Source organism: Bos grunniens, chromosome 27, assembly GCF_055505025.1.
Source record: "Bos grunniens cultivar Pamir isolate PY7600 chromosome 27, Bosgru_T2T1.0, whole genome shotgun sequence".
Classification (NCBI taxonomy): Eukaryota; Metazoa; Chordata; class Mammalia; order Artiodactyla; family Bovidae; genus Bos; species Bos grunniens.
In genome coordinates this window covers 17,901,186-18,124,732 of record NC_141191.1, presented here as the reverse complement: position 1 = coordinate 18,124,732, position 223,547 = coordinate 17,901,186, and the positions used below count along the sequence as shown (strand labels likewise).

The following is a 223,547-nucleotide window of genomic DNA, read 5'->3' as shown; positions in this document are numbered from 1 at the left end:
CTTGGCCATAATTTCAGTGCATGTATAGTTTTCACCTATGATTTATATCACAAAGCTTTCTGTGAAGCATTTTACCTTTCTCTTGTCAAAGAACACATCCTACTTCTATAGGATTTAAAGTGAAACCCAGAAGTCATCTTTCATGTGTATTTATAGTCAGAATCCATCCCTCTGTCCCACAGCTACTTGTTCAATACTGACCACGTGCCAGCCACTGTGATAAGAATTACAAAGAATCAGGCGTTCCTATAACTTTGCAAAGATGCATTTTCCCTTTTATTAAATGACGTTATCTAATACATATAGTTTAAACATCAAAGAGAGCTAAAATATGTACAACCAAAAGCATCAAACTCACATTTTGCTGAAACCACTTGTAACTCTTTAAGCTGTTTTTCTCATTTTTCCTTTGAAATTTTTAAGTGTATATATTATTTCTTGAGTCACGAATTTTAGGAATTGCAGAAGATGATGTAACCTATCAAACCTCTAAGCCTCTTAATTCTCTTGTTATCCTCCCATATTGTTACAGCTTACTTTTTTGGTTTCATTCATTCATAATGTTTTCATTGCTTTGATGATGTAAATATTTACCACAGAGGTAAGTAGTATATGATGTTTCTTTCCATCTACTTTGCAACTTTCTTTTTTTCTTAATTGCCTTAACTTTTCTCTTATTTTTAAAAAATTTGTTAGTCTTTATGTATCTAAAAAATCTTTTTGATCACCTACTGAGTGTTGTTCTATATGGACAAAAATTGCTCTTGTCATCTTAGATTTTATACGAGGGGAGGATGGATGACAAGGGGAGATGGTAAATCACTAGGATACAAAGCAGGGTATGGAGTGATGAGCGCTAAGGGGAAAACTTAGTATGTAGGAAGGAAAGTGATGGGGAGGGTTGGGGATGGGAGGTGAATTAGTGGAAGACCTCAATGGCAAGCTGGGATTTGAATAAACAGCTGAAGTTGATAAGGGGGAATGATGCCAGTGGGACCACCTGGGGCACCAGCATTGCTGGCAGAAGAGCTCGTGTAAAGGCCAAGGTTAGAAGGTTAAAGAAAAGAAGGGAAACAGGTGTGGTCTCAAGAATTCACTTCTCCAGGGAAGGGACCTTCCATTTCTGCTTGAGAAATACTGTTGCTCTTATTTTAAAGTTGACTGGATGGGAAGACTGGCGGTTTTATCATGCACTTAGTCCCCCAGCTCTCATTCCAGGGAACAGTCCTGCTCAGCACCGAGCTGAGAGGCTGGGGTCTGACAACTTGTATACAGCTGAAGCAGCCCATACCCCTGGGACTCACCCCGTTCATTGCCCATTTTCCAATGAGAAATCATTGCAGGCTGCACGACCTCTCCAGGCTGTGAGGTCTGATTCCTCCTCTGCGAAGGCAGGATTTATCACTCCCCTCACCACCCATCTTCACATGTTATAGCGTGCTTTACAGTTGCTACCTCTTACTTGCTTTGAAAATGGGGTTGCTTTTTAACTTTTTCTCCCTTTCCCTGCCTTGGTTTTTCAAGAGAAGAAATACAGTCCTCTGCCATCTTAAACTGGACGTCTGGAATATGCTCTTAACCATTGATCCCCAGTGCCTAGAAAAACATCAGTATGTTAGTTTCCTGTTGCTCCATTGCAAATTACCGTAATGTGGTGGCTTAAAACACCCCGCATTTGTTAGCTCCAGCTCTGCACATCAGAAGCCCAGCATGGTAGGACCAGGATCTCTGCTTACATCTTGCAAGGCTGGAACCAAGTTTTCCTCTGGGCTGTGGCCTCCTGAGGTCTGGGTCCTCATCCAGGCTTGCATCTTGTGGGCAGATTCAGTTCCTTGGCGTCATTGAGACATAGGTCCCCATTGTCTTACTGGCTGTACAACTTGAGTGTCTTGCTTTCTCACTGACCGAACCCACTTTTTTGGCAGCCTCTGACTCAGGTTCTAGCTCTGTGATCCTCTGATAATTTAGTAGCTTACGCTTCAAAGCGAGCAGAAGAACTTCCCTCTTGCTTCCCATCTCTGACCTCAGGAGGGGCCCAGTCCCTGGTTTAAGGACTCACCTGATTGGGTCAGGCCCATCCAGGATATTCTGCCATTTGACTAATTAAAAATGAAATGATTAGTGGCCTAATCATGGGGATTCCTGTTGTATTTGCACATCTTTGCTCAAGGGGGAAATTACACTACTGCTCCCCAGGTGGGGTTCTTGTGGATCGCCTTGGAAGTCTACCCACCACCATTGGTACTCTGTCGGTTTTTATTTTGACAATACTTTGACCTTCCAAAACTCCAGACCATATTTCAAACTGAAGACTATTAGCATTTTTTTTTTTTTTTGAGGCATCATCCGGAGCTAGTTAGAAATGAATAAACAGATTATACAAAGGTTTCAAATGAAAATGATTAACATAACATCAACCATATGAATTAGTGTTGAACACGTTTATTACAGACAAATTAAGCAACCACATAGAACTAGCATATGGTTGTACATTTTTTCCTTAAAGACTCTATTTCCATTACCCTTGGTAGGCATAAGTCAGGGTCTGTCGCTTTCCCCAACTAGACTTCGTTTTGACTGTGTGTTGCCCATTTAGAGGTCCCTTGCAAAATTCAGATGCCTTAGAAAATTCTACTGCGTATTTCTGGGCACTGCTAAATGTCATTTCCATCTGGATTCGGTGTTTTATATATTTTTTTTTGGTGATGTATTTGAAGGCCACTTGTTATTTGCCACATTCGTTGTCTGCTGCCCTTGGAAATTATGATTTAGTTGAAAAGAGATCGGCAGACTAAGTATCCATTAGAAAAAAAATGCTAGTTCGAAACATTTGAACTTTTGAATTTCGATTTTGGACTGACTTTTTTCAATTCGGTCTCTAAAATTTAGATTCAAGTGTGTATGATGGGAAGAGTCTATTTACATTAGGTAATTGTGCTCGTCACATTTATTTTTATCATAAAGTGTGTGGAGGTATCATACAAATCTACAGAGTGTGAGAGATGTTTTCCAGGTGCCGAGAGATACCCAGCGCCTTTCCAGAAGCTGCCTTAAGCTTTTGGGTTTTTATTTGTGACAAGAAGAAAGAGGCCGCCTAAGTTCGCACATCCCTCCCAAAGAAACGAAGCTTCACCTATGACTGGGGGGTTGATTTTAAAAACATGGTGAAGGAGGAAGAACGAAGAGTGACCCAAGACACACTCGCTGTACATGAGTAATATGAGTTCAGAAGCTGTTGTCTACTCCTTTAATGAAAAGACTGAATTAAGCTGCGAGGAATCAGTGCTTTGAGTTGCTAGAACGACCAGTTACAGAATTTTGCCTGCTGCTATTTATTGATCATTAAAACGCAAATTAGTAGCCAAGTTATCTACAAGGGTTAGGAGAAGCTTTGACTCTTTGAGTTCTTTTCCTTTAAGAACGTTGCTGAGGGACTTCCCTGGCGGTCCAGTGGTTAGGAATCCACCATGCAATACAGGGGACACGGGTTCAACCCCTGGTCAGGGAACTAAGATCTCTCGAGTCCACATGCCGCTACTAGAGAATCCAGAGAGTCTATGTGCCCAAGTGAAAGATCCCGTATGCCAAATATTTAATAAAAAAAAAAATGCTGCTGAAAGAGAATTCCTCCCCTGTAACCTGTTTGCATGTTCACAGAGGGTCGCTGGGTGTGTTCATCCCTGCCCCTGTCTCATAAATAGCCACTGAACTGCTGCTGACTGCCAGACGCTGCCAGGCTCTCAACATCCTCCCTGGGGTCTCTCTTCTTGGCTTCCTCTTGTGATTTCTTAGGAAGCAGCTTAGTTCAAATTTTTAATGTTTGAAAACATCTGAATATAAGCATCACAGGAGATTAATCAGGGCTTCCCTGGTAGCTCAGTCAATAAAGAATCCGTCTGCAATACAAGAGACACAGGTTCAATCCCTGGGTTGCAAAGATCCCCTGGAGAAGGAAATGGCAAACCCACTCCAGTATTCTTGCCTGGAAAATCCCACGGATGGAGGAGCCTGGCGAGCTACAGTCCATAGGGTTGCAAAGAGACACGACTGAAGCGACTTACACACACATACTCAGAGACAAATCTATTATTGTTTTGTGTGTGTAGTCTGATTCTCTTTTCTGAGTGTGCTACCTAGGTTTGATTTACAAACTTGGTACTTTGTATCCAGTTTTGCTCCCTGCTTTTCACCGCTTCACCATGTAAATGATCCTTTTTAGAAAATGCCTTTTTAAAGAGTTTCATAGAGCGTATGAAGAGCATAATGTTTCTGTGCTTTTATAGAGCATAATGTTTCATCATATGGATTTGGAACCTATCTATTTTACTACGCTTAATGATGTTTATGATTTCTCACAGTGGTCCCAACATTAATGTCTTTTTTAATCCAATATTAATGTCTTTGTAGATTCATTTTTGTTCCTCTTCAGGACAGATTTCTAGGTACATGGATTGTTTTCAAAATATTGCCTACAAGAAAATTTAGACCTAAGACAACAAAAACGGCAGAACTTTGACGGCATTTTTACATCATTTCCTTACAATCGACCTAGTGCTCTTGCTGTGATAAGTCACTTCAGTCGTGTCCAACTCTTTGCGACCCCATGGACTGTAACCCACCAGGCTCCTCTGTCCATGGGATTTTCCGGACAAGCATACTGGAGTGGGTTGCCATTTCCTTCTCCAGTGATATTTCTATGCACGCTTTTTCCCCTGCCTTTTCCACATTACAGCATGGGTAGGAGATGATGTTTTCATGGTGCGGTGACGTGAGGCGCTAGGCTTCTCTAAACCAGAGGTCTTGGCCGTGTGTTTCAGCGCCCTGGGCTCCTCCCAATCACCCAGCAGGCTGGAGGGTCAGGACCTTGGTGCCAGAAAGCTCTGGTCTAGGGGATGCTGGACAACCCTGCTCTTTTTCCTGTTCCTGTGAATTTATTTCTGTGAAAAATAAAGTCTAGACAAGAACTGATTATCGTCACAAAATTAACCTTCATTTCCATTCAGTTTTCAGGGACTCCATATAAATATACCATCTAGGTTTAGAGTCTATTGGACTTGGCAAAGTATCCCCACCCCCGCCCAGCGCCCCCAGCCTCTTTTTCAGTTGATGGGGGTCCCCTCTAGTAGCCATTCCCCACTTTCACCAGCCTGCTGAGTCTGGTCAGTCCCTTTTTGACGGTCCAGTGTGGGCTGTTCTTTCTCTTTTGCAGACTGGCGTTCATCCCGTGAGGGTTTTCCCCTGTGGCTCAGCTGTAAAGAATCAGCCTGCCAATGCAGGAGACCAGTTTCAATCCCTGGGTTGGGAAGATCCCCTGGAGAAGGAAATGGCAACCCACTCCGATATTCTTGCCTGGGAAATCCCATAGACAGAGAAGCCTGGTGGGCTGCAGTCCATAGGGTCTCTAAGAGTCAGACACGACTGAGCGATTAAACAACAACCAATTCATTCCATGAACTTTCTGATTGCTCTCCATCTAAGGCCTGTGGTTCAATTTCAATTAGTGCGCCAGCCGAGAGAGCGTTGCTTGTCAGAATGTAATTTTCTTACCAGCAGTTTACAGCTTCGACTGCAAACAGAATGAGCCACTTGAAGAGAATGACAAGTAATTTTTTCCCCAAGAAAACCTCTGCTTCTGTGAACACGTGGGTCATTAATGGGTCACTGTGCTGTTGGAAAGAGTGACCACAGAAGAGGCTCCATTTTCGATGAAGCTGGACATAAAGAAGAAAGGAAAGGCATAGCATTTGAATGAAAATGTCATGGGACCAAATACATCTTGAGCAGAGCTGAGACCTTTCGCAGGGTCTGCAAGAAAGAGATGAGAAGTGTAAGCTCAGTGATTTCTAAACCAGAGCCATCACCCAATTATCTTAAGGGGTAAAGTGAAATTCTCAAAATGTCTCATGACTCTTGCTTCCATTTATTTTGATGTTTATGGATATTACCTAACAGTTTGAGGATGAGGAGAGATAGGAAAAGAAACAAATCATCTCCCCAGAGGACATGTCAAGCCCTTCATGCCTGCCACAGACCTAGAAGCACGGTTCCATTTCTTGGCCACAGATTTGAAATGTGAACCCCACCTGCAAATTAGGGTTACAAATGACATTTTAAAGTGATGCTCTTGTGATCTAAATTTTTACCTCCAATGAGTATTTTTCCCTTCTTTCAAAAATAAGCCTACTTTAGATGTTTTAAGTTAGGATGGATAAAATAAAACTTCATACGTAAACCTTATTAAACACATGAATTCTTTTAATTAAACTGAATGTTCAAAATACAAAACTATTCTCCAACTAAAAGCACTTATTGGACTGAGATAGTTATTAATAATAATAAATTCTGAGTTTTATTTTAATGATAAAAGTGCTGAGTGCTTACTTCTAAGGAGGAGCTTCACAAAATTAAAAAATATCCTCAGGTCATGGTTCTTCTATATACTGTCTATGCCATGGTTTTGAATGATCCATGCTTCTGGAGACCCACCCCCCCCCGCCACACTGAATGACAAGGCTAGGTTTGTTCTTTGCTAGAATAATAACATCAAACCTTCCTGAGTCTATGCACTGGGCTTTCTTCTATGACTCTAGCAAGATAAGATTTACAACTATGGTGTGGGGTAGTATCTCTTATAATCCCCCCATTTATATAGAGAAATGGAGACATTTGTCCATGATGACAAAGATGCCACATGGAAAGCCCCCTTCATCCTTGGGAGCCCACCCTCCTCTTAATGGGAAATAAGATGGGAACGTTCAGGGTCAAGATCACAGCTTCCTACCCTGTGGCCCCTCATTCTCTCACCTGCTTCATTGAACAAAATAAAAATAACATTCTCCATTTCATCTTGGCCCAAGTACTGGTGCTTCCGAGGCTCGCATGCCCTTCCTCACTCTGCCCCTTGTCTGCTTCGTTCATCCATCCTCTGAGTCATTCAGCTCCTTTCGTCTTGTGGATTGCATCAACAGATATTAATCTCTACCCTTTGCACATAAAGTGAACAAAGCTTACTTATGAGTAGTCATGACCTTTGACCGAGAAATATTCCAGGGTGGTCCAGGGTTGTGTGCTATGAAGCAACACATTTAGTAAAAACTGAACTACGAAACTTTAGCACTTTTTTCCCCCACTCCTGAAAAAGCTCCTAAAAAGCTAGAATCCTCCCCACTCCCCAAAAGCTAGAATCCTCCAGACTAGAATACTGGAGTGGGTTGCCATACCCTTCCCTAGGGGATCTTCCCAACCCAGGGAGCGAACCCAAGTCTCCTGCACCGCAAGCAGATTCTTTACCGTCTGAGCCACTAGGGAAGCCCAAAAAGCTCTAGTATTTGTTAATGCTGAAATAATAGTTACATGCCTGGAGTAACAGAGTAAATCAAAATCAGGACAGTCTCCTTATGACTTAGGAGTTTTCTGTATGTGAATTTGAAACTCAGGCAGCACGATTCTGACCCCTATGTATCTGGAGGACCTTGGCAGTGACTGTCATGGAGGCATGGAGATTATTATCTGTAAGCAATATACAGTTAAAGATGTAGTAACAAACACAGCTTCTCCCTTCGTGGATTTCAGGTGCTCTGATGCTTTCACAAAAGGAGACAGGAACACAGAGTGAACCCTCTTATCCTCTGTCAAGGTGTACTCTGGGGACAAAGCTGATTCGTCCCCAGGCTTGGAACATTGAGGCAGCCAATGAAGAGGGAAGGACATGGCTTACTTCAGGAACTCTGCCCACATCACTGTGAAATCATTGTAATCTGTTAAAGTGTTTCATGTGGTGAGCGAGCCCCATGTCATGAGTATCCTTCACCAGTATACACACACACACACACACACACACACACACACAACACCCCCAGTGCCGTTTCATCTCCCTGAGTGTGGTAAAACCTCTTATTTACACAACTGCACTTCCTGAGTTATTAAGGTTCAGACTCACTGAAATTTTTCAGAAGTGCTTGGTAAATATTTAGTGTGAGATTGCTCATGGAATGCAGGCCCAGGGCCTGATACAAGCTGATGGAGCCCCGCCTGGAGAAACCAGATTCTTATTTAGAACAAATGGACTGAAATCTCTCATTAGGGCTTATGATGAGGTCCTAGCTCTGCCAGCAAGGAACTCGGGGCTTGTCTTCTCTGTTACAATGAGGAAGAACCAAGCTGCCCTAATCCTTTACAAATGTCTGATGCTTCAAGCTGTAGGAAAATTCTTAATGACGGTCAGCTGTGGGGATCTGTGTGTGTGTGTGTGTGTGTGTGTGTGTGTGTGTGTGTGTGTGTGTGTGTGTGTGTATTTGTATTCCACTTTGTCGCTGTATTTGAGTACAGCAGGTAATATTCTAATTGATATTGAAACAGAGCAAGACACTGTGCACCCCCACCCCACCACGTGCTCTGTCTGCCTTTTGTCCACGGAAAACTTAAACCAAAGAATGTGTTTAATTTCATTCATCCTCAAGGGCTATAGATTATATTCTGAGCCATCTCCTTTGAGCCTTTCTGTGGGCACTGAAACCCCCTCCAGGTGAAAGAGGTTAACTACATGATGACCAGACTAGTCACGACATAAGCCGCCACAACTCTGAGAGCTGGCGTCAAAGAAATGGGAGCACGTCGATCCTGGAACTGGAACTGAAGACAAGTACACTTGACCAGATCACCGCAGGACCAATTTCAAGATGATTGGCAGAGCTGACGGTGCCATTACTGCATTAGCCCCCTCTTTCCATCTATAAGAGCTCTTGCCCAGTGAGCATCAGCAGCGGGAGTCGGCCTTTGCAGGCATGGCCCCCTCCCCTCTGTTTCTGGCCTCTGAAGTAAAGCAAGCTTTCCTTTCCACCAACCTTGCCTCTTTATCGGTTTTTGATGGGTGGGAAGCCGGACCCAGACACTTTCAATTACAGTTTTTGGTGCCTCAGGTGGGGCTGCTGAGCTGACTCCAGGGTTTTCCTGAATTCACTCGAGGCCAGGACAACGCGCAGGGATGGCTGCGAGGAACCCCCGCTCCTGGCTCACCGGCCCCGGGAGGAGGTCTTAGGGGGTCGTTTCTAGCAGCTGCTGAAACCACTTGTTCGGGGAGCCTCCCCGCTTCTCCCCTGCCCTGCAGCGGCTGCCAGCGTACTCTCTTCCTTGGTGGAGCAGAAACATGCGTCCGGAAGAGCTGACAAGCTCCAAGGCTGAGTAAGTCCACTGGTGTGCACCGGCTAACTTCTCTTTGGAGTACAAAGTGCTGTTCGGGCGTTTTGCCAGTTGGTTCTGAAGGCCGTTTGTGTCGCGGAGGTATTGGTTTGATTCCCTTCCCATCATCCTCCTGGCGGCTTTGTGACCCTCCTGTTTGAAGGTGTGTGAGCAGATATTCCCTTTGTGTGACTGGCATCTGTGTTATCTTCTGTAAAATGGTAAATCCAGGTTCAATTCATTAGAAAAATTGAAGTATGAGATTATGACTAAAGAGAAAAAAAATTTTTGATGATTTATGAAATGGTATTCTTTAAACTCTGGGGGGAAAATGGTCAAGGTGAAACTCTTTTGAAATTCCAAAACTTTTTTTTCCCTTGCATATGCAGTTAAAGAAAGCTAGTTTGATAAAATACTGTTTTCAAAATCCTGACCCCAAGAGAACAAAACTATGCTTAAAAGAAAGTTTGAAGTGAACTCTTCTGTCCTCAAAATACAAACACAGTCCACTTTGCCTGAGTTCAGTCTTTCTTGGGTTAATTAGGAGAATTTCAAAAGGTGTTTGGGTTTATTCATGGCTCAGAGGGTAAAGCGTCTGCCTGCAATGCAGGAGACCTGGGTTCGATCCCTGGGTCAGGAAGATCCCCTGGACAAGGAAATGGCAACCCACTCCAGTACTCTTGCCTGGAAAATCCCATGGACAGAGGAGCCTGGTAGACTACAGTCCATGGGATCGCAAAGAGTCAGACACAACTGAGCGACTTCACTTTCACTTTGTACCACATTAAAGAGAAATTATGCTATGAGAAAAACATAAGATTTTAGAAGTTATGGAATATGTACTTATTCGCCAATCAGTAGGTGCAGGTGTAACAGTTCAATTGCTTACTTCTTGGTTTTGTTAAGAATTTTAACCTTAACAAAAGGCTATACTATACAATATTATGTAATTACAGCTACTAAAATGATAAGGGAAGCATTCCAGTGTGCAAAGCAAGTAGGATGTGTGCTGTCAGTGAAAGAAGGTATAAAGAATGAAGGTGGTTTTATTGAGAAATGATAAAAATGTTGTCCTTGAGCTGTTGTTCCTGGATGGGGAAGAATATGCAATAAATCATATGGAAAACATTTGATAACTTTCAGATCATACTGCTGAACTGGATAAGAAATTTAAAGAATGCTAATGGAAATCTCTTGTTTTGCTTCAAACCATTTTTGACCCCAATGTTCAGGATGGAAAATAAATTGTCTAGTGAAGTTGTCACAGAGGATAATTACTTATGATGTGTGTCACAGCTGGCTTTAAGTTTACTGGTAAGAGTGCCTGTACAATGCTTGTGTGACAACTGGGCAGTTTTATTCACAGTTTCCAAAGACTTGGAGGCAACAAAGATGCCCTTCCTTAAGTGAATGGATAACTAAACTGTGGTACATCTAAATAATGGAATATTATTCAACACTAAAAATAAAGGTGCTATTGAGCAATAAAAGGGCCTGGGGGCAGCTTAAAAACAAATTCCCAAGTGAAATAAGCCAATCTGACAGAGCTACATACTGTATAATTTCAGCTAGAGGATGTTCTGGAAAAGGCAAAACTATGCCAATAAAAAAGATCAGTGGTTGCCAGAGGTTGGGGGGAAGAAGGGAGGAACAGGTAGGGCACAGAGGATTTTTAGAGTGAAAATACTCCATGATTTTATAATGATGGACATACGTCATTATACAATTGTCTAAACCAACAGACTGTACAGCCCCAAGAGAGAACCCTAATGTAAACTACAGCTTTGGGTAAGAAAGGAGTGTTAACATAGGTTTATAAATGGTAATAAAAGTACCGCCTTGGTGTGGGGCGCTGACCGTGGATGAGGCTGTGTAGATAGCAGCGGGGGTATATAGGAAATAGCTGTCCTTGCCTTCAATTTTGCTGTAAACCTAAAATTTCTCTTAAAAAAAAAAAAAAAAAATCCTATTACTCAACTCATTTGAAGTATCTATTAGTTTTCAAATTCCGTCCTCAATGCTCTCACTTGGGACTCGTTTCACCTCTGTTATCTCACATATACACCCACAGTGTTCACTGCCATTTGGAGGGTAAGGACTATATTTTATTTTTTCCAACAGTGCGGTTCTCCCTACGGTGCTCATGGGTGTCAGCTGAACGCTGGTATACTCCAGCATATACCACAAGGCTTACCCAGGACGTGGCTTCTGTTGCTTGCCTGGGGCTTCTTCTAGCAGCTTCCTAATCAGGGGCCTCAGGCAGGGGGGCAACAGAGGGCAGCCCTACCTGAGTCATTTGGACCCCGCGTTCCATATAAAAGTACCAGTCCCCAAAGCAGGATTCTAAGGATGCATCAGAGAACCATCTTGAAAGGCGTGGTATTTGGCAACACATTCCAGCTCAAGCCCAAAGGATGCTCCTCTGACCTTTTCCTTTCACGTGGGTAACAGCATCCAGGCTCCTCTACAACAAAGGATATGGCAAGAGAAAAATGAAAGGCAGGCAGGCAGGTTCTATGATGCTTTTTCTGGGAGGATCTCCTGGACCGAAAGGAGGTCTTCTAAACTGTCCTCTTTGCATCAAAACAAACAAAAACAGCACCTGGTTCAGGCAGCATGCCCCTCCGGCTCTCCAGGGCTGGAAGCAAGATAGTACTTAAAAGGAGAGGTCCCAGTGGTGCTAGTGGTAAAGAACTCAGCTGCCCATGCAGGAGACATAAGAGACTCAGGTTTGATCCCTGGGTCAGGAAGGTCCCCTGGAGAAGGGCATGACAGCCCACTCCAGTATTCTAGCCTGGAGAATCCCATGGACAGAGGAGCCTGGGGGTTACAATCCATACGGTCGCAAAGAGTCTGACATGACTGAAGCAACTTAGCATGCACACATCCTAGGACCTGTTCCCTTACCTTATTCACTAGCACAAAAAGAAGCCACGGACTGTATTTTAAACATAGAGCCAAGTATGTCCATTTTTCTTAAACAAGTACATTCATGAATGAAAGGAAATTTATTTCAAAGACTGTACCCTTAAGGCCTGGATACAGAAAAGATATAAAAGTAAAACCTGGGATACAGGTGAACTGGTTTATTTCCTGGATAATTTAATCAGTCTTTGGCTAATTTATTGAAAAGTTCCAGACTGCTGTTGGCTTGCCTCATCTCACACTGTTTGGGAGTCACTCCCACAGCCTGGTGGCTGGTAGTTACATAATGAGGTTGCAGATTTCTTAGATACCTCCAGCGGTCAAAGGAGGCTTGTTTTTAAAAGCTGTAGGGTGAGTGTGTGCCTTGCAGATGTCTGCAGGGAGAGTGCGGGGATTTGGCGGGTAAAGGTGTTTAGGTCTGTAACTGTTCCTGGGAGAAGTCTGATAGAGAACAATTTCCTGAATTGAACAGCTATAGACATAAGCTTGTGGCTCCTTTGAATCTATTTAATCCCTGACATTTGAAAGCACAATGAGTTTATGATTGCTGTGAGCCAGTGTTCTCAGGGGAACCTTCTATCATGTCAAGCCAACAGCATTCTCCATTCTTCCTACATAGTGGAAGCAGGTAGAGGCGTACACAGAGGTTGAGGGCAAGAATTTGTCGCTTTAAGGACAGTGTTCAAGAAGTCCCCAAAACAGCCTTTGGGGAAAGATGATCACCATTACCGATGGCCTTTGCAGCATATGAGGCAGAGGTGAGGGGTTATGGTGCGACCCCTGACTGCAAAAGTTCCTTGAGTCTTTTTTCATCTCTTACCATCTAGGAGGTTAGATGAGTTACTTTTTATAACATCGCATTTTACAGATGAGGAACCTGGGGCGCATGATGGTTATCTAAGGTACCCCGATCTGAGGGTTGGAGCCCAAGCAGTTTGGCCCTGATTTGGGGAAATGTTCCAGAGGGGACACTGTTTAATGGAGCATGGAAGGGTCCCTGGACCAAAGAACAACGTTCCTTAAGAAGGTGCAAGGACCATGTGGGAGAAGGCGAGGGTGGGATGATTTGAGAGAATAGCATTGAAACATGTATATTACCATATGTGAAATAGATCGCCAGTCCAAGTTTGATGCATGAGACAGGGTGCTCAGCGCCCGGTGCACTGGGATGACCCTGAGGGATGGGATGGGGAGGGAGGTGGGAGGAGGGCTCAGGATGGGGGACCATGGCTGATTCATGTCAATGTATGGCAAAAACCAATACAATATTGTAAAGTAATTAGCCTCCAATTAAAATTAATATTAATTTTTTTAAAAAAAAGAAGGCGCAGGGCCCCCCTGGGGCGCAGGCGGCGGCCCGGGCTCCCCGCACGGGGGCGCTGTCCGCACAGGCAGCGGCTCCCCGGGCGGCGCCAGGTGTCCCGGGCGGGGCGGCAGGTGCGGAGTCCTGCCGCCTGGGGCTGGGGAGCCGGGGTCATAAAAGGCGGCAGGGCGGGATCTCGCCGCTCTGGGGATCCGCCGGCGCCGGCCCTGCCCGCGCGATGGCGGGGGGGCTGTGGGACTCGCCGAGTGGGACCCCCAAGGGCAACGGCAGCAGTGTGCTGCTCAACGTCTCGCAGCCAGCGCCCGGCGCCGGAGACGGCGCGCGGCCGCGGCCCTCGTGGCTGGCCGCCACCCTCGCCTCCATCCTCATCTTCACCATCGTGGTGGACATCGTGGGCAACCTCCTGGTGGTCCTGTCCGTGTATCGGAACAAGAAGCTGAGGAACGCAGGTAGGGGCTCTCAGGACCCGGCAGGCTGGACAGGCAAGCCCCCATCTTTCCCCGACGGCAACCTCTCCCCTGTTCCGCCACCTTTGCAAGCACGCAGCTGCCTCGGGATGTCAACTGGCTCTTTCCTAGAAAAGTTAAACTTTTTTTCTTAAATCCTGGGGCCTTGAGTCATATTTTAAAATAGAGACCAAAGTACTTTTTCTTGAACCTGCCCATCTAAGATGTGTTTCCATGAAACAACTAAGAAGCCTTCAATTTCTATGTCAGAGTCAGATTTTCTTTCTTTTTGTTGGGGGGGAACTCACTGTACAATTTTCAGTTTCTGAGCTTAATTAGATTGAGAGAGACCACATACAGGTTTCAGAAAGTTCCTTTCAAATCAGATCAATGAATAAATCAATTGCTTGGTTTGACATGTAACCGATTTTTCCCAGCGTTGTTCAAATATGAGAAAATATGTAAGCTGGCAAGATGATAGGGAAAGTATTTTTAGTTTTGTTGTCAGGAAGAGTTTTCGGGCTTTAGCATACAAAGAGGAGCCACACACACCTATACCTGCTTGGAAAAGTGACTGTTATTCTCCCCTTGTTAAACAAATTTACATTTTAAACATTGATACTGATGTAATAAAGAGGGTGTTTTCGCATGCTGTACTACTAGAGCTAACTTTGTGCTTGAGTTAAACGTCATTTTTTTTTTCTCCAAGCAATGAATTGAAATTAGTTTGTCCTTGGTGGGAGCCCCAGAATGATGTGTCCGTAGGAGGACACTGGCGATTTGGACCTCTAAATGATGACTAGATGGCTACTTCTGTATTTAGAGGCACACTTTTAGGAGGTGGGGGTGGGGATGGGAAGGAACCGTGTGCTTACAAATTTGTTAAAAGCAGTATTTTTGTTCTAACTGGTAGTCAGTCAACAATTTGATTTTGTTGAGTTCCTTCCGAGAGGGCTCCCTTTTTTCTGTAATGCTTGGCACTGTCCGTAGTTTAAGAATTAATCAGCACCTGGTGATATGAATTGAATTGGAGTTGGTCCATTGAATAGCCTCACTTCACTGACTGGCTGAAACGAGGTTGCCGAAAGGAATTCTGCCTTTGGAAAGAGGCTCCTAGAAGAAAATGTAGACTGTAGCTCCTTGACACTGGTCTTGGCATTGATTTTTTTAATCCAACATCAAAAGTACTGCAAAAGCAAAAATAAGTGGGACTATATCAAACTAAATGTCTTCTATACAGCAAGGGAAGTCATGCAAAATGAAAAGGCGTCCTATGGAATGGGAGAAAATATTTTCAAATTATATATCTGATAAGGGGCTGATACCAAAGTCTATAAAGAACTCATACAGCTCAATAGCAAAAACCCAAACATCTGATTAAAAAATGAGCAGAAGATCTGAATAGACATGTTTCTGAAGACATGCTGGTGGTCAAAAGGTATAAAAGAAGATGCTTACTATAGTTAATCACCAGGGAAATGCAAATTAAAGTCACAATGAGATAGAACCTCACATCTGTCAGAATGGCTATCATCAAAAAGACGAGAGAGAACAAGCGATGGTAAGCATGTGGAGGGAAGGAACCTTTCTACACTGTTGGTGGGAATGTAGACGATGCAGCCACTATGGAAAACAGTATGGAGGTTCCTCAAAAAATTTAAAATAGAGCTACCACAGGATTCAGCAATTCCAATTCTGGGTATTTACCCAAAGAAAGCAAAACACTAATTTGAAAAGATATATGCACCTCTATGTTCATCACAGCGTTAGTTACAGTAGCCAAGATATGGAAGCAAGGTAAGTGTCCATTGACAGCTTAAAGGATAAACAAAATGTTGTGTAAATGCACAATGGAATATTACTCAGCCATACAGTAGAATCCTGGCGTGCTGCAGTCCATGGGATCGTAAAGAGTCGGACACGACTAACTGAACTGAATGGATACAGTAGAATGAAATCTTGCCATTTGTGACAACACAGATAGACCTTAAGGACATTATGCTAAGGGAAATAAGTCAGCCAGAGAAAGACAAATAGCATATTATCTCTCATACATGTAAAGCCACTCCCCCCCCCCAAAAAAAAACCTCATGATATAGAAAACAGATTGGTTGTTGTGGGTAGATTGCCAGAAATGGGTAGAGAGGTTGAGACAAATGGGTGAAATGTTTTTGTTTTCTTTTTTTTTTTTTTAAGTTAAATGGAATTTTCTTTAAAAAAAAAAAAAAAAAAGAGGATATGGGGAGACCAGCACTATGAGCCTGGTATGAGAATTCTCTGTCATATCCCAAGAGCAGAGTTGAGAAGCCTGCTTTCTCACCAGGACTGATTTCCTGCCAGTCCCCACTGCACCCTGGATCTCCAGGTTCTGGGCATGCTCGCTCTGATTATGATGGGTTAATCTGCAGTGCAATAGTCTCATTGCGTTAGTGATTGTTTTGACTCCTTGGATTAGGGTTTAATAACAGGACTTTGCTTTCAACCCTAAATTGTCAAGTAGGGTGTAATTCTCAGATCTTTCTCCAAGAGCTCACCTCACTTCGTTGATATCAACAGTTGCAGCACTTGGAAAGTTTGAATCCTACAGAACCTTTCATTTAAAAAAAATATCCACATGCCTGGAACAAGTCTACTTCTTACCTTACGAAAAAGAACTTAGGCAGGGTGCTATCCCGTCACACTGCTTTGTATTTTGTTTGCTGAGCAATTTTTTGATAGAGTTTATAAAACATTGCATTCCTGTAGCTAACTGGGGGACAGACCTGTGGTGAGCTTAAATATTTGAAACTTCTAGATAGCATATTCAAAAGCAGAGACATTACTCTGCCAACAAAGGTTCGTCTAGTCAAGGCTATGGTTTTTCCTGTGGTCATGTATGGATGTGAGAGTTGGACTGTGAAGAAAGCTGAGCGCCAAAGAATTGATGCTTTTGAACTGTGGTGTTGGAGAAGACTCTTGAGAGTCCCTTGGACTGCAAGGAGATCCAACCAGTCCATTCTGAAGGAGATCAGCCCTGGGATTTCTTTGGAAGGAATGATGCTAAAGCTGAAACTCCAGTACTTTGGCCACCTCATGCGAAGAGTTGACTCATTGGAAAAGATTCTGATGCTGGGAGGGATTGGGGGCAAGAGGAGAAGGGGACGACAGAGGATGAGATGGCTGGATGGCATCACTGACTCGATGGACGTGAGTCTGAGTGAACTCCGGGAGTTGGTGACGGACAGGGAGGCCTGGCGTGCTGCGATTCATGGGGTCGCAAAGAGTCGGACACGACTGAGTGACTGATCTGATCTGATACTTTCATAATTGGGGATCTTTATTCAAAAGGACCACTATTACAATTCAAACTATTTAAGGTTTTCTAGAATGAATGGTGGGCTTTCCAGGTGGCTCAGTGCTAAAGAATCTGCCTGCCAATACAGTATACACAGGAGATACGGGTTTGATGCCTGGGTCAGGAAGATCCGCTGGAGAAGGAAGTGGCAACCACACCAATATTCTTGCCTGTGAAAATCTCACGGACAGAGAAGGGTGGTGGGCTACAGTCCATGGGGTCACAAAAGAGTTGGACGTGATTTAGTGACTAAACAACAACAGAATGGATGGTAATATGAAACAGTGATAGAGAGCACTGATTCGAATATGAGTTTTGGGATCCTTATGAAAAATTATGATTGTACAGTCCATCAATTTCAGTTAAATTTATTTTATTGGTATTAAGGATGAAAAGATGGATGGGAGAGAATGGAAGAGGTGAGATAAGAAAATAGAAATGCCAAGGCATCTTAAACTTTGAACTAGGACTTTCTTCTGGGAAACTGGTAGAATGGCATGATTGTCTAAGCTCCCCTCCTCCTGTTCATCAGAACCATACCAGACACAGACATCAACCCCAGCCAGCAGGATCTTAGGTGCTGACAGACTGTCTGCTGGGCTCCTGTCCAAAATTTGCTATTAAGAACCAACAGTATCGTATTTGCATCTTCTGAGCAAAGTTCGTAGTGTAATGGAAAGATTTCTGCACTGAAACATTGGCATTCATACTTGCTAACTACCTTGTGATCTAAGAAATCAGTTAAGACATCCAAGCCGCACATTTCACGTTTGTCAAATACAGAAAATATCTAATCTTTTAGCCTCACAGATTGTTGTGGTTACCTAGTGAGATGATGTATTTGGAAAAGGATACTTTGCAAACTTTGCGTGTGGAAATTGATGCATATGTTGAAAAAGATAAGGCAGGTGTAATTGTGTTTTTTCCCCCTAGGTACACCTAACACAGGCGTATTCTGTTTGTTAAAATAAGCTGTAGACTTATGACTTATGAATTTTTCTACATACATGTTATACTTTAAAACTTCAGGTAAAAAATAAAGCAAGATTTATTTATTTAAAATTTAATTATCTGGCAGTATAACCTCTGTAGAAAATAGGCAATAAGTGGAAGTAAGCAAAACTAATGGACTCTCACCCATGGCTGATTTGTTCTGCATTGGAGCGCCACAAACCTCTGAGGCTAGTATCTGCACCCTCATAAATTATAAGCAGTGAATTAGAAGGAAGATTGACACATATCAGGGAATGGTACACGTGGCAAACAGCATGGGTAGAAACAGACTCATTAAAAGCAGGTCTGGAAAGCTGAACAAGCACAGCCTTTTATGGGAACTTTGTACAGAAACAAATAACTGCCCCGCATTAACCAATCCCAAGAAGAACAGAGCACAATGATGGATTTGTTACCTATGACCCTGAGCCATCAAGGAATGATCCTGATCACATGCAGGATGTTCTGCTTAAGAAGACAAGGATGCAATAGTTTAGAAAGATACCTGAGGTTTATTATTATTTTTCAGTCTGGTGCATAGTGGGGTAAACTTTCAGTAGAGTAAAAAAAAAAAAAAAAACGTTCCCAGAGTGACTCCAAGACTGGGTGATCGACACTGGTATTCCACTCCCACCCTTGTTTCTTTCAGGTCGATACTGAACATTATTCCTGTCGATCCTGTGTCACTAGTGGAAGGGCTGCACAAACTCTGGAGAAAACATGGAGCCTCTGCCTTGACTTATGAATTTTAAACTTGGATGCGCCAGGGCTGGTCTTAAGATGCTTTTAGGTCTTAGCAATGCCTACCTAATATTATTTTCAAATTCAGGTATAGCTTAGTAAAATGCATAAAACATAAGTGTACAGTTTGGTGTATTTTAACATATTTATTTACATAAGTGACCATCACTTTTGGGAAGTGAAATAAGGGTGGTGATAGATGGCAGTATTAGTCACAGCTTGAACTAGAATTTATGCAGAATCCAAGTACTGAAAACCACCAACCTGAAGTTTTTCTATCATCTCCGGGAGTTGGTGATGGACAGGGAGGCCTGGTGTGCTGCGATTCATGGGGTCGCAAAGAGTCAGACACGACTGAGTGACTGAACTGACTGACTGACTGATGAGCAGATTGTTGCCTGTGTTGAACTTGACTCTTTGCTTGTATCCTTTGCTCAGGCCATGAAGGACAATGCTCGCTGCCGTCTCTGTTAGCCTTGACCACACTCACTTCCTGTCATGAGTTCTGCAGCCCAGGTCCCAGTAAATGTGTTCATAGCTGCTTGATTGAGCCCTTGACCGTTCTCATCACCTGCACTAGCTTTTCTTGCCTCCTTCCCCTCCTTTCTCTGCCTTCTCTTTTGTTCTTCTCCATTGTCTGTTTTTCGCTCTTTGGTCTCTGATTTTCTTCAACCACATAATTAGATTCAGTCACTTAGTAAAGGTCATACCTGAATCTCTTTTTCCTAATTGGGTCTGTTGGGCATCAGCAAAAAATAGCCCTGAACTTAGAAGTGTGTTCTACAAGCTCACTCCCTGGTGACTCAGATGGTAAGGAGTCTACCCTCAGTGCAGGAGACCTGGGTTCAGTCCTTGAGTTGGGAAGGTCCCCTGGAGAAGGGCATGGCAACCCACTCGCGTATTCTTGCCTGGAGAATTCAGTGGATCGAGGAGCCTGGTGGACTACAGTCCATGGGGTCGCAAAGAGTCAGACACGATTGGGCGATTAACACAACATTAGAAGAATATTGTTTATGATATTGATATGATATGTATATGATATTTTGGTTCTTATGCTAGCTAGTCCACAAGAGCATTCAGACCAACAATATGGCTGAAATAATCTTCAGAATTTCTAGGTCACCTGAAACTCGTGAGCTTCTGAAAAACAACCTGCCTTGTCTGAATTCTAAGTCTCTTGGGATCCTGTGAGGATGGGAAAGGGTGGTGTGGGTGGGAGTGGGAGGGAGCTTCCCTTATTAATTCAGAAATGTCAAGAGAGGGTTTGGGTTCATGACATGATAATAGAGAATGGATTTAGAGTCAGAGATAGGGTGGAAATAAGTATAAGTATGTGCAGCTGCTCATAAGTTGAGAGCTCCTGTGTTGGAGACCAGTAAATCAGATCCTATAGGGAGATGTGGAAGGAGCTTGGGAAGAGAACGGGTCCAGAACCGAGGCTCTGGGCCTTCTTTCCCAAATGGATCTGTGTTAATCCATCGTCTCGTTGGACTGTTTGCACTTCAGTAAATTGATGGACAAGATCTCTGAGTCCTTTCTGATTCGGAGTCCTTTGATTTACGTGATTATGAAACTGACTACGAAGTTGGGAATCATAGTGCTATGAAACTGACTAGACTCGTGGTTGCGGTGCTGTGTGTGTAGATGGTGATAATTGGTGTCACAGTTCTTATGAAAGTACGCCTCACTTGTCCTAAAATATCTGGTTCATCTGTCATATATTGGCTGGAGGAAAATATCTTAATGGCATGTTGTTTCTCCACTTTATTTCCCAAGAAATGTTTACAAATCTTAGAAATTTTCCATATCATTTTCCCTCCTTGGAAAAGCATGAAGTGACCGACTACCCAGAATAATTCGAGCCTGTTCTGGTGGGCCTGTTTCTGGTTGCAGAGCAATGGATTACTTCTCTGGGACACAATGAGGTACTCATGAGTTTGGGCAGAGTGAGCCAGGGACACACATGATGAGCTGACCAGCAGAGTATGTGAGCAAGCAATCCTGAATGCCTCTGGGTGGGCCATCAGGGACAGATGGGCTCCTCCAGGCCTGTCGTGACCCTTTCAAACTGTAACCACTCAGGAGGAACAGCCTCAATAGATGGCCAGCCTGGCTATTCGGTTTGCAACAATGCACACCTGAAGAACAGCGGGTTCACATAAGCCAACGCTTCCCTCTCATGGAAGTGTTCAAAGGCAGATGTTAGAAGTGGTTCTAAAATAAAGAATCAAACAGTCTCTCCCGCAGTATCAATTTGGAATGTCCGTGTAGAGGTCATGAAAGTGGCTTAGTCACATAGTTTCCTGGTGATTTAAAAACCAGAGTTCTGTAGACTCTTTAAAGCCAAAGAAAAACACAGCAGAATCTAAACTATTTATATATGAACCAAGTGCCCGAATCCAAAAAGGGAAATAAAAACAACTCATTTTCAACACTTCCGAGTCATTTTATCCTTTCAGGAACTTTCTTAAAAAAAAAAAAAATTATTTATTTCGCTGTGCCAGGTCTTCGTTGGGGCATGCAGGATCTAGTTTTCCTAAGCAGGGATGGAACCCAGGCCCCCTGCATTGGGAGCATGGAGTCTTAGCCACTGGACCACCAAGAAGTCCCAGGAACTTTCTTTTTCAATACGCATTCATTCTGCACCTTACATTCTCCCCACTGTCAACGATGCTTTTGTGTGGTATGCTGAATATCCATGACATCAGCTATAAGGTAACTAACATAGTAACAAAGGCCTAGATTCTAGGATATACAGTCTTCCTCACTGATCTGTCTGGGGTTTTTAATGGTAAATCTAAACCTTTTGTAATAACACCGAAGCCTCCTTTTTATTGCTCTGGTTCATATGCAATTTTGCAAAAACCGCTGGCCATCTTTGGTCAACATTTCCATTTAACACATAAATATTTTACAGCATCCATATCAAATAACCAACCCCGATTATTAAAGGAGTTCAGCTTTTCAACCCTACCGTTCTATTTTTAAGTTATTTATGAATTTGTGTTTGAAGCGTTTTTCAAGCTTGAGAAAAATTAGAGGAGGAAACTGCTGGAATTGTACTTTGTGTCACACTGTCACAGACAGCAAATTTGGTCCAATTTCTGTGGATAAAGTGGAAAAATAACGTCTAATTTGGAATGTCTACTGCTTCGTACTTACAATTTACTTTGTACAGCAATTTACAGTTTTCAGAGTACTTTCCCACATTTTGTTTTATTTGTCCCTATAACAGCCTCCTCAGGTGGATAAAGGAAACTAAAACCCCAAATTCCTAGATAAATGATCAGTATTTCTTATCTCAGCACACAGCTCAGTGCAGTACAGCGGAAGGCGCACAGCAATGAATGTCAGAAGACCCAGGCTGAGTCTTGTATTTGCAATACTTTTATTTGTGGTTTGTTTAAAGCCCAGTTTCTCAATGTCTCTAAACCTCAGCTTCTCCATCTGTCCAGTGGGGTACTTATCTCACAGGGATGCTGGGAGGATAAACTTAGATTCTGCCCACCCATCCACCTATCTACCTATCATTTTGAAGTCATAAAATACTTTATAAGCAAAAGTATTATTATGTTATCCCTGGTGGCTCAGATGGTAAAGAATCTGCCTGCAATGCAGGAGACCCGGGTTCGATCCCTGGGTCGGGAAGATCCCCTGGAGAAGGACATGGCAACCCACTGCAGCATTCTTGCCTGGAAAATCGTCTGGACAGAGGAGCCTGGTGGGCTACAGTCCGTGGGATCTCAAAGAGTGGGACACAACTGAGCGACTGACACTTTCTTTTCATGTTATTATTAGTGTGTATTCTGTGAGTAGTTCTTCTTAGGTTGTTTTTATTTATTATTGCTTGGGTTTTTTTTTTTAACCTATTTTTTAAAAGGAATTGGAGGCTATGCATGGCAAGAGATGTAATGTCAGAAACTGAAGATTTAGGATCTAATTCTCCTGCAGCATTATGCAAATGTATGGAAATTCTCTGATGCCTCAGTTTTCCCATTTGTAATGAACATTACCTTTCACAGCTAAGTAGGGCTGAGATTCTGATTATTTCAATATCCACCCTCTGAGAGACTGATTATCTCAATAGCCAAACTGTTCTTTAAGTTAAAATGTATTAGTCCTGGAAGCTACAAAAACTTTCTCAGACAGGTATGTTATTATTGAGAAAGTTATGATCTAACTTTTATGTACAAACTTGTAGAATGGAGAATGATTTCAGGCTAACGAAGTTAATGTTTAATAAAATCCCTAATCTGATGTATTTCTTCTCAGACTGTTGTTTTCCTCCCGTTATTTTCCACGATGTTTGAAATTATTGACTCAAGGCAATATGTTACCTTTAAAGACATTTCATTGATGTTTTCCTTTGCATGCTTAGGCATTGTTTTTTAAAAGTATTTTAATATGGAACTCTAAATTTTCCAGACTTGTCAAATTCCCTGGAAACATTAGGGCAGTGGTTTTAGATTCCTAAATACATGATTGAATTTGGGTCCACATGACTAAATTTGGATCTTGCATTCTTCCCATTATTCAGTCTCATAAGAAAGCAGTAATTTTCAGCATTAAATTAATCATGGATGAGATAGAACTTACTTTTGCCAGCTTTCAGAATCATTTTTCTCTTTGCAATTTAGAAAGTCAACCAAGGATAAAATATAAACCTTCTGCTTTTATTTCTCACTAACTTTTGAGGGTTCTGCTTTTTTTAAAAAAAATACCTGCTTTGAAAAATGTCTGCCTTGGAAGTCATTTTAAATCTCCATTGAGTGTCCAAGCTTGTTTTGCTCATTCTTTATTAAAACCTTTGAAAAATAAAAACTAGAACATTTGAACATTTGAGGTGAATAGTAAGATCATTACAAGGTACCTTGAATTTCCCTATTTTTCCTACATATTTTTTCAGTTGTCTAACAGAAATGCCTTATCTTCTAAAAAATAAATACACACACTAAGGATTTACTAGGCTACCAAAGAGGCAATTAATGGATTGTTTTTAAAGAAGCATTTTTTGCATGTTGAGGACATTGCGTGGTGCCATCAATATTATCTGTTTTCATTCACAAAGTTGATTCCTTAATCAGCAACCTAATCTTCTCAACTTTCAAATAGGTTAGCTGACCTGAAACCAGAGGACTCTGGGTGATAGCTCAAGGAAATTTAGTGAAATTTAATAATGCTGCAAATGAAGGATAAGCTTTTGGGTTTTCTGATTGATGTTCTCTAAATTTTTTATTCTCCTACAGAGCTGTACTTTTTTGGCAACCCCACTGAAGAAATTAGTCTTAGAGAAATGGACAAAAAGGAAAAAAAAAAAAAAAGAATCTACTTGAGTCTGAATACTATTTAGACTATTTTAGGGTGAATTTGAGTTGTTGAGCTTATGGCTTAAAAGGATGCTTACTTGCTTTGATGTTGAGCACTTTGGGTGCTGATTGAATTGAGTATTTACTTAAATAAGTATTTATTGAATACCTTCAGTATGAGACAGAATGCAAATCCTTGTTGTCAAAATGCAAGCCACAATGTTAAGCATATGTAAAACATGGCTCCTATTTCAACAGATTACCTTCGCTCAGTTCAGTTCAGTACAGTTGCTCAGTCATGTCCGACTCTTTGCGACCCCATGGACTGCAGCACACCAGGCTTCCCTGTCCATCACCAACTCCCAGAGTTTGCTCAAACTCATGTCCATCGAGTTGGTGATGCCATCCAACCATCTCATCCTCTGTCATCCCCTCCTCCTCCCACCTTCAATCTTTCCCAGCATCAGGGTCTTTTCCAATGAATCAGTTCTTTGTATCAGGTGGCCAAAGTATTGGAGCTTCAGCTTCAGCATCAGTCCTTCCAATGAATATTCAGGACTGATTTCCTTTAGGATGGACTGGTTGGATCTCCTTGCAGTCCAAGGGACTCTCAAGAGTCTTCTCCATCACCACAGTTCAAAAACATCAATTCTTTGGTGCTCAGCTTTCTTTGTGGTCCAATTCTCACATCCATATATGACTACTGGAAAAACCATAGCTTTGGCTAGATGGACCTTGGTTGACAAAGTAATGTCTCTGCTTTTTAATATGCTGACTAGGTTGGTCATAGCTTTTGTTCCAAGGAGAAAGTGTCTTTTAATTTCATGGCTGCAGTCAAGGTACTTTTAAAATTTTGTTCTTTTATTTTCAAATAAAACATGGAATATAAAGGTGTAAGACTCAGAACATATTATATAACAGGAAAAATTTTCAAGTTGATTGGTAGGTGATAGCTGGAGCTTAAAGGAGTCATGAGCATTTTTAAAAGTGTTACCTCAGGATGAAAGAATAGAGGGTAATAAACAGAGAAATGTGAACTTTCCTTTAAGGGCAAATCAATGAGAGAACATCAATAGAGTCAATAGTAAGAGTCAAGAATAGAGACAAAAGCAGAGCTTTGAGGAGACTATATTGGCCCCATATCTTGTGAAGAAATTAATATAGCCTGAAGAAATACCTATTGGGGAAGATTCGAGGACCAGCCTGCTAACTTAAATTCATGAAAATTTTCTCATGTATCTATTAAATGGCAGATAATAAATGTTTATAACCCATGATTTGTATTTTCTCTTATGTAATTTTCTGAAACACTTAGGAATACAAAACTCTCTTATGATCTAGAAAGGGATAATGTACTTTTATCTTCCATACATTCAATTTCTTTTTTTTTTTTTTTTCTTTAAATACTTGTTGGGTGTCTCCTAGGTGCCAAGTCTAGGATAATATCAGAGCTTGGGACATAGTTCTTTGGCAAAACAAACACTATTCCAGTTAATTAATTTTAAGATTTGGTTTACATTTTAATGTATACTTTTAAGAGTTTTATTTGCTAGTTGTTTTTTTAAAGTTTTAATTTCATTTGTGCCCTTTTTACTTATTTTACTAGCTGACATTAATTATTTCTTCTATTTAGAGTTTGAAGTACTTTCAGTTATTCTCATTCTTTTACCAAATAAGCTTTTTAAAAAGATTGCTACATGTAATATATATATGTTTATATATATCATGCATATACTATATAGATGTATGCCTTTTAAATACATCAAAAAAAGAACAAAATTTTGAAGTTTTAAAACTTAGTTTTATGAGAATCTTATAGTTCTGTATTGTTAGCATTTTTTATTTCTCATTTAATTTTAGCATATAAAACGGGCAGTAATATGATTGTACCGTTTCTAATATTCACTTATTGGCCACCTGTGTGGCATGTGAAATCTTAGTTCCCTGACCCGGGATCAAACCTGTGCCCCTTGTGTTGGAAGCACGGACTCGTAACCACTGGACCACCAGGGAAGTCCCACCAGTTTTAATACTGACAGGAATTTTTTCTTTAACTTAGCAATTTAGAGTTCTTCTCTAATTAACTGGAGATATTATTGAAGTGAAGTAAAGTGAAGTAGCTCAGTCGTGTCCAACTCTCTGCAACCCCATGGACTGTAGCCTACCAGGCTCCTCCGCCCATGGAATTTTCCAGGCAAGAGTACTGGAGTGGGTTGCTATTTCCTTCTCCAGGGGATCTTCCTGACCCAGGGATCGAACCCAGGTTTCCCACATTGTAGGCAGATGCTTTACCATCTAATTTGTCTACTGAAGCTGGCATTTCCCTGAGACCTTCTACCCCCAATGACTCAGTGGGAAAAGAATCTTCCTGCTATGCAGAAGACACAGGAGACATGGGCTCGATCCCTGGGTCAGGAAGATCCCCTGGAGAAGGAAATGGCAACCCCCTCCAGTATTCTGGCCTGGAAAATCCCATAGATAGAGGAGCCTGATGGGCTACAGTCCATGGGGTTGCAAAGAGTCAGACACGACTGAACTAACACACACACATCCCAAGTAGAGTTAATAGAGTTTTTTGATTACCTTTTTAAAAATGTGGTTCAAATATTCCATTTCTGTCTTTAAAGTTTCATCCTTCATTCTGTGATATAAAAAATAGTGCAGACGTGAGTAATTTGTAGTCAGTGTAAAGATGAAAGATTGGATCAATACAGCTATAATATGGGTATTTACATATTACAGGTGTCTCCCTGAACCATCCTTCTAAGAACAGAATGACCAGATCTAGAAAATCAGCAGAATCCTTAAGCAAGATTTCACACCTTTAAAAACTCAAAATTGAGCTTGGGCAAGAGGGTCAGGTGTATTACCTTTTTTTTCTCAAGTTTTTTTTTTTTAATTGAAACATAGGTGATGTGCAGTGGTATGTTTCTGTACTATATTACTTTATGTTGAGCTCCTTATGGTGTTCTTAGTCTCTTTTATTGTAGAGAGGCTGTATTTATCAAACAGTTAAGAGCAGCTAGTCGTCATCTGTGTTCAGTGTTAGGGAGTCATGGCCAAATTAAGGAGCAGAATGGGGAGGTGCAGCGTGACAGAGAAAGAGACTGAAGACCCAGGAAGGAAGTAGGATGGAGGTGGCCAGAGAGCCAAGCCGTCCTCACACGCAGTCGTGTGTTATAGGAACAGCGTCTTCTACTGTTCAGGCAAGGTAGTCTAAGGACAGGTCTCCTAGGATCAGGGTGTTAGGTTTCAGAGACTTTAAGGAGGATGAAGGCTGAGAGAAGGGGTCAGGAAGAATGTCATTGATGACTGAAGAGAGGTTTGAGCAACGTGGTGTGAGTAGCGCCCAGGTATTCTAGAAAGTGAATTCAAAATTGGTGGAAAGGAAATAGAGGGACAGCCTTGCTTGAAAAATTGGGGGGGAGAGGAAGAGGATGATAGCTGCAGGGACAGGAGGGTAAGAGTCGGTTTGTCTGGGGACTTCCCTGGTGGTCCAGTGGTTAAGAACCCACCTACCAATGCCGGAGAGAGACACGGGTTCTATCCCCGATTCAGGAAGATTCCACGTGCTGCAGAACAACTAAGCCAGTGCTCCACAACCAGAGAAGAGCCAGCACACCAACCAGAGAAGAGCCAGCACACCAACCAGAGAAGAGCCAGCACACCAACCAGAGAAGAGCCAGCACACCAACCAGAGAAGAGCCAGCACACCAACCAGAGAAGAGCCAGCACACCAACCAGAGAAGAGCCAGCACACCAACCAGAGAAGAGCCAGCACACCAACCAGAGAAGAGCCAGCACACCAACCAGAGAAGAGCCAGCACACCGTAGCAAAGACCCAGCGCAGCCAAACAGAAAGTTTTAAAAAAGAAAAGCAGGCTTATTTGCCTGGAGTAGGCCCCTTGCAAGGTGACAGGGATCCAGGCAAGAGCCAGGGCGGACGAGACGCTTCCTCCAGCCCTGATGTGCATCCGCTCTGGGGAGCCACCTTTTATGAAGCTGAACGCTGTTTCCACCACAGCCAAGGAGAAGTAAGGAATGCGTTGTTTATCCAAAGCCAAGCACGTTCCGTGTGTTCTCTTGCATCTTTACCACGGCCGTTAGTATCGTGACTTATTACATATGAAGAGACTGAGGCTCTGATTTAGCTGAGGTCATCTAGTAAGCAACATAGTCAGGATTCGAACTCAGGTGTGGCTTGTTTCGGAGCATCTGGTCTACTTTCCCTCTGATAATCTAAAAAGACACGTTTCTGAGATACAGTCCTTTGAAGTTCAAGAATATAAGATGGCTGGTGCGCTTGTACTGCACCCCATCACCTTCAACATCTCAACTTTCCCCTGTCCTGCCCTTAACGTTTAATATGCATATGGAATTTTTTATATCATCCAGGTTTATAAACAGTCTTCATTAAACCAGATTTCTCAGAGCTGGGTCTATGGATTTCCTGCATAAAACAAATGAAAAATGTTTCCAAGAGTAGCTGAAGCTCATCCCCCTCCCCCATTTTAATTGATCTTTACCAGTTTAATGTTAAAGTCTAGGCACAGCAGGTTTTTTTGCGAGGGGGTTGAAAAAAATCTGTATGAGCAATGAATTCAGTGAGTCTCTAATCATGCTCCGCACACGGGTGAAGTCCAGGCTGAAAATGAAAGAAGGAATGAATATCGGTCTATTGAGAAACCCAAATTTGAGCAGATAAGAGCGCTCAATTTCTGCTCTAGACAGGTGTTGTTTAGAGACTAGGGATGTATTAGTTCATCCAGGAAACTGTTCTTGGTACCTGTTATGTGCCAGGCACCTTGCTGTCAGGGAGGATTGAAAGATTCCTTCTCATGGTCCTGAATCTCAAATACAGTCTTAGAGGAAGACAGACCTCCAAGCACAGGTGGAGGTGAGATGTAGGAAGCATGTCCACCCCTAGCGAGGATGCAAGAATTGAAGAGTGATGCCAAGAGGCATTCAGAGTCTATAACTTCTACCCAAAGAGGTTGGTTGTTTGGTTTGTAAGATGGCAGAGAACTAGCTCCTCGTTTTCCACCAAGAAGCTGATGACTTCTTTCAAAAACCACCCAGACTCATCATAGAGCTGAAGGTCTGTCTTATTTTGCCAGAAGCTGAAGTTGAGAACAAGATCAGAGGTTTGGTGCTCATGGTTTGTAGAAAGTGTGCACTCAGGAGGGAGCAGAAGTTAGTGAGGGAAGGAGACCAGGCAGGGAACGAGTCAAGCAAGGGTGAGATCGCTGGTGAAGCCTAGACTTGGTCTGACCATGAGGCGAGGGCCTCTAGGAGTAAATCCAACCATGCAGTTGTCGCCACTCGAGGCAGGAGGGCTGGCCTTTGTGCTCCAGGGTCAGCTGGTCATTCATTGTTCCACTAAGGGCATTTCTCTGGAGAAGGGCGCAGCTGCAATAAATGGAAGCACCCAGCACTCATCAGAGTTTCAGGGATAAATGTGTTTCATTTATATACATTGAAGATGCTATATTTATCGTGAAGAGTTGGTTCACATGACTGTGGAGGCTGAGGCATCCCGCAGTCTACCATCTGAAGCTGGAGGCTCAGAAGAGCCAGGGCAGATTCTAATCTGACCCTGAAGACCTTCGAGTCAGGAGTGTCTAAGGCAGAAGTCCCAGTCCAATGGCATAAGACCGAGGTTCCTGCTCAGTAGATAGCCAGCAAGGCTGAGTTCTCCTTTCCTCCAAATTTTTGTTTCTTTAGGCCCTCAATGAATTGGATGATGCTCATCCACATTGGGGAGGGCCTCTGCTTTACTCAGTCTACTGATTCCAATGTACTTTTTTTGGAAACACCGTTAGAGACACACCCAGAAATGTTAAACCACATATACCAAGGTAGTGTCAAGTTGATGCATAAAATTAACCATCCCAAGCCTGAAGTTCACAGACAAAGCGGTTGAGAAGAAACAATGGATGTCAAGAGGGAGAGTGAGGTCAGACTTGAACCTTGGAGGAAGGACTGGAACCCAGTAAGCCATTAACAGAGATTATTTTAAATTTCAGAGTGCATCTCTATGCTGGTTGAATAGACTCCTGCTACTGCTGCTAAGTCGCTTCAGTGGTGTCCAACTCTGTGTGACCCCATAGACGGCAGCCCACCAGGCTCCCCCGTCCCTGGGATTCTCCAGGCAAGAACACTGGAGTGGGCTGCCATTTCCTTCTCCAATGTATGAAAGTGAAAAGTGAAAGTGAAGTCACTCAGTCGTGTCCGACTCTTAGCGACCCCGTGGACTGCAGCCCACCAGGCTCCTCCGTCCATGGGATTTTCCAGGCAAGAGTACTGGAGTTGGGTGCCATTGCCTTCTCCTAGATGTCTGTAAAAGCAGATAGGTTGTATCTATCTGGAGTTACCCAGAACTGAGATGGAAGAGATGACCTTACAAGGTGTCTAATTGTGAATACTCTTATCTGGTAGAATTCTTAAATGAAAAATAGGAACTATCCTTCCTCCTCCTCCCTGTCACACCACACATCACACACACACACACACACACACACACACACACGGCAGCTGTGACAAAGCCTCTAGCTGAGTTCCCCAACAACAATATCTGCATAGAATCTAAGGCTTCATTTTTTTCTTCTCCTCTTGTAAAATAGGATCATTTCAAAGAAAAGTAAATGAATCATCTGATTATGGTAATTATTTGAACAGAAAAGAAGCATAATCACTATAAAATAAATGGAGCAGAGGATTAAAGCCATGAAAGAAATTTGTGACATCACTTATTATCTTATTTTAAAACTTAAAAATCTATATCAAGCCCATTTGTCATCATAACGTTCTGGGTAAAAATGTACTGTTTTGATGACAATTTCATTTGTAGCTGAGTTTCATATATTCTACTCATTTTTCAGGTATTAAACATGCTGAGTCAAAAAATTTATTGAAATATGCCCACGTTAGAATTTAAACATTGGTAATTGAAATTGAACTGTGGGAAAAATAAATTTGCTTTTATTGCTTCAATTTGGCTTAGTATAACCAATTTTCAAAGAAAATTGTTTTCATGACAATCTATCTGAAATTCCTACTTACATGCAAAACCTTGCCTTTTTTAGTCACTGCAGCTTTTTTACTTCACTTCTTTGCAGCATTTTTCAGGATGGAATAAAATTTTTCAGACAGAAAACTCACAGAGGTTATTTTATTTCAGATGTTGAGAGAAGACAATTTAATTTACTTTCTTGAACATTAGAGCAGAAGTCTCAGCTGGGTACTATTCAGGATACAAATATCAGGCAGACAATCTCAGGGGACGACAGTGTGGACACAGAAGAAAGCCAAGTTTACAAGTAAATGTAGTCAAAGCAGAATACCCCCCAGTCTGCCTGAAACGTTCTTCCCACTCTGTCCAGCCCCCTCCCTTCCTGTCTCGTCTTCTGTACATACTCATGTTGTACTTCTTCCTTCTCTTTTAAATTGTGTTTGTTTTTCTAAGATTGAGGGTCGGAGGAATCCTGCCCATTCATTCCCATTTCCCCAGAACCTGTGCACTTAATACATTTTTACTGAATGGAATTTATTACAACAGTTCCTAAATTGAAAGTTGTAAAAATAAAGTGATTTAGGAACCTTCAAAAGAGAAAGCTCTTCTGTGGTGAGGCAAACAAGTGAAGGTTCTAAGCATTTCTTTTAACGCAGACTGGGAGGGCTGGGGAGCAATGAAAAGTTAGATGAGGAGCTGCTCAGGGCAGAAGAAGAGTATGAAACAAAGGAAAACAAACCACAAAAGTAAATACAGTAAGTCCCCTGCATGTGAGCCTTCAAGCAGCAAAATTTCAAAGATGTCAGCGTGCATTCACATGTCCAGCCACCTAAGTTAGTTCTGTTTGAGGAGGCACTGATAGCTTTTGAGGCACAGGAACTGAACATAGAATGATACACAAGGGTTGTAACAGTCTTTCTTCACAATGCAATTCAGTGCTACTGTTATCTATGAGAACAAAAAGAGCTACTATCCAGACAACACAGGATCAGATTTTTCAAGAGGGGAGATAGAATTGAATCCAGCAAGGAACCAGAACCTGTACCATCCACACGAGGCATGAGTGAAATTGCAGCTTGCCCTCCATCACCTACTGCTGACAATCGGCTCTACCATCTCCCACCTCCTCTCCCCACTCCTGTCAGTAATTCCTTTTGCCTGTTCACTTGATGACAGCCCCTGTGTGCCAGCTGTTGTACTGTACTACTGTATTTCAAAGTACTGTAAAATTCAGTTCAGTTCAGTTGCTCAGTCGTGTCCAACTCTTTGTGACCCTATGAACTGCAGCACACCAGGCCTCCCTGTGCATCACCAACTCCTGGAGTTCACCCAAACTCATGTCCATTGAGTCGGTGATGCCATCCAACCATCTCATCCTCCATCGTCCCCTTCTCCTTCTGTCCTCAATCTCTCCCAGCATCAGGATCTTTTCAAATGAGTCAGCTCTTCGCATCAGGAGGCCAAAGTATTGGAGTTTCAGCTTCAACATCAGTCCTTCCAATGAACATCCAGGACTGATCTCCTTTAGGATGGACTGGTTAGACCTCCTTGCAGTCCAAGGGACAAGAATCTTCTCCAACACCACAGTTCAAAAGCATCAATTCTTCGGCGCTCAGCTTTCTTTATAGTCCAACTCTCATATCCATACATGACCACTGGAAAAACCATGGACCTCTAGATGGACCTTTGTTGACAAAGTAATGTCTCTGCTTTTTAATATGCTGTCCAGGTTGGTTCCTTCCAAGGAGTAAGCATCTTTTAATTTCATGGCTGCAGTCACCATCTGCAGTGATTTTGGAGTCCCCCAAAATAAAGTCAGTCACTGTTTCCACTGTTTCCCCATTTATTTGCCATGAAGTGACAGGACCGGATGCTATGATCTTCGTTTTCTGAATGTTGCGCTTTAAGCCAACTTTTTCACTCTCTTTTTCACTTTCATCACAAGGCTCTCTAGTTCTTCTTTACTTTCTGCCATAAGGGTGGTGTCATCTGCATATCTGAGGTTATTGATACTTCTCCCAGCAATCTTGATTCCAGCTTGTGCTTCTTCCAGCCCAGCATCTCTCATAATGTACTCTGCATATAAGTTAAATAAGCAGAGTGACAATATACAGCCTTGACGTACTCCTTTTCCTATTTGGAACCAGTCTGTTGTTCCATGTCCAGTTCTAACTGTTGCTTCCTGACCTGCGTACAGGTTTCTCAAGAGGCAGGTCAGGTGGTCTGGTATTCCCATCTCTTTCAGAATTTTCCACAGTTTATTGTGATCCACACAGTCAAAGGCTTTGGCATAGTCAATAAAGCAGAAATAGATGTTTTTCTGGAACTCTCTTGCTTTTTTGATGATCCAGCAGATGTTGGCAACTTGATCTCTGGTTCCTCTGCCTTTTCTAAAACCAGCTTGAACATTTGGAAGTTCACGGTTCACGTATTGCTGAAGCCTGGCTTGGAGAATTTTGAGCATTACTTTACTAGTGTGTGAGATGAGTACAATTGTGTGGTAGTTTGAGCATTCTTTGGCATTGCCTTTCTTTGGGATTGGAATGAAAATTGACCTTTTCCAGCCCTGTGGCCACTGCTGAGTGGCCAAATTTGCTGGCATATTGAGTGCAGCATTTTCACAGCATCATCTTCCAGGATTTGAAATAGCTCCACTGGAATTCCATCACCTCCACTAGCTTTGTTTGTAGTGATGCTTTCTAAGGAGCACTTGACTTCACATTCCAGGATGTCTGGCTCTAGGTCAGTGATCACACCATTGTGATTATCTGGGTCATGAAAATCTTTTTTGTACAGTTCTTCTGTGTATTTTGCCACGTCTTCTTAATATCTGTAAGATTAAAAATGTTTAATTTTTTTGTGTGTTTGTTTTTTATGTATTTTGGCTTCCCTGGTGGCTCAGATGGTAAAGAATCTGCCTGTAAAGCAGGAGACCTGGGTCTGATCCCTGGGTTGGAAAGATCTCCTAGAGAAGGGAATGGTAACCCACTCCACTGTTCACCCCTAGAGAACCCCATGGACAGAGCTACAGTCCATGGGGTCACAAAGAGTCGTGCATGACTGAGCGATTAGCACGCTTATGTACTATGTGTGTGAAAAGTATTATAAACCTATTACAGCACAGTACTCTCTAGCCGATTCTACTAGTTGGGTGCCTAGGCTAAGTATGTTGGACATGCAAACAAATTGGACTTAAGAATATGCTCTCGGGACAGAGCTTGTCCATGTATAGGGTACTTAACTTTAACATCCTTGTAAAAGAGCTTGTAAAATTTGACTAGCGTATACTTAACTTTAAAATATGTTGAATTATTGTGTTCATATAAAATTGTTACTTACCCTGATTATCTAGAGTTCAATTTTTCTACCTCAAGTTGTTTATAAAATCTAAAAGCATTTCTCCCTTTTCCTTCGGATTGAAGTGAGGGAATTGTAGAGCATTTATTGATCACCTATCATGTGACAGACACTGCTCAGTACTTGACAGAGATGGCCTCATTTAGTCCTCATCATACTCTGCAAAGACAATGCCATCATTAGCTCCACTTACAGAAGAGGAAATTGAAGTTTGATGTGATAATGTAACTTGCCCCAGTTAGACAGCTAGTAAGGGGCGAAGCCAATATTCTAACCCAGCCGCTGATAATGGGATGCCTTTTTTAATAACTATGCTATGGATGAGGGCCCTCTGTTTTCCAGGAACAGGAATTTGAGAACCTTTGAAGAGTTAGAGATAAAAGGCCTGGAACTTAGGGAAGTCCTGCCTGGCTTGAGGTTAAAAAAAAAAAAAGCGATATGAGGTTTCTCAGATAATGTAGACGATTCCAGAATAAAAGACGTGATGTGAGTATCCTCAAGATATATATTTTTTAAAGCACAAGAGAAACCAAGGAGTTAAAAAGAGAACAGTTTTGACCATGAAACATGCCTTGTTTGGGGAATCCAGGAGCTTGGAAACAGTGGAGTTGATCTGATAAGGACAATGAAGAGTTCAGTTCCCAGGGAGATGGCTTCCACTTCTTTTAGAATGCGGCAGAAGCTGTGACATCATGTCACCCGAGTGGCAGACCCAGCTCTTTTTCAAAAACTGTGAAAGAAAACCCATGCGACCCATGGAAACTGGCCCTAACCACAAAGGAAATGGCAGCCCACTCCAGTACTCTTGACTGGAAAATCCCATGGACAGAGGAGCTGATGGGGTTACAGCCCATGGGGTTGCAGAGAATTGGACATGATTGAGCCACCGACACTTTTCACTGTTTTTCAGTAACTGTGATATCGGGTCATCCGAGCAGCCGACACAGCTCTTTCTTGAATACCTGTGAAAGAAAACCCATGCAACCCGTGTGAAACTGGCCCTAACCCATGTTTTCTAAACCTTTCTCTTTTAGGGAATGTGTTTGTGGTGAGCCTGGCAGTTGCAGACCTGCTGGTGGCCGTGTATCCATACCCCTTGGCGCTGGCGTCTATAGTTAATGATGGGTGGAGCCTGAGCTCCCTGCATTGCCAACTTAGTGGCTTCCTGATGGGCTTGAGCGTCATTGGGTCCGTTTTCAATATCACGGGAATTGCCATCAACCGCTATTGCTGCATCTGCCACAGCCTCAGATACAACAAGCTGTATAGCAGCACGAATTCCCTCTGCTACGTGTTCCTGATATGGATGCTGACGCTCGTGGCGATCGTGCCCAACCTGTGTGTGGGGACCCTGCAGTACGACCCGAGGATCTATTCCTGTACCTTCACACAGTCCGTCAGCTCAGCCTACACGATCGCCGTGGTGGTGTTCCATTTCATCGTTCCGATGCTCGTAGTCATCTTCTGTTACCTGAGAATCTGGGCCCTGGTTCTTCAGGTCAGATGGAGGGTGAAACCTGACAACAAACCGAAACTGAAGCCCCAGGACTTCAGGAATTTTGTCACCATGTTTGTGGTTTTTGTCCTCTTTGCCATTTGCTGGGCTCCTCTGAACTTCATTGGTCTTGTTGTGGCCTCGGACCCGGCCAGCATGGCACCCAGGATCCCTGAGTGGCTGTTTGTGGCCAGTTACTATATGGCATATTTCAACAGCTGCCTCAATGCGATCATATATGGACTACTGAACCAAAATTTCAGGCAGGAATACAGAAAAATTATAGTCTCATTGTGTACCACCAAGATGTTCTTTGTGGATAGCTCCAATCATGTAGCAGATAGAATTAAACGCAAACCCTCTCCGTTAATAGCCAACCGTAACCAAATAAAGGTGGACTCCGTTTAAAAATGCGGAGCATGAATGGCAAGATCTGAACACTGCTCCAAGCCTTACTCATTTTCATTCCCTCTTGGTAGATGCCTAGAAAAACAATGTGGAGGAGAAAGCTTACAGTCTTCAGAGTGTGTCTCTATATGTCTGAGCTAATGTGCTGTCAGCATTTTGAACAAGTCTCTGGTTCTACTTACCAAGAGAAACAGAACATTCAGTGAGTTATATGTTCATTGAAGAGTATAGTTCAGGAACAGAGTGGGAGTTAATTTTAAGGAAAATGCTGAATGTATTCAAGTGGAGAAAGTGTGCAAACTTTTCTTTTATTGCCAAGTGCCACCAAGGTTCAGTTCAGTTCAGTCGCTCAGTCGTGTCCCACTCTTTGCAACCCCATGAATCGCAGCATGCCAGGCCTCCCTGTCCATCACCTTTTACTCAAACTCATGTCCATCGAGTCGGTGATGCCATCCCCCCATCTCATCCTCTGTCGTCCCCTTCTCCTCCTGCCCCCAATCCCTCCCAGCATCAGGGCCTTTTCCAATGAGTCAACTCTTCACATGAGGTAGCCAAAATATTGGAGTTTCAGCTTCAGCATCAGTCCTTCCAATGAACACCCAGGACTGATGTCCTTTAGAATGGACTGGTTGGATCTCCTTGTAGTCCAAGGGACTCTCAAGAGTCTTCTCCAACACCACAGTTCAAAAGCATCAATTCTTTGGCTCTCAGCTTTCTTCCTAGTCCAACTCTCACATCCATACATGACCACTGGAAAAAACCATAGCCTTGACTAGATGGACCTTTGCTGGCAAAGTAATGTCTCTGCTTTTTAATATGCTATCTAGGTTGGTCATAACTTTCCTTCCAAGGAGTAAGCATCTTTTAATTTCATGGCTGCAATCACCATCTGCAATGATTTTGGAGCCCAAAAAAATAAAGTCTGACACTGTTTCCACTGTTTCCCCATCTATTTGCCATGAAGTGACAGGACCGGATGCCATGATCTTATTTTTCTGAATGTTGAGCTTTAAGCCAACTTTTTCACTCTCCTCCTCCACTTTAATCAAGAGGCTTTTGAGTTCCTCTTCACTTTCTGCCATAAGGGTGGTGTCATCTGCATATCTGAGGTTATTGATATTTCTCCCAGCAATCTTGATTCCAGCTTGTGCTTCTTCCAGCCCAGCGTTTCTCATGATGTACTCTGCATATAAGTTAAATAAGCAGGGTGACAATATACAGCCTTAACACACTCCTTTTCCTATTTGGAACCAGTCTGTTGTTCCATGTCCAATTCTAACTGTTGCTTCCTGATCTGCATATAGGTTTCACAAGAGGCAGGTCAGGTCATCTGGTATTCCCAAGGTAGTAATTGCTTTTTTCTCCTCCACTTTTTGAATATTTCTAGTAGAAAAACAAGCAATGTGTTTTACTTAAAAATGAGTACATAGAACAAAAAAGGGAAAGTGAGATGAGTAACTCATTACACAGAGAAAGGCTGAAAATAAATCAGTGAATAACTCCACAACCACTGCCATCACCAAGTCTTCACTTGGCTGGATTAGCATTGGGGAGCTGCAGTCATGATAATCACAGTGATCCTCTCTATTAAAAACTGTGCATTCAACTAGATAAAGAACAAACTATGTGACAGAATTCTTTTCAAATGTCAATAACCATAGTATTTTAAAGCACTAGCTACATAGAAAACTGTGTTCAACTTTGTTAGACATTTGGTTTATTATTATCTTGTCACTGAATATCATTATCATTCATGTCACTGACCAGCTGTTTTGAATTTTTCTCTCTTAATTTATTGAGTCATCTAATCAGGTAAAAGGTCCACAAAGGTCTGTCTAGTCAAAGCTATGGTTTTTCTGGTAGTCATGTATGGATATGAGAGTTGGACTGTAAAGACAGCTGAGCACTGAAGAACTGATGCTTTTGAACTGTGGTGTTGGAGAAGACTTTTTTTTTTTTTTCTTCAATTTAAATTGACTCTTGAGAGTTCCTTGGACTGCAAGGAGATCCAACCAGTCCATCCTAAAGGAAATCAGTCCTAAATATTCACTGGAAGGACTGATGCTGAAGCTGAAGTCCCAATACTTTGGTCACCTGATGCGAAAGGCTGACTCACTGGAAAAGACCCTGATGCTGGGAAAGATGAAGGCAGGAGGAGAAGGGAACAACAGAGGATGAGATTGTTGGATGGCATCACCGAGTCAGTGGACATGAGTTTGAGCAAGCTCTGGGAGTTGGTGATGGACAGGGAGGCCTGGCATGCTGCAGTCTATGGGGTCACAAAGAGTTGGACACAACTGAGTAACTGAACTGAATTGAATCAGTTAAAAATGCCAAAGAATCAAAGAGTTGTAGATTCTTAGATATATGTGCTAAATGCAATGAATGTGTTCTTGATTGATAATTGATTTGGGCAAGTCAATTGCTAAACCAGAAAGTTTTTCTTTTATAGGTAACTAAAAACAATATTCTGTAATAGCTCAGTATTTTATTGCCCTAATAATACTGAAAGTCTAGAAGAAGAAGGGAAAAAAGCATGAGTAAACTATGGTTTCATAAACTATGATTCTAAGTTTAATCCAAATACTATTTGGAAGTACTATGAGGTTTGTGGCATGGAGTGCTTTGCAGAAAATTAGAACCAGATTTTCTTGTATTTTAAAGTTATGCAAAAATAAAAACAACAACAACAAAAACAAACTATCACGTTCTAGAATGAATTGGTGTTTTGCAAATATATACAGAAGACAAAACTGATCTGGATATGTTTGCTAATATCTCTACAGCTATATAATCAGAATCTCCTTGGAAATTTCTAGGGTCAATTATCGTAAAAGATATCTCTGATAATTTGTTTGATCAAGCATATTTGAGAAATACTAAATTATTACAGATTTTATTTTCTTGGGCTCCAAAATCACTGCAGACAGTGACTGAAGCCATGAAATTAAAGGATGCTTGTTCCTTCCTTGGAAGGAAAGCTATGCTATGCTAAGTCGATTCAGTCATGTCTGACTCTGTGCGACCCCATAGACGGCAGCCCACCAGGCTCCACCATCCCTGGGATCCTCCAGGCAAGGATACTGGAGTGGGTTGCCGTTTCCTTCTCCAATGCATGATAGTGAAAAGTGAAATTGAAGTTGCTCAGTGAAGTTGACTCCTAGCAACCCCATGGACTGCAGCCTACCAGGCTCCTCTGTCCACGGGATTTGCCAGGCAAGAGTACTGGAGTGGGTTGCCATTGCCTTCTCTAGGAAGGAAAGCTAGATAGCATATTAAAAGGTAAAGACATCACTTTGCCAACAAAGGTTCATATAATCAAAGCTATGGTTTTTCCAGTTGTCATGTATGGATATGAGAGCTGGACCATAAGGAAGGCTAAGCACCAAAGAACTGATGCTTTTGATCTCTGGTATTGGAGAAGACTTTTGAGAGTCCCTTGGACTGCAAGGAGATCCAACCAGTCTATCCTAAAGGAAACTGAATATCCTAATTTTTCAGTCCTGAATATTCATTAGAAGGACTGATGCTGAAGCTGTAGCTTCAATACTTTGGCCACCAGATGCGAAAAACTAACTCATTGGAAAAGACCCTGCTGGTGGGAGAGATTGAAGGCAGGAGGAGAAGAGGCTTCAGAGGATGAGATGGTTGGATGGCATCACCGACTCAACAGATATGAGTTTAAGCAAACTCCAGGAGATAGTGAAGGACAGGGTAGCCTGGTGTGCTGTAGTCTATGGGGTTGCAGATATTCAGACAGGATTTAGCAACTGAACAACAACAACAAATTATAGTTTGTGGTGAAGAAGTTGATGGTGATAGTGATGGGGGATGTGTGTGTATGTTTGTAAGTTATCTCTAAAACTTTTCCCATCAAGTCATTTATATGTTAAAGGTCTAGTCAGAGCAAAATTAAATAGTAAAGATCATTTTAAAGCTAATGTTCCAAATTTCAGATAACATTCAAAGAGATTAACCATGGTAACTCCTTTTGAAAGATATTATACTTCATTCTTGATGCTGAGGATGAATTACTGTGTTGCTAACTATGTGTAGTATGATTTCTTGCTCTTCATAGCATTTTATTTCTTAATTTATACAATAGCAAAAATACGGCACAGAAGCTATGGCTTTTAAAAATTATCTGCCAAGTAGAGTACCTCACCTGAAGATCAAGTATGTGACTTTAAAGTCTAGAAATGTTTTTCTTCTCTATCATCAAAATATTAACTCGTTAAAAGAATGACAGTGAAAAAGTAACTCATAAAGATCAAAGACTGAGATTTCCTCTATTGAAATCACATTGTAAAAGACGTGTAAGCCTTCGAGACACAGATCAGCGGTGTCCTCACTGTAATATTAATAAATAGAAAGTGTTTCTCTCCTGAAAAAACCTCAGATAGGTAGGTAATCTGCTGTGCCTGATTTCCCCAGTGTGTAAATTACTTTGTGAACTGTTTGAAAGATTAACTTTATGTTTTTATTTTTTTTAATTTATTTATTTTAATTAGAGGCTAATTACTTTACAATATTGTATTGGTTCTGCCGCACATCAACATGAATCCGCCACGGGTTAAGATTAACTCTTTAAAAACTACTAGATTACTATTGATCCAATGATAAATACTGTTGCATAGTACAAAATGAATAGCTGGCAATGTGCTGCATTATTAAAGGGAGCACATTTTCATCAGGTCTGCTATGTTAATTAACTATAAGCCTCTGTTAAGGTAAACTTCTTTAATCTATCAGAATTACTTACCAGTGTAATAGTTTTTGTCAACCTTCCCTCTGTCTCTTAGAGTACTGGTGGTGATATGAGGGTTAGCAGTGAAACGAAATGACATTTTGAAGCGGCACAATTTACAGATTTTGTGAGTATTTGGACTGTCTGTAGCTTGCATTTCACTGCCTAGGCTGGCTGCTTTGTGAAGCTGATAGCAACACCTATGTTATAACATGAGGAAATACCTTTTTTTTTTTTTTTTCTTAGCAGAATCTGGATACGCAAAGTCTACACAAGACTGTTTGATTAAGGACAAGAATAGTAAAAAAAAAAAAAAAAGCAAAAGCAAAACAAAAACTATCGTTATCTTTTTAAAAAGTCAGTTGCTAGAATCATGTGCAATTTCTAGCATAATATTATTTACAGTCCTATGCTAATATCCAGTTGTAGTGGACAGACTCCAGAATCTGACCATTCCAATTTATATCATTCATTTGCATATTAACTCTGGAGGGCTTGCCTCAATTGTATTTCTTTCTGAAAAATTTAAATCACACAGAATTCTGTTTTGCCCCTGTTTGCCCCTACTGAATCTCACTTTTAAACATATGTTGTATTTCTTATACCTGTTGGAACATATCAGTTTGGGACTTTTATTGCCTGTGTTTTATTATGTAACCTTCATAATCACACAAAATAGGATTATTTTTGTTTAAAACTAAGGAGTTAATAGAATATTATGCTTTGAGGAAGGAGTAATTTCAGTTTTCTACTTTATTTCATGTTTCATTACCGTGTATTTGGGTATGTAAATCATTTATGTGCATAAACAATATTATTTTTTGACAAAGCAGCAGAACTACTTGATTTTAAATATTCTGGGAAGCAGTGTGACACTATAACCAGTCTTGGATATTAAATCTATAATTGCTCATTGAGTAAACACATTCAACTTGAATGTTGTGTAATGAATAATAATTTTGACCATTTTTTGGACTGTCTCTGATGCATTATCAAATATTTCACTGTGAATAAGCAAACACATCTGGACCATAATAGATGCATATCAAATTTAAATGACTGAATGTTACATTTGAGAGTTATCTGAGCATAAGCGCTTCCCAAGTATCTCAGTGGTAAAGAATCTGTCTGCCAATGCAGGAGACACAGGAGATGGGATTTTGATCCCTGGGTTGGGAAGGTCCCCTGGAGGACGAAATTGCAACCCACTCCAGTATTCTTGCCTGGAAAATTCCATGGACAGAGGAGTCTGGCAGGCTACAGTCCGTAGTGTTACAAAGAGTCAGACACAACTGATCATGCACACACAAAATCTTTAAGCAGCCTTTTCTTTTTTAAAAAATAATTTTCAGAATTTTTTTTCACTGTTTTACTTTACTCTTGTGCTTGAAAATCTTCGTTTAAAAATTATTTTTTACAGAACAAAAAAAGCTAGATTCTCTATAAGGATGAACAATAGTTTTGTTATTTTTGCTTGCAATTTTTGTAAATCTCTCAGAAGAGCATGTTGGTAAAAATTTGGGGGAAAAGGGAGATTTTAGTTGGGTCTAATATTTATGTTGCTGATGAGTGAGTACTTATTTTAGTAAGGGTCTTTTGGAACACCAAAGACTGAATGTAAAGGAGAATTGTAAAATGTAGGAAAAGACCAAAATATTTGGCCAAAGTCTTAACCTACATATAATGTAGCAATAACAAGTAGGGTAAAATTTTAGGAATAAATTAAGCGGGTACCAGGAGATGGTCTGGTAATTGTCAGGTTTTTAGATAGATGTGATCTAAACTTTTGTGCCAAGTTCCGGAAATGTGGGATATATCCTAACTGGGTTCAGCTTACACTACCTGCCCCCGGAAGTATTGCACAAGATGTGCGATCATCTTGTTTTGTTTTGCTTTTATTCTCTGTGGCATGTGGGATCTTAGTTCCCCAACGGAGTGTGGAGTTTTAACCACTGGACCACCAGGGAAGCCCCTCAATCACCTTACTTTAAAGTGGCAAAGGGAAATTTAAATTCCACTATGAGACATCAGTCATAAAGGAATATATAATTACAATCACAAGCCTTAATCATTTTTGTAGTATGTACCATCTTCAGAACAGAAACAGTTTAAATTAATAAAGATGATTGTTTCAGTCAATCAGTTCAGTCTCTCAGTCGTGTCTGACTCTTTACGACACCATATACTGCAGCACGCCAGGCTTCCCCATCCATCACTAACTCCCGGGGCTTGCTCAAACTCCTGTCCATCAAGCTTTCTTCATAGTCCAACTCTCACATCCATACATGGCTACTGGAAAAACCATAGCCTTGACTAGATGGACCTTTGTCAGCAAAATAATGTCTCTGCTTTTTAATATGCTGTCTCAGTCAGTCAGTCAGTCAGTTAAGTCGCTCAGTCGTGTCTGACTCTTTGTGACCCCATGGACTGCAGCACGCCAGGCCTCCCTGTCCATCGCCAACTCCCAGAGTTTACTCAAACTCATGTCCATTGAGTTTACTCAAACTCATGTCCAACCATCTCATCCTCTGTCATCCCCTTCTCCTCCTGCCTTCAATCTTTCCCAGTATCAGGGTCTTTTCACATGAGTCAGCTCTTCGCATCTGGTGGCCAAAGGATTGGAGTTTTAGCTTCAGCATCAGTCCTTCCAATGAATACATAGGACTGATCTCCTTTAGGATGGACTGGCTGGATCTGCTTGCAGTCCAAGGGACTCTGAAGAGTCTTCTCCAACACCACAGTCCAAAAGCATCAATTCTTCAGCACTCAGATTTCTTTATAGTCCAACTCTCACATCCATACATGACCACTGGAAAAACCATATCCTTGACTAGACGGACCTTTGTTGGCAAAGTAATGTCTCTGCTTTTGAATATGCTATCTAGGTTGGTCATAACTGTCCTTCCAAGGAATAAGTGTCTTAATTTCATGGCTGCAGTCACCATCTGCAGTGATTTTGGAGCCCAGAAAAATAAAGTCTGACACTGTTTCCACTGTTTCCCCATCTATTTGCCATGAAGTGACGGGACTGGATGCCATGATCTTAGTTTTCTGAATGTTGAGCTTTAAGCCAACTTTTTCACTCTCCTCTTTCACTTTCATCAAGAGGTTTTTTAGTTCTTCTTCACTTTCTGCCATAAGGGTGGTGTCATCTGCATATCTGAGGTTATTGATGTTTCTCCCAGCAATCTTGATTCCAGCTTGTGCTTCTTCCAGCCTAGCATTTCTCATGATGTACTCTGCATATAAGTTAAATAAGCAGGGTGACAATATACAGCCTTGACATACTCCTTTTCCTATTTGGAACCAGTCTGTTGTTCCATGTCCAGTTCTAACTGTTGCTTCTTCCTGACCTGCATATAGGTTTCTCAAGAGGCAGGTCAGGCGGTCTGGTATTCCCATCTCTTTCAGAATTTTCCACAGTTTATTGTGATCCACACAGTCAAAGGCTTTGGCATAGTCAATAAAGCAGAAATAGATGTTTTTCTGGAACTCTCTTGCTTTTTCGATCATCCAGCAGATGTTGGCAATTTGATCGCTGGTTCCTCTGCCTTTTCTAAAACCAGCTTGAACATCTGGAAGTTCACAGTTCACATATTGTTGAAGCCTGGCTTGGAGAATTTTGAGCATTACTTTACTAGCGTGTGAGATGAGTGCAATTGTGTGGTAGTTTGAGCATTCTTTGGCATTGCCTTTGCCTTATGCAGTCTAGTTTGGTCATAGTTTTCTTCCAAGAAGCAAGCGTCTTTTAATTTCATGGCTGCAGTCACCATCTGCAGTGATTTTGGAGCCCAAGAAAATAAAGTCTGCCACTGTTTCCATTGTTTCCCCATCTATTTGCCATGAAGTGATGTGACCAGATGCCATGATCTTAGTTTTTTGAATGTTGAGTTTTATTTAGGAATATTTTTATTGTTGAGTTTAACATGAGAGAAAGTGTGTGTGTGTGAGTATCTGTGGGTATATGTACATACATATTGTGTGTTTTAACTAGTTGACTGCTTTTTGTTTCAGCTTTTAATGATGATTTCAGAGAATGTGAATGTTCTCCACAGCTTTGAAAAGTGAAAAGATTACTTGGGTATTGTGCTCTTTTGTTAGTAATAATGAAATGATGCTTTGTCCATAGGAAACAGTATCTTTACTATGAGGACATGTTACTGTTCTGATTACAAGAGGGCTATGATTAACATGACTGTTTCAAAACCAGTTAGTTATTGTTGCTTTGATATATAAGATACTGATTCTATCTTTTTATGGGTCATCTGGTGCTCTAATTCCTGATAAAAGTGTTACTTTGACATGAGTGATGTGAGCATATCTGTCTTTTTAGCATAGAGGGGAGAAAATAGTCTTGCTCATTTAAAATAGAAAAAATTGTACCTTCTTTTGCCACGATGAGTGTTTAGCACTCTGACCATTGAGCTAAAGTTTAGACAAAATCAAAATAGAAAGTATCAACCTGAGTTCTGATATTGCTTTATACTTGTCACCATTTTCTGGTTGTTTGAGTGTAAATTTAAATAAAAACCTACAAAACCTGCTTTTTCGAAAAGCAGTTTATTTTTATATTTTTGAAAAAGTAACCCATCAGGTAATATACTTCGTCTTTCTTTACTTCTGTTTACCTGTCTGTACCTAGTAACTGCCAAAGATGAAATTCAGTGGGATGTTTGCTTGTATTTATTTGTTCTAATAAAACTTATATATGTGTATATGTATATATATCTGTATACATGTAAAGATGACTGATTTCTTGTCATCATTTTTTTTCCTGTTATTTGTTGGAAATTATAAGCTGGTTAATGATGGAGGGTCATTTGATAGTCATTTAAGATATATGCCTGTTTGTCAGCAATAAAAGCCTGTCTTTCTGTTTTTGGCATTTTACTTAGAATATAAATTACACGGCTATTCATATGTGTGTGCACTCAGTTGTGTCTGACTCTTTGTGGCCCTATGGACTGTTGCCCCCCAGGCTCCTCTGTCCATGGGATTTTTCCAGGCAAGAATACTGCAGTGGGTTGCCATTTCCTACTCCAGGGGATCTTCCCAACCCAGGGATCGAACCCTCATCTTTTGTGTCTCCTGCATTGGCAGGTGGATTCTTTATCACTGCGTCACCTGGGAAGCCCGTGTTCGTATATCATATATTTATATATTCTTGTCCATCACAGAAGTGGACTTAGATTAATTGAACATGATTTTCTCCAGCTTGATATGTGCAACCAACAAGCTGTATTCTATTCCAAATATTAATTTGTTGCTGTATTTAACAAATGTGTTTCTATTTAAAAAAATGTTTTAAATCCCAAAACAATTGTTTTTGTTCTCTATACATGCATGGGATTTATTTCTTTATTTCTTCCTGCAACCTCTGAGGGTAGGGAAAAGACAGCTTATATTCTAGACCTTGGCATGACCATTTCCTAGAAACAGGAAAAGGAAATTCAGGCCATGTTCAAGTCAGTCCTTGACTTGAATGTATCAGTTTTTTGTTACTCTGTAACAAACTACCCCCAGTCTTACAGGTTTAAAGAAGCAACATTTATTAATTCACAGTTTCTGTGGGTCAGTGATTTCTGGTCTTTGGCTGGTCTGAGGAAAGCTCTTTAGATTAGAGTCTCCCAAATGGTGTGATTAGGTGTAAGCTGACAATGCAGTCATCTCAAGGATCGACTGGGGGAAACATGACTCCCCAGCTTATCCACCTGGTTGTTGGTGACATTCATTTTCTTGGGGCTCTTTGGACCCAGGACCTCAGTTCCTTATTATCTCTATTTGGAAACCATCTTCTCTTCCTTGACCCGTGCGCCTCTTTATTAAAGCAGGTCCCAAGAGACAGAAGCAGGCAAATAGAACCAGAGAGGGGGAGTGAAACCAAAGAAAGTCAACTGCTTTTGTAACTAGTGTCTGAAGGAACATCCCCATCACTTGTGCTGCACTGCTCTTATTAAAAGCAAGTCACTGGGTCCAAACAACCCCCAAGGTAGGTGATTACTTCAGGGCGTGAATGGCAGGGGTGGAGATCATTGAAGCCACTTTAGAAGCTCCCTATCACACCCAGATACCCCTAGACCCTCTGGACAGGAAGAAATGGTCCATTTCTCATGTGAAAGTCTGTTGTTCCCCCACCCCCTTGCCTGAAGGTGAGGCGGAAGCCTCTGCCTTGAAAGACAGCAAATGCCCGGCTCAGGCTCTATCCCCATCTTCCCTCCCCTCCACTTGAGTCATGCTGCTGCTGCTGCTAAGTCGCTTTAGTCGTGTCTGACTCTGTGCGACCTCATAGACGGCAGCTCCCCCGTCCCTGGGATTCTCCAGGCAAGAACACTGGAGTGGGTTGCCATTTCCTTCTCCACACTTGAGTCATAATTAGAGTTAAAACACTCCACCAGGCTAGGGAAGTGCTGGGAATAGTAAGAGAGGGAAGAGGGTACAACCCAGAGAAATTCTAGAACATCGCTCACATGTAAATCAGAGCTGGTTAGTACATGTCGGGCTGGATCCTAAGGATTCTTGTTCAAGGGGAAGGAAACTTAGAGTTTATCAATTATGAGAACATTCTCTGTTCTTCTGGGTGAACACTGAACACCCTGATGAGGCTAATGGGTTGGTAATGTGTTTCTTAGAAAGACTGAAGAAAGTGATAGCCCATATGAAGAGTGAAACAGAATGTTCAAATTTCCTTTGCAAATGCTACAAGAAAGTGTAGAAAGATTCAGAGAGTGTGTAGCTAGAGACACTGGATATGGAATGAATGTATTAATGGGCAGAAAACCAATCAGATGACTGTGCTCCCCAAGACCACCAGTAAGAAACGTCATAGATGAAGTGTGTTAGCTGCTCAGTCAGGTCCAACTCTTTGCAACCCATGGACTGTAGCCTGCCAGGGTTCTCTGTCCATAGAATTCTCCAGGCAAGAATACTGGAGGGGATTGCCATTCCCTTCTCCAGGGGATCTTCCCGACCCAGGGATTGAGCGTGGGTCTCCCCCATTGCAGACAGATTCTTTACTGTCTGAGCCACCAGGGAAGCCCATAGGCCAAAGCTATCAGAAATTCACGAGTGAGAAGGTCATCACTGTGGTGCTCAGTATAGGTGTCCAGTTCTGTAAGCTCAGCCAATGTTAGGAAATGTCAGTACAGAACTGGACTCTGTGATAGCATTGGGAGTAGCAGGATGCCAAATAATAATGCCTGGAGACTTCCCTGGCTGGTCCGGTGGTTAAGACTTCGCCTTCCAATACAGGGGGTGCAGGTTCCATCCCTGGTCAGGGAGCTAAGAGTCTACATGCCTGAATGCCAAAAAAACAGAACATAAACAAAAGAAGCAATATTGTAACAAATTCAATAAAGACTTTTAAAATGGTCCACGTTAAAAAAAATTCTTAAAAACAATACAGTGTTAAAAACAGAGCATTTAACCATTAGCAGCAAGGTGGGCAGGGTCATTATAAAGCCCAGAAAGGTTGGAAGAACAGCCTTCTGCCCTGCTGACACTAGCTTCTCTGTTGCTGCTTTTCTTCAACTAAGCTAAAATCTGTGTTATAATTCTGAACACCCATCATCTCGGACAACATTGAGTACATCGTAAATTCTCAAGTGCTTGGAGTTTAAAGTAAAAAGGAAAGAGCTCTTTTTTCTAGCTGCCTAAGCCAAAGAAGAGTTTAGAAGAAAGCTAGGAAAGAGAGACAACGTAAAAACATGAAGGAATATGCTGAGATGTTTCCTAGTAAGTCTGTCTCAAAAGGTGGGATTGTTTTTAGTCATTTCATATTTTTCTATTACTCTAATCAGTTTCCTTTAATCAGTCTCTGTTTCAATGATAGAAATAGTGGATGATTTTTTAACAGGGGACATGTGGCAATATCTGAAGGCATTTTTGTTTTGGGGGCTTCCATGGTGGCTCAGATGGTAAAAAATCTGCCTGCAATGCGGGAGACCAGGGTTCTATGGAGAAGGAACTGGCAACCCACTCCAGTATTCTTGCCTGAAGAAATCTCATGGTCAGAGGAGCATTTTTGTTTTAGGGGCTTCCATGGTGGCTCAAATGGTAAAGAATCTGCCTGCAATGTGGGAGACCAGGGTTCCTGGAGAAGGAACTGGCAACCCACTCCAGTATGCTTACCTGGAGAATCTCATGGTCAGAGGAGCCTGGCGGACCATGGGGTGTGGGTGGATGCTGCAGGCACCTAGTGAGCAGAGGTCAGGGATATTACAGTGGATGGGACAGTCCCCTGCACAGAGAATTATCCAACCCCAAATGTTAATAGTGCTGAGATTGAGAAAACTTCATCAGAGTCACAGGAGCAGTGTAGCAAAGTCATTCAGAACTTGGATGCTGATACCATGGTACCTGAGTTCAAACCCCAGCTCTGCCACTGACCTACCAGCTGCATGACCTTGGGCGAATTACTCAGCCCTTAGATTTCTTCATGTTTAAATGAAGAATATGGCACTTTTTATTCTGTACAAAATAATTTTTTAATGGAGATTTATTCTCAGGCAAGCAAAAGGGTGAAAAAGAAATTGTGAAAATTATTTTTTTAAAAAGAAAAGCCTGCTTCAAGACGACTGGGTATGTGCATGCTCAGTTGTGTCCAACTCTCTGCAGCCCCATGGACTGTAGCCCCCAGGCTCCTCTGTCCATGGGATTTCCCAGGCAAGAACACTGGAGTGGGTTGCCATTTGCTAATCCAGGGGAATCTTCCTGACCCAGGGATGGAACCTGTATCTCTAGCACCTCCTACATTGGCAGGCAGATTCTTTATCACTTTGGCCACCTAGAAGTCCCAAATGAGTCTATAATCATACTTAAAACAGTACTTAAGCAGTGTACTTAAAACAGTGTCTGCAACGCAATAATATTGTAAGTTTGTTAAGGAAAACACTCTTTTCATGAGTTTTATGTTCTGTAAGTTAGAGACGCTATCCGTTCTGAGGGTGTTACCCAGTCTCGTTATCAAGGAGCATATCTGAGCAGATGTTGTGGACAGAGTTTAGCCTTGATTGACTTCATCTCCCATGGCTGAACGACAGACAGATCTCTGTTTTGACACTGATATCCGTGACCATCCGAAAAGTAAAAAGCGTGCTGTGCTAAGTCGCTTCAGTCGTGTCTGACTCTTTGCAACCACATGGACTGTAGCCCGCCAGGCTCCTCTGTCCGTGGGATTCTCCAGGCAAGAATACTGGAGTGCATTGCCATGCCCCCCTCCAGGGGATCTTCCCGACTCAGGGATCGAACTCATGTCTGGCATGTCTCTTGCATTGGCAGGTGGGTTCTTTAACCACTAGCACCACCTGGGAAACTATAAAAAGTGTAACTAGTTTAATTCAACTTTAACACGCCAGTTGAACCTTTCAGTGTTTCTCTGAGAGGACTGAACTGTAGTAGATGAAACAAACCAGTGGGTGAATAAGCTCTTTCAAATAAGAGCTGATATGTTGATTTGAAGTTTTCACTGAATTCCATGTAGGGAGAGCCACACGTGGTCAGCCACGCAAACGGCCAGGTCCAGTTCAACAGAGAGGACACTTCAAGGTTCCTCAGACAATTAGGATAATTAATGGAACTGCACAGAATAAACACACTCTTTCTTGAGAGGAATCATTTTCTATGGCTTTTTCCAGGTTTTCAGTGTATATTTTTTATGATTTTAAATTTATTTTAATTGGAGGATAATTACTTTACAATATTGTGATGGTTTTTGCCATGTATCCACATGAATAGGCCACAGGTATACATGTGTCCCCCCTACCCTGAACCACCCTCCCACCTCCTTCCCTACCCTCTCCCTCTGGGTTGTCCCAGAGCAGTGGCTTTGGGTGCCCTGCGTCATGCTTGAACTTGCATACGGTCGTCTGTTTTACATATGGTAATGTACATGTTTCAACGCTTCTCTCTCAGATCATCCCACCCTCGCCTTCTCCCACAGAGTCCAGTGGTCTGTTCTTTAGCCTCCGTCTCCTTTGTTACCCTGCTGGAGGATCGTCAGTACTATCTTTCTGAATTCCATATATATGTGTTAATATACAGTATTTATCTTTTTCTCATCTTATAAAGCAAAGAGTATAGTGTGTCTGCATGTGTGTGTGTATGTGTGTGTGTGTTTAAAGTACTCATCATAGTAACTTCACATCTGAATTGCAAAAGCACAGTGGTTATCTACAAGTAGGTGAATTTCCCCTGTATCATAATGAATTTTCTTAAAACATGGATTTTTGTCTCCTGATTCTTTCTGGGAGCTGGACCCATAGGAGCGTTAGAAAGACTGAATCTAAAACGTACTGTATTATAACTTTTATAACCTAAGGATAAATATAATCAGACCATACTTTAGTCTTTCCTAATTTACCTTAAATATAAGACTTCTGAAAATACTTGGCAACTGGCTTCCATTTCCTTTGCATTTAAGTCTCTATGTTGCAAGAGAGGGTAGATAAATAAATTAAAATTAATTAATATGTGTTTTCATCATTGATAACAATTTCTGTGTCCTGTAGGTATAGTCAGGTTCTGGGAGCAGCTGAAATCAATATTTAAGGGTCTCATTGTTTCAGTAATCATGCTAACAGGAGTCACTATATATTAAGAATAATCATTAATTGGGGTGTGAGATAACAAAACATAATCTAAGGGAAAACAATAGTACTATACACAAAGCCTGTGATATATATCATTTTCTAAGAAATGACATTGGTTAATTACGAAATTCAGGTTTGAAACTTGTCAGGTCATGGTATACTTAAAACTCCAAGATGTTTCTCCGAGAAAAGAAAGAAGGCCTCCTTTGCAGGCTTTCATTGTAAGTTCTAGGAGAGGAAAAATTCTGTTTGCTGCGGTGTAGCAAAATGAATGCAGGGCATGTAATTTTAATACTTGTGTCAGATTTAAATTATAGCTATATATTTTATTCATGTTTCTTTATGTGAACAAAATAAAATTATTCAACACTAGTTCCAATATAATTGTATGATTTCTTAGTTGCCAGTAAAAATAATGGTGTATGTTTCAGAGTGAAGTCTTAGCTATGCTAAACCATGAGGGAAAACATTGATGAGTAGTCTGTTTTGCTGGTTAATGATTTTTTCCTCCATAAAAAACCCTTAAACTTAAAAATATCTAACCCCTTTTAATGAAAAACTTCTAAAGTCTTATATCATTAAAAATGAAAAGAATACAAGCATGTGATTAAAATTTCAAAAGGAATGGGAAGGTATAAAGTATCACTTCTACTCCCAAATGCTCAGTTTCATTCAGCTGTAATCACTATGAACAATTCATTGTGGATTTTTAATGGATTTTTATATGAATATAAGCTATAGTCTTTTGAGGAACATAGGAATTCATATTATAACTATGAGTAAATACCAAGCCTGTTACTTGGTTCATCTTGAAGATCTTTCTATATCAACAAATACAGAGTTCCTATATCCTAACTTGTACTCTAAACACCTGCCATTCCCTTTATACAGATAGTTCAGAGATTAAACCAGTCCTCCACAAACAAAAATTGACAATTTTTTTCTATTTTTCACAAGTAGTGAAAACGCTAGAATGATCTTACTCGTACATATTCCTGCCCTAGCTGTGTGTGTGCATGCAGATAATTGCCTAATAATGAAGGTGGTATTTGTATCTTAAAATGATAGCTTTTTCCAACATTATATACAAAATGCCTTGTCAATACTAGGTTTTATTTATCTGTTCAGTTTTTACCAACAGGAACTGTAAAAGGCAGTAAATTACATTATCTTGGTTTTCATCTTGCCTGAATTTACACGGCCATACACTAATTGGCCATCTTTATACCTTTTAATTTTCTATTAAATTTTGCTTCCTTTTGATGTGGAGGAGTACTTAGTACTTCTCTAAATGATTTTTTTTTTCTGTAAATGTCATGTGTTTCGAACTTAAGAAAAGCCTGTGTTGTGCCTTATTTGCACGAGCAGGCTGTCGGGCGGGCTGACCGTATCTTCTGCCTTCAGTGGCTTTAATCTCTCTCTTTCCCTCTGTGTTAGTATTTCTGGTCCTTCCTTGCTGCCACCGATTTACTTTGCATCTCTGATCATTGTTTCTTGCTGTTTCTAATTTCAGTTCAGTTCAGTTCAGTCGCTCAGTCGTGTCCGACTCTTTGTGACCCCATGAATCGCAGCACGCCAGGCCTCCCTGTCCATCACCAACTCCCGGAGTTCACTCAGACTCATGTCCATCGAGTCAGTGATGCCATCCAGCCATCTCATCCTCTGTCGTCCCCTTCTCCTCCTGCCCCCAATCCCTCCCAGCATCAGAGTCTTTTCCAATGCGTCAACTCTTCGCATGAGGTGGCCAAAGTACTGGAGTTTCAGCTTTAGCATCATTCCTTCCAAAGAAATCCCAGGGCTGATCTCCTTCAGAATGGACTGGTTGGATCTCCTTGCAGTCCAAGGGACTCTCAAGAGTCTTCTCCAACACCACAGTTCAAAAGCATCAATTCTCCGGCACTCAGCCTTCTTCACAGTCCAACTCTCACATCCATACACATTTCTAATTCATTACGTTTCAAATGGCATTCAGTCTTTTATTTCCTTTCCTAAATCTCCAGTCTCTTGTTGACCCATTTTAACTTTTTGTTTGCTTCATTCCTGCTCTGTTTAACTGTTTTCCAGAGTACTAAAAGTGCATTAAATATATAATTCTTCGCTCCTTTGTATGTTTCCTGCTGAACGTGGGCCTATCCTTATCTTGTATATGATACTCCTTCCTACGATGCCTTTGCATATTTACTACCCTATAGTGCCTATTACCCAGCAGCACAGCAAGATCTCCTCGGAATAGTTTTGAAAATTCCAGTGCCAGGGATCATTCCAGACCTCACTGACCAGGCATGGCTCTCCTTAGGGTTGGAAACCAAAGGAGGGCTGAGAAGCTTGCCTCTTAAAGTTCTCCATACATCATTTTATATAAGGGTATGGAGTATCTATGGAGTTTGGTATCCTTGGAGGGGAAGGGTTCCAGGAATCAATATAGGACCACATCCCAGAAGCATTTGATTTTTAAAAAAATATTTATTTATTTAGTTTGGGCTGCACTGGGTCTTAGCTACAGCACGCAGGTTTCTCTCTAGTTGAGGGGTGCGTGTTTAGTTGCCCCACAGCATGTGGGATCTTAGTTCCCTAACCAGGGATTGAACCCCCATCCCCTGCATTTCAAGGTGGATTCTTAACAGTTGGACCACCAGGGAAGTCCCCCAGAAGCATTTTTAAATCACTTAACAGATACAAACCACCTTACATAAAATAAACAATGAGAAGTTACTATTTAGCACAAGAAACTACATTCAAAATCGTATTGTAATTTACAATGGAAAATAATCTGAAAAAACCATGTATGTATAACTGCGTCACTTTGCTGTAGACCCAAAACTAATCCAAGTAAATCAACTGTACTTCAATTTAAAAAAAGTCAGTTAAGGCTCATTTTGTCTGAGTCAACTGACATTTCTTTAGCTTGCTAGAACATACCTTGCTGGAGTCTAGCTTGGGCTAAAGTAGAAACGAGGTCTAATCATGTGGCTTTTCACTCCTCTGAGGATTAATCTTGGGCAGTGTCTTTCCAATGCCTTCCCTTCCACTGGGGTGGCACGTGCTTTGGGCTAGGAGGAAATGAGTGTCTTCTATCTCACCCTCCCCGCAGAGTGGTCTCTCACCCTGGCTTATGTCCTAAGGGGTTGAGGAGTCCATTGTTCTTGTTGCTGTTCAGTTGCCTAGTCATGTCCGACTCTTTGCCACCCCATGGGCAGTAGCATGCCAGGCCCTCCTGTCCCTCACATCTCTCGGAGTTTGCCCAAGTTCATATTCACTGCATCGGTGATGCCATCCATCTCATCCTGTAATGAACTCTTCTCTTTCTGCCCTCAATCTTTCCCCAAATCAGGGACTTTTCCAATGAGTCGTCTGTTTGCATCAGGTGACCAAAATACTGGAGCTTCAGCTTCAGCATCAGTCCTTGCAGTGAATATTCAGTGTTCATCCCCCTTAAGATTGACTGTCTGATATCCTTGCTGTCCAAGGGACTTTCAGGAGTCTTCTCCAGTGCCAGAATTCAAAGGCATCAATTCTTTGGCATTCTGCCTTCTTTATGGTCCAGCTCTCACAACCAAACGTGACTACCGGAAGACAATCGCCTTGACTATATGGACCTTTGTCAGCAGAGTAATGTCTCTGCTTTTCAACACACTGTCTAGGTTTGTCATCGCTTTCCTGCCAATCGCCTTTTGATTCATGGCTGCAGTCACTGTCTGCAGTGATTTTGGAGCCCAAGAAGAGGAAATCGGTCACTACTTCCACCTTTCCCCCTTCTATTTGCCATGAAGTAATGAGGGCAGATGCCATGATCTTAGTTTTTTTTAATATTTAGCCTTAAGCCACCTCTTTTACTCTCCTTCTTCACCCTCATCAAGAGGCTTTTTAGTTCCTCTTCACTTTCTGTCCTTAGAGTGGTATCATCTGCATATCTGAGGTTGTTGATGTTTCTCCTGCCTATCTTTTTTTTTTTTTAATTTTATTTTATTTTTAAACTTTACATAATTGTATTAGTTTTGCCAAATATCAAAATGAATCCGCCACCGGTATACATGTGTTCCCCATCCTGAACCCTCCTCCCTCCTCCCTCCCCATACCATCCCTCTGGGTGGTCCCAGTGCTCTAGCCCCAAGCATCCAGTATCGTGCATTGAACCTGGACTGGCATCTCATTTCATACATGATATTTTACATGTTTCAATGCCATTCTCCCAAATCTTCCCACCCTCTCCCTCTCCCACAGAGTCCATAAGACTGTTCTATACATCAGTGTCTCTTTTGCTGTCTTGTACACAGGGTTATTGTTACCATCTTTCTAAATTCCATATATATGCGTTAGTATACTGTATTGGTGTTTTTCCTTCTGGCTTACTTCACTCTGTATAATAGGCTCCAGTTTCATCCACCTCATTAGAACTGATTCAAATGTATTATTTTTAATGGCTGAGTAATACTCCATTGTGTATATGTACCATAGATTTCTTATCCATTCATCTGCTGATGGGCATCTAGGTTGCTTCCATGTCCTGGCTATTATAAACAGTGCTGTGATGAACATTGGGGTACATGTGTCTCTTTCCCTTCTGGTTTCCTCAGTGTGTATGCCCAGCAGTGGGATTGCTGGATCATAAGGCAGTTCTATTTCCAGTTTTTTAAGGAATCTCCACACTGTTCTCCATAGTGGCTGTACTAGTTTGCATTCCCACCAACAGTGTAAGAGGGTTCCCTTTCTTGATTCCAGCTTGGAACTCATCCAGCCCAGCATTTCTCATGATATGGTCTGTGTATAGATTAAACAAACAGGGTGACAGCAGACAGCCCTGCCATACTCCTTTCTCAATCTTGAACCAATCAGTTGTTCCATACCTCGATGGCATCCTCCTTTAGGGATTTGAATAGTTCTGCTGGAATTTCATCGCATCCTCTAGCTTTATTAACAGCAGTGCTTCTCGAAGCCCACTTGACTTCCCACTCCAGTATGTCTGTCTCTGGGTGACTAACCACTCCATCATAGTAATCTGGTTCATTAAGATATTTTTCATACAGTTCTTCCATGTGTTCCCTCCATCTCATCTTGATCTCTTCAGTGTCTCCTGGGTCTCTACCATTGTTATCCTTTATTGTGCACAACTTTGGATGGCATGCTCCCTTGCTGCTTCCGGTTTTCCTGAAGAGATCTCCAGTCTTCCCCCTTTTGTCGTTTCCTTCTATTATTAAGCACTGTTCATTGAAGAAGGCCTTCTTGTCTCTTCTAGCTATTCTTTGGAACTCTGCATTTAATTGGATGTATCTTTCCCTCTCTCCCTTGCTTTTCGCTTCTCTTTGTTCCTCCGCTATTTGCAAAGCCTCCTCAGATAACCGCTTTGCCCTCTCACTTTTCTTTTTCTTTGGGATGGTTTTGTTCACCGCCTCCTGTACAGTGTTATGACTCTCTGCCCGTAGTTCTTCAGGCACTGTTCACTAGATCTAGTCCCTTGAATCTATTCATCACCTCCACTGTAAATTCATACATGTTTTGATTTAAATCATACTTGTCTGGCCTAGTGTTTTCCCCATTTTCTTTAGTTTAAACCTGAATTTTGCTATGAGAAGCTGATGATCTGAGCCATAGTTAGCTCCAGGTCTTTTTTTTTCTAACTGTATACAGTTTCTCCATCTTCGGCTATAAAGAATATAATCAGTTTGTTTTCAGTATTGATCATTTGGTGATGTTCACGTGTACAGTCATCTCTTGTGTTGTTGAAAAGGGTGTTGGCTATGACTAGTGCGTTCTCTTGGCAGAATTTAGTCAGTCTTTGTCCTGCTTCATTTTGTTCTCCAAGGCCAAACTTGCCTGTTATTCCAGGTATATCTTGACTTCCTGCTTTTGCATTCTAATCCCCAATGATGAATGGAGCATCTGTTTAAAGTGTTAGCTCTAGGAGGTCTTCAGGAGAAGGCAATGGCACCCCACTCCAGTACTGTTGCCCGGAAAATCCCATGGATGGAGGAGCCTGGTAGGCTGCAGTCCATGGGGTTGCTAAGAGTCGGACACGACTGAGCAACTTCACTTTCACTTTTCACTTTCATGCGTTGGAGAAGGAAATGGCAACCCACTCCAGTGTTCTTGCCTGGAGAATCCCATGGATGGAGAAGCCTGGTAGGCTGCAGTCCATGGGGTCGCACAGAGTTGGACACGACTGAAGCGACTTAGGAGGAGGAGGAGGAGGAGGTCTTCTAGGTCTTCATAGAACTGATCAGCTTCTTCAGCATCATTGGTCGGGGCATAGACTTAGATTACTGTGATATTGAATAGCTTGCCATGGAAATAAACCAAGATCATTCTGTCGTTTTTGAGGATGCACCCAAGTACTGTATTTTGGACTCTTGTTGTCTATGAGGGCTACTCCATTTCTTCTATGGGATTCTTGCCCACAGTAGTAGATATAATGGTCATCTGAGTTAAATTCCCCAATTTTGGTCCATTTCAGTTTGCTGGGGAGTTCATTAGTGGTTCCTAAAGCAAGGTCCCTTGGTCTGGATGGCTTCAGGTTGGGGGATGAGGTGGGGTAAGATGTAGCAGGGGACAAGGCTGTCACCTCTCTCTGGGAAACTCCGACTCTGGTCTTAGCAGCAGCCTAGTGCTACTTCTGGATGGGCTCCTTCACCAGCCTGGAGGAACATACGTTTGCTTCCTTTTGCCAAGAGTCTTCTCTAGCTGCTCTGAGCTTCACTTCCTTAATGCACGGAGGAAATTAGGAAAACTCTTCCCAAACTCCCTAACTGTTCCTTCCCAGACCCCTGGCAACCATAAGTTTGTGAGTTTGGGATGGACATGTACATACTGCTATTTTAAAGTGGATAACCAACAAGATTCTACCGTATAGCACATGGAGCTCTGTTCAGTGTTATGCAGCAGCCTGGATTGGAGGGGGTTTGGGGGAGAATTGATACATGTATAAGTATGGTTGAGTCTCTTTGTTGTCCACCTGAAACTATCACAACACTGTTCATTGGCTATACCCTGATGCAAAATTAAGTTTTTTTTTTTTTTTTTTTAAAAAGAAAACTTAATTCTCGAGGCTATCGAGATAAATACCCAAGTTGACAACTGAGTGTAAGAATGTAGCCTGCCCCATCTTGGAAGCCAGGGGATGGAAATTGTTTATCTGGCCCCAGCATTAGTCAGTAGTGAAAATGCTATACACTCCTTCTCCTCTGCAACCTCAGATTCTTCATTTATGAAATTCAAGACTTAAAATCCTGTTTAATCCTGTACCTCTGAATTTCTTTTGGAATCTGGGCTGTTATAGGTGAGTTTTTACTCCCTCTGCTGGTAGATGTAAGTAAAACAGCAAAACAAAACAATTTCTTGCAGAATTCTGGTTAGGTCTCCCAGTCCTCATGTAGATGCATTGCTTGGCTTTTATTGGCTGTGGCATGTTTACATCGATATCGTCTTTTATATTCTCTTTAGAATATGTAATTAAGATTTATTAAAATGTCTCAGCTCTTTTTCTTTGACCATAATTTAGGCTTTTAACAAATAGTATTTTAGGTTAGGGGCTTCCCTGGTGGCTTCATGGAAAAGAATCTGCCTGCCAATGCAGGAGACGTGGGTTTGAACCCTGTGTCAGGAAGACCCCCTGAAAATGAAATGGCAACCCACTCCAGTATTCTTGCCTGAAGCCTGGTGGGTTACATGGGGTGGCAAAAGAGTCGGACATGACTTAGCAACTCAACAATAGCAAATTTTAACTTAGAAGACAAAGTAATTCAAATGTTAACTCTGTTCAATATCAAAATTTCTTTAAGTGTTATTTGACATTTCTTCATCAAAGAACTCAAAGAGAATACCAGCTTTGCCTTAGACCTAAATGATCATCAAGTGAAAAATAGTGATATTCCAAATTATTAAACCGTAAATGGCACCGTACTGGTTTAAATATAACTGGCAGTTTGGGGGCAATTTGGATTTATATTTCTAAAATATGTGAAAAGATCTATTAAGTACCTCTGTGATTTTATCTGCAAATGTCAAATAAGTTTATCCAATTTTATTCTTCACCACGTTTACTTGTTTTCTGCATATTAACCTAATTGTTTCAGCGTATCACAAGTATTGTTGGGGTTGATTATAACACTCACGTGACTAGAATATGAATTTAAAGAGTTCACGACAGGACACAGAATCACATTTGTTTGATTGTGATGGCTTTAGAAGTAACAAATTATAATTGGAACTAGATACACACATAAGAAAAGAGCTAGAGAGAATTATGTGACAGTCATTCTGTTAGATTCAAGGCCATTTTCATCTATAAAATTGTCCAGAATTGAACTAGGAATTTCAAACAGGTCATCTTATTGATTTCTTTTTTTAGTCAGGTAGTTAAAAAGACTCAAGAAAAAAAAATCTTCCTTTGAAATGGGAAAAAAAAAGAGAATAAAGGGATATGGTATTTAAGTTCTGTTACCTGATTTTACGTTTTTCACAATACTATATAAACCAGCTGTTCTCAAACTTTAATGTGCATGAAAATCAACCAGGGGGCTTATGTAGTACAGATGACAGGGTAGTGTTTTCAGAGATTTTGGTTCAATAGGCATGGGTAGGAGTCAGGATTTCACATTTTTTTAAAACATCCTGATTCTTGTACAGGTGATTGTTAAACTGCATTTACAGAGGCATCAGCTACAATGCTGATGACCCATCATTATGCTTTTCTACCCTTTCATAAAACACTGCTAGGCACAGTTGATATTTGGCTGTATTAAGATATGTCAGAGCTAATTTCGTGAGAAAATGTTAAGAAAATTTTAGATTGTTGTATATGTACTTTCATCTAATAATTCTACTAAATTATGACAGAAGCATTTCCTCATTTGTATACCATTATGAGTGTTAACGGGCTTCCCAGATGATGCTAGTGGTAAAGAACCCACCTGCCGATGCAGGATACATAAGAGACACAGGTTCAACACCTGGGTAGCGAAGATCCTCTGGAGGAGGGCACAGCAACCCACTCCAGAATTCTTGTCTGGAGAATCCCATGGACAGAGGAGCCTGACGGGTTACAATCCACGGGGTCGCACAGGGTCGGACACGACTGAAGCCACTTATCACACAGCACACACGAGTGTTAACATACATTAAAGGTAAAAGTAAGTGTTACACTATAAAGATCTTTTCATTGTTAACTATCATAAAGCCTTGGAAAATTCGTCTCTAGCCAAGGAGCTTGGGAAGAGTCTGAGGGTCTGCTATCTACTTTACTATTGCTTTTTCCCTTAATCTAAACTTTTTAGGGTATAGGCAAGACTTCAGAGATGTTGAGGGTTTGATTCTAGACCAATAAGTTGAATATTGCAATAGGCAACTCACATGAATCTTTTGGTTTCCTAGTGTATATAAAAGTTATGTTCACACTTTACCATAGTCTAGTAAGTGTGCAATAGCATTATGTCTAAAAAAAACTATGTAAATACCTTAATTTAAAAATGGTTTATTGCTAAAAATGCTGACCACCATCTGAGTCTTCAGTGAGGAGGTATTTTTTTTGTTGTTGGTGGAGGGTGTTGCCTGGATATTGATGGCTGCTGACTGATCAGGGTGGTGTTTGCTAAAGGCTGGGGTGGCTGTGACAGTTCATTAAAATAAGACAGCAGTGAAGTTGGCCCCATCAAATGACTGTTGGTTTCATGAATGATTTATCTGTAGCCTGCAGCTGTGTTTGATAGCACTTTGCACACAGTAGAACTTCACTCAAGACTGGAGTCAGTCTTCCCAAACCCCGCTGCTGCTTTGTGGATGAAGTTTATGTAATTTTCTCAATCCTTTGTTGTCATTTCAACAATCATCACATCCTCTTCACCAGGAGGAGATTCCATCTCAGGAAAACACTTTCTTTTTTGTGTGTGGATGTTCATTCATTTATTATTTGGCTGCACTGGATCTTAGTTGCAGTACTCGGGGTCTTTTCTTGCGCTGCATGGACTCCAGTTGCAGCACACGGGCTCCAGAGCTCAGTAGTTGTGGCTGTGGACTTAGTCACTTAGTTGCTCCACAGCAAGTACGGTCTTAGTTCATGGACCAGGGATCAAACCCCTGGCATTGCAAGGCGGATTCTTAACCCCTGAACCACCTGGGTAGTCCCAGGAAACCACTTTCTTTACTCATCTGTAGGAAGCAACTCCTCATCTGCTAAAGTTGTATTATGAGATTGCAGCAATCCAGTCACATCTTCAGGCTCCACTTCTAATTCTAGTTCTCTTGCTGTTTGTACCACCTCTGCAATTACCTCCTCCACTGAAGTCACGAACCCCTCAAAGTCATCTCTAAGGGTTGGAATTAACTTCTGCCAAACTCCTGTTAATGTTCCTATTTTGACTTCTTCCCCTGAATCACCATTGTTCTTAATGGCACCTGGAATGGTGAATCCTTTCCAGAAGGTTTTCCATTGACTTTGCCCAGACCAATTATAGAAATCATTATGCATGGCAGCTATAGTCTTACAAAATACATTTCTTCAATAAAAAGGCTTGAAAGTCAAAATTACTCCTTGATCCATGGACTTCAGAATGAACGCTGTGTTAGCAGTCATGAAAACCACACTAATCTCGTATACCAGAGCTCTTGAGCAACCAGGTGCATTATCAATCAGTAGTAATATTTTGAAAGGAATCTTTTTCTAAGCAGGTCTCAACAGTGGACTTACAAAATTCAGTGAACCATGCTGTAAACAGATGTGCTTTCATCCAGGCTGTGTTGTTCCATTTCTAAAGCAAAGGCAGAGTAGATTTAGCAAAATTATTAAATGTCCTAGAATTTTAGGAATGGTAAAAGAGCATTGGCTTCAACTTAAAAATCACCAGATGCATTAGTCCCTAACAAGAGACTTGGCCTGTCCTCTGAAGCTTTGAAGTGAGGCATTGACTTCTCTCTAGCTATGACAGTCCTAGAAGGCAGAAGGCATCTTCTTTCAATATATATCATTGATAACATCAATCTTAAAGGTTGAACTGACTTTGCACATTCCATGGACAAATATTTACTGAGCATCTACTAATATTTCTGGTCAGTGTTCAAGGCAATAGGATTCAGCAGTGAACAAAACAGACTCTGTCAAAAAAAAAAAAACAGTCCCAAGGGAATTCGAGGTTTATCTCCAAACACTGCAAAGATGCTGAGGTAAAACAGAAGACATTGTATCAGACAAATTTTTTAGCAGAAAAACATAAACTAAAACTCACTTTTTTGGTAAGAGAATTTTTGGGTTCATATAAATGCAAAATCCGAAAGTCTACTTGATGTGAAGTTTTGCTCCGTATATCAAAAAGTCACAAGGATCCCAGTTGGCATCTGTCTCACTAATCTGCTTTTCCTGTTACACACAAGACCTTTGAAGGCCAAGGATGTCTCAGCTGGCAGCAAAATGGTTACTGTAGTTTCAGTTCTCCAGCCTCACATCCAAGAGAGGATGCCTTTCAGAAGCTCCTCAAACCAGAAGAAAAGACTTTAGTTTTGCGCAATCCCCAGAATATACCACCTGGGTTTTTATTAGGTTATTTGCCCCTCTCTAAGAAAATTTTTTTGGCAAAGGGATAAGAGATTTGGCTTCCCTGATAGCTCAGTTGGTAAAGAATCCGCCTGCAATGCAAGAGACCCCAGTTCAATTCCTGGGTAGGGAAGATCTGCTGGAGAAGGGATAGGCTACCCACTCCAGTATCCTTGGGCTTCCCCTGTGGCTCAACTGGTAGAGAATCCGCCTGCAATACAGGAGACCTGGGTTTGATCCCTGGGTTGGGAAGATCCCCTGGAGAAAGGAAAGGCTACACACTCCAGTATTCTGACCTGGAGAAATCCATGGACTATATAGTCCATGAGGTTGCAAAGAGTCAGACACAACTGAGCAACTTTCCCTTTCAGTTTTCAAGGGGTAAGATATGTTGATTGACTAGAGCCCTTAACATTTCACCTTTGGAGTTGGAGGTGGGTTTTTCCCTCCACCCAAATTGGAGGAGACTGTCCTCCAAAAGAAAATTTTAAGAAAAACAATTAAAATATAAAGTGAAAGCGTTAGTTACTTAGTCATGTCCAATTCTTTGTGACCCCATGGACTGTAACCCGCCAGGCTCCTCTGTCCATGAAATTCTCCAGGTAAGAATACTGGAGTGGGTTGTCGTTCCCTTCTCCAGGTGATCTTCCTGAGCCAGGGATCAAACCCGGGTCTCCTGCACTGCAAAGCAGATTCTTAACCGTCTAAGCCACCTTCCCCGATGGCTCAGAAGTAATTAAAAGATACTATATATAGTAAAAATAGCATATCAAACACTAGTACCTTCAGGCTACCTGAAGTGTGAATTATATTGTCAGAAACATGAATAGAGTTTGTAGGTTTTGATCTCCTTGGCCACTTACAAGAAAGACCCGGCCTCTGGGCTTATAAGGAGTATAATAGGTCATCTTAGATATTCTCAAAACATGTTAATATTTTTAAAAATATATTAAATGAAGGTTAGGACATCTGGAATCTTTTATAATTAACAGTTATTCCTGTCAGTTCAAAGGAAAAATGGAGAACATGTTTAACAAGGATTAAAGGATCTCCTTTTCATGTTTTATTAATTTTTAATAACTCATAAAAATTTCTTGGTGACATCAAGGTCTTCACTCTGTTTCAACAAGGTAAATTGAGAGAGAAAAGTATTTTCAAGGCAAGTCAGAATATAACAGACAGTAAACCACTGCCTAGATGCCTATGGTGGATTCTGGACAAATGTGTAGATTGAAGGCTGACACTTACAATGTCTGAGAAAAAATAGTTGTCTTTAAGTAACTGCCATGGATTATGAGAAATGCAATAGTTAATATGTTTTTTGAGTGACTGTGTAACTGACTTCAAAGTTTTAGGTTTTTTTCTCCAAAACGTTCTACATGTAACTTTTTTCACATGTATAATCTTTTACTTTCAAGCACATGTCTACAAAATACATTTAGGCCACAGTTCAAAAAACTGAAGGCATTATTAAAATTTATTTCTCTTCTTCAGATGATGATGAAAACATGAGGCTGACAAGAAGAGGCTGTGAATTTTAGAGTTAGCCTGGGTCAAGCCACCGCACACCCCTTTCTGTGTCTAATATGATTATGCTTTCATCTCTCTGATTAAGTGGCAATCTGGCTAGTGACGTCAGAAGTTTCATCTGTCATGTAGATGTGCCTTTGCTGTTTTAACCTAAATCCCACCAGCGTCTAGCGGTAACTTGATCAGGTTCCTTTCTCCTCGATCCTCAGGAGAATTTAAGGACAGTAATTCACCCAAGGATCTCAATTACAACTGCGGAGATACACAGTCTCCTCTATAAGGCTGATTGGAGCAGAGCTGTCTCAGTTACCTACTGCTGTATCACAAACTGCCCTGATATTCAGAGGTTTGAAACAGCAACCATTTTATCAACCATCCTAACTGTTGTCATTGTTCAGTTGCTAAGTTGTGTCCAACTCTTTCTGAACCCATGGGCTGCAGCACGCCAGGCTTCCCAGTCCTTCGCTATCTCCTGGACTTTGCTCAAACTCATGTCAGTTGAGTCAGTGATGCTGTCTATCCACCTCAACTGTGGGTCAGGGATTTGGGCTGTGCTCCTGTGGGTGATTCCGTTGTACACAGCATTGACTAGGGACAGCTGGTGGCATTTGGTGGACTGCTGGTCTGATCTGGAGGATCTAAAGTGGCTTCGCTCCCAGGGCTGGCACCTTGGTGGGCATGATGGAAGGCTGAGCTTAGCTGGGCACCTGTTCCTTTCCATGTAGTCTCAGAGTCTTTTCCTGTGTCTTTCAAGCCAGGTGGTTAACGCAACAGCTCAAGGCTTCAAGAGAGACCCTTGTTCTACTAGGGACCCTGATAGAAGCTTCAAGGCTTCTTCTGATCTCACTGTGGAAACTCTTCTTCCAAGTTGCTCCTTCTATATTCTACTCCTCAAGCAAATCACTAAGGCAAGGACAGTTTTAAGGGAGAAAAAATTAGACTTCATCTTTCAATGAGAGTAGAAAGGATTTTGCAACCATCTGTATCCTGCCTTAGGCAGAAAATCCATGGATTGCTAGGCATTCATCCAAAGCCATACTGAAAAAATAAATTAGGTAAATCACATCCTTCTCTTAGTAATCTGGAATATGGAAAGTGATAAGATGGGACAGGGATCAATGATGAAATGGGGCACAGGTGGCCATTAGAGGACAACTTTGAGAGAAAGAGAATTTACAGATCCACCTTGCAAGGGATTCTGGGCTCCTGAGAGATGGGGAGATGGTGAGGGCAGCTGCCTATGCCCTGCTGGCCTTTTGATACCAATCCTCATGTACCTTTAAATTTTTTATTTTGTTTATTTGTTTTTGGTTGCACTGGATCTTTATTGTCATACACAAGCCTTGTCTAGCTGTGATAATCAGGTGTGGTGCATGGACTTTTCATTGCAGTGACTTCTCTTGTTGGGGAGCACAGGCTTTAGGGTGCATGGGCTAAGCTGCCCTGCAGCATGTGGGATCATCCCAGACCAGGGATCAAACCGGTGTCCCCTGCATTGCAAGGTAGATTCTTAACCACTGGACCACCAAGAAAGCCCAATCCTCGTATATCTTGATGATGACCCTTGCTATCTTGGAGGTTAGTTACATGAGCCACTATTTCTCAAAACCAAAAATTTACTAAATCAGCTTTTTACTACCTGTACACCATGCTTTTGCAGAATAAATTTGACTTTTAGAACAAAATATTACATCTTACTGCATCTTCTGCAGCAACATTTACTTAAAATATTTCTCATGTGGAATCATACTAAATGAACTCTTTAGAGTTACGGATCTACTTTAGTTTTTCTATTTCTCTCCAACCAATATTGTATCCAGTCTCAGCCACATAAAGTGTTTATTAGTTCAGTACAGTTCAATCGCTCAGTCGTGTCCGACTCTTTGCGACCCCATGAATCGCAGCATGTCAGGCCTCCCTGTCCATCACCAACTCCCAGAGTTCACTCAAATTCACATCCATCGAGTCAGTGATGCCAGCTCATCCTCTGTTGTCCCCTTCTCCTCCTACCCCCAATCCCTCCCAGCATCAGAGTCTGTTCCAATGAGTCAACTCTTCGCATGAGGTGGCCAAAGTACTGGAGTTTCAGCTTTAGCATCATTCCTTCCAATCTCCTTTAGAATGGACTGGTTGGATCTACTTGCAGTCCAAGGGACTCTCAAGAGTCTTCTCCAACACCACAGTTCAAAAGCATCAGTTCTTCGGCGCTCAGCTTTCTTCACAGTCCAACTCTCACATCCATACATGACCACAGGAAAAAACATAGCCTTGACTAGATGGACCTTTGTTGGCAAAGTAATGTCTCTGCTTTTGAATATGCTAGTTTTGAAAAATGTTCAGTCTGAAGAGAAAGCATATAACAAGTGTAAAAAGCACACTGTCCTGTCACCCATTTGCAGAAATTTTAGTGGGATCAACAGAATCCATCCTAAGTAAAATCTAAATGGCAGGCTGGGAGGTGAGAACATCTCAAATGGTTCAAACATCATCTCTGACTTTAAGGACACTGCTGCTGCTGCTGCTGCTAAGTCACTTCAGTTGTGTCTGACTCTGTGTGACCTCATAGACGGCAGCCCACCAGGCTCCCCGGCCCCTGGGATTCTCCAGGCAAGAACACTGGAGTGGGTTGCCATTTCTTTCTCCAATGCATGAAAGTGAAAAGTGAAAGTGAAGTCACTCAGTCGTGTCCAACTCTTAGCGGCCCCAGGGACTGCAGCCTACCAGGCTTCTCTATCCATGGGATTTTCCAGGCAAGAGTACTGGAGTGGGGTGCCATTGCCTTCTCCTTAAGGACACTATGTTCAGGCAAATAGCGCTTCACGCAGAGCCCTTTCTGGAAGAGAAACCATCACTGCCTTTACAAAGCCTTAGTGTTCTTTCTTGCTTCTTAGGTGCCATCTTAACTGGACACTGAAACAAATGTTTATTTTCTTATACAGAAGCTCAAAACTGAAGGTGAAATTAAACTATGCATTTTTTATGTGCCACGTACTTCACTGATCGCTCTCTGAGTATTCTCTTTGGTGCATATATGTGTGTTGAGACTGTGGTCATGCTGGGCTTAGTGATGATCCTTTCCTGTGAATGTAAACTATTTAAGGTAGAGGCCACGGGCTGGTCTCAGAAGAGGGCGCCAGGCCTTGCATCCCCAGAAAATGTTGCTGAAATTTGTAAAGGTGGGGAGGGTAAACCCCACCCCTCCGCCAAATGTGATTTAATGAATAATAGAGTCTAGCCACTAGGGATCAAATGAAATTAAAATTTTCTATGTGTTTTTGCTACTTCTGCAAACAGAGTTTTTGCTTTTGAGGCAAAGATACTGTCACTTCCACCTTATGATTGAACATTTAATTAAACAGAATGTTACCTTAGTTTTTACACTGTACTAGGAACACTGCAATTAGTCGTGAGGATGAGGTCTCAAAAAATTGTTCTATATAAAACATAGTGTACTCACCAAAAGCCGATTGCCACAGAAAATATTATTTCCAATAAATATGAATTGAAACATATCTAAGTAGATGTTTTTTGTCTGAGCATTGCTGTATAAATCATCATTTTTCTCCATCTCCTGCTGGAAATCATAAAGGAAAACCCTCCATTTCGAGCAAAACTGGGAGATGGATGTAAACGCTATAGTTAAAAATACCTGTATCATATGTCAAACACAGTTGAAATCTTGCAGAAATATGCAGGCAAACCAGAAGAATAAAAACATGAAGAATTATAGGTACCTAAGTGGCTGAATCTCAGGAAATGGCAAGAAAAGTACACCTCCTGAAAATGGTGGCCTCAGCCTGATTTTTTGGATTTTCATGCAGTTGCATTTCTCCCCAAGCACCCTGCTCTCACTGGCAGCTCTCTTATTCTCCCCAGGTGAGGAGGAATAACTTATCTCATGTGTGATTTAGAGAACCCCCCGCCCCCTCTTTCCTTCAGAGGGCACCAGCTCCCTTGCCCCCTACCCCGGCAGGGTCCTAGGCTCTGTCAGTTGAGCATTGCCCGAGAATGGTGGGCGAGCCTGACCAGCCCTGTTTCTTGGTCTGTTCAGGCAGCTATAACAAAACACCATTGACTGGGTGACTTATGAACAAGAGAAATTTTTCTCTCACAGTTCTGGAGGCTGAAAGTTCTAGATCAGGTGACCCACATGGTCAGATTCTAAGTCTGGTGAGACCTTGCTTCCCAGTTAATAAATGTCTGTCTTTGGCTGTAAGTCACGTCGTGGAAGCATCTCTTTTATAAGGGCACTAATCCACCTGGTGCGAAGAGCTGACTCATTGGAAAAGACCCTGATGCTGAGAAAGATTGAAGGCGGGAGGAGAAGAGGACGACAGAGGATGAGATGGTTGGATGGCATCACGGACTCAGTGGACATGAGTTTGAGTAAACTCTGGGAGTTGGTGTTGGACAGGGAGGCCTGGCGTGCGGCAGTCCACGGGGTTGCAAGGAGTTGGACACAACTGAGAGACTGACCTGAACTGAACTGAATCTCTCTTCTGAGGGCTTCACTCTCATCCCCTAAGCACCCAAAGGATTCACCTAATACCAGAGCAGTGGGCATTAGAATTTCAACATATGAGTTTCTTTGGTGGGGGAGCACACAGACAATTAAATTATAGCACGCGGGGTCTGGGAGTTAGGCGTTTTCGTGGTCTTAGAATCAAGTCATATTCTTAACGGCTCTATCAGTGACAAAAGCTGACCTTCCTCCATCTGCTGGGTTCCTTTACTGGTCTCTGGGTTGGTTCAGGACTGAGGAAGTGTGAAGCATGGCCTCCCTTTCCCTCTCGCCTCCCCCGTCCCCTCCCTCATCCCCTCCCGTCCTCCCTTCTGCTTGCCTTTCCTCAGGGTCAGAGGGCTCAGTCCTCACGGCCCTCAGTCCCCAGCACGCCACCGTCAATGGACCACGTGAGGACTCTCTCTCTAATTTTATTTCTCACCCATGTGTGTGAGTGCTCAGTCGCTTAGTCGTGTCCGACTCTTTGTGATCCCATGAACTGTAACCTTCCAGGCTCCTCTGTCCATGGGATTCCCCAGGCAAGAATACTGGAGTGGGTTAGCCTTCCTCCAGGGGATCTTCCCAACCCAAGGATTGAACCCTTGTCTCCTGTATTGCAGGTGGATTCTTTACTGCTGAGCCACAGGGGGAGCCCTTCTCACCCACTGACCCCCTCAGATCCCAACCAAACTCATCACTTTATCCAAATGTAGAATGATTCATTCCTTCCCTCTTCAATGTGGGAACTTCCATTGAAAGCTCATAGTGTGCCTGGAGTGAAAACTGACCGTTTGCCTCCCTCTTAACCCTTCCCACAGGGACAACTCAACTAAACATGCCATCTAGGCATTAAACTCCATTGACAGGGAGGATAGAACAGGCTAACCCATGGCCTTTTCTTTCCCGTGTCTTCCCTGATGGATGTTAAGGTACAGCTTCTTCTTGTCCACAGCTTCTCTGTGTAATGCCCTAGATCAACCTCATATGCAGAGCAGGGGGAGGATAGACCCAAGGGACAGAGCTTGATTTTTGCTGTTTCATTGTTCAGTCACTAAGTTATATCTGACTCTGACTCTACGGACTGTAGCACACCAGGTTTCCCTGTCCTTCACTATCTCCCAGAGTTTGCTCAAATTCATTTCCATTGAGTCGGTGATGCCATCCAACCATCTCATCCTCTGCCACCCTCTTCTCCTTTTGCCTTCAATCTTTCCCAGCATCAGGGTCTTTTCCAATGAATCAGCTCTTCGTATCAAATGACCAAAGTACTGGAGCTTCAGCTTTAGCCCTTCCAGTGAATATTCAGGGTTGGTTTCCTTTAGGACTGACTGGTTTGATCTCCTTGCAGACCCCCAGGCAGAAATATGCAGACTGCCAATGCCGCACAGAGCAGAGTAGGGGTCCCAGCCTTTATGGTCCTGTTCTCCCACATTTCCCTTTGGACCAAACAGCCTGCTGTTGACTAGTCCATAGGCCCCAAAGTTACTTCATTCAATGTGTGGATAATTCTAAATTGGTTCGTGTACTGCAAAGCTTTGCTCATTGGAAGCCTGATTGAGCTGATGTAGAGCTTCCTTAAGCCCTAAATCTCTTTTTTCGATTCACATCTCCTTGGAAGGTAAACATCTCTAATACTATTGCATGACATTTTTTTCATTCCATATTACCCCAAGGGTAGAAAATCATAACAATACTATTGAGAAACCCAGCCCACCCCTGGCATCCACTTTCTTGAACAAATTATAATATGATATTTTACACAGGAAATGTTGACATCCATTGCTGTCACATGCCCAGTTTCTTGTAGTTTCTGCTTTGAGTTTACCTCCTAGTGAAGTTAGTGGGATGGCTAGCTTTCCCTCAATCATGCTAGCTGTCCATAGTGCAAGACTTTTAGGACACTCTTCTGTCTGTTCAAGTAGGGCCATTTCTGCTAGTTAAGAATCTTCTAGTGCACAGAGTCTCATTGAAAAGGAAAGCAAGACACACAGGAGAGAAGAGAGGAAAATGAAGGCTTCTTTCAGCACTTCCTTTAATGCCTCAGTCTGTGAACCCAGGTTTTGGAAAAAAGAAGTGTTCCACTCTAAGGCTGCAGCCTTTTCTAGTGTGATTGTTTCAGACAAAATAGCTTCTTAGAGATTCAGATGGCAGGCACGTTGTTTTTATTTTTGTTTGGTTGGTTTTTGGTTTGTTTTGCTGTGCTGTGTGGCCTGAGGGATCTTACTTCCCTAGCCAGGGACTGATCCCATGCCCCTTGCAGTGGAAGCACAGGTTTTTAACCACTGAACCACCAAGGAAGTCCCAAATGGCTTTAAAAGTTAAAAAGTTGAAAAGGTTCCCCTCTAGTACTGTCAACTATCTTTTGTCAGATCTGGGCAAAATAGGAAAATAGTATTCCAGTTCCACCGGACACATCAACAATCAGATCTAGTTGCAGAATTTCACATTGCTCTATGTTTTTCTAATTTATTCAATGGATATAGTTTGTAACTACTGTTATTTATTTATTTTAATGCTCAAATTGCCCCCAGTTTAGCAAAGAGAAGCCAATTAAAATTGGCTGTCTGTTCTTTTATATATCCTATCATTTTTGAGCACTTCTGGTACCAGATATCCTGGTTCCATCTTGCACTTTCCTACCTTACACCTTGTACATATTCTGCAACTATTTTCCCAATAACTAGTATATGCTCAAAATGGAAATCATAACATTTTTTTCTTTCTCATCTTACGTCTCGTAGGCACATTTTAAAAATAAAGTACTCGAACCAGATGTTCTTCCCCTAAAATTATGATAAAATGTATAGCAAAAAGATATAAAAGAAAAAGCAGTAAAAGAACAAATGTTGTTTTGCAATTAGATGTTGTTTATAATAACTTGGTTCCTGTTATTGGTAAGGACCACCTGTCTGGGATAACCGCTCAATTTAAGTGAAAGCACAGTCTGAAGTGAATAGATCAAATCACTTACGGGAAATAGCTCTTAAGGATATTGTGGGTTTTAGCAATGTCCACACATGTGCAGTGTTGAGTCATTACATAATAGTCATCAGGGCAATTTTTTTGTATAGATCATTAATATCTAGGCAGAGCATGAGAAGTTTGACTCAGGGAAATAAAAATTGGAAACAGTAAAACTAGAATGAAGTAAAAGCTATAGAACACCTGCATGAGGAATAAATGCATAAAAGAAATGTGTGTCATCCGTTCATTTGTTGATCACCCATTGTGCGCCAGGCACATATTGGTTCTGGTTCTCTGGAGAATGCTGACTAATGCATTGGCTGAGAGGAGAGAGTACTTTGATGGGGAGAGTGGAAGAGAGGAGCAGGGATGGGCAAGGGCACCCTTCAGAAGAACAGGACGCTAGTGAGAATCTGTGTACAACTCAGGGAACCCCACTCACTGCTCTGTGGTGACCTAAATGGGAAGGAAATCCAAAAAAGAGGGGATGTATGTGTACAGACAGCTGATTCGCTTTGCTGCACAGTAGGAGCTAACACAGCATTGTAAAGCTACTATACTCCAATAAAAATTAAAAAAAAAAAACTGGTCAGAAACATGACCAGTGGCCAGCACTGTGAGACATGCAAAATAGGGATGCAGTCATTTTTCACAGGCATTTTTTTACTTTAATAAAGTCAATTCTCATCTTCCTTGTTTCCCACTAACTTTATCTTTTTTCAAATAGAACTATTTATCTCAATTCATTAACAGTAAAAGAGAAAGGCAACTTGAATTCCTCCTATGAGAACATCCTCGTAGTTGTCATATCTACTAGGAAGACAGAGCTGAACTCCAGAGAAAGACCTGTTCTTGATCTAGCAATTTCTGATTTTTTTAAATTCAAATAGCCAGCCACACAATTTGGGGTCATAAAATGAGGTCTACAAACTGCAGTGATTTTGAAGTGATCCAGAATCCCATAACAACAAAATGTCATAACCAGAAGTACTTTAGATATTCATTTGTTTCTTTAGACTGAAGTCATATTTTAATGGAATTGCAGTTTGCTAAAGATGAACTGACATTTTGTTACTTGTTTCATCAAATGTTCTATTTCCTGAGGAAACAGAACAGCAAACATGTACACTATATTTATTCCATCTCTCTCTTTTTTTTAAATTAATTTTTCTTTTTTTTTTTTTGGCCACACTGTCTGGCACGTGTGATCTCAGTTCCCTGACCAGGGAGCGAACCTGCACCCCTTTCAGTGGAAGCACAGAGTCTTAGCCACCAGGGAATTCCCATCCATTCCTTCTCTTTTAAATCATATTCTTTTATTCTCTGACTTCATAGAAAATAATAGGATAAATTGCGATATGTATTTGTTATCACCCTTAAGGTAAAAAATTTAAATCCTTAGTGTAGGATTATCCTTGAATTCCCAGGCTCTGCTCACCCTCTTCCCTCTGCCCAGAATGTTTTCATCCATCCTCATCTTCACCTGGCAAAGTCACATCCCTGCTCCAAGACTTACTGTCACATTAATAAATGTGACTTAAATGTCACAGTCGAAAACCTCTCATATATCCCTCCCTCCCCCCAGCTTCTGCAACCAGGTTGAGTCACACCCTTACACACTCTCAGACCAAAGTCTAATTTGATCAATGAACGTGCCCAGCACTAAACACAGTCTTTGGGATGTGTTAGGCACTCAGACGTTTCTGTCACATAACATCAATATAGCTCCAAAGGCTAAAAGCTGGAAACATATTTATTACACAATTAACACAAATAATCTTTGATCCCAAATGTCTTTTTCACTCAAAGACCTCGTGGTTAAAAAAATGTGCTTGTGATGGTTCATTTTATGTGTCAACTTGGACAGGCTACAGTGCCCAGTTGTTTGGGCAAACCTAAGCCTCGATGTTGCTGTAAAGGTATTTTTGTAAATGTAATTAATACTTATAATTAATTGACTTAAAAGTAATGCTAACACTGAAATCTTGCCTGTATTCTCAGACTACTGGTCTGACTTGCAGATTTCAGTCTCAACACTGTCACTCGAGTCCCGTTTTCCAGCCTGCCAAAAGACAAACACAAAGATAAATAAATAAGTTTATTAATTCATAAATGAATAAATCCAAGTGAAAATTTATCCACAGTTACTTTTTAAGTAATAGCATTATCTCAAACATATGTCAGACTCAATCAATGTTATATATTTCCTTAAGATATCATAGAAAGTAAAAGAATAAAGGATATTCACTTTCTATTTATCTTTCCATATATTTATATCTAAATCCTTTCTGTGATCATTTAGGGTAATATATAACATTGACCAAAATAGAATATATATGTTAACTCAGAGCAGCTCCCAAATCTGAAAATATATTTTGAATTATAACTCTTTGTACCCATTATGTGATAAATTTTAAAGCTTTTCTGCATTATTTTCATATCATTTTATTGCTGTCTTTCCCTTAATATGTGAGATGTCAGTGTGTACCTGGCAAAAATTATAGTCTTCATTCCCGTTAATAAATTTTAGCTGACCCACCACCCTAGAAAACTCATAAAAACAACTTCATTTGCAATTGGTATGCAATTGGTATGTTATTGCATATGGTATGCAATAACATTTCTTAACAATGTTATTAATATTTTCTTTGAAGCTTTTAAAATTCAGTGGTTCTAAATGTAACATCACTATACTTCAATCCTATTACCCTATTTTTTTGAGGTCATGAAAAGAATTTGACAGCCACAAAAAGAACTCTGGTTTGTTCATACAGCATCACACAGACTGTCAGTGTTCTGTCTTGAATAGGCTATTCTATGAGAGGTAAAGCCTGAGAATTTCCAAATTGCTGCTATTATTGTAGGCTTTAAAACTTTTATTATGAAAATTAGTATTTTCAATACCCTATATTGAAATAGCCATTTCAAACACATATCAACTCCAACTTAATGGTATAATCATCCCCGTATTCTCATCATCCTGTTTCCAAAGTTCTAAGCTCAAAGACAATCTTGTTTTATCCACCCCCTCCCAAGTCTCTACACTCATATTATTTTAAAGCAAGTGTGGACATTATATAGGTTTAAGCTGAAGTCTTTTTGTATGTATCTCTAGAAGATAAGAACTCTGAAAATAAAATAACCACCAACTTCCCATCTCGTATAAAAATGTGATAATTCTTCAGTTCATAAAATGTCCTGTCAATATTAACTTTTCCACTTGTCTTATAAATGCTATTTAAAATTAGTTTGCTCAAATCAGGATCTAGTTGGGGTCTTCTAGAGTGATTCATTGAGATAGCTCTTAAATTTGTTTTAATCTATGGATTCTCCATCATCTCCTTTCCCCCTCTCATTTTATTTCTTGAAGAAGGTGGATTATTTTTCCTGCAGCGCTTTCAGTGGTCTAGATTTTGCAGACCATTGGAAGTTTTCTAATGTCTGTTTTCATCTGTCCTCAATGTTTTTGCAAATTAGTAGTTGAGTATACAGACTTGATGTGATTTGCTTGAGTGATTTATTTAATTTGGGGAGGAGAGGCAAGATCACTTTAGAAGTTTTCTTCAAGAAGGGTTATTTGTTTTCTTTTAAAAAAACTTGATTTTATATTGGCGTATAACCAATTATCAATGTTGTGATAGTTTTAGGTGGAAAGCAGAGTGACTTAGCAATACATATATGTATATCCATTCTGTCCCATTCTGCTTCCCTGGTGGCTCTGATGGTAAAGAATACATCTGAAAGGCAAGAGATGCAGGAGACATGGGTTTGATCCCTGGGTCAGGAAGATCCCCTGGAGAAGAGAATGGCTACCCACTCCAATGTTCTTGCCTGAAGAATTCCATGGACAGAGGAGCCTGGCTGGCTACAGTCCATGGGGCCACAAACACCTGGACATGACTAAGCGACCAACATTCTACCCCAAACACCCCTCCCATCCAAGCTGCCACATAACATTGAGCAGAGTTCCTTATGCTATCCAGTAGGTCCTTGTTGGTTATCCATTTTAAATATAGCAGTGTGTACATGTCCATCCCAAACCACCTAACTATCTCTTCCTCTCACCTTTCCCCTCTGGCAACCATAATACGGAGAGAAAGCTCCTTTCCAATTGTCTCTTTTTTTGGTGTTAATAGCCATTTTAACTATCAATAACATTCATTCATTCATGCCTGTGTGCCATGTCGCTTTAGACGTGTATAACTCTTTGCAACGCTATGGACTGTAACCCATCAGGCTCCTCTGTCCATGGAATTCTCCTGGCAAGAATACTGGAGTGGGTCACCATTTCCTTCTCCAGGAGATCTTCCTGACCCAGGGATCCAACCCACGTCTCTTTTTGTCTCTTGCATTGGCAGGTAGGTTCTTTATCGCTAGTGCCACCTGGGAAGCCCTCATTTATTCATGAGAAGTTGCTAAAGGGCTATATTCTAATTCTATCACTTCTTTCCATTTACTAGCTGGGATATTTCTATGAGTAAATCTTTCTCATTTACTACTTGGACATTTGCTGATATGGTTGGTAAAGAAATAGCAGGATACATGATTGTTCCCCTTTATTTAGAAGTTTTCAGATTATTGAATTTATCACCCACCAATCATGACCCTTAGAATGTGTGTGTGTGTGTGTGTGGCAGTCTGTAGAAAGATCACTTGCAAGAAAGCTAAGTATCATGCAGGGAAAGCTGACTGGCTTTACTCTGGCAAATCCAACACAAATCAAGGGTGGGGTTTTCAGAATGGACGATTCTGAATCTGACCTGACAGCTGACATCTCCTGACGGATAGACTCACCTTATTCAAGGTCATAGATTTGAAATACAAAAACCAGAAGGGTGGTTTGTCATTTTCAATGAGAAAGAAAACTCTCCAGCCAATAGGAGGTTTGTGATCACTGGCCAGTGTTTTCTCTCCTGGAGAAAAATTTAAATAAGGAGCTGCAATAGTAAATGAAATTTGCTTGGTGGATCTGGTGTCATGACAGCTGGCCTATTAGATAAGTTGTTAGCCGGTGTCACGGCCCCATGCGCCTGATGCATCTCTCTGCTCTAGAAATATACTTGCAAAGGAACTGTTTTGTTGAACCAGAGATGGTGTTCAGACAATTATTTCCCCTGTACTCCTTGGATTGACACATTTTTGTCTTTCAACTTAACAATCAAGGGTTGGTTTGATAGGCTCATTTTATTCTTTAAGGATGACTTTTTCTTATCTTCACTGGGAGCTGGAGGGGGAGCAAAACGTTTCAACCTGAGAATGAAAGTTAAAAAAACCTATTGATATGTTCATCAGAGAGGCACTCACCAAGACCTGCTGAGAGAAAAGACCATCGGGCTCAATAGAAGTGAAAGGGGATGGACAGGGAGGGAAGAGAGTGCTGGACATAGGGTTAGGATCCTGTGGAGACCCAATTCCAGCACACACCCGTCATGAAAGGGGATGGACAGGGAGGGAAGAGAGTGCTGGACGTAGGGTTAGGATCCTGTGGAGACCCAATTCCAGCACACACCCGTCATAAACACACGCAGCAGTAGAACAAGATCACAGCTGAGCCCAGAGCCCCTGCCGTGAAGCCCAGCACAGGGCATGACTGTGGTGTGGGTGGGAGCCAAGTGGTCAGGGACCCCCAGGCAAGTGGAGATGTGTTCACTGGGCCAGATGGCATGGATTTTTAGCAATTAAAACTATCGAAACCCCTGTGCAACTAGACAAATCAGGCTTCCTTCTTGTTCTCGCTCTGTGGCCCTGGAATTCAGAATTGACCATTTAGCCCTCAAGGCCACCTGCTGCTGCTGCTACGTTGCTTCAGTCATGTCCGACTCTATGTGACCCCACCAGGGCTTTAATTTGCAGGGTTAGAAGTATGGTCTCAGAGAGGTAGAAAGTCTGCTTCTTTTGTATAAGGCATCTGAGAAATAAAGTTGGTGACCAAAAAAAATAAGAAATTTTATCTGCATTTGTACCATAAATTAGTGATTTAGGTTGCAATGGTTATAATCACCATCATCCTCAACTTCATCAACAGTCATCATTTGAGAAGCCCTGTGTACACAGTACTGGGGTCAGAAGTGGAATATTTCCTGCCACGTGGTAAACAAGGATGCTACAGTCATCAGCAATTACAGCACCATGGGTGGTGAGTTGGTGAGCCCTGAGGGAACTCAGGAAGGAAAGAAGACCTGCCATCTAGCAGCCATCAGACTGCAGCCACTCCCTATGGTGAGCCTTGGAGAAACCCAGGTGTGAAAATTCAGGATACTGGTCCCAGATAGGTGAGGTGTATATCAAAGGAATGAATTCTGTGAGCCCAGACTTCTGCATCTCCCCACACATAGAAAAACACTACATTTCTTGAGATATCTGGTTTTCTTTAATTTACAATAATCTTTCGATTTTTCAGACTCCCTTCCCTTTGTTGCAAAACTTCTCCATGTCCTAGCTCCCCACCTCACCTCCTCTGAGCAGTTCTCTCAGGGTTACATGAGATGCTGCCTCCTGGGCTTGGAAGTCCTAGAAATTCCCACCGAATAAAACATAACTCTCAACTTTTAGGTTGTGAATATTTTTTAAGTCTATAGTGGTGAGTGTTAGCTCACAGAAGTTTAGAAGTCACATCCCTAGGAGAGACTGATATACTTGGAGTGGTATTAATAAAATTTAAGAAATAGTAAAATAAAGTATGGAGAAGATGGAAACAAACAAAAGGGTAAACAAAAGTAAATATATATACACATATATATATTGAGAATATATTAACAGAATATATATATATATATATATTTTTTTTTTTTTTTTTTCAAATGAAGACTAGAGGAATTTGGAGTTATTGAAGCTTGAGGTGGCCAGAGTAAGCCCAAAGAACCATGCCAGCTGTGAAGGAGCCATGCAAATGAACTATGCTAAGGAATAAGGAGACCATAATCTTCTTTGGAAAATATGGCTTAAAAACTGGACACAGATTGCCTTTCTGCCAATGGCTGATAATGTTCCAGATGGCTTCTTGGGTGAATTTTTATCAAACGTTTAAAGAAAAAGTAGCAAGTCATTTCAAAAACTTTCAGAAAATAGAGGAGGAGGTGATAATCCACATCTCATTCTCTGAGTCCAATTTAATATGAAAAGCCTTCTACTTGCTATGGTTTCATCTGTTCTCGAACAGAAGCAGTGGTGATTGGCATCATGCTGTTATGTGTCTGCTCGTCTGAAAGGGAAGGCAAGCTATTGGCTTGTGTAGTATAATATACAGCCCAGGTTATTTGATAGTTAATGGTAAAGGGGAATAGATTTGATAAAAGTTATATCTCTTCATTCACAACACATGCAGTATCTTTTTTCAAAAACTCCCTCCCACTGTCTTGTAACAAAACCTAGCAATGCAGAATGAGGATGTTTGGACTCGAATGTAAATGAAAATATTAAGAGAGCACATGGGAATTGAACTTGGCATGCTTGTATTAGAGAATGCTCCACAGTTGCTTGATTGGGGTTGAAGATGAAGCAAATGGATAGGGGTATTATGGCTTTTTGCTGTTTTACCTCTGGATCAAATGAGATGTGCTCGGATGAAAACTCCCACATATATTTGTAGCGCTGGGCAGGAAGGGACAGTAGATCAATTAACTTCTCAAAGAACTCAGATCAGAAACCCGTATAGAGCAACTGACTCAGAAGTGCTGACTCATGCAGCAAACTTTGTGTTCTAAACAACTGGGGAATATTTCAGCCACTGTTCCATGTAGAAGAATTCTAAAACCAAAATAAAAGCTGTTCTGGCTTTTTACTTCAATCAATTCTGCCAGAAAGTTGGACTATAAAAATCATCACAAGGTTACTTTTTTAGCTTTACTGTTCAATTTTCCTGTCAATTCTAGTTGTTGTTCCGTTGCTCAGTCGTGTCCGACTCTCTGCGACCCCATAGACTGCAGCATGCCAGGCTTTCCTTTCCTTCACCATCTCCCGGAGCTAGCTCAAACTCATGCCCATTGAGTCGGTGATAACATCCATCCATCAATTCTAGAACCATCAATCCATTGATTCCTGGTATAAGGTGGTTGCGTCTAAGGAAGTTTCTGATAGCAGGCAATGTTCTAGGATTACAACTCTTCTGGAATTGAGTATCCTTCTTGGCTAAAATGCTATTTGCTGTCTCTCCACAGTGAGAATGTAATCTTCCTGATGACAGGTACTTTGTCTATTGTTCTCACCCCTGTATCCTTAGCACCTGCAATAAAGTCTGGTCCAAAAGTTCAAGCTCAATAGACCCATGAGGGTACTAGTGCGGTCTACCAGATATTTCCACTTCTACCCTCAGGCATAGGGAAATACTACACTTCCATGCCATACTGCTTCCTTGGATTGAGGTCTAGCTATGTGACTTCCTTTGCAATAAAAGAAATCTGTGACTTTATTTACTGTACAATAGGCATTATTAAGAGAATATACAAGTAAAAGATGAGACCGGATCCTCCACATCACATAATCCATAAAACTCAATTGAGGTGATTCATGGACTTAAGTGTCAAACAAAACTTTAAAAATCCAAGCAGAAAATACACACGAATGTTTTTCAAATAGGAAAAGATATATTAAGACATAGAAAGTATTGATTATACAAGAAAAAAATGGATACATCTGACATATATTAAAACTAAAACCTAAAGGTAGGGGCTATAATCCTTATTTCCTTTTTTAAAATTCTCTATAGGTTTTATTTTTTAAAACGGTATCTCTATTCATAAAAGGTACTTAATAAAATTGCATGGGAAGTGGAAACACCAAAAGGAATCAATTTATTTGCCATGTCTAATATCACTCACCACTGCAAGTCTGCATAAAATTTAAACATTACAAGAATGTTTGGGGGATTAAATCCTACTAGGGAAGTCAGGCAATGTATGGAGTGTATGAAAGTAATAAAACATCTCAGGCACAAGATTTAAATGCTTGGAAGAAATAGATATGCTATTTTCCAAGGCAAATACTCACTGGTATAAATGGAAGTGTTGTTTCTTCTTGCTTCCATTGACTGAAGTGTAATTCACCCCAGACAGTCAATGGGCAGAATATCAGTCTCATGAAAATGGAATAATTCTGGGAGAATTGTTAAGCTGAAGAATGTTAAACAGATGGGCAACATTTTTACTAGCAGGGATTGAACAAAATGTTCAGCTGGACAGGTGTAGGCTTAACGCCTTGAGGGACCTACGGTACATGTTCCTCTTTGACTTGGTTATCCTAATTCAGACACTGAGACATGAAAGATGCTCTCCTGTATTGTTCATTTTTTAAAGAGACTAGAGTCCGCTGCACTCTGGTGCAATTTAAAGTTTGAACATCTCTGGCAAATAAATGCCTTTGAATGGCTTGAATTTGGAGACCAGTCATTCTCAAACTATAGCGTACAATGGGAAGCAACTGAGGAGCATGCCAAGTGCAGAATCCCAGGCCCCCTCCGTGATCTGGATCCCCCAGAACTGGGATGGGGATCAGACTGTTTTTGAGGTACTGACTTGAACCTACAGGGAAAACCCTGAGAAGAGCTTTTCCTTGTCATTTATACCTGCAATCGAGGTTAACCTAGAGTCTCCAGTGAAGCATTCTTGGCCAGTCTGTGGTCCTCTGTGCCATCCTAGGGCTTCTCTTCTGTCTTCAAAGTTAACTTGTTGTTCAGTCACCCAGTCATCTCCGACTCTTTGCCACCCATGGCCTGTAGCATGCCAGGCCTCCCTGTCCCTCACCATTTCCCAGAGTTTGACCAAGTTCGTGTTCATTGCATCTCATCCTCTAATGCCCTCTTCTCCTTCTGCCCGCAGTCTCTCCCAGCATCAGGAACTTTTCCAATGAGCCGTCTGTTTGCATCAGATGACCAAAATACTGGAGCTTCAGCTTCAGCATCAGTCCTTGCAGTGAATATTCAGGGTTGATCACCCTTAAGATTGACTGGTTTGATCTCCTTGCTGTCCAAGGGGCTTACGGGAGTCTTCTCCAGCACCACACTTTGAAGGCATCAATTCTTTGGCGATCTGCTTTCTTTACGGTCCAGTTTTCACAACCGTAGGTGACCACTGGGAAGACCATAGCCTTGACTACGAACTTTGTTGGCAGAGTAATGTCAGTTTGTCATTGCTTTTCTGCCAAGAAGCAATCATCTTCTGATTTCATGGCCACAGTCACCAATCTGCAGTGATTTTGGAGCCCATGAAAAGGGAATCTGTCACTACTTTCCCCTTTTCCCCTTCTCTTTGCCATGCAGTAATGGGGGCTGATGCCATGATCTTAGTTTTCTTTTTTTTAAATACTTAGTCTTAAGCCAGCTCTTTTACCCTCATCAAGAGGTTCTTTAGTTACTCTTCGCTTTCTGCCATTAGAATGGTATCATCCACATATCTGAGGTTGTTGATCTTTCTCCCACCTATCTTGATTTCAGCTTGTAACTCTTCCAGCCCAGCCTTTCTCACGATGTGCTCAGTGTGTAAGTTAAACAAACAAGGTGACAGCCCTGCTGTACTCCTTTCTCAATCTTGAACCAGTCAGTTGTTCCATACAGGGTTCTAACTCTTGCTTCTTGACTCACAGGTTTCTCAGGAGACAGGTAAGATGGTTTGGTATTTGCATCTAAGAGCTTTCCACAGTTTGTCATGATCCACACAGTCAAATGCTTTATTTAGCATAGTTGATGAAACAGAGATAGATGTTTTTCTGAAATTCCCTTGCTTTCTCTATAATCCAGCAAATTTGGCAATTTGGTCTCTAGTTCCTCTTCCTTTTCTAAACCGAGCTTGGACATCTGGAAATTCTTGGTTCGCATAATGCTGAAGCCTAGCATGCAAGATTTTAAGCATGACCTTACTAGAATGGGAGATGAGTGCAATCGTCTGATGGTTAGCACATTCTTTGGTACTACCCTTCTTGGGATTGGGATGAGAATTGACCTTTTCCAGTCCTATGGCCACTGTGGGTCTTCCAGATTGCTGACATATTGAATGCAAAACCTTGATGGCATCCTCCTTTAGGGATTTGAATAGTTCTGCTGGAATTGCATTGCATCCACTAGCTTTATTAACAGCAGTGCTTCTTAAGGCCCACTTGACTTCCCACTCCAGTATGTCTGGCTTTGGGTGATAAACCACACCATCGTAGTAATCTGGTTCATTAAAAAATTTTTATACAGTTCTTCCGTGTATTCTTTCCATCTCTTCTTGATCTCTTCAGTGTCTACTAGGTCTCTACCATTTTTATCCTTTATTGTGCCTATTTTTGTGTGAAATGCTCCCTTGATGTTTCTAATTTTCTTGACGAGATCTCTAATATTTCCCCTTTTGTTGTTTTCTTCTATTATTAAGCACTGTTCGTTGAAGAAGGCCTTCTTATCTCTTCTAGCTATTTTTTGGAACTTTGCATTTAATTGGATGTCACTTTCCCTCTCTCCCTTGCTTTTCACTTCTCTTTGTTCTTCCGCTATTTGCAAAGCCTCCTCATGTAACCACGTTGCCTTCTCGCTTTTGTTTTTCTTTGGGATGGTTTTGTTTGCTGCCCCCTGTACAGTGTTATGGACCTCTGTCCATAGTTCTTCAGGCACCGTTAACTAGATCTAGTCCCTTGAATCTATTCATTACCTCTACTGCAAATTCAAATGAGATTTTATTTAAGTCATACCTGGCTGGCATAGTATTTTTCCCAGTTTTCTTTAGCTTAAGCCTGAATTTTGCTATGAGAAGCTGATGATGTGAGCCACAGACCTTGTTTTTGCTGACTGTGTACAGCTTCTCCATCTTCGGTAACAAAGAATGTAACCAATTTGATTTCGGTATTGACAATTTGGTGACGTTCGTGTGTAAAGTCATCTCTTGTGTTGTTGAAAAAGGCTATTTGCTATGACTAGTGCATTCCCTTGGCAGAATTCAGTTAGTCTTTGTCCTGCTTCATTTTGTTCTCCAAGGCCAAACCTGCCTGTTATTCCAGGTTTATCTTGACTTCCTACTTTTGCATTCCAATCCCTGATGATGAATAGAACATCTTTCTTAAGTTCTAGGAGGTCTTCTAGGTCTTCAGAGAACTGATCAACTTCAGCTTCTTCAGCATCATTGTTTGGGGAATAGACTTGAATTACTGTGATGTTGAATGGCTTGCCTTGGAAACAAACTGAGATCATTCTGTCATTTTTGAGGTTGCACTCAAGTACTGTATTTCAGACTCTCTTTGATTATGAGGGCTACTCCATTTCTTCTATGGGATTCTTGCCATATAATGGTCATCTGAATTAAATTCTCCATTCCCATCCATTTTAGTTCACATATTCCCAAGATGTTGATGTTTACTCTTGCCATCTCCTGCTTGACCACATCCAATTTACCTTGATTCATGGACCTAACATTCCAGGTTCCTATACAATACTTTTTGCAGCATCAGATTTTACTTTCATCACCAGACACATCAACAACTGAGCGTTGCATCCTCTTTGGCCCAGTCACTTCATTCATTCTAGGGTTATTGGTAAGTCTCCTCCACTCTTCCCCAGTAGCATATTGAACTCCTTCAGACCTGGGGGACTCATCTTTTGGTGTCATATATTTCTGGCCTTTTATACAGTTTATGAGGTTCTCATGGGAAGTATACTGGGGTGGTCTGCCATTTCCTCCTCCAGTGGATCACGTTTTGTCAGCACTCCCCACTATGACCCGTCCATCTTGGGTGGCCCTGCATGGTATGGCTCATAGCTTCATTGAGTTACACAAGCCCCTTCAACATGACAAGGTGGTGATCCATAAAGTTTTTAAGCCCTTATCAATTTGTGATAAACAAAATGAAGCATGTAATTTATCTTGTGAAGAGAGGAGCCCAGGAGTTATGAAATTTCCAAGGATAGTTTAAAACCTGGAGGAACAGAAAAAAAATTACTTTCCTTCTCCCAGGAGCTATCTAAGGTGATTCAGAATACTTTTGTTTCGGTCCTAATCAATTTTGATTTCAAGCTTTCTCAAATCTAGCTAAATGCACTCTCCTAATCAAATGGATTAATTTTAAAAGACACGCATGATAGAAATTTGTTTTAATTTGTGCACTTTTTTAAAAAAGATTTATTTACTTAAATTTTTTTGGTCGCAGTGGGTCTTCGTTGCTGCAGTTGCAGTGAGCAGGGGCTGCTTTTCATTGTAATACACAGGCTACTCCTTGCAGTGGCTTCTCTTGTTTTAAGCACAAGCACCAGGGTGTGTGGGCATCAGCAGTTGCAGCACATGGACTCAGGATTTGTGTTACGTGGGCTTAGTTGCCTGTTGGAATGTGGGATCTTCCTGGTCCAGGGATCAAACTGGTGTCCCTTGTATTGCAAGGCAGATTGTTAACCACTGGACTGCCAGTACTAAGTCGTTTCAGTCATGTCCAACTCTTGGCAATCCTGTGGACCATAGCCTTCCAGGCCCCTCTGTCCATGGGATTCTCCAGGCAAGAATACTGGAGACCGGATGACCAGTTCAGTTCACTTCAGTCGCTCAGTTGTGTCCAACTCTTTGCGACTCCATGAACCGCAGCATGCCAGGCCTCCCTGTCCATCACCAACTCCCAGAGCCTACCCAAACTCATGTCCATTGAGTCGGTGATGCCATCCAACCATCTCATCCTCTATTGTCCCCTTCTCCTCCTGCCCTCAATCTTTCCCAGCATCAGGGTCTTTTTCAATGAGTCAGTTCTTCACATCAGGTGGCCAAAGGATTGGAGTTTCAGATTCAACATCAGTCCTTCCAATGAATACCCAGGACCGATCTCCATTAGGACAACAAGGGAAGTTGCTAATTTGTGGACTTTTATTATTAATATGGTACTTAGCACCTTAGCATGTTATAAGCTGTTCTAGGGTGAAGCTGACAGTGACTTGGGTTTGTTGACTCTGGATAAGAACTAAGTGCTCTTCACACAGTGGAGGGAAGGTTTGCAGTAGCTGGTATTTGTTAAACTGACTGACTGAATCAACCACAGTGACCTGCCACCATCATCCCTGTGCTTCCCTGCAGGCCTGGGGGCGGCTGGGGGGACTTCACTCTCCAACACAACGGAATTTAACTGCTAATGTCCACATCACTTATTCATGGACGTGACCAGTCCAATTTTCTGCTTGTTATGTCAATCCGTATAAAGTAACAACAAAAAATGCACAAGATAAGTAACACAATTTCAATACATTTAAAAAACATATACTCAGTCTTGGCCTTAGTATACGGGCTTCCTTGGTGGCTCACTGGGAAAGAATCTATCTGTGCTGCGGGAGATGTGGGAGATGCATATTCGATCCCCGGGCCTTAGTATACAAAGTCATCATTTCACAGTAACCTTCAGTTTTTTAAAAAGTTGGACGTGAAAAGGTTTACAATTTCTTCCTATTTGGATATCATTACCAGTCCTACTGTGATTCCAGAAGGAAAAATACGGAGGCAACAGACCTGGGTTGTTGGGGAGCCCCAGGTATCAGACTCCTGACCAGAGTAAGACTTGGCCTCATGGGCTGTCTTGACTGTCAGCTGCCCCACAATAATTTTTAAAGAAATTCTGTGTTGTGTTGATTCATACTTATGCATGCCTTTGCATACTAATCTCTGAACATTTTTTGGTGATTAAAAATGTCTTGGAAACAGTAGGAAATTAAGAATGAGTTTGTTAGCACATCAATAAACTCATTAAAGTTGGTTAGTGAAAATCATTGTAACGATTCACTTCCTAGAAATTAGATCTTTTTTCCAGTAGTACTCCTTTCTGCTGAGAAAAACAGTAGCCTTTTCTTTTACTCCTGTAGCTGTTGTTATGCTTGTGACAATAGTCATTAATATTAACCATGCCTGGGGCCCAGAAAAATGGGGTGGTAAAGTTGGTGGAAGTGAGAACAAGAGAAGGCATTTTAAGTGGGAGAAGTAACAGTATGTTGTACGTTGATGGGATGACTCAGTGGATCTTGAAGTCAAGATGGTGGAGAAGGGTACAGCTGCTGGAGTGGGTCTTTCGGTGGGGAGCAGGGATGAGCCCTGAACACGAGGAGAGTTGGCATTACATATGATCAGGGACCGTTTATTTAGAGCAACTCAGTTAAAAGCAAGTTTTTTGGTGCTGAGGTACCCATGTTAGAGTTGTGTTGGTGAGTGAGGAGGCTGTCTTTGTAGTATCAAGGGTACTATTTTGATAGCTTTTGTTTTCTATGTCATTGTTTTAAGTTTTACACTGTGTAGGAATCATGTTTGGTTTGCAGTATGTCTTTCATCATGCCATCTCTTTTCTTTGCTCATTTTGGGGAGGGGGGATTTGGGGAAGGTGTCCATTCATTTATTTATCCAGTAAGTTGACAAACCTGCTTTTGCTATATTTTTAAATAATATTTTTTCAATCATCAATTAATTAAACAGTGACATGGATATTTTCTTTTGCTGGACAGTTCTGTAAATCTTAGCACATGCACTGATTTGTGTGACAACCACCACAGTTGAGATGCATAACAATTCCATCAGCCCCAAAGCTGCCTTTGTGCTAGCCCTTTATATTTAAATTCTCATCTCATCCATAACCTTTGGCAACCACTCCTTTGCGTTTATTTAAAAAAAAATTCAACTACACTGTGTTTTGTAATTCTTTGGAATTTTAGAAAGGTTTGCCTTTTTTTGCCCCCCTCCCCCCCCCCCCCCCCCCCCCCCCCCCCCCGTTGGTAACTTTCATGTTAATATCTCTTACAAGGTCCTTAGCTTCCTTTTCTCTGACTTAGGTGTTTACTCTTTGGTTCCTTATCTTCTATTGTCATCTGTCCTCCATACATGTCAGTGAGTTTGGTCTGTTTTCTCCCCCTTCCTCTCATTTTTAAAATGGAATTGTTTTTACTTTCTTGGAGTGTTTAACATCTGCACACCATCCTTCCATCTTTATCCTAATCTTGTTTTAATCTTAGATTTACATGTAAATATATTTAATGCTCAGTGCTTTGTTCAAAATTTCTCCCATAGCCACATGTCCCGATGAAGCTTGTCTTGTAGTTGATTTCTCAGGGACAAATTGTGATTGCAGCATTCCAAATGTGTCTGTATGTTTTAAACTATTTTCCAAAGCCTTGGAAGTTGAAAAAAAAAGAAAACTTGGCTGGATAGAAAGTAATTGAGTCGTACTTTCCTTGAGTTTCTTGAAAGTGTTACCTTATTCTTTTGCTTTACGTATGCTATTGAGAAATCTAAGGTGAATCAAGATTTCTCTCCTCTGTAAACAGCTTTGTTTGCTTTTTAGAGGCTCAGAAACACATTTTTTCTTGATCTGTAAACATTAGTAGTTTTACTGGCATGTTTCAGGGTTGAGAATCATGGGTTCTTTTTGTCCAGATCATGGTGGGCTCTTTAAATGAGTATTACACTGAATAAAATGAAGTTGCCATTGATAAACGTACATAATTTTGAATATTAGCAACTTCATGTGGTTCAGCTTCATAGATTTCAGTCTTGTTTTTACTTCAAGAACTTTATTTTGAATTATAATTAAACTTTAGAGTTCAGATGTTGATTGAGATGAATCTCAAAAACAGAGGGGTGATCTCCTAACTTTCTTCTGAGGTAGTCGTAGCGATGGCAACTTGACCAGCTTGTTGACCTGGCTGTGAGCAGCTGTCATAACAACCGAGTGACTTGAGTGACCTAGGACTGGCCATTCCCCTCACTCCCAAAGGCAGATGGATTGTTATACAGAGGGTGCAGGATTTAAGTTCAGAATGTATTTGAATCGTTCTTTAATAAACCAGGACTATTCTTACTAACACATCTCTATAAATACATTTGGGCCTCAGTGGTGGGTCCTATGGTGCTATGGGTTAAACAAACAAGCAAAAAAGGCAGTTAACATCTTAGAACATTTAGTTTGAAATGATATACTCTTGGGCTTCCCCCATGGCTCAGCGGTAAAGAATCCGCCTGCAGTGCAGGAGCCGTGGGTTAGTTGCCTGGGTCAGGAAGATCCTCTGGAAGAGGGCATGGCAACCCACTCCAATATTCTTACCTGGAGAATCCCGGGGACAGAGGAGCCTGGCAGGCTACAGTCCATGGAGTCGCACAGAGTCAAACATGACTGAAGCAGCTTAGCATGCACGCATGCACTCTTGACCTTACCAAAGAATCTGTCTGTATATAAATACTATCATATATTTGCATGTCGGAGCTTTAGGAAAGCAGTTGACATCTCTGAGCCATCCGAATCCCTCTGAAGCTTATGGGTTTCCTTTTCTCAGCAAATCTGAGTCCTTTTTTCTTTTTTTAAGGATGCAAAGAAATAGTGTCAGAGTAGTCCGTACAGGTAATGCTGTGAAAGAGGTGAATCACTATCTGAAGCAAAAATCTGAAGGCATAAAGCTCGCTGAGATGATGCAACCAAGGTGTGAGGAGTGTTTATAAGATGATCCACCTTGCCTCTGCCATCACTTGGGTTTGTGAACAGCTTCATTGGGGCTTCCTGGTAACAATATGAAATCTGGAGTATCAAGCTTGGCATGTACAGAAGATGACCTGGACTAGAGCCAGGCTGAATGACGGAATCAATGACTTGGAGATCACCAGGCAGGATAATGAATAGAAGCGACAGATGCAAGCAAAATTGGCTGGAAAAAATGAGGGCATCCAATGGCAGGGCACAGCTGCAGGAAGCTGTGGAACTAGCCCACTAGAGCCTGACCTGGGAGGTGCTGACTGAAATGACCATGCTCTCTCTTGACCTCTTTTTTTAAAAAAATAGTTTATTTTTGGTTGTGCTGGGTCTTTGTTGCTACGAGGGCTTTTCTCTATTTGCAGAGACAGGGAACCACTCTCATTGCAGCTGCTGGGCTCTAGGGCTCTCGCTCAGTAGTTATGGCTCGAGGGCTTAGTTACTCCATTCAGTTCAGTTCAGTCACTCAGTCGTGTCCGACTCTTTGTGACCCTATGGACTGCAGCACGCCAGGCCTCCCTGTCCATCACCAACTCCCAGAGTTTACCCAAACTCATGTCCATTGAGTCGGTGATGCCATCCAACCATCTCATCCTCGGCCGTCCCCTTCTCCTCCTGCCCTCAATCTTTCCCATTACCAGGGTCTTTTCAAATGAGTCAGTTCTTTGCATCAGGTGGCCAAAGGATTGGAGTTTCAGCTTCAGCATCAATCCTTCCAAGGAATATTCAGGACTGATTTCCTTTAGGATGGACTGGTGGGATCTCCTTGCAGTTCAAGGGACTCTCAAGAGTCTTCTCCAACACCACATTTCAAAAGCATCAATGCTTCGGTGCTCAGCTTTCTTTATAGTCCAACTCTCACATCCATACATGACTACTGGGAAAACCATAGCTCTGACTATATGGACCTTTGTTGGCAAAGTAATGTCTCTGCTTTTCAATATGCTATCTAGGTTGGTCATGGAGAAGGCAATGGCAAGCCACTCCAGTGCTGTTGCCTGGAAAATCCCATGGATGGAGGAGCCTGGTGGGCTACAGTCCCTGGGGTCGCCATGAGTCGGTCGCGACTGAGTGACTTCACTTTCACTTTCACGCAGTGGAGAAGGAAATGGCAACCCACTCCAGTGTTCTTGCCTGGAGAATCCCAGGGACGGCAGAGCCTGGTGGGCTGCTGTCAATGGGGTCGCAGAGAATCAGACACGACTGAAGCGACTTAGCAGCAGCAGCAGCAGCAGGTTGGTCATAGATTTTCTTCCAAAGAGCAAGCATCTTTTAATTTCATCCACCAGGGATCAAGCCTGTGTCTCCTGCCTTGGCAGGCAGATTCTTTACCATCGAGCCACCAGGGAAGGCTGAACTTTCCAAAGAGTTACAAAATCTCTGTAGACCAGAAGCTAACAATGGTCATTGTCACAAATCCACTGTCACCAACAGCCCTTGTGTTTTTCAGAGAACTATCTGGGAAAAACGTCACCCACCACCATAGTCACTACCTCCTGTGCCAGATGTCTGGATGTGACCTGTATCTCTAGGTGACTCGTGCACATAGGGAATGTGATGCTGGAAAGAGGTGCTGAGAAGTGGTGCCTTCCCAAGAAAGCACACACCAGGAATTTTCATGTTTGTTTGCTGAATAGTCAGAAGGGCTTCCCAGGGAAGTAACAGTTGAGCTACAACTGCAAGAAGAATCGCTTCCTGGGAAAGGTGATAGAGGGCTGTGGAGAGAGGTCACAGAAGGAGACGTGTGCTAAGAACAGACGGCAAGGGGTGGGGAGTTCGCGTGTGAGAGGAGACTGCAGGGACCGTCAGAGGCCAGGTGATGCTAGGCTCCGGAGGCTATGGGAGGAATTGGGATCTTCATCCCACCACCACCAAGGAGCATTTAAAGGGTTTTAAGCAGAGGGATTGCATATTCAGGTTTTCTTTATAAAAAGATCATCCAGGAATAACTAAGTACACTTAACAACCAAAACACTCCCCACCTACACATTTTACAGTGTGGAAAACAAGGTTATCCCACAAGAAAGGCACCCCATAGGATAACGCAGTTTCAAGGAGCCACATGTGTTAGCTCTGGCCATACAGCAGAAATGTAGGGAAATGTTTAAGGCCAGAACAAGAGGTTTTAATAAGGTTTTATTTTTATCCGTCCAATAGGGATTAGCATTTGGCAGGCATCCTGCTGCAGAGCTAACCCCTGTCTCTGGTTCTGTTTACTGAGACAGAAGCCGAGCCGAACCCCCAGCTGAGCATGAGACTAATTACCCGTATTATATAAAGAAGCTTTCTGTTCCCCAAAGCAAAACGTGCCAATAGTTGATAGGACATGTGCTCAGTGTCCCTGCAACCGGGAAGCCACTGCATCTCTCCAGTCAAGTTGTTTGCATTCTTCTTCTTGGTCGCTGGGGCACAAAGCCTTTTTGTGAATTTCCATGTCAGCAATTACTTCAGAAAGTTCCCTCATCCCACGGTGGTCAAAATTATACACTCAGGGGAGGAAATTCTTCACAGCGGACTTTTACAAGTATTAGTGGTTTTACATAGGATATTTTGGAAGCAGAAACAGCCACACACAGCTCTCACAGAGTTTATACAGTAAAGCATTGCCTAATTCATGCCTGTGTCTGTCCCAGTACAACATCTTAACATTATTAGATTAAATCTAAGCTTCAATAGGGCTTCCCTGGTGGTGCTAGTGGTAAAGAACCCACCTGCCAATGCAGGAAACATAGGAGTTGCAGGTTCAATCCCTGGGTTGGGAAGGTTCCCTGGAGGAGGGCACAGCAACCCACTCCAATTACTTGCCTGGAGAATCCCATGGACAGAGGAGCCTGGAGGGCTACAGTCCATGGGGTTGCAAAGAGTCAGAGGGGAATGAATAAATAAACTGTTGTATACGTAGACAGTGGAATACTATTCAGCAGCAAAAAGAAATGATCTGTGAAGCCTTGAAAAACCATGGAGGCAACTTATTATATCATCTGTAAGAAAGTTATTGCATGAGCGCATACTAGAAAACCAAGTGAGCACTGGCATGATTTTGATTTTATTTCATGGTAGAAATACAACCCATGGGGAGTAGGGAGGAGGCCACAGTATTGGTTGGAAGGGTGTATAGGAAACAGGGTCTGGTATGGAACCTTAGGGCAGATGAATGGAGTTTGGGGCAGGGTTCAAGTCATAGTTGGCAGGAGTGGTACTGAAATCTTGGGTGGAGGAAATTGAAGCCTAATACCACTGAGATGAACTGGTCCAAGCAGTCCTCCCATTAACAGTAACCATAAAAATAATAACAACTGCCATCTAGTGGATGGTTTGGTATATTACTGGAGCATTATCTTGTATCATTTCATTTGAATTCAATTTTTACAACAACCCAATGAGGTAGTTGGGCTTGCCTGGTGGTGCGGATGGTAAAGAATCCACCTGCAGTGCAGGAGACCTGGGTTCAATCCCTGGGTTGGGAAGATCCCAAGGAAGAGGGCACAGTGACCCATTCCAGTATTCTTGCCTGGAGAAACCCATGGACAGAGGAGCCCGGTGGGCTACCGTTTCATGGGGTCCCAAAGAGTCGGACACGACTGAGTGATTAAGCACAGCATAATGAGATAGTTACTAGTGTCTCCACTTTTAGAGATGAGGAAAGTGAAATATTAGAAGATATAGTAAGTTGGGCGAAGTCACACAGCTTAGTAACAAGCAGAAGTGGGATTGGAGCCAGGCTTTCTGACTTCCCACACTCATCCTCTTGGCTGCATGAGATACCACTGGGGAGTAAATTCTCTGACAAACTCTGTCCTGCTTAGAATTTGATGAGAATCCAATGACCTCAATCAACTGCCAGAGTTGTTGAAGATTTTATTAAAGGCCTGAAATATTCTCTTTTTTCCATGTTGTTCTTCAGTCGCTAAGTCATGAAGTCTTTGCAACCCCGTGAACTGCCACATACCAGGCTTCCCTAGCCTTCACTATTTCCCAGAGTTTGCTCAAACTCATGGCCACCACCTAACCATAGTTCATTGTATGCAGTCCGCGACAATTCCTTGCTCATTTTGCATGGTTTGGAAGTCAGAAAAATTAAGGATAAAAGCGGCAATAGCCACAGCAAAACTTTCTCCTCTGTTTCCCCATGATGAAGATGTATGCTGCTTGGGAGAAAGGAGTTTTCTTCTCCAGAGAGGCAATATGTGATGCAGCTTCTCATAAATCATGAACTTCTGGGACCCGCCTGTACTCGCCATCTGTACGATTTTGAACAGTTGGCCAATTATGTCATTGACCTAACTTAATAAATGTACATGTAACTTGAGTTAGACATCCAGCGGCTAGCCAGATGAACTAATTCGGCTTGTCTTTTCTGGGATTCCCTATTCCCACGAGTGGCTGGCAAATAGTAAGCTCTCAGTAAAAGTTGGCAGCTCTTATGTATGTTGTTATTATTATTATGTACAAAATCATCAGTGTTACAACTGCCAAGGTTTTAGACTGAGAACCTCTATTAAAATGCTTCTGTATTTCTAGTGGCTGTTAACCAGGACATCATTTAGAGATTTTGGAAAAGATTAGTTAATGAGCAGCTCAATTCATTAATGAGCCAACTCAGCTGTGCTTTTTTTCCCCTTAATGGCAGATCTTCTTACTCTCCAAGGCACCATTTAAACTATTAAAATAACTAATGGGATCATTACCATTGTCAGAAAAGTTCTAGCCTGAGCAGATATCTTTACTAGTAAAAGTAAAGTATTTGTTCCTCTAGAACTTCTCATATGCTTAATAACACCCACAAAGAACCAGGAAACAGCTGAGCAGAGAGAGGCAGCTCCAGGACTTCTGGGTCCAAACAACTACAAAAGTATATAAAATGAATGTTACATTTTTTTCAGGCTGATGGGCAGTTGGAGTCCTTCCTTCTTGTAAAGACAATTTCAGGTTGAATTTCTCTATGATTTTTAAATTGAATGAACACAAAGGCCTTAATTGTCAATCAGACGCATACAAAACACATTTCATACCCAGCAAGACTGTTATTGATGATAAATAAAATATACAATAAAAATAATAGCATGCTCAACAAATCAGTACCCAGGAGTGCCTGAATCCATAACATAGAGCTACCCAGTCCCCTTTCCTGCCGGAATGAGGTTTGGTTTCTGAAAGAGAGCCTTGTAGGGGGATAGATTAGTACAAACCTGCCACTAAGTTTAAGTGTCTTTCAGCTTATTTATCTTCCATATCATGTAGCTTTATCTGGTCCCAGCGTTTACTCTTCAACACAGCTGCAGTCCACACGTGGCAAGTTTATTGACAGTAAGTGATCTGTTCTAGACAGACAAGGAGTACCTTGTTAAAAGCTTTTCTAGATGCAGATGATACCACTTTAATGGCAGAAAGCAAAGAGGAACTAAAGAGCCTCTTGATGAGGGTGAAAGAGGAGAGTGAAAAAGCTGGCTTTAAACTCAACATTCAAGAAATTAAGATCATGGCATCATGTCCCATCATTCCATGGCAAATAGAAGAAGAAAAAGTGGAAACAGTGACAGATTTTATTTTCTTGGGCTCCAAAATTGCTGCAAACAGTGACTGCAGCCATGAAATGACAAGACACTTTCTCCTTTAGAAGAAAAGCTATGATAAACCTAGACAGTGTATTAAAAAGCAGAGACATCACTTTGCTGATACAGGTCCATCTAGTCAGAACTATGGTTTTTCCAGTCATGCATGGATGTGGGGGCTTCCCTTGTGGCTAAGCTGGGAAAGAATCTGCCTGCAATGTGGGAGACCTGGGTTCAATCCCTAGGTTGGGAAGATCCCTTGGAGATGGGAAAGGCTATCCACTCCAGTATTCTGGCCTGGAGAATTCCATGGACTGTATAGTCCACGGGATCGCAAAGAGTCGGGTACGACTGAGCAACTGAATGGCAACAGATGAGTAATTAGTATATGGTGACCCTGAGAGACCCCAATTTAACAGTTGATGTTTGCAGGGGTTTCTGCTCATGGCCAAGTTTGCTTCTGGTGTTCATAAGGATGGAGAAACTGTTTACAAACCTCTTAATAGCCCTTTGCTTTCTTAGAGCAGAGAGAAGTCAGTGGAATGCTAAAGACATTTGAAATACAGAGCAGCCAGCTGTTAGTCTCATCAGAACATCAAGTGCTATGGAGGGTCAACCATTTAAGTTCTATTTTAACCTGAATGCAGCAGAGCATAAAAATCGCCATTGTTTGATATCACAGTGAATCAAAACTAAGCTAAATTTAAGTGTGGAGAAAGTAAAACTTTCTTCTGCCCTTCTTTTTAGAATCAGAATAAAAAGCAGTGGAAATAAGCAATGAGAGATAGGTCTCTAAACACTTTTTAATATCTTCCAATGAAGTCCAAACAATTATTGACCTGCAATTCATTTCCCGACATTGACTTATCATGACTTATTTGTCTCTGTGAGTTAAAGCTACCACTTTTACACTGATTTTTATGAGCCAGTGTGCTGTGCTAGGCACTTTTTTATCTTAATCACACCTACAACAGCTTTGTGTAATAGGTAATTTATGTCTAATTTGCAAAGAAGAAATTATTCTCTCAGAGGAAAATGATTGTCAATCAAGATCCAAGAAGTGACAGGGCAAAATGTGAGCTCGTGTTCTTCCCATTCCAACCCACTGTCATCATAGCCACAGCATCTAATGGTCCTTCTGCCCGAGAAGTTTCTCGTGTGCTTATCCTGGAAAATTCCTACGTATTTGTTATCTGACTCAAATATAATTTCTTCTACTGAGTCTTTCTTGACTGTCAGGCAGATTTCATTACTCTCAGTTATTGTCCTGAGAATTTTGTATATGCCTACCTCTTTCAAAGTACTTTTTACACTCCTCCAACTGTCAATTCCTGAGACTCTGAAATCCCATAGGGTAATCGTTCACTTTATTGTACTCCTAATACCTAGCATCGTGTACACTCAGGAAAATCACAACCAGCATTTATTATTTGAAAGAATAAAAGGTAAAAACTATTTCACAAATGAGGTAAGATAGAATCCAAACTGTGTATGCATGCAGTGTAGAATCAGATAGAAAGCAATCATGAGTGCTAATTAGGCTGCCTTGTGGAAGTGGAGCTGGCCTCTCTAAGGAGGCCAGTGAGTAATTTCCAGATATGCCTCTGGCCTTTAGAATGAGCTGCAATTCGCCTACTTGCCAATTTTACATATTCTTGTGGGTGATGCTCCCAAAGATATTTGTGCTTCAATTTATTTGTTGTATTCAATAAAAGGTTATATATAAACCAAGTTACAAATGAACCGATAAGATCATATTTCTGATTTTGAAAAATATATATATTCAAACCATGTAGAAAGGAAACAAACTGTCCTCTTTACTTTCCTTATCTTTGATGAGTTCCATACACCATACATTTGCCAGGCTGAGTAGTTGACATAGAGGTGAATAGGGCACGGTGTTTCATTTCGCGGGTGGTGGGTGATAGGAACTCTCAGAAAAAAGTCTGAGAGCAATGCCCAAGTGCAGGTCCACATAAGCAAAGGAGAGCAGAGGAAAGACCAAAGCGTGATCACGAGTGAGTAGCACTGCGGCTCGTTCCAAGGTCATGGCTGTCTGTCCTGTGCGGACCTCACTGGAGCTCAGGAACCATGTACAAGGTTTTTCTTTCAGCAAAGCAAGTGCATAAGCAAACTAGAAACACTACATGAGGCCTCCTTGCATTGAGCAGTCCCCAAAGCATCGCTGTCAGGTTGAAATAGCCTCATTTCACCACTCCCCAGTTGGTAGATGAGTGGAAAACCAGGAAGGACAGCGTCAGTGTCAGCCTTCATCACTGCTGCCTCAAATAAGCCAACCTCCTACAGAAAGAAGGACGCCCTTCAGCTGCCTTCCATCAGCATCAACACTTCCCTATATTATTATTTTTTGTAGCAACTGGGAGCCATGAGTGATAGTAAGTGGCTTCCTAAGAGTTAGCCTTGAGATGTTTACTTTTGGCAGAATGTCAGACTGGATATTCTCAGGGACCCTTTCACCGGGGGGTCGAAACACCTACAGCCTGCCCTAAACATCTTTCAGAGGCACACATACTAAGTAAGTGTTATTCACGTAAAAGCAAGGTTCCTCTGGAGTCCAGCTGCCAATAGACAAATGAGGGCCGGCAGAACTTGCAGGAAAGTGGGCGGAGCCCCCGGACCACACTCCCTTCTCAGCCTCACCTCCCTGAAGCTGAAGGGGTTCTGAGTCAGAAGGGCTCTGTGCCTGCAGGCAGAAGAAAATGCCCTTCCTCTCTAGAGAAAAACATTGCAGCCACTCAGGCTCTTCAAATATTAAATTAAACCAAATATTTTTGCATTAAAATGATTGAATCCGTAATCAAAATTCTTTGCACAGAGAAATTAACAGGCCCAGAGGGCTTTACAAGTAAAACCTACCACAAAAGCCAGATGCTCAGAAATACATCTAGCAAGACATGTTTAGGATAGCATGGAGAACACTAAAAACCGTACCAAAAGACAATAATAAAGACAAAAGCATTGAAAAATTCTGTGTTTCTAGGTAGGAAAACCCAATATCATAAAACTCCAGACAGAATACACAGTACTATTCCCTCTCCAAATTAATCTAGAGTCAACCCAATTCTAGTCAAACACCTATGCTGCTGCTAAGTTGCTTCAGTCGTGTCCGACTCTGTGCGACCCCATAGACGGCAGCCCACCAGGCTCCGCCGTCCCCAGGATTCTCCAGGCAAGAACACTGGAGTGGGTTGCCATTTCCTTCTCCAATGCATGAAAGTGAAAAGTGAAAGTGAAGTCGCTCAGTTGTGTCCGACTCTGAGCGACCCCATGGACTGCAGCCTACCAGGCTCCTCCATCCATGGGATTTTCCAGGCAGAAATACTGGATTGGGGTGCCATTAGGCTCTTTTTTTTTTTTTAAAGAAACTTGACAATATGGTTCTAAATAACATGCAGTAGCAAACACATGAGAATAGACAAGATGCTAAAGAAGGACAGTTTGAGAAATCATTTCCCACCAGAGAGGAAGACATATTGCAAAGCAATGGTCAATTAAGCAAATGTGATGCTGGTACTAAAATCAACAAACCAAGAAGAGGAACACAATAGAGAGCAGAGAACTAGACTCACACACATGCAACTAGAGAAAAGCCCACATGCAGCGACGAAGATCCAGGACTGTGCTGTGCTAAGTCGCTTCAGTTGAGTCCAGTGGATGCCAGGCTCCTCAGTCCATGGGATTCTCCAGGCAAGAATACTGGAGTGGGTTGCCATGCCCTGCTCCAGGGGATCTTCCTAACCTAGGGATTGAACCTGCATCTCTTATGTCTCCTGCTTTGGCAGGTGGGGTCTTTACTACTAGCGCCACCTGGGAAGCCAATTTCTACTTCTGCATTAGATCAATTATTGGGAGAAGGATGTAGCTGACTAGCCACCAGGATTCCAGGTCAGCTGGAGAGAGACTTGTGTGACTAGCACCACCGGCCCTGGAGCACAAGAGGTTCTGTGTATATAGGGCAGGGCCGGGTGACTGAATGGGAGAGCCCGGAGGGGACTCCACGATGGATGGTGGTGGTGGTTTAGTTGCTAAGTCGTATCCAGCTCTTGCAACTCCATGGACTGTGGCCTGCCAGACTCCTCTGTCTATGGGATTCTCCAGGCAAGAATGCTGGAGTGGGTTGCCATTTCCTTCTCTAGGAAATCTTCCCGACCCAGAGATAGAACCCTGGTCTCCTGCATTGCAGGCAGATTGTTTACTGACTAAGCTACAAGGGAAGTCAAATGCAAAGATGTAACCTCTGCACAGAAATTTCCTCCTGTGCTTCTCTGACAACCTCACCGGAGTTGGATAACCTTTTCTTTTTTCCCAATAGAAAAGAATCAAGTTTTATTCCATTATGAATAGTATTGAGAATCTTCTCTAGTGTTCTGTTTTTGATGAACCAAAAGTAAGGCTGTGGGGAGAGGAGTTTTGGCTCCAGAAGGTGAGCTCTCGGGGATCTGCAGGTGCTGGCAGTTTTCTGCGGTGGCAGGTGGAGGCTAGAACGCAGCGAGGATGAAGCAGCTGAATTCCTAGGCCAGGCTCTTGCCAGCAGAGAGGCAATGTCCCACACAGAGTCTGTGGCTCTAAATAAAGCCTTGAATTATTCAGCTCATATCATTTTTTCATTTTTCAGCAAAGTCTAGTCAAAGCTGGTTTCAAATTGGATTTTTTAATTTCCTTCATCGGGATGGGAATTCACGGCATCATCTCATTCTGATCAGGGCATCGGCACTGCCAAAAACCAGCCTCGCTCTCTGGAAATCGGCCTCTTCTGCTCACAGTGTGGATCATTATATCATCCTTAGCAGCCAAAGGAAAACAGCCTGTCTCTCGTGAGAAGCGGGGGCTTCCCTGATAGCTCAGTTGGTAAAGAATCCGCCTGCAATGCAGGAAGCCCCAGTTCGATTCCTGGTTCAGGAAGATCCACTGGAGAAGGGATAGGCTACCCACTCCAGTGTTCTTGAGCTTCCCTGGTGGCTCAGCTGGTAAAGAATCCGCCTGCAGTGTGGGAGACCTGGGTTCCATCTCTGGGATGGGAAGATCCCCTGGAGAAGGGAAAGGCTACCCACTCCAGTATTCTGGCCTGGAGAATTCCATGGCCTGTATAGTCCATGGGGTTGCAAAGAGTCGGACACGACTAAGCAACTTTCACTTCACTTCTCTTTCTATGAGAAGCATCTACTGCTTCTACGGACATTCCTTGTATGTTCTAATGATCAAAGAGGCAAGTGGTACCCAAATGAGGCCCCAAACGAGAGAACAGCAGAACAATGGTAGTGACTCATCCCTATGATCAAAAGTGGAATAAATCTAAAATACAACTAATGCATGAACTTTAGAATAATGTCAATTTCTTTAAAAAATTTTTTTGATGTATGTCTAAAAATGTGGTTATTTTACTATCCGTGGATCCAGTCATATAAAATGCCCATTAGATACTTCATTATGTGTTTCAGTGCTAAAAGCTTTCTGTTCTTAACTGGGGGAAGCTTTGGCTTCTGTTCATGTTCAAATGATCAAGAATAAAAATTTAACAGTCTTAAATATTTAGGAATTTTAATGGTATTTTCTGAATATAAATATAAGACATATTTCTTGAGGAAACTTGTAAAATACATCAAAATACAGAGATAGATGAATAAAAATCCCCTCCACAATCCCAATGCACTGCTCATATTCTGACTTAATTCTTTCCAGTCATCTTTATATTTCTAGAACCCAATTAACATAGCTTAAAAGGGAAACTTCAGAGCAATGTCAAATTTGAAAACAGATGGGAAAATTTGACATGAAACACAAGCACATGGAATCCAGATTTGGATTAAAAATTGCGATAAATCATACTGTTAGATGTAAATGTCAGGTTCTTTTGATAAACAGTCCAACCAAGTTCCGTGTAGTCGAAGCTGCGGTTTTTCCAGGGGTCATGTATGGATGTGAGAGACCGTAAAGAAGGCTGAGCACCAAAGAATCTACGGCTTCAAATTGTGGTGTTGGATAAGACTCTTGAGAGTCCCTTGGACAGCAAGGAGATCAAAGTCGTCAGTCCTAAAGGAAATAAGCCTGAATATTCATTGGAAGGACTGGTTCTGAAGCTGAAGCTTCAATACTTTGACCACCTGATGCAAAGAGCCAACTCACTGGAAAAGACCCGGATGCTAGGAAAGCTTGAGGGCGAAAGGAGAAGGGGGTGGCAGAGGCTGAGATGGTTAGGTAGCTGACTCAGCGGACATGAATTTAACAAACACTGAGAGATAGTGGAGGACAGACGAGCCTGGTGTGCTGCAGTCCATGGGGTTGCAAAGAGTCATACATGATGTAGCAACTGAACAACAATCCTCATAGCTTGCTTTATGCTCACTGTTCCCACTAGCTCCCAATAAGATGGCATGAAAAAGTGAATCTCAGGCCAAATTATGCCAAATAAACAATTTAATGGCTTATGTTGGAATAAATAATGACTTCTGGAGGCCTTATTTTCCCCCCAGAGTGTGGGCACTGAAATATCTGATGAACAGGCCCCTCTTATCAGGGGTCGGTCATCTGAACTCAATTTCTAAAAGGCCCTATTTTTTTTTTCCTTCCACAGAAGGCGATTCTAGTTTAGTGATATAGTGGCTGAACTGGGGAGGTGTTTTGGGTCCATTCCTGCGATGTTCAGACACATCTTGGGGGACAGAAGTTTCTAAAGAGCTTGGTGGCAGCCAGAGACAGATTTGTGGGAGCCAAAAAAAGCCCAGAAGGTACTACCTGTAACTGTTCAGGGGCTCTGCACAACGTGCCCTCCACAGCACCTAAGTATCTCTGATTAGTAGGAATTGCGATTTTGTTATGGGATGCCCACGCTAAGACTGGACTCCAGTAATTTTTTGAAAACTTGAGCCCTACAAATTGAAGACAGGCTAAGGTAGAGCTGAGAGGGGAGTGGCAGGAGGCTTCAAAAATGTCTCAGTTCTGGATTCTGAATTCTAGATTAGTCTTCTGTTCACAGAATAACTGCGCCCTCTGGTGGGCACACCTGGAAGCTCTGACGGTTTCACACTGCCCTTTGGGAGACTTGTGCCTACTTCCCTAGACTTTCTTCCCACCGGTTTTTAAAAATTTTTCAAGTCCCTAAGTCAGCTGGCAGGCTTGTTAAATACTGTCCATGACTCAGGGCAGGTTTGTACCCCAGGCCATCTCTCTGTCCCATGTAGTGGACAAACCCAGATGCTAAGACTCCCTAAGAGGTTTGTTTCGTCAAAGCTACAAAACAGTATGAGCTTCGGCCCCAAGGTCACTGGTCTCTGCAAGCTGGGGGTCTGGGAGACACACAGCCAGTAGGGAAACCTCAGTGGAACAATTGGACTCACGGAGTCTTGGAGTAACTGTATCCTTCAGTTCAGCTCAGTTTAGTCGCTCAGTCCTGTCCAACTCTTTGCGACCCATGGACTGCAGCATGCCAGGCCTCCTTCTCCATCACCAACTCCTGGAGTTTACTCAAACTCATGTCTATTGAGTCGGTGATGCCATCCAATCATCTCATCCTCTGTCATTCCCTTCTCCTTCTGCCTTCAATCTTTCCCAGCATCAGGGTCTTTTCAAATGAGTCAGTTCTTCGCCTCAGGTGGCCAAAGGATTGGAGTTTCAGTTTCAATATCAGTCCTTCCAGTGAACACCCAGGACTGATCTCCTTTAGGATGGACTGGTTGGATGTCCTTGCAGTTCAAGGGATTCTCAAGAGTCTTCTCCAACACCACGGTTCAAAAGCATCAGTTCTTCAGCGCTCAGCTTTCTTTATAGTCCAACTCTCACATCCATACATGACCACTGGAAAAACCATAGCCTTGACTAGATGGACCTTTGTTGGCAAAGTAATGTCTCTGCTTTTTAATATGCTGACTAGGTTGGTCATAACTTTCCTTCCAAGGAGCAAGCGTCTTTTAATTTCATGGCTGCAGTCACCATCTTCAGTGATTTTGGAGCCCCCCAAAATAAAGTCTGTCACTGTTTCCACTGTTTACTTCCAAATGTGGGGTGTGCGTATGTGTGTGTGTGTATTTTGAGGGGAGGTATATTTTTGTTTTCTTTTTTAAATCTCACCAAGCCTTCAGAATTCAAAGGTTTCTGCTTGTTTGTTTGTTTCAATATTGCAGTGTGATCTTTTAAATACTCTGAATAATCAAGGGAGGGGGATTGTGTTCACATATGGACCAAGCCAGGCTGGGGGAAAGGGGGACGCATAGACAGCTGAGGGTTGGGAGAAAGGATTGCAACAGCTTAAAGGAAATCACAGAGAGACGGAAAGAAGAAGTCCCGAGGGACATACGTGGTGGTCCAGTGGCTAAGACTCCATACTCCCAATGCAGGGTGCCTGGGTTCGATCCCTGGTCAGGGATCTAGGTCCCAAATGCTGCAACTAAGAGTTCGCATGCCACAGCTAAAGATCCCGCCTACCACAGCTAAGACCCAGTACAGCCAAATAAATACATAAATATTGTTTAAAAAAGAAGTCCCAAGCCATGGGATTCAACCAGATGGCAAGTGACAGGGGATGACTTTTTAGAAGACAAAGCACTCGGTCTGCAGCACTAGAAGTCTGTGGGAGCACACCTTGGTACCCAGGCCCAGGGTCGCCCACTGCTGGGGGCTCCTGTAGTTGGTCTCTTAGGGGAAGTGAAGTCCCCAAAGCTGGGGGACTCTGGAGCTGTGGTTTAAAGGACAAGCTACTGTCTAGGAACTAGATATTTACAACCATTATATTTGAAAAGTCATGTGAATTTGAATTGAAGCAGTTGATTTGATTTAGTGTTTCCAGATATATATCAATACACAGAATTTGTTTACGTACATCATAAATTAAGTGCCTTCTGTCAGATCCTAGGGTTTAAAATGAGGCCAAAGGAGGTACCAAAGTGCCATCTAGAGGGGAAGTGGAGAATGAGAGGAAAATACTTGCAAGGTATTTTGTCTTTTTTTTTTCCCCTGTAAAAGCATCAACATGTTATTATGCTATAATGGGGATAATAATACCTTGTCTTGGACGATGGTGACGAGGAGTACAGAGTATAACAAGACGTAAAGCCCACAGCAGGCATTCCGCAAGATGGACAGATTGTAATATTCTTAGTTGCGTTCTTTTCTTCTCTTGTTGAGCTTCCCTGGTATCTCAGATGGTAGAGACTCTGCCTGCAAATGCAGGAGACCCGTGTTTGATCTCTGGGTTGGGACGATTCCCTGGAGAAGACAATGGAAACCCACTCCAGTATTCTTGCCTGGAGAATTCCATGGACAGAGAAGCCTGGCAGGCTTCCGTGGGGTCTCAAAGAGCCAGACACGACTGAGCGACTAACACTTTCCCTTACTCTTGTTAGCCAAAAATGATGCTCCTATTATTATTAACAACACTAATCGCTGACTGGTTGGCCGACTAAATTTTAAGCCTAGGATATCCACTTAACAACCTGTTAACTCTAGGATGTCCATTTTAACTCATTTGGATCGAATGAAATGATAGAAATGATATCCTTAAAGGATTGCTTAAATGGCTGCTCCAGAAGCTCCTAATTGAAGAATCCCGGGTGGGGCAGTGGTCAGGACCCTGCTTTCACATCTGAGTGCCCTGGGGAATCTAAGTGAAAGTGAAAGTCGCTCAGTCGTCTTCGACTGTTTGCGACCCCATGGATCATACATGGAATTCTCCAGGCCAGAATACTGGAGTGGGTAGCCTTTCCCTTTTCCAAGGAATCTTCCCAACGCAGGGATCCATCCTAGGTCTCCCACGTTGCAGGCGGATTCTTTACCATCTGAGCCACAAGGGAAGCCCAAGAACATCAGAGTGGGTAGCCTATCCCTTCTCCAGTGGATCTTCCCGACCCAGGAATTGGACTGGGGTCTCCTGCATTGCAGGTGAATTCTTTACCAACTGAGCTATCAGGGAAGCTCCCCAGAGATCTAAGAAGGCCATAATTTAAAATTTAGAGACCAGAAAAGACCTACCCCTGGGGGCCTTGGAGGAAGCATGACCCTGCTGAACCTTGATTTCAGGTTTCCAGCCTTTAGAATTGTGAGAGAAAGAGTTTCTGTTGTTTTAAAGCGTTCAGTTTGTGGCAATGTGTTACCCAAGCCCTAGGAGACTAAATCTGTATCTGAAGATGAGGGATCATCAAGACCCAGACAAGCAGTGAAGCTGAGTGAGTGTTAAGTGTTGTGGTTATCAGAAATATTCCTTTTCATTCATTCCCACCCCCCACCCCAGGCATGAGTGTGCGTGCACACACGCAGAGGCACACTCCTAGTTGAAAAATTGCTTAGAAGAGTTAGTTTCAGTCTGTAGATGGCCTTGGGAAGGACAGAAGGAAAGAGAAGCTTGCCTGCTCTGATGGATGAACACTGCATACACACTCCTGGAGGGAAATGGGATGGATGTCGGGAGAGGCCCCCAGAAGCGCGCCCCACCCCCTACCCCCCCAGGGTACCAGGCAGCTTCAGGCCATCTGGGGGAGGGGCGGGCTGAGAGGGGAAACCTCTGCCACAGCACGGCACCTCCCTTCATGGCTGCTGGAGCTTAGGGCAGTAGTGAAGTCTCTACATGTGAACTCTGAAGACCTTAACCAGAATGTGGGAAAGTCTCTTGCACAAGGACAGGGACAGGCCCGTTCTGCCCCAGTCTGATGTAGGCCGTGGGGAAAGCCCGTAAGAGCAGAAGATGAGAGGATGAGGAGGACCCAGGGGGTGAAGGGAGGATCAGCTGGGACAAGCCTCTTCGTCAAAATGGAGCAAAGTTTCTCTGAGTCTTTAATGAGGCAGGACAGTAGCCAAGGTTTTAAAGCCATTCTGGTCTTTTTTGATTTTTTTTTTTTTTTTTTTTTACTTTTGCTTTTACTGTGTCTTCCTCGGAAAATTCCTTTTTATCCCAATCTTTGAACCTGCTCCAAATTCTCTTTTCCCTTCCCTTCTCGTAGAACCCTATGCTGCCTCCTCATTTCCATTTAAAACTCTGTATTTTATACACGTGTAATTAGTTTCCTTTTGTGGCTCCTGCTAACCAGACTGGAAGCTTCATGAAGGTAGAGATATATTGAGTGGCTTACCACCGCATTCCCCCCAGTTCAGTCTGCTCAATCAATACTGTGCATATTAGATAGAATCTTGACACAGGTTGTTGGCATGGATTGAAAACGGGTGGAGATAGTGCAAAATTTATATTATTAGACCATATCTAAAACAATACCCATGTAAATATTTGCATCACAGGGAACATCCCAGTACTGAGAATACAGGTGGTGCCTTGAAAATGCTGAAGACACTGCTGTGCCCCCCATCCATGTGTTCCCAAATCATTTTCACCTGTAGGATTGGTGTATGTTACGTTGATTTCTGTCCAATACATTTATTGTCTATAAATGTAGATTTGTGAACCCACACTCACAGAGGCAGGTTGTCTTAGTCTTTAGCTTACCCCCTTCATCTTCACCAGCCCTCCTGTACCCAAAACTATGCCAAATGCATATGAAACCCATGCACAAACAGAGGACCCACTTCCAGGTGGATAGCTGCTTTTAATCCTTTCCCTTACAGAAATTCTGGAGTCCACATTCACACTCACTTATTCATAGCTTGTCTCTACCCAAACCCATTTAAAAATTAACAACAAGAATTCTTGATTATTCTGAAACCTGCCATCAAATTCAGTTAAGTTCTTTCTTCCCAAAAGAGTTCCCTGTACGCAGAGCACAGAATCTTGCGATTGGATGCTGACTGTCCCGGTTCCTATCTTCTCCGCTTCCCATGTTTCATTCACCACACCTTTTACAGTGGTTTCTTTGAGCAGTTCTACCTGATCCTTTGGTGCCGCCACTTGATTCTTTTCTGGTTTATCTGGCTGTGCTTTCATCTTTAAATATCTTAATCTTGATTGTATATCCTTGGTTTAGGAGAGGTATAGCCAACAAAACAGAGCCTGGATACTCAAGTCAGACTCGGATCATCACGGAACCCTGGGAGCTTGGGGAGCATGACAGTTTGCTTTTTCTTACTAATACCCAACCCCTCCAGTCTGTTACAGGCTCAGAATTGTAGCCTGTGGAGGAAAATGAAGGTGCAGTGTCTTCTTCAGTGAAATCCAAGCCCTTTTCAGGGAGTGATCTGATTTACCCTTCAGGAAGTCGAGCGGTCTCTGAGGACCCTTTCAAGGGCCTTGCGTTTTCTCCAGAATCCAGTCCAAGTACTCGACCACGTTGCTGTAAACACCTGGCCGCTCCCTTTGGCCGCAGCCTTCACCCCAGCTCGTGATGCCTACCAGGTGCCACACCTCGTTGTGCTTACAGGACAGGGGCCCCCCCGAATCCCCCTGTGACAAACAGAGAAAAGAAAAGGGCACGCAGATCAGTTTAGACTTCACTTCTTAAATACCTTGCCCCGGGAATGATTTCACCTGAAATTCTGTCTTGGCCCTTTAATAAACTTCAAAGATGCAGATTACCTGTCCCGCACACCAATCTATCCACGTCAGATTCTAGGGTAAGGAAAAAACAAACCCACTGTGTTCCCTGCTCATTGGCAGAAGACTGTTTTTCAAAAAATACACCAAACAGAGGACTTCCCTGGTGGCCCAGTGATTTAAGAATCCACCTGCCGATGCAGAGGTGGGGGCGGGGGTGGGTTCGATCCCTGGTCTGGGAACTAAGATCCCACATACTGTGAAGCCACTGAGCCCATGTGTCACATTACTGAGCCTGAGCAACTCGGGAGTAGTCCCCGGGCCCTGCAACTAGAGAAACCCCTGTGCAGCAGCAAAGACCCAATGCAGCCAAATATAAATAAATTAGTGAAAAAATTTAAATTAAAAAAAGTTTAATGCACTAAACATTCTAATTGGAGTTTATTCAATTGGCTGAAGACAGGGTTACCTTACAGGCATCCTTCCCTCCTTCTCTGTAGCCTGCACAGACCATCTTGCTGGTTATTCTGTGCTCTCTGTAACCTGCCTGGCATTCTTCATTTGTCATCAAGGGTACCTTGGCTTTCTGGAGAGTATTCTGTATTTTGTCTAAAACAAAATTTTGGTTTATAAATGGAATAACCGCATACATATAATATAAATTTAAATATAAGTACATATATTTAAAATAAAAATTGCACCTATTTTAAAAATCTAGAAGGAAAAACAATCAGGTTTAGTTCACAGACTTTTTGTAATTACAGCATGTAGAGAAGATGTTATCTCATTATTGTACCATTTTTTTCATGTTAATTTAGCTCAAAATTAATTATGGCTTTAACTGGAATTACTTCCCAGAGAAAATAATTGGATAACAGGCTAAGACATTTACTGAAAAGTGCTAGGTTTTGAATTAAACTTCATTAAAAGTAATGAGTCTTTAAAGAGATTGTCGTATTTAAAATTCCCAAATAGGTGAGGTATCATCTTCCTTTGGGTGATTTTTGCCTTTCCATCTTTATGAATACACTTTCTGCAATTGAATAATGTTATTATTTTACTCTCATTTTAGCTGTGTGACTTGAGGTAGCAGAAAATGTTGTGATTAAACTGTGCTCTGTATCTTCCGCTGTAGCAGACAGAGAAATGTGGTTTCTTACCTCTTAATTTTCTGTATCCCCATCCGGTCACCCAGCATTCAGTATACATCACATTTCTATCTCCTTTGGAAGGTAGGCATATGGGCCATTGAGAGTCTAAATTTTAAAAATCACAGTTTAGTTATCAGAAACAGAATACATCACATTTCCCGGGAAAACTCTCTTCCTTCACTTTCTATGATTAGGGTGTGTTCTCAGTTTATTATATTCGGGTTTTTTTTTTTCCCCCTCTTTGTCATACATTTTCATTCCTCATGTTCAGAGTTATCTATCACACATCAAGGAGGAGGGAACAAGAGACAGCCTCCTCCACTAACTGTCACTCTCACGAGGTCTGTGATGCTATAGAAACTGCTTCCTCATTCTGACTTGCCATCCTTTCTTCCTTAAAAAGGAGATATAAGCCATCTTTAACATTCCAATATATTATGAAGTCATGTCATTCTGTGAATCTGAAGAAAACTTGCCATTTTAACCCCTCCCCACAAAAAAATAGATTCAATCATCAGGACAGCATGTCAGTCTTTTATATGAATATATATATATATTTTAATATGAACCATTTTTAAAGCCTTTATTGAGTTTGTTACAATATTGCTTCTGTTGTTTATGCTCTAATTTATTTTGCCTGTGGGATGTGGCATGTGGGATCTTAACTCCCAGACCGAGGATCAAACCTGCACCCCCTGTATTGAAAGGCAAAATCTCAACCGCTGGACCACCAGGGAAGATCCCAGCACTCAGTCTTAATGGACTGAAAGGGGAGCTTTGCAGCCCTTCTCCCTTTTTAATGACAGTAATACATGGAGGGACTGCCAGGGTCAGGCCAGGAACCTGGGAGTGTGAAGCCCGGCATCACTGTAGACAACGTTCTGTTTAAAATTTTCCATACCTGTGTAATTCATTGTCGTTTCTAGTTTCAACAAGGCAATGTCATATCCACTTTCTGCCTTTTCATATTGATCATGAATTATTATTTCTTGAACCCCAAAGAAAGATGTATCCTCTTTTATTTCTGATTGATTCAAAATGCCACTATAGACACGCAACACATTAGGTGACTCGACCCTAAGGAGTAAGCAAGAGAGGAAAAGAGAATTCCCGTTAGCAAGTAATTCCCAACCTTTTGAGATACAGTGCTATTTAACTAACGATTCCTAGCCAGTGGGGGGCTTTTAGGTGGAAAGAAGTGATTTTCTGCTAAGATTTTTCAGTCACATAGTCCTCTTTTATGGAAGGTCCTGGGCTATCATTTACCTTATATTAAACACAAAAACATCAATGAATACTTTTTCCACCCTTCAACACACACACACACACACACACACATACACATTTCTGGGTTTTACTTTCAGTGCTGCCGTTGATTGGCTGTGACCCTGAGAAATTCACTCATACTTTCTGGCACCCCACTGTCCCATATGTTAAAGCTAAAAGAGACTATTGACCTCAAATCTTTGAGTTATGAGTAAGCTGCATAATGATAAAAATAAACCGACAAAACCACAAATCTGAGTCTAAAAACAACCCAGAAGATACTGCATTGCAAAGAGGAAATCTGGTCAACTAAAATTCCCTGGGATACACACAGTCTGTATGCTCTTGATGGAGCTTTTATATCTGGCCGGTAATGAAAATGACTGAAGTAGGGAATCCAATATGATGATGTATAATAAACACTTCTTTCTGTGTCTGGAAATAAGAGTGAGGGGTGGGGAGAGAGGAAGGGAGAGAGAGAGAGGAGGAGGAGGAGGAGGAGGAGACAGAGTCAGAGGGGAGAGGGAGAATAAGTGGGAAATTACATTCAGGAAGCGGGAAATTCTCTTTGAGTTTAGTCCTAAACCCAAAGCCCAGGACAGTGCACAGAAGGTGATATACTCAACAGGAGGTAAGCAGAAGTCCCCTGGGGATGTGTATACATTTAACCAGAAAAGTGGAATATTATGGAGTCAAACAGCCATGTTCCCGCACCTCTTCTGATGCTGGTATAGAATATGAACAGCTCTTCCTTTTTGCTTTTTCCCCCACTAAAGACAGAAAATTAATTTAGCAAATAGGAAAACTGACATCTTTGAGATAAAATACTAGAGTAGATTTAATATTAATATATGCATGAGCATGGTGAACGAGTAAAACCAGCAATGGTACTGAACTCGTTGAAACAGTGAGCAGCTGTTAATATCCACTGGTTTCCGATGATGGCGCCTCCACACAGGTGTCTCTGGGTGGGTGATGTCACGTGCAGAGTTATCTGCCACGGCCACTCTCCGTGAACAGAGCGGGTTCCTCCTACAATTCTGGTCTTGATTTTGGTTGTACACACTACGACAGAAGGATTGCAGTGAGTAGCTTCCTAAATCTTCATTTTCCATCAGTAGTTACATTCCTTCAGGCACACAGGGAAGAACGCCCTGCCCTGGGTTCAATAATGTACCGTGACCTTCACTTGAAGATACTTTAGACTCAAGTTGGCAAAGCATAATATGAACATAAAACCTGAATGAGTGGGTCACCTTGTAATTGCACATTCCCAAATAATGCCCCAAATAATAGAGAAGGACAGGGCAGCCTGGCATGCTGTAGTCCATGGGGTCCCAAACAGTTGGACATGACCAAGCCATTGAACAACAACAATAAAATAATGTCTCATGTGGGACTTCGAGGCTTACCTTCCCTCAAATGACAACCGCAGCGGTTCTTTTAAAGCAATGGTTGTCAAGTGTGGCCCCCAGACGGACCTCCCAGGCATGACCTGGGAATTTGTGAGAGATGATCATTCATGGGCCCCACCTTAGACGTCGTGAATCAGAAACTCTAACAGTGGACCCTGACCGCCTGAGTTTTGATCAGCCTCACTGACGTTTGAGAACTCTGGTTAGAGGTGAACACCTTGAACTCCATTTGCAGCCTTTGTCCAGTTCCTCCCACTGCCCTCCCACCCCAGCTGCCCTTTGGCCCGCTCAGTCACTCCAGCTCCACCCACACCCCAACCCGGCCTCTCTTCTGTTTGTGAACTGCTTCTGCCCTTTGGTCTTGTTGACAGATTGGGGTTTTATGCTCAACCCTTGATATTTCCGAGGACTTTGATTCAAACTCACCCCTCAGTTCTTTCTTGACTTGGAAAATTAATATGTCAGCAGTAACTAAAATACATTAAGAACATGTAAATAAAGACCTTGTTAAGATGAGTTCTATCTAGATCTCGGTGTTCGTTTCTCAGTTCAAACAAAGTGCTGAAAATACCCATGCTTGGCCTTGCATTTTGAACTAATAGATGTTTCTTTGGATGGCAGTTGCTCTGTGTCTTCAGAAAGTTAAGTTATAGTATAAACCAATGACAGTGAAAGGTATAAACATCTCAGTCAGATGTTCCCTTGCATATTAGCACATTTTTAATCTAATGCAGCAAAGCCTAATCAACTCATTTCACTTCTATCAGAAGGTGCATTAAAGACATAAGATTTTAGTTTCCTTTATCTTATAGTTTCTGTTTAGCTGTCAGTCTACACCTGATATAATCTGCAACCTTTAGAGACCAGAGTCCATAGATTCATTAGAAAGGAACATAAGGAGGAACATTAGAAACATAAGAAGCATTAGAAAGGAAGGAGGGTGAGAATGGATTCTGCAATTTAAGGTGTAAGTGGTGGCTCCCCTTTTAAAATGATGTCACCATTGCTGGCGATAAAATCGGCTGCATCCTTTCTATTGCTTGGTAGCACCAGCACAATGGAAAGATCGTAAATACTCCTTTTTGTCTTAGGTAAATTTATTGCAAGAAAAACAGAGAAGGTATGAGATACAACTCAACTGACTGTCTTTGTAAAGAAGCTAGAACCATCCAGAGTCCCATCTGCTGCTGCTAAGTCACTTCAGTCGTGTCCGACTCTGTGCGACCCCATAGACGGCAGCCCACTAGGCTCCCCCGTCCCTGGGATTCTCCAGGCAAGAACGCTGGAGTGGGTCGCCATTTCCTTCTCCAATGCAGGAAAGTGAAAAGTGAAAGTGAAGTCGCTCAGTCTTGTCCGACTCTAGCAACCCCATGGACTGCAGCCTACCAGGCTCCTCCATCCATGGGATTTTCTAGGCAAAAGTGGCAGAATTTCCCAGCTAGGAGGGTAATATTGGACACAATGTAACATTGTGTGTTCTACAAAACAAGTTTTCAGAACCTCAGGATTTATTTCTTCATCTCTCAGTAGAGCCAGTATTTCTGACAGATTTTCATATTTTGAAATCTACTACAAAGCATAATTATCACTTCCATTTCACTCATTAAATCTCAGCTGCAACTTAATTTATATTGCATTGTAATATTGGGCAGTAAGCAATAAAAGTCTAGAAACATGCAGTGTATGTAAATCAATGAACACTAATGTCGTCGTAGGTTATTACGATAATTTAGGGAGGAATGCGTGTAGGGAGAATGTTCCTATTCTTTCCCTTACTGTTGTTTGGCTACAAACCATCTTTTGTTACTAGGCTCAGAAATTGGCCACTGGAATGGAAGTACTGCTGATATGGTATTATCATTTTTATATTATTATAGGTTGTGCTTAATATAGATAATCTTTTTATTTCCACTCTCTCATACTCATTGTTACAAGTTAATAAGGTTTTACTGTAACTTTTGCTAATATTCATAAATACTCCAAACACTCGCAGGAAATCTGAAGGCCCTGGAGAAGGAGTTACTGAATATTTCTTGTATATATAACATAGTTTTCCCAACATAAGATGATTATTTATATTTCAATTAAAGATCAAGTAACAACCAGTAGAAAGAAGATGACTAATTAAGATGCTGGTTGATATTTCTATTATAAAGGATAATAAGAAAGATCATTTGACCGTGATATCAACAAACAGACATAAAAATGTTGACTAAACCTGAGCCTCAGCAGGCAATACTAGTTATATAAATGTATCAAATTATAAAATGTTTAAGCAAAAAATGTTAGCTGCTCAGTGGTGTCTGACTCTTAGCAAACCCATGGACTATAGCCCACCAGGCTCCTCTGTCTATGGGATTCTCTAGGTGAGAATACTGGGGTGGGTTGCCATTCCCTTCTCCAGGGGATCTTCTTGACTCAGGGATTATAACATATATTTAATTAATGCCAGGCAATGCAGAGTTTAGTTAAAGCCCAATATTTACCTTTAAAACAGGTCAGCCTGATTGACAGCAGTGAAAATAACAGAAAATTGCAACTGCATTCATTGTTGTACTAATTTTCTCCCCTCTGTGGCTATTACTGATTCTCTTAGTCACGACATACTCAGTATAAAAAACTCCTTCAGGCTATTACTTTTTTCAAGTGACGTTAAACTCACCATTATCCATTTTACATAACCTTAACGTGTATCCAGAGATGCTTCCTGTCCCATGAAGTATTTTAGTTGGAGATCCATTTGCAGAAAGTTTTAAGTAGCATTTACCCCTGCAGGTTGGAAGCAAAATGGTATAAACATAACTCATCTCTCAACAAGCTGGGACAGAAGCATCTATGGGACTTGACACATGTCTTACTTCCCTCCGTTGCACGATTCTTGAGATGGAGAATAGGTAAAGAACTGGCAGCGGATGCTGTTGGTACACGTTTTCTGGCAGGCTTCGTGGCTGTCCGCGTCTACGATGTCCAGTTCTTCTCCCAAGAAATCAGTGTTGCGATAGAATGAAGAATGGCAGAACACTGCACAGCAGAAGCACATATTGAGATGTGAAAGGCAAAACCCTCCCGCCCATTTGTTGACCTTGATCAGAAGAAAGGGCTTGCACTGATTACCTGGGACACTGTGTTGGCAGTGTTGTAGACTAAAACCAGAAAAAGCTCTGTTCTTTCTAAAGCGTGCGCTTGGCAATCCACTTGAAGATGTTTTAAGGAGACACAGATTTCTAAGAGTGAAAAAGAAACGTCAAGAGGCACCATGTAAACCATATCAAAGAAGAAGACATTTTCATAGCGCATATAGAAATCAGTTCCTGTTGGTATTTAATAGGGAAGGAGTTCCCATTTTGAAAGTACACTGAGTCAGACTGTAGGTTGCATAGGTTGCAGACAAATTTTCCAAACTGCCTCTAAATCTTCTGAGCTTGCTCTGTTCAACATCACTGTTCCTAGCACCTTCCTTTTTCATTTCCTTTCTCTCAACTTTCCTAGACTATCTCAACCATCCAGGAATGTTCATGCTGCCTAGAAATCTGCTGTAGGCTTAGACAGAGATAAATGCAGGCTCCACACCCAGGTGGCATTTCTCTGGGAGGAAGTAACCTTTCCTAACTAGTACAAAATCACAATCCAGGGCAGTGATGTCCAACAGTTTTTTGCAATGACGTAAACACTCTGCATCTATGCTAGTCACTACAACAGCCACTGCTGCTGCTGCTAAGTCGCTTCAGTCGTGTCCGACTCTGTGTGACCCCATAGATGGCAGCCCACCAGGCTCCCCCGTCCCTGGGATTCTCCAGGCGAGAACACTGGAGTGGGTTGCCATTTCCTTCTCCTAGCCAGCCATTTCATGAGTTCTTGAAATGCGGCTAATACAGCTGAGGAAATGAAGATTTAGTTTTATTTAATATTCATTAATTCAAATTTAAGAGGCCAAGCCTTGGCTTGTAGCACCCAGGTTCTTCTCTCACCCTGTAATGATGATCAAATACTTCCTCTTATAGGTATTGACTGGGAATTTTACAAATGGAATATGAAAGAAAGAGAACCGTGATTAAGACAAAATAACACCTTACAAAGGCATCTAAGTTCTGAAATTTTTAGTGCCTTAAGGTTCAGTCTTTGCCCTCCTTCTCTCTGTTCAATTTTTTGATGATCTCATCAGTTTCAGCAGCATTAATTACCAGCTGGGGATACCTAATCACTGCCTTAAATCTCTCTTTTTAACTGCCAATTCGATATTTCTTTCTCATTGACTACCAGACACCTCTTCCCTCTTGAAATCAACTCTATATGAAATCTTCCCTCATTTCTTCATTGGTGTTTTCAACCTTGCAACTTTCTTGAGCCAAAAAATTTTGCAGCCATCACTGACTTTTTCCTTCATGCTGGTATTCAATCCATCAGCAAATCTTACTGGCTCTACATTAACAATATATCCCAATCTGATCACTTCTGTTTTACTTCCACTCTGGCCCAAGTAGTGCAGGGTTTTTAATCTATCGAGTGTACTTATCGCATCCCCATGTTTAGAACCATATTGAGAAAATGAAAGTAACATATTCTCATGTGACACAGCTAGTATTGATACTTCTGTAGTTATATCCTCCCCCGATAAAAAACCAGTCTTGCTTGATGGACAGGAGCTCAATGGCTTATTTTGGCTGAATTCCTCTGGGGGACACTCCCCACAGGAATGAACAGCCATGTCGAGCAAATGCCAAGGACTCTTAAGAATTCAGAATCTAGATTTTTAAGCAAATAGTCTTAAGATGACTTCTCCTTTTTTTTTAGTGAATTTTGTTAATGGGGACAACAAACATCCTTTTGATGATCATAGCAATTTCCTGTGCTTTTATTACAGTTTCCTGTGTTAATATGCATCAGTAGGGAAATGGCCTAAATTCTCAAAGCGTCCTCCACCATTATCCCCAATTCTTTTGATGAAGGCCACTGTTTCTCCCCCTCTCCATTTTGAATTTGACAGGTCACTGCTATTTCCAGCTCTTTGTGCTCCTGGATCAATGATCTTAAACCAGGCATTGGGCTACGATAGTGAGTGACTATCGTTATTTTCTTCCTTCTATTCGGAACTAGCAACTCTCTCGTTGTCATTGTTCAGTCACTAAGTTGTGTCTGACTCTTTGGGACCCCATGGACTGCAGCACACCAGGCTTCCCTGTCCTTCACTATCTCCCGGAATTTGTTCAAATTCATGCCCATTGAGTCGCTGATAGTATCTAATCATCTCATCCTCTGTTGCTCTCCTTTTGCTGAAGGCAAAGACCTCCCTAACCTAAAGAAAAGCAAAAGTCCTGCGGTCAGTAAGTGGGAAATGGAAAGAGAGGAGCTAGGATTCTTCCTTGCAGTTTTTATCTATTCTAGAGAGACATTTAGATAAAATTTGTAGTTGCTCAGAATTTTCAAGGGTGGGTTTTGATCAACTGTTTTAAAAGATAACACATGACCCTTAATCTTAACTCTTTACCTTTCAGATGCTGTTGGCCATTCTTCAGACAAGAAGGTAAAAAACAGACAACTGGGATGGTGAGTACAGATGCTGCGACAGACAAAGGGATCTGGGGCCACGACAGTGTCAATGGTGATGTCCACAAACGCCGTTCTGGGGAAAATGTCCCTAATACAAGCTGCACAGCAGAAGACATCATATTCAGAGGGTCAGTTCATTGGTAGCGTCAGTAAAAGTAAAACCCCACTCACGGTATTCGTAAATTCCATATAAAAAATTTGCTGGGCGATGAGGGAGGGATGAACAGACAGAGCACAGAGAAATTTTAAGGCAGTGAAAATATTCTGAATGGTACTCTGGTGATGGAAACATGCCTCTATATATTTGTTCAGACCCATACAATGTATGACTCCAAGAGTGGCTTGTAATGTAAACTGTGAACTTCGGGTGATTATGATGTTGGCTCATCAGTTGTAACAAATGTACCATCTGGTGAGGGATGCTGGTAACAGGCGAGGCTGACTACATGTCTGGGCAGGAGGTAAAGGGAAATCTTTATCCTTTGCTCTCAATTTTGCTGCGAACCTAAAACGGCTCTAAAGAAACAAGGTCTTACTAGTAACTTTAAAAGATTTGTTTATCCCAAGATCTTTTACACTTTTAAAATTAGGATAACTGAAGTGATTGCTGTAAGCTTTAAATTCCAATATAAACTTTAGTCATACAGACCATTATGGATTTTTTCTCATGAGGAAAATAAAAGGTCAATGGGTCCATTTCATTAGTGAGCACAAATTGGTATCCTAAGTGAGGCCCATTGTACATATCATTAGCACTGAATGGCTAAACTACCTCATTAAGAAAATAATAGTTACCCAGGTTAGAAAGGCCACAGGACTTCAAAGAAAATCCAGATACCACTTCGTGGAGCTTCGTTATGCTGGTTGGTGTCCCCGTTTGGGTGTTCTTCAACAGACAAGTGTTACTAAATGAAGACCAAAATGGAAAATTATTTTATCCCTCCAAACGCAAGTAAGGAAAAATATAAGATGATAAAAAATTCACATTTAGAGATGGCCTGGGCATGGAAGCTAAAGAATTGCTCTGAAAACTTTGATCTGAGAGACTAGACAGCTGCTCTTGAGTCCCATCTCTGCTGGGAGTTGGTGGTTCTGTGAACTTTGTCAGTTTTATTTTTTCATCAGTAAAATGACAGCTTTAGATGGGTAGTAACATGAAGAGTGGAGACGTAGGAATTAAAGACTTCTCAAGCGCGTCTCAATTTTACCATTTTAACTTTTCAAATAATACCTAGCAACTCCTGAGGTCCTGGCTTGCTGTTCACTTTGCATTGAATCTTACACATAAAATATGTAGAAAGGTGGATTTGAGCTGAGCTAAAGATAAACCACAAAACCTTAATTATTGATTTAAGAACTTCATCTTGTGTTATCATTCATTGCTTTTCTTCAAGTAAATCTTTGACACTTTATTTCCGCTCATCTCCTTTTTGTGAATGTGTAGACCAGAATGTTAAAATCCAAATACTAGTCATTTTGAGTTCTTCTTTTATCGTTGGATTTCAGATAAGTATAGCACGTGTGTGTGCTAAGTCGCTTTGGTCATGTCCGACTCTCTGTGAACCCATGGACTGTAGCCTGCCAGGCTCCTCTGTCCATGGAATCTCCCAGGAAAGAATACTGGAAAGGTTTGCCCCTTCCTTCTTCAGGGGCTCTTCCCAACCCAGGGACTGAACTCACACCTCCCATGGCTCCTGCATTGCAGGCAGATTCTTTACCCCTGAATCACCAGGGAAGCTCCAGATAATTGCAGCTCCCTATACAAATCCAAAATATCTCAAATATTTCTAAATTTAAAAGTTAACGATATTTTCCCTAAAAATATTTAAGAGAAAAGAAGTTAATAAATTGCAAATCAGATCCTTTTATATTTTTACAGAATATATTTACCCCTGGAATATTTCAAAATCTAGTAGCGGGACAAGTTTTAAAGTATTTCACACAGGTTTCCGTTACTTTGTCTCAGGTGGGGAACTGTTATTTGGGAGGATATCTGAGTAGGTTTTTCTTTTTGATTCTACAAGTTCAGGCTATAGCATCCTTTAGGCTGAGAAGGGGACTGACTGACCATTACAACTGTTTTAAAATCGCCAATTAAGAAATGTAGCACTCTATAAATTAGCAGCAGACACCGGTTCAGTCCCTGGGTCAGGAAGATCCCCTGGAGAAGGAAATGGCAACCCACTCCAGTATTCTTGCCTGGGAAATCCCGTGGACAGAGGAGCCTCGCAGACTATAGTCCATGGGGTCACAAAAGAGTTGGACATAACTTAAGAGCCTAAACAGCAACAACAATAAATTAGCTAGGAGGTGGATTTAACATTTTTGATAAGTGTCACTGAAAGACAGATTCTGTATTATAAAAGGAAGTGCATCCACGTTGGACTTTAAATACATTTTTCACCAAAAAATCTATAGTATTAGTATTTTTAGAATTGTCTTGCATGGGTTGAAAATAAAATTTGACATCAAGTTGATAGGGAAAAAAAGAATTCCGTTTTGTTTTCCATCAGCCCACAGCTCGCTCACCGATCCTTTATGCTTGGAAAGTGCCTTGTGGCGAATGTAAAAAAATGGCAGTGCGTGTCGTCTGTACACCTCTGTTGGCATTCCCGAGCGCTCTGGGCAAGGGAGCTGTTATAGTTCATCCCCTTCATGTTTAGGTCCACATACATGTCTTTGCTGCAAGCTGGAAGTGAAATCAGAATATATGGTTATTTTCCAGTCTCTGGGGTCAAGTCTGATAATTCAATCTCAGCCACTGTTCCTCCAGACTTACTCTTTCACTGACTTTTTCTCAGAAATCCTCTAGTTCTGTTTTAATCTGCTTAATTCCTACTCTTCCATGGAAACAGTAAGAGGATGCCAGTGTCCTTCTTACACTGCAGCAGCATGAGACTTGTACATTTCTGCTTCAGCTTTATGAACTGGCCTCTCGTCTCCTTCACTCCACTAATGCACTGATTCACTCATTAACCTATACTAGTATCTATTTCACTATTAAGGCAAGTGTCATCTCAACCTTTAGAGCTGCTTTCCTTGATGTGAATTAATATATTTAATAAGGACTTTCATATAACACTTTAAGCTGGAAAGGAGAGGGGGGAAAAATGAATGATGACCCGATGTAGTTGGATGTGTCCGATGAGATAAATATTAATGGACTGTAATACGGTGGGGCTTCCCAGGTGGCATTAGTGGTAAAGAATCTACCTGCCAAGGCAGGAGACACAAGAGACAGGGGTTCTATCCCTGGGTGGGAAAAATCATGTGGAGGAGGAAATGGCACCCTCCTCCAATATTCTTGCCTGGAAAATTCCATGGACAGAGGAGCGTGGCGGGCTATGTCCATGGGGCCACAAAATGTCAGACGCAACTGAGTGGTTAAGCACAAGCACAACATATGGAGTGGTGGGGGGAGACACGCGTGTGTGCTAGTGTTTACTCTATGTGACGAGTACTTCACTGAGAGGGTTTGTTTCCATATCACAGGATTTTATTTTATATCCAGAAAACCATAGCTGGTGTAACTACATGTATACATCACAGTAACTAATGAATATCAATTCTAGCAAGACGTCTTACCACTTATGTGGTGCAAGCATTGCTTGGAAGAATATCCAGAAATTGCTCCTGTCATATTCACCATTGGCAGTGTTTCTGTAACACTGTCTTTCAGGATGCAAGTATACCTGTTTTTTTTAAAGAAATACCATTACTGGGTAAAAATGTATATTTTAAAATAACGGATCTTAAAAGTCAGCCCACAGAGAGTCAAAGAGAAGGAAACAAGTTCCTCTATCTCATGCCAAAACAAATATTTTCTTAAGAGACTGTGAATTTGGTTTTCATTCCAACATCCTGACATTGAAAAGAGGACATAAAATGTTCCTTCCAAACACAAAATAGGAGTGGGTGAACTGTGGACTTTTGGTTAAATGCAGCTCTCTGCCTGTTTTAGTATATAGTTCATGAGCTGAGAATGGTTTCTGCAGTTTTCAATGATTATATTTTGAATCATTATATAAGTAGTTATATAATATCTTTGATTTTGCTATTGGATCCACAAAGCCTAAGATATTTACTTTCTGCCTATTAAGAAAAACTTTGCCAACCTCAGAGGTAAATTCTAGAATACTAAATTTTTTAAGTTCAGGGAACTATGTAAATACTCTGAATGCAGCAATAGTGCATAAAGATGTTGATGATGTCATTCTGCAGTAAAGCTTTATTATTAAATGTTAAACTCAATATGAAAACAAAAATGGTAAGTGGAATGTCCCAAGATTTTTAAGAATATGACTATAGAGACAAAACCACCAAATGTAATTTGTGAACCTTGATAAGATTCTGGTTAATTGCTGTAAATTACATTGGAAGGACAACTGAGATGATATAAAGGGATTCTTGTTAATTTTTAATGTCTTTTGTGTGCGATAATGTATGCTGAAATATTTAAGGGTGAAATATTACGATGGCTTCAAATTATTTCACATGGTTCGACATCTACACATACATAATAGAGAAGACAAAAATGGCAAAAAGTCTTGGGATGATATGAAATCATTGTACTATTCTTTCAAATTAGCTTTACAAACAATGAAATTTTTTTCTAATAACATCATTGAGGGAAATGTTCTAATTTGAATAATATAAAATATAAATAATCAATTGAAAGGCAAAGAACAAAATGAGGAACTGGCTTTAAAGTAGGAAAAAATCAGACAGAGAGTATCACTAATATTGAGACCACCAGAGAAGTTGGAAAGTCCACACTGAGGGGCACATCTGTTCCTCCTGAACTGCCTAAATGCTGCTCTTTCTTCTGTAAATATTTAATATTTCAGTTGAAGGAAGATACATCTTCCAATGTTAACATTAAGTTTTATAAAATGGTAGATGACAGTTCATTGCTGGTAACTGTCTGTCATATACAATCTATTTCCTCTACATAGAAAAGCGAACATTTACCACTTGGTAGGATCTTCTGATGATGATTCAGTCATAAAAGTGAAGAGCAAGCACCTTGGGTGGTGGGTGCAGATGATTTGGCAGTGCTTGGCATTTGGCGCGAAAGCCACAGTGATGTCTCCTCCTTTAAAGCAGGCATCTTGGAACAGCGTGGTCACACACTCTAGGTTGTAATACATGACGCATGTGATTTTGGATTTCATGGGGCACATGTCCAATCAGGTAATAATCTCACAAAAGCAAGTGAAATAGGTCTACTTAACGGGAAATGTGCCAGAACTTAGAAACCAGGTCCATCAACACTTTTAGTTTATTGGATGAGCAGCCATAGATAGAAAAGAAAATTATAAAACGGCTTGTGTGTCTCAATAGAACGGCGCTTCTGAGTGATTGGAGATGTGGGTGCTTTGCGAGTAATTGATTTGTTTCTCAGATCTTTGCTGGCAAAAATGCCTTCTAGGACCCCATCCAGGTCTAGAATGGCCTCTGCTTTTCCTTTCCCCATCGCTTCTCTATGTCTAAACACCATGCTTGTGTGAAACAAAGGCTCCGTGTAGCCTTTGGGTAGCCACCCAACTTTGGGTACCTACTGCTTTGGGTAGCGTTTGATGGCTGTTGATGGGCTAAGGTATCATATCACTTCAGTCTTTTAAATGGACCAGTTCAATTGACCTACAACACTATGGTAGTTCCTGTTGCACAACACAGTGATTGGATATTTCTGTACATTTCAGTTTATCATCATGACAAATCTAGTTACCATCGGTCACCATACAAAGATAGTACATAATTATTGACTATGTTCCCCACACTGTACAGTCTGTTACTATGAATCATTTATTTTGCAGCTGGAAGTCTGCACCTCTTAATCACCCTCACCTATTTCTCTCTTCACCTTACCACCTCCTCTCTGGCAAACACCTGTTGGTTCTGTGTTTCTATGACTCTATTTCTGTTTCATTATGTTCGTTCATTTGTTTTGTTTTTAGGAATTAACATAGCATCGTGCATCAATTATATTTTTAAAATAAACATTTTTTTAAAAGAGATCAGATTTGTGTATACCAGAGACAGTCATTGGAGGAAAAGGGTATTGGATATGGATAGTCAAAAGGGGGATTTCCTGGCAGTCCAGTGGTTAAGACTTTGTGCTCCAAATGCAGAGGGCATGGGTTCGATTCCTGACTGGGGAGCTAAGACCCTGCATGCTGCATGGCATGGCCAAAAAAAAAAAAAAAGTCAAAAGGTACAAACTTCAAGTTATAAGATAAATAAGTACCAGAAATGTAATGTACAACATGATAAATGTAATTAACACTGCTGTACGTTGTATATATATATCAGAGAAGGCAATGGCACCCCACTCCAGTGTTCTTGCCTGGAGAATCCCAGGGACGGGGGAGTCTGGTGGGCTGCCGTCTATGGGGTCGCACAGAGTCGGACACGACTGAAGTGACTTAGCAGTAGCAGTACATTATATGTGAAAGTTAGGAGAGTAAATCCTACAAGATAGCATCATAAGGAACACATTTTTTTCTATTTCTTTAATGTATCTATATGAGATGATGGCCATATTGTGGCCGTCATTTCATGATGTATGTAAGTAAAATCATTGTGGTGTAGACCTTAAACATATACAGTGTGGTACATCAATTATATTTTAATAAAACAAAGCCGAACAAATAGGTCATTTTAGTAACAAAAACTTTAGACTCTTAGAAAAATTATGGAAGCCCCTTCCACTGAAACCATAAATAAGTTAAAAATACAAACATGTATACCTGTGGCGGATTCATTTTGATATTTGGCAAAACTAATACAATTATGTAAAGTTTAAAAAAAAAAAAAAAACTCAACATTCAGAAAATGAAAAAAAAAACCAAACAAACAAAACTAAATTACATAAAATTGAAATTTTCTTCTATTTCTAGAAAGAAACATCTAATATTCCAGATTGTGGATTTTTAGGTCATTACTATTTTAATCACTGAATAAATGTATTGGAGTTTTTAATCTTGGCATATTTTCCTTGACAAATACTAAGATATAACCCTTGGTCTTATTAAATATATAAATATATATAACAAAAATTAAAATATTTGGGCAGAACAAAATATAACTCAAACTTATTGTAGCAACAAAAAAATAAGTAAAACTAAAAATTAGTAATTTTATCTCAGTAATAATCAACATGCCAGTAAGTATGTGGAAAAGTATATAGGTAAAAAAACAGTAGAAATTATCACTAGAGGCTTAGAGGATTATGTAGTCCATGGACTTAAATGGGGAGAAATTTCAACTTTATTTTCACTAACTTCTAACTAAAATATGGCTTATCTTTCTATGACTAATGTAAGAGCAAAATGCATTAGTGTCCACAGGACATGTGCCTTTGTCATAATAAAAATAGCAGATTTGAAAACACTACAGTTTCAGATATCTCAAAATATCATTATCACTCATTACTAGTTTGATGGTAATTACCATGCAGGTTTAGACCCACGACTAGACCTTCTTAAATAAAATATTAAGAAGACAATGTGTGATTTTCCCTTTTGGGTTTATGCCCTCCTGTTTTCTAATCCATAAGTCAGGGAACCAAGCTATTTCCAGTCCACACTAAAGATAAAATTCTACTTACCACCAGCAACGGAGGCAAATAAAGCGAAATGTACCGTTTGATATAATAAAGTCATCCTACAAAAAATGAAAAATGTGCATATGTTTAGAACATAAGACATGAATTTATAATTAATTTACTGATGTCAGAGTTTACAAGAAATTTGGAGGGAGAGGAGTAAATAACTCGATAGTAGTCGCAGAGCTCTTTATCATAATGGTGAATTTTATCTTCCCCCCAATCCTAGAATGTTCCTCAACATGGTTGGTTGTGCTGTGGTCAGCACGTTCACGGTTGAGAGGAACCAAGGACTTAGAGAGAAGGGTCGTCCCCTTTCCTTCCTTCCCTCCCTCTCTTTTGCCTCCAGCTCACTATTAATCAGACATTTCTCATGATCATCTGACCCTCTCTCCATCTCCATTTTTCCATATTTATCTTCTCTTCCAATTCATTTCCTTTCTTTCCATTGTTGAAGTTTCTTTTCTAAATCTATCAAAGAAGCTATAACTGATTTTCTACTTCTAAAATATTCTATTTTTAAAATGAGGTTGCAAATATATTCCTAGATTGTCTTGGTCTTCTACACACATACTTATCTTCACAGAGCCCTGAATTGACATCTCTCTGGAAAACTTTAGACAGTTTTCCTGTCTCAAGGGAAATCTATGAGACAGATTGTCTTCTGATGTGTTCATATTACTCTTGAATATCTTTTCAATTTCTAAAATACTTGCTACTGAGTAAAAACTATTACTCTTCTTCCATTCTGCAATCTCCTCCCACATTGCTTATGGATATTAACTAAGAACTTCCAAAATATTAAATCAGACACATTTTATTCTCTATTGTAAAAAATTTTTAACTCCACAGAAAAAGGCACATCAAGGAATAATTGTTTGAGAGACATCTTAAATAATAATTTTTGAAATCATACCTGAAAAACCTTGTTTGTTGCAATTCTTAATAAGAATGTTTTTTGTCTTCCAAAATGGCCATCCTCTTCTAAAGGAGTTTTTGCAGGTACTGTTCACTTAACTTTAATATTTACTTTTACTGATTCCCAGTGTGATGTAACATCGTTTCCTTGTGCAGAATGCCTGTGAAAGTACTTAAAATCTTTGCATATCAAACATGTACTCTGGTAGAGGTGCTTGCTTTTTCAATACACTGATTTTTTTTTCTCTCTCGTTTTACTGTGTATTCAAACAAGTGACCAGAGAGAAGCTTGCTTGCCTGGAAAATCCCATGGACAGAGGAGCCTGGTAGACTACAGTCCATGTGGTTGCAAACACTCAGACATGACTGAGCAACTTCACTTTCACTTCTTCACTTCTTAACCATTGGGCAAACTCAAAATGAGGATGCCCTCTGGCCAAAGCTGCCCTTAACCACATTTTCAAATAGCAACTGTTAATCATTAATTCCAGGCTAACTGGAGTCTCACCATCTGAAAAGAAAACAAGGGAGGTCTGATGGACTAACTGATGTTTGGAACAGTAGAGAGTTGAAACTCAGCTGTTCCAGGGTTGTGGAGCAGGTGGGGCCAATTGTAGATCCCTGCTCTTCTGCAAGCCCATTTCCCATTAGACAGTGTTACCTCCTCAGAGACCTGGAAAGAGAGGATTAGTTGTAATGAGCACTAGCAGCTCAGTGGTAAAGCATCCAGCTGCAATGCAGGAGACCCAGGAGGTGTGGGTTCAGTCCCTGGGTTGGGAAGATCCCCTGGAGGAACAAATGCAACCCACTCCACTGTTCTTGCCTGGGGAATCCCATGGTCAGAGGAGCCTGGGGGGCTACAGTCCATGGGGTCTACAAAGAGTAGGACTCAACTGACTGACTAACACTTTCACTTTAGGGAACTAGATCCCATGCGGCCAAAAATAAATAAATAAAAATAAAAGTACATTTCAGCTACACAAAAAGCATATGTCTATAATGCACTGTTCTTTATGCAGTTCAAACATAGAATAACGAATTTATGCCAGGAAAGCTTTTTGTGGAAAACTGATACATGAAATTATGTAAGGTCCTTATTTCCCTGTACTGTTAACTTCATGAAACCCCATCTCTTTCCTAAAGCCTTAGTACAAAGATTATAATGATAAGCCTCCAACTCTATTGAGAGAAACAGAAAGACTCTGACAAGCGATATACATCATTGGGAAACCAAATAATATTTTCCTAAATTTGATCTCGCTAAATTAGTGAAATTTCTAAAGCCTTCGAAATAATATAAGGATTCCGAAATATTCTTGTCTATTCAAATGAAAATAGAGTAAGAGTCTTACCTGTGTAGGAACTCTTCCATATTAAACAGAGCTTCTTTTCAAATTGACACCAAGTATTCTAAGAATTCTCTTCGACTAATGTTTTGCAGATTAGAATTCTAATGTTAAATACTTTTCTCTTAAAGCTTTCTCCCCCCACCCCCACCCCCCGCAGTGAAGTAGAATGCTTTTGAAGCTTAATGAAAATAGGGAATTACTGGACAAAATCTCAGGAAAAATCCAGAACTTGGTCTATAGAGACCCAAGAATAAGTTAGAAGCTGGGATCCTTGGTGGCCTAAAATTCTCTGTCTGGGACAGGAAAAAGCGCACAGCTGCACTTTCTCAGTCACAGCCAACATCAGCTTTCTCTTGGAGTTCCTTTCTTATCAAGACTTGCTTTGAAGAAAAGCACAGACTCCCACGTCCTGAAACCTCTTCCTTGCTGTCCCTGAAATATCCCCTTTTCATTCTCTTTTAATACTGACCTTTCAACCCTGGCATTACTAATATTTGTAATATTAGTAATTTACTAATTACTAATAATTAGATAATTATTTGTTCTGAGGGGCTGTTCTGTTCATAGTAGGATGTTTACCAACATCTCTGGCTTCTACCCACTAGTACCCGCGTCATCCAGGTGTGGCAATCCAATGTCTCTAGATATTGCCAAAAGTCCCCTGGCCAGGAATGTGTCCAGTTGAGAACCACTGCTTTAGATGATAATGAAAATTGCAAATGACTGCTATACATGCTCCTGTCATTTTTTATCTTCCTCATAAGACAACATGACATGGACCTAGGATACATCAGTTCAGTCGCTCAGTCATGTCTGACCCTTTGCAACCCCATGGACTGCAGCACGCCAGGCCTCCCTGTCCATCACCAACTCCTGGAGACCTCCCAAACCTATGTCCATTGTGTCGGTGATGCCATCCAACCATCTCATCCTGTATCGTCCCCTTCTCCTCCTGCCCTCAATCTTTCCCAGCATCAGGGTCTTTTCAATTGGTCAGCTGTCTGTATCAGGTGGCCAAAGTATTGGAGTTTCAGCTTCAACATCAGTCTTTCCAATGAACACCCAGGACTGATCTCCTTTAGGATGGACTGGTTGGATCTGCTTGCTGTCCAAGGGACTCTCAAGAGTCTTCTCCAACACCACAGTTCAAAAGCATCATGACTACTGGAATGACTATTGGAAAAACCATAGCCTGGACCTTTGTTGGCAAAGTAATGTCTCTACTTTTTAATATGCTGTCTACGTTGCTCATAACTTTCACCTGGGATATGAATATCAAGTCGTATTCCTGACTCTGTCCTTGCGGGTGACCTTGAACTAATCTCTTTACCTCTTTGAGCCACCATTGCTTCATCTTGAGCCTAAAGACATACTCATTCATTAGACGTGAATGCCCATTCATAATCTATGAGATGTGAATGAAAGTGGCTCCCACTTTAATAAATTTTAAGTATACCTTAGATGTTTCCCACACCTCGGTGAGGAATGAGACAGATGCGGGAGCCCTTGGCTAACCTCGTATCACATGTATACATGTGCTCGGCTTTCTGCAGCTTGCTATGCTGGTGGCACAGTGCTGACTTTCAGGCTCGGTGCTGCCCCACGCCTCTCTGTCCATTCGCCCTCATGAAAGTGAAGTCATGCCAGCCTCTGGCCCTCTTAGCCTCTTACACACATCTGTTTGTTGACGCTCTTACTGGGTGAAGTGCTCTTTCTGTTTCCCCTTGTATTGAACACATGATGGGTAATAAAGAGACCAGTCCAGCACCACTGGTTCTAGTTGGCAACTTTAAAATGATTAGCATATCCCAGAGGAGCTTCACATTTAAAGCTGTCCTCTTTTGCCCAAAGGAGGTCATTCCCTGACCAGCAAGAGCCCAAGCATAAAAAATAAAAATAAAAAAAGCCCAAGGATTACACTGCAAGCCCTTCAAGTCCTATTCAAACATCCTTTAGGACACTAGTAGTGAAGATAAAAGATTTTCACTGCAAACCAGTTTTTTTCTTTTTAAATATAAAACAACACCCACACTATCTGTGTTGCACACTAAAGTAAAAGTTGAAGTTGTGGGGTTTTTTTTTTTTTAATCATTTCAGGGAATCCAGCCGGATATTACAAAATCTGGGGAATTTATTTGTGGAGTAAGCCCTTAACTCTTCAGTTTCTTACTGTGTGGTTTATGAATGACTCAGACCTTGTGGTTTTCTTTCAGTCAGTTCCCTCCATCTTTAGTTCTTTCTACCTACCCAGTATTTTGTGAATGGTCAAATTCTGTGTCAATGTCAAGTCAGTTCAGTGGCATGGAATATAACTACCTGATATCAGTTGTGGTGGTTGGTCACTGACAAGTTTGGAATTTGTGTTACATAAGAATTAATATCATTCATTCCAGGACTGTTTCCTACCACCAGGAATTTACTTATTACTGCCTCTGGGTTACTACTGCAGAACCCAGGATCCACTGTGTGTGCCAAGTCAATCGTGTCCAACTCTTTGCAACCCTATGGACTGCTCCTCTGTCCATGGGATTCTCCAGGCAAGAATACTGCAGTGGGTTTCCAAGCCCTCCTCCAGGGGATCTTCCCAACCCATGGATCAAACCTGTGTCTCCTATGTCTCCTGCATTGGCAGGCACATTCTTCACTACTAGCGCCACCTGGGAAGCCCACTGAACCCCCAGCAAATCAGACCCCTGCCTTCCACGAAGGCTACGTGAGGATCTTACGGCAGAAGTTGCACCCAGGCAGTTGCAGCCCCGCAGGTCTCCCCTGCACGGCCAGCCTGGAGCCCTGTGGCAACGCCCAGGGAACCAAGGTAAGAGGCCGACATGGAAAGCTGCGCTGCTAATCTTCCAGGTTCAGATAACCCATCTCTTCCTTGCAAAAGTGCACATTTCACAGGTTTCTTCCATTCCACTTGGCAGAACAAAATCCAAGATCAATGGCTCTTCACCCCAAGTGAGGCAGGCAGTAGTAGGTATGAATGACTGTGCAGGTGAGGCTGAGAGAAGAATTTATCATCCCTGGGATAGACTGAGTTCCGGAGGCAGTGGTAAAGTTAGAATGATCTCAGGCAATGTGCTACAACCTGGAGTCACTTATCTTCCGTTCTGTTTCACTGTCAGAATAAAACACGTGAATCACACTCTTTTGCCATTTTTATTTTATAACAAACAATTGTAGAGATACTCAGTTGTTTTCCTCTCCCATTACGGTGTTATTACTGAATGCTGAAAGCGTTATGCATTGTTCCTTTTATGACAGGGACGAGAGGTAGACACCAATCCTCTTGTCCTCTGGGGTTTTTGCAGATGAGAAACCCCAAGGTTCAGCACGTGAATTGGACACAGGGTGTTAATCGAATACTCCAAGGGGGGCTCTTCCCCGTGTCTATGAAGCTTCTCAAGCTGGCTACTTCCTCAAAGGCTGACCATGGCTGTCCTGGGTTTTCTCTAAAATCCAGTCCACGTACTCAGCAACTTTGGTGTAGACTCCTGGTTGTTCCCTGCGGGCACAGCCTTCACCCCAACTAGTGATGCCCACCAAATGCCATGTTTCTTCATGTTGACAAACCAAGGGACCGCCTGAATCACCCTGTGTCACAGTAAGAGGAAAAAGCAAAATGAGAGAAGGTTATGATGGATGTGCCTTTAAAATTCTGTAGTCATACCACACACACCACGCAAACAATTTCTCGTAGCTCTTCAGATATTTCATGTGTCCCATGAGCTGTTGGACATAGTAAAAGTGACCTAATTCAACAGTATATAGTTGGTGTTTTCTGTTCATTCCAACACAGAAAATTTGGCATCATCACATCCCAAGGTGAGATAAACTTAAAGTGCTTGTGTTTTAGCACAATGATCTGTCTGCACAATTGTCTTCCCTTAAAGATGGCATACTCCTGCTGTGAGATAGATATAAAAATTATAGGTGTATATTCAATTTTTAAAAGATTTTATATGAAATTATCAGGTTATTTGGTTCCAAGTCATTTAGAAAGCTATAGAGAACTGCTCTTGGAAAAACATATTTTGAAATGATTTTTCTCAAGTGGCCTATTGTGTGTTTTTCATACTGTAATGCATTACCTTGCAAGCATCTTTTCCTCCTTCTTTATAGCCAGCACAGATCATCTGTTTGGTTATTTTATAATCTCTGTAACTTTTTTGGCATTCTTCATTTGATATCAAAGGAATATTTGCCTTTTGTAGGGTATTTTGGATTTTACCTGTGAGGCAACATCAGAAGAAGGCAATAAAATAAATACAGAAGTAAGACTACAGTCTTAAATGAGAATGCTGAAGTTTCCATGAAGGTCATTTCTTCATATAAAAATTTTTGTATGTCTGTGTCTGTGATAGGGGCTTCATAGGTAGTACTAGTGGTGAAGAACCTGCCTGCCAGTGTAGCAGACAAAAGAGATGCAGGTTCGATCCCTGGGTCGGGAAGATCCCCTGGAGGAGGACATTGCAACCTACTCCAGTATTCTTGCCTGGAGAATCCCATGGACGAGGAGCCTGGTGGGCTACGGTCCATGGGGTCACAAAGAGTCAGAGATGACTGAAGTGACTTAGCACACGTGCATCTGTAGTAGGTGATGAGTGCTAACCAAATTTATAATAGTGATCATTTCACAACATACATAAGTCAAACATAATTCTGTATAGCATAGACTTATGCACTCATGTATGTCAATTATATCTCAGTAAAACCGGAAAGAGTATACATATGTGTGCTCAGTCGCTCAGTTGAGTCCTACTCTTTGTGACCCCATGGACTGTAGCCCGCCAGGCTCCTCTGTCCGTGGGATTCTCCAGGCAAGAATTCTGGAGTGGGTTGCCACGTCCTCCTCCAGGGGATCTTGCCGACCCAGGGATCCAACTCTAGTCTCTTAAGTCTCCTGCCTGGGCAGACAGGTTCTTTGCCCCTAACGCCACCTGGGAAGCCCTTCAACATATATAGTAGGTCCTTATTGGTTATCTACATATACACACTACTATACATAAAATAGATAACCAATAAGGACCTACTATATGGTATGAGCAATGCTACTCAATACTCTGCAATGACCTTTATGAGCAAAGAATCTAAGAAAGAGTGGATATATGTACAACTGATTCACTTTGCTATATAACAGCAAGTCACACGACATTGTAAATCAACTATACTGCAATTTTAAACAGTTTTTAAAATCTATAGTTTTCAATTTGGCAGGAATGAACTATACAATTTATAATAAAGTTGATTTACATTAATTGTTAAGAAATAAGGGCTTCCCTGGTGGCTCAGATGGTAAAAAGTACACCTGCAGTGCAGGAGACCCAGGTGTGATCCCTGGGTCAGGAAGATCCCCTGGAGGAGAACATGGCAATCAAGCCTAGTATTCTTGCCTGGAGAATCCCATGGACAGAGAGGAGCCTGGCAGGCTACAGTCCAAGGGGTCTCAAACAGTCTGACACGACTGGGCTATTAACACTGTCATTTTCAAAGTATTCTGATAAGTTGCAGTTTCATTGGTTTTCATTGTAATCCTGTGTGTTTTATTTATGGGTGTAAAAGCATCATTAGAGAAGAGGTTCGCAGGCTTTACCAAGTTGCAGGAAGGATGTGTTTTAAAAAAAGATTTAAAAACCTTCCAGAAAGAGAGATGACATGTCTGCCTGTACTCCTGGTTATTAATCCAAGGGATAACAGTGGCCTTGGGAGATGGGAACTCTATTAATTCTGAGGACAGGATGAGCTTGGGGAAGTTGTTAGTCCTGTATGGGACCAATCCTTTAGGAGAAGTCAAAGATGCTTAAGAGATTACCCTATGAATTTTTCCAGGACCAAGCAAAACTGTCTTCTCAAGAATTACTGAATACATATCTGGAAATGAATAGTTAGGAAAAAAATCACAAATCTGGATATAACTTTAGAGGCCAATTAAACAAATCTACTCCATGTGTTTTAACATATAAAATGCCATGTGGTACCTTTTTCCTCTGTGAAGCCCCATCCAGTTATCCAACAGTCAGTGTAAACTGGTTTTGTATCATCTTTGGAAGGTAGGCATATTGCTTTTTGCAAATCTGAAAGGTAATTTTTACATTAGAGTTTGGCTAGATTTAGTTACGGACATTGACTTTAAAAAGACATACTCTCCCTGCCCCTATATTCTCTTTCTCTAGAGTAGCACCAAGTAGAATACACCTTTTACTTTCCACTCAGTTTCTAAGGTCAGTGACTCAAGAAAATGTCTCACCAATCACAGTCATTTTGGGTGTTAAATTTTAAAGCTCCGAACCCAAATTTACTGTCAAGAGCCTTTACAAGTTCTTGTGTATGATTCCCTCAATAGTAATAGCAGAGGGGTCTACACTGTTTTAAGCATGATTTTTAGGCACTTTAACTTATTAACTGATTTTAATAACAATCCCATGGTGGGGTAACTGGAGGCAAGGACATCCTGCCGGAGGACACAGAATCTTTAGCAGACCCAGCAGGCATTTAGCAACTGTGGAGCTTTTTGTACCTCCAAATGCACCCCGTCCAACCACAAAGCTACTGTCTCCCAGAACTGCCTTGTCCAGCAGTCTCTTCCCTACTCAGGTTTCACCTGGAAATTAATATTTGAATATGCTTGCCCTCAGATACTCCTAATATGCCTATGCTCAAGGCAATGCAAATTCTGCTACTCTTGTCAAAGGAAGTCATGCTCCCTTCCATGTCTGTTATTATTTCAATAGTATAATATGCAGCTGTATTCCTTCCTGAAAGAACTAGGTAACACATCTTGGCCCTTAAGTAGAAGACATTTTATGTCAAGTCTCAAATTATTTTTCCTGGCAATACTCATCTTTCCCGCAACTTCATTAACCAGAAAATAAAGACAGTCTCCTTAGATTCTGACCCCTCCTTGAAACTGATGTGAAAATTTAAACCAACACAATTCAGCTGTACATGTCTCCTTAAATATGCTACGTACCAGTAAAATTCAAAGGAGCCTCAAGTTTTATTAAGGCAATGTCATGACTGCCTTCTGAGATTTTATAATTTGGGTGGACAATAATCTCTTTGATTTGTGAGAAAGACGTCTCTGTCGTTATCTCTGACAGATTTAAAATGCCACCATAAATGCGCCAAATATTTGACAAGAGAAGCCTAGGAGGGAAAAATAAGAACTGATTTGAAACCAGAAAGACTGGCCTTTGATATTGCTCTTTTCTCCTTTCACTTTACCTTTCAAAAAAGAACTGGGAAGAAAATACTACATATAATGTATGTTTACATACCTAATTTCTCCTCCTTGCAATTTAGCACCAACAGCAGCAGTGCTGAACTCTGAAGATTTAGTTAAAAATATTGGAAAGTGTATAATTATGTCAGGTTTTCTGTAAGTGAATGTACAAGAATGTTGCTGTCCCTTTCTGAGAGAAACTGTGTTCGGGAGATGTCTCGCAGTTTATCATGGAAAATCATTCACCAAGTTGAAAGCAATCACTTCCATGAAATTCAGAACTGGCAAGAAAGAATGACTGTACACAAGTCTCCCTGTAATCAGATAGGGTAGGGGGTCCCCAGAGAAAGAGATCCAGTCATGGTTTTCTTGATATAAGAGAAACCATTTTTAGCTTAAGCCGTTTTGTGACTTAAGTGGGACCACAACACTAGTCCTTGAATGTGCTCAGTCGCTTCGATCGTGTTGGACTTTTTGCAACCCCATGGACTATAGCCCACTAGTCCATAGGGTTTTCCTGGCAAGAATACTGGAGTGGGTTGCCATGACCTCCTCCAGGGGATTCTCCCCATCCAGGGATCAAACCTATGTCTTTTGCATTGCAGATAGATTCTTTATGACTAAACCACAGGAAGCCCTGTCCTTGAATAGGTCTCAGTAATTAATGATCTTAAAGGGAATAAAAGAATGCAGAGATGAAGGACTATTACAGGTAAGAGAAGTAACAATAGCAAAGATTATGCGTCAGCTGTAAAGACTCCTAGTTGTCTTCCAATGGCAAAGATTAGCCAGAAGCTCTCAACCACCAGATCAACTGGAACCTAAGGCATGATGATGGTGACCTTTTCTGACCCTCATGACTTCAATCAACTAAGGCCTGGACTCAGGCTAAGGCCCTTCAAGAATATGCATGTACCCTTAGCTTAAAACTTCTCCAGTTCTGCTGTTTAGGGACACAACTGCTTTGGGAAAGATTCCCAGTGTTCTCCTTACTCACTGCAATAATAAATCCTTCCTTCTCCCAATTTTTGGCTTGGTTGTGTCTTTTGACTTGACATCCAACCAAGAGGAAACCCCAGTTTTTATGTAACACCTCTAATAGGGCAAATGAGAGGAACCTCAACACTATTTAAATTATATCTATATTTTGGGAAGTGTGAACATTTAAATTAACTCTTTAAATATGGATATATGCAAAATAAGTCTAAAATTACTATCTAGAGCAAAGTTATAGGATAAATAAGTTCTGGGGATATAACAGATAGCATGGTGACTACAGTTAACAATGGCATGCATGGGTGCTCAGTCATGTCCAACTCTGACCCTATGGAGCCCACCAGGCTCCTCTGTCCATGGAATTTTCCAGCCACAAATACTGGAACAGGTTACCATTTACTCCTCCAGGGAGTCTTTCCAACCCAGGGATTGAAACTTCCCTGGAGGCAGGCGGATTCTTTATCCCTGAGTTACCTGGGAAAGTTGCTGAGAGAGAAAATCTTCAAAGTTATTACCACCAAAAGCTATTGTAACTTTGTGGAGGGATGGATATTAATAAACTGACATGATGATGGAGACATTGATTATAGAGTCTTCAAAATGAAGAGGCAAGATACAACTCCAGATAAGATGCAGCCAAAGCTTACCCATCGAAGCAATGGGCAGCAGTTAAGACCCACTGGCGTCCAATAATTGACCCTCCGCACAGGTGACTCTGAGCTCTCTGCTTCACTTGCAGGCTGACCTGCCAGGGCCACTCTCCCCAAGAAGCATTTGTTCCTCCAACAATGCGTGTCCTTTTTGTTGTACAGACTAAAAAGAGAGCATTGAAGTTAATGGTTGGGATCAGAGGGTGAATCACAGTCCCCTTCAATTAAGGAAAACAAGACACATAGTTCCATTATAAAAGATTTAAAAAAGCTATCTAAACAACTCAGACATCCCTCTACAAAGTGAGATTTACTCACCACGGCTGTCCCCACGTTTACACAACCTCAAGGAATAACCAGAGCTTGCTTGCGTCCCATAAGTTATGTTAGTTGGGGAGCCATCCAAAGACAAGCGTAAGGAACATTTACACCTAGACAAGATGATCAGCATGAGATTAAGCCTCAGAGGATGAAAGCCCAGGAAGTTATCTGCCAACTGTTTTTGAAAAATAAGCATTCACTAACTTCTCTCCTCTACAGTCTTCTGGGAATAAAGAATAAGTAAAAAACTGACAGCGAATCATCTTTGTACAGGTCTCTTGGCAACCATCCACTCCTTTCACGAAGGTCACATGCAGCTCTTCTCCTTCGAAAGCAACTTGCGGGTAAATTTTGGAGTGGCAGGGCTCTGTGCCTATGACAAATGTAAAAACGATAGAAAATGCAAATGATAAGCCACACATACACAAGTTTCTGGAACACTGAGGCTTGTTAGAAGATCATAGAATGTATCACATTTTGTGTAATATTTTTTTATCAAATCGCATTACCAGGCAGAGTTTGTTTGCAGGTTAGAAGGCTGTATCCAGAGATGGCATTTTCCTGAGGAGTAGGGGAACTCGGGCTCCCACTTTGGGAAGTCTTAAGGAAACAAACATTTCTATTGTCAAAAAAAAGCAAGAGAAAGAAAGAAAACCCCATTAAAGGCAAATACAAGAACACCTAATATCAAAAAAACACCCCCTGCAAGTTTTATTCTTCTGAGAAATTCCCTCCAAAGAACATCAGACTACAGGACTCTAGTGAATTACAGAGATTAAATGTAAATCAAGCCACATCTCCCTCTGAAGAAAACTTATAGGCACAGATAGCCCGAAAAGAGGAGAATGGTAAAGTTCTACCTTCTAATTTAAAAAAAAGAAGAAAGAACAGATTCTGGGGATTTATGTTGCTGATGCTATTATAACTTGATACCCTTCTCTTAGCTCCATCTTGTGTGTAAAGAAAAGGACAGGTTATCTATGGGTCAAGAGATGGAACCGGAACCTTGATCAGGATAAACAGGGCTCTAGTTTCTGAAACACTGGGGTCAGAACAAAGGAGCTTAAAGATATGCTCCCAGTGAGTGGTTTACTTCAAGCTAATACAAAACATTAAGATTAGTAGAAAAGGTATCCATGGCTATTATTTCATTGATTGGATGGTCTGTTTAAGTAAGAGAAGATGGGTAGGAAAGTCTGCTAATCTCTTAACTAATCAGCACCTGGCAGAAGAGCACCTATTTAAACTATGAGTTCAAGTGTGTTTATTTTTTCAATTAAAAAATTTTATTTTATATCAGAGTATAGCCAATTAACAATGTTGTGATAGATTCAGGTGGATAGCAAAGGGACTCCGCCATACATACACATATATGCTTCTTCCCCGAACTCCCCTGCCAACCAGGCTGCCATATAGCGTTGAGCAGAGTTCCCTGTGCTATACAGTCCTTGTTGGTTATCCACTTTAAATATAGCAGTATGTACATGTCCACCCCAAAGTCCCAAACTATCCCTCTCCCCCGCCACTTTCCCCTCTGGTCACCATAAGTTCATTCTATGAGTTCAAGTGTTTTGAGGGAAATGAAAACACTTGGGAAAAACTCAAAGTATAAAATGAAAATGATGCCAGGACAGTAGCAAGCGTGACACACGCCTACTGACCTCTGTGAGTCTGTCTTCCATGCATTTGTATAGAATGTGAAGAAAAGACAGCTGGGGTGATAGGTGCAGATGGTTCGACACACAAAAGCATCTGGTGCGATAATTCTGGCAACATCCACATCTGAAAACGCACTGTGTTGGAAAATGTCCACGCGGCAGCCTGTGAACCCACGGGGGAGACGCACATGTCATGATGCTGCATATGCTTGTACTTCGTCATCATAACTAAGGAAACTATGACTGCTGTTTGTTCATAGAATCACACATCCTTAGTGAAAAAAATGTCTGTTGAAATGTCCCCAAGCCTGTTGTTTGCCATTTGGGAGAAGAAAAATCTGGTCTCAATCTGATAAAAGACAGATACCTATGTCAGAGAAATAAAATGTCTTAACCTGTGCTCTATCCTGCTTGGTCTGAAATACCTAAGCTACTCAGCTTTTGTGTATATTTTCTTTATATTACCCTCACCCTGAAATTCAGGCCTTAGGCACATGGGCTTTTGTATTATGTTTTCCTGAATATTTTGAAAAATGTTTTAATAAAGACATCAACAAAAACCTAAATTTCTAACAAAAATGCCGTGTACCCATTAGAACAAGAGGAAATCCACTTTCATTTTCCATAATATAATTATATCTCAATTATACTTTTACTTATGTTCTTATTATTTACTCAGTTTGGTAACGCATGAAGTGTTTCATTTCCTGGGTCAGGAAAAGCCACTGGAGAAGGGATAGGCTACCCACTCCAGTATTCTTGGGCTTCCCTTGTGGCCCAGCTGGTAAAGAATCTGCCTGCAATGTGGGAGACCTGGGTTTGAACCTTGGGTTGGGAAGATCCCCTGGAGAAGGGAAAGGCTACTCACTCTGGTATTCTGGCCTAGAGAATTCTATGGACTGTATAGTCCATGGGGTCGCAAAGAGTCAGACACAACTGAGCAACTATCACTTTAAAAGTCTATTAGGGCCTCTCAGGTGGGTTAAGCGGTAAAGAATCTGCCTGCAATGCAGGAGACACAGCAAGAGCCACAGGCTTGATCCCTGAGTCAGGAAGATCCCCTGGAGGAAGAAATGGCAACCCACTCCAGTAGTCTTGCCTGGGAAATCACATGGACAGAGGAGCCTGGCAGGCTACAGTCCATGGGGTCACAGAGTTGGACATTTGGAAAGAAAGTTACGACAAACCTAGACAGCCTATTAAAAAGCAAAGACATCAGTTTGCCAGCAAAGGTCTGTATAGTCAAAGCTATGGTTTTTTCATTAGTCATGTACGTATGTGAGAGGTGGGCCAAAAAGAAGGCTGAGTGCTGAAAAATTGATGCTTTTGAACTGTGGTGCTGGAGCAGACTCTTGGGAGTCCCTTTGATTGCAAGGAGATTAAAGGAAATCAACCCTGAATATTCATTGGAAGGACTGATGCTGAAACTCCAATACTTTGGCCACTTGATACAAAGAGCTGACTTGTTGGAAAAGGCCCTGATGCTAGGGAAGTTTGAAGGCAAAAGGAGAGGAGGGTGGTAGAGGATGAGATGATTGTATAGCATCATCGACTCAATGGACATGAATTTGAGCAAACTCCAGGAGATAGTGAAAGACAAGGAAGCCTGATGTGCTGTAGTCATGGGATTGCAAAGAATTGGACATGATTTATCCACTGAACAACAAAAACAAATTATATTAAAATTAGGTAAGCTTAAAGAATAATGGTAGCAATTATGAGAAAGACAACAAGAATTCAAATTTAAATGAACATAGTTGGATCAAGAGAGTGTGCCTGCCACACATAATATCTTCAGATGGGAAGTTGAGGAAATTAGATCTCAACTACTTAAATCTTTTTTTAAAAAAATCAGACTTTAAGCTGGAAGAGAATTTATGGGATTCCATGTCTACCTTCAACTACATCCTCTCAAGTAGTTCAACCTTTATTTCAGACATTTATAATGACAAGGAGCTGACTACCTCATGACAAGGTTCACTTCTGGACCACTCTAGGAGTCAGAATTTCTTCTTATTTTCGTCATAGCAGTATCTATTTTATGAAACCAGACAGATTAGTCCAATCCTTTTCCCAATGACCATTCTTCAAAAACAAAAATTTAAAACAGTCATCCTGACTTTTTAGGGTTAAATGTCTAATCTGTTTCTTTAATGGTATCTTATTTTCCTGTTTCTAGATATCTCAGGATCTTGGTTACTCTCTTTTGATGTGTCTGTTGCTCCAAACAAAATACGGAACACATTTGCTGAATATAAAGTGCAGTCACAGTCTGACCTGTCCAGATGACAAAAGGACAGGGGCTAACTATGTTCCAAAGACCATGTTGTTTTTTAAAGCTAGTTTCGTTTTCATTTGTTTTGTTTCTCAAAAGTGCTACAAGATGTCGACAGAGTAAAGACCTTCCAAAACCCTTTCCTCCATTAAAAAAAAAAAAAGAAAAAAAGAAAGAAACAAGAGCACTGGCCAGAATGTCAAAATTAATGTCATTTCATAAGTCCAAAAGCGAACCAAAGGCTTATAACAGCCCAGGGAGTTTTTATCTAAGAACAGCCAAGTCTCAGCAAGAGCCCTGAGTTCTGTGAGGTTTTTAACTTGCCCTCTCATCCCCTCTCCACAGCTCCATGGAAGCCTTGAAAATACCCACAATCGTGGGGAAAACCAGCAGCCTAATGGGCCTCAGGAAGGGGCAGAACAGAGTTGGAGCTACTCCCAAGCCCTGTCCCCAGATAACTGTCATCATTTGACTGGAGGTTCTCAGGAAAACCCCATTCCCAAGGACTGAGTTTCTTCGACCTGATTCAGAACTTCCTCAGTGTCAACAGCCTTTTCCTTGAAAGTGTTTGTCAAAAAAAAAAAATATTGTGACTATTACACAACATTGTAGCTGCCTAAGTCAGTAGTAATAACAGGGGCATACCACAAGCCAATGAGAATCTTAGAAGGAAAACCGAGAGTCTGAAAATCTCTGAGATATTCCTGGGAATCTGGAAAGCCATATTCTTGTATAGAGCTGACTGTGTGCCTGACAGAGGCTCTGCACATTTCCCGTGCTGGGAAAGCCCCGAGCCCTCACCGAGGACTGACTTTGACCTCTGTGAACTCCGTGTCAGCAGAAAGTGGAGGCCAGGGCAAAGTTGTAAAGGGCAGGGCAGTGAAACGCATGCCCTAAGTCTCACAAAAAGCCCCTTGTCCAAGGCTGGCAAACTCACTACTTCTAGGCACCCAAACAAACTTCTGTCCTGTCATTAGAAAACTGTGGGGGAAGCTGAGCACAGACATCCGTGGTCATGTCACCACAGAGGCTAAACACTGTGCACAATTGGCTCAGAAAAGTCCTCAAACAGCAACAGCAACACAAAATAGTAACAACAGCAACAACAAACTCTGAGGAAGGAGGGCATTTGATGTCCCGAGCTTGTCACATGCTTGTATTAAAAAGTCTGATTTTTTTTTTTTTTTACAAAAAAATCATGAGACTTGCCAAGAAACAAGGAAATATGGCCCATACACAGAAGTAAAGGTCAATATAAACCATCACTAAGGAAGCAAGAACATTGGATTTACTATACCAAGACTTTACATCAGCTATTTTAAATATGCGTAAAAGAACTAAAGGAAACCATGTCCAAAGAACTGGAGAGGGAACTTCCCTGTTGGCCCAGTGGTTAAGACTTCCCTGCCTTTGAGTGCAGGGGATATGGGTTTGATCCCTGGTAGGGGAGCTAAGATCCCACATGCCTCATGGGCAAAAAAAAAAAAAAGCCCCAAAACATAAAACAGAAGCAATATTGTGACAAATTCAATAAAGACTCTAAAAATGGTCCACACACCAAAAAAAATCTTAAAGAAAGGACTGAAGTATGAAAACAATGTCTCACCAGATAATACCAATAGCCAGAAATTAAATTACAGAAAAGAACCCAATCTGAATAGTAAAAAATTAAATAATACTTAACTTGAAGCAATAAATCTGGAGCACAGCATGGAGGAAGTGTGCTGGGGGAGGCTGGGAACCAATGGGAAAAGAGAGGCATTGCTGCCAACTTCCCAGTCTTCTAAGGCAGGAGCCTAGCCCAGCTCCCCATTCAGGGCTTGGCGCAGAGTCAGCACTTGATACTGTATAGAAGTGGCTATTGATAATTTGGTTTCAGTAACATGTTATCATTGACATGCTGATATGCTAAATAAGATGGACTATCTTAGCAAATTTTCTGGCTCTTTCAATTAAAATTACCCCTATGTCTGAAACATAGGGTTTCATTGATTTATTATGCCAGAGTCCTTTCACTAGATAATAGACACCACTAAGAAATGACCATATAGTTTTCTCTACAATGTCACTGTACTAGTTTCCTAGGGCTGCTTAAAAAATTATCCCAAACTTAGTGGCTTAAAACAACACAGATTTATTATCTCACAGTTCTGAAGATCAGAAGTCGAGAAGTCTGAAATGGATCTTTGTCCTTAGTTCTTTCATAATGGGAATAACGTGTAGTGCTTAGTCATCAGTCGTGTCTAACTATTTGTAACCCCATGGACTGTAGCTCGCCTGGCTCCTCTGTCCATGGGACATTTCCAGGCAAAGATACTGGAGTGGGTTGCCATTTCCTTCTCCAGAAATGGGTCCTCCTGGGCTTTAAATCAAGATGCCGGCATGGCTTTTTTCCTTTGGGAATTTCTGTAGAACTTTTTTCCTTACCTTTTTCAGATTCTAGAGGCCTGAATTCCTTGACTTAGGGACCCTTCCTCCATTTCAAAGCCAGAAGTGTACCCTCTTCTGATCTCTCTGTCTGACTCTCTGATCATTCTGCTTTCTCTTTCTTTTATCAGAACCCTTGTGACTATATTGGGTCTATCCACATAATCCAGAATAATCTCAAAGTTTTTTTTTAACATAATCACATATTTAATCAAGCCTTTTTTGCCCTGTAAGGTAACATATTTACAGATTCCAGAGATTAGGATGTGGATGTTTTGGGGAGGCTCTTTTTCTGCCTAGTACAATCACACAGTGAAGTGTGTGTGTGTGTGTGTGTGTGTGTGTGTGTGTGCACGCTCAGTCATGTCTGACTCTTTGCAACCCCACGGGCTGTAGCCTGCATGGGATTTTCCAGGCAAGAATACTGAAGTGAGTTGCCATTTCCTTCTCCAGGGGATCTTCCCAACCCAGGGGTTGAGCCTGTGTCTCCTGCATCTCCTGCATTGCAAGCAGATTCCTTACCGTCTGAACTACAAGGGAAACCCCTAATTCTCTATGGTGCAAATCAAATGAAGGACTGTATAAATATCTGCCCTCACTGACCTTCCTTGTGGTACAGTGTTTCACTGACTGATGTGAAGACTGCTCAAATGTCCATTATTCTACAAAGCCAAGGCTCTTAGCATAATGACTAGTATTCCCCTGTTTGTTGTTCAGTCACTAAGTTGTCTCTGACTCTTTTGCAACCCCATGGACTGTAGTCCACCAGGCTCCTCAGTCCGTGGAATTCTCCAGGCAAAAATACTGGCGTGAGTTGCATTCCCTTCTCCAGGGGATCTTCACGACCCAGGGATCGAGCCTGTGTCTCATGCATCTCCTGTATTGCAGGCAGATTCTTTACCACTGAGCCACTGGGGAAGAAGCCCACACAGTGAAGTAGGAGCCATACAATTACCAATTTTCGAGTTTCCACAGGCCTTCAGTGAGAATCCAGACTCCACATCACTCAGCACCTTTATACGCGTGGGTGTCCCCTGTGGGCTCCGTTTTAATAGGCAGGTGTTCCTGAATGTGAAAAACAGAGGTTACTTTGCTTCCTAAATTCAAGGTGCCTGCAGAAGTCCATTCCCTGTTGAAAATGATCCATGGTCAGTGGAAAATAAACAAAGCAATCAGAACAGTGACCTCCGTGATGAGCGAGTTAGAAATTGTGTTATTCATCAAACAGACATGTCCCCCTCTATAGAGGGAGGGTTAGGGTGAGGGTGCAGTAGGAACTATTCTTCTATAGGACATTATTCTACTGAAATCTCACTCCACAAGCACAGGGTATTTGCGGACCAAATGGAAATTTTTCTCTTCAGGAAAAATGATGCCAAAATTGAATAAAATAATAAGACTGTTGTTCAGTGTCTAAGTCATGTCCAACTCTGCGACCCCATGAACTGCAGCATGCCAGGCTTCTCTGTCCATCACTATCTCTCTGAGTTTGCTCAGACTCATGTCCATTGAGTCAGTGGTACCATCCAACCATCTTATCCTCTGTTGCCCCCTTCTCCTCTTGCCCGCACTTTCTCCCAGCATCAGGGGCTTTTCCAGTGAGTCAGCTCTTTAAATCAGATGGCCAAAATATTGGAGCTTTGGCTTCAGCATCAGTCCTTCCAATGAATATTCAGGGTTGATTTCCTCTAGGATTGAATGGTTTGATCTCCTTGCAGTCCACGTGACTCTCAAGAGTCTTCTCCAGCACCTCAGTTCAAAAGTGTCAATTCTTTGGTGCTCAGCCTTCTTTATGGTCCGACTCCCACATCCATACATGACTACTGCAAAAACCATAGGTTTGACTATATGGACCTTTGTCCTCAAAGTGATGCCTGCTTTTTAAAACACTGTCTATGTTTGACATAGCTATTCTTCCAAGGATCAAGTGTCTTTTAATTTCATGGCTGTAGTCACTGTCCACATTGATTTTGGAGCCCAAGAAAGTGAAATCTGACACTGTTTCCACATTTTCCCCATCTATTTGCCATGAAGTGATAGGACCAGATACCATGATCTGTTTTTTGAATGTTGAGTTTTAACCCAGCTTTTTCACTCTTCTCTTTCACCTTCATCAAGAGGCTGTTTAGTTCCGCTTCACTTTCTGCCATTAAAGCGGTACCATCTGCATATCTGAAGTTGTTGCTATTTCTGCTGGCAATCTTAATTCCAGCTTGTGATTCATCCAGCCTGGCATTTTGCCTGATGTACTCTGCATATAAGTTAAATAAGCAGGGTGACAGTATACAGCCTTGATGTACTCCTTTTCCTATTTGGAACCAGTCTGTTGTTCCATGTCCAGTTCTAACTGTTGCTTCTTGACCTGCATGCAGGTTTCTCAGGAGGTAGGTCAGGTGGTCTGGTATTTCCATCTCTTTAAAAATATTCTTATTCTCTCTAAGACTAAGAAAACTGATTAAACCTAAAAACTCTCTCTGATTTTCAGTTGGGAGAAGAAATGGTTATGAAGGAAAAAAGGTTATGCTTCTGAAAACACCATCAGAAAGAACAGACACTGAATGTTACCCACCGGTACTCTGCACTGAAGAAGGTTTTCGTGGCATATGTGAAGAACTGGCAGTGAATGTTGTTGGTGCACCTTTCTTGGCATTCTTTGGCACTTCTCACCTTAGATGCATTGAAATTGACTCCTCTCATATCGATTCCTTTATAAATGCTTCGGTGGCAAGCTGTCCAAATAAAACACACGGAACAAATTCAACCAGTTTCCCTTCTGGAAGTGAATCATCAATTTGGGCTGGGTAGCTTTTTTTTTTAATTTTCTAGTGGACTATAGTTGATTTCAAATGTGTTGGTTTCAGGAACAGCAAATTGATTCAGTTATACATATACGTATATCCATTCTCTTTCAGATTCTTTTCCCATATAGCTTATTATAGAGTACTGAGCAGAGTTCCCTGTGGTATACAGTAGGTCCTTGTTGGTTATCTATTTAAATATAGCAGTATGTACATGTCCATCCCAAATTCCCAATCTATCCCTCCCCCCACCCTTCTCTGTTAGTAACCATTAAGTTTGTTCTCTGTCGGTCTGTTTCTGTTTGGGAGTCAAGGGGAGACTATTATTTGGTTGTGTATTTACTTTCTGTACATCTGACACCAAAGTGCCAGCCTCATAAATGATAGAGGCTCCTCAAGTGTGAGAGGACTGCTGAAGATAAGAGCGTGCATCCAGAATACAACCCCATCTCTGTTATCTTTCTAAGTGCTCCGTTCCAAAAGTGCATGGTGCTACAGAGTTTGAGCAGAAGCTGTTCTAAGGTAGACCCACTGTCCATTCAAACTGAGCTCAGAAATCACACCTTACCACTAATTTGATGACCACATCGCTTTAAAGAATGTCCTGAAATTGCACCTGTCCGTGACACTCTCGGCAGGGTTCCTGTAACACTGTCCTTCAAGAAGCAACCAAACCTGTTTTTTAAAAGTAGTTTAATAAGAAATAGAATGATAAACACACATTGAGGAAATGTCTAGCATTTCTATGCACTTATAAATACAGCCGGAAATAAGGAAAATACTACAGCATGCCTGAGACCTGCTGGGAAAAAAAACATCCTTAGAGGCAATTCCTTAATACCTAACAATCTTTGTAATACCTACCTTTAGCATTGTTTTCCTTTATATTCACATTTCAAGTAGAGAAAGTCAATCATATAAAAGAGGGAATGATTCTTCCTGTGTTCCCAAACTTTGTGGGAATTATGTTCCCACCTGGTGATTGTTGTTATAAATATTTTCATTTAAGAAATTAAATCAATCATGAGAGTTGCATCTATATTTGGTATTCATCCTGACTACTAACTCCTTACAGTCCACACCTACTAAAAAACTTCATTCTGTCTTTAATGTCAACTTTTATGTACTTTCCTTATTTAAAAGGATTCTAGAACCCAATTCAACTTTTTAAATGAAAAGTTGCTGCCTCTAACATACAGTCTAGGTTTGCTATACAAGTTTTCCCTTGTAGAGGGCTTCCCTGGTGGCTCAGATGGTAAAGAATCTGCTTGCAATGCAGGAGACCTGGGTTTGGTCTCTAGGTTGGGAAAATTACCTGGAGAAAGGAATGGCTACCCACTCCAGTATTCTTGTCTGGGATAATTCCATGGACAGAGGAGCCTGGTAGGCTACAGTCCATGGGGTCACAAAGAGTCGGACATGATTACACGGCTAACCTTTTCATTTTCATTTTCCTTGTAGAATCATGGAATGACAGTCTAACTCCTAGTTTTTAATTCAAATAGAATAAAGACAAAGGAAAAGAATTATGGATATGGAAATGGGAACAAGGAAGAAACATTCATTCTGGATATTGATCAAAAGTAAAGAAAATTATAATAAAACTGTGGTTGTACTTGAGCAACTTTATGACTGAGTAAGACTTTTCATTACCAACTACTTTTCAAATGCTCTTACTTTTTCAAATTACCAGTTAACAATATATGTTCATGTCCACACATGTGTGCACACACACACATGCGTGCACACACACACATGCATGCACATGTAGGCATACACATGCCATGAATACTGTAGGTGGCCAAACTGGCTCATTATAGGCATCATTCAGACCTCCCTTCTCCCAAGGTTACAAGATGGATTTTAATTATTTTCTCAACAAAATGCTTGCCTTCTATAGTATCTTAAGAACTATGCTATCCATAAGTGTGATCATGCATCAGACAGCAAGTACCTTTCTTGTTCAGGTGAAATATTCACCTATTATTAGACCCTTTCAGGAGAAGGCAATGGCACTCCAGTGCTCTTGCTTGGAAAATCCCATGGACAGAGGAGACTGGTGGGCTGCAGCCCACGGGGTCGCTAAGAGTCAGACACGAGTGAGTGACTTAGCAGCAGCAGCGTTAGACCCTTTCTCGAGATAATCTCTTAACTCAATGATTTTCAAATGTTTTCCTTGAGGTCTTGGATAGGAAAAGACTACTTTCTATGGCTCTAAGTCATTGTTTAAAATGCAGATTTCCAGGCCCAAGAGACTTCGGTTTGATAGGTCTGAGCTTGAGCCTAAGAATCTGCTTAGGTGATTCCAATGAAGCTGGCCATTTAGAAACATAATCTTGCTATATGGTGCACACAACTGATTCCATTTTGAAAAATGGCTTCCCCAATAAAGAAATATCAGCGTTTACCTTTTGTCTGCATCACTGGTTGAATTTTCAGGAAGAAAACTAAAGAGCAAGCACCTAGGGTGGAAGGTGCACATCAGCTGACAGTATTGGGCATCTGGGGTGTACATGGCTGATACATCCCCACCTCTGAAGAAGGTGTTGTGATATAGTTGAGTCAAGCATCCTATGACAGAATCATTGAAAAAAGACACATTAATGTGGAAGAAATAATAATTTTAAAAGAAATGTATCTGCGTTCTAAACCTTCCTAATTGGTCCATGGAATACCCAGAGATCTTATGACATGACTAAATGCAGAAGCAGGATGAAATATACCTGCTGTACAATATGTGGGATCTTAGTTCCCTGACCAGGGCTCGAACCCATGTCTGTAGTAGAAGCACAGAGTCCTAACCACTGGACAGCCAAGGAATTCCTGAAATAGTGTTATATTAGGGCTTGATGCATGATGTTAAAATTAGTTTTTGGGTACCTATGCATAAAAATACTTGGTTGATTTTCATTTATAATGCTCAACCATAATAATTTGTACATAAATTATTTTCCCTCAAATGCCATCTTAGCTTGGTTTCTCCCTATCTTCTAACATGGGAACAACTTTTCTGGAAGATAATTTGATGATATATATCATAAAACCTTCAAAAATATGCACACTTTACTATATCTGGTGTTTTAATTTCCAAAGTTTTTTCTACAGAAATAAACATGTATATAAGAATGTGCATACAAAAATATCATGAATAGAGAAGAATGCTGCTGCTGCTAAGTCACTTCAGTCGTGTCCGACTCTATGCGACCCCATAGACGGCAGCCCACCAGGCTCCCCTGTCCCTGGGATTCTCCAGGCAAGAACACTGGAGTGGGTTGCCATTTCCTTCTCCAATGCATGAAAGTGAAAAGTGAAAGTGAAGTCACTCAGTCGTGTCTGACGCTTCACAACCCCATGGACTGCAGCCTACCAGGCTCCTCCATCCATGGGATTTTCCAGGCAAGAGTACTGGAGTGGGTTGCCATTGCCTTCTCTGATAGAGAAGAATATTAAGCTCCAAAAACATGATATATATTTATCTGTTTGAAAGATCACTATAAATGGGAAACATAAGTTACAAAAAAGTATCTAATAACAGAGTGTATAAAGACACATGCAGAAAAATATCTGAAAAAGATATTTTTAACAAAGCCCATCTCTGTATTATAAGACTACAGATGACAAGTATTTTCTCATTTTCTGCTAATTTGCACCTCTAATTTCCCTAGCATGATCATAATTATTTTCAAAAATAATAAAATTGAAGTGACCATGGTTCACAGCATCTCTGGCTTCTACTCTTCAGCATTCAGTGTATTTGTATGTGGTAATGATTATGGCTCAGAAGAGCAATTTGGAATGAGGGGACAGATGGAGGGGAGTTTGGTTTAGGGGATAAAAGCTTCTTCCTTAAAAATTTATTTTTTGCCAAATGTAACCCTCACCCTAGACACTTAGAAGTGTTTGTCTTAGCCATAAACATCATTGTGATGTGGTCTTCTTAAGTCAACAAAGACTCAGAAACCACCCATAATGGTGGCATCGTAAAAACTCCATTCTACAATAATTAATGAAAAACAGTGTCTAAAATCATTCCTATTCTGTGAAATTTTAATGAATAGAAAGAGAAATAAGATAAAAACCTGATGGTGAAACTCAAACTATTCAAATAGATGACTTCCTAAATTAAATATAAATTAGGTACTTCCTTTTCTGAAATGATTCTCCAGAAGTCTAAAAGAGTAAAAATATGTACTGAGTACATATTATGGTACTCGGGTTGGACCCAGATGCTATAAAATACCTAGCACTCTTCTGAATATTCAGATAAAGTTGATTTTTTAATGTTGATAATAAGAATAGAGGGCTGCCTGTTTTAAGATCTGCTTTGTGGAGAGTCTTTTCCAAACAGAAATTTCTGTCGACACCTGCCAAGACATTCTCATTTATGGGCCCCTCCTTCTGGTGTGTCTAGGATGATATATCTGCCAAGTGGTAGTTGGTGCTGAACCTTAAAAGGATATGTGTCCTGAGGGTCGGATGTCTTGCTTGATTACTCTCCCCCTCACCCTTAACTTTGCATCTTAGAGATAATCCACTCACCACAGGAAACTGTAGCAAACAGGCAAATAAAGTAAGCTGCTTGCCTGAGTGCAATCATCCTAAAAGACAAAGCAACAGGCACATAACTCTACTGTTTATAGATCATATTTAACACGAATCTTAATTTAAGGTAATACAGATTTTCTTGTAAATGTCTGGATAGCAAATCTAAGCACACAATTATCAGTATAGAAGGCAATGGTTTTCTGAACATTTTACGCTCAAGGACTTGGCATGAGATACAAATTGAAACCTCTAGATTACTCTTGTGTTTATTGTCCATTTGGTACCTATGTTCTTAGCAATTATGCGAAGGGAATTGGTAGAGGGAAATTAAACATTTGTGAAACCTCTTGATTTGAGCAAAAGGAAAATTACTATAAACCATGGTAATGGTATCTGTCCAAAATCCCTAAGGATAGATATTCCAAATATTCAAGCCCGTTTTAAACTTTTTAATCAATGTTCTCTTTGATTGAAAAATATCTTACTCTTATGTTTCCACATATAAGAGCATTAGTTCCTTCTACATTCTCTAAATACACAGGAAATTAGAATGTCAACTAATAGTTGCTTTATAAAGTAAAAACAATGCTTAATGGAAAAAAAAAAAAAAAACACCTATTTGGAAGCAATCAGAATAATAGAAATCCTCTACCTGAAAGCACAATTGCTTCCGTGGTTCTGGAGCTGAGTTCTTGCCATTGAAAAATGGCCGGTCTTCAAGCTTTCCCGATAGGGCTCTGCACGCAGTATTTGCTTGGCTCCGATATTGACTTTGGTGTTCTGCCAAGAGTTTCAACTTTTTGTCCTGTCAACATATTCTATGAACATCCCATTTCTGTGTTCAACTATTTAATATGTTAACTATTTCATAATAGGACCACATAATTCATGTACACGTTTCCATTTTTAAAAATGTCCCCAAAATTCCTAGTTATTTGGGGCTCATAATGTATCTAACTAGACATTTCCAGTATAATGACCTGGATACATATGAATAAGGGGGTGGAAAGGGATCCATCCTCCTGGAAGTCATGATGAGCCTTTTAGCAAATGGTATCCATGCCTTCCTTTGTGAAGGAATCCTGTAACAGTGAGGTTTGTAGGATGGAATGGAATTGACCAATATTTAGGACTTCCTCCCATCCAGTTCAGGAATTAGAACGTAGCAGGGTTTGACAATTTGTTCACAGACCAAATCTGGTCCAGTGCCTGTTTTTATAAATGAAGTTTTATTGGAACACTCATGCTCATTCACTCCTGTATTATCCATAGTTGCTTTTACCCTATACAGTTAAGTAGTTGTGATAGAGACAGTATGGCCTGCAAAGCTGAAAAGATTTACCATCTGCCCCTTTTCAGATAGAGTTAGCACTCCTAGCCTAGAATGTAGACTTCTCTTTCAGGACACCTAGACCAAATGGCAACCCACTCCAGTGTTCTTGCCTGGAGAATCCCAGGGATGGGGGAGCCTGGTGGGCTGCCGTCTATGGGGTCGCACAGAGTCGGACACGACTGAAGCGACTTAGCAGCAGCAGCAGCAGCAGACTGGAAAGAAACATGCTGGTTTTCCTAGGAGCCTATTCTTGTTCAGGGAATTTTATTTTAAAGAAAAAAATCTCCCTATATACTGAAATATATCTCCTTGCCACTTCTATCCATCATTCTAGATTGACCTATTAAATCTATACGAAATGATTTACTCTCTTTCCTCTACTTTTAAAAATATGTAAAGACTACAATCCCTTGCCCACTAAATCTCCTTTGTTTTCTAACTGTTCTTCAAAGATGCAGTACATCTTTCTGGCAAATAAATTAGATTTTTAGGGAGTTCTTAAATAAATATTTAATGCATGTTACTGCAGTGCAGAACTATGTTTATTAAGAATGTAGGAAAATGTTGCCAGTAAAATGTTTTTTTCTGGCTGTAATGAAGTAGCATATTTCAAATATTCAGACTGCATATTTAAATATCCATTTAAATTCAGGGTATCAACTGACATACCAGCAAACAACAAAAGGGAATCCTCTGACTTGTGCAATATTAAAGAATCTAAATTGGTGATTTCCTTTGCTACTGGCCTCATCAGGAAAAAAAAAGGTGATGGGAAAAAAACTGCCCTGTCTCCAGATCACAGCAGAAACCCTCAGAGGTTGTTTCCCTAAATGGTGCGAGTACCGGTTTAAATCTATGTAAATATTCTCCTTTGTTTCTTCTGAATTTTTCTCATAGTGGAACATATGTTCTCATAATATAATAAAACTTAAGATTTGCTTGTGGATTCAGAAGGAGCAAATCAGAAAGAAGATGAAAGAGGCAATGATAGGTAGAATTCTAAAATGTTCCCCAAGGCTTCCTTCTATCATCCCAGACATTGAAGAAAATGGGGTACCACATTTGTCCACGATTACTTTATGTTACAGGACAAAAGCAATTTTGCAGATGTATCAATAATTAAGGTTACTAAACTGTTTTAGTAACTAATCAAATGGGGATTATCTGGCTGTGCCTAATCTTACCACTGAGCCCTTTAAAAAGAGAGCTTGCTTCTGCTGTCAGCATAAAAGTCCTAGAGATTCAAAGTGTGAGAGCCTTTGGGCGGGAGGGGGGCTCTCCATGGCTGGCTCTGGAACCACATGTTTACAGTGGGTGTGGTTTGAAGAAGCAAAAGGAGAAGAGAAAGTGGGGTATCACAGGATAATTCTACAAATAAAGAAGGTGCTGTTCCTGCAAAGAGGGAGTCTCTGGGCAGAGTAAACAAAGTTAAATGTATCTATCAGCATCTCATTAGATGCTGGAAATAAATACATTTGATTGATCCAAATACATCCAGGGTAAAAACTGACCTTTTTATGACCAGCATCTCTTTGTGAGACAGGTCAGGTGGTTCAGAAATTGACATTCCTCGGTTGTCTGTGACGGAGAGTAGAGTGTCAGTTCAATAGGCCCCGTCCTGGAGAGGTTTCTAGGCTGTAAACCCCTGGGACCCAGTGATGCTATGGTTTTTGCTTACTCCCAGGGAGCCCTTAAGAGAGATTTTACTTTTTGCTATCAGATGAACAAAACGTTCTGGGATTTCTGCTTCTCCTCTAGTTTATGCTTCAAAGTATGGGAAACTTGAAATCAGTCTATGATAGCAGCGGAAGGGTCATTTTGTTAGAAAGTGTGAATGACACTAATGATATCAACTCAAAAGTACTAATACTTTTATTACATTATGAATCAGTCATCCACTAAATTATCCTTTAAAGTTATCCATATTTCCAACTAATGTCAACTCTTAGGATAAAATATAGCACCCATGTTTAAAATGTAATGTATTTTTCTTGAGTTACCCCTTTTGAGTAGAAGACAGGTAATAGGGATATAGATATTTGATTATCCTTTTATTTAAAAAAATCAGCATCTACATTTCCATATTACAAAAGATGACATATTTCTCAGTTACAACTCTGACACAGTTTCAGAGAATTTCCAGGTTAAAAAAAAATAAAATCAACAAATTATTCTGAGGCTAAATGAAGATTTTAGACCTAAAGACAACATGTAGTAATATTTTACATTTAACTTTACATCATATTGTGGGGTCACTTAAATACACACAAAGGTTTACACGTAAGTGCATGAAATTCAGAGATAAGGCCAATTTCCACAAATAAAATTCCTATTATCCAGGGTCATTGGGGCGCAAGATTTCTACATACCCAGTTTTTAAGTAAGAAGGTTAACCATAAGATGGAAATCTTTTCTTTATATCGTATATGTTCTTGACTTTTTCTGCTCAGCTTAGGGGCTGGGTGGTCCACAATGGGGATATGAAAGTGGGTAGATCTGCTGACCCTGTCCTTAGTACCACAGCCTGTGATGCTTCCCAAGTGGCTTTGGTTTTGTAACCTCTTTCTTTGATATCCATTGAAGAATACATCATGCATCTTCTTGTTGTTTCTATCCTTATTGTCTTGGAAAATTGAAGAAACAATTTTTATTAAAATTATTTCTTAAAAGAAGTTTCTGAAAGTCACTGAGTGAGGGACTAGAGATGTTGTCTATGGCATTAAAATTTGGGGAACAGGTGTCTGTTATCAGCTTGACAGGTATGTCCTGGAGGATTCAATTTACTACAAGTCTAACCCTATACTAAGTGAGATGTGATTGATATACTTAATATAGATGAATGGCTTCTCTTTTTCTTTAATAATGGAAGAGGAAATATGCCAAAATCAGAGGCAGAACATCTACATTCTAATAACATATCTAGACATGGGTGCCATGAAGCAAGATCCTATTATGGAAGTGTCACCATATTGGGAGTGGAGAGATTTAAAGATCTCCATTGCCAGCTTTATCATCACCCACTAGCAGCGTGGCTTTGGGACTTACTTTCCCCTGAACTCAGCCTGTTCTATTAAGAGGGAGTACCCCTTGGTATCCACGAGGGATTGGTCCCAGGACCCCCACAGACACTAATCTATGGATGCTCAAGTCCCTTACACAAAATAGTGTAGCATTTGCACATGGATCTGCACATCCAACTCTGTACTTTAAATCATCTCTAGAATACTTACAATACCTAATACAATGTAGTGAAGTGAGTGAAGTCGCTCAGTCGTGTCCGACTCTTTGTGACCCCATGGACTGTAGCCCACCGGGCTCCTCTGTCCATGGGATTCTCCAGGCAAGAATACTGGAGTGGCTTGCCATTTCCTTCTCCAGGGGATCTTCCCGAGCCAGGGATCGAACCCAGGTCTCCTGCATTGCAGGAAGACGCTTTAACCTCTGAGCCACCAGAATACAATGTAACTGCTATATAAATAGTTGTGAATACAACGTAAATGCTTTGTAAATAGTTTGGCTTTCTGGAACTTTCTGGAATTGTTTTTTCAAATAATTTCTATCAGTCCTTGGTTGAATCCATGGATTCAGAACCTGTAGACAGGGAGAGGTCACTGCATAACTAGAAAATCTCTAAGGTCCTTAGACCTTCCAAAGCCTTAGAGCTCCCAATCAATTCCCTGAGGCATGGGGAGGGACAGGAGATTACCAGGAGGAATCTCTTCCAATAATATACAATATAGAAAGGTAATTATGATGCTCTGAAAAATGAAAGGAAAGCTATAAGTACACACTCCAAAGGGAAAGAGGAACAGAACCTGTGAATGAACTTATAAATGATCCACTGTACATGATTAAATCTTTGAAAACTATCATAAGGATTATTCTCCTCAAAACTGATACCACTGATACAATTCTTGAAATTTAAGCTCCTTAAGTCATAGTACTTAATTACACAGCCTTTTTGAACAAATGTATATGTGTACATGCAAATATTTATTCCTGAGTCAATAAGAACATCTTAAAAATATTCTAGAACTTCATTTAAATTGTATCTTTTGGGTCTGTTGATTGGAATGGAATTGGCCTGTGAATCCTTCTGTGGAGAAGTTTTTGTATATTCATTTGCGTATGGTCATCAGTTAATTTATCTTGGGATCAAGACCAGGAGTCAAAGCTATGATGGTGATGAAGATATGGAAACTCTTGCTTTGGTAGACTTGATCCAAGCTAAGTGGGACAAGAAAAAAATTAAATTGAGGGATTAAGAATACTGAATCCATGATCTACAAACTGTAAATGAAAAGTTCCCTTTAAAGAAAGACCTTTTTATGATAAGAGCATAACCCAGTAATACAGTTAGGATTCATCTGTGTTTCTCCTCTTCAACTTGATCCAGATGCCGTTACTTGGACGAAGAATGAGCTCTCCTGCTAGACCAAGTTCTTCTCTTTTTTGGTTGGATTCTACCCAAAAGTGCCTCAGGATGCAGGAAAGAATGGTCTTTTCTTCCATTATGGCAAACTTTTGACCTTCAAATTAAAGTAAATACCAACATCATTAAATAGATATAACTTAAATGTGAGAAATCAGAAGTCCAATCAGAGGAAGCAAACAATTTTATGTTTTTGCAATGGGCCCTGGGAGAATCAGAATCACTTGGGATGCTTGTTAAAAATGAAGATTCTTGAGTGCCCTTTCCTTCTCCCACCAGTACATCTGAACGGCTGGGATGGAACAGGAATTTATATTTTAGCAAAAGCCTAAACAAATCCTGGGCTCATTCAAGCCTGAGAATCATTACTCTAGATTACTTTCTTATTGAGCCTTTAATTTAATTTACTACAGAGTCACCAAATAAGCTTCAGACTCACCCATTTAAATCTGGTCTTATTATATGAATGCCTGTATTTGCATAAATGATAAAATGCTAGAGATTCTGAAGCTGAACATGTTTATAATGCTTGGTGATGTGCATTCACTTTGTTTAAGCACTTCAGCTGGCCTTAGGGTGTTTTGTGTTTTCGTTTTCCAAAATGAAGTTCTTAAAAGCAACAAACAGAAATTAAATATAACGAATCATTATACATAAGTTTTCTACCATATGAAGTATATTCTTTTTTCATCTAAAAGCTACAATATTGTCAACTTCTACCAAGGAAAGAATTATGCTTTATGTTATGGGCTAAATTGTGCCCTGATCCCCCAAATTCATAGCTTTTTTTTTTAAAGATTAATAAATCTTAAAACTCAGTATCTCAGAATATGACTGTGTCTGGAGATAGGACATTTAAAGAAGTAATTAAATTAAAACGGTCAGATGGGTGAATCCTAATCCAATCTGACTGGTATCCTTATGGAAAGGAAAGATTAGAACACACGCACAGAGGCCATGTAGGGTTGCAGGGAGAAGAGCAGCATGGATCCAGTAAGCTAAGGAGAGGCTTATTATCAATTCTGTTGTCACCTTGATCTTGGACTTCTAGCCTCCAGAATTGGGAGAAAATAAATTCCTGTGGTTTAAGCACCCAGTGTAGGTTACTTTGTTACGGCTGCACCAGAAAACTAATAAACTTTGTGACAGTCACATTTTAAAACAATAATGTGTAGCAAAGGGGAAGGAAAAGGAAGTCAGTTTTGTTAAAAGACAGTTGCCTATGGGATGCTATATCTCAAGAAATTTTTGTAAGAAAACCACTACCGCTCTGCCAACCTGAAAGGTGAAACCAGTTCTGGTGGATACAGACCTATACAGTTTCGGGGGCCCGCAGAGAAGGGCACATATGCGTATGTATGACGTCCTTTCAAATTCTCGGGAAAGAACCGTTCTGGCTTGAATTCCTCAGGATCCGGGAAGTACTTTGGATCTCTATGCAGTGCGTAGGGCACGATGATTACTTGACAGCCTTGCACGATTTTGTGACCCGCTGTCAAGAAGTAGTCAATAGGCCATGAGGATGGAGCAAGACAGACCATAAAAATAACCCACTCTCCCTGCTATTCAAATTATACAATCTTTACCAACTTCACAGTCTTCGGTAAGATTACGGGCAAAGAAAGGAACAGACGGGAAAAGGCGAAGGCTCTCCTTAATAACACAGTCCAGATATTTAAGTTTCTTCAGGTCTTCTAGGGTAACAGGACGGTCAGACTTCCCTGGTTTTAACAGAATACACAGAATAACAATCAAAGAATTATTTGAGCCTGGGAGATGGGACATTGATGAAGAGTACACATCAAAACACTGAATGTTAAATATCTACAGCTAAAGTAGAATCTCTAATATCACCCATAATCAAAATAAAATGAGATCTATTCAGTGAAAGAAACCAGACACCAACAATCACATATTTGTAGGATTCTATTTATAGGAAGTATTCTGTTGTTGAGTTGCTAAGTCATGTATGACTCTTTTGCGACCCGATGCACTGTAGCCCACCAGGCTCCTCTGTCTGTGGGATTTCCCAGGCAAGAATACTGGAAGGGGTGGCTATTTCCTTCTTCGGGGATCTTCCTGACCCAGGGATCCAACCCACATCTCCTGCATTGGCAGGTGGATTCTTTACCACTGAGCCACCTGAGAAGCCCAGGAAGTACCCAGAACAGGTAGTAAGTCCCATTAGAAACAGACTGTAAATTAGAGAATTCCAGGGGCTGAGGGAAGAGAGGAGAGTGGCCAAGTAATGAGACAGGGTTTGCTTTTGTGGTGCTGGGAATCTGAGGACATCACTGCTGGGTCAGCCTGTAGATTGCTGGCTGTGTAATAGAAATGTACATCCTAGCAGCTTAATGTGTCTTTTCTCTCATTCATGGCCAGATGCGAGGCGGGATGAAACAGGTTGCCTTGAGCCCATGACTCAGTGCTGTTGCATGTACACCTGCTTCATCTATTAAGCAGTGAGATGCCTGAGGATTGTAACATTTATCTGTGCATCACATGCCAAACACTTAGCAAATGCCTATATTCTTAACCAGGCCTTGCTAAGAAAACTGGCATTGGAAGGACCCCACATGGGAGCCTTCCTGCTCAGTGTGGTACCTTTAGAACAGATCCTACTGCATACCCTTCCTGAGCGAGAACAACTCTTGCTTCGGTGGCCATGGTGCCCACGGGGTAACCAGCGAAGGGGCTGAACATACCAAACACTTCTTCCAGCTCACTGTCCACTTTCTGCTGGACTTCTGGATACCAACCCAATAGATACAAGGACCAGTTTATTGCAGCTGCAGTTGTATCGTGGCCCTACAAATGCAAGGAAAAAATAGCTTAGCAGAGTCGTATGGTGAAGATTAGAAGAGAGAACTCCATTTTGAACTGTCTGGATCTGACAGCTGCACCGTGACTCCAGACATAATAAATTGAGGGTGCAGCATTTCCCCTCGATAAGAAACAAAACCGTCCCTTCAAAGGGGGGATTCATGCTTAGAGAGGCGTTTCAACGCCACACGAGGTTGCATATGTGGTGAGAAGGGGACAAGGTGCTCTAGACTGTTTTTAAGGGGGAAATATCTGACTTTCATGAGCCAATCTGCCAGACCTGTACTGCTCCACCTCCTAGCCTTTGTAAGGTGCTTTACCTGTGGACCTTGGAGGCCAGGAGTCTATATGTGGTTCTGAGTAACATCCTCCACGTCCAGAAGTTGATACGTCCCCTCCTGTAATACTGGCTGAGCTTTAGGCAAAATACTAAGTACTTTGCAGAAACTAACTTATTCTTCAGAAAAACTCTGTGAAACACTTGATACCACTATTTACATTTTAGAAATTAAAAACAGATCCTAAAATTGTTTACCTGAGTTCTTCAGAAAAAAAAATTATTTGGAAAATCAATAGTAATAGTATAGCTCTATGAATAAGACTTTCAGGGGGCACTAAAGACAAAATTATTCCTCTGTGGAAGTTCTTACTATTCCATTTTTGCTATGCAACACAAGTGATAATTGTCATTTTTCTTTCTCTGGGCAGAAATCTCCAAAGCACCTTCTTCCTAAAACAGCTTCTCAGTTGAATTTGTTGTTGCTGTTGTTTAGTCGCTCAGTTGTGTCTGACTCTTTGTGACCCCATGGACTGTAGCCCATCAAGTTCCTCTGTCGATGGATTTCCCAGGCAAGAACACTGAGTGTGTTGCCACTTCCTTCCTAGAGCGTCTTTCCAACCCAGGGATCGAACCTGTGTCTCCTGCATTGGCAGGAAGATTCTCTACCATGGAGCCACCAGGGAAGCCTCTAAATTGAATTGTTTGAGGCTTATTCTGCAATTTTATAAAACGTGTATTTTTGGAGTCTCTGATATTGGTGTCCTGGCCTCTTCTGCAGCCTGCAGTGCCTTCACAGACGCCACCCTGAACTCCAGACAAGATCTGGCCCCTTTCACTCAGCTGTTTACCAAAGCCACAGAAGGAAGTGCTCTTGCTAAATAATTCTTAATAACTGCTCTTGAATTTGTAAGTGGAAGCCTGATCCAAATAAGAGATGCCTGCTGAGCATAAGGAAGCTGTGACAAGGATCTGGGGTGACAGGCAGCATCTCATAAGGCTAATCAGGAGAGAGCCAGAAGGAGAACTCAGGTCTAGGAACACTCAGCCTGCTTTCCTACACTGCGCCCTCAGGAGCACGTGTGTTCCGGCGCCCTCCCCAGACGCCTGCAGGCAGGGCGGCTCGTTCCACCCAGGGGCGGCCTGCACTGAGCCATGCTAAACCACCCATGCGCTTCCTCCAGTTCCAGGATATTACCACGTGGTGCTTTTTAAAACATTTCTTCATCTTTATTTGGCTATCCATCCACTGAATGGTTCATTCTTTGTAATATTTAATAACACTAGAATTACCTTTTGTAAAAACCGCAACTTTCTTTTAATGATGTGAAGCCCAGAAATCCCTTTAGAATCCACAAACTAGTTAAATTCGCTATCAGAGGGCTCTTGCTAATCTTCTTTAGTTTGGGCAGCTCATAGCAGGAGTTCATTTGCTAGAACTTCAAAAAGGAGGTAGTGAAAAGACAGACTTGGGGGTTTCAGAGTTTTTGTTTTTTTTAAGCATGAAGCAATACAGGGAACTGAGAAATTTCTGGCTGCTTTTCTACTTGGAAAAGTCTGATGGGTTTTAGGTTATCCTGAGAAAACTGCTTTACTCACCACAAGTCAAAGGCTTTTTTCTGAAGAAGAAAGTTGATCTGATAACTTAATCAGGTTCTTTTGTAATTTCTAGTTGTAATTTAGTGACTCATCCTCAGTTATATGAGGCTATTTTAAAACGAATAAACTTTTAAAAATAATGCTAAAGATTCAAAATTTTTTTTTGGAATTTTTAAAATGATACCCAAAAATGATGTGACAAGATAAAATACCTCAAACATAAAGGTGTCGACTTCTTCTCTTATATCTTCATGACTCAGCTTGTTCCCTTGGTCATCAGTCACATTTAAAAGCAAGTCAAGAAAAGCCCTGCATTTAGTTTTGCGTGGAGGAAAGTCCTTCTCCTTGTCGTTACTCGTACCTTCTTCATGTCTCTTCATTTCATTGGCCCGTTCAGTGATGACCTGTATGATTTAAATAATATGCTCTTGTGTGGAGTTTGATATAGCCCCATAATACATTTTCCCATGAAAATATACTAGTTTCTTTCATGGATTTTTTTTTTTTCCCTAAACCTTTCCTATTCTGACTCAAGAATAACTTAGACTGTTGTGGAAAATATAGATAAAGCTTCCTGTTAACATTTTAGGACATTATTTGATAAGACTTTTAAAAACAAATTTAACATCAGACAAATTCAGCATATTCAAGTGCCATCCTTCTAACACGGAATAGACCTGGTAATCCCCTAAATGGTGCCCTAGAGATTTGAATGAGCTAATGAGAAAAAGCTTGGGTGGTGAAGAGAATGCAGTCATTATATAAGAGGCTAATTATGGATCGCTCTCATTACTGGTTGGATTGGAGAAAAGAAACAGCTAGTTCATAGGTGACATCACCTGATGTGCTTGCTGTTCCTGTTGCCTGGAAGTCTCTCTCTTCAGACACCAGTGCGGCTGGCTCCCTCCTTCTTTAAGGTCTGTCCCCTCTGCACACCATCAGAAAGACCTTCCCGGATCACTGCTACCCTGGTCTCCAGCACTATCTTCCCAACTCTATTTTTCTCCATTTCACTCACCTCCCTGACATTATATTATACTTGCTGTATAATATAATGCATACCTCAAATATAGCATCCCCATGGCAGCAAATCTTTGTTCACTGATGTTAATTGCAACCCTTCCCTGATAGCTCATTTGGTAAAGAATCCACCTGAAATGTGGGAGACCTGGGTTTGATCCCTGGGTTGGGAAGATCCCCTGGAGAAGGGAAAGGCTACCCATTCCAGTATTCTGGCCTGGAGAATGCCATGGACTGTGTAGTCCATGGGGTTGCAAAGAGTTGGACATAACTGAGTGACTTTCACTTTAACTTTCAGAGCACTGCCTGGCATTTAAGGACATTCATTAGATCTTTTCTGAGTGAATAAAAGAACTAAAGCCCATAAATTTAATTTGGTCATGTATTTCAACTTTCTCCTCCTATCAAGCAATTGACCAAACCTGCTGCTAAGTGGTCTGAATGAATGGATCCTAAGTTCTTTGGTGACAAAACACCATATTTCTCTTCATCCTTGGGGAAACCCCTAGTGCCTGGCACTCAGTATGCAATTTTCAATGTTTATTAAGTAAATAGTATCGTTCATCCAATTTGCAGTTCATTAATTATTGGCATTGATAGTAATGCATGTAATTTGAGGAAATAATTAACTATAGTTAAAAGATACAAACTGTTGGTCATTCTCCCACCACCCAGTAATGGAGATTACTCTGTCTTCCACTGTAGGCACCTTGATGTAAAACTTCATTCATCCAATGTCTCCTGCCAGTAACCACACACATAATGCTAATACACAGTTAAGATGCAATCGTGCTGTCTACTTTTTTCCATTAGTATTCACCTTTTATGAGACACAGGTTCCAGACTATGGTAATACAACATAAAAATCTTGGACTTGTAAAGATCTGGAAGTGGAGAGTGGCGATGGTTCACAACATCGTGAATGCCCTTAATGGTACGTTTTATGTTGAGTATTTTTTTTTCTTCTAATTTTATTTTATTTTTAAACTTTACATAATTGTATTAGTTTTGCCAAATATCAAAATGAATCCGCCACAGGTATACATGTGTTCCCCATCCCGAACCCTCCTCCCTCCTCCCTCCCCATACCATCCCTCTGGGCCGTCCCAGTGCACCAGCCCCAAGCATCCAGCATCGTGCATCGAACCTGGACTGGCAACTCGTTTCCTACATGAGTATGTTTTATCACAAGTAAAAAAAAAAAAATCGAGGGCTTACATTGTTGGTAAAATCATGTACAATCTTTAGGCTCTTTCTGTGTTCTCGTCCATTTTTAAACATATAGAATATAAGGTCAAGCCAGAGCCAGGGCGTCTTCATTCTTTGATGTATCGAATCACTCATCCTATAAACAGGATAAAAACACATCAGCTGACGTACTAAGAATGTGTATTTCTTGAGCCCTGATGTGATGCCCCATCTCAGCATGGGTGATTTGGGGAATGGCGATTATTCATCTTAGAGGCTATTGAGAACTCCAAGCTTTACCATCAACATGAAGGCATGGACTATCCAGGGAAGCTTAAACATTGAATGCGTTCTTGAGAGGAACGAAGAATCCATTATAAAACATTCTGACCAGATAGCCATCTGATCTCTGCTTCTTCTTCTCCAGGGAGAGTTCTTGCTCTCCCCAGGCCAAGCATGGCTCTTGCACCACAAGATCATATGAAATCTGCCTCTTTTTAATGACCACTCATTCACTTGCTCACTCCTCTGCAGTGCTAACAAAACAAATGACTTCCCTCTTCCACGGAAAAGTGCTCATCAATCCCCATCTGTCACAGAGCTGTCACGAGCCCCACCCTCAGCATTTCCAGTGAAAAGCAGAAAGACCTACACAGCCTCCTCCTTTGTGACCAGCTTAGATGCCAATTCCACGAAAGGACCTTTCACGGCCACTCAATCTGTAAAATTTATCCCTGTGTCCCCTCTCGCATCAACTTGATCTTTTCTTTCCAAGTCATTATCATAATTTATAAGTTTATAGTCACCTGCTTCAATGCCTGTCTCCCCTGTTACTATTTCATGAGCCTGTATAAAACTAGTCAGTACCTTGTGCAGTGAATGGCAGGTTAGATGATCAATAATTAATAAGATTAAGTGAAAGGAGCCATGGATTAAACATAGGATATGTTGAATCAGATTCTGGTGCTGCCTCTTAATAATCATGAGAAATTTTAAAAGTAAAGTTGATTATTTCTATTAAGAAATAATACTCAAGGGTAGAAAATATAGGAAAGGAGAATGAACCACAACAAAAATAAAGCACAATAAGAAAAAGAAGCACACATACAACAATAAACACAGCTAACATTTTGATGTAGTATCTTCTCATTTTTCCATGAAAATGTCTTTCTCTTCAACTTAGCATCATAATATAATCTCTCAGTATATAAAATAGTCATTTAAAATTACTGTGTAATCTGAATGTGCTATAATTTACACAACTCTTCCTCTACTATTGAAATACATGCTTTAATGATTAGGTTGATTTTTAGTATAATGTTTCATTTTGAAATGAAGAAAAAGATACAATATAGACAGAAGTGATTAGCAATAATTTTTAAAGCCCTAATCAATAACAGTTTTAGAAAGGATTTCATTTACCTATAAACGGCTCGAACATACTCGGAATCATCATTTCTTTGAGCACCAATGTTCTTTCCCATGGCTGTTTCTGTAAAATAGAGTGAGAAGTAACCATTCAATTCACGCACACATCTTGGGTACATTTTCCAGTGTCAGACATTTTAAAAAAAGACATTATGTCCTGTTCTGATATATTGTAGAATTCTTCTTTTCCCTTTTCTCTCGAATCTTCTGCTTCTCTTCCTCCCAGCTCCTATCCTTCCTTCCCTCTGACCTTCTGGTCGTGCTGGCTCCGTAACTGCTGGGTTTGAAGTCCTGTGAATGGCTACTGCTTCTCAGGAGGCTAATTTAGGACTAGGACTATCCAGATGAACCCCAAATCCCTTCTAAATGGCCCCCCTCCACATACACCATGAACTGTTATTTTCTATTTGGGCCATTTTCTTTACAGCCTAACTTTAAAAATAAATCAGTGAGACTTACCACAGATTATATCTAAGGTACAAAGAGTGACGTAAAAAAAGCAGTTAAACGCTTCTTGGTTAACATGCTTTTCAAGCTTAGTAACCAATATATTTGCTTGTTCATTCATGACATCTAAGAAATCCTCCAGAATTGTAAAATGGAAAGTGGGTGTTAACATTTTTCTCCTAGATCGCCATTTGTTTCCAGTACTAGAAATACAATACATGGTTACAAACAAAAAAGAAGCAACATCTGAAACAGATAAAATATAAATATAGTCAAGTCACCAAGTTCTCCTGAAATAGCTTATTCTGTAGATTCTCGATTGCTTTGATCAGAATGACAAAGACTCATGTATAGCTACAGAATGTGAACATTTTGGATATTGTTCTATATTACTAATATTTACAAGGGCATTTATTAAAAATGGAAACAATTAAAATTTTTCCTATATTTCTAAGTTCTGAGGTTCTAAAGATTAGAACTTTTCTCCCTTTTGTCAATACCATGGTCCTCAGGTGATCCACTGTTCCATGATTTACTTTAATCTCTATTATCTTTGAATTATCTAAAGTCCCCACAAGGGTCCTGTCTTTCTGGAGTCCTGTTTCTGAATCAAGAATTGAGGTCCCTATGTTTGATATACTTCTCTGGGGGGGGATGTGACTGCTTTTTCATTATATTTTCAAGATATCCCTCCTCCAAACTATCCTTTGCTTTACTCCATTCATTGTTCTTGGAACACTAGTGATTATCAGTATTGAATACAGTGCCTGGATATTACCATATACCCAGGACTCCTGTCAATCAAAGGCCGATTGTTAACTAGACTCTTCCTTGTGCCTGCTCCCATAATTCTCGAGAGCTCAGTCTTGTTATTGGAAGAATACTTTGGGTCAGTTCCTGAAATAACAAGTTACCCAGAGAAGAAACTGTTTCTATAAGACAGCTTTACAAATTTCCACTGACATACCTTGTAAGAAGTCCTAGTCCAAGCCACGGTTCTAAGAACTTGTACATATAGGATTTTTCAATGTGCTTTGAACTGCTTAAAATTACCTCAAAAAGAGAAAAAAAAAAAGAGAGATATAGACATCAAAACGATATCAATTACAAGAACATCTGGCTAGAACACAACTACTTTTTAAAACAAGATTTCATAATTGTTATTTCTCTGTGATTCATTTTTATTCCTGTGCCTCAAAGAAATTCAATTAAGAGTTTTGAACATATAACTGTCATTCAGTCTTGAGGACTAAGTGGAATTGAAAGAAAACACCCAAGATGATTCCTGGTTTCTGCCACCAACTAGGAACTGAATAGAGAATTGACTGAGGGAGATGGGGGGAGGCAGGTGAATGTGGAGAATGACCACATCTAATGAGATTCCCACACCATCAAACAGACAGTGGAATATGGACCATATTTGCCACGTACTCACTTCCACAGTTTCTGCGTTATAAAGGGCCACGAGAGGCACAGGCCCGAGCCAGAGTTTCAGCAGTGGCAGGTGTCGGCATTCTTCAGTGAAATCAATTATCTGCTGAAAAAAATCTAGGAGAAATATTTAACCTTAAAATCAATCAAGACAAGAATTCTGTCAAATAAGGATCTACTGTACAGCGCAGGAAACTCTACTTAAAACTCTGTAATGACCTGTATGAGAAAAGAATCTAAAAAAGGAGATATATATATATATAAACACACACACACATATATATGTATAACTGATTCACTTTGTTGTATACCTGAAACTAATGTAACATTGTGAATCAACTCTACTCCAATACTTTTTTAAAAAAAAGACAAGAATTTTGTAATAAGTTCCTTATGTTATTTTAGATTCCACAGAGAAGTGAGATCACATCACACTTATCTTCTTTGTCGGACATTTCATTTAGCATTCAAGGCCTCAAGTTTCATCCATGTTTTTACAAATGGCAATATTTCTTTCTTTTCATGACTGAGTAATATTGCTGTGTGTGTGTGTGTGTGTCACATTTTCTTTATCCATTCATCCAGGGATGGACGCTTGGGTTGCTTCATGCTGATGCACCGCCTGCCTCAGTCTGATCTGACAGAGGAGACAGGGAAGTCTGAATCTGTGGTTTGAAGGTATCAGGTCCAATAGCAAGTAGCTGCTGAGGAAGACAAGTGCAGACACAGAAGCAAAAGCAAGAGGCTACTAGAGTTCAAGAGGCTCATGGGAAGACAGCCACAAAATGTAAGGCACAGCCTCCATGTGAGACGAGATGCCGAGGACAGGAACTATTTCACAGAATATTCTGAAATCCCCAGTTTTGTTGAGCTCAACACTGGGCACAAAGCAGGGCCTGGATAAATGGATGATTGACAATCTTAAAGAACTCATTCGAACCAAGTTTGGACAGTGCAATAGAAACCACATGCATTAAATTGAATCCTTAAAATTACTCTGTAATACTACAAAGTGAAAATGAAGTCGCTCAGTCGTGTCCGACTCTTTGGGACCCCATGGACTATAGCCCACCAGGTTCCTCCATCCATGGGATTTTCCAGGCAAGAATACTGGAGTGGGTTGCCATTTCCTTCTCCAGGAGATCTTCCCAAACCAGGGATTGAACCCGGGTCTCCCAAATTGTAGGCAGACGCTTTACCATCTGAGCCACCACCAAGGAAGCCTGTGATACAGCGAGTTTATAATATTAAACAAAAAAGTTATGTAAAAATATAGACCTTCCCATCCCCACTAAAGAAACAGTATGCTTAAGGAGTCTCATGTTCTTTTTGAGAATTTTTCTAATTGAAATCTCCACTGAATAAGACCTATTTTAAAACAAACTGCGAGTTGTCTTTGGAATTACTTTCTGAGTGAAGAGAATGACAGTGTACTGCCTTTTATAAAGGACCATTTTAATCTGCCATATAAATACTGGATTTTGGCATCAGGCAAACCTTGGCTCAATTTCCAGCTTTGGAACCAAGTTGTTTGATTTTGGGAAGTTGTTTAAAACTCTAAGTTAGAGTGGTTTCTTTTTTTCTTAAGCATGTACTTATATTTTAACATAACTTTTTTGTTTAATATTATAAAGCCTTAGGATAGAAAGGGAAGTCAGCTCAGCTTTTAAGTATTAGGGACTTTTCTCGTAGCTTAGATGGTAAAGAATCTGTTTGCAATGCAGGAGACTTGGGTTCAATCCTGGGTGGGAAAGATACCCTGGAGAAGGGAAGGGCTACCCACTCCAGTATTCTTGCCTAGAGAATCCCAACGACAGAGGAGCCTGGTGGGCTACAGTCCATGGGGTCACAAAGAGTCGGACACGACTGAGCAACTAACACCTTCAAGATGACTTTACAAATGTGGTTTTGATATAAGTAAATGTGTTGTTGGATCACTTGTGATGTTAGTCACTTTGATGTTTGGGTGGTGAAAAGTCTACTTGGATTTCTTCTGCCCTAAAATATGTTCAGTATTTTGGTAAACACTCTCCCACAAGGCCTCGTGGTATTCTTGTGAGTTTAAGATGACAGTACTGTTTTGCTTGGGAAAACAAAGGAAAATAATCCTTCGAGCATTGCAGTTAATCTTCAGCCTGTAAAACCACTAGCATTTACAATTAATTGGAGGGGGAATGGGGTTCTGGTCCCTGACTTAAAGCATGTCATATTGAGCAAATCTTTTCAGCTCTGGGTAATTCAATTTATACCCCTATGAAATAAAGTACATGTGTTCTCAGTTGTGTTTGACTCTTTGCGACCCCACGGACTGTAGCCCACTAGGCTCATCTGTCCATGGGATTTTTTTCCAGGCAAGCATACTAGCGTGGGTTGCCATTTCCTCCTCCAGGGGATCTTCCCAACCCAGGGATCAAACCCCAGTCCCTTTGAACCCATTTCTTGGGTCTCCTGCATTGGCAGGCAGATTCTTTACTACTGGCGCCACCTGGGAAGCCCTGAAAATAAAGTGCTCATATCTGTTAATAATTCATCCTCCCTAATGGAGGACTCCAAATCTCAGATACTTCTGAGACTTTTCTAGCTTTTTAAAGCGATCTTTTCCATCAACAAAACAATATAAATCTCTCTCTTCAAAAAGACGATCTCAATAAAAATAAATTCACTCTTAAATAAGAATTTTGAAACTTCCTGCGTGAGTTTTCAAGAAGGCCTGGCCTTAAGTTTTGTTATTACATAACCTCCTTAAAAGGGCTAAAATATTAAAGTCAAGAAGGAATCAAAGTTGTGGTCAAGTCTTGTGATGTCTGGATAGGGAAGAACCTCAAGTGCCTTTTGAGAGAGAGAGAGAGACAGAGATTTTTGTGTTCTAAGGGATTTATCTTGTTCCAGGTGGTGCCAGTGGTAAAGAACCCACCTGCTAATGCAGGAGATGTAAGGGACCTCGGTTCCATTCCTGGGTTGGGAAGATCCCCTGGAGAAGGGCATGGCCACCCACTCCAGTATTCTTGCTTGGAGAATCCCATGGACAGAAGGCTACCGCCCATGGGGCCACAAAGAGTGGAACACCTCTGAAGCTACTTAGCACGCAGGCACAGGGAAGTTTCTGCCCTTAAAGGCTTTAAAAGCCCAGACAGAAGCAAAGGCAGCAGTGTTTTGAGGTGCAGGAGCAGCTACGAGGTGGAAAAAGCAGCAGCAGAAAAGCAGGACAAGAGCTTAGAAATAAGCTTGCGATCTGTGCTGCACAGGCAGAAAAAGTTCATTTGGACCAGATGCAACCGCAATGTTGCCAGGTGTCATAGGGAACCTGGATAGAATTGGGAACCCGTCTTCTAATGAGTGGGTGACAAATTCTCTCTCTCCCGGCGTCGGCAGGCCGGGCACTTCGGTGTCCAGACTACATGCACGAGGGCCGCCAGGCGGCGCGTGCTGGAAGCCCGGGCCCTCGGATGGGGTCGCGGCCGGCGCCCTTACCTCTTGCGTCGGGCTTCATCATCAGCGCGTGTCCCACCAAGGGGTAGGGGTCCCCAATGGTCGGGACGGGACGCATCTGACGCCATTTCCGCGCATAGCTCGCCACCATCTTCAGGAGGTTCAGGGTGAGGGTGGCGCCTGCTAGGGAGACGGCGCACAGCCCGCTCCAGAGCAGCAGCTTCGGCCCGACGCTCAGCAACCACGGCGCCAGCATCGCGCCCGCGGGGCCGCTGTGCACCGGGGCCGAGACCGTGGGGACCGCAGGGCGGGATGCTGCGGGCGGCCGGCGCTGTCCAGCCCCCCGAGGTCAAGTGCGCGGGCGCTGGGAGGAGTTCGTGGCCTGCGGGCGGTCGGAGCCGAGCCGCAGGAAGGGGCGCGCCGGGCCAGGTCACTTCCCCCCTCTGGCCGGTGGAGGGGATGAGCACCCGCCTGGCTCCCACTCTGGTCTCCGAGCCGACGACGCCCGGCCGGGCTTGTTACGACGGGTCAAAGCCTTCGTAACGCGCACCGGCCTCTGTTGTGCTTCTAGCGGAAAACGAAAGTTCGGAAAGCGGCTTGAGCGCTCAATAGGCTGCGCGGGTGTAAACGGAGGCAAGTTAGTGGGTGGAGACTGGAGGATAATGAAGGTGGAGTGGAAGCAAGCGGTTTAGTGATGGAGAGGCGTCCAGGGGCTGGGGGCTGCGTGGGTTATACCCAGCAGCTGCTGGGTCCCGGACAACTTCAGGGTACAGCGAGCTGGATGTTTTAAAATGGAAAAAAAAAAAAGCATCTGGTTTGAAGCTCAACCTCTGGAGCTCATTTTTCGCTCCCGGCTGGGTATCTAACCTCGCTCCTTTGCACTCCGCTAGGACCGGCTGCCAGCCCGGATGGAGATGGGTTGCTTCTTGGCTTCCACGTTAGGGTCACCCGGGCAGCTACCTACTTTGACGCTGAGTAGCCTTAGGGGCACGACCTTCGGGGCACCAGTTATCAGGCTGCATTGGGCTGCTGATTGCGACACAGGTGGGTTGAGTAATCCAAGCTGTGATCCAAGTATTTTTCAGAGTATTTTTCAGAATATTTTTCGGGACCAAGAAAAGTTAGCACCCCAAGAGAACAAGACAAGGGCGGGGGTGGGGTGAGGATGGAGGTGGGGGTCTCTGAAAGCGGTGAAGGTAAGAGATGCTGGGAGAGGAGGGTTTGATAAGGAGACAGCAGTTGGGGAGCACGCTGAAAAGGGAAAGACGACACACCGCGGAGCCCGCACAGGGAAAAAGTAAGGACAGTGAGAAGGACCCTCCGGTTCTGCCCAGGGCCTGAGTTCTCTGACTCTCAATTCCTCCCTTTTCTCCAGGTGCCCAGTCCTGATTTTCCTTTCCTTTTCTACTCTTGATACTTCCTCGAAAAGGGGCTGAGAGGGGAGTGTTCCTCTCCTAGCAGAAGGTCCCTAAATTGTAGAACCAAGGAAGATGAAGTATTGAGAATACCCTGCATTTTTTTCTTTTTTAAATTATGAAAGTATGATAACACATTTACAGGAGACGTGAGAAATAAAGAACAGTTACATTCAGTTCCACTATATATTAAAATTACTCTTAAAGTAGATAAATTAAGATTTTTACTTGGAGTTTCAATATCAAAAATTAGACGAATTAAGATTTTTAGTTGGAAAAAAAAAGATTTTTAGTTGGAATTTCAATATCAAACTCTAAAAATTAATAGAATAGGCTGAAAAGTAGAAGGATATAGTAGACCTGAAAAGCACTATGAACCAGTTCAACATAATTAAGATTTATACAATTTTCACGCAACAGCAGGATGCAAAGAGAATATCCTGCATTTTTACTTTGCATAATTGGATTAGTTTTTCCAGCAGCTATTGTATAGTTTGCTCACAGCCACCAGCAGAGGAAACCTAAGACTTTTCTCTAACTGGATTTCAAGTCATCAACATATACTGACATAGAACAATGTTTGTGAAATATTAAGTGAAAAAAATAAGCAAGTCGCAGAACCAAGTATTTAACCTAAATGCCCTCTTTGGGAGACCTTTTTTCTTTAATTTAAAATTTATTTATTTTAATTAGAGGCTAATTACTTTACAATATTGTATTGGTTTTGCCATACATCAACATGAATCCGCCACGGGTGTACACGTGTTCCCAATCCTGAACCCCCCTCCCACCTCCCTCCCCATACCATCCCTCTGGGTCATCCCAGTACACCAGCCCTTTGTTTTTCTTTCTCTCTACCGCTAGACTGATATCTGGAAAGAAAAATACTGAGCAACTTGATCATTTGGGAATGGAGAAGAAACTTGAACTTTTATGTGATTCATGTCTATATTGTTTACTTTAAGACTTTAAAAAAGTGTATCTGTGCAACATCTGTTAGTATATCTTCCTGGACTTCGATTTCCTCCTCTCTAAAGGATCAAGGATAGAACTTGCTGGTGGCCCTGTGACTAAGACTCTGCACTTCTACTTGGTCGGGAACTAAGATGCCACATGACTAACATCTCTCCAAAAAATGGATCAAGGCTGAACTACAAGGTCAGTTATACATATAAAAGTACAGGGTTTGTATATATCTGACTCTCTGCTAATCTCTGTGGACAAAACAAGAACTGTAACATACAAGCGCTGCCCTCGGAAGTGGAGAAACAGGGTGATCCCAGGAGCAGCAAATGTGAGCCAAGAAATGCCCCCACTCACGGGAGGATATGAGGGATTCAAAAGGCAGTGGAGGGGCTCCTGTTTGCACACAGATCAACTCATAGTGACAAGAGCAAGGTAATTTGACTGGCGGCATGGAGCAAGCTGAAATAGAGCTTGACTGCCAGGCTTAAACTTTTATTTCTATTTTGAAGACAATGGTGAGTGAGGAAGAGGCACTGAAGTTTTTGTTTTTTTTTAAAGGGGCAACACAATAAAAGCCTTCTATTTTGTTCCCTTTCATCTTTCCTATGGTTTCCTTGTTACCAGATGGGACCTTCTCATGCTGCCTTGGAATACTGAAATTTCAGATGAAACCAGTCAAATGGCCAGGCCTGCAAGAAATGTACAGCACCATCCTTTCTCTCCGGGTGACAGAGTGCACAGTGAGTCCACCATAAAGTGGAAGGATCCTCTGTGTAGGGAACAGTGCTCTGCCAAGGTCAAGACTATCAGCCTTTGTAACCATGTTGATTGTCAGCCTTGCGGAATGAATCTGACTGCTTGGGAAGGTGTGAACCTTCCCTCCTGAAGATTCATTCTAGAGTAAAGGTTGAATTCCTTCTCACTTGGAAGGTCTTTGCCACTCTCTCCAGCAAGTGCTTTTGACAGTTAAAGTGGTAGGCCAGAATATGTTATAAACTACAGAAGGGCTTTGTAAACGTTGACACTTGGATTTACTTAAATTTTCTGTCACTTGGAATGGTTCCCAATATGAAAAAGGTATTTTAGACTGAAAAACAAATTCTGACTGGATACAGAACTATGGTATCTATATACTCACACACATGAAACCATCAGTGTAAATTCCTATCATCTTCAATTCCTCTCCCTGTATTCTCTCCTGAAGCCTCTGCAGTCACAGTTTTGCCTTGACCATTCTCCTAGCACAGATCTTGTCAAGATCACCAATATCTTCCATGTTTGTTTTTTTTTTTTTTTTTTAAGTCACTCAGGTGTGTCTGACTCTTTGCAACCCATGGGCTATACAGTCCATGGAATTCTCTAGGCCAGAATACTGGAGTGGGTAGCCTTTCCTTCTCCAGGGGATCTTCCCAAACTAGGGATGGAACCCAGGTCTCTCACATTGCAGGCAGATTCTTTTTTTTTTTGCTGTTGTTTATTTTTTTTTCAAGCTGTGGGTCTTTTTTTTTTTTAATTTTTTTAACTTTACAATATTGTATTGGTTTTGCCATATATCAACATGAATCCGCCACAGGTATACACGTGTTCCCCATCCCGAACCCTCCTCCCTCCTCCCTCCCCATACCATCCCTCTGGGTCGTCCCAGTGCACCAGCCCCAAGCATCCAGTATCGTGCTTTGGACCTGGACTGGCGACTCTTTTAGCTGAGTCAAAAGGGAAGTCACAAGGGAAGAATACTGGAGTGGGTAGCCTATCCCTTCTCTAGGGGATCTTCCCGACCCAGGAACTGAACTAGGGTCTTACAAACTGAGCTATGAGGGAAGCCCTATCTTCCATGTAGCTAAACCTTTAAGTCATTTCTCAGACCCTATCTAAATTGACTTATCAACAGCATTCAACATATGTGAGTGCTTATTACTTTCTTGAACCCCTGCCTCGTTTGAGGATTCCATATTCTCTGGACTGTTTTCTCCCTCACCGGTCATTCTTTCTGCTTTGCTCGTTTCTCTTCGCACAACATACCACTAGATGTTAAAATACCTAGAGCTTGAACTCTTTTTCTCTGCTTTTCCATTCTCCACTCTCTTGTTTAGCTCATCCATTTCAGTACTTAATTTATGTATTATATATATATATCTGGGGTATACATATCTGTATCTATATGTATCTGTATGTATATATATTCCCCCAGTCTGAACCTCCTCTTTATCTCCACTTAGACATCTAATAGGCATCAAACAAACACATCCCAACATGCTTCCAAATCTGCTTCTCTTGAATTCTTTCTGATTTTGGTAAATGTCAACATCATCTTTCCAAGTATTAAACCAAAGCCTTGGGGTCAACCTGGATTCTTTTTTTTGTTGTTGTTACCCTCTTCATCCAATCCAACAGCAAATCCTATTGGTTCAAATTTGAGAACACACCCAAAGTCCCTGACTTGTCACCAGCTGCCCCTCTGTCATCTAATCTGAAACATCATCTCACATCAGATTACATCACTCTGTCCTCAAAATTCTCCGGTGGCTTCTGGTTTCAGGTAACTTATAACTCCCACCGCCAAAAAAGAATCTTAATCCCTTGCCCCTGTTACTTTACTGATCTCATCTCTTATTATTTACCCCCTTGCTAAGTCCATCCCGTGTCCCACCAGCCTTTTTACTGCTCTCTAGATCTCCAGGTATGCTCCTGTTTTAGGCTGTGTGTTTTCCCCTCTGTCTAGAATTTTTTTTTTCATCTCTATATGACTTCTCATTTTCTTTGAGTCTTTGCTCAAATACTCTTTGCAATAAAGCCTTTCCTGATTATTATCTAAACTTGCAACTCTTTCCATCCTGTCACATGGCCATATGTTATGTTTCTTCATCACATTTATTATTATCTGACCTTATATTTCTATTGATTTGTTTATACTTTTTGTCCTCCATGAGAATATAAGTTCTGTTAGGGCAAAGTCTTTGTCTTGTTCAGCTCAATGTTCCAGAATCTTACATGAAGAAGGTGCTTGATAAATATTTGATGAAGTAATAAATCCAGGATGATGGTCACACAGTCACACACATGCTTAGTGCATGTATTCACAGTAATATATGAAAGTATATTATTTAGGAATATGCCTTTTTAATCTAGCAGTATATAACTATCTTGACTTTTGTCTCATTCTATTATTAATGCCATTAAAATCCTAGTCATTAATAGATATTACTCCCTCCTTTAGAAAAGTTGGTACAATCTGCCAGGTTGACTAATAATCACATTGTTCTAGTCATTGTGCTGACTTTCTTTTACATTTTTTTTACAGGCACTTTATATGCATAGACTATACTGCTCTGATAGAAAAGAAGACATGGCCATTTGAGATCTGAGAATATCTGAATCCAAGGATTTCAGTCACTATTAAAGGAAAACAACGGTAGGTAGGGGGAAAAGGAAGCAAAAGATAAAGGACCCTAGAGGCTTGCCTCCAACTGATACTGCTCCTGCACTGTCTCTGTTCAATTTTCTATGTTAATATCAGGTCAGGACATGTGCTCTGAAGAAAAATATGGCAAGTCTAGAGGACAGAGGGTGGATAGAGCTGCTGTTGAGACCGAGGGGTCTGGGAAGGTTTTCTGCAGAAGTGACCATTTAAGCAGAGATCAGATTGTGTTAAAATGAGGAAGATGCTGCTGCAAACACTTCCCACCAGTAGATGAGCACTTCTGTCGTTAATAGTAAAGAGGAAACCATTTGCAATATGGTTTAAGTACATTTATATTCAGCTTTTACACAAGCAATCAATTTGGGATACTTTTATTGTATTTGAAATAGACTGCCTGAATTTGAGCATGAAAACTAGTAAAAACAAAACTGGCTTGAGACACTTAGCCATTGACTTTCCTCTAAGTCAGGACAATGACTAGAACAATCTGAATATGAGTCAACCTAGCATACTGTACCAATTTTTCTATCTTCTAAAGAGGGAGTAATATCTATTAGTGACTATGATTTTGATGGCATTAATAACAGAATGAGACAAAAATGTCAAGACATAGTTATATACTGCTAGATAAAAATGCTTTTTTCCTAAATAATATACTTCCATATGTTACTGTGTGAATACACACATTAAGCACGTGGATGTCTGTGTATAATTGATAAAAGGATGGATTATAAACACATACTAGATTCGTCTGAGTAAAACCTAAAGAATCTGTATAGGAATGCTTCCGATAAAGGAGGAGGTTGGTAATTTTGACTCATATTCTCTTAACAATGCAAAGTGTTCAAAATTAAATTGTTTATTTGTTTGCGTTTCTCTCGGGCAGTCTAACATCTCAGACTGTCAGATACATAACATAATACTTCTTCCATTTCAAGTGATAAATGGTGCGCTGAGGCTTTCAGTGCTCCAGAAGGGTTGTAGTTCTGATGACGTCACATCAGGAGGCCACTTGGAATCTCTTTCTTAAAGTCAGTGTTGTCCTCTGGAAAGATTTAGGTGGATACTGTGAGCCTGAAATACCAAGCAAAATTCTCATTCAAATGTTTTTACAAATCCCAGCTCTCAAAAGGGTCATGTTTGTATGTTCCATGCAGATGATATATATTTTTTTAATTAAAAAAATTGTAATGTCATTTTTACACAAATCAGGGAACAGTCATAGGGAGAAACTGCCATTTGGGGTGCTGAGAAGAAGGAGGGGTGCTCCCCTTAACTGGGCCTGGATCCTGGCTGTGAGTTGTCCCAGATAACTGTCAGCTACCTTAAGAAGTCCTTCCCACTATTTGCCTCTCATTTCTTTTTTTTCTTTTTTCCTGCTACAGAGCAAATGCTGGTTAAGTTTATATCCCTGCTGCTTTTGGATCTGGGAACAAAGCTAAGCAGAAACCACATGCCTGCTCATCAGAGAGAAAACACATCGTTAGAAATACAGGATCACCTCTCTTATGTACCTTTCATTGCTTTAAAAAAAATCATATTACTACTTTATTTTACTTTAATTTTATTTTGGCTGTGCCTTGTCTCAGTTGCAGCATGTGGGATCTAGTTCCCTGACCAGGGATCGAACCTGGGCCCCTTGCATTGGGAGCATGGAACTTAGCCAATGGACCACCAGGGAAGTCTCCCTTCCATTACTTCTATAGACATGAAAGAGGGCTCCAACCAGCAATAATAATAGTTGTCAGAAAGTTATTGGTAAGAGAATACAGTAACTTAGTATTTGGTGAAAAAGTAAGAGTGTAGATTTTAAACAAATTCAGAGTTCGGTTTCCCCTTCCTAAACTCTCTTCCTGTGTGCTATTCTACTTTTCCACTTAGCACACTTTGGTCAACATTTCCAAAACCAAACTCATCTAAACTCCTCAGTACCATCTGCAGCTATCTGCAGAGATCACATTCATCAACCCTCACTCTCCTGTCTCTCAAGTACCATGGCTTCCTTTAACAGAAAGAACTATTGTCACTGAAGACGAAAGCAAACACTGCTGGGGAATGTATAAGGAAAACAGCAACAAAAAGGCCTGGCAGCTTAGAGCTATGAGCATAGCAAGGGAAATTTCAAACGAATACAGAAATCTTTAACATCACTATGCTGGGCTGATGTAAACAGTGATAAGCCTAGAATGTCCCAATGCTTGAATTATACTAGATTTATTTTAAAATGATACTATATTAAGTATTTCCCTTAAAACAGCAAATTGTCCTCTATGTTTCAGATTATTTATAATAAAAATGGTTCATAATTTTTGAGCGAACAATGTATCCCTGACATCTGGCTAGGTCCTTTCCATACGTTTTTCCAATAATTATTCTATCTAGTCTATTATAAAAGAACTAAGATCCAGAGAGGTTGTTATTGCCTTTGTTTACCTGCTAAATTGTGTCTGACTCTTTTGTGAGCCCATGGACTGTAGCCCACTAGGTTCCTCTGTTTATGGGATTTTCCCAGGTGAGAATACTGGAGTGGGTTGCCATTTCCTCCTCGTGGGGATCTTTCCATGCAGAATCGAACCTGCCTCTCTTGCATCTCCTGCATTGGCAGGTAGATTCTTTACCACTGAGCCACCAAGGAAGCCCCTCAGGAGAGGCCGAGGCTCTCTTAAAGTGCTCAGCCAATAGGTACTAGAGTTAGGCATTTGATTCCATAGTGACACACCTCACGACAACACTATGTGGTGGTGGTGGTTTAGTCACTGAGTCATGACAGATACTTCGTGAGCCCACCAGGCTCCTCTGTCCATGCGACTTTCCAGGCAAGGGTACTGGAGTGGGTTGCCATATCCCTTTTCCAGGGGACGATGCTATGTTACCTCCTTAAATAAAAATGCTGGTAATGGTTTTGAAAATTAAAATATCATTGGCCTGAGTTCAGGCTAGAAATGTCATTCTTTAAATGGCATGCTGCTGCTGCTGCTAAGTCACTTCAGTTGTGTCAGACTTTGTGTGACCCCATAGACGGCAGTCCACCAGGCTCCCCCGTCCATGGGATTCTCCAAGCAAGAATACTGGATTAAATGGCATACTAGCTGAGAATAAGTATTTATCTATAAAACTCTAAATCATAAAATAACTGGAATATTTGTATTATTACTTTTGTGAAGCATTTTTATAATTAGATCTTCAAAGAGAATCTAAAAGTATTGAGTTTCATTTAGAAGAAAAGTGTAGAAACTCTACAACAGAGAAAGACCTTGATTTCTCTTAAGACTCATAAGACAGCATTTTCTTTTTTACGTGGGTGAGGCCCTAAGTTATTCAGAATCTTTGGGCATTTTCTGTTTTAAGATTATGAAAATTAATAAAAGGAAACCTCAGCCAAAGTTGGGGGCAGAAGGCCAGTAGAGGGTGCTCTCTGGCCTGCTTACCACTCACCTTCAAAAATCCCAATAGTAAGACAGCTGGTAAAGAATGCCTGCAATGCAAGAGACCCAGTTCAATTCCTGGGTTGGGAAGATCCCCTGGAGAAGGGATAAGCTACCCACTCCAGTATTCTTGGGCTTCCCTGGTGCCTCAGACAATAAAGAATCTGCCTGCAATGCGGGAGACCTGGGTTTTTTCCCTGAGTTGGGAAGATCCCTGGGAGAAGGTCATGGCAATCCACTCCTGGAGAACCCCACAGACAGAGGAGCCTGGTGGGCTACAGTCCTTGGAGTCGCAAAGAGTCAGACACGACTGAGTGACTAAGCTCAGCACAACAGAAAGAAACTATCTTGGTCTTCCAAACAAGCAGCCCAGCCACATCCTACCCCAGCAGGAAGAGGGAAGACTTCCTTGTTGCCTAGCAACAAGCCCAGCCAATGGGAAACCCAGCAGATCAGCCAATGAGAAGCCATCATTACTTAAACCTTTCCTTTCCTCCAATGAACTTTCCTTTTTCCTTTGCTTATGACTTCCTTTCCTTGGCCTGCCTTCCTTTTATAAAAGCTATCCATGCCCTGCAACTCCTCAGAGTATCTGTTTGCCAGATGAGATGCTACTGGATTCATGAACTGTTTAAAAAAAAAACAAGTTATATCTTCAAATGTACTCAGAAGATTTTTGTTTTTTAACCAACAGTAGAGAAGTGCTTGTCTTTGTATTTTGCTCTTCATAAAAATTCCTGAGATACAACCAAAGACTACAAACACTTGGTCAAAATTATCCTCTCAAGGTAGATAATCTTGAAAACTTGAAACTTCACATATGACATCGTTTTGTTTGTATATGGAAAACACTGACCTGTTAAAAAACCTTGACCTGTCCACATGTGCCCAGCAAATTCCATCAGTGTTAATGAACCTTTTCGAGGTGTATCTGACTGTTAGAAGAAAAATAAAATGAAGGGTGAGTTTTATTGTTTTGAATATTTTTAAGAATCAGAGTTAATGGTTAACAGAGAACCTACCCGAAATGTATGGGTAGTGCTGGGCCTTGAAAACTGTTCCATGGTTAGAGATCTTTCTCGAAGAGGTGACCGTTCTACACTATCAGGTAATGCACTCAACCCATGATTTTGTAGATGTCTTCCTCTGAGCTAAATAAAGGATAATATATTCTTGTTAAAACAAATGCAATTCTTAAAAAGACAAAAGAAAATCTGTATATGTTCGATCAGTCCCTCGTCTATTCATTCTTTCGCTTATTTGAAAAACTTTTATTTAGATGTTGCTAAGTATACGGTCTACTAACACAAGTATCAAAATATACTTTGTGTAACTAACTGTATCTTTTAATCTGATAAAGCCCTAATAAGTAAATATGGATTAAAACATTAACCACATAAAATTCTTAATATTAAATTATGATAGAAATGTTATTCTGCATTTGTGAATGCAGCATGGGTGCATTTGTGAGGCATCTGAATTTTTTTAAATGTGATGTTTGACTGCTTTTATGATTCCACTCTAAGCCACAATATTCTAAGGTTAAATATTAAAGCTTTGCAACTCTTGCCTTCTGGGAATGATTTTTATTGCTGTGCCCAAGGAGGCAGAAGGAATGTGAGAGAAAGCACTGCCTCAGTTGGTTTTTCTCTCTCTAGACTTTATGTTCCTACAGTTGGCATTCTTCTATATTTTATCAAAGAGACACAAGTTAGGCTTCTTTGGTTCTCCAATGGTTAAGGCTCCATACTTCCAATGCAGAGTGTGGGGGTTTAATGCCTTGTCAGGGAACTAAGATTCTATATGCTACATGGCCAAAAATTAAAATAAATAGTTGCTTATATTGGAGTCTCGGAGAAGGCAATGGCACCCCACTCCAGTACTCTTGCCTGGAGAATCCCATGGATGGAGGAGCCTGGTAGGCTGCAGTCCATGAGGTCGCTAAGAGTCGGACACGACTGAGCGACTTCAGTTTCACTTTTCACTTTCATGCATTGGAGAAGGAAATGGCAACCCACTCCAGTGTTCTTGCCTGGAGAATCCCAGGGACAGGGGAGCCTGATGGGCTGCCGTCTATGGGGTCGCACAGAGTCGGACACGACTGAAGTGACTTAGCAGCAGCAGCAGTGAGAAGTCTGTATAAATCTGGGGGAAATCTGATTATGCTTCCTACCAGCAGCATAGCTTCCTCAGGCTTTCTGTAATTGCTTGGCTGAACTGAGCTTGGGTGAAGAAGACAGTGCCTCTACACTGCAGTGAACATGGTACAGACTAGCTATAAAGATGAGAGTTTAGGGCTTCGCCGGTAGTCCATGGTTAGGGACTCGGCATTTTCATTGCTATGGCCAGGGTTCAATCCCTGGTCAGGGAACTAAGATCCCTGATGCCATGTGGCAGGGCCAAAAAAAAAAGAGAGAACTGGTAAAAATGGCAGAGTATTTTACTGTGCTTTTAATCTATGCCAGGCATTATTTAACATCTATAAATTCATTTAATCCTTATAGCAATTCTTTGAGGTGGGAATCATTATTGCCCTTTTATAAATAAAATTAAGGGAGATTAATTTGTACCAAATCATACAGAGAGTTTGTGTGACAGGCTTCAAACACAGATCTACCTGTCCATGGGATTCTCCAGGCAAGAATACTGGAGTGGGTTGCCATTTCCTTCTCCAAGGGATTTTCCCAACCCAGGGATCGAACTCAGGTCTCCTGCATCAAAGGCAGATTCTTTACCATCTGAGCCCCCAGGGAAGCCCCTCCTGACCTAACCTTCACACTTTTCCTTACTACACCATCCTGACCATCAGATATTTCCTTGACACCTGGACCCTCTGATTTAATTCAGGCCATGTTTGTATTTCACAAAATATTGAATCAACCGTCCAGCCTCCTGTAAATTCTCACAAGCTACTGACTTTCAGGAAGCAGATCAGGGAGATGTTTTATGCTACTGAGCTCTTGTGAAAGTGTTAGTTATGTCTGCTTGCTTTCCAACAAACAGTGAAAATGGTGCACTTAAGTATTAAGACAATTGTCTTACGGAAACAGGGCGTGATCCGGGACCTGCCACGTGGTGCTCTCCAGTCTCGGAGCCTATTGGGGGCAGCCGGCTCCGTGGGGTTTGAGTCGGTGGGGAGCCCATACGGTCCACACCAGTTTGCCTGTAAACACAACAGTGTGACCTGAGCACCCAGGTGCAGAGAGACGAAAGACTTTTCTGCAAAGCTCCTCACCTGAGCTATTGATCACAGCCTGCCTCCAGCGCCTAGCAGAATGAGCTGAGTTTCCTGAAGATGAATGCGGGCGGGGGACTGAGCCCCAGCTCCAGTCACTCCCATGTTTAGCAAGGACTATGAGCCTGTGTTTAATAAGTGCTCAGCTATGCGCAGAACACACAAGTTTCTGAAGGTCTAGTTCCTCCCCTTATGGAGATTTGTTGTTGTTTAGTCTCTAAGTTGTGTCCAACCTTTTGCGACCCTGTGAACTGTAGCCCACCAGGCTCCTCTGTCCATGGGATTTCCCAGGCAAGAATACTGGAGTGGGTTGCCATTTCCTCCTCCAGGGGATCTTCTGGACTCATGGATCGAACCTGTGTCTCCTGCCTCTCCTGCATTGGCAGAAGGATTCTTTACCACTGAGCCACCAGGGAAGCCCTAAGGGAGATTACAAGTTATTGAAAACAAGATGAAGACACATAAATAATTAGATTACAAGGCAATGCAGTTGATATAGTGCTATGTCCAGTATCTGGTTCTTATTACAACTGCTGTAGAAATTTAGGGAATAGAGCAATCAATGCAGGATAAAATTAATTCTACTCTGCAGGGCTTAGGTGAGGAAAACCACAAAATTTTATGTAAGGTCATAAAATCAAGAGGTAAGATAATGCTCTTTGATGGGAAAACTAAATATTGTGAAAATGTCAATTATTCCTAAATCTTAAATAGATTTAAAGCTATGAGGTCCAATGTGATACTTTTTTTAAAATTTGACAACCAGATTGTAAAATTTATCAGGATGGGTTAGAAATTTTAATAAAAGAAGAGTAAGGATGATAAGACACCTTCCTTACAAGATAATAACATTGAAAAATTAAATGATCCAACTCATGCACAAGAATAAAGATGGATACTCTAGAAATGAATTCTAATTCATTTTTCATTTATTCACTAATCATAAACTTATGAAAATTAAAATATGACAGGTTTTGATCCATCAGGTTTTAAAATACACATACTACCTAAAGTTTACAGGCTGTAAGGAAAGAGTCTTATCTGTTCCCAGGGGATCTATAAAAATTGGTAGAACCATTCTTAGAAGAACTTTGAAAAAATATTTCAAGAGCCTTAAAAATATCCATAATCTTTGACCCAGTAGCTTTACTTCTAGGACTTACTACCAGGAAACAATTTTAAGACACCCTAACTAAGATTTGCAGAAGGCAATGGCACCCCACTCCAGTACTCTTGCCTGGAAAATCCCATGGACAGAGAGAGGGGCCTGGTAGGCTGCAGTCCATGGGGTCGCTAAGAGTTGGACACAACTGAGCGACTTCACTTTCTCTTTTCACTTTCATGCACTGGAGAAGGAAAAGGCAACCCACTCCAGTGTTCTTGCCTGGAGAATCCCAGGGACAGGGGAGCCTGGTGGGCTGCCGTCTATGGGGTCACACAGAGTCGGACACGACTGAAGCAACTTAGCATAGCATAGCATAGCATAGCATAGCAACTAAGATTTATGTCAGATGATATTCACTGCACATTATAATAGTGAAAATATAAAAGATATGAAATTTTCCAGTAACAGGGCAACACATATACCCACATAATTATATTTTAGTCATTAAAATCATGCTTTCAAAAATATGCAATAACATGGAAAATATGAGTAATGTTTAAGTGAAAAAGTGTATGAAAAAGTGGTACATTACAGGACTTCCCTGTGGTCCAGTGGTTAAGAATCTGCTTGCAGATGCAGGTTCCATCTTTGGTTGGGGAACTACTGATAAGATCCCATGTGCCACAATGTAACATCTTGTGTGCAGTGACTAGGAGCCAAAGCAGCCAAAAATACATTTAAAAAAGCTGTTCTTAGACTGTCAAAGCAATCAACAAGACACTACTATTAACCTAAATATTGCCTGACACTTGGGTGACTGAGAAAACTGCTTCTTTATAATTCTACAATTAAAGGAAGCGACAAATGTCTTTTTAATAGGCAATGATTTGATGTTGATTCCCCAAGGCCAATAGATTTTCTGAAATTCCCTACACAGAGTGAAACTTGTCCTTAGAGATAAATAAAACTAATAGGTATGTTGTTGAGTCTTTAAGTTGTGTCCGACTCTTCTGTGACCTCATGGGCTGTCCATGGGATTTCCCAGGCAAGAATACTGGAGTGGGTTGCCATTTCTTTCTCCAGGGGATCTTCCCAGTCCAAGAATCGAACAGCTCCTGCCACATCTCCTGCATTGCAGGTAAGGTTCTTTACTGCTGAGCCAGTAAAGAACTATTTACTGGAGCTATTTACTCTAATAGCTATGTATATCAATTTTTACACATCACAATGAAAGTATCAATTATGTTTTTTAAAGGCTAATAATTTGCTAATTATTAGTTTTACAGACTTGGTCATTGAAACCCATCCAAGACCCTCTCCCTCAAAGAACTTGCTTTTGTTTGGCTGCCTGTGCTATAGGTACATGGCCTGACTTTATATTCTAGTATCCAACTAAGTATACTACTTCAATTCATGTTAAATATCCAGAGGAATGAACCACTTAGAAAAATGTTCATATAAAATTTGACAGCGGATGCTTTGTCTGGAATAAACCACAAACTAAGTGACAAGCATCTCTGTCCTCTGTGATCTTTGCTTTACCACCAGAAACAAGACTTACAGTTTTGTCCCCCTAAGAACTTCATCACTGTACACACTGGGGATTTTCAGCCTCTGGGAGTCCGAGGTAAGAGAAGGCAGCCTCCTGTGCGCGAGTGTTTTCTTTGCGGAGGTCTGTGGTCCACGAGCATCTGTGATCCGGGCCAGACGGTTCTGGGCTGAGGAAAGAACAGCGGATCCTACACCCAATGGTTTGTCCTCCTGCTCACTCCTGGGGGAGAGAAAGCAACTTAATTGTTCAGGGGTAAGCTCTGCGAGAACAGGGCACTTACATATTTATCCTTTAGCAGACTCTGTCTAGAGCCTGGCATACAGAACATAGTCCCATTTGTTCAATGAATGAACAGACTAACATGCCCAGCTCAATTTTAATTTCAATGAAGGATCATCAACAGGGAAAAAAGATCTAAATTTCTTCTTGTTTGCATCAAACCATATAGCCCACAAGAGGCAGAATTCATAGCTACAGTCCCCTTTTCTTATCAGCCCCAACCTAACAGAAATTGTTTTGTGGCTGATACCTGACTATTGTCCTTTTACTTTACACATTGACTGCATGTGGTCTTTAGGGCTAGAACGCATCCAGCCGGGGGAAGGGGGTGGATCACTATTTTTTATACGCACTGTGTTCTATCTGCAAAACAGGTAGGTCTCTGCTGAAGTGGTTTTGCTTGAATTGTCATCACACCATTCAAGTCACTATAAAAATTGTTGGAGAAGCGATGTATCTGAGGAAAGTAAACACAATAAAAATTAAAAAGCATCCAGGGTCACTGCAATTACTGTTAAAGGACACCTTCAAACTGGCTAATGGGAGGTGAATTTAATAAAGGGACTCTATTTTCTAAAAATATGTGAAGAGAAATTAATAAAGAATGACCAGATTTCCAAATGGGCTTCTCCAGTCGCTCAGCAGTAAAGAATCCTCCTGCAACTTTGTAGAGTTATTAGGAGAATTCAATTTGATAACCTTGGTGAAAGCGTGAAATAAAGACTAAATTATTACTAATCTAATATCTGGCCTGTAATACAACCAAGTAGATTTAAAATAATATTTAGTTTCAGGCAAACAGGGTTTCTGAAACTAGAATTCTAATTAAAAATGTGGCAACCCTAATCCCATTTTCCTCATATCAAATACATATAAAAATGTCAGAGGCATAAATTAAAACCTAGTGTGATTACCACCAAATGCTTTGTCTATTTCAAAATAAACTCTACTAGTATTTTATTTTTACTTTTAACTTTGTTGCCCATTCACTTTCTTTTACATTTATCCAAATTAAAACAAAATAGCTATCAAAAACATTTTTAAAAACCATAAAAAGCCATAAGTACAACAAAACATCTGTTGAAAAATTTCCTTAGATTTGAAAATTTCCGTATTTCTCAAGTATATTTATGTTGAAGTGAAGTGAAATAGCTCAGCCGTGTCCGACTCTTTGCAACCCTGTGGACTGTAGCCTACCAGGCTTCTCCCTCCATGGGATTCTCCAGGCAAGAGTACTGGAGTGGGTTGCCATTTCCTTCTCCAGGGGATCTTCCCCACCCAGGGATCAAACCCGGGTCTCCTGCATTTCAGGCAGACGCTTTAACCTTTGAGCCACCAGGGAAGCCCTATACTTATGTTGCCTGATAGTTAAAGCTTTTCTTCTATGTTGTCATCACTGTTCATTTGTATGTGATTCACATTTCATATTTTAATATGAAAAGTGGGAAATATTATTGAGCCTGTCAGCAATTTAAAGAGACCAAAAAGTACATTAAGCTGGTAGCAATTTCAAAAGTTTCTTTTGAACAGCACAAGCAAAGACTAAGTGGAAAGCCCTGGCACTAGAGAGTAAATTCTTTTAGTTATTTCTGTTTTAATCCACTGCTCCCTGAACCTCACACCCTATTGCTCCTATGCTGGGTGCCTATTTCTGCCTCCGCTTTGTCATCCTCCAAAGTTGTAGTCTATATCTAAAGCTACAGCTGTCATCTATTCTAAACATATCTACTAGATTGCCTCTGTGTGTGTGTGTGTGTGTGTGTGTGTGTGCTCGCGCGCATACACGCATGTGCTGTACTCTTTGTCATGGCTTGACTCCCTCCAACTAACTTGTAAGAACCAGGAATTTCGTCTTCTCTTTTGTCTACTTCCCCACACCAGATGGGCTGTGCAAACATAGAGTCCAAACTCCTTAGCCCTCCGGAAGGTCTCCCATGAACAAGTGCATCCTTTCCAGCCTACTTTCCACTAGATCTTTCTTTGCATAGGGATGTAATTCAAGAAATCCGTATTGAGTTCCCAGTACATGTTTGTATGATTCTGTGCTCACAACAACCCCTTGCACAACATATGATTGCCCTCATTCTACAGATAAAGAAACTGAAGTTTAGAAAAGTTGAACAACAGGTCCAAGATAATCCTCCTTACGGGTCTCAATTCCCAATGCCACGTCCTGCCACAGAGACTCTGCTGGTCCCGGCGCCCCATTCTCCAGCCCTCAATCGGTCACTGCCACCCTCCCTCACGCCTCCACGTGAGAACTGTCTGAATTGACCCACACAGTCTTCCCACCCAGGAAAACTACCTGTTTCTTCATGTTTGGCTCAAATTTCATCTCCAACCTAAAAGATGAAGCCTCGCTTCAGGCAGGGTAAATCATCCTCGTCCGCATTCTCTTACAGCCCTTCTTTTGCACATCACTTAGAGAAGACACTGCATCTGACCTGTATAATACTTTTCACTCGACTATTTCAGAGAATATGCTGTGATCATCTCTGTATGTCCTTAAAACACCTAATATAGTTGGTGTGTGGGTGCTCAGTTGTGTCTGACTCTTTGCAACCCCATGGACTATAGCCCACCAGGCTCCTCCATGGAATTTCTCAGCCAAGAATACTGGAGGGGGTTGCCATTTCCTATGCCAGGGGATCTTCCTGACCCAGGGATCGAATCTGCGTCTCCTGCATTGGTAGGCAGATTCTTTACCACTGAACCACCTAAGAAGCCCCAATACAGTTCACTTAATACAAACTCAATAAATGCTGAATGAACTCAATGCATACTCATTGATTGAGTCTTTTATTGCTTTGGTGGGAGGGAAGGAGAACATCTGAAACCTTCAACTTGTCTAGAAATACTGGGGAAAGCATGTTTTCTTTTCAAAAATTGTGGAATCAGTTCTACCACTCCAAACAGCTGGAAAGTCACAAATCTGAGTGTCCCTGCTCTGTCAACCAATCTGGTGATTCTATTAAACTTCATCTGAGTGTCCCTGTTCTATCAGGAAATCTGGAAATTCTATTAAACTTCATAAAATATTTTAAAATTTTGGTCTTATTGGCCAACAGACCCAAATATCTTGATAACAATTTAACACTGGACACTGGCACTCTGGACAACCTGAGGCCAGATACATAAAGACTGAAAGAAAGAGACAGCGAGAAAGCACCTACCTGCTGTGGGTTAAGATGAGAAGCCAGGGATACACTTCGAGTTTCAGAGCTTCTGGATGGCGGAACACTGGACACATCAGCGTTAATGCGGGAAATGACTGTGGGTGGAGATTTATTCTCAGCTACTTTCAATTTTTCTTTCTGTTTTTTTCCTTCTGTGCCAAAGAAAAACCAATATCATTACAAAACATTATCTAATACTGTATATGTACTTAAAATTCACTGTTCAGAGAGAGCATTTCTTCTTGAGATCCTTGAGTCTGCAGTGGCCACTGACCCTTAAAGAGAACAGACCCTACAGAGTAATGGGCTTTGACACTTTTCCAAGAGCATCTAATGAAATGCCTATCCTTTCAGTGGTACGTAAGAAAAAAAAATCAGAATTATACACTGGAGCAAGAATGATTCTTGGTATTTTATAATATCCCAATTAATCCCTTTGATTGCAAAAAGTAATATTTAATTAATATATTATTAATTATATATAATATAATATATAATATATTATTATAATATATACTATTATATTATATTGATTAATTATTACTATATTATTAATATATATTATATTATAATAACATAATATATATATGATATATTATTATACTATTGTGAAAATTGGTTAACAGGAGTCATTACTGTCCACCACTGACATTTCTATCATGTTTCTGCTCGGTTTCGAGTAGAGAACATTTTATACAGGTAAATGAAGTGATTAATAAATTAGCTTTGTTGACCTTTTATTTTATAAATAATGTCATCTAGAATTAAAAAAACAATATCCCATTACTAGAGATTAGTTAGGTAATTTTTTTAAATCAGAATTTAAAAAGTGACTTCGAGCTTCTCTCTAATGTATTTCTGTATTTTTTCAGGAATACCTCAATCTTTTTTTAATAGCTCAAAACGTGAGAATGTCATTTCTGAGGTGATTAAAGGTTACTTGTGAATAAAGGCAGAAACCCACTTCCCTTCTCACTCCAGTCATGTCCTAGATTTGGCCAAGTCAAGCACGTGGGACAGAAAGCTGAGGAGCACGGGTTACTTTTTCTTTTCAATACGTCACATTCTACAAATTAAGTACCTGTAAGTTCCCAGTGTTTTCTGGTCAGCTTTTCCAACACCTCCACCACATTCATCCAGACGTGATCAAACACTTCCGCAGCCACCGCATCTCTGATACAGTCGTGTGGCGACACGGGAGGAAGTCCGTGCTTACGCCACGTCCTGCGACGATGAGCTGGTTTTTGTTCAAGACAGTCCTCGCCACTAAGGACAAAACCCATTCTCATTACTAAGCTATCAATGGTTGAGGTTAAAAGAATGCTACTCCTCTGTCCAACACACATGCATATTTGTATACTGTATGTATATAGACAAACAGCATTTTTTTAGTACCAATTTTTAATCAGGAGGCAAATTTTCATTATACAATATCAATAGCTCTTGTCTAAGAATCAGATACGCATTTAGAGCAGAGACTGGACCTGGACCTTTTCCCCTTTGCTCTCCTGGGCAGCTAGATTCCGAAACCCCGGGGGACAAAGGCCACTAGGAGCCTTTTTCCACTTTCACCAACGCGCTGAACGCAATTCTTATTTTCTGTCGGTGCCACTTTGTCAGAAAGAAAGGGAAACACTGCTCTAACATATCTATATTCTGCCAGGAACTGAAAAACTTCAGGGAGCACAGGACTCTGAAAAGAGTGGAAAATCTTTCGCATAAGTGAAAAATGCACAAAACACTAAATGAGCCTATAATCAACATACACGCCCAATAAATATTATTGTACTAAGTCAATGTCGAATAAAATTCTATTTACTCTTGTTTTCTGTCAAAAGCAAAATACTCTTCAATCTTTCCATCCACATCAAAAATCTCTTCTTCCAGAGATGAATGTGCCATGAGGTCCACAACCCTGGTGCCATCAGGACCCTGCAGGGAGGGGGCTGGGAGAACGGCTGGGACTATCTGAGAGCCAGAGATGCACAGCCTACGGGGAAAAGCAGATTCTCCATGAGGGTCAGCAATACAATGTTTACATGATCAGGGTGGGCCCTTCAATTAGTTATAAAGCCACAGATTTCCAAATTTTAAAAAGCACTAAACATTACATTTGACAAAAGGCATATGCTTAAAAGCAACATTTTAACCCAGGCATCATTTAAATTTTTAAGGGCTTCTTAAAAGTCTAAATTATTCTACGAGTTTGTGTCTTCTTTGCTATGATGAAGGAGCATCATGGCATAGTCTGTTCCTAAGATGTGTGAATGGCATAAGGGATTTACCAAAATCTGTTCATGAGCAAAAGAACACAGAATAGAGCTTTATTTCTTCTGCTACTGTCTTGAGGCTTAGAATCCATCACCATGAGGCAGTTCTTGATTTGGCATTAGCCCCCGCCTCTCAGAGTATTTGAAACAACAGTTTAAAAGTTAACTGTCTTGATACTTGTATTACATGCACACAGCACCATCAGTTTAGAATCGGAAGTATCTTGGGTAAAAAAAAAAAAATTGCTCTGTATTTGCCCTTTATTAAAATCTAAATTTCTAAGTTGGTGAAGCCAAGGATCGCGGCTGAGATAGACATGAAAAAGTATAACTAAAATGCATTTGAAAATACTTTTTAGGGCTCCCTACGTGGCACAGTGGCAAAGAATCTACCTGCCAACGCAGGAGACACAGGAGACTTGGGTTCCATCCCTGGATCAGGAAGATCCCCTGAAGGACGGCATGACAACTCTCTCCAGTATTCTTGCCTGGAGAATTCCATGGACAGAGGAGCCTGGCAGGCTACAGTCCACAGAGTCGCAAAGAGTCAGACATGACTGAGCATGAGCACATCTGCTCGTAACAGTGGATGGATGTGTGTGTGTGTGCTAAGTTGCTTCAGTCGTGGCTACTGGGGTTCCCCAGTGGCTTAGCAGTGAAAAAGCCACCTGCAATGCAGGAGCCACAGGAGATGTGGGTTCAGGCCCTGGGTCAGGAAGATCCCCTGGAGGAGGGCATGGCTACACTCCACTATTCCTGCCTGGAGAATCCCATGGACAGAGGAGCCATGGACAGTTCATAGGGTTGCAAAGAGTCAGACACAACTGAAGCAACTTAGCACATGCGCACTCTGGCTATTACTTATTCATTTAAATATATAATTTAAAATATGCTTCCCAGGTGGCTCAGTTGGTAAACAATCTGCCTGCAATGCAGGAGACCCGGGTTTGATACCTGGGTCAGGAAGATCCCTTGGAGAAGGAAATGGCAACCCACTCCAGTATTGCTGGAGAATTCCATGGACAGAGGAGCCTGGCGGGCTATGGTCCATGGGATCGCAAAGAGTCAGACACGACTGAGTGACTAACACTTTCACACTTTTCCAAAGTAACTTCTAGCAACATACTCTCTTATATTGCTGCTGTGTCCACAGTCATCAAGGAAGGGTCTTTGGATGGCAGAAGCAGGCCGGCTGCTCTGGAAATGCTCAACTCCTTCATCAGCAGGCGGGATGAGCTGTCTTCCTAATACTCTGAAAGTGGGGGGGAAAAAAAGGAAACTAACATTTTTTTATTGGAAAGGGGAAGATGTTTTGAAGCAGTTTGGAAAGTATGAAGTGATAAGGTAAATACTGGTACATGGGCAGTGTAACGGGATCACAGGAAACGTACGGGCTTTGAGGGGGGGACATACTACACTGCTCTTGCCATTGATGCAGAGCCTTTAGCCAAAGTTTGCAGGCTCCCTGAGCCACTGATTCCATCTGTTCCATTTTGTATCCAAAGTAGAATAACAGTTCCCTTGTAGGACTAACAAGTAGCTTAGAGACAGTATAATCACATTCAGACAACTAGGGTAATGCTAGGCACACAGAAGCTCCCTATGTTAACCGATACATTCGCAACAAAGGAAAATAATGTGAATATATATACTTGGTTTACAGTCCTTGCCATCTTTTCTTTTCTCTGCTCTCTCTCTTCCTTCATTTTTATCTTAAGTATATAAGACAACACTGAAAGAAACAGATCTGAGCTCCTGGGTTTAGGCAAGTGCACCATGATGCCTAGGAAAGTCCACATTGCATCGTTAATGTCTAGTGGATTCTAAGACAGGGGCTTACAATGGCCTGGAGACAAAAAATTAAACCTACTGAATAAAGATTTTTAAAAATCTTACTTAATTAACCAAAAGATTTATCAACATGTGTATGGAAGTTCTAATGTAGTCTCCCCAGATATAACCCAGAGAAACTTCAGATAACTGACATGGATTTTTTTTTTTTTAACCCTCTAAGTAGGTTTGGCTGAGTAATTGAAGGAAGACAATCTTCCCTTTATACTCAATCTATATACTTCATCTTTGATCTTAAGAAGAAATAGATGAGCTTCTCCTACATAAGGGATCTTGATGAGATGGTCAGATTCATCCACGCCATCATCCAGCAAATAATCTCTCTGTTCCTGCCCAGATCTTGCCCCATGCGTTGCTCCTCAAGGGCAGACAGACACAGCTGCTCAGACTCGGGAGTGGGAAGGCATGGATAACTCCCTCCCTCCTTCCATTCTCGCACCTGTGATACACACAATGCCTTTCCAGGCACGAGCTCCATTTGCTTCTCACAAATTAAAGTACACTTGGAAGGTCTCCAGATTTCCTCAGACACCATTTCAAAGGGAGTGATTTCTCAGTAAAGCACATGTGTTCTGGGTACATATTTTGACAAGCACTTTCACTCAAAATATACCGACATATTGAACAGGTCAACAGGGAGCAGTTCCCAACCCCCTTCCGGAGAATTTTCATGAACAACCTCCTCACCTCAGATGCAGGGACCGGCCCGCCCATTCACGGCACTCAGCCTGGAGATTCTGGGTCTGAGGGCTTACTTTCCCTTCAAACAACATTTCCTCGACCTCCCAGAATAACTGCTGTACTTTCTGTGCACTGGCTTTGTCAAACTCCTAAAATATAGAAATGCACATTTAGTTACAGGACTAGAAGTTGTCAATAAAGGCTTCAGAATCAATGACACAAATTTATATAATAGGAGGGAGTGTGACTCGATCGAAACCAGACATACCAGGGCTCCAATTTTTACTCTTCTGAAAAATTACATCCCAACTGAGACTTAGTTTCCTTAACTGTTAAATAGAGATAATCTCTACTACGAGAAAGTCTCATAATCCAAGATTTTACATAAACATAGTTACAGCTATGAATATACATATTAATATAGACATTGATAATGACAGAAACACACACACCATATAGCCAAGGACATACACACACACATATATGTGTGTACACAGACATGTGTCCCTCATATAATTGTGCATTAGACACCTAACTACATTTGCAAATTATAATCTTTTTCTAATGAAAAGGAATATTATTTCATGGAAAGGGAAATAATCACTTTCTTTTAATTAAGGAAAACAGAAAAACAAACAAACGAAAAACCACCTTAGGTATCCTAAAAGATGTGGTTATTAGGATGAGACCAGAATATTCATTTTTCCTGTCTGGCCTTAAGAGATTCTTGGGCTGTGGGCGCAGTGAAGTGTCAGTGAGAAAACCCTTCAGTTTTTCTGTATATTGAAAATGACTGAGAAGTAACAGACCTAGAGCCCTTACAGTCAGTTAGAAAAACATGAACAGAAGTACAATTGGAAGAACCAATTATTGGCTTACAGGGCAAGGGCTTTAGTTCAGTCCGTTTTCTCCCAGGGCGGGTGTGTGAAATCTAACCCATAAATTCAGCCTGACGTACCTGATCCAAAATGGTCAATTCAGGCTGATTTTCACAGACTGCTATTCCATATTTTCCATGATACTTCTTCCCCTTAGTTGATAAAAAACTAGATTCCCAGACTGCAGGGTAGCTGAATTACCTCTTTTAAAATACAAATAAGGAGAAAACTCAGAAGAATATTTGGCTGGGGTGTGAAGAGGGCTTATTTTCATTTTTCTCTGTTTTGTATTTTGTTGCATTTTACAAATATTACCTATCGAACAGTAAAAAAATGCTTTTAAATTCAAAGCAAAACAATGTTTAGGGACTGGAGTAATTTAAACTCTACAAGTGGAAGTCATAAGACTCTCTGGATAATTACTTGAACTTTTGCAGGAAAGGAACCCAGCATTTGGACGGTAATGCTCCATAAAGCAATGGTTCTCAGCCTTCTTCCCATCTGCACTCTTTTGACCAAAGAGTGTGGGTGGGGGTGGGCGGTGTTTATCCCAGAGACAGACTTACATCTCCTCTGAAAAGTGCCCGAGTGATTCAGGGCTGACTCCCTTTCAGCCGCCCCCCAACCCCCACCCTGCACCCCACAACCCTCTCCCTCTGGCCCCTCTGGAGACCCGCTCCTATAAAACCATGTAAAACCGTCCTCCCCGGGGAGTGGACCCACATGCACAGTCCAGGGCGGAGAGCTGCTTTTAAAGAAAGCAAAGAAAACCAGAACACAAACAAGAAAACAGCAGGAATGAGACCATCCAAGGAGCTAGTCCGGACTCTTCCATGGCCACAGGAGCGTCACAAAAGCCTGTGTTCCGGAATTCTCAGACTCTTGAGGGGATGAAGAGGTCAGAAACTGTGCAATCACACAGATTTGAATGGTAAGCTTGCACTGCAGACTAAAGTCCCACCGGCTCAGTCTCACTATAGGGTTAACATCTTCTGCTGGGATTAGATGTAAAATATCTGACTTAGAATATTCAGGGGAAATTCCCTAATTGTGATTTTTTTTTTTAAACAGCTTTTATTTTTCCCCAATTTTTCTCTTGTTCACGTTCCTAATTGTCAGAATCTCTCCTGAATTTCCAACCACAGATATTTATGCAAGAAATCATGTATAACAACCTGATAGGGGTTTGGAGGTGGGAAAAACAGAACTATCAACAGCTAAGATGCTGGATTGTGTGGTTATGGGAGCTTTTTCATCTTTTTTAAGAGTCTGTATTTTCAGTTTTATGTGTGACATGTCAGTGCTTTTATATTTATGTGTATGTACAAGTGGACCAGGTAGAGGTTTTAATTTGGTAAAAACTTAAAAAAAATAATAAAGCAGATCATCGTTATGAATTGCAACCATGAGATTATCCAAAATTTTGTGACATACATCATCTCTCCAGGAGTAAATGGAGCTCCTCTCTGTAGATAAACCAGTTGTTGAACTCTGTGTCCCAGACCCAGACCAGGAGTTGGGGGCTTCTGTAGGCGTGGGGCTCCCACTTGATGAAAATGATGACACAGATTCCCTGCAGGAAGAAATATAAGTAACATAAACGACAGTTACTGGAAACAGGTTTTACTGGGAAGCGGCTTCACCTCTCTGAGCTTACTTCCTCTTTTTTCTTTAAATATACTGGTTAATTTTCACAGTACACTGATTTTCAAAGATTTATGCAGTATAACATTTCACTTGGCTAAAAATAAAGCGTTTTATTTTTTTTCACCTTGGAGAAATCCATGGCCCATCAGTGATTCTGTTTCCCGTATTCATTCAGGCAAGTTTTGATTTTGTGATCAGAAGCATTTAAAGGCTAATTCTTACCGACTGTATTTAGCAATGGCTTTCTGTACATTTTTTGTAAAATGGGTAGGTAAAGGATCTTTGCTTTTCACAGTGAAACTCTGCTTTCCAGATCCTTCTGACAGTCCTCTTCTGAAAAAATAAAATATGAAAAGTAACTGTAAGATAAGTCCATTCATTAGGATATTTAAACTTTCCTTTCATAGAAAGTTGCCTCTCTCTTCCCATTATGTCTCCCTAAACACACACATGTATGAGCACACACACCCCACACACACCTCAAGACACTGAGACTTAGTTCCCTACCATTTTTATTTTTCTTAAAATCAAGGTTGTAGGGTGGGGAGGGAGGTAGAAGGGAGGTTCAGGATGGAGGGACACATGCACCCGTGGCTGATTCATGTTGATGTATGCAAAAACCACCACTATTTTGTAAAGTAATTAGCCTCCAAATGATGCTAAAGCTGAAACTCCAGTACTTTGGCCACCTCATGCGAAGAGTTGACTCATTGGAAAAGACTCTGATGCTGGGAGGGATGGGGGGCAGGAGGAAAAGGGGAGGACAGAGGATGAGATGGCTGGATGGCATCACTGACTCCATGGACGTGAGTTTGAGTGAACTCTGGGAGTTGGTGATGGACAGGGAGGCCTGGCGTGCTGCAATTCATGGGGTCGCAAAGAGTTGGACACGACTGAGCGACTGAACGAAACTGAAAATAAATAAATTAATTAAAAAAAATCAAGGTTGTTATTAACCTATATGCACTGTTACATAAACTAGGGAAAAGCAACTTCTTGTGACTCAACCAGATTGGTCTAAAGGTTGCCCCAAACCTAGGTGAACACAGCCTCACTCCAAAACTTGGTGATGGAACCGTGAACTGGATTTCAGGTCCCAGGTATTCCTTGACCCCAGGCGCCCTTGCACTTGCAAAAGCCAACCAGCTTTGTACCAAAAAAAAAAAAAAAAAGACAGTTTTAAAACATTAAAAGTAATGGAAAACTAAAACAGAAGAAATCTCTCAATTTTAAATATGGCATTAAACCTGGCTGGTGTAGTCCAGTTAGTGTTAATCATTAAAATGTCCTTTCAATGAACCTCTTAAAACATTTACTTCCCTTTAATCAAAATACCTTTCTAACAGTAAACTACTTCTGTTCTTTTATCAAAGTCATATTTTCCCACATGTTTTATATTAACTTTAGATATGGTAGTTATTTGAGGAAAACAGTCAATTTTCTAACAGGGACGCCACTCTAGCATTCATTTAAAAATCTGCTTTTCAAATAAATGGTATGTAATTTTCAACACTTGTGTTTCTGAATGTAAATGGAGTTTTAAAAACTATTAATATGAGGATCAGTTTTACCCTTTGTTATATACTAAAGAACTCTACAACAAGGAGAATTTTTAACAAGTTAATTACTATTACTTTTAATTACTATTACTGAAGGAAATGGCAACCCACTCCAGTATTCTTGCCTAGAGAATCCCAGGGACAGAGGAGTCTGGTGGGCTGCCGTCTATGGGGTTGCACAGAGTCGGACACGACTGAAGCGACTTAGCAGCAGCAACTATTACTTTGTATAGTTATTACTACACAGAAGTGAGCAATCATATATATATTTACAAGGGAGAATAACAGAACTATAGGATTTTTTCCCTCCCTTTATAGTCATAGGTACAAGCAAACAATCTTAAGAATAAAGCTGTTAAAGAAAGAGTAATGGAGAAAAGAATATAGACAAGCTTTTATACTAACACACTGCCTTACCTCTAACCCTATCCAGTCATGTCCACATGACTCTATAACTCCAAATAAACATAAAAATACTTATGACATAAGAGACAATAAAAAATTGTATCAAATACATCTGCTTTGAGTATTATAATATATATATATATATATAAGTTAATTTGCTTGTTATTGAGAAAGAATTTTAAACACCAGGGTGGTAAATTAGATAAAATATTATTCTTTGGTAATATCTATAGAATAAAATAGCATGGATTAGAATCTTGCCCAGGCACTGACAAGGCTGTGTGCTTGACCAAGTTATTTCTCCAGTTGTTGTGAGACTTAAACTAGATGAGTATGTCAAGTGTCTACATAATCAGGCCAGATAAATCACTACTTTGTTGGCATATGCCACTCGATGAAAACATCATGTTCTTATTTTATTTCACTTTTCCCAGCATTTCCAATTATACATGTCTTGGTACTTTAGTTTTAAAAAAATATTTATATTTATTTATTTGGCTGCACCAGGCCTTAGTTGCAGCACGTGGGATCTTTAGTTGTGGCATACGAACTCTTAAGTTGAGGCATGTGGGATCTAATTCCCCAACCAGGGATCGAACCCAGCCCCTCGCACTCGGAGTGTGGAGTCTTAGCCACTGGACCACCAGAGAAGCCCCTACTTAAGTTTTTTATTGGGATGATCCTGATACCTTATTAATATTTTCCATCTAGAGTACCCAAAATACTTCCTTTCACTTAGAGATGCTCTCTGTTTGCTGAAAGGATCCTTAGTGAGATATTAAATTAGTACCTCAAACAAAGAGCATACTTTGGCCCTCTAATCACTCTGAATGTTTCTGTTTAATGCAAAATGAAAGTATCCTCCATATCCAAGATATTGCTGGAGAATTCTTTATCCTTTATAAAGAAAGAAGATTTACAGTTCTTAGCATAGCTACTATCTCCAAAAATGACTATTTATGGAGCACCTAATCCACTCAAGTCCACCTTTCTCATTTTGAGCTCTTCCTCTGCCTTTTCTGCAATTGAAAGTTACAGTCATTAATCAGACTCATGCCAGTCTGCTTTGTTTTCAATGAACAGTAATTTCTTCTTTCAAAAAATTCACCCTTTTTCTAAGGGAGCAAGGGGATATCTTTTCAAACTAAGAAGAAAGCTGTTTACAAATTGAAGAAGGAACCCCTCTCTTCATATCACACCATATTCTTGCTCAGATCAGCATTCCTACTCACGTCAAAGTGTAGTTGAGGACAGGAGGACTGAAAGATGCACGGATGCTGGGAGGGGGCAGATAGCTGGAAAAGCAGATGCCTGAAAATGCTAGCAACCTCCATACCATTTCTACAACTCTTCTCACCTCTTCCCTGCCTCATCTTCTCTGAAACCCCTGTATTTCTGTGGGAAATACATCAGAGTTCAACATCAGAGTTCAGCTGAACAGCAAATACATTTGACCACAAAGTTCAAAGGAATTCTAAAGAGGAATTTGAGCCCAACAAACTCAATGCCTGCTCAAAGTCATGAAGAAGAGAGGGTTGGAGCTGGTCCTGGGACCCAGGCCATCTAATCTGCATGTCTCTCCAGGAACCACAAGTTACTGATGTGGTAAATGAAGGATAAAACACATAAAACTGGCCATGTTTCTTTTTACAGTTTATTTTGAACCTTCTGGTTTCTCTGGCCTCTAACCATGTACTGTAGTTATATCAGACATAATATTGAGTATCTTTAATATCCTGTAAACTGTCAACTCCTCCGTCATCTAGAGAGTCTAGGAAAGTATACACAACTTAAAGTATGTCTTATAAATATCTTAAAACTTTAAAGTGGTGACATGTCTAGTAAGCTTGTATTATGTGATACACAGACATATAAGCATTTTATACTATTTCCTGTCCATTCTGTTTAAATTTTAGAAATAATAAAATGCCACTAGTCGCTACATTTAAGGCTGTTGATCTGGGCACAGGATCTGGGTCTTAGGGCAGACTGAAGGGCAACCACTGAACTCTATTGCACTAATTGGTTGCTACATGAAAGTTAAATTAAGGCTAAGGTTTGGGAAGATCCCTCGGAGAAGGGCATGGAAATCCACTCCAGGATTCTTGCCTGGAGAATCTCATGGACAGAGGACCCTGGACGGCTATAGTCCAAGGGGTTGCAAAGAGTCAAACACGACTTCAGTGACTTAGCATGCACATGCACTCTATCTCCTTGAGTCACTCTATTCCAGGTCAAGGAAACGACTAGATAATCGACTTTTATTTTTTTTAAGTTGCCTCTTGGGAGTTACCTGGCAGTCCAGTTAACTGGACTTTCACTGCCTGGCCGGGGTTCCGTCCTGGGTTGGCGAGCGGATATCCTACAAGCGCCCCACAGCAGAAAGGAAAAAAAAAAAAAAAAAAGCCCTCAATAGCCCACAAACCTCTGTCACTTTGCTCTACAGAAATTCAATTAGTAATCAGTAATTGCAGCTTTCAAAATGTATATTTCTGCTTTAAAAGACTGTCTGAAACGTGAATGGGCTGGAAATGCAGGATGGTAAACCCTGATTTACACAAGCACATCCTAGAAGCAACTGAGGCTCTCTGCCCTCGGGACTGATGAAAAGTTATCTCAGACACCACGAATGCTCGTCAGACCAAGCGAGCATCTTGGCTCCAGGAGGCCGGATGATGTCAGCACGAGATTTCATGAATGGATGCCGGGGAACAGACCAGATGGATTCTGGCTTTGCAAGCAGTGGGAAAAATAAAAAAAATCAAGAGCATGGCACAAAAATGCTATCTATACGGAGGCAAGTTCATGCCTCCTACCTTCCCAGATCAGGACTTACCCAATCACCATCAGCCCCAGGCCTGGGCTTGCGTCCTGTGGGCCGGGCCCGGAGCCCAGAGGCCTGGGCACCGCTGGGCGCTGCCAACCCGCGCCCGCGCCCTGCAGGCGGCGCCCCCGCGCCCCGGGGGCGGGGGGTCCCCGGCCGCCCAGCTCTGCGCACCGGCCCGCTAGCCCTGCATGTGCCTCCGCAGCGCCGCCGGGAACCGCGAGTCTCTAGGGGTGCGGCCAGGGGCGCTCCGGGCCCAGGCAGCGCGGTCCATGGGCACTGCGATCGCCGTGCCTCCGCCAGATTCCAGTGCGGCAGGGCGACGCCTCCAGGCCCGCGCCCGCCCTCCCCTCCGCCTCCGTGGCTGCCGCGCCCCTCGAGGAGGTCGGGCAGCACCAGAAGCTGGTTCCCTGGCTGCGTCCCCCGTCTTCCAGAGACTCGCAGCGCTCCCTGCTCCCACCAGCCGCCCAGGGCCTCGGTCGCGCCCCCTCTCCCTGGAAGAGCACGCGTGCCTCCTTCCCGCTGCCAGGGGCCACCTTTCACAATCCAGTGCCCTGAGCTTTGACCGCAGGCGTCTACCGCTCCACTGCCCTCTCTGCGCCTCCAGTGAGCAGCGATCTGACCTTCGCACCCCCTTCCCCGGGGTCTGCCCAGACATGTGTCTGCCATCCTTAACCTTTAAAAATAGAAAGTTAATTAACAGGAGGAATACGGAACCATTTCACCAACCCCCCTCCTCGCGTCAAAAGATTCCTAGTGGGGATGAGGGTAAGTAGAGGGAGGTTTAATAAAAAGTGAAGTCTCAGCCTGGTAAAGGCAAGATGCTAATCTGATTAACAGGGACTCTAGATCTCATTGGGCTTCCCAGGTGGCTCAGTGGGGAAGAATCTGCCTGCCAACGCAGGAAACAGCAGGAGAGGGGGGTTTGATCCCCGGTTGGGGAAGATCCCCTAGAGTAGGAAATGGCAACCCATTCCAGTATCCTTGTCTGGAGAATCCCATGAATAGAGGAGCCTAGCGGGCTACACTCCTTGGAGTGGCAAGATCCTGCAGTGCGAGCACGCGCGCGTGCACACACACACTCTCTCACACACATACACACACACAGCACTAGGTCTCATTAGGCACCCAGATTCACTTCCTGTGCGGTCTTGTGTCTCCATCTTCAGATGCTTTCTCTCATACACCTTGTTTTGGTTTATGAATATATGCTTGTTTCAGTCTTGAACTCATACAATTACACCAAGATGAGAGTCACCAGAGGCTATGCTGTGAGACAGCCAAGTGGCCAAGCCACTCTTTTCATAAACTAAAAGAAACAACTCACTAAAAGAGTGAGTTGGCTGAAGTAAGATAAATTGTCAAAGTAAGATGTCCAAAGGTGGGTACTACCTGGGGTGTGCCCTCTCCCACTAAGAAGTTCTTAATAATCACAATGAATAAAGGGGACGCGGCCTGCCCTGGCCTCCATCCTCCTGTGAGATACGAGGCCTTCTAACCCTGAGCAGGTATAAAGGAGCCCATCTATTCCTCCTGCTGGAAGATAGAATGCCTCTCTCAGTGGGAAAGGGGTAAAAGAATCTGCAGACTTCTTTACCCTGCCAACATCCTCTTTGAGTCTCTATCCCTCCCACATGCCCAGTATACTCAGGCCTCTCAAGAATCCCCTAAAATGTCATCACCCCAGTCCTGGCCAAGTGAGGATGAGGAGCCTCCTCCTTGGGAGCATGTCCTCTGGCTCTGAAGACCAAGAAACAGCTCTGCCAGCAGACTGCCTTTGGATTTGAACTACAACTAAAATTCTCCCCTGGGTCTTTAGCCCTCTGATCTGCCCTGCAGGTATGGGATTTACCACCACCTCCACAATTATGGGAGCAAAGTCCTTAAAACTGAGTTGTTTGCATGCAATACTGCCACATAAGCACTAGACGGCACTCTTTTTGCACTTTGAAAACCATGCCCAATTACATTTTAATTCTATTACGTTTTGCATAAGAAAATGAGGAAAACAATAGAAAGGGAAAGACTAGAGATCTCTTTGAGAAAATTAGAGATACCAAGGGAACATTTCATACAAGATGGGCAAAGTAAAAGACAGAAACAGTACAGACCGAAAAGAAGCAGAAGAGATTAAGAAGAGGTTGCAAAAATACACAGAAGAACTATACACAAAAGATCTTCATGACCCAAATAACCATGATGGTGTGATCACTCACCTGGAGCCAGACACTCTGCAGTGCGAAGTCAAGTGGGCCTTAGGAAAAATCACTACGAACAAAGCTAGTGGAAGTGGTGGAATTCCAGCTGAGCTATTTCAAATCCTAAAAAATGATGCTGTTAAAGTGCTACACATAATATGCCAGCAAATTTGGAAAACTCAGCAGTGGCCACAGAACTGGAAAAGGTCAGTTTTCATTCCAGTCCCAAAGAAGGGCAAGGCCTAGCAAGTTCAAACTATTGCACAACTGCACTCATTTCACATGCTAGCAAAGTAATAGGAGAAGGCAATGGCACCCCACTCCAGTACTCTTGCCTGGAGAATCCCATGGACAGAGGAACCTGGTAGGCTGCAGTCCATGAGGGTTGCTAAGAGTCAGACACGAAGGAGCGACTTCACTTCACTTATCACTTTCATGCATTGGAGAAGGAAATGGCAACCCACTCCAGTGTTCTTGCCTGGAGAATCCCAGGGATGGGGGAGCCTGGTGGGCTGCCCTCTATGGGGTCGCACAGAGTCGGACACAATTGAAGCAACTTAGCAGCAGCAGCAAAGTAATGCTCAAAATCCTTCAAGCTAGCCTTCAACAGTATGTGAATTGAGAACTTCCAGACGTACAAGCTGGATTTAGAAAAAGTAGAGGAGTCAAAGATCAAATTGACAACATCCATTGGATCATAGAAAAAGCAAGAGAATTCCAGAAGGATATCTACTTCTGCTTCATTGACTATGCTGAAGCCTTTGACTATGTGGCTCACAACAAACTGTGGAAAATTCTGAAAGAGATGGGAATACCAGACCACCTTACCTGCCTCCTGAGAAATCTGTATGCAGGTCAAGAAGCAAAGGTTAGAACTGGACATGGAATATGGACTGGTTCAAAATTGGTAAAGGAGTATGCTGCTGCTGCTGCTAAGTCGCTTCAGTCGTGTCCGACTCTGTGCGACCCCACAGACGGCAGCCCACCAGGCTCCGCCATCCCTGGGATTCTCTAGGCAAGATCACTGGAGTGGGTTGCCATTTCCTTCTCCAATGCATGAAACTGAAAAGTGAAAGGGAAGTCGCTCAGTCATGTCTGACCCTCAGCGACCCCATGGACTGCAGCCCACCAGGCTCCTCCGTCCATGGGGTTTTCCAGGCAAGAGTACTGGAGTGGGGTGCCATCGCCTTCTCCAAAGGAGTATATCAAGGCTGTATATTGTCGCCCTGCTTATTTAATTTATATGCAGGGTACATCATGAAAAATGCTAGACTGGATTAAGCACAAGCTGGAATCAAGATTGCCAGGTGAAATATCAATAACCTCAGATATGCAGATGACACCACCTATGGCCGAAAGCAAAGAGGAACTAAAGAGCCTTTTGATGAAAGTGAGAGAGGAGAGTGAAAGCCTGGCTTATAACTCAACATTCCAAAAACTAAGATCATGGCATCTGGTCCCATCACTTTATGGTAAATAGATGGGGAAACAATGGAAACAGTGACAGACTATTTTCTTGGGCTCCAAAATCACTGCAGATGGTGACTGCAGCCATGAAATTAAAAAACACTTGCTCCTTGGAAGAAAAGCTATGACAAATGTAGCGTATTAAAAAGGAGAAAAATTACTTTGCCAACAAAGGTCTGTCTAGTCAAAGCTATGGTTTTTCCAGGAGTTGTGTATGGATGTGAGAGTTGGACCATGAAGAAGGCTGAGCACCAAAGAACTGATACTTTTGAACTGTTGGAGAAGACTGGTGTTGGAGAAGACTCTTGAGAGTCCCTTGGACTGCAAGGAGATCCAACCAGTCCATCCTAGAGGAAATCAGTCCTGAATATTCATTGGAAGGAGTGATACTGAAGCTGAAGCTCCAATACTTTGGCCATCTGATGCAAAGAGCTGACCCTCTGTAAAAGACCTTGATGCTGGGAAAGACTGAAGGCAGGGGAAGAAGGGGACGACAGAGGTTGAGATGAATGGATTGGCATCACCAACTCAATGGACATGAGTTTGAGCAAACCCCGGAAAATAGTGAAGGACAGGGAAGCCTGGCATGCTGCAGTCCATGGGGTCACAAAGAGTGGGACGTGGATGAGTGACTGAACAACAACGCTTTTGCAAGGTTTAGTGAATTTTTATTATAGTACAGATATAGGCTTCCTTCATAGCTCAGTCAGTAAATCATCTGCCTGCAATGCAGGAGACCCAGGTTCGATCCCTGGGTCAGGAAGATCCCCTGAAGAAAGAAATGGCAACCCACTCCAGTATTCTTGCCTGGAGAATCCCATGGACAGAGGAGCCTGGTGGGCTACAGTCCATGGGGTCACAAGAGTTGGACATGACTTAGCAACTAAACTACCACCACCACCACAGATATAGGACCTGGTTAGATCAGAAATCACTGTAGCAGTGAACAATATCTAGTCTTCGCAGTTAACACCACATGTCATCTCACTGACAGCCTCCATGGACAGTGCTTTCACCTTGGCAGGTAATTAGGTCAGGGACCTACATACCTTACTCCCAAACCTCACAACAACCCTAAAGGTGACTACTTTTTTGTATAGAAAAGGTAACCCTTTATTAAAAAGCAGTCTAAACTGGAAAATGATATTGTACCAGCATAATTTGTCAGATGATTAATATTACTATTTCTCTGCTGTGGAAATAAGTGTGTTTCTTTTCATTAGAAATGGCATGTACTAACTCTTCATCCATAAACATTTATATTCAATATTTCTGTATTCTTCAAGAAAATCAGAGATACCAAAGGAACATTTCATGCAAAGATGGGCTCGATAAAGGACAGAAATGGTATGGACCTAACAGGAGCACAAGATATTAAGAAGAGGTGGCAAGAATACACAGAACTGTACAAAAAAGATCTTCATGACCCAGATAATCAGGATGGTGTGATCACTGACCTAGAGCCAGACATCCTGGAATGTGAAGTCAAGTGGGCCTTAGAAAGCATCACTACGAACAAAGCTAGTGGAGGTGATGGAATTCCAGTGGAGCTATTCCAAATCCTGAAAGATGATGCTGTGAAAGTGCTGCACTCAATATGCCAGCAAATTTGGAAAACTCAGCAGTGGCCACAGGACTGGAAAAGGTCAGTTTTCATTTCAATCCCAAAGAAAGGCAATGCCAAAGAATGCTCAAACTACTGCACAATTGCACTCATCTCACATGCTAGTAAAGTAATGCTCAAAATTCTCCAAGCCAGGCTTCAGCAATATGTGACCTGTGAACTTCCAGATGTTCAAGCTGGTTTTAGAAAAGGCAGAGGAACCAGAGATCAAATTGCCAACATCCACTGGATCATGGAAAAAGCAAGAGAGTTCTAGAAAAACATCTATTTCTGCTTTATTGACTATGCCAAAGCCTTTGACTGTGTGGATCACAATAAACTGTGGAAAATTCTGAAAGAGATGGGAATACCAGACCACCTGATGTGCCTCTTGAGAAATTTGTATGCAGGTCAGGAAGCAACAGTTAGAACTGGACATGGAACAACAGACTGGTTCCAAATAGGAAAAGGAGTACATCAAGGCTGTATATTGTCACCCTGTTTATTTAACTTATACGCAGAGTACATCATGAGAAACGCTGGACTGGAAGAAACACAAGCTGGAATCAAGATTGCCAGGAGAAATATCAATAACCTCAGATATGCAGATGACACCACCCTTATGGCAGAAAGTGAAGAGGAACTCAAAAGCCTCCTGATGAAAGTGAAAGTGGAGAGTGAAAAAGCTGGCTTAAAGCTCAACATTCAGAAAACGAAGATCATGGCATCCGGTCCCATCACTTCATGGGAAATAGATGGGGAAACAGTGGAAACAGTGTCAGACTTTATTTTTCTGGGCTCCAAAATCACTGCAGATGGTGACTGCAGCCATGAAATTAAAAGACGCTTACTCCTTGGAAGGAAAGTTATGACCAACCTAGCTAGCATATTCAAAAGCAGAGACATTACTTTGCCAACAAAGGTTCGTCTAGTCAAGGCTATGGTTTTTCCTGTGGTCATGTATGGATGTGAGAGTTGGACTGTGAAGAAGGCTGAGCGCCGAAGAATTGATGCTTTTGAACTGTGGTATTGGAGAAGACTCTTGAGAGTCCCTTGGACTGCAAGGAGATCTAACCAGTCCATTCTGAAGGAGATCAGCCCTGGGATTTCTTTGGAAGGAATGATGCTAAAGCTGAAACTCCAGTACTTTGGCCACCTCATGTGAAGAGTTGACTCATTGGAAAAGACTCTGATGCTGGGAGGGATTGGGGGCAAGAGGAGAAGGGGATGACAGAGTATGAGATGGCTGGATGGCATCACTGACTCGATGGACGTGAGTCTGAGTGAACTCCGGGAGTTGGTGATGGACAGGGAGGCCTGGCGTGCTGCGATTCATGGGGTCGCAAAGAGTCGGACATGACTGAGCGACTGATCTGATCTGATCTGCTATATAAACTGTGTCTTTGATGAACAATATACAGTTGTTGCTATAATCTTAAATACAGAGGGGATTAAATTTGGTTCTTACAGCAGACAGGGCTAGGAGCTCCAGCAAATTCAAATCATCTAAATCCAATCAGGAATTAAGGAGATTTAAAGCTGGGTTTCAGTTCCTATGAGGCTGGTCTATTTCCAGTTTACCAAAACTTCAGTGGCTTTTTAAAATTTATTCTCGCTCTTCTACACGCATTCAGGTGGTGGTTTTCCTAAAACAACCTAGTTTGTCACTGTTGGAAGTAGAATGAAGGGAATTTTTGCACTGAAATATTGTACAACGTGTGATACAAATCTCCATTCATATCCCAAGGGAATCTTCAGTAAAATACACATTTTATCCCTAATTCTTCTTTTTTCCCCCTAATATTTTGGCCACACTGCATGGCATGAGGAATCTTAGTTCCCTGACCAGGGATGGAACCCTCAGTCCCTGCACTGGCAGCTCGGAGGATGAATCCGTGAACTACCAGGGAAGTCCCCTGTCCCTCCTGCAATTCTTTAATGCAAGAACAATTCATTGGTACTTAAGGGTGAAAACAAGATTGCCTGCTGCTTTGTAGTCGGTTTGAGGCAAAAACAGAGGTTTCCAAAGGGACAGGTAGATGGCTTATATGTATTTGGAGTTCACACACACACACACACACACACACACACACGATGCTAAACTCAAAGTGTCCATGTTAAGCAAAAGAGCAACATTAAATAATTAAATGGTAAAGAAAAGTGCTCCATTCCTAAACTGAATTTCATATTGACTTTGAATTCACAAGAATCATTAAGACACATTTCTATTAAGCACAGGTCAATCCTTGGCTAAAATAAAGGTAAAAGCACATTTTCCTTATTATAAAAAGGAAAAAAAAAAAAGGTATTATGTAGTAAGGTGTCCCACAGAGGGTTGTGTTGTTTTTGTTTTTTATAACACTGAGCTGAGTTACTGTTGAAGATAACATTACTATACAAATTTTGTATGGAGAAACATTTTTTAACTTTTCTTGCTTTGCTTTTATTTTAGTCAACTGCCTAGTACATGTATTAATGTCAACCTTTTATACTGGGGTAGAGCCGATTAACAATGTTTGACAGTTTCAGGTGAACAGCGAAGAGACTCAGCCGTACATACACATGTCCATTCTCCCCCAAACTCCCCTCCTATCCAGGTTTCTGCATAACATTGAGAAGAGTTCCCTGTATTATACTGTAGGTCCTTACTGGTTACCCATTTTAAATAAAGCAGCATGTACAAGTCCATCTCAAGCTCCCTACCTATCCCTTCCCCATCCTTCCTCCCCCCAATCCCCTGCAAATATAAGCCTGTTCTCCAAGTCTCTGAGTCTGTTTTGTAAGTAACAGAACAATTTCTTCTTATTCACATCTCACCTAAAATCATCGTCCTTCACCTTGATCTCAGTTGTGTGAAATCTGAACCAAGAAATTTAGGACTAATTTTATCAGTAATTAACATTTTAAAAAATAGAGTAGGGAATTCCCAGGTGGTCCAGTGGTTAGGACCCTGTGCTCTAACTGTAGAGGGCCTGGGTTTGATTCTTGGTAGGGGAGCTAAGACCCTGCAAGCCTGGATGGTGCAGTCAAAAATTAAATTAAATTAGAAATTAAAAAATAGAGTTTTACCCAAGACTATCCCTTTCACCTCCATTCCCATATCTTTACAGTTGTCAATATTTAATTAATATAAGGCTTCTTCTAAACCCTTAAGTGAAATGGCTAATTAAGAAAATGCTAATGTGTACATTTTCCCCTTAGCAAAGGCATATCTAACTGCTTCTCCTGTTATTTTTCCCCAGTAAGACAATGCTTGCTAATTATCTGCCTTACTTGTACAAATATCTGATTTACTATTAAATATACACAAAATAATTTATGCGAAACACATACATAATAAAGTAAAAGAGAGATAATAGTTTTGCTTTAAAGAAAGGAAATGCTTTAAAGAAATTCTAGCTTTATAATAAAAATCATTTGTTATCTGTGCCTCAAAGTGGACAAAAGTACGCTTTAATTTTTGTCTCCTTATAGTATTACTAGGAATATTATTTTGAGAAAGATAATTTTAGATTACTTAACATGATTTTTATTTTCAAACTAATTTTTATTGGAAAGAGTACAATTTCCTAGAGTCAGTTTGTTTCAGAAAAAAACGCTACCGATTTCCTTAGAAGTAGATTTTAATCCTTATTACCATCTTAATTCTTTAAAAAAAAACTTGGCTACATGTAAGCGTGGGGGATAAAAATTGACTGCGTGAATTTGTATCTTTCATTTCCACATATTAACCATCTGAATGAGACCATTTATAATCCTTTCTGAACCTCAATTTCTTCATATGTAAATGGAAATAAAATTCCTTCCTTGTGTGTATGTTCTGGGGATGCATGATAATGACTATAGAATATGCATACAGCATTTGGTACCTGGTGTTCTTGCCTGGAGAATCCCAGGGACGGGGGAGCCTGGTGGGCTGCCGTCTATGGGGTTGCAGAGTCGGACACGACTAAAGTGACTTAGCAGCAGCAGCAGCAGCAGACAAGGAAATACTAGTCATTATGCTAAGAACCTTGACTCCATAGGATAATACATATTTGAGAAACAGTCACAAAACTAATGCTTTAAAGCAGTGAAACACTATACCATAAGGAAGGTGCCTGGCCAAGTAGTTAATGAGGGCGGAAATCTATCCAGCCCATCATTGGAAAAGTGTTTCTTTTCTTATTCTCATGGGCCAGTGGAGCCCTGAATCAGCCTAGGGAGTTCCAGGGAGTTTCTAGAGGAGTCCTTCAGGAAATTGACGCAGAAGCACAAAATGCAGACCTCAGGGGCAACAGAGGCTGACTGATGAGGAGGTAATTGATCAGAGGGCGCTGATCCTTGTCCACAGCCTAGGTGGGCTGGTAGAACCCCAGAGGAAGGCTGTGTGCTGTGGGTTGGCATCTTCCTGGAAGTCCTGTGACGGACAACGTTGGTAAGAGAGCAGTGGGCTGCCCCCAGGGCCTCCCAGAAGTACCACAGAATTAACCGGGGAGATCCCTAACTGCAAGGGCCTTTGTGGATAAAGGCATGGGACCTGGGTTATTACGAAGGACAAGATTACGGATATCTCAGTATATTCAGCAGCGACAGAGGTTATTAAAGAAAAGTGGGCTCCTTCCCCACTGATGAATGCCCTGGTCTTATCAAAGCCCCCAGAATGAGGCTCAAGTCTAAGATAAAGATGAGAGCAATCCCAGATAACTGGGCTTTCATTTCCACCAGGGGAAGAAAGTGAGTTTCAAATGTAAATTAAACTTAAAATTAAACTTAAAAAAACTTAATGGGTCATAGGATTCCCTCCTTTGGGACATGATTCCCTCCTGTGCAATTCAGAAGGGATTAATACATCTGATCATTTATTACTGGTAAATCAGGGATTCTTCCAGAGAGACTACAAATTGGCAATAAGAGAAGAAAGCATGTCATGTCTGTAAATTTCATCTTAAAAGTTCCTTTAGAAACAAAAAAACACATTATCTGTACTTGCAAGTTATGCCTTATGAGAGAAACAACAGCCATCAAGGGCTGTGAACAAGCTCTGATGGGATACAGCATTGGTGTAAAACTTAAAAAAAAAAGCATTAACTGTGAGAAACCTCCTCCTTCTGGCCACAGGTTATATCCCCACAGCCAGGGCTCCCAAAAACTTTGTGACAAGAGCATATTCTTGACTCTAGATTATTTGAACAATCATTTAAAGAATGTCTTCTTTAATCAGAGGATACTGTTCAAACCTTGCTTAGCCCTGTATTTTAGGAAGAGTAAAATGCTAGTGTGGTCATCCGGCTGTTTTTTTCTCTCTTGATGTCCTGAAATTTGCTGTTCATTGTGGTTTACAAGTGTTTAAGTAAAGTCTGCTTCAGTGCTTCTCAAGCTAACATGTGCTATAGGCTTAGTTACTAAGTTGTGTCTGACTCTCTGCAACCTCTTTGCAACCCCAAGGACTAATGTGTAGTCTGACTATTAAATTTTTCTTTCCTATTCATTGTGGATGTTGTAACTTTTAAGTGTAATAAAAATAAATTATTAGAAAGCAAAATGGAAAAAAAGATGCACAAAACACAAAGTCCAAAAGTTTTATCAGTCAATAGACATAATGTTACTCTGTCAATTGTTAAAAACTTTTCTAAACATTTATTCTCTCAATCTTTCTTTTTTTTCAAAAGTTATTATTTTTTATATAATATAATTTGGTAAGGAGTTTGATGTCCTTTTAAAATTTTTTATTTATTTATTTTTTTTGTCATACCCCATGGCATTCAGGATCTTAGTTCCCTGACCAAGAATCAAACTAACGCCCCCTTCACTGGAAGCACAGGGTCCTGGACCACCAGGAATTTGTTCTTACTTTCTGTACTTATCATGGAGTGGTAACCGGTAACTGCTAGCATACCAAGTGTTACACACATTAGCTATTACATTACATTACATTAGCTATTACATTAGAAAAGGTTCAATATGTGTCTTTTAAATACACAGCAGAAGAACATAATAGCTCAAGTTCAGTTTTTTGAGCCTTCAAAGTAATAAAGAAGATAATTTAAAGCTTAAAAACCTACTGTATAAGACGTTAAGAACAAAATTCTTTTCTTGGGTTTAAGCAAATGCGAGGCATGAATGCCCAAGTCAGGTTCATTACTATTTTTTAATGAAATTTATGGTCATCTGACTGTAATAGAAAGTAATAGTCAAATGACAATTGTCTGCTGAGCACACCATTCATCCCTGTGGGAATGCAAAGTCCCCGCAGAAAGCATTACCAACTCTGGGAAAACTCCAAGACAATGGAACAGAGAGGCCCAAGACAATTATTCTTAAAGAAGGACATTTAGGGACTTCCCTGGTGGCCCAGTGGCTCAGACTCCAAGCTCCCAACACAGAGGGCCTGCGTTCCATCCCTGGTCAGGGAACCAGATCCTTCATAGCACAACAAAGAAGCTGCTCCTACGTGCCACAGTTAAGACCCGGTGCACTCAAAAAAATATATATTTTTTTAAGAGGGCTTCCTTGGCTCTCTAGTGGTTAAGAATCCGCTTTGCAATACAGGGGACACTGGTTCAATCTCTGGTTCGGGAAAATCTCACATACCACAGGGCAACAAAGCCCGTGGGCCACAACTACTGAGCCTAAATGCCGCAACCACTGAAGCCTGTGTGCCTAGAGCCCCCTGCTCCGCAACAAGAGAAGCCACTGCAATGCAACTAGAGAAAAGCCTGAGCAGCAACAAAGACCCAGCACAGCCATAAATAAATACATATTAAAAAAGGACATACGTACATTTAAATTTCCTCTGGATTTTTAGAAGATTAGGAACATACGCAAGTGGATATTATAATGGAAATATTTTCATTTCTTCATTTAATAAATATTTATTAAATGCCTTTTGCGGATGTGTGCTGTCTTAAATGTCACAGGACAAAGAGTTTACAGTTTACAGTTTAAAAAAGATATGTACATATAAAGAACACATCACTGAGTAGGAATGGCAAGGGCTATATGAAGTATTGGCCATGAACGATTTGATTTGTGAGGCTACTGGTTACTCCGCAGTGTCTCTAAAAATTAAAAGTTTGATCTCTGGGTGGCAAATACATTTTCTTCTAGATACTGTACAGCAAACAGTAGTAATACTAATTAAAGTAGCCTTTATCTTCTGTAAGTTTCACAGGGAAAATGATGAAAGATTAGAGTGTACTCTTATTTGTTATGCCTAATAACTGCACTAAAAGATTCCATTTTCAATACTAACTCTTACTAATATTTCCCTTTTTCCTTCCTAGTGGAAGAGATTAGATATGACTATCCCATTGCCTCAAGTGTTATTTGACACTGAGAATATAGGTGTACTACCCATGTCTTATTTTTTTCAGCTTTAATAGGATGTAGCCCACCAGGCTCCTCTGTCCATGGGATTCTCCAGGAAAGAATACTGGAGTGGGTTGCCATGCCATCCAGGGGATCTTCCCAACCCAGGGGTCGAACCCAGGTCTCCCACATTGCAGGTGGATTCTTTACTATCTGAGCCACCAGGGTTATACACATTTAGGCACTTAAAATATTATTTCAATGAATTTTTGGAACATCTGTATGAGAAAAGCATCATTATTATCTCCATTTTATCAAGGTGGAAACTGAAGAGCTTGCCCAGAATTACACAGCAAGCAAATGGTTTGAGATTGGAATTCAACTCATTCGATTCTTGCCTGAATCCTGAAGAGTCACCCCAGCTCTGGACTCAACAAGTCCCTGCATTCTTTTTCATTGGCAGTCAAGTTCACAAGTCCTGCATGCAGCTATTGTGATATTTCCGTACTTACAAGACTTTAACAAGGGAACTCAACCACTCACAAAAGCAATGACTATATACTATCAGCAATAACTTAAAAAAGATAGAAATACTTTCCAACAACATGAAGTTTAAATCTACCAGTCTTCACAAACAACAGTGCCTATCTGCCTATCTTATCTACTGATAGAAGTTCTTCTATTCGCAAAGAAAGAATAAGTCCATTTACAAGGTGATAATTGTATAGATCAAACCAGAAATGCAAAAGGAGGTAGTGATGAGGGATGGGGAGACAGGAAACCAGTGTGAAGGAGGGACAATGTGTATATCAAAGACACAGGGAAATGAAGGTGAAGTTGACAAGTGCTAGCTCACACATCCGGGGGTGTGGGAGAATGGGGTAAAGGAGGCAACTCAGTATCTCTGCCTCTGGTTTAAACGTGTCACTGGAAAGAGCGAACCCCTCTTCTGTGGGCTAGTCATTCATTTAATCTATGAATCAGAGATCAAAACTCATGCTATTACACAGCACCTTAATGAAAAAGAAAAAGGCTCTGAACTGAAAGTTTGCATATATCCCCACTGAAATTTCAGTATTTTTAATTTTAGTGAAGGCCAAGAACAGAATCAGGTCAAAGGTAAGATGCATAGACCTTCCAAAAAATATAAATTGTGAATGAGGACTTTTTTTTAAAATGAGTGGTGGTCTTAAAATTAGATTAACTGTTTCTCAAGATTTTCTTACCTTTGTTTGACATGTATCTACATTCTCTTTAGCTACGCTTTTCCCCCTCTTCCCTCTCTTATTCCTACTTTAACTACCTTTCACTCTTCACATATCTGGCTTGAGAAAACCAAATATATGGTTTTATTATTAGTTAAGCGGGCTAATGATTAACAGCAGCTATCTGAAAACAAATAGATAAGGTGAAAATTGTTGTGCAATTTAAATCCATTGTTGAAGGATTCTTTCTTATTCAGTGTCATAGTCAACCCAGATGTCCAGGAGGGAAAAAATACATTTTAAGATGCAAAAGGTCTGTAAGAACGAAAGAAAGATTTCTTTCTTTTTTTCTTCCCCCTTGTCCCTTTGTACATTTCATGATTAAAAAAAGAAATGAGGTATGAAAGGAAGGGAATATGACTATTTGTATATGCAAAAGAAAAAAAAAATAACTAATGTACTCAAAAGTGCTGTAGGGTGTTCCACAGAGAGAACAAACAAGCATAAATAAGAAGATCCTTGAACACACGTATCTGTGCCTATTATTCCTCAAAGCAATTTTATAAAATTCAGTGTCTGCCCTTTCAGGACAATTGGATATCTCTGCCAATGCAGATTAGCATACTGTAAACAGGGTCAAATACAGTGTTATTCAAAAAAGTATCCATTGAGCATTTTTGGACAATGCTAACATACACTATGGCAAGCCACTCCAGTGTTCTTGCCTGGAGAATCCCAGGAATGGGGGAGCCTGGTGGACTGCCGTCTATGGGGTCGCACAGAGTCGGACACGATTGAAGCGACTTACCAGCAGCAGCAGCAGCAACATAGACTAAAATGTTCAAGAAAGAAAACCACACTAGTGCTTTCACGGGCCCTACTGAATGTTTCAGTGCCTGCTGGAAAAAGGACTAAGATTAGAGTTCAAGATCAGTGTGTATATCTGTTTGCTCATAAAACATTAACTGCATAAATGTGAAGGACCAGTAGCCAATAACAAAGGTCTAAGTCCTTAGGCATACATGTTTTAGCCACTTGCAGGCATGCATGCTCAGTCGCTTCTGTCCAAATCTTTGAGACCCTATGGACTATAGCCTGGCAGGCTCTTCTTTTGTGAGGATTTTGTGAGGATTCTCCAGGCAAGACTATTGGAGTGGGTTGCCATGCCCTCCTCCAGGGATTCTAGCCACTCATCCAAATGCAACTGATTTTCCTTTAGGGGGAAAAATCAGTTAATTCATCTATTTCATAATACAATAATTTAAGTGAAAAGAAACAACTTACTACTTAACTGCTTATTTTAACACTGAGATGAGTGTCACATGGCTTTGTGAAAATAGTTATTTGAATTTTGAATGACTTAGAATCAGTCTTAATGCCAAAGTTTTCCAGTCCATTTTTGTGGGCAGAGGAGAGCTTTTCTGCTAGCAGGCCTAACCGTTCTTCCTTCACTAGACTACAATGAAGAAATCTGCATCCAGGAATGGGACTTCCTGATTTGTGCTTGACCATTTCACTACATTTGCCCTTGACTGTATCCTTTTGTGAAATTCAGAAGGCTGAACATCTTTATACCCACTTAAGAATAGCTATATCCTGTGCTCATTAATAAAATAAAATTTGCCTGACTTCTGACATCCACATTTTCCAAGAGGAATGTGTGTGAGTTTGTGTGTTGAGGGAAGTGTCTCCCAATTCCCATTGAGATGGTCCCCATGAAGTCAGTCACTGTTTGTGGAGTATCTCAAGGCCCAACGGCAAGAACGCAGGAGCTCTAGGATACAAGATACAACAAATCCATTTGTGTCAGATGATGTTATGCATACGTAAATTAACTCCATGTCTCATACCAAAAAAAAAAAAAAAAAAAGATCCCACTTAAAGGGATGAGAATTGAGGCTGATCCTTGAAAAAGGGGGGAGGCATGAGTCTCACCATTTCTTAAAATGAGAGCTGCGAGTGTAGTAATTGGGTTACCTGCACATCTGTTAATCCTGCATCAGAGAGAAGGACTCAAAGGCTCCTTTCTAAATCCTTAAGGAAACCAGACTCTCAAATGATCTAAAAGGGAAGGCTTCAGCGAAAAAAGAAACAAAATGTTGCCCCTCTTTCATGCAAGCCCTGTTTCATCGTCTCTCCTTCACTGATGGTAAACACCAGAGGATTATTTCCCAGAAAGCTAAGCGCAAGCCTGTCACAGCCTGTATTTTAAAAGAACAGAAAGCCAAGGAATCAGGACCCAAGAAAAGTGCAAGGAGGGTGATCCAGGGGAGTTAGTGGAAGTAATGGCAAATGGCGCCGTTCTGTAACCGGGCGCCCGGCAAGGTGGCTGTGGCAGGTGGAGGGGTGGGGTCCCCAGAAGGACCTGCCTGGCCCCAGCGGGGCTACTCACCCTAGCCGGCCGTCCTCCGAGTCGCTGTCCGAGGCCCACTCCTCACCGATGTCCGGCAAAGTGAAGAACAGGGTCTTGGGGCCAGGCCCGGGGGGCACCCGAGCGCTGGGTTCTTTCTCCCCAGGGCAGGGGGGGCGAGGGTTCCGCGGGCTCGCGGTCACACTGCTGCTGATGCTGCTGCCCACCGAGCCCCCGATGGACGGATACGCCGCCCAGACCGCTCCCGGGCCCGGGGGCTGCCGCGCCACGACCACCAGGTGGGCGGGGGAGCCCGCCGAGCTGCGGCCGCCGCTGGAGGGGGCGGGCGGCAGAGCCAAGGGCAGGGGCAGGGGCGAGGACCGGACTTTGGCTGCTCCAGGGCTACTGGGCAGCGAAGCGGGAGTCTCCACAGCCTCTGCCGGGCGGCCGGCGACGGAGACTCGGACGTGGGGGGCGGCGAGCAGGGGATGGAGCGCGGCGGGCGTCGGCTGCAGCAGGACCGAGGGCCCCCGAGAGCTAGACGGGGAGTCGGGGGCCAGGGCCGGGAGGACGGTCAAAGTCCGGGCCGCGCTGAGCGAGGTGCCCGGGCGGGAACCCGCGGCCCCCGCGGCAGCAGCGCCTCGCGAGGGGCTGGAGGAGGACACCGGCGAGGGGGCCGCAGGGGGCGCCGTCGAGGTCTTGAAGATTTTGGCAAAGAGAGACCCAAGGTCCAACACCGCGACCTTCATGTCCTGGCCCTAGATACGCCGTCCTGGCTGTGGCCCGAACCTCAAGTCCACGCGGAGCCGGGCTGCAGGGCTCCATCCACCGCCGCCCGCAGGGCTCGGGATGAGGCGGCCCTGGGCCGGGGCGGGGCGCGGCGGGGCCCGTGGAGTCCCCTCTAGTCGCGCACCCCCGGGGGGCCTCTGATGCTCTCTCCTAGTGAAGGAAATCCTGCTGGCGCTCGGCCCCGCTACTCCTCGGCCGGACCTTCCCCGACGCCGGGTTGGCCGCCCTCTGCGGTGAGCAGATCCTTCTTTGCCTTAGCGCTGCCGCGAGACCCCAAGGGCAGGGGTCCCGGTGCCCACGGGGGGCGACTCCTGCAGCCGCCGGTGCCACCGCGGGCGGAGGACTCAGACCCGGGCCTCCGGCCCCCGAAGAGACCCCGACGGGCCCCCGGGACGGCGCAGGCGGTTGCTAAGCTAAACAAAAACCCGGATTAGCTCACTGCTAATTGGGCCCCAGACTGCAGCCTCCGGCTGCGTCTACAATAGACACCTGGGTCTCCTCCTTGAACCTCGCCTTAAAGGAACACTCTCCAATTTATCACCCTTAGAACTTCACCAGATTTGCAGAAGTCTGGGCAAAATGATACGAAGTTTGAACACAAACCTGGGAACCATAACCCTGATTCCAAAAGATCTGGGACTTAGCCGAAGGCCAAAATGAAACATGGCCAGTCTCTGATAGGAGGGAAGGTTAATAAGAAGCTGTATTCAGATCATTTCTAGAGTATGAGCTTTCAGGGTTTAAGCCCTTAATCATCGGATTGATTCTGAACACAAGTAATGTAACTTGAAGGGAGAGTCAGCACAAAGGGTCATTGCTGAGTGAAGCTTGATTGAACTCACCCAGTTCCTTGGGAGCTGCACTTGTCTGCGGCCACCTCTCTGGGTTTCTGATTTTACAGTCCCAAGACCTTCATAGCTGAGCAACCTCTTAGGATGGAGCCCCAGTAACTTAACTCATAAAATACTGATGTGTAAATCCAACTCAGATGTGTTAAGTAATAACAGCTGCAGTGTTGTCTGCTCTTTCTCTAAGAGAGGAATTCCTGTTGAGGTCAAATTAAGTTGAGCACAGAATCAAAGCAAGGGGAGTGAGTCATATATATGATATATATTTCATATACAGAGGGCAGTAATATAAGGGAGCAAATCACCCTTCTCTATGAACAGCAGGGAATTCATCCACCTGTCTTCAGTTATTTCTATGCTTTCATTACTAACCACTTCCATTATTGCACACGCCTTTTTTTATATACATGCTATTATTGTTGTATAGCTGTGAAGTCGTGTCCACCTCTTTTGCGATCTCATGGATGTAGCCCGCCAGGCTCCTCTGTCCATAGGATTTCCCAGGCAATAATACTGCAGTGGGTTGCCGTTTTCTTTTCAAAGGATCTTTCCCACCCAGGGATCGAATTTGCGTCTCCTGCATTGGCAGGCAGATTCTTTACCTCTGAGCCACCTGGGAAGACCACTTTAAATACAAAGATACTGTCAATAAGGCCAACAGAAAAGTTCCTACTCTTTCAAGTCCCAGCCTTGAAGGTAGTTTGTCTCTGAGGTGTGTTTGCAGGTATCCTCTCTGTTACGGGCTGAACTGTGTTCCCCCCAAAGATATGATGTAGTCCTAACTCTGTGTGTGTATGTAACCTTATCTGGAGATATTAATAGGATCTTTACGATAAAATCAACATAAAACAAGGTCATTAGCATGGGCTCTAATCCAATACCCTTAAGAAGAGAGATCTCTGAACACAAACACACAAGGAGAACATCATGTAATAACAGAGGCAGAGGCTGGTGTGAGGCAGCTGTAAGCCCAGGGGCATCAAGCTTTGAAGGCCAGCGCCCAAAAGTTAGGAAGAGGCAAGGAAGATCCTTCCCTACAGGTTTCAGAGGGGGCTTGGCTCCACTGGCACCTGTTATCAGACTTCTAGTTTCCGGAACTGTGATGGGAAACATTTCTATTGTTTTAAATCACCCAGTTTGCAGGACTTCCCTGGTGGTCCACCTTGCAATGAAGGGTGAAAGTGAAAGTCGCTCAGTTGTGTCCTGCTCTTTGCAACCTCATGGGCTATGCAATCCATGGAATTCTCCAGGCCAGAATACTGGGGTGGGGAGCCATTCCCTTCTCCAGGGGATCTTTCTAACCCAGGGATTGAACCCAGGTCTCCCACATTGCAGGCGAATTCTTTACCAGCTGAGCCACCAGGGTACGTGGGTTCAGTCCTTGGTTGGGGAGTTAGGATACTGCATGCCGTAGAGCAACTAAGCCCATGTGCCACAACTACTGAAGCCCACGTGCTCTGGAGCCCATGCAACTACTGAGCCCATGCACCACAACTAGAGAATCCATGCATTGCAATGAAAAGATCCCACACACTGCAACTAAGACCTGACACAGCCAAAATAAATAGATAAATATTAAAAATTAAAAAAAAAATCACCCAGTTTGTGACACTTTGTTATAACAGCCCTGTTGCTGCTGCTGCTAAGTCGCTTCAGTCGTGTCCGACTCTGTGCGACCCCATAGAGGGCAGCCCACCAGGCTCCCCCATCCCTGGGATTCTCCAGGCAAGAACACTGGAGTGGGTTGCCATTTCCTTCTCCAATGCATGAAAGTGAAAAGTGAAAGTGAAGTCATTCCGTTGTGTCCGACTCTTCGCGACCCCATGGACTGTAGCCTACCAGGCTCCTCAGTCCATGGGATTTTCCAGGCAAGAGTACTGGAGTGGGGTGCCATTGCCTTCTCTGATAACAGCCCTAGGGAACAAATACACTATTGGGGTAGTAATTAATATTTGGGATGCTTCATGATCATAGGATCTTTCTGGTACCTCTATGAAAGTCTTCAGTGGGTGTGCTGCTGCTGTGCTAAGTCGCTGCAGTCGGGTCTGACTCTGCGACCCCATAGACAGCAGCCCACCAGGCTCCTCTGTCCCTGGGATTCTCCAGGCAAGAATACTGGTGAGGGTTGCCATTTCCTTCTCCATTGCATGCAGGCATGCTAAGTCTCTTCAGTCGTGTCCGACTCTGTACGACTCTATGGATAGCAGCCCTCCAGGCTCCTCTGTCCTCGGGATTCTCCAGGCAAGAATACTGGAGTGGGTTGCCATTTTATTCTCCTCAGTGGGTGTATTGGCTCTAAAAAGCTAGCTACAAATTAAGATAATTATCATAATTGTCTAAAAAAATCGACAGGGAGGATGACAGAATATATAAAAAGGACAGAAAAAAAAATACCATGGTGGTTTAAACAGTGGATGTAAGAACCTTCTGGTCAGCCCGCTTCATGAAGAAGGCACAATGGATAAATGATTGATCCTTTTGTTTGAAGGTCCTTTGAAAACAACGGATAATTGCAAACATGATAAACAATTCTACAGAAGACGCTAGGTCTTTTATACCCATTGTTCATCTGTCAACAGTCTTTCAGACAGACGTTAGAGGCTACCCGGCTTTTCTGTTAATTACCAGTAGCATGTCATTCTTAAAACATGAGCCCCGGGTGATGTGCCATGATGGCCTGGCTCAGCAGAGTAGAGAAGTGAGGGTAAATGCAGCAAATCATCCTTTTTAATTTTGACAGTGTTGATTTTGGAGAGACTTTATTTGAAATGTCAAAGTTGTGTTTTATGTGATAAACTTCTCCTGTTTAAGTTGTTTAATTAATTGGTTTTCTAATGTGTATAATGATGCTTGGCTACATCACTGAGAAAGTATTAGGAAGTGATGACCATGTTGCTATGTAGAGATATTATGTTTTGGAAACCTGAAAGTTAAAACAACCTGAGGAATTAATCTGTTTAGGGATTTATATTGTCTCAGTATGACACCACGGTCAAGATTCTATAAAGAAAAATACTATCAAATCTGATTTTATAAAAGAAACAACTAAACTTCCAGGCAAGGAAAGGCATTTGTTGATTTGACAAACATTTAGCTTAGCACCTGGGTGGAGACAGTACGGTATGGAAGCCTTTGGGGCTAGACTTCCTAGTTCACACTGTCTCTTTTACTGGCCAATACCCATGGCTCTCTGTTCCTTAGTTTCCTTATCTGTAATCCCAGGGTGATAATGGTTTCTATCTGAAATAATGGGACTTGGAGAGTTACATTAATGGACACATGCTTGGAATGTGGTATGATCCCACAGCATAAGCTCTCAGTAGATGTTGGTTTTTCATCACATGTGATACCAAGTTACACTGAGAGGATCCTCTTTATCTCAGCACAGATGAAGCCCAGGGCTCAGGCAGCAGCGCCTGCAGCTGCATCGCCCTCCAGCGGAGCACAGGAAATCCGTGCTATGCGGTGGGGCTGCCGGGCTCAAGGGCTTTAGGTCTCACCAGCAGGTCTCTGTCCACTTCAAGGGCCTGCACGTCCAAGTTTGTGCTTAAAGTGAACTGGGAGGTACACAGCAGCCCTGTGCCTGAGAGTTTGATTTGTTATAAAGCCTCAGTTTTAGCACATAATAACTGTGTGCAAGACTAATGAAAGGGAGCAAGAACCTATGGAGTCCTCCTGGGTATAAATCCTTTCTGTGTTTGTAGGGAAAGGTTTCTTCAGCCTCCTAGAACTTCCCAGAGTTCCAAAAGGCAAACTCAAGCCCCTGCTAATCAAGGAAGTAGATGGGGAGACAGTGGAAACAGTGACAGAGTTTATTTTTCTGGGCTCCAAAATCACTGCAGATGGTGACTGTAGCCATGAAATTAAAAGACACTTGCTCCTTGGAAGAAAAGCTATGACCAACCTAGATAGCATATTTAAAAGCAGAGACATTACTTTGCCAACAAAAGTCCGTTTGGTCAAGGCTATGTTTTTTCCAGTAGTCATGTATGGATGTGAGAGTTGGACTGTGAAGAAAGCTGAGCGCTGAAGAATTGATGCTTTTGAACTGTGGTGTTGGGAAAAGGCTCTTGAGAGTCCCTTGGATAGCAAGGATATCCAACCAGTCCATCCTAAAGGAAATGAGTCCCAAATATTCATTGGAAGGACTGATGCTGAAGCTGAAACTCCAATACTTTGGCCACCTGATGCAAAGAGTTGACTCATCTGAAAAGACCCTGATGCTGGGAAAGATTGAAGGTGGGAGAAGGGGACGACAGGGGATGAGATGGTTGGATGGCATCACTGACTCAATGGACGTGAGTTTGAGCTAGCTCCAGGAGTTGGTGGTGGACAGGGAGGCCAGGCGTGCTGCAGTCCATGGGGTCCCAAAGAGTCAGACAGACTGAACTGAACTGAACTGAATCAAGGAAGTGAAGGAATTTGGAAACAAAGGAGGAACAATCAAGAAACAATGGTGCAGCAATTAAAGCAGGGTCCAGGGTCCTCATCAAAGGACACACAGACCAATACCTCTGAGTTCTTCTGAAAGAACTAAGGTCTCCACCCATGTGGAGGATGGTAACTTCCAGCTGAGTCCCGGAACATCTCTTTTATCTTGCAATCAACCAAAGAGAAGAAAGTCACACATCCTGTAGCCCGCACCCAAAGCCTATAAAAACATTTCGCTGAAAACCATTGAGGGGTTTGAGATTTTTTGAACACAAGCCACTCATTCTCCTAGCTTGGCCATTCAGTAAACCTCTTTCTGCTCCAAACTCTGCCCTTTCAGATTCTTTGGCCTCATTGTGCATTGAGCATATGAACTTCTGTTCCATGACACTTGTCAGTCTTGCAAAAGACTGATAAATTGAAATCTTAAAACATCTTCAGAACCAAGGTAATTGCTGGGGGGTGAGAGGGGGAGGAAAAATCCCTGAATCTTCATGAAAAACATTTCACAAACCAAGACGCTCCAGAAGAGGAACAGAGAGGAAACTAAAGAACTAGTTAACAGTTCTCTAAAAAAAGTTTGCAACTGTAGAAGAGGAAGAAAATTATTTTTCTCTCTACACCTTAGGTTCATTGGGCCCTAAATAAAAGACTGAGAAAAGAAAGATTAACAAGAGTAAAGTTAAGAAGCTTCCCAGTAAGGAAATAATATTTGTACTATTTTTCTGTAACACCAGCTAAGATAATGCATCAGCAAGAGAAATTGAAAGTGTCTGATAAAATATTGATAACAAATACTTACGTACAAAGAATTCACAAAAGCCTAGCTCTCCACTTGAAGCAGAGCATATGGCAGTTGACACCGGAACAGATCGAACCACTGGCTGGGATTACAAAGCACATACTGATCCAGAGGAGGAAAGTCACCCGTAGCAGAGGTTTTCAGCTAGAGTTTGTCCTCTGTGGACAGACACTCCAAGATGAAGACGGTAGTAGGAGGATAAGAGGAGAGGCTGAACCCTGCCGAGATGAGATAGAGACGACATAGTCTTCATTCTCAAGGTCAAGGGGAGCTTCCTGCCTACACTTGTACAGAAAGGCTCTGTGGAGGTCAAAAAGAGTGTGCTGATGCCAACCTACCCATGGGCCTCTTCCCTGGAATCCATCTTGGCTAAGAGATGCACGCCCAGATAGGAGGACCCTGAGCTAAACCAAACAGACTCAGAACAAGGCCAAGCAAGGTGACTGGTCAGAGGAAACCCAGAAGAAACGCCCCATGTAAGAGATTCAAAGTACCACGAGGGCATGACTCCCTGCCTCTGCCCCGTGTGCCTGCTCACAGGGACTCTTGTTCCTCCT

At 41.5% G+C, this 223,547-nt stretch overlaps 5 protein-coding genes and 1 non-coding gene across 25 annotated transcripts; 1 reads left to right on the top strand and 5 right to left on the bottom strand.

Annotated features, from left to right (window-relative positions):
- The first annotated feature begins 8,953 nt into the window (after window positions 1-8,953).
- MTNR1A (melatonin receptor 1A) lies at window positions 8,954-166,884 on the top strand. 7 transcript variants are annotated; one of them, XR_015156143.1, is made up of 3 exons: window positions 8,954-9,180; window positions 117,089-117,140; window positions 166,475-166,884. XR_015156143.1 is itself a non-coding variant. In XM_086380143.1 (2 exons), the coding sequence occupies exon 2, from the start codon at window positions 35,784-35,786 to the stop codon at window positions 36,516-36,518; it is 735 nt and encodes a 244-aa protein (XP_086236269.1). In that variant the 5' UTR covers window positions 8,958-9,180; window positions 35,650-35,783; the 3' UTR covers window positions 36,519-36,548. The 7 variants fall into 7 exon arrangements, 3 of the variants coding, with proteins under 3 accessions (XP_086236269.1, XP_086236270.1, XP_086236271.1); XR_015156142.1 differs by lacking the exon at window positions 166,475-166,884 and adding an exon at window positions 145,054-145,329; XR_015156144.1 differs by lacking the exon at window positions 166,475-166,884 and having other exon boundaries at window positions 117,089-117,182.
- On the bottom strand, window positions 106,864-127,381 carry F11 (coagulation factor XI). 3 transcript variants are annotated; one of them, XM_086380134.1, is made up of 16 exons: window positions 127,023-127,381; window positions 125,669-126,343; window positions 124,756-124,811; window positions 122,115-122,277; window positions 120,729-120,835; window positions 119,673-119,832; window positions 117,939-118,048; window positions 117,082-117,241; window positions 114,711-114,820; window positions 114,455-114,617; window positions 114,259-114,365; window positions 111,078-111,246; window positions 109,817-109,992; window positions 108,925-109,020; window positions 108,234-108,373; window positions 106,864-107,674 (listed from the first exon to the last, which is right to left on the bottom strand). In XM_086380134.1, exons 3-16 carry the CDS (start codon window positions 124,808-124,810, stop codon window positions 107,513-107,515), a joined length of 1,878 nt encoding a protein of 625 aa, XP_086236260.1. In that variant the 5' UTR covers window position 124,811; window positions 125,669-126,343; window positions 127,023-127,381; the 3' UTR covers window positions 106,864-107,512. The 3 variants fall into 3 exon arrangements, with proteins under 3 accessions (XP_086236260.1, XP_086236262.1, XP_086236261.1); XM_086380136.1 differs by having other exon boundaries at window positions 108,239-108,373; window positions 127,023-127,315; XM_086380135.1 differs by lacking the exon at window positions 127,023-127,381 and having other exon boundaries at window positions 122,169-122,277; window positions 125,669-125,806.
- Window positions 130,160-150,668, bottom strand: KLKB1 (kallikrein B1). Of its 2 annotated transcripts, XM_086380132.1 has the most exons (15): window positions 150,564-150,668; window positions 149,906-149,964; window positions 147,775-147,937; window positions 145,935-146,041; window positions 145,138-145,297; window positions 143,524-143,633; window positions 137,870-138,029; window positions 136,718-136,827; window positions 136,413-136,581; window positions 136,206-136,318; window positions 135,885-136,050; window positions 133,990-134,165; window positions 132,998-133,093; window positions 131,111-131,250; window positions 130,160-130,613 (listed from the first exon to the last, which is right to left on the bottom strand). In XM_086380132.1, exons 1-15 carry the CDS (start codon window positions 150,608-150,610, stop codon window positions 130,431-130,433), a joined length of 1,959 nt encoding a protein of 652 aa, XP_086236258.1. In that variant the 5' UTR covers window positions 150,611-150,668; the 3' UTR covers window positions 130,160-130,430. The 2 variants fall into 2 exon arrangements, with proteins under 2 accessions (XP_086236258.1, XP_086236259.1); XM_086380133.1 differs by lacking the exons at window positions 136,206-136,318; window positions 150,564-150,668 and having other exon boundaries at window positions 136,462-136,581.
- CYP4V2 (cytochrome P450 family 4 subfamily V member 2) lies at window positions 153,277-169,943 on the bottom strand. Of its 6 annotated transcripts, none has more exons than XM_086380138.1 (12): window positions 169,361-169,943; window positions 165,894-166,006; window positions 165,426-165,511; window positions 164,471-164,661; window positions 164,006-164,075; window positions 162,614-162,740; window positions 160,588-160,779; window positions 158,382-158,484; window positions 157,263-157,397; window positions 156,989-157,168; window positions 155,567-155,773; window positions 153,277-155,471 (listed from the first exon to the last, which is right to left on the bottom strand). In XM_086380138.1, the coding sequence occupies exons 1-11, from the start codon at window positions 169,572-169,574 to the stop codon at window positions 155,601-155,603; spliced, it is 1,584 nt and encodes a 527-aa protein (XP_086236264.1). In that variant the 5' UTR covers window positions 169,575-169,943; the 3' UTR covers window positions 153,277-155,471; window positions 155,567-155,600. The 6 variants fall into 6 exon arrangements, with proteins under 6 accessions (XP_086236264.1, XP_086236266.1, XP_086236263.1 ...); XM_086380140.1 differs by having other exon boundaries at window positions 164,471-164,704; window positions 169,361-169,673; XM_086380137.1 differs by having other exon boundaries at window positions 153,277-155,773.
- Window positions 169,944-175,963: 6,020 nt separating this feature from the next.
- FAM149A (family with sequence similarity 149 member A) lies at window positions 175,964-217,852 on the bottom strand. Of its 6 annotated transcripts, XM_086380126.1 has the most exons (15): window positions 217,752-217,852; window positions 216,163-217,322; window positions 195,442-195,552; window positions 195,007-195,145; window positions 192,701-192,843; window positions 191,289-191,414; window positions 189,712-189,882; window positions 188,974-189,158; window positions 187,890-188,044; window positions 185,070-185,173; window positions 184,447-184,656; window positions 181,588-181,708; window positions 179,568-179,696; window positions 179,402-179,480; window positions 175,964-176,194 (listed from the first exon to the last, which is right to left on the bottom strand). In XM_086380126.1, the coding sequence occupies exons 2-15, from the start codon at window positions 216,867-216,869 to the stop codon at window positions 176,121-176,123; spliced, it is 2,454 nt and encodes an 817-aa protein (XP_086236252.1). In that variant the 5' UTR covers window positions 216,870-217,322; window positions 217,752-217,852; the 3' UTR covers window positions 175,964-176,120. The 6 variants fall into 6 exon arrangements, with proteins under 6 accessions (XP_086236252.1, XP_086236255.1, XP_086236253.1 ...); XM_086380129.1 differs by lacking the exons at window positions 216,163-217,322; window positions 217,752-217,852 and adding an exon at window positions 200,020-200,627; XM_086380127.1 differs by lacking the exons at window positions 179,402-179,480; window positions 179,568-179,696 and having other exon boundaries at window positions 216,163-217,814.
- On the bottom strand, window positions 185,987-186,058 carry TRNAF-GAA (transfer RNA phenylalanine (anticodon GAA)). The gene has a single exon. It is a non-coding gene; the product is annotated as a tRNA-Phe (tRNA).
- Window positions 217,853-223,547: the final 5,695 nt, after the last annotated feature.

What these genes read in the sequence shown, in the direction of transcription:
- CYP4V2 (XM_086380137.1), bottom strand. Translation starts at nt 169,574, where the DNA reads ATGCTGGCGCCGTGGTTGCTGAGCGTCGGGCCGAAGCTGCTGCTCTGG. An exon ending in ATAACGCAGAAACTGTGGAA is followed by an intron (nt 165,512 to 165,893) that starts GTGAGTACGTGG and finishes TCTCTTTTTGAG; the next exon opens with GTAATTTTAAGCAGTTCAAA. An exon ending in TACCGAAGACTGTGAAGTTG is followed by an intron (nt 157,169 to 157,262) that starts GTAAAGATTGTA and finishes ACTTCTTGACAG; the next exon opens with CGGGTCACAAAATCGTGCAA.
- MTNR1A (XM_086380145.1), top strand. Translation starts at nt 13,644, where the DNA reads ATGGCGGGGGGGCTGTGGGACTCGCCGAGTGGGACCCCCAAGGGCAAC. An exon ending in CAAGAAGCTGAGGAACGCAG is followed by an intron (nt 13,876 to 35,649) that starts GTAGGGGCTCTC and finishes TTTCTCTTTTAG; the next exon opens with GGAATGTGTTTGTGGTGAGC.
- F11 (XM_086380134.1), bottom strand. Translation starts at nt 124,810, where the DNA reads ATGACTTTATTATATCAAACGGTACATTTCGCTTTATTTGCCTCCGTT. An exon ending in TCAGAAGATCCTACCAAGTG is followed by an intron (nt 120,836 to 122,114) that starts GTAAATGTTCGC and finishes TAAAAAAAACAG; the next exon opens with GTATACTTGCATCCTGAAAG. An exon ending in GAGGGAAGGATGCCTGTAAG is followed by an intron (nt 107,675 to 108,233) that starts GTAACCCTGTCT and finishes TGTTTGTCACAG; the next exon opens with GGGGATTCGGGGGGGCCCCT.
- FAM149A (XM_086380126.1), bottom strand. Translation starts at nt 216,869, where the DNA reads ATGAAGGTCGCGGTGTTGGACCTTGGGTCTCTCTTTGCCAAAATCTTC. An exon ending in GCTTTTGACAGAAAACAAGA is followed by an intron (nt 189,159 to 189,711) that starts GTAAATAGAATT and finishes TTTTGTCCTTAG; the next exon opens with TGGCGAGGACTGTCTTGAAC. An exon ending in GTTCTTAGGGGGACAAAACT is followed by an intron (nt 181,709 to 184,446) that starts GTAAGTCTTGTT and finishes TTGTGTTTACAG; the next exon opens with GCAAACTGGTGTGGACCGTA.
- KLKB1 (XM_086380132.1), bottom strand. Translation starts at nt 150,610, where the DNA reads ATGGCAAGAACTCAGCTCCAGAACCACGGAAGCAATTGTGCTTTCAG. An exon ending in GAAGACTGTAGAGGAGAGAA is followed by an intron (nt 136,319 to 136,412) that starts GTTAGTGAATGC and finishes CATCTTGTCTAG; the next exon opens with GTGTAAATGTTCCTTACGCT. An exon ending in GGGCTTCACAGAGGAAAAAG is followed by an intron (nt 131,251 to 132,997) that starts GTACCACATGGC and finishes GTTGCCTCACAG; the next exon opens with GTAAAATCCAAAATACCCTA.